At 38.9% G+C, this 288,358-nt stretch overlaps 2 protein-coding genes and 6 long non-coding RNA genes across 8 annotated transcripts; 3 read left to right on the top strand and 5 right to left on the bottom strand.

The window, feature by feature from the left end:
• Positions 1–49,918: 49,918 nt before the first annotated feature.
• Positions 49,919–53,374, top strand: LOC137850197 (uncharacterized). The gene is made up of 4 exons (XR_011092346.1): positions 49,919–50,036; positions 50,668–50,791; positions 51,038–51,150; positions 51,974–53,374. It is a non-coding gene; the product is annotated as an uncharacterized lncRNA (long non-coding RNA).
• Positions 53,375–59,982: 6,608 nt separating this feature from the next.
• Positions 59,983–67,763, bottom strand: ADAMTS1 (ADAM metallopeptidase with thrombospondin type 1 motif 1). The gene is made up of 9 exons (XM_068689859.1): positions 66,569–67,763; positions 66,008–66,360; positions 65,434–65,566; positions 64,851–65,018; positions 64,268–64,554; positions 63,797–63,983; positions 63,519–63,694; positions 62,454–62,629; positions 59,983–62,080 (listed from the first exon to the last, which is right to left on the bottom strand). Exons 1-9 carry the CDS (start codon positions 67,131–67,133, stop codon positions 61,339–61,341), a joined length of 2,787 nt encoding a protein of 928 aa, XP_068545960.1. The 5' UTR covers positions 67,134–67,763; the 3' UTR covers positions 59,983–61,338.
• Positions 67,764–93,530: 25,767 nt separating this feature from the next.
• Positions 93,531–140,863, bottom strand: ADAMTS5 (ADAM metallopeptidase with thrombospondin type 1 motif 5). The gene is made up of 8 exons (XM_068689832.1): positions 139,286–140,863; positions 128,039–128,171; positions 112,899–113,066; positions 107,136–107,419; positions 105,348–105,531; positions 104,772–104,947; positions 103,734–103,909; positions 93,531–100,272 (listed from the first exon to the last, which is right to left on the bottom strand). The coding sequence occupies exons 1-8, from the start codon at positions 140,186–140,188 to the stop codon at positions 99,702–99,704; spliced, it is 2,595 nt and encodes an 864-aa protein (XP_068545933.1). The 5' UTR covers positions 140,189–140,863; the 3' UTR covers positions 93,531–99,701.
• Positions 140,604–148,142, top strand: LOC137860055 (uncharacterized). The gene is made up of 2 exons (XR_011098724.1): positions 140,604–140,742; positions 140,857–148,142. It is a non-coding gene; the product is annotated as an uncharacterized lncRNA (long non-coding RNA).
• On the bottom strand, positions 144,074–156,676 carry LOC137860057 (uncharacterized). Its single transcript, XR_011098726.1, has 4 exons — positions 156,517–156,676; positions 154,505–155,586; positions 153,986–154,304; positions 144,074–144,168 (listed from the first exon to the last, which is right to left on the bottom strand). It is a non-coding gene; the product is annotated as an uncharacterized lncRNA (long non-coding RNA).
• A 17,156-nt stretch (positions 156,677–173,832) lies between these two features.
• On the bottom strand, positions 173,833–199,265 carry LOC137860043 (uncharacterized). The gene is made up of 4 exons (XR_011098719.1): positions 198,965–199,265; positions 190,747–190,869; positions 177,928–178,078; positions 173,833–177,144 (listed from the first exon to the last, which is right to left on the bottom strand). It is a non-coding gene; the product is annotated as an uncharacterized lncRNA (long non-coding RNA).
• Positions 199,266–217,976: 18,711 nt separating this feature from the next.
• LOC137850196 (uncharacterized) lies at positions 217,977–222,540 on the top strand. Its single transcript, XR_011092345.1, has 4 exons — positions 217,977–218,194; positions 219,134–219,268; positions 219,647–219,759; positions 219,885–222,540. It is a non-coding gene; the product is annotated as an uncharacterized lncRNA (long non-coding RNA).
• Positions 222,541–253,223: 30,683 nt separating this feature from the next.
• Positions 253,224–253,594, bottom strand: LOC137850195 (uncharacterized). The gene is made up of 2 exons (XR_011092344.1): positions 253,372–253,594; positions 253,224–253,329 (listed from the first exon to the last, which is right to left on the bottom strand). It is a non-coding gene; the product is annotated as an uncharacterized lncRNA (long non-coding RNA).
• Positions 253,595–288,358: the final 34,764 nt, after the last annotated feature.

The following is a 288,358-nucleotide window of genomic DNA, read 5'->3' as shown; positions in this document are numbered from 1 at the left end:
CACAATACATAGTTCTAGATTAATTATTTCTAACTCTCTTTTTGCCTGCTTCTCTTTTTTCCTTTCAAAACCAACCTAGAAAAAATAGTTTCTTACCCACAAACAAACAAAACATCAACAAAAAATGATCAACCAAAACTCTACTATTTGATAAACTTTCCAACTTGCATAACAAAGCATCCTATTAACTGCATTACTAACAAATCCTGTATCTTGTATAGATGGCCACCTTTTCCTGATTTGATAGGTTAGAAATAAATTCTAAAAACTGTAAGGAAACAGACTTTATCTGATTTTCTAGTACCGATGTCTTGCAAGGAATTCAGATGTCAAACGAAGTCAGCATCTATACAACAGGTTGCAGCATGTTGTATATGCAATATGCTGGGGACACTAGCTACTCTTAAACAACAACAACAAAAAACACATTAGAACACACAGACCTCTATGCTACCTTGGTTGCCTGCTTCCAGAACTTGCCCTACCTTATCTAAAACTACTATTACTGTATTAATGCTGTGAATATAGGGTGTTTTATAACTTCTCTCCCATTGAAAATTGCAGGGGGAGTCAAACCATTTGCTTTCAAAATTGCATATTTCCTTGCAAAGTGGTCAAATAAAAAATAAAGTATTAAGTTCATGTACATAAAATAAAATAAAGTAGAATTTGTTAATACATATTATGATGAACTTAATACTTATATTTAAAGTTAATAAATAAACTATAACCTACCAATACCCAGTTGATGAGGCACACATAAAGGACAACTAACTAGCTACTATTAGTAGCTACTATTAGTAGCTGCTATTCCTTTGTTTATGCAGCAAGAATCCAAAGGATGTGCTTGAATGCAGGGAGATTCTCAGAAAGGAAAACAGCCCTCTCTTTTTCAACATATTCCTTAGAGCTCCTCTAGAGAACAGGAGAAAAATTATTAGAGTTGTGATGAACTTCTTTCCTATTATACTCCCAGAACATGACCAATATTATATTCCTGTAGAGACCACCCCCTGGAGGCCTTGTAGCACAGTGCATTCATCTCCTCTGCTCCTGCCAATCCCTCGACTTTAGTATCATTATTGCAACAAAAGCATAGTTTATGTTGGCTTTATACCCACAAATATACAAGTAACAGCACAGAATCTACCCAAAGAACTAACCTTAATTTCTTGCCATAAAATAAAATAAAATAAAATAAAATAAAATAAAATAAAATAAAATAAAATAAAATAAAATAAAATAAAATAAAACAAAACAAAACAAAACAAAACAAAACAAAACATAATAAATCAGGATGATAATATTGGATTTTCTGATCCAAGCCATAGGATCCCTATGAAATAGTTTATCACACTCAAACCTCTAGGAAAGATTATTAGTGATAATTGACCTTGCTGTAGTGAAAAGTATGTGCCCTTGATTCAAGCTTGCAATGCTTAAGTGCTCAGAGCAGCCAACTATGTCACAGTAATGTTGGTATCATCGTGTTTTACTATTTGAAGATACTGTCTGCCACTAAACATCAGCAAGATATTCAGCCTGTCACAGATGAACAGTCAATGGCTGATGGCCTGTGATTCTTAAATTATAATAAATCTAAAGGAAAGAATTGCTCTGCTAAATGTTAGCTGAGTCACTGTTCATTACAGTATGAGGGTTAAATATGGGGATGAATTTTGTGAAGGGACAAATACAATCATTAATAGACCCATTATGCTTACAGTTCACTCTTTTTATTGGAATATGAATAAAGGAAATTAGAAGGCAGGAATACCCCTTGTAGCCTTTTGGGGTGTTCAAATATTCAGAAAATATTACAGATTAAAACAATTTCAGTCTAACCTACCCAAAAAGGTTGGAATAAGATGGTATTCCCTATGCTATGTTTGAGAGTAGCTTATCTTTGTATATATTGAGTTTCTCTGAGCTGGAAGTAAATATGACTCATACACCCTCCTGCAGAGATTAAGTATTCTGGACTCAATTAATGTTCTTTCATAATGTTTTGAACTTTAAAAAAATAGATCAAACCTCCAAATACATAAAAATACTCTTTTGAGAAATAGGATTTTATAGCTCACCCAGAATATGTGCTAACCTACTGGGTCTTTTTCATCTTAGCATCCTTTTTGCACCTGAACCCTGGAATCCTACAGACCTGCATTTTTTTCCATGGTGACAGCTGTGTAGGAAAGGTGGTGACTGAATTATTGGAGCTAATTGTAAACTTCTCTGGCTTTCTCACTTGCTCTATGAAGGGTAATTTTCTTTGACTGTATAGGAGGTGAAAGCTATAACCATCTCTCTTAGTTCAGCCACATTAGCTTCTTTAGTGGAAGAGTGATGAACAGGCCCCTGTGTCCTCTCCTCTCTTTCCCCTACCAAGACATAAGGCCAGATATAGATGTTGGCTTGGGTTTACCATCACACAAGATGGTATCAGGCTTCTGGTACAGAAAGGCTGCCTCCCCCACTCTCCCCTTCTTCTCTTAAAGTCTGCTTTGAGTTTTAATTTGCTTAGTTATAAGACTGAGATTCAAAGGGTTATAAACTTAGATGGAAAGCCAGAATATATTACAGTGCCTGTTCTGACTGATTATATTAACAGAAAGCTTCCTCTGCCAGGATTTATGTCACCTCACTTCAGACACTTCCACATTGGACACCTAACCATATCCACTGTCTACCTGCTCTCGCCAGTTGGCAGAGACAGGCAGCACTCAGTGGTGATTTACTCCATGTGATGCTGACCATGGAGGCATAACATACTGTGAGGGGATTCCTGTCTCCCTGTTTCTTCCTTGACTAACAGAGATTCAATGACTAAATCCTGTATAATCAAACAGATGGATCACACCTTCGGGAACACCAAGGGTGTATCAGGTTCCTAAACATTCATACTTTTTAGCTGCAGAAGATCTCTGTAGAAAAAGTTTGTAATTAAGTAAATAATTTCAAAAAACTTGAATACAGTAGTCCACGTGTTGGAGAGAGGTAGATTTTTAGGTATAAGACAATTTTCTGTTACAGTATTGGCATATTTAGACGTCCTGGGCTGAAACATGCTTGGCTGTCTACCCATCACCTACATCTGATCATTTAGAATAAAAGTCAGTTATCCTTATGGAGAACAAACACATTTCCTGTTTTATACTAAAAATTCCTTATAGAATACTGCATGTGGCAGTTCTAGTATCTTTGCAGCTGCAAGTTGAAATGTGGCAGGAATGATTCACACACTGTGAGTTGTCCCCTGCAAAATCTTACCCAAATTTGGCCAAATTATGTGTGTTCAGTTCACATTGCTCATCAGAGCACCTGGCTGCTGTTAATCTCTGTTAATTCCATCTGATGAAGATTATGCTCTACTGCAGTTCTTTCAAGTGCTGCATGAAACTCCCCACTGCTACTTGGAAACCGCAAAGGTGTTTGCTCCCATGAGGAGCTACGAGAGAAGGGAAAGACTCTCACAGAAGGAGGCTGGGACTAAATCTGAGGAAGGGCTGGGGAAGAGAGATGAGGGGAAGACCTTGCTGATGAGTCCAGAAGTAGAGAGTGCAGCAACTCACTGGAGCAGACTCAGTATCTTGATGGAGCAGTAGGATTCATATGGGTTAACATATGTAAGTTCTCAGGAGGTCATTAACCAGGAAATGAAGACTAGTGCCTCCATTCGTGTCAACCATGAGGATGGGGAGGAAGGCTCATGCCTGGAGAGTCTACATAGTTCACTATGGCTTTCTGTTACTACCCTGTATAGAGCTGACAGAGGAAAAGCCTCCCATGAATCCTTCTCCCTCCACAGTTGTCCCACGTACATTTCTGTTTGAAATAACAGGTCCTATCTTGCATGTCAGTTCATGACTCAATCCTGAAATCTTTTGTCATGTAGATTGTATCTGGAAAGTACACTGTATTTAGGAAGTCATGATAGAGGCAGTAGGCTAAAATTCAAAATCATTGAAGGTTTCTTGATTTTTGCCAACCCAACTATTCAAACAACTTAAACGTGCCTTCACAAGAAGGAAAGAGTTAAAAAAATAAAATAAATACAGCATTGTTTTTATTTACCTTCTGTTTTTCAGTTTCTACTATCCAGGCATCAAATACCTCTCTACAAAAAGCCCTTATTTACAAAACTGAGATAAAATAAAGTTGTTATTTTCTCACCAGAGTCACAGGAATTAAGGAACAAAAAGACCTTAGTGAAAAGACAGAAGGATTAGCTGATGCTGAGCATGGACCTGGAAAGGATGGCAGTACAGCACAGGCCTACTCATTGCTTGCCAGCTGCATTTATTTCTGTCCCATGAATTATGACAGAGATTGTGTGCACTAAATCCTGCTTGAAAACCAGACAGCAAATATAGTAAAGCATAGAAAGTATGAACTTTCAGTGCTCATTTTCTTCTCTCTGGTTCCGAGAGCAATAAAATGAAAATGTTATTAATCCCCTCTATTCTTCATTATTTTTCATTGAAAGAAAAGGAAGGGGAAGGAAGGTTAAGAGATGAAATTGTTTTGTGCCTTATCTTAGAAATGGACCGATCTTCTAGCCCCTCTCATAACTCCAGCTGCCAGGTGAGTCTTCTTTTCAGCTACTACTTCCAATAAAGGATATTTCTGAAGCAACATGTTACTAGGTGACACTTCCCAGGTTCTTCTTGTTAAAATTTACTATAAGAAAATAAAATACAGCTTTTGATATCCCTCTGCTTGCCTTGAACCTTGCAGTTAAGATGACAAAAATCCATAAAATGGAAGAAAGCTAAGGCTTTCCTCCCCAACCCCACACTTCTTAACCCAAACTCATTGCCTACTACCATGATAGAGATCTTTCCGCACTTCTCTTTTGTTTGTGACTGCAAATCCAGATCTGCCAAGCCGAATGGTTTATATTTTACAGAGTGAAAGAAACAAACTTTCCAAACCAAAATGCTGCTTTCCTGCTGTTCATAGCAGAGAACCATGTGTGTTACTTGCAAGCCTTGGGCTTACACAGTCAATGAGTGGCACAAAAACATGGGAAATCATGAGTTAAAAATGTAGGCCTGGGTGTAAAAAGGCCCTGTCACCCTCCTTTATATGTCTGATAAAGTGCTGATAATATTCCAGTAAATGTTAATGGTGCAAGTCCATCAAAGTTAACAGTATACTTAATATTACAAGCCCATGCTAATAAGATACACTCTGAGAGGCCCTTGATAACATTATGCACTGCTACCCTTAAGACATGAAGAGAAGGGCATCCATTAGTCATTTAATGTGTCTTTTAGGTGCCCAATGAACCCTTCACTGAAACAAAATGTTTAAAGCCCTGATCCATCATTGCGACTACGGGGATGAATGAAGAGTGCAGAACCCAGCCATCAGAGAAAAAGAGTGCCAGAGTCTTGCTGGCTCGTCCCCATAAAATGTGCCTCTGGGTGCAGTCAAGGGGAAGTGATCTGCAGCTAATTCCTTGGGAGAGAAGCTCATGGGTCCGCATACTCTAGGATCAAACTTGGGCTTGTTTATAACAAAACCATATAGGACTGACGAGTGAAAAAGTACAAAGACTAAGCAGTCTGCCTCATTCATTTTCCTTCCGTGTTCCACATTTTTACACCATATTTTTTAATCCCCCTCTCAGCATTGTATCTGAGAATGACTTCTTTAATGATTGTTGTACCTTATTAATTCTCAAAGATACCAGAGAAGTTTAGGAGTTGAAAGGAAAGAAGCAGCATTAAAAAGACAAGGAAATACTACTCTGCTATAGTCTGAGTGTGCTGTTGCTTGCTTGAGAGGGGCTGCTGCACCCCTTAAACCACCATCTTCTTCTCACTGAGAAGTGGGCAGACATCTCACTGATGGTGGGCAGAGGCTCGCTCTCATGGTGCCCCAAGTGGGACTGTGGGCACTGTGCTCTGGGCCCTGTGTTTGAAGGCAGCTGCTGACACTGAACAGGGATAATATCACCTCAAATAATCTTGATCTTCAGGTTATACTTTGAGGATCCATGATGGGGGCTTTGTAATAGCCACAGCAGAATGAGTGCTCCCATGGTCTTTTCTGCATAAGGAGTGCATAAAGACGCACCTGTAAACTGTTAATTCAGCTAGATAAGCCACATAAGGACAGATGGGAATAAAGCATTCTCATATTTCTTTATTGCAATGCACCCTATGGGGATTATTTTACCACTTCCATTGCAGACAGTTCTTCAGTTTAATGTTTTCCTTCACCTCAAAGTCATGTGTCAGTTAATAATATACCTTTTTTTTTTTTTTTTAAATAAAATAGCTTCTCTGCACATACCACACAGTAGAAAGAACAGTGTTGTTTCTTGTATGTTTATGCCTTGCAACTAAAATAACGTTACATAAATATTTAAAAATGCTTGCTTCCTTTACTTTGAAATGCTACTTCAGCCTCATTGCTGGGTCATTTCTTCTCATAGGCAAATATTGCCCCTTAAGATGAAGCTACTTTTAGCAACAGTTAGGAGCTCATAAGCTATATGTACCAGTGTGGTATGAAAGAACGATAATCAAGTCACAATGTATCACCTTAAATAAGCCAAACAACAAATAAAAATGTTGGCTTAGACTTGGACTGGATCATCCTAGTCGCTTTAGGCATCACAGCCTCTTGCTCCACTGCACTCCACTGGATGCCCAGCTCCATGGTTAGCATGGACAAAGTGCAGTGGGAAGTGTTACAAAGCATTACTGTAGTTTGAACAGAAATTGAATTAACCCTTCCCTGACTGTGCCTTGAACTGGATAATACTATTTGTGCAGGATTGGATTTACATTATCTCAAAAGAAAGAAAAGAGTGGTGACAGAGAACAGGCCAGAAGCATTAATGGCACTCTAACCATTTCTGTAGAGTGTTTCACAGTTTTCACTCTGGGATCACAGTGATCCCAGACAAAGAAGGTCAGAACCATCATTTTGTTAAAGTCAACTTTATTTTCATAAAGTTTGCTTTCTTTTTTTTTCAGCCACAGTGTTCCTGCAAGATCAGAATTAGAAGTGAGGACTTCTCTTTCAACATATCAGTCATGCAAGGCCAAGCGAAACTCTGGGAAGGGAGTACAGCTGGCAGGAGGAGCAGCTATATTTAGAGGTGGCCTTTATTCTCCTCCTTTGGACTGGAAGTGCATTCCTGGTACATGGGACTTCTGAGTAGAAATGGGAAATATGGCTCAGGTGCCATCACTTCAGGATGCCAGAAAGACTTGCAGTTTGGTAGTTCAGAGTGGATCTTATACTTGTAACACAACTTCATGATATCCTGTTTTCTTAATTACTTTACATGCATGGCTATGCCCAACCAAAAACAACAACAAACACCACACACAACCAAGCAAAGACCCCCCCCCAGCAAAAAATCCTGACACCACTTCTTTGCTGAAGGCAGCAACAAAACGGCAAATGATCAAATATGGCATGAATTTAGTTGTATTTTTGCAACTAAACAGCCAAATAATACACTTTTCACAGTCATGACACCAGGAAACTGCAGCATCTTTGCACATTGGATTAGTGTAAAATAATGTGTCTTTTCTTCTAATGTAGGCAAGGCTATGAATCACGCATATGCCATCAAATTTCAGGTTCTAGTATTTCAGATTGAACAGCTTGGCAATCACACTGTTAAATGCATTTACTTGTGGTAAGATCAGAATTACTTGCAACTTTCAATCTGTGAGACTAACTACATGAAGGGCAAATGAACATATTTATTTCTAAGAGCACAGATTAAGCCCTAAGCAATAAAGCCAAATGTGGAGGTTCTTACTGAGATTCGCACTGAAATCAGCAGTGATTTTACTGGAGTTACAACAGGGGAGACAATGGGGAAGGTTACAAAAACATGATAAGGAAAGAGCTCTCATACTGTTTTAGAAATACTGATGTCTTTGAAATAATAAAAGCTATTCATGATGTACTGTAAAAATAATGTAGAGTAATCTAACTAATTAAAATCTATGCCAGATGCTTTTTTTTTTTTTTTTTTTTTTTTTTTTTTTTTTTTTTTTTCCCTGCGGAGCCAATGAAAAGCAACATTGGCCACAAGGGTACCTCAGCTTGGAGCCAATGGTTCATTTTTCTAAGAACAGCATGCTGTTTGCTTGAACCTGTTCATTATTCAGCTTTCTCTCAGACAGTTTATAAGCAGTCTCTTGTGACTCTCCTACAATCAAAATTCAGTCAGTTGTGCTGGATCTCACTACTGAAACCACTTGGGTAAACACTTATGGCCATGGAGACTTGAATGCAGGACCAAGGCATACACCGCTTAGTCCATACTGGATGCTTATCCTCAGGGACTCTTTGCTCTTCTGCTAAGTATAATTTTTGGTCTTTTTAATGCCATTTATGAATTCAAACATCACTTTTTTCTGGGTATCTTTTATAAGTGCATTTAACTGCAGTGCTACATTGACTGCTCCCACTCGTAAACCCATTTGCCAGAACATTAATGGATGAAAATATCAGAATTCAGGTAAAGCCAATTCATTTTTGAAAGGGATTTTCCCAGGTCTTGCAATTGGTAATTTGACAATGCATAAGCACTAAAATTTTTGGTATCCCACAGAGGGGGTAACTGAAATCATCATCCAGTAGCTAGCTTTGGGCTGCTCATCTACGCAAGATTTTTTTTATGTTGCATTTGATTCTGAGCTTCCCAGCTTATGAGAGTGGTGAGCAAATGCCTTCTGCACCTTCTTTTCCTTACAACCCTCTGCTGTGCAAGGCTCCAGACCTGCACCACATTTGGATGCACCACTGCTATGCCAGGAAGAGCCTGCAGCCTTGGCCGTTAGGGAAAAACCTACTCCTATAGATGTGGGGGATGGGAGGGAACGAGGGAAGACAAGGGCCATATCTCCAAAGGTGCCACCTCATTAAAAACATCTAAAAGCTGTATTAACCAATTCATGAGCTATGAATTCAATTCTGACTTCCATTTTCATTATCTTTTTTCCTTTCTCTCACTTGTGGTCTTCAAAAATAACCAAATTAAAATAGTAAATCTTCAAAACGATCTCTTTCCCCTGTTTATTAATGCAAATCCTTTCCCTTGCTAGGGATCTTCATTGTCTTTTGAAAGAAGAGAGCAGAACACTTTATTATGAAGATTTTTATTCTTCCATATAAATAGATTATAGAAAACATCATATAATTTTTATATTACTGATATGATTGCTCTGTGTTTCACAGTTGAATTGGCAAGCAGCAGCAACTTAAAGGTTTAATAGTGTGAGGTGTCTTGTGCATTTCCAGATATATAAAAGCATAATAATAATAACAATAAGTTGTAATGGTGGATGTAAAAACATCACGTAGGGAGGAATGGATAAAGCACACTCCTCTAACTAGGGACAAGTTATTATCTCTAGACATTGAGATTAGTCATACCTGACTTCATCTCTTCTCCCACAGGCTCACTATGTTTACTGAAATTAATCTGAGTATCAGTCAGGCAGTCAGTGCTAGGATGATTTCTGCTTTCAAACCTATTCTCACACGCCCTCTTCCCAAATTAAAGAACTGAATGTATCCTAAGGTGTTTCTGACTGAGTTGACTAAATTTCCTCACTTTTTAATCTTCTCTCTTTGTCAGCTTTGTAGGTAAGTTCTAGTTTGGCATGAACTTTAACACTGAGCCTGTAACACAACAGTGTTGAGTACTGATACCTTTTACAAAATAGGATGTAATTTGCAAATATAATAGTCTTTCCTTTACATCACTGACCTCCATGGCATTACTGCTGATTCTGAGAAAATCATTAAGGGCCATGTCTTTTTTTTACGGATTGTGTCATACATCTCTTGCGATGCTTTATTTTAATCCTACCATTCATCCTAGAAGGTCCCGGACTATTACCATCTGCTAATCTCTCCCTGTCAATGGAGGGCAATATCTCTACAAAGTAAACTGTGACAATCACTGCACTGTGCAACACTGAGAGAGGTGGGAGGAAAATCATCGTTCTGAACCAAACATAAAGGTTGATGACCCCTTTTTCTCATTAACTCTGTCACAGAAGTTTTAATAACGATCCAGGAAACACAGCAGCTAAAATATTAAAATCTCTTAAAAGATTCTCCTTAATAGCTTCGGAACTGAATATCTAACCTTGGAGCAAAGCTGATCCAACTACAGTATGAAAACATGGTTTCAAGGAGGTCTTCCCCTGGGAAAAGTGAGAGGATGGTCACTTTCTGCCCATGACTATTGCTGATTAACATATATATATTATTCACATTTTATCTTCTCCTCTATCCCTGCCACTTCACTTCATTCATTTGCTGTCTCTCAGCCTTATGGTGGTCATTTTTCCTTGGTTCTACGTGACATTTTGTGCAAGTTACTTAAAAGTTATTTTGCTTATTCACAGAATGCGGATCTCAGACAAAGAACATATCAGTTGAGGAGAGAGGCTCTAGTGAAGCTAACAGCCCTGTCCAAGGGAGTTGTTTATGTGGGTGGGAAGATGCCTTAGTGTAAGGGCATCTGTCTATCTGATCTCATGTAGCAAGAAGGTCATCCAGGTAGAAGTGACATGAGGCTGGTAGCAGAGACAGATGGTGGGTATAAGATGAGGGAATCAAAAGGCAGTCTTATTTCAGCACACTTTTGTCTACTTCTGCTCTGATCCCTGTCTGAGAGGGATCCTGCTGTGTGAGAGACCTGACCAGAGCATCTCCAAGAAGTTGTCCATGGCCACCAGGGCAATGGAGTTACAAACACCAGAAGGTATCACTGGGGTCCTGTTTCTTTGCCACACAAAGCCAGCCACAGGGGGGGTTCTGTCCTCTTAGCCACGGCATCAGGCACAACTAGAAGTAATTTCAGTCATTTGATTTTTATTTGTTTTCTTAACTGTCAGCTCATTGATGCCCTAGTGTTTCTATGTATCTGCGATACCACAGGCTGAGTGCAGAAAGATACAGACAAGGGTGTGTCCTCTGTGTGAAATTGCATTTAAGGTGAATGTTTTCCCCCTCTGACTGACTTTTAGACTGTAGAGCTGGAAGATGAAGGAATTATTCTTTCGGCCATGCCTGCACTCCACTTATATTTACCAATGCCTTAATACATATTTTAAAAAGCACATTGTGGCAAAATCTGTTTTCAACTTTTTTTTTTTTTTTTTTTAACCTTTTGATTGTCATGAACTACTAGCGAGTATCTGTTCCATGCTACATAAGCAAAGCACCTTACACAACCCCCACGCAATCATACCATGCAAGTTTGGAGCTGTACCAGACAGAAAGAAAAATGGGGAAGACAGGCTAGAAAAATAAAGGTGTATGGGAGAACATGCAGGAGGTGATTTATTATGATGACTATTTCACATAAAACAAAGGCTATCCAAAAAAGGCTGCCTCTACTCTTGTGTTTATAAAAGAGTTCCAGCAGCATACTAGAAATTTCCCAAATCTCTTATAGCTCATACGGGGCTGCACTCATCTCACACATCCTTAACAGCTATCTCTGTTACTATTAAAGATGTGAATAAAGTCAGGAATAGAAATAGGGAACAGTCAGTTCTACACACTGCAACTTTTTCAGAGCAGGGACTAACTTGTTAGTGCTCTTCACCTGTATGAACGTGCCCAGCATGGTAGGTCCTACTACCAATTAGAGCCCATAGTTGACTGCTGCAATAGAAAGACCACACAATAGAAAACCATAATAACACCAGGGTAAGGAAGGGCACTAGGGAAAAGAAAGAAAAGTGAAAGAAATGACTTTGAGGAAGGCGTTGGAGGAACAGCAGAAGGTTGCTTAGCACTGCTTTTCCTGTGTGCCATTTTTGGTGCAGGGAATAAAATAGTAGTGCCTATTTATTAGATTCCCATTCTTGTTAAGCAGACTAAATCTCAAATAAATAAATAAATAAATATTATTTTATTGGCAAAGAGTTAGAGATTTGCTGAGACTTGACATTAAATAACTAATCTTTATTTCTCATTATCACCATATGCAAAGTGTTGTCTATACTACAGTTTGGTCTTGCATATGCTAAATAGCTGTATGAGTATCTGCTGGTGCAATAGCTTCTGCTGCAGTGATTCAGAAGTAAAAAAGGAAAAAGAAACAATTTAATAATTCTGCAGCCTCGGATCTGAGTCTTTTCATCCCTAGCTATATTCATTACCCTTCTGTTGTATTCACATTAGCAGTAGAAGAACACAGCATTTGATTCTCACTTATGCCACTGTTGTGCAGACAACTAAGTCTTAAAACATTCATTTGTTGAACATGGCATGATCCCACAAATAATAGTTATGGCACTAATTTCAGGAAAAGATCACACAGCAAGCACTAGCCTACAGCAACCATACATTTCATTTCCTAGTATCTTTTTTTTCAGTACAGGCTGTACTAAATGACCTAAATGGAAGGCTTTTGATGAAAGAAAAGCTAAAACAAGAACCCCAGATAGTTCAAACAGAGCACATGAAATACTTAAAGTCTGGAAAAACAAAATCCAAACCAAATGGCACCATACTGAGCACTGCCAAACCAGGTTGTTTTACCTTAAATGGCACTCAGCTGATCTTTCTGTTTGCTTGTTCTGGCTTTGCAAATTGCATTAGCTGCATGTGATTTCATATTGCAACCATTGATCTCTCTTCATAAATTCTTTTTTATCATTTATGACATTTGATGTGATTATTTTCTCTCTCTCTTTTTTTTTTTTTTTTTTTTGGTTTTGTTTATTGGACTAGGAATGGGGGGAATGGAAAAGAAGTTAGGCTCTGTAACACCTGTTCATCATTTTTTACATGGGACAGACATTTCATCTTTCCCAGACAGACAGAATCTAAAAATTCTGAATATGAAGAACAGATACACACCCACACACAAAATCCCTATATGTTTCTAATCAGTGATTTATAGATTTAATCAGCAACTCCTGCAAGCCAATTGAAATTCACTTGAAGTTTGTCTTCTTAGGAAGCTGAATTGGAAGCTTCAAATCAGCTTTCAATCCTGCTTTTAAGCACTTGTTACCTGTAAATTTAAAATCAATCCCTCTTTTTCTCAAGCACTGATGAGTCCTCATAGCTAGGCTGCAAGGGAAAACATGGTGTTTTTTCTTTGAAACTCCACACTTGAGAAGTGCTAATGGCGGAACTTGAACGGAAAATTTACATTTTCGACATGGCCTTGCTTTTAGTACAGAACAACACCTAAGGAGCAGAAGAGCTGATTTTCACTGAAGTGTTATTAGACTAGCATGAAAAATTCTACTTGAGGGGAAGAAGAGTTTTGTCCAAGATCAAACCTCATCTATGAGCTAACAATGGTTTATTAAACTCTTATTAGAGATTTCTTGACCTATCTGTATCCAGTGCCTGATGACTTTCTCAAGTTGTTTAAGAAGTATTTCAGGTTCAAGTAAAATTTATCAGAAGATAGCATAAGTTTCAACAACTCAGTTTCACAAGTTTGATGATCCTATCATATGTGACCAGCAAAGCTCCTTTTTGAGACAGGGAGAAACAGAATTATAGCAACAACCTGACCCAGCTGAGGAGAAAAAGAGTAATCAGATAAAAAAGTAATTTCCTCCGACTGTCTTAGTACTTATATCTGTGTTGTGGTGGCCTTGTGTACTGTTGCTTTGTGTAACTACCCCAGTTTTAACACTATCTTAAAAATAATGTGAACAAAAATATGAAATAAAATAAGACATTTTTGTAGGAAACTTCCTTTCCCTTCCTGAATCCTATTAAGTGTCTACAATGCTTTCTCTCTCTGTAGCTTTTTACAAGCTTTGGAAACTTTACATTTTCAGTTATGCAAATTAGTAATAGTTAGACACTCACTTGCTGACCTGATTTGCTGTCTTTGCAGGTTTGCTGCTACTGGGGGTAAGGAGGACTCTAAACTGGGAAAGGCAGGACAGAGAGATTAAGGCTCACAGTGAGGTGTGGTAGCGGCAGTCACGTGTAGAAGCCAAGGAGTGCTGGGTGACAGTGACAGGGGGGATCTCAGGAATGGTAAAATAGGGCAAAATGATGCCCTCTTCAAGCTGCAGTCTGGGAAAGAGGTAGAAGGAACAAGAGCTCCACCAAATTATGATATTATTGGGATAACTGTGATGTCATGAGATAGCTTGCTTAGAGGACTGCTGTGCTGCAACAGGTAGATACTAGCTTTCCAGGAGAGACAAGCTAGGAGGACAAGTGGGACTTGCCCTCTACGTGGTGGAGCACTTCAGACACAGTGAACTCTCCTATGGGCTAGACAACAGCCTGCATGAGAGCTTTTGTGTCAGGACCAGGAGAGGCTGGCACCTTAGCAGGGCTATGTTGCACTGGTGGTAAGGTTAACAAAGCCTTTAAATACCCTAAGGAAGTCTCTGGATCATAGATCCTGGTAGACATACCAGGAAAACAGTTTGGCTGAACAGGGAACTCATGGCTGAGCTCCAACGCAGAAATGGAGTGTGCAGGAAGCTGAAGAAGGGACAGACCAGGAAGCAGGCATTAAGAAATATTAAGATGAACAATGAAAGCATGGGTTCATTGATGAATGGGACAGGTAATTTAGTGACTGTAGGCATAGATAAGGCTGAGGTACAGCACGCTCTCTTTAATTCACTTTCCACCAGGAAGGTCTCCCATGTATCTGTGTTCAGAGGCAGGCTTTAAGAAAGGAAAATGAAATTCAAGAGTTTGAAGAGAATTGTCTTCAAGGCAGTGGAAGAGAATGAAGTCAGGAATTACCTGACAGGACTTGAACCATACACATATGCAGTATTTGAGGAAGCAGAAGGAGCTGCCCAGTGTCACTGCTACGTTACTTTCTGTCATCTTCAAAATGTTGTGGAGATCAGGAGAGGTACCCAATTAAAAACTATGAAGACAAACAAAATGCACATGTCGAAAACATGTTGAAAAAGTAGCAAACAAACAAACAAAAATAAACCCAGAGATCTACGCATTGGTCAGCCTCATTTTGGTCCCAGGAAAATCAAGGAGTGAGTGAGTCATCTGCAAGTACTTTTCTGGGCACGTGGGTGAGAAGATGTTAAGGAGTAGTCAGCTTGGACTGAACGAGGGTATGATCAATCATGAGTGACTGGCCTGAACGGCTTCTGTGGTAAGATGACTAGCATGGGAAGGTGACAGATAAGGTGATAAGGATGAAGGGAAAACAGTGGACATTATTTATCTTGACTTTAGCAAGATTTTTCATCACTGTATCCCACATCACCCAGTATCTAGTTTGGGATCTTGTTTCTTGGATGGGTGAAACAGTTGAACTCAGAGAGTGTCATATGGGATGTATTCCACCTGGATGCCAGTAACAAGTGGAGTACTTCAGGGGTCTGTCCTGGGGCCTGTCCTGATTAACATCTTTGTCTATGAGCTGGGGGAGGCATTGGAGTATACTCTCATCAAGTTTGCAGATGTTGCCAAATTTGGAGGAACAGGTGATATGTTCTAAGGCAGGAGGAATGGACTGACAGGAACATCATGAAATTCATCAGGGATACACACAAATTCTTGCACCTGGGAAGGAATAACACCTTTCAGTTATACATGATGGAGGTTTACTCACTGAAAGAAAGGATAGCTCTTTAGAAAGAGCTCTGGGGATCTGGGTGGACAACAAACGTAGTGTGAGTTAGCAGCATGCCTAAGCAGTAAGGAAGGTCAATTGCATCCTGCGTTGTATGAACAGGATCTGAGCCAGTAGACCAAGGAAATTGGTCCTTTTTATTTAGCAATTATCTTTTCACATCTAGAATACTGCATCTGTTTTTGGCCTCTCCCAGTACAAGAAAGACGTGGTTAAACTGGAGTGAGGTCAGCAGTGGGCCACCAAGATGGAGCACTTGCCCTTTGAGAAGAGGTTGGAGCAGGTTGGCTTTACTCAGCCTGGAGAAAGGATGTCTGTGGGGAAACCTGTCTGCCACCTGGCTGCAGGGGAAGCAAGTCTGCACATATGGGGAGGCCAGCAAGAATATGCAGCTGAACTCTTCATAGCAGTGAGCAGCACGAGAACAAGAGGAAAGAGACAAAAACTGAGAAGAGAGGTTCAGACTGGATACAAAAAGAAACTTTTCCCCCATAAAAAAAAAACAGTCAGGCAATCAGACAGGTTGCGCAGAGAGCCTGCACAGGCTCCATCCTGGGAGGTTTTCAAGACATAACTGGAGGAAGCCTTGTGTAGCCTGGTCTGATCTCCGGCTGATCTTGCTTTGGGCAGGAAGCTGGATCAGAAACATCCTAATGGTTCTTCCTACCAGAAGGATTTTGTTGCTAACTAGACAAGGTAGCTGAGGAAAAAGCTAGTGTCTCCCTGCATTCAATATCCCTTTGTTCAATCTTTCCCGTTTGGTAAATAAATTATACAAAGGGCCACACAATAGCTTTTCTAAAGAGGAAAAACAACAAAGTGCTCAAAATGTCTGAGTGTTTAAATGTGTGTTGTCACAGCATCTGAGTTGTCTGATAGAGGAAGAGTGATGTGGGGCATCCAGAGTTGGGATCTAAATATTTCAGACAGGTAAAAAGTACTTGAAAGTTCAAAAGTGTTTTTTCCAGAACTGAACAGGAAAATAATTGTTTTATATGTGTAGCTTATGAGACATAGCATCCTAGCAAGGAAAAGGTTATTTACATGACAGTTAATATGTGTACACTACACTCTGCTATGAATTACAGGTCAGAGTCTTGTTACTTCCAACCAGGTCATATTACTCTATAGTGGAACAAAACAGCCAAAGCATGTCACATCCCATGGTTCCCATATAATTAAGGGTATCACAGTCTTAGCCTATGGGGAATAGAGAATCACTCTACAGATGGTAATTCATGGAGCATTCAGTGAAATTACCAATAGGTATATCAACTCCTACAAAATGCTTGCAGTATGTTGTAGCTAACTTTAAATTAAACCTGGGAATGGTGCTCCTTTTTTAATGACTCCTGAAAAAAAAAAAAGAGGGATGTTCTCTGACATTTACCCTCAGTAATAACCTTGGGGAGTTTGGCAAGTCTTAGTCTGCAGGAAGATGAGGGGCAAGATATGGCACATAGCAGGCACAGGGCTGCCACCAGCCAGTTGGGGTAGTGGCTTGGAAAGACCTGAATTTTCCTCTAGATTTTTTTTTTTTTTATTTAAATGTTTGTTACATATTAAGAGTTTGGGAAAATCTGTTCTAGGGAGTATGGAACTAGGAACTTTTGTGTTCCTATAACTTCAATGCAGCAAGAAATCTGATAAATGGGTCCACAGGTCCATTCAGCCTTTTTAAATGATTTCTGGTATCTCCACACTAGACCTCTGAAGAGAATGGGTAGAAAGATGTGGAGTTTCAAGACACTGATGTCCACATCACCTCACCTGTTTGAATCTTACTTTATTTGGTTAATGGAAGGATGGCACCGGGACTGCAAGAACACAACAATATCACGTAAGTTGCATTCTTTCTTCTCTTCTGAACAGATCTGCGTATTTGATGCCAGTGGGCTTTTAAAGAATGTATTTCAAAACCTGCCAGAATGGGTTGAGAAAAGCATACGAATGAAAAGCTAGCATATGGAACACGTTTGTAATATCAGTTCTCTGTACCACAGAAGACAGAACCGAGAGCCAAGTTTTTAGAGTTTTGGAAAACATCCTATTTAGTCTAATCTTTGTGAACATTTTGGGTAGGAAAATTTTTCCAATCGAGACTAGAAAGAAAACAAGAAAAAATTACCAAGTTTTCCATGTTAGCTACCATAGTATTTTTATCCTTTTTTATCCCTTTTTATCCATTTTTTATCCATATCCATTTTTATGGTTTCCCTTCTACTTCACTTTCTCTTTACTTCCTTGGGGGAAAAAAAAAAAAGAAAAAAGAAAAAGAAAAAAAAAAAAAGAAAAAAAAAAAGAAAACTGGTTGCTATCAGAAATGCAGGACATACAGGTACAGAAATTACTAAAGCAAAGGAGTATAAGAATCTTCATCACAAATCAAAACACAATTACCCTTTTGTTTTGAATAATTTCATAGGTGGAGTTTGGTGAAAATCTAATACTTCACATTCCCACTTTGCATTCACACACGTACTCTATTTCTTTTCACCCTCATTATGAAAGTCTTCATAAAAAAAGCAACAGCAAAAGTTCTGCAAACCAAAAAGAAGGGGGGCAGCTGTATAATATCAGCTCTCCATCTTTGCAACCGCACTGACTGTTACTTGCGGAAACACTGTGGAAGATGTTTAATCTGTCATTGCTTGATAATGCCAGAGATAGTTCCCTCCAGGAAAAGTATCTCCTGGAAAAAATGTGCAATGCCATAAATGGTGATATTAGATTTAGACATCAAGGGATGATAAACGGAGGCTCTTCTGAAAAAATCATATAATAGCTTGGATACAGTCTATTGCAAGACTAGAGGCTGGCTTTTACCACTAACACAGTGCATATAGTATTACAAATGTATGCTGCAAGGATTTTCTTATGTCTATAAAATTGATTTTTTAGATAAAAATTAACAGACAAACCACAGATTTTTGACATGTCTGTGACACAATTAACTTTCTCCAAAAGCTCTATTTATGCCCAGTTATGAAAAATCTTTGGTAAACTGCACATATTTCTGCACTTGATTATATTGTCATGCCAGCACAGTCATTTAAAAGAAAAAAAATCTATATTGCAATGCTTGTAAAAAAGGATTGGGTTTGAATATAGTTTGATATGTTATTTACTACAGAGGAATTCGCATACATCTAGAAAATTAAATAATAGCATCTAATTCTGTTCATTCAACTATTTAGATTCAGTTTTGTATTCTGAAGTTGTATCCATAAGTATTTATGTTCTTCTGCATGTATTTTTCTTTAATGATCTGTAAAAAAAGTCATGGCAAGGAGCATTCAAATAGAGTCATTTTTCCTTTAGGAGAAGTAATAACGCACATCTGAAAAATTTTCAATACCTTAACCTAAGCCAATACAGGTAAGACCTCCAGAGAAAATAGTGAAGAAGCTACAGTGAAATACTAGTCTGGACAACCAGATATTAATCATTATTGTCTCTTCCCCCTGTTCAAGTGATATTTTTAGGAGGTTTATGAGGATTCAATGCAATTACTTTTTGGACTGGTCATCAATCAATGGACATTTCAATGTCTTCTGTGCATACCCTCCTGAGATACCTCTCTTTCATGTCTTCTCAGATACTTCTCTCACTAAAGGAAAAAAAATAATCCTATCTGTAGTTTATCTTGGGCTACTTGCATAAGACTGACATGCACTGTAAAAAAACAACCAACCAAACAAACAAAAAAATAGCTTTGTATAATCATACATCCCACTTTCTCTTTGTTTTCTAAATAAGCAAACAAAACCCAACAGCCAGCTCTGAGAAACACCTTACTTTGGTCTTATTACAAGTGTTCCAAATCATGAATATATGCATTCCTACTGCCACATTCCCTTATTGTCTTTAAAAGGAAAATGTGATTATTTTGGGTAAATTAGTAGCTTCCTGGTACTTCTATTTCTATTTACACATTGAAATATGTTTTTACTTTCTAGTTTTCTTCCAGACTCATGAGGTTTGGAAATTTTAAATTTTTTATAAATGAGATTCTCATATCCACATGATCCAGCAGGTATGATATCAAAGCAAAAAGTGAAGCCATAAAACTCGGTAAAATTGGCAGTCAATCACAGTACTGTCAATCAAACAGCAGGCATACTTACAAAATTAAGTAGTGTGATTTCCCATGTGCACTGAGGTGAACTAAAAAAGTACTGTAATTCTCTGGTGCTTTTAGGAATAACGTGTCTGATCTGATTGCACTGCTAAGTGTTGCAGAACCCCTCACCAAAATGAACAGAGTTGAATGAAAGGAGACTGTGCAGGATCACCTATGTGTATCCCTAGGAACTGTAAAACAATGGACTCCAAAAGAAGCATTCCCTTAATCTAGTACCAGTTGCTTATAACAATGGAGAAAACCTCAGTCTTGCCCTGCAACCATCCTGTTTTACTTGAGAAGAAGGTCAACATCATTCATTAAAATTTGTCTCATCAGAGAAGAGGAGATGCAGGTATAATCCAGAAGATTGCAGAGGTTTTTCCAGGGGAGGCAGTTGCGAGCTTAGAGGCAGAGGTGGGGCAGGGAGAACCCACCTCAGCTGTTGCTGGGGACTTCATCTTAAGAAATTATTAACCTCGTTTTTTCATGTTGGGTTGATTTTGTTCTGCTTTTTTTGAAGGAGCTGTCTATGCCACCTGGCCAACTGTCAGAGCTCCAAAAGCCAAACCTGCAGCTGAGGCTGGACCAGCTGAGCTCGTCATGGCTGGGAGCTGCAGAAGGGGAGGGAGGAAGGTGCAGCCCAGCCCTGGATCAGAAAAAAGGGTCAGGGAGGTCCATCCAAAGCCCACAGCCAGTGAAGATAAAGGGACAGAGCCTTGGGACTGGAGAGCTACTTTTGATGACACTCAAGAGGCAACATCCAGCAGCTGCACTTCCCATTACCAAACATTTAAAAGTTTTGCATTTTACAATGTTTAACTCACCTTGAAATAGGAACTTGCCAAACTCATTTTGTCAATGCTCAGGTAAAGTGGAGAAAATGGCCATAAAATATGAATAAAGTAAAGCACTTGTGTAATGAGCAACTCCAACGATACATACAGAATGATAAGCATGTAAATACCTCAGTACAATGGTAGGCACATAAAACAAGAAGATCTAAACTGCTTCTGGCTCATCCCTTCTTTAAACAGAAATGTTAGAACAGTATCATCTGTAAATGGGCTAAATACTACATGGGTCTCTTCTGATGAAGCTTTTCAAAAACACTAAGCCCTGGCCAAATTCCGATCTCTCTGAAATGTTCAGTAGCTTTCCGCTGGAGTACAATGCCAGGTAACACTGAGCATTCAGCGGTATTTCAATAGAGGGAAGAGTGTCTTTACATTTTACAAAGGATCCATTCTGCAAGAAGAATTTTGAATGACTAACATAGTCCGAGGCTATGCTATATTTAATAAGCATTTTTTCATCCTTATTGCACAAACTGCCACATGTTTACTTACAGACTATCATTTACTATAAAATATGTATATGAGGTGACAACAAAGACACATTCAATCTTTTGAAGAAATAGCAGTACAGAATAGCTGCCTCTTCAGAAACAATCATCCGAGTGCTAAATGCTATCATTTAGTGCGGTGAATACCCAAAGCTGAACATATTCTGGTACTAATAATATCAATCCAATTATTTCTATATGAAATTACAGTAATTTCAGGAGAGACCATTTTTAAGAAGGGAAACTACAGCAGTAGAAATACTGAGAACAGAGCTCTGCCAGCTTGAATGCAAATCTCAGGCAGGAGAGAGGTGTGGATAAAGCTGTGTCATGCCGACTGGCTGCACAGAAATGCAAGCGTGGCTGAGCCAGGCAAGCATATTTTGCCACTGGTCTCATAAAGCTGTAGTCTCTGTAGTTATCCCCCCCCTCCCCCCTCCAGGGAAGGGCAAACATTTACCAACATTGGAGCCTTCTGTTTCTACTCAAATTGTTTCCTTCTTGGCTCGACAAACTGAAAAGTGGGGTGGCCCCCACGCCCACCTCAGAACAGCGGATCAAGCATGGAAGCAAGCGTGAAATCTGACTGCAAGGGCACTGCTGCCATCCTGAGCCGTGCCCACATTTGTCACGCAGCCCAGCACACGCTGCACACCTACGCACTGCCATAGCCACGTGCAGCCTTCAGAAAAGCTCTTCTCTCTGCTCCTTTAATTTCCGATTTACCCATATTGCTGATTCCCCTGACCACTTACAGAGATCTTGTAATTAAAATGGCCTCTGAGATCACTCATTTCATTCGAAGGAATTCAGCGGACAATATTTACCAGCTGAGGTTGCGCTGCACTCCTGGTATTTATCTGGCATTCACTGTAATAGGAGGTGATATTTAATGCTCTATTGATCACTGCAGCAACAGGTCTCATTCTGGGGAGAGTGATGGGGTTGGGTTTCACTGTATTCATCCAAGTTTGAATGCTGGGACCTCAGTGTTCAAATGCTCTGATCCTCTGGTATGTGTGATACACTGAGCATTGCAGAAAGGTGTTGCTGCAGTGAAGCTGGAAAACGTATATACTCTTTGGGAAGGAAAGCTGATGAAATTAAAGAGACTTGACTTGGTTTATCTCCACTGATATGGCATGAAATTTACTACATCTACCTACTAATATAGGTTCATTTGTATTTCACTGAACTCATATTGAGGCTCATCCTTAGTCCAGATATCAGTGGGAGGGTTTTCATTAATCTCAGCAAGCATTAAATCCACAGTTCCCACCGTGCTTTTCTCTGCGAGAAAAAAGCAATTGCAGGTATTAGACATTCTGCAAGGGAGGCCGTGGGACTCAGCACAGCATTTCCTGTGATCAGCTGAATATGAGAGATCAGTTCAGTTTATAAAAATAACCTTACTGTAACACACAGTGTGTGTGTAAACTAAAATAAATTCAACCTTCATCTGAAACCATGGGAAATGAAGATTTTCAGAAATAAACAAGGGATTTTTTCAGGATTTTCCATGAGAATCAGCTAACTGTCCTGTGAAAATGTATCCCCAGAAGTATATGCTACTTCTTCCATTTCCATACACTACATCATTTTCATTCTTCTGAGCTTCACCTTTTGATCAAATTAATCAGCCATTTTACTAACAAACAGCTGTGGAAAATATCCTTATGTATGTTTTCAATATTAGCTGAATCAAATTAATTAGTTTTAACTTTCTCTCCCCCACAATTCTATCAAATCCTCTTTCCCTCCCGTCCCCCCCAAATATCTTTAGCATCTATTTCATTATGTTTAAAATCATCTGTTCTCACCCATGTGGGAATTTTACTGGGAGTCTTACATCTCCCCTTGTTTAGAAATCATGCAAGCAACCCTCTGAATTATTAAATGGGACTAGACGTGACCTGACAGCTTCAAACCGACAGTTTCTTCCTTGAGCAAAGAGTTTATTGCTCCTCCCAATCTAGAATATATCTGCCTCTTTGCACTTGTAAAGTTATAAAAACATTTGGAAGAACTTCTTGACTTCTCTGAGCTCCACTGATGTAAACAATTGGAGTGTGAAGATGAGAAAAGTGATTATTATAAGAAAACTTAAAACATTACATTGAAATTAAAGAAGTTTCCCCAAGGGAACAGGCATTGCCAGAGTCATCCAGTTCAGACTGAATCAAGTACTTGAGAGTACACAACAGATACCAAACTTTCTTGATTGGGTGACAGGATGCTATAATTATAAAATATTTGGAAAAAGATGAATATCCTTAAATTCATTACACAGTTTTCTTATAACTGATAATTGGTACTAGCATTGCTTTTGGCAGTGAAGAGAGGTGGGCAGGGGTAAAAGGGTCTCCTGGCAGACAACTGACACTTTCAGACACTTCACAGCCACCCCCCCTAGTGTTATTTTATATATATATATATATATATATATTATATATATATTATAAATATAAATATATATAATATATATATAATATATATATATATATAATATATATATAATATATATAATATATAATATATATATATATATATACACAATATATATAATATATATATATATATATATTTTTTTTTTTTTCCTGAAGATCTCTGTAGCACTGTGGAGAACACATTAGTCCCATGAGTATTACCACTGCTGGATATGTACCAGGGACACCCAGCTCTATGGACAACCTTTACATTTTATACATTTTAGCAAAAGATCTGTTTCCCTTGTGTCAATGCTGGTAGCTCCTTCACAACGATGAGCCTGGCAGCCCTTATGTAGATTGCTGAAAAGAATTTTATGGAATCGTTTAGTCCAATGTTAAATTATTCCTGAACATCTTTGTATAGAAGAAATCACCACTCAAGCAAGAGAGTAGGTCTCATCTATCACTCAGTCACCTTTTCCTACGACTCCAGAGAAGATTGTCTGCAGACAGAAATAGATGCTGGGGAAGGAAGGTGTGGATTGACTGGTGGGCACCTAACCACCAGTTAGTGGGGAACACCAACGACAAGGTGAAAATAAAATATTCTGAGATTATTTTACCAAACGTCATTTAAAAACCACCACTACCAAAACAAACAAACAAACAAACAAAAAACACAACACATTTCAAGTGTCTCTTGCTATAGGCTGTTTCTAAAATGCAAGCTTGGAAAACTGGCAGAAAGGCAGAGCCTTTCTCATAACCATAGCTACCATAGCACATGCCACCATGCATTATTTTGCAACACAGATGCACAAAGAAATAAACAAATCCATAACCTACTCCAAAACTGATGAGGGGAGGAGTTATCGCTCAGCTTTGTAGGTCCTTTACCCTAAATACTTTCCCTATCTTCATGTAACAGAGAGCTGTCAGAGCACTTAAGATAGGAGCCCCTTTGAAGTTCACATGTATGGTTTGGATCTCCTAGGTAGTACTGCTACATTTTTTACTTTGTTGCTTTTCTAGATACTTCTCTTTTCCTCAGCAGTAGTGATTTTAGTACTTCTAAAAGCAAAAATATTGAAAATAGTATACAGTTACTACATTTTTACTGTGCATGACCCATGGAGAAAGTAAACTAAACCCCTAAAGTCCATGCTTGCCAATCAGCTATTATACTTAATTACTCAATTCACTCAGCTGGGCTAAGGAGGCTGAGATGACCAGCTTCTCTAAGATGAAATGGGCCATCTAATTATGCAGCTTTATATCTCATTATACCTCATTTTGAACTTGAAGCACAAATTAATTCAGAGGAACTTAGTGGCTGTGTTAAACTGAAGGCCATGTTATTTAACCATGAAAATCCTGGTCGGTATTAAAGATATGAATTTATGAGTCTAACTTAAATCCATATGCCTTGACATTCAGCACTACTATTTTTAACAACGTGTACCTTGAACAAGCTTTTTGAAGCTGCAGCCTGGTGGGTCTCTGTTTACGCAGGCATGGTATGAGCATGCCTTGCTGTTGCAGAGAAAGGCAGCCCTTGTCCCAAAGGGCAGCTATTTATCATCCAAAAGGCAGTCACTAAGTGGCCAAAGAGAGAGGTTGTGCCAGGGAGTAAATGAGGCATCCTGCCATGACTGTACTACTGCCAGACACTTCCACGGTAATTTACTACCTGTGTGATGAGCCAGGCCAGTGGCCTCAAGGCGTAAAGCCAACAGGGTGGCCAGCTGCTGCCTGGCCCTCCCACTTGCCAGGTCACTGCACCCCATGGGTTGCTCCCTTGGTGGGAGAGAAAACTGTCTGCCCACCCCTTTGGTCCTCACCTCCTGTGATGTCAAGGGAGGGGTTGCAAGCAGCAGGCATCAACCCTGAGTCAAGTCTCATTGGGTAATAAAACTATAGAATATTCTGAGTTGGAAGGGAACCACAAGGATCCTCGTGTCCAACTCCTGGCTCAACACAGGACCACCCAAAAATCAGACCATGTGTCTGAGAGCATTGTCCAAACACTTATTGAATTTCATTGGGCTCTGTGCCACGACCACTGCCCTGGGAAGCCTGTTCCAGTGCCCGTCTACCCTCTGGGTGCAGAACCTTTCCCTCACACCCAGCCTGACCCTCCCCTGTCCAAGCTCCATGCCGTTCCCTTGGCTCTTGTCACTGTCCCCGGAGAGCACCTGCCCCTCCGCTCCCCTTGTGAGGGAGCTGCAGGCCGTCATGAGGCCTCCCCTCAGCCTGCTCTGCTCTGGGCTGAGCAAACCAAGGGACCTCAGCCGCTCCTCACATGTCTTGCCCTCCAGGCCCCTCACCATCTTTGTAGCCCTCCTTTAGATACTCTCTAATAGCTTTATATCCTTTTTACACTGTGGCACACAAAACTGTACATACTGTACACAGTGCTTGAGGTGAGGCTACACCAGCACAACGCATAGTGGGTGTGGTGGTTTTACTCAGCTGGGCAGCTGAGCTCCACCACAGACACTCTCTCACTCCCCCTCCTCAGGGGGGAAAGGAGAAAAAATATGATGGAAAGGGCTCAGGGGTTGAGATAAGGACAAGGGTGATCACTCAGTAATTATCATCATAGGCAAAACAGACTCTGCATAGGGAGATTAATGTAATTTATTACCTATCACTAACAAGCTAGAACAATGAGAAACAGAAACAAACAAACAAACAACAACAACAACAACAAACATAACCAAATCAAACAAACTAAAAACACCTTCCCCCCATCCACCCTCTTCTACCTTCTCCCCTCAAGTGGCACAGGGGAACAGGGAATGGGGGCTGCAGTCAGTCCCTGACACCTCCGCTCCTTCACGGTCTCTCCCTGCCCCTGCTCCCGGTGGGGTCCCTCCCATGGGATGCCGTCCTTCCTGAACTGAGCCTGTAGGGGCTGCCCACAGGCAGCAGCTCTTCAAGCACTGCTCCCACACGGCTCCATACCACGGGGTCCAGCCCCCAGGAGCAAACTGTTCCAGCACGGGTCCCCCACGGGTGGGCAGCAGCTCCCCCCAGACCCCCTGCTCCTGCGTGGGCTCCTCTCCATGGGCTGCAGCTCTGGCCCGGGGCCTGCTCCTGCGGGGGCTCTCCATGGGCTGCAGTGTGGAGATCTTCATGTGGGACCCATGGGCTGCAGGGGGACAGCCTGCTCCACCAGGGGCCTCTCCGCAGGCCAACCACAACATTGGTCTCCCCCTGGGCAGCGGGGTCTCCAAAGCCTCTCCAGCAAAGGCACATGGTAGCTCGTGTCTTGTGCCCACCAATACACAGTGCTTGGAGCAGGGGAATTGTAGCAGGGGTCAGGCTGCTGGTTGGAAGGGTGCCACCTGGAGCATGGAGGGGCACAGTGCTTTGGCATCCATTTTGCGCCCTGAGCACATAGGTGTCATTGGGTTTCTGTGGTGGGTCAGTCATTTTGGAAAACTAGTTTCATTAATTTCTGTTTCAGCACACAGTAACATAAAAATGGATTTTTGTTTCCATGTCCAAAGGTGTAGTGATACCAGGTACGACATCTTAGATTTCATTGTTGTGGGAAAAGATTTGCTGAAAAATGTCTTTATGAGCAGAATGAATGGATTGCCTTCTCATCAAGTAAATTGAATGTTTCAGTTTTAACATCTGAAAGTCCAAACTCATTTATTTATCCTTTGAGAGCATGCAGTTAAGTTTACTCAATGCATGTGATGTTTATCATAATTTTCTACATCGATTAAACTCAAATTACTCCTAGACTTTCTCTCAACAGCTTCTGAAATGCGGATCGCGGCCAGCGTGCTAGAGACCGTCACAGTCCCCGTGCGATTTCTATCTCAAACGAAGATTTCTGGAGGAATCCGGGTTCTGCTGGCTGGCGTGCTGGCGGCGCTGCCGTGCCGAGCCGAGCCGTGTGCGAGTCCCGTGTGCCACCCCGCGGCCGCTGCCGTGTCCTCCCCGAAAAAACGGGGCTTCAAGTGCTCCCGAGACTCCGCAGCAACGTTTTGAATGAGTCAGCACTGTCCTCCTCCTCCTCCTCCGTGATTTGGTACCTTCTCGCTCAGAACGGCCGAGATTGCCTTTAGTTCATTAACAATGCACTTTGAAGAAAAAAATGTGGAGTCAGGGACACCAATCATATAACTCTGAATGCACAGCCTTCTCTTTTGGAAAATAAACATGCTGTATATGCACTAGTTTGTAGCTGTTAAGAAAAAACACAGTCAAATCTGTAAGTTGAACCTATTACTTATCAACGTCTTCTCTGCATGTAAATTGTGTATTTTATAATTTCTTATGATTAATTAAATTTGTACTGATTTAATTAGAAAGAATGAGTGGATTTGGTTTGCTGAGATATCTAGCTGATTCTACGGATTAAGGAATGTTAGAATGGTGAATGTGTCACCAATACAGCTGTGTGTGTGCATATGCTTGCTTTTGTGGCTTTCTAGGATTTTTTTTCTTCCATCCCATAGCTAAATGCATCACAGCCATTTGCAACCACACTTGAGTAGACAACAGCTGGGCCCATTTCAGCAAGCTCTGTGCAGTGCATGTAGATGCCTTGGGTAAGAATTTATTATCTGTACACTGACTATCTGTCATGAGCACTTCCCTGGACTTTCCTTTTCTAGTCCTTGCCATGCAGACATTGCAGGAACATATTTTATTAGTTATGTATCAACATAACAGAAAACAATTGTGACTGTATACTTCATTACTTTGCATCAAAATAGAGAAGTCAAAATATACAACTAGTCAGTGATTTGGGGAACCTACTTGAAACTTAACAAGAAAAATCTGGATACCCACCTTGCAAATAAAGCATTTTTTGTGTTTGATTTAAAAGCCATGCTGCTGCCATGAACTTTTCATGTGACTACCTCAAATAGAGGCTGAATAGCAACCAGATCAGCAATTAGATGCCAATGAGCAGAAGCGAATAGAACATCTGCCTTTCTTACATGCTTCGTGTGCAGGCATAAAGGTTTTGCAGTGTTCGTGTAGTCATTCAAGCAAATAATGAATCATATTTCAATGCAGAGGATCCTTTTGCTTTATTTACAGCTTTACAGTTCATGACGGAGTTTTCATTTTGATAAAATAAATATCAGATGCTGATGCTGTTTACCAAATACCCTCTGTTCAGATTATTATGCTACAAAAAGCTACAGAGAAAGAGCAGCAGTTGCTGATAGTGGTTAGTATGACAAATCCTCTGTTTGGCAATAGCAGATGAAGCTGTCTCAGAAAGCTCAGAAACTCTTTTCGAAACCTGCAAGCCTCTCTACAGCAGAGTTTTTATCATTAACTTCACCCAAGACCAAGGCACTACTGAAACAGTCACAACACCTAAACAGAAAGTGATTGCCATGTGCATGTTGATTGGTTAGTTTTGCTGTCCGAGGGGAAACCAGCCATCATTTCCAAATTTGTTCAACCTTCTTGTGAGCAAACATCTCGAGCCACTTAAGTTCTACTGAAGTTCAGTGTAGGTGATAAAACCACAGCTGGTCTGAAAATTCATCCCAAACCCACATGAATCGCTATGTCTTAGGCTAGTTGTTGAACAGCTTGTTTACAGGTTTTCTAAGAAGTACTTTGAAGCCAGAGAGAAAAGTGAAGGCATTCCCTGTCTCACACCTGAATAAAGGGACATGAATAACTTCAGGACCTTGCAAGTTGCCTGTGTACAATTCACAGATGTTTCATCAGTCTGACCTGGGTGAACAACTCACTCCCCAACTTCCATTTGTAGTGAATGCATTACTTGATGCCAGCTGGGCTTTCCTGTACTAGAGGCATTGCTGCCTCCCTCACTGCTTGCTACCCAGTAACACAGCTAACAAAAGCCACTGAACAAGGGCACTCAGGTGACAGAAACTGACACAAAGCTGCAGTACAACCCTCATTATTTTCCTTCTTCTCTCTCTCTTGAAAAGACAGCATGGATGACTTTGCTTGTCCTTGATGCATGAGTATCTGTATCTACAAAATTAAAAACTCAAAGTCTATGCTTAAACAGTTGATGTTATCTATTCCATTTTTAAAAATCTTTCAGAAGCTGCAACGCATTCTCAGCATCCTATACTGCTCTTTCAGAGCAATTGATATTCACATCCAAAATAATATATACAATGTTTGTTATTGGCTGCAGATGAATAGCTGTATAGAGAAGTCTAATAAAATACTGCTTAGATTTCAACAGATACGATTTTTCCTTTCAGAAGAAACAGACTTCTCCAAAGCTCTTACTGTAAAAGTTTGGTTCTTCATTTTCAAATGCACTTAAAAAACTGGAAGAAGCCTGTTACTGAACAAGAAAGGAAAAGAAACAGAACAAAAATGAGTGCATGTGTGGGTATTTCTCAACAGATCTAAGAAGTCAGCACTTTGTTTTTTTTCTTTCTCTCTGTTTCTTGTTTTCCAGTTTTGTTTTCTTTCTCTGCAGTTTGCCTCATTCAATTTACAAGTGAGATATTAGTCTGTCACAATTAAAACAGAAATGATGATGTAGGACTTTCCTCCAAAATCCATGAAGGATATGTCTCTGGGTGTACTGCTTCTATCACATTCATATCCTCATGCCTACTAAATGAAATTGTTTGGCAGAAGCAAGTAAGCCTCTTTTTTTTTTTTTTTTTTTTTTTTCCTTTCCGTCAGCTAACATAGAATATATCACTGTGAATAAATTCCTTAACTCTATGTAATGAATAAGCTTCTGCTATGAAAGTTACTCCTATCTCATGTGTAATGTCTTCTACCTCACAAAGAATGGAAGTGGAAAACACTGCATTTGTCTAGGTATAAAGTCTCTAATCAGAATTCCCAAAAGAAAGAAGAAAAAGACATGCAAGAAATTAGTAATACAGATCTGCTGTGCTTCTGCCTGAAGAATTTTCTGCCCAAAGTAGAGTGTTTTAACAGTGGTGAGCTGACGGTCCTGCCCTAACTTATTAGTGATGCAAAGAGGAACTCTCATAATAGCTTTTTGAAGCATGCAGATGACCATAAAATACATGTATATCCTAGAGGAATGATTTTTCAAGAGCCATTTACTTACTGAGACTAACAGATTATGGTAATAAACTTTCATCTATTTATTTCTTAAGTCTTAAACAACAACAAAACAAGTAAAAAAAAAAAACCACGATTTTCTAAAATGATGAAGCAAAGTACGTGATAAAAATTTTGCAGTCATTACAGAAATAAAGGCGTGCACAATATATGCAGATATAGAGCCATGAGTATCTATGGTGATATACAATGCTTGTAGAAAGAGGCCATATCTTTTACTAGAACAAAAGACAGCTGGAAAAAAACTCACACAGGCTCTTCTTCAGGTTTGAAATGGATAAGAAACTTCGTAATCCTGACTAGAGTTGGCAAACTTCTACCAGCAAATCATTTATTTGTTGAAAAATGTAGTTTTAGGGCAGACAATGCTCTTTGCCAAATCTGAACTATTCACCATGAGTTACAGCCAAGAACAGAAAACTCTGGAATGTCAAAAGGATTTATCTTATTTTTTTTCTGAAATGGAAACAGTGACTGAGCTCATAAACAAAAGTCCTGACACAGCCACATGGCCACACGCTCAGAGTTAAGATTCCATTCACAAAACAGCAGACAACCCTCCACAACATAAAGCAGGGCGTATGGGAAGCTTGTGTTCAAATATTGTTCTCATGTTTGGTACCTCTGAGTTTTCCATATTCTAGAGAGTATCCTAATGATATTTTGACCACTTTGAAGTACAGCTTTCCTAATCCCACTGATAACCTGTGTTATATTTTAACCTCACTAGACCTGTGAAGGGGACTGAGCCAAAAATAGATTTCATGTGATATATCTGACAGAGGGAAACAAAAGGAAGAAAAAAAAAAATCACAAATATAAGAACAGACAAGCAAAGAACCTCACCCCCCAAAAAAGAAAAGGGCACAAAAAACATCACACAAAACCCCCAAACAAGCCAGCTTCCTTGCATTTCTGTGCCACAGATTAAAAAAAAAAAATAATAATAGTAATAATAATTTGGCTTAAAACAAAATAAAACAAAAAAAAAAAAGTAAAAACAAAAAGGTAAAAGATTTTGTAGAGGCTTTGACTTCTAACTTTCCTAAGTTCAAAATATATTTCAACATGATGTTCTAATATACAGGCAACCAAACATCCATATGCAGCAGTTTCCTTCTTAGACTAGACAATAAAGATTTCTTTTTGAAAAATGTCCTATTTTCAAGCCAGTATATAATTTCAAATATTTTAATATGATTGGAAAGAAAAGAGAGTCAAGGTGAACTAAGAAAGCGCATAAAAATATTAGACACTTAGATGACATGATTTATTAAATAAGACTAAGCGATTTACTGTTTGCAGTTTGTAAGAAGGAAAACAATCACAACAACATTACAAATCTTGATTTCTGCTGTATTTTTAATCTCAAGAGATAAATGATGTACAAAATGAACAGAAATAAAAATATGCAGCACATTCAGTAGTGAAATACAACTACCCCTGAGATGGGAAGCAGTGAATGCAGATTGGGACAGTAAGAACAAGTCTCAGAGGACAACAGGGGTGGTAACTGTAAATGCAGCAACACCTGCTTTGACGGTACAGGGCTGGGAATGACTTTGTCAGGCCCTAGACTCACCTGAAACACTGGCAGTGCAGAGACAAAGGCAGACAGTCTTCTTGAACCACTAACTCTTCTTCCTCATCTGGCACCTGTTCCGGCTCCAACAATGTTGAGATCTAGCTAGGGAACAGAGATGCAAAACTAGCAGAAAATAGCAGGTGAAACTCCCAGAGATACTTTGCTACAGCTCAGAGGGTGACCTTCCCTGACAATGAGAGTGCCAGACCCCTAAAAACAGGGTTTATTACCTGGAAGGTGTTTCTAAGACACACACCAGCTGCAGCTGAACCCATATCTCCTTCCCACCGGTTCACTCCCCAGCTGGATCTATTTCACACACATATGAAGTGAAGTACATATAAATACATGTGAAATATATATATATACATATATATATATATATATATATATATATATATATATATTTTTTTTTTTTTTCCCAGGACTTCAGACTAAGTCCCATTTCTCTGTAGTGTAAGAAATAGCATTGGTAAGGAGGACAAGACCTTACCGTGCTGCCATGTGGTAGTAACAGAGGAAGATAGGGACAAGTGAAATGGGACGCCAGGGACTCCAACCCACAACCGATGGACAAACCTCACACCTTGTGTTTAACATGTCCCTCTCCTGTCCTGTCTGCTGGTAGGTGCCCCTTTGGATATGTGTGTTAGTGATGTGTGCTTTTTCTTTGGGTTAAACACTTACATGATGATAGAAGCACAGGAACATATCAGGTTAGTAGAGCGGGCTGCTGCTTTGCCTTGCTGTTTTGCCCCAGAGTTTTCTTCTTGGCCTCCCAGCAGCTCAGTATCAGAAGGGAGAGCAACTGTGCAGCAAAATCTTGCTCTCTACACCTCCAGCATACATCAGATGAGGAAATCAGCTTGCAATAAGAAGAAATATTTCCTGACCCAGATTCAGGCATTTTATAAACCTCAAGCCTCTTTCCAGCTGTAGAGATAAAGCACTGTAGCTGAAGCAAGAAGCAGTGATAGCTGTCAGAGACAGACATCTTCGCCCTTTGTCACTGTGTGTGGCACAACCGTTCAGAAAATTTATACGGTGTTTCACAACAGAAGTGAACATGTGTTCCAGTCCTGAAAGCCTCTCTACTTGATTTGTTTCACTGTTTCTGCTGAGCAACACACTGCTGACTGCAAAGCCAGGCTGCAACGCAAACTGTTACACAACGAGGCCTTTGCCCAGCGCTCCAACAAAAAGACACCTAAGTAGGGAAATGGCATCCTCCCAGTTCTAAAGTCCTTCTGCAGGCACAGACTGGCGCCTCCAGGCTTACCGAAAGGCTCCCACAATATCTCATTGTGCGCAGTGCTCGTTGTCACCCTGCCTGGCTGGGAGATGAGCAGTGCCTTCGTGCCTGCTGGCCCGGAGCGCGGCAGTGACATCCTCTGCAGCTGCTCAGAGGCCTCTCTTAGGAAAGACCAAGAAGCCTTTGAAAGACAAATGTAAGTGTTTCTTTAAAACAAAAATCTGTATTAAGTAATCCCCATAAATCCTGGATAACGACTTTCTGCAGATAGCAAAAAACGCTAATTGCACAAGACTATGTTATACTTTATTTTAAAGCAAGAAATTACATTTAATTCCACAACATTTTTTTTTTTTAATGTCTTCTAGGAACAGATGTCCACTTTTTTGAAGACAGTGATGTGGTTCATTATTGTCCTCTTTCACTACCCATAACAAGAGGGTCTTTATACATGGATACAACACAAATGGTAATTGACACTTCAGAGAAATACTGCTAGAGGGAAAACTCTATGGAAGTGCTTCAGTTTTTTTTTTTTTTTTTTTTTTTTAAATTAATAAAGTTTTCTACAGTTATTCCTTCAAACCAAAATGTCTTTTTTTTTTATTTTATTTTTTTTTTTTATGAAATTCTGATGATACTGCTGATGGTACTTTCTCCTAGATCATGCACCTTGAACAAGTAGACACTACATTTTGCAGTCACAGTGCAGAGTCACTGCTTGTTGGACACATTTTATGGCATCTGTTGTCACCACACTGACATCATGCCCTCTGCTCAAAAACTATGCAAGGGCAATCAAAGGGCAATGCTAAATGTCAACCTTAACTCCAAATTGCTTTTGAGGTGGTGGGGTGGCAGCAATGCCACTGGGGATTCTGGTGATGCTGAGCAGTGGGGGGCCGGCGCCACATCCCTGCTGGCTTCCAGTGGGAGCCCACCACAGACAACTGTGGCCATGAGGGTTGCTGGAGCACAGCCATATGTCAGCTCTGGGAAAACTCCTCTTGCTTTCCCCATGGCAGGGATATATATATATTTTCAAATAAAATCAGAAGAAAAAAAAAATAAACACAACAAAACAAACAAACAAAACCCAATAAAACAACAACAACAACAATGCATCAGGGGTTGAAAATGACCCAGCTGAAATAGTATAATTTGATTTGGAAATGGAAAGCCTGTTTCAGAAGAAAATTCCTGAGATGCTTGTTTTTAAAGTGGTAGAAGCAATGTCAAGAAAACAACAAAGCGTCTGCTAGAAAATGAAGGGTAATATAAGGCCTGACCTCAGGACTTACCTCAGGAGAACCGAGCTTTGTACAGTTCTGTTGCCCTGCAAATACCTCACGTCATTGAGAGCAAAATCATAATCAGGAAAACAAAATCAAGGTAAACTGCTCCAGACATTTCTAAGCACAATTTGTCACACAACACAATTCCTACTGAGGTAAAATGGGTCAGGAAGACAACTTGCAGACAACTAAGGCAGGCAATATTTTTGGGTAACTTTTAATACACTCTGAGATGCTAATAACTTAAACAACCAAATTCCAATGCTGCTTTAATGGTATATTAATTTTTATTTTCTTTTTTACTTTTTTCTTTTGTACTATGCAGATGAAAGAACAGAACTCTGTTTATATGGCAATACTATATGCTGGCTTCAACTGAGCCTGGGGAACTACTGTGCTAAACACACTATAAAACAAAACCTAGAATAAAAGACAGCTTTCCTGAAAGAGATTATAAGTCTGAACAAACAAGATGGGAAAAAGTATTACTAATAATGCTCTCCCTTCAGAGGAAGGGACTACGGCAGATGCTGTCTTGCATCTAAGATGAAAAAAAAAATTCTGGGAGATGGCGTGGTTTTGTTCATAGAGAAATAGGATGAGCCAAAATTAGAGACAAATTAAGAGATGGCAATGTGCTGAATGTTTCTATTACCCAAGTGATTTCTTCAGAGGGCCAAATTATTTCTAGCCTCTGGAGGGATTTGGTTTATTTCACAGTAGCTGTAGTCTGTATGAGAAAGCCAAAGTTAAAAGGTGCCTTACTGATGGATTCAATGAGTGCTTCTGCATATCACTGACTTTTTTGAAGCTGAAATATTTGCTTTTGTATCAGCTGATTTGCTTTGAAATCCTCAGATCACACGTGTTAATGAGTTTTTTTATTGTAAGACCATACATGAAACACACAGAGTGTTGTTGCTACTCGGCTGAATAAATGCACAGGAAGACTGAATTTTCCTCATGATGTTTGTTCCCCTGAAGCCATCACCTGCAAGCCAACTATATATGACACAAACTGCAAATTCATAAAGGCCATGCAGACAAAAGGAATGCTGCATAAGAGTTTTCAGTCTGGACATGAAAATACCCTGTGTTATACAGAATTTACTCTGCAAGAAAAAGAAAAAACAATGGATAAATATATGGCAAATACAGACATAATAAAAAAAGAAAAGGCTGATAAAATCTCTGGACACCAGCAGTTCCAGTGTATGGCTTACATTCTCTTTTTACTACACCCTCTCTTCCTGTTTGCCTGAGAGCTTATCTTTGACAAAAAACACAAACATTGTTTAAGGTCTGACTAATACCCACAAAAACAAGGACAGTCAGAAAAGGACAAGATAACTCATTTTTCTTTGCATTCTCTGGTGTCTTATGAATTGGACAACACTGCTGAATGAAGCATTACATTTTGATCTGAACCAACAAAGATCTGCAATTGCTCAAGTTAGATGTTTCATTTGCATGGAATAGGACCACTTTTTACAAGTATAGCTAAAATTTATCACCAATTATAAGTGAACCACTCTTAGTAGATTACTTGCAATGACTAATAAGTATTCAGTATTCCTAACACCCTTTGGTTTGTATTTAGGATGACATATAAAGCAGGCTTTTTCTTTTAAGAGCTGAGTGACATTTAAACTCAAGCATCTCAGCAAGCTCTTGTACTTAGGATTTCAATATTTACTTTCCATAAATAACCTCTTTAAAATGTTCTGTTTCTTTGCACTTCTCTGCAGGAAAAACAATTTGCTAATATCAAGGTAAATGTGCATGAGGTCAGGCAAAGTAAATCTCTCTTTTGTTCAAACAAGACAGTCCCTTCCTCAATTTTTGACCTCCTCCTTTCTTTGAAGACCTCTAAGCTATTAAATTGGATTTATATCTTTTGAATTGAATGAAGCAGAATTTCTCACCACCACCTCCAACTACCCAACTTTGGGAGTAACCACATACAAATATACACCCAGTCACCTCAAAATATATATGAGTTTAGCTTCAACTATTGCATATTTGTCTTAAATTGATCTACTGGTGTATAAAGTTAAATGAGTCTCCAAATATTTAAAGAATCAGAGGCCTTACCACTAAGTTTACAACAATACTCCATTGCTTCTTTGAAATTCTTTCTATTCTCCTTGGTACGCTGAATGCATCAGCACGCCGCATTCTCCATCATCAAACACTGCACTGCAAAATCATACTGCAATGTGACTTTTCTATTTGCAGTCCCTTTGATAGGTTTGTTATAGGACATGTAATGAAAGGACCAAGATACTTCACCAAGAGTGAAAAAGGAGTTTTAAAAGAGTTCTGCACTATGGTTAATTGGATCATTCATCACTAAAATTTGTCTTTAGAGTATAGTTAGTATTTGCTTCACAGTTGATCGCTGGTAATTTTATGGGGATGAATGCATTTATTAAAAAGATTATTGGTCTATAATTTCACAGATTTCTGCATGCAACCAATTACACAACTGGTAAGTTACTATTAATAAAATTCCCTTCCATAAATCAACCAGCTTTAAAAAATATTTCAGTCTAGCTTCTGTATTTTAACATTTCTAATGTTTTTGTACTCTGCATTTTTGCAACCCGTGTTATTGATGGGGAAGGAAAAGTAGGACTTTGACCATCTGAAACATGCTCCCAAAGTTGTGATAGCTAATCCCTTTAAAGAATAACCTAACTGGTCAGGGCAATCCTATAGCAAAGCAAAGACTTAGTAAGCTAACTTCATGGTGCATCTAGCCCCATCAGTTCAAGGGGCAAGAGACCAGAGGTCATTGCTGAACCTTAACCTCTCTCACAATGGCATGCAGAACTGCCTGGCCAATTTCCTCTGGGTTTTATTTAGCAGGCATGTGGCCAGCATGGGAAGCAGCCTTTCCCACAGATGTTTAGTATAAAAGAAGCTATTTGTCAGTGTGAGTTATACAGTCAGACTGTGATCAGAATAGATCAGGTCTGTTTCTTCAGTATGTAACACAACAGTTCCCATGTTCTCTAAAACAAAGGGCTACAATGACTAAATTAAAACTAATTTCTGCCTGAAGCCTGTTTGCTTGCATCATTGTCTTTTAGAGGACACTGTTTTACACCCACTTCTCACCTGGATTCATGTTGACTGGGAGGATGTGAGGGATCACAGGGCAGATGGCGGTACTGTCCAAGGTGACCGGCTGTACAGACCTCAGGAAACACCAGGGTTTTTGGACAGACCCAATCCTATCTCAGCTAGCTCTTCCAGCAACTCCCTTTAATGCAAGCATTTTTCTTCTCTAAAAGTCCTCTAATTGGTGGTCTTCTTGCTGTCTTTTTTGTTTTAAAACAACAACAAAACATATGCAAATCAGCCAAAGTTCCTTTTCTCAAACACCAGACTCTCTTCTCTCACATGTTTGTTATGTGTTATAAATACCACTGTGTTTGTTTCATATACAAAAAATACCTCAGATATAAGTCATTAGGTTCTTCTGTGACCAGAAGGACTAGAGGTATTAGCCCATGGTAAGAAATTGTCAGGCTGGACATATTTGTCATTAGTCCTATGAATGTCTCTGACTATATGACTTCCATCAAAAGTAATGATTAGATATATTTCTGATGTTTATCTTTGCAGCACATTGGAAAGCATTTAGATTCAGTCTGCTGTCTCTTGTTTATATTTATGTAAGATAGGCAATTTTATTTCCTTGCCATACCTTTGTGAAGGCAGTGGTGTTCAGCAGTCCCACGAGACCGTATTAGAATCTTTCTTGTATGTAGTAGAATCATAGAATGGTTTGGGTTGGAAGGACTTTAAAGATTATCTGGTTCCAACCCCCTGCCATAGGCAGGGACACCTCCCACCAGATCAGGTTGCCCAAAGTCCCATCCAGCCTGGCCTTGAACACCCCCTGGGATGGGGCATCCACAGCTTCCCTTGGCAACCTGTGCCTCACCACCCTCACAGTAAAGAATTTTCTCCTAATATCTAATCTAAACCTACCCTCTTTTAGTTTAAAGCCATTATACTCCTTGTCCTATCACTACACTCCCTGACAAAGAATTACTCTCCAGCTTTCTTGTAGGCCCCCTTTATTAGACTGGTACTGTTGCACGGGTTATTCTTAGCTATACCCTTCACTCTAAAGCCACATGGGTTATTTATCACTTTTTTTTTTTTTTTCTTTGAGATTTTAAATATAATCAAATTTTATGTAATTCTACTGGTTAGATTAGAATCATTGTAAAATAATGCTTCTAGAAACTGATGTGAGTTTAAGCAGCACACTTATTTCTGGAACTGTGACTGAGCCATCCTAAGATTAGACATATCCAGAGTCTGGTTTTAGACCCAGCCCTTGCAGGGAGAATTAAGAGATGGATGATTTTTACCTTCATTTTCTTAAATTCTAACACTTTCAAAATTTTCAGGCTTTATTTTGAGTTAGAAAAAGTAGAGGTTCCTGGATGAGATGTACAGAAATCTCCTTCTTCCTGAATCAAACCAGCTCTATCCTTTTTTTCCCCCAAGGACTCAGTAATCCAGTCAGTGCTTGTGTTCCCCACACTTAGGCCGGATGGTCCCTGCTGGTTCTTGGTCTGTTAGAGAGACTGTGAGACCTGGGAGAGCCACAGGCTGCTCCAGCCCTGGATCTGTTGCTGGATGCAATGTTGCTTAACTCTGAGACTCTGAACCCATGGAGATGGAGTGTCAGAGCTTTGGCCAAGAAACCCTAGTGAGTTTCAAATTAGCATAGAGGAACTGAGATGCTTCAAAGGCTTATGCATTTGACCACATTTGGGCAAAATTTCATGAACAAAGCAGTTTTTCCGCAGAGACACACAGGGCTCTCCCTGTCCAGAAGTCAAGTTGCTACTACAAAGCACAATGATCTTTGTCCTGTCCCAGTAGAACACTTGTAAGAATTTGGGGACATGGGAAAATGCATCATGCTACAATTATCTTGAGAACAGATGATTTTTTTCTTTCTTTCTTTCTTTTTTTTTCTTTTCTTTTCTTTTTTTTTTTTTTTCAAAAATGTAAAAAACAAAACAAAAACACTTCAGTAACTGTAAAACAAAATAGCAAGTATTCACCCTGAGGCAGAAGCCTGGCATAAGAAATTTCAGAACACTGAAAAATAATTTAACCCAGCAGAAGCAGGATTTTACAATGGAAATTGTTGGCCAAGTGAAACTTTTGGCAGTATTGCCAGTTCCGCTTAGAAGAAAAAAACGTGCCTATGCAAATCAGCCAGTTCTCGAGAATTTGCAAACCCCAAATGCTATACCTAAGTCATATAGCCAACAGGAAAGTTCATTACTTCAAGAGATGCTAGCCATATTTTGAGTAATGTCTTTTCAGGAAAAGCTTACAAAAGATTATGTGAAAATAGGACTCACCTGGCAGTGTCACTAGAAGACTTGGTAATGCCTCCAGCTGCTCCCCTACCTCTTTTTTCTACTCTCCCATTTTCAATAGTCATGTTTTTCAGGATAGGGCCCCTTCAGGTTGGGACTGCTACCATATAGTATCTATCTCCTCTGTTTCAGCACAGCTCTGTCAGCTCACCTCGAAAGCAACCATTCAAGCTTCTGTTGCACTTGAGCCTACCCTCAGCCCATGCATATTGATGTCACCACAGAGTCATTTCACAAAGGACCATGGAGAATGAGGGCTAGGGCATGGTTTGGTCCTCCTCATATGCAGACCCCTGCCATGACCACTTCCTTTGTGGGTGTGGGCCTCAGTTTTGCTCAGAGGGAACAGTGAGCATCATACAATCCCTTTAGCACTTAGAGAAGCAAGACAATATTATCTTTCTCTTATTTTCTCTCCACTCTCTCGTAGTATGCATAATATACAGAAAAAGCACTATAAATTTCTACTTTGTCAGACATCAAAAGATACACTAGGGCTCACAATCAAGGTACAAATACATGTGAAACTCATTGCAGAGGTTTTGCTGTGCCCTGCTATAATTTGCTTGTTACTTGGGAAATGTAAATGGTGGTGATGTAGGCTAGGGGTGCACGGGACTACACTTTCCATTTTTGCCAAGTCTGGATACTAAAAATCTTTCATTCACTTATCACTGACCACCAGGAGAGTGCCCCATGTAATAACGTGTATCACAGGACATCATGTTCCCACTTCTTTGGCAGCTTTTGTACCTGCCCATATTACTTCCCACTGTGTTGCAATGAGGAGTTGCTAAGAAAACAAATTTCTTGGATTGACCTATTTTAAAATACACTTCTGTTCTCTTGCTTCTAGCAGACTCAGTGTAGCAGGCACCCGGTCTGTAATCTCCATAGGCTGGACTCTTACCCATTTATGAAGGCTGGAATAGTAGGTCTTTGTCTTTTGCCATTCACCCAAGTATTTATTGTATATTCCCACATCTCTATCCTGCTTAAAAGAGTCACCATAGAAAAAGTGTGAAATAATAAAGGGGAAAAAAGTCAATAAAGGGAGAGGCGAAAAAGAAAAAGAAAAAGAAGGATCAGCTCTTTTTTGACAAATAGAAAAATGTAACAACTAAAAACTCTTCAGATCCTGAAAGCAATGAGAATAATTTGACAAAGATAAAGCTATATGTTTCAAGGGTAAAATAGAATGCACTTTAATATTTTTAAGCTAGCTCATCTTTCTTGTGTTGTATTCTTCCAATAGACAGACATGTATTGTAGCATTAAATACATTTTCCCCAATAAGCTCTTTTATATTTTACACACAATTTGAAACATCTGGTAAATGAGTTGTTTTCCTGAAGCACAGCAGAGAGCATGCTTGGATGATCCTCTGCTGTTTGTAAAATGTTTCTCTCTGTGGAACACTTCCCTTCTTCCATTTCCTCTCCATTTCTGCCATTTGCTTATTCTGAAAATAATAACATTAATGTGAAAGCACCATAACAGATTAGAATATTGATTGCACCATACAAATGAAACAATAATATGTAACAGATGCCTTGCTTTACTACCGAAAGAATGCATTCTTAGACTGCAGTCTTAATAAGATAGGTTTTTTAGAAATATATATGGTTCTCTTGGGAACGATGAATTGAGATGTCTCACTACTGAGGTACAGACCATTGTGCTATAGCTTATTTTGATTTTGTCATTTATTTTAGAGTGGTTATTTTTAGAGAGCTGGCTTGGTATGGAGGTGTTTTCTGACTCTTATCATTAAGGACATGTCGTTGAATGACATTTGTCTTTTAATATGTGCCCTCACCAGCTTTCCTACTCATTTCTCAGATACCTGAGAAATTTCAGTTTTCAATTACAGTTACAGGTAGATTTCAAAATTAGTTTGACTTTTTGTTGCAGTAAAACATATAGCCTATTATGTATTGTATAACCTAGTAGTAGATATTGCAAGGCTGATGGTGGCATTCTCAAAGCAGTAACTGAGAAAGAACATAATCATGAACAAGATTGGACTTACTGATAGCTAGCACTGATGAAATATGTTAGGCAGAATATTGTGGGAGCAGTTCCCCTCTGCCTTTTGACTAGAAACACCATAAGAAATACTGGAAAAAAAAATAAAAAAATCTCTGCAATACATTTATATATCTAGCAAAGCGTTATACTGAGTGCTCATTCCACTACTTAAATCTTACAAGCCTTATACTTATTTTTTTTCTAAACAATTTTAATCTTGAAATTTGTTACATTGTTAGCAATAGAATTATATCAGTCAGCATGCTTGAAGAAATTGCATTCCCGTAAGGCAAAATAATACTGACTTTATAAAAGCCTGTATTCCACTGAGTCAAATTAATCACTTCAGTTATTTTAGTGCCACCTACATGCTAGCATACACATATTTGGGGCTAGAAGAAAGTAAGAATAAGGTGAGCAGAAAGTATCAGCCACCACAAGCCCAGACTTGCAATCTCTTCAAGAAAGATCCTCTCTTGAAATGAGCAATTTATAGCAGTGGGGTTTTGCATGTATAAGTCCAGTGAGTGAATAATCTGAGCACGTATGTTTCTGGCCAGAAATTCTTTTCCTTGTATTTTTTGTGAGAATATTTCCAAGCTAAGCTAACATTAAAGGCTTTTACCACCCCGCCCTTTAAATAAATAAATACATATAAATATGTATTTTTGCACATGACAAACAGCTCAGGAACTAAATAGGAAATGCAGAAGTACAAACATTTCCCCCTAATGAATATGGCCACTAAATCAGAAGCAAAGTACATCTTATATGATTATTATTTTAGAAAATCTAGGGCCAAAGGGAGGGGAAGGGTGTGTGCAAGGGAAGGGTGTAGGCAGGGCATGTGTGGAGTGAGGAGAAATTATAAATATATATGGCCCTTTAGGCAAACAATGGCCTGTAAAAAAAAATCACCCAAACATTAATTACCATGAAATTCACCTGGGCTGAGTAATGACCACAGCTACTCTCAGGTTATGTTTCAAAATACAAACATATGTTCAGAAGTAGAGCTAGACATGAAAGGAGAAGTGATGAGGCTATTGAAACAGGACAAGGAAGGATCTAAAGAATCACTCTATCTCTACAGACCATGACAATTAAAGAAACTGAAATCACGTAACTGGATTGCATTTCCCTGGTTAAATAAAAATAAAAAAGAAATCTGATGAGTTTTCCCAGATTGCATATTTTCTGACCTGCAACTGTTATCTTCAAAAACATAATGAAAATAGCACTTCAAACAATAGGCACTTGCTATTAATTTTATGTTGTGAATGTTAAGTTATTCTCTCACCAAAGTCTGTAACAATAATAATAATAATAATAATAATAATAATAATAATAATAATAATAATAATAATAATAATAATAATAATAATAATAATAATGTGGAAATTTGAGGGTCTAGATAAGTTTTAAATGTTCCAAATATTTTCAGATGTTTTTCAAAGGCAAAGAAGTAATCTAAGAACTTCAGGTCGTTGTCAGAGAAATGGGCAAAGGGAGGAAAGGGAGTGAGGGCAACCACAAGGACATCAGACCTACAGAGTCCATCTTCCCCTGTCCTCTCTTTGTGCCAGCTGGCACACTGAAGTTGGTGAGAAACAAAGGCCAGTGATGAACAGTAACAAACAGAACGGAATGTAATATAACAATTTCAAGCTGAATAAGAGATCTGAAGGGAGAATGCCATATTCTGCATATTTCTCTTCAGTAATCTCTTGTGTCTCATGGCTCAGAGACAGCCCATGTATTCTAGGCAAAGCCAGATTACAAATTAATTGCCACTCTTTATTTTTTTTTTTTTTTTTATGAACCATCCATGCTGACTTAAACCAATACTAAGTTTCTTTGCTGTTATGACAGATTTCTTAAGAGGTCCTTGATAGTACTCTTATTCTGTCAAGTCAGGATGACAGTTTATTACTCCATTTGTTGTTAGAAATGATATAGACTATTGTGCAGCAGTCTAAAGCTCGAAGAAATGGTAGAGATATCAATTAATATTGTATAGACTACACAATAGATAGAAAACTAAATTGGTGGAATAATTTACATTAAACAACACAAAACAAACAACAACAAAAGAATGCACCAAAACAATCAAACAGGAAAATCCAGAAAGACTTTGGTTAGGGGAGTATGTAAATTTAAAAATAAATCTGTAAACACTTACAGATTAAGAACTGTGAACCTTAATTACACTAAAGCACAAAAGGAATTTATCCCCTCACTGAACACTACCAAGACTCAGTGAAGTCTTCACTCAGTTCCAACATGAACTAAAATTGTTTTCTCTGTAGTAGAGGGCACCTGCCATGAAGCTGACCAGTCATAGTTCTTTGAAACTGCTTGTATAAATAATATACCTACTTGTCCATTTTCCTCTTTGTTTCATTTTGCTGTGGACAATGTGATTGAAAGGACTTCCTTTCCAAGCTGTAAGTGGGTCAGAACAGCTTTCTCTTCATGTATCTTGTGCAAGCACAAGAGGTGAGTGAATTATCTGTAGTGGCAGTAATATGAAAGCCAAGATGTGTATTTAGGAAGGAGTGAAGTCCCTAGGTGGCAGCTGTGTTCACTGACTAGAGAAAGATTTGGTCATTGGAAACCTACAGAGATGATTTGTAAGGAGAAAACCTCAGCTTGTACGTTTTTTCCATCTCAACACACAGATGTGGAAACTCTGAAACAAGTTGTCATGAAAATATCAGATAATACATTGAATGGATTCATAACACTTAATGAGGCCTGTCAGAGGAGTCAACGGTCACTTATCTCTCAACAATCCAGAAAGGAAAATTGAAATTGCTGTCTGAAACACAGGGTAAAACCAAAACTTTTGATATAATCAGTCAATCACTGTGGAAGCTGGAGGGGTACATGAAAGCTGTCCAATACCAGAAGCTGTCAATCAAAGAGCTTGGGGGAAAACTTACAACTTCACAAGGTGCAGGATGTGCAGAGGGGAGCCTCAGTGAGGAGGGGCAGCAAAACCTTGTTACCTCCTCAGAGACATTGAAATGGGAGGAAGGATTTAGGCTGGGAATAAGAAGTTACAAGGACTCTCTGCTGCATGTGCATACAAGCCAGGCGCTCTGCCCCAAGAGGCAGAGTACTGTGAAATAACTACTCAATTATCTAAAATTAGAACCAGTGACATGGTTAACATTATTCTGCAAGCTGCTGCCTTAGGACATGCTTGAAATTGAGAAGATTCATTTCCATTCATGTATTTTAGCCTACCAAGCAAAATTTTAATAAATAAATGTTGCGGTCCTGAACTTTCCTATGCTTTTATGCAGATTTGAAAAATCGGTTTGCCATACTGCATGGATACAAGGTTATTTGAAACTGAATGCACTGGCAAATTGTGCAAGACCAAGTGATGAAGAAAATAACTAGAATTTCATATAAGTACTGGTAAGGGGGAAAAATGATGTAACTACACAGGCTGCATGCCCTTCACAAACCTTTGTAACTGGAAATACTGATAGCTTTTAAGGAAAAAAACAAAAACCAACCAAACAAAAAAACACACCATGGAGATTGCAATTAAGAAAACGATTAAAGGGCCTTTCTTCTCTTCACATATGGCTTTGCCTACACTGTGGATTTCATGCTGTTTAGCTAAATCCAAGAATATGGAGGAAAATCACTTAATATAAAGCAAAAAATATTAGAAACAAAGTCTAGAACGATAAATGATATATCTGTAAGATTACTTCAGAGGTTTATTATTCATGTTCATGTAACCTTTATTATTTTACTTAGCTGAAAAACAAACAAACACACACAACCACCAGACACAAATTTAAGTGTTTCTAGAGTACAAACCATTAGGTGTGAGCTTAAGACTACTTAGTGAGCTGATATGACAAAACTAAAAGTCACATAAAATCATACAATGCGTGAAGAACTGCTGTCATCTCCCTTTTCTGGTTCTAATCTATTCCATAGACTTTTAAGTATTTATTATCACAAACATAAACATATTATTATTTTATAATATTTACTAGAAAAAGAACCTGATGCTGGAAAATTGAAACATACCTGACCATAACTGCAGTGTGATCCCCTCTACTTGCCAACAGTCTTCCCATGGGCTTGTCTAGCTTTGGACAAGTCTGAGAAAAAGAACTGAGGTATTTTGCATGAAGTTTTGGTACATGAATTTTAAAGCTTGGCTTTCATGTGTTGATGCAAAATCATTCTTTGGACAGTTGTTCCCAAAAGGATCCATTTTGCCAAACCTTTGTCTCTTAGAAGAAAATAGAACCAGAGAAAGGAAACTGAAGACACTAATGCCTAATTCTGCTCTCAGACTTTCTGCAAAGTTATTTTTCTCGCTCCCCGTTCCTGAGACCATATGTCAGTGGGACAGGGGAGTGGGCACTAACATCATGAAAATACTAACATTTGGCCACTCCCCGTGGAAAGAGGACTTGCATGCCTGAATGTTGCTGGAGGTAGCCACCTGTCACACCAAGCCTAAGCAGCATGACCCCAGGAAGAGGAGACAGGTGGGGACATACCTTCATGGTTTGAATTACTTCATCTCCTAAGCCACCTCCATCTTATTTCTAACATGCCCATCTTTTTCTGTTAAGCATACTGGGAATTGTAGTTTTCCATAATGCACCTAAATACATTGCCAAGAAGGTATTCACAGTATCAGCTTCTGGATAGTCCTGAGTGTCAAGCAATCTGGTATCCCATACTTTCTAAGAAATTGGGTATCTTCCTTCTTCTGCAGAGGCTTTACAACCATGCTGGAGTCCTCATTGACAGCTTAGGTACTCAGACGTCACTTTCCAGAGTCATGAGGCCCCATATGTGAATACTATCTGATTCTCTCCTATTGCAATAGACTTTGAACTCAATCCATTTGCATTTAGCATGTTGCCTGGGGCAGCCACAATGAATGCTCAGCACCGCCACATATTCTACAATATTTTTTTAACCAAAATTTAAACTGCTACTGGGTGATCACACAGTGCTAAGGCATGAGCATCCCATCCATGGTCTGAAGCATCTTGGTGCTACATGCTGTACTCTTGCCTATGTCCCAAAGACCTTTCCTTGCCATTTGATCTGAGGGCAGTGAGTGTGCCAGCATTGCTTGGCCTGGAGCTGATGAACTAGAACATTTATTTTATGACTGTGTGGTCGTATAAGTTGTCGGTGTGATCAGCATCAAGTCAGTGAGCTTCTCAGAGCCATGGTGGGTATGTTATTCATGCAGTGCACAAGTTGGCAGAGGGAACCTGAGACATGGCAGTATCGTGTAACAAGTTCACATGAGCTTGCTGTGTGTGGCATGTAGCAGATGACTGAGTCGCAAAGACATATCTGCAAGAGGTCTGAGATCTGATGACCACTAGCCATCTGGATAGCATGAAATGCAGACTAAAAAATCGCAGTGTAATTACTGCCAATGAGGCTTTTCTCCTGATAGGAAGTTCTGTTAATAGGAAGCTAAAGTAACATCAACAAAAACTGAGAGAAAAGCAGTACCTTCAGGCTCAGTCTGTCCTATAATCCTGAAGGTACAGATAGGGTTTCCTCAAAGCATTTTCTATTCCTCACTTTCCATTTAATTAGATCCTCCCTTCAGTGCTTGTGTAAGGAAAGGGACTCCTGCCCAGCTGATTTACCTCTTCAGTTGTTCACAGGCTTCATAACCTGCTCTGGAGCATTTGTGGACAATTTTGTTCAACAGATTTCCTACTTAACAGTCTTAAAATTTTTCTCCAGGAGAAAAGAAAAAAAAAGTATTTTGTATTCATCCTGCTAATGCCTCTCCCCACCAAAAAAAAAATAAAAAAAATAAAAAATTAGGTACCTCTGCTCTTGGTGGTTATAAGTGGAGCTGTATGCCCAGGAAATTTAGAGACAAGTACTTGGTAATTTCAATTCAATGTCTCTGAATTAAAACCTTCTGAAAAGCAAACTGACTGCCAGGCTTCATTAATTCATGTTATTGTCTAAGCTTCTCTTCTCTTTAGAAACAAGAGTGTTAGATACCATCTGTGCTTCCCACCCCCACCTCCTGAAATACAATTTGCCACTTGCCTTGCTCTCCACCAAGAAGCAGAAGCATGGTGCTTGTTTCCATCCTCACAGCTTGACCTCTGTAAATAAGGACTTGGATGCTATGTTTACTACTTCGCGTAAACACATTGTGGGAAACAAGTACCAGAGAACAATGGAGAGGTCTCCTACGCCTGCAGCCAGGCCTCTCCACCCCACTTTTGTGGCCCAGAGCCCACCTCCCAAAGGAGGTGTTACCTCCTGCCTCCTCAGCCATACTCATCCCCTATCTGCCCTCACCAACCCTCGAGCATCTCAGCACGTGTCCTGCTTTGTTCTCACTGATTTCTCTGGGCTTGCTTGTGTATAACACAAAGCATACATGCCCCTGTTTGCTAAAGGGGTCTGCCCTGGTTTGGTTGAAGTGGAGAATAAAAAGGGATGGATATCACCCATTTTGGTGCATTTTAGTGAGCATCATCCAGGCATCTCTTTACCTGGTTAGGGCTGTCCTTCCTGACTTTACAGTTATACCAAATGGGGCTTCCCACCCTGTTCAGTTAGGGGAGACCAGAGAGACACGATGGCGGCAGAGATAAATTACCCCACGGCAAACATGAAGGGAAAAGAGGAGGCAGGGAAGAGGCTACCTGACCGGCTCCAGCCGGCCTGACAGGTTAATTTGTCCCAGCCCTCATCCTGGGATCAAAGGGACCATAAAGCACCAAAGGCCCCTGCCGCCACAAATAGGGAGGAGGAGGTGGGGGTGGTCACAGAGCAGCCCCTGAGACACCAGCACTGAGCAGATGTGGTGCCCAGGCTGGGGTCAAAGGGCTGGGTGCCGAGCGGAGCTCGTGAGGAGCAGCAGCACCCTTACTGCAAGCTTCCCGGTCAGAAAGTGTGGATGGAGGGGAATGAGATGGCTGTACAACCTGGGTGCTATGGCTGCATGCTGTGCAGCGTGTGGGGACAGGGCTTTATGCTCCACTGTTATGACTGAATAACACTAAGACATTAGTTAATGTGGAGCCCACTGCAACATTTGGAAGACCTACATAGCCCTTTGCAAATAATGTTATCTTTGCCAATTTTAAACTAACAACAAAGTTGAATGTTTGCTTATTTGTGCAACTACTGAGACTCATAGATTTTTATAGATTCTTAAAAACAATAAGGAATAAGTTATCTGTACTCTGTACTCCAGCAGTTATAAATGAGCTATTCACCATTTCCTCTAGCACCTGTTAAAAGCTTTTCAGAATTCCTGAAAATTCCTGTGTTTGCAGCGCATACACCATTGCACAACGTTTACATTGCAAACAGAAGAGATAAGCTTCCTGCTCTCAAAAATAGTCAGTTCTGATAAAGCCACTTAAAATAATGCTCTGACTCTTGATCTTAAACTAGCCAGCAGGATCAATTCACCATTTATTACACACATAAGAGAGCATGCAGGTTGTAAAGGTAAGAAAAGGCAGGAAATCTAGTAATTAAAGACTGCATCACAGCACACCTTAACATCTGCTACTTACAGCAAACCTTGGCCTATAATTAATAATTAGCCGTATTATTGCAGTAGCACAATACACAGACTTTATAGACAGGAGAGAAAGCCCCTGCAGCCAGCAGCTCCCCCTCTGTCTTTTCTTGCAGGGCAGATTTCTTGCCTCTGCCACCTGAGCCACATTAAGCTAATTGGCATGGACTAAGGACAGAAAGCACAGGCAACCTGGTGGCCTGGGATGCCTGGTCCTCACCCGTGTGCGCTGCTGTCCCTGCCTGTTGCTGCCTAGGGAGGCACTCTGCCTGGTGTGTCCCTGCTCTTCCCCTGTGGCTGTGTTATCCTTGTGCTGCAGACAGTTTCGGAAGATTAGGGAGTGAGAATATTTCAAGATCTCCTTGATAAGCGTTTCTAGTTGTAACTGTGGTGGTAACAGTTGTGGGCCCAAACCTCCCTGTGGTGATTTGGCTAAGAGACACAGACTACACTTACCTTGCTTGTAGGAAGCATCTCACTGCCCTCACGTAGTTTAACTGTTATAAGCATATCCGAAGGCAGGACGCTAGGGTTTGCGTTTATCATTACTGTGTACTACTAGAAAATGCATTTCATTCCCTGTTCTCTCTTCATCTGCCAATATGCTATAAGAGCAAAGTGTTGTGGAAAATCACTTCATCAGGAAGGAATCAAACCTTGTTGCGAAATTTTCCTTAGAGTAATCCCATAATCTGGCAGTTCTTTGAAGGAGTCGTGCATCTGTAATATGCAGCCATCTCATTGCTAGGGAACACAGCTTGCCTGTAATGACTATACAATGTTAAATTTAAGCTTAAACAAGACTGTTGTTACTGTTGCTTCTGCATGACAATGTCTTCTCATTTGGATTTCAAAAGATTGTAATATTAAGTTGTTTAAAAATAGCACTTATTGTCTCCAGAAATAATTGTCTGCCATCCTCAGATTTTAAAGTGCTGCTTGCAGTACTTTGTCTTCTGAAGATTTGTCAGCTTTTCCATCACAGACCCCGCTGAACTGCATATGGAGTAGGAATTATTATCTTCAGCCAGCTGAAATGGCAAATGAGGTGAAATTTTCATTCTTCCTACTTGTGTTATGTCAATTAAGTTTTTTTATTTGTTTGTTTGCTTGTTTTTAATTTATTTTTATTTTTGGTGGAGGCATTGGTAAACCCTATATGCTACCCAGTTCTTGAAATACTTTGAAATCTTCTCCAGGTTTCTGATGATCCAAGTATCTAAAAGTAGTGGGTAACTAGCAGGGACATGGAAATATGTAAGAGAAGAAACATAACATCCGACCTCTTTTGCAGACCCAACACATTGGGACTACAATCCCACAAAGTTGTGGGAGAAAAAGAAGAGCTCTGCCTGTGTGATCTCCTGCACCTCTGGCCAGCAAGGAGGGGTATGAGAGAGAATAGAGGTTTTGCTTCCCTTTTCTTTCCATGCAACGTGAAAACCAAGAGAGAGAAGGGGGACTAAGTTCCTAATGTGCCCAAGGCAGAGAAAGCTATTTAGTGCTTGTCTGCATGTAACTGGATTTGCCAACATGGCTTTAGCCAGTGGGGCTATTTCTGTACATGTGAAAGTGCAAAACCTAATTTAGATGGGCGAATGAAACTTCCTTGTTGGTATAGCTTAGATCAGTTCTCAGAATAGAATAAAGGACTTAGGTCAGTATAAATGCTTCTTCATTAGGATTTTTGCTGTTACAGCTATAACAAATTGGGTTGTGTTTTTCTTTTCCATGTTCTTCTGTGACATTACTATGCCAGCAATGCTTTTAAGAGCAAGCCTTACTTAGGCAGGTCTTGTGGGAGTCTGTCAAACACCCCCTAGCAAAAGCAAACAAGCTTTCACTAGTCAGACGCGTAGGCAGACCCAAAGCAAGAGGAGAACTGGCTGGCTACAATATTCATCAGACTCCATTGAAGGATAACGTGAAGTAGATTTAGTCCACTTGACATTCAGGATGTCAGAAACACAGGTAGATGGAAAAACCCATGACCACATGGATTGTGCAAAAAGCAGCTAAACAGCATGCCTGCAAGTTAAAAATTCTCCCCAAGAGTCTCAAAGACACATGTGCCAAACACTTATCTTTTTGTAGTTCAGGTCTTGAATAGAAAATCATTTCCATTCTTTGAAGCACTTTCCTGGCACCCAACTGAAACTGAATGCAAATGGCAGAATACATTTTCCTGGCACTGAAAATATCCACAATCTTTTTGTTCTCCACTACACAGTTCCCTGCACTGCTCCACAACAGGCCAGAGCATCATGGACTGCAGAGCTGGGGCTGTCTGGATAATAACACCAGGTCAGACCTCACTCTTCAACCCAATTCTGTTGAAGGACCTTCAATTGTCACTGACATTAAAAGTTTTTTTCCCCCAGAACTGACAGCTGGAAACACCTGGATAATAAGTACAGCAACTTCATGCAATTGTATTTTCTCTTCTCTGACACATTGTTCCTCTTCCGGCCAAGTCACTAAACCAAGTCTCTGCTGGAGAAAATAAACTAGATTTTGATTTAATGAAGGCCTTTGTAGGGTCGCCATGGCAAAGCTGTTTGGGCTGAATGACTGGGACCTGTCCACTACTCTTGAAAGTTATGCCTTATACATCCTTACACACCTCAGGTAGTCTGCAGTCACCAGATCAACCATTTACAATGGGAGGCCTTCCCCTGGTATCTTTAGGTAATGTAGTGTACATGTCTTGGCTTTATTTTTCATGCTTTGAACAAAGAATTTGCATGCTACCATGTGTCTTGAGAGAAAGCAGCAGTGCCAGCCTCTGCCCCCTCTGTGCTCTGCAGGCAGGGCTCTCATTCACTGGTTGCAGTTGAAGCTATCATACAGTGCTGAGCCCATCTGTGGTGCAGACTTAAATACTAACAATCTACTGATTTTTAAAGCCAGACCAACAGGAATCTAATTTAAAACCTGGTATATAGTTGAAAGTATTGTGACTTAGACTTACGGATGCCCATGTCTGTATGGGGGTAATATCTATTACTTCAGATGGAGCTTTGGGAACAGGCTTATATAAAATTTTGTCCCAGTAAAAAAAAAAAAAAAAAAAACAACAAACAAACAAACAAAAAAATTAATTGCCTGTGAATTGCCTCTGAATTGCCTGGCTTTTGCTAGCTTGTACCAGATTTGAAATTATTTAATGCTGATTTTTTACATGTAATGCCTCCAACCTGCTTGTCTGCCAGGCAGCTGTTTAGTGTCACATTGGATCTGCTCCAGCTGGACCTGAATTCAGATATCACTCTGGGTGCTCTCCTCTCTGACATCAACTATTATTCCTTAGAAAGTGCAAATAAATAAAAGTATAAATTAAAAGAATCAAGAGGAAACATGCGCAGAGATTTTTTAATCTTATTTTTGTTGTTTGATTCATCAAAGGCAGCTGAGTCCCTCTAGTGCTGCCGTGTTGTGCTCTGCACTTGTTCCAGGAGAAGGTAAAGAGAAATGGAAAACATCACTCTTCATTATCCTAGCATATCCCCAAATGTGTATGTTGGTTCACTGGAAGAGAAAAAGGAGATGAACATTGCATTGCACTTAATTCTCTTCTAAATCTGGCCAGGCTTGATTGTGAAATACAATATCTGGTATATGTTTCAATAGTTTTCACAATTAACAAGTCTATGTAATTTTTTTGTTTGTTTGTTTGTTTTTCCTTCACTTGTGGATTTCATCTGCAGAAAACAGTTTTACCTGTATGAAAATCTTATATTCACAGTTCGGCCTCTGGAATTCAGGAAGGACACCAACTACACCACTCAGATACCCTTTTAGAGACACCAGGGTGGTACTTACATTCAGTGTTCTGCAAATAACTAAAGAATTCAAAAATATACCTAAAATCATTGCTGGCAGCACTTTTTTTTTTAATAAAAGATATGTTTGCTTAAAACACTACAATATGATTAAGAAATCAAATATTTAAACTGTAGCCAACCAATTACATTAAGCATTATTGGTCATCCCAAATATCTAGATAGCAGCGTGCCTAAACATGAACCCCTGATAAATTCCAAAAAATAATGCAGTTAATTCAACATGTAATTAAGATCCAGATTCAACAAAAGAAGGCAACCTTTTATTTTGTGTCTCTAAGGTTTACTCAGTGCTGTCTTAAATAACAATGGGTGTAAGCATGAGCTTAAACACCCTGTTGAATGACAGCTGTAACCACAAGGCCATTTTTCTTTTATTAAAGTGGCTACAGACAAGGCCCAACAGTTTTGTGTCTTGGTTTAAAGAGTACCTCATGGTTTTGGTGCTTAAATGAATTATTCAAACCTCTTAGTCTGCAAAAGTGGATCATATGTGCAAGAAGCATAAGAAGTATGGTCTGTAGTAGGTTGTGATTGGTATCTATGTAACTTTGAAGTCATTTCTAACATAAATAAATGATGCCCTGGTGATGTCAGGTTTAGCCACCTCCCATCTGACAGAAATTACAGAATGACCCACTTTTTTTCTTCTTATCTGTGTCTTCAGTGTACGTCTTTGAGTAGTGCTCTTTTGTGATACAACAGCTCACAGATTTTCCTGCCAGAGTCCAGATGTCAGAAAATTTCAGTAGACAGAATGAGAAAAACAGTATTGCATTGTTTTAAAGCTTCATATTTTTTTTGTTGGCATTTGCTTTGAATTATAATAGAAAATTAGAAAATTAGAAAAGTTTCTCCATTAACGTGTTTTGCTTCACAGAGAAATTTTTAATCCAAACAACCGAACTTCAGTTCATTTCTTATAGATAATACCATCTCAATTTTCTTACATGAAAATCTTATAAAGTGACAGTATTTATTTAATTTGCCTGTGAGAAGGCAGGCATATTGCCTTAGTTATACTGAAAAATATATTGGTGTACAATTAAAACAACCAGTGCTTTCAGCTTGCCTGATTGTAATCTCTACCATATGACTTCGCTCTTTCCCCTATATTGGAACAACACGCTCCTTTCTGTGCTTGTAGGAAAATATGTTATATCTGAGTGCAACTAATGCTGGATAAAATATTCATTTTCAAATGGAGTATCTGGGAAGAATCATGAGTTGATAGAAACTCAAACTAGTTTTGTAGCTTTCTTGCACAAATGCTGGGATATAAAGGATGACAGATTTTGTAGTGGTTTGACTTAGAGTTGGGATGCTTAAGTTTAATATTGTCGATGCATGGTGGATCCCATTAGATTATGGTCACAGGCAGAAATAAGACAGAGGACTATCCTTTAACACATTGAAGATATCAAGCAAATGTAGCTAGCTTACAGGGAAAGGTGCTGTATGAAACAGTACTTCTGTTGCCCAACACTAAATCTCTTGCACAAGACCTTCTTGTGCTGTTAGGTACCATAAAATAAATCTGAGCGTCCCGACAACACTGTGTGCAGTCCCAGCAATAATCAGTCTGCCCCAGGCTTTGAGATCACAAACATTTATTGAAATACTGTGTTTATACCACTCTTTGTTGTGAACGTGATAGCTATGTTTTGACTTCCCTTCCGCGGATATAAGTTGTTTTGTGATTTGAGGGAGAATACCAAGCTTGAATGCATATTTTTAGCTGTTGTTTAGCAAAGAAAATACAAAGGTTTGGAACAGCTACAGAATCTGTTATTCAGGAAAGGCAGTGCTAGGAGAGGTGGCAATACCCTGCTCTGTCCTTTCTCTGTGTCCATATGTTATAAGAACATATGCTGTTTATGCAAAATGGGGCAGCATGCTGGAGGGGTACTGCTGAGCAATTACACTCCTGTTGTAGCCTAGGCATGTCCTAAGGATTTGCCTCTGTTTTGGGGGGAGTGGAGGAGGACAATTAATTTGCTATCTTTGGGTGGCCTTTACTAGGAAAAGCTTTTCACCTAATTATACCCTCTTTGCCTGGAGGACTAAGCAGCCGTGACCATATCACACACAGGATTTGATCTTTGCTCCAGTGGTGGTTTGTAGGCATGTTTGAAATTGCATGGGATGAAAAGCGTTCCCAGGTGTATGAGGCCCAGAACAACACCAGGCTGCCGAAGCAAAGCTGTGCTAGCAATTTCATAGCCAGCTGATGACTAGAAACCAGACATTAAGGTGGGAGTGTTTACTAAGGAGTCTGGGCTATTCTTCTCATGCTGCCTTTCTAAATTTCTTCTGGAGCTTTTTCTTCTTCATTCCCTAACCTAGCTAGTGGGTTTAGACTTTTTTTTTTTTTTTTTCCTAGATGAAATCATCTATTTGTCCTACAGATTCCAATAAACCAACTAACATCATTTTTTGCATGTGTCTACCTGCTTGTGATGTGACAATGACAAAAGCAAAGGTCTCACTTGTTTCTCTGTACAAGGTGTGCCAGACTTTTACTGAAACTTATACAGCGCTGGGAGATATTGATTTGAGTGAAAGCTGCTGTAAAACTACAAATTATTTAATTTAGTTGCCATAGTGCAGGCTACATGGTCTGTGTTTCAGAGGTGAAATGTCAACTTTGCTAGTCCCTGACAAATCACAAGTGTTGTGCATATATGTAACTCTGGAGGGCTTTATTCTCTAAGTCAATGTCCCCATGCTAAAAGTAACAGCTCCAAATGCACGCAGGCAACAGATGGCTCTAGAATGCAGGTATCAGCTGCTAAAGTACATAGCAGCTCTAGGCAATTTCAAGATTTTTCCATCCCAGATGCATACAATTATTTCTTTACTGTAAAAGCTCACACAGAGACATCTTCTGTAATAGCAACCAACCTTTCTCTGTTCTGAAACCACATGTATTACCATTAGTGGCAAAATAATTATCTGGGAAACACCCACACTCTTGCTTTCATAACAACTGTTGGACTAAAGAGAGGGGAGCACAGCAACTTAAGAATCCTATCACATACTGTTTTGTTCCTATTTACTACTAATGCAGTTCCAAGCAGTAAATTAGATTAGGTCTGATCTTTACAGCAGCTACTCCAAATTTTCTAGTAGCCACATTTACAGTGCGTATCCAGCATGGATGCCAAAATTTTACGTCCAAATCAATCTGAAAAGTAGTTTTGAAGAATAACTTCATATTTCTCCTTGAATTCCCAATTATTTTCTAATTTAGATGATGAAGCTTGAAAAGTGGGTTCTGGAGATCTAGCACTCAGTCTGGACTCAGTCCCAATTCTAATCTCTTTAAGGCCACTGGAAGGCTGGAGAAAGTTTTTCTCATAATCATAATGACTGAAATGGCAGAGCTACCAATAGTGACTTGTTTTCATTTGCCCCTCTGCACCAACAGAAAGACTTGTAGCCTTACCAAACACCAGAAGATAGCTCAGCTTCAAAAGCAATAAAACCAAGCATGGTTAAAGAAGACACATTTCAGTCATTCAGACACTTGCCTCTGAAAGTATTTGAAAATAGGAATTTCATCTACCAAGCTCACACTACTCAGCTACACCTTTACTTTATGGTGCCAAAATATTTAAAAAAGTCTATGGCTTTTGGATTCTTTGAACTTGAAACGGAAGGCACCAAAAAATGGCTCCAAACTGGTGGGATGGTGGGAGCTTGTCCTGAGCTGAGACACTGGGCATTGGAAACCTCCCTCCCGCCTTGGACAGATAAGAAAACCTGGCTGAAAAGAACAACCTTTGTTCAGGGTTTGAAGCCCATTTGGACATCAGTGGGGACAGCTGCCATGGCCTCGGTGAGCACACAGGCATGTAGTGGGCTCCTTGGCTGGCAGAAAGCACCAGCTCTTATATTCACTGATGTCCCAACATAAGCTTCAATGCCGTTTCTGCTCCCAGGAGTGTGCCTGATGAATCAGTGATAATGTGTTGCAATTCCTGCTGACAATAATGAACATGAACACAAAAAACACTTAACTATCCAGCCCCTTGTAATAAAAGCTATTAATATCCAGACTCTTGGTACAGGGGGCATGTTTAATTCACGTGTGGTCTTGACAGCTAACCAGCTGAACCATGTCCATTGTTTTTGCTAGTTTTCCTGTGTTGGGACACACAGGGCAAGCTTTCTTGCAACTAGAGGGAGCTTTGGAAGGGAGCAAGCCTTTGACTGCACTGTTGAATGAAAACATTATGCGGAGCAAGTCCTCTGTAGCTCACCATTATTAAAAATGGCATATAATTTCAAGAACTGTCTAACAGATGCAACTGCTGTGAATTTAAGGACCGGTCAAAGAAAAATATGTAGTCAGTAAACTATGAGTTGGAAATACAGCCTCGGTCAACTATGCTACAACTATTGGTAATAAGCTGGCCTGCTGCTACTACATTTATACTCTAAAGAAACGAACATCACCATAGAAAATAGGCTGTCATTACATCATAACCTTTTATTAGTCCATCACTCATTTTATTAAGTAATCATTTGCAAGAGTGTAAAAAAGTTGTTACGACTGCCATTTCTTAGTGTAAAATACTAAATATCTTTAATTTCCTGCACAACTTCTGACTCCTCACTTAGCTCTGGTTAACTACAGGGCTGACTGATCTAACCCAGGTAATACAGGTGCTTTGGAAAGGCAGAACACTTCAGCACCTTTTGTTTAAAAAGGGGAAATTGCTGCACTTACTTGGATCCAAATTCCCCTGAGCATAAAAGGCGGTGCCTGTGAAATACCATTGCTCTCTCCCAACAACCTCAAGTGCTACTGCAAGGTGTCGAGTATGTCAGCACCTTGAGCTTGCTTTAATTGATATGGGTAGGTATGAGAAGCTGTTTCCTCTGCAGACCTTTCTTAGTCCTACTGAGTATTTCTTCTAGGTTGAGAACAAAGTTGGGCAATCACCATCAAGCAGAAGTTAATTGCCAATTCCATAGATACTGAACAGCCTTGTAGTTTCAGGACAGTAGCTCCTTGGGCTCTTAAACGGAGTGTTTCAGGCAACACCAACCAACAGCTATATGTTATAATATGAAATCTACAAGGAGTAAGAGCAACAGCAGAAAATGAAAATAAAAATGAGTTTTCTTTCTCTTGCAAATGTATATATATTCCTAATTTAAACCTGCTGTAGTAAAATATAGACATACAGAGAGAGAGAGGATAATTTAGGTTGGCAAAGACCCTTAAGATGATCAAGTCTGACCATCAGCTAACACTACTAAGTCCACAACTAAACCATGTCCCTAAGCACCAAAGCCATACAACTCTTAAGTATTTCCAGGAATGGCAACTCCACTGCTTCCCTATGTAGCCTGTTCCAATGCCTACCAACACCTAACCACCCTTTCTGTATGTAAAAATATGTAAATAAAAAGCACTGACTCTTAGGTATTTATGAAAAAATAAAGTGATTGACTCCTAAATAATACTACGTATAATGCTAAGGAAAACATTCCCCAGCATTTGAGCATGTCACAGACAAAGTAATACTCGATGAAGTGTGACGTGATGAGAATTTTTCTATGTGCTTTAGAGAGGCCAGGATTTTATCCATGGAATAAAGTGGGAACAATTTCTTCAAGACAGAGTCCAAACATTGGCAAAGGAAGTTTTAATAGATTTTTACATGACACAAAGCCAAAAGTATCCATAAATGACTGATGTCTCAAATTCCATGGCAAGAATCCCACTGAGCTCAACAGAAGATTTTCCCTCGACTTCAGTGGTCATGAGATCAGAAATGAGGGAGCAAAAATCAGTTTCTTAATGCTTAATATGTATTTCAACATTATAAAACGTGTTACTAACAGCATTAGAACAGTTCATTCATACAGTACTTCTAATTAGAAAAGCATGATCCTGAGGCCCTCCAGAAATTTGTGAGGGAAACCTCTGACTGCTAGTTAATGGTTTTAAATTTTGAATACATCTTTCCCAGTAGGGTAAAGCTAAGTGGAGCAGGTAAAACTGCTACTTTTGTACATATTTTGTTGGTTATAAACACCACTGACAGCAATATTCCCTCTGTAAGCTGTTATTAAAATCAGTGGCATCAGTCTAGTGGCAGTGTTTTTTTTATTTATTTTTTTTTTTAAGATGAAACAACAGTGCTGAGCACCCAGTTAGTGGTTAAGCAATAAAATACAAAATTATTCGTTTTAACGTGGTATATGACATTATGGGTAGGGTTTTCCAAACCCCTTAACTAACACAGTCAATTAGTAGCCTAAGCTACCAGTATTTTTGAGAAACGCGGTTTAGCTTTTTTTATAACAAAAAAAGCCTTAGAATTCAAGCTCATTTGCTTGATAGACTTAGTTTTACTCCAGTGAAATAACGACACTCCACTTCCAAAATTTATAGGGTTCATTTATTACCTCTAGTAACATATTATACTGTATAAATACTCTATCCTTGTTATATGTCCTTTTAAAAAAGCGATAACTTAGAAGATCACATTAGACAAGAAGTATAAAAATAAATACGCTCATTATATGCATTTATTACAAATTATAACCCTTCCCAGAAGGGAAAGAAATATAAAATACTTATAAAGTATGTAACATCTATAGTAATATATTTTACTATATACATATGGAAAGCCATATTCTCTCATTGTCTATGGACTGGCACAAACTTTAATTATGCGAATGTTGGCGTACTGCTGTGGATGGACCTGCTATCCTTCAGCTTTGTCTTCCCGCCTTATCAGTGATTTGAGCACTACAAACTCATCAGAGGCCATTTAGGAGAGGTTCCCATGCATAGCGGGATTTCTTTGATCTCTTTTTACCCGAATGCAAATAATTGCTATTGGCTGGGGTAAAGGAAAAGACTTGAATGTCAAAGTGTTGACTCAAGCGCCCACTGCCAAGAGTCTGGTTGACAGGATGGCAGGACCAAGCTTGAATCCAAGAAGCTCATGGAAGGTATGCAGAAGGCACAAAGAGCAACTACTCATAGACGCTACCTGCTCCATGAAGTTTTCCACTTTTTCTAGCCTCTGGACTACATATGTCACTGCAACGGCATCAGAGTGGATGAGAGAAATGGACAGGCACGTTGGAATGACATAATGATGCTTTAAAAAAAATGAAATTCTAGTTATTTGTGGAATTGACTGTTCTTGACATTTCTTATTCTTTACAGGTAGAGAATATGGCTTTATTTTTATATAAAACTATTCTCTGAAACAATAGCAGCCATGAATGACTTAGTTAAAGCTCCTTTTCTAATCCTGTATTTTTTGCCCTTCGTGAGGTAGGTAAACCCTGACCAATTATTTTAAGCTATCTTTTCTGCTCCCCTTTCCTACACATGGGGACTTGATCAGTACCACAATATAAATCCAAAAGAAGGGAGAAATAACCAAACCCCAAAATGGTTGCTGAAACACGCTTTGGCCACTGCTCCTGTTTGGTTTAATTTGTAACAGACTTTAAAAAAGGAAATTCTAATGCCCTAGGGCCTTATCTGCTGAAGATGAGTGAGTGACATTGGTCTGCTATCCTATCAAACTTGCAATTGGCAGGATAGTTTTAGGGTGCAACGCCAACCAAGGTTATTTGCACTGTCCCACCTCAATGGATCCTCACTGTGAATTTGTACGCAGAACGTATGCGCTGCCTCTAACTCTCATATATTCAGTGCATTGTTCTGAAGAATAAAAAATAAAAAAAAATTAGCTTTCCCAACTTATACTATTTAACTGCAGTCCGTAATGTTGCAGAAGTCTATCAGGTGTTTCGGTTTCTTGGAAGGCTCACAGCTTTCTTGGGGCAGCACGCTGCCATCATAAGAAATACATTTCAACAATCTCTTCTTGAAACCTTTCCCGCACGTCTTAGAGCAGGGTGACCAGTCCCCCAGCTGCCACTGCTGGCAGGGCATGTCAGCGCAGGGACGGACATCGCTGGGCTTCAGCTCCCGGGCACAGTCGGCAGCTGGCCGCCCCCGGGGGTCCCGGCACTCCACCGCCCGCCGCTGCCAGCCTGAGCCGCATGACTTGGAGCACTCGCCCCACTCCTCGATGACCCACTCGGAAGAGATGATCTCCTTGATGGCATTGAAGGACTCTTTCTTTTTACTGGGCACCTTCTCTGACCCAGGCTGAGCAGGCTTCTTCACGAAATAGGTGAACTTGATCTTGGGCTGCGGCAGGTCCCCCACCGTGAGGACCTGGATGGTCAGAGGCTCCTTCAGAGGGCTGAAACTACGGATCCTCTCCAGGGCGGCAGAGGAGCCGCTGTATCTCAGCACGCTGCCCTTGTAGGTGATGTCCTGCTCCAGCGTCGACAGGGTGTAGTCACCGTTGAGGATGTAGGTGCCATCCATGGCTTTGATGGCCAGGAAGCTGCCGTCATGTCTGGCACCCCGGTGATTTCGCTGCTTCACCTCAATGTTCGTTGCCCCAGCTGGAATGGTGACGACATCGTGGTAGCCAGGTCTGTCCAAGAGAAAAGAGAAAGACTGAGCCCTCTGCTCGTCCCTGGGAAAGGGAAGAAGCTGCCTGGCACAAGACTGAATTTCATTTGAAACTGAAGCATGAAGCTCACGAGCTGCTGACCTATTCGAGCCAAGGGATTAAGGGATTTGCAAAGCCACATCCCATGTTATTGCTATGGCAGAGGCATGCCCGCATGTCAGAGGCTTCCTTCCACTGGGATCGCACTGTGAATTATTATCAGCCAACTGTCTTTGACAGATCAAATCTCAGTTCCAAGGATAAACTGAGACAGTATCTCACTGACTTGGAAACCAAAAGCTTACACCCACAAAATATTCGCCAGAACAGAAAGCAGCTGCAGTCATGCACTCACTTTGCTCTCACAAGTGTGCCAGACACTTTCTTGCATGTGGATCCATTGCCACCGCAGATGCCGCATTTGTCAAACTTCTTGTTGGATCCTATCATACGGTCACAGCCAGCCTTTACACACTGTCCCTGGACGCACACAGAGGTGGAGTCGGGGCTACATGGGGTACCATCCACAACCTTAGCAGGAAACAAGCAGTAGGGCTTTTGATTAGAAGATGCATACTTCTTTGAAAATGCCTAATACAGATAACATACAAAATGTAGAAGATGAATAGCGAGAAGACCTACGGCACTGGTATTTTCAGGGCTAAACTAAAAACCAAGCAGCCTGTAGACAGTTGGAGGTATGCAGTGCTACTTGAAAAAAATTAAAATGCCATGGTGACAGGAGAAAACAACCAATTTCAGCTTTTATTAACTCCCTTCCCAGACTGGAAAAGAGCCAACACAGAACTGTTTTAATAATTTCCTATACAGAAAGAACATTTTTTCTCTAATGTCACTAGAAGGTAGTCATGTCCTCAAAGTACAGGATCAAAATTGCTTTTAATGGCGTAATCAATCCTTTCTTTCTAGGAGTATTGCTCGACAATAAACATCTGTGTCATCACCCTGGTAGTTACTGGCTCTCAACATCTTACGACAGTGAGTTCAAGTAGCTACGCACGACGAATTATTTTTCCTTTTGTTTATTTTAAGCCGTCAGCATATTAGTAACTGGTATGAGAAAGCTCCAAAGTTTTGGCAAAGAACCACCACAGTTTTCCAAACATATCTCAGTTTAATCAAACTCGTGGAAGGAGCGGAAAGGAAACTAGGGTGGAGTGGGTAGATGAGGTGGTATGTGTGAAATAACTGTAGGGACTGTGCCAGAATATTTAAAGCATGCTTGCACTGATCAGATTGTACATGTAGGGAGAAGAAAAGTAAGAATCTAGCATACATACAAGAAGAGCAAATATAATTTCAGAATTCTACATGTCTCGACTCTTAATTTCACATGCAGAGTCAGATGAAATAAAAGTCTGATTCATGACTAGGTAGATGAGGGAGAGTTTTGAAATACCTTTGGCTGTAGAACAAAGAAATATCCTGTTCCTTTTGCTCGGCAGACCAGCTTGCATCTGTCCTTTGGAGAGACACCAGCAAACTTGGGTGTCCACTCCACTGCAGGTCCGCTTCCAAAGGGAGACTTGGAAAACTCATTATGCTTTTCACATTGTTCCTCCCTAAAGGTTTTGCCTGTAGGCAGAGGAAAGACAGGTGGACATGAGATCATCTTCTCTACATGGTCTTCCTCTACAAGATTCCCCTTTTCCACCTCAAAAATGGGGAAAAAATTACCATCATTATCCGGACAGTCCTCGATGTTACACGACCTGTATTGCACCCGCTTCCCTTCGCAGTATTTCCCCCCGTTCCTCGGGACGGGGTTGTCACACTCCCTGAAGGAGTACTGCACTCCACCACCACAAGTCCGGGAGCACTCTCCCCATGCTCCCCAGGACCCCCAGCTCCCATGCACCGGGGTCTGTAATGACAAGAAGGAGAATGAAAGTGTTAATATAGTAAAAACAAAACCACAAAACCTGCAGCCATGCTCATTTTTTTACTTAAGCCACTTTTTAAAAGAAAAAAAAAAAAAGCTCTAAGCCTGCTTAATTAGCTATCTACCACCATTTATTCAAGCCCTTACAACTGTTTGATTGCTCTCACTGAAGCATTATCTGGGCTACTCTGCAACCCAAGATATCTCTCTGTCTCTCTCTCTATATATATATACATATAGATATGTACACACACATTTATACTTACATCATAATGCTTCTTCTCAGTTTTATTCACACACTTGCCATTCATGCACCATTTCCCTTCTCCACAACTGGTGCCGTCCGCCCACGGGAAGTGTTTAGTTTGGCACACAAGCAGTCCTCCCGAAGTGCCGGTACACCACAACGTTGTGCACGTACTGGCTGCATCAGGGCAGTGCTTGGACTCATCTCCAAAAGTGAACTGGCACTGCCTGTTGGCATCGTACAATGTGCCAGGCAAGTCAGAAGGAAGCTGGATCGGTTTATGGGGCTTGTCCAACAAACACTCACCTGAAAAGGAAGAAAAAAGGGAAAAAAAAAAAACAGACTCTGTCAGTGAGTTCAGTTTCAGCAGGGAAAAATGTATTTGCATCTCTAGAACTACATTTGCATTGTAGCATAAGTCTTCAAGCCAATTTGTGCCACCATTTTTGTAAAGTTAAGGTCCTTCTAAAATCATTGGCAGCACATAAAAGGTTAACACTATTCTTTAGCAGAAAGCACTCCCTTAAAAGAAAAAAAAAAAAGCAAAGCAGTAAAACACAAAACCATAAATTCCACATGAATGGAAAGCTTAATAACCTTACCATGACCATTATCCAAAAATGTTGTAATCATGTAGGCACTACACGGAGACCAAGGCTGGCTGCGATCCAGATTGGAAAGCATAGATGCCATCATGTGGAAATCCCGGCTTATTCCATTAATACCAGCACACTGCTTTGCATCGTCATGAGGCATGTTAAACACGTGGCCTTAAAAAAAAAAAGGAAAAAAGTTGGTGATTTTAGGAAGTCTGTCCTATGCATTACCAAGGCTATTGTATGTATAACTCTAGAGCTACTCAAAGCCTGGCCTTTAAATGCTGAAAGAATATCCTGATCTGAACGGTACCAAGTTTTAAGCAGATTACAGCGTATTCTCCCTCTCCTCACAGGCTTTTTTCCTGCAGCCACAGTCTAGCACACAGCTCTTGCAGACTGGATTTGCTTTCTGCAGCTCAACCCCACTCCACAGCAAAGCTCTGCCTCCTCCTGACTGTGCCAGGGGAGTGCAGGGGCCCCGCGCCCCGCAGGGCAAGCCGTCAGCAGGGCTGGGGAGCTCTGGGCTTTACGTCATCAAGCCAGCTTCAATTAATCAGCCGGAACCTCATTTCTAAGTTGCAAGTACCTAGCTCATGTGCTGTTGTAAAGGCAGCCTGTAAGCCGTCGTCTTCAATGATAGAGCAACTGCGGTTTAGATCACAAACTGTTCCCACATCGGCCATCCCAAGAGTATCACATGTCTTGGCACCGCAGAGGTCCTGTAAAAAAAAGGCAGTTTCATTATTAATCAGATCAGAGACTTAACCTTGGCAAGCAACATCCAACCCTGGCAGTTTGCCTTTACTTATGGAAAGAGCATAAATATTCAGCACTTCAATGGGTACGATGGCAAAAATCTGTCTTTGGAACATACACAAGGCTTACACGTAGAAGTAAAATGCATAATTTCCATACTAGCCCTGCTGGAAATATAAGGCAGAAGCACACTGCATTTACCATGAGTTTCACCTGGGACAGCACAAACGGTAAAACAAACGGCTAAATAAAAAGGGACTCATTCCAACTGCAGCCTGCTCTGCTGAACCTGTGATGCCACAGGACTGCCTCCGAACACATTTTTGGGGGACTCCCAGCAGACAGAGCCTCTGGGGGTAAGGGGCAACGTGCGCAAGGGTCGGTTCAGCCTCCTTGTCCCTCACCTGCCTGGTGAAGAGGATTGCGGTGTCATAGTGCTCCGCGTGCCGGTCACTTGGCGGGTTGTGCTGCTTTTGCCAGCTGCAGAAGTTTCGCAAAGTCAAGGCAGCATTGGAAGAGATGTCAGGTCCCTTCCGCTCCTCGTAGATGACCATGATCTTCACCACCACCAGGCTGATGGAGTTGCGGATGCTGGGGTGCTTGTAGAGCTTGGCCGCCACGGAGAACAGCGTCAGGAGGTAGTGCTTCAGCCCGCTGCCGTGGAACTCAGCCATGGACTGGTCGGCCACCAGCATGGTCTCCACGTAGCGAGGGCTGGACACGAACCGCTTTTTCCTTTTGCTCCTCGTTTCTGCCTCTGGAAAGCGAGGGAGACAGGGGCAAAGCACACGTGAGCGGCACAGGGGATGGCCATACAACCCCACGCCGGGGAACCCGACACCCACCGGGACTCAGCACCCGACCTCGGGGCACCCTTAGCCGCGTTCCCCCCGAGGCGTGGCTGCGGCAGGCCCCGTCCCGTCCCCCCGTCGGGGCAGCCCCTCGCCCCCCTCGCTGCCGGCTACCTGCGGGCCCCTCCGGCTCCGGCTCCGGCTCCTCCGCCCCCGGCTCTGCCACGGCGCAGCGGGCGGCGGCTGCTGCTGGATCTCCCCGTCGGGTCCCTCGGCGGCGGCGGAGGAGGTGGACGCCGAGGCGGTGCCCGACGCCGGGGGCCGGCTGGATGAGGTACTGGCGGCCCCGCAGCGAGAAGGCTCCGCGCATCCCCGCGCACAGGCTGAGGGCGGCGGCGGAGCCCGGGTCCCGGTTGACGGTGCCGGAGTAGAAGCAGCGGGAGAGCTCGTCCCCCGACGGCGGAGAGGAGGGCGAGGGGGAGGGCGGCGGCCCCCCCAGGTACTGCAGGGTGAAGTCCGGGGCCAGGAAGCTGCTGTCGGGCTCCAGCTCCAGCGTCAGCCGCTCCCCGAAGGCGTCCAGGCGGAACCGCTCCCGGCCGCCGGCAGCGCCCAGGCGCCGCGGCCGTACCAGCGCCTGGCGGGCGGTGGCGGGGGGCTCGGCGCTGCACGGTCCCAGCGCCACCAGTACCGCCAGTAACACCGGCACCAGCACCCCCAGCGGGCGCCCCCCGGTCCTCATCGCGGCCGCCGGGCTCGGGGCGGGGAAGGCTGGTTGCTGCTGGCCTGGCGGAGCCTTTCTGCCTCGGTCGTTAATTTGTAAAAGGCGGAGAGCGAGATTTGCTTATATATATGTATTTTTTTTTTTTTTTTGGGGGGGGGTGTTGGTTTTTGCGGGCGGTGGAGGCTTCTCTCCGCCGGCAGTCCCGCGATCACTGCAGAGGCGGCGGCGACTTCCCCATGGCAGCAGCGGGGAGGGAGCGAGGCAGGGTGTGCGAGGGGCAGCCCGGCCCCGCTCTCCGGCCGCCTCCCGGCCCCCTTCTCCTTCTCTCTGCTCCGCTCCGCGCCGCCGCTCCTCTTTTTCCCTGCCCTCCGAGCGGGGAGGAAGCTCCGGCGAGTCCCCTCCGGCAGCCCCGGGCCGGCCTCGGGTGCACTTCCACAGGGCGGATGCTGGGGGACGATCGCCGAGACACCCCCCTTCCCCGCGGAGAGGAGCGGGACGAGAAAGCAAAAAAGCAGAAAAAAAAATAAAAATAATTCAAAATAAAATGAAACAGCGAGCGAGCGGGCGGGCCCCTCCGCCCCGGACCCTCCGCTGCGATCCGGGCGGCTCCGCCGAGCGGGCTGAGTGCGGCGGCCGGGGCCGGCGGCGGCCGCCCTTTATGGGGTTCTGCCGGGCCGCCCCCACCCCGCCGGGGCCCGCCGCCCCCCGCCGCGCCGCCCCCCGCCCCGGCCCGCTGAGCTCACCGCCTGCGTAAGGCGGCGGCGGCAGGCGGCCCCCGCCCCCGGCCCCCCCACCAGCCCCCGGCGGGGCGGGACGGGGCGCGGCGCGGCGAGGCGGGCAGCCACGGGGTCCCGGCCCCTTCCCCCGGCCCCTCTGCCCCTTCCCCCGCCGCTCGCCGTCAGCCCCGGCCCCCTCCGACGGCGGGGTGCCCCCTCCCATTGAGCCGCGGGTCGGGGGCGCGGCTTTTCCTATTATTCCCCCCCCCCCCCCCCTTTCCCCTACACACACTCTTCACCCGCTCCCGGCCCTACTAGGCCGTGCACCTGTAGTTCTGGGAAATGGTTCGTGCTGTAAATCGCTTAAACAGAGGCGCGCACGTAGGGGCAGCCAGGGTTTTTCTTTCGGGCCGCGGTGGTACAGCTAATCCGCCGTGCGGCCTGAGCTGCGATGGGCACGGCTGCTTCCCCCTGCTGCGGAGGCCTTTTGGAGGCCGAGGGCAAAGAACTGGCAAGAAACAGTGTTAGATACAAGATACAAACACAAGTGCTGCTGCACCGATCAGTGACAATCCCCAAAATAAAATGCTTCAGCATCAGGTGATGCCGTGACTTAACGCAAAGGTAAAACTCACAGGCTGATGACAGAACTAGCAAACGCACCATCCTTCTGACAGAAGCGAGCATTTCAATGGTTTCACACATCCACCATTCTCTTAGGAGCACCTGAATCTAAACCGAAGGGTTTTTGTCCTAACTCAACGTCAGATAAATGTGGAGCCGTATTTCAGTGTCAACTGCACAGGCCAATTATCTGTCAAGTTCAGATAACACATTTGTTTCCCACGGCGCTGTGTAAATCCTACATTTTTAGAAACATCCAACTTTTCAACTTGTGCAAAAAAAAGCACATGGATAGATGAACTGGATTTTCCAGTTACTTACTCCACAAAAGTGCTGTTGTCCCACACAACGATGAACAAAATCAAATGGGGGATTTTACTTGGGATACGGCAGCCAAAGCCTGTGCATTTTTAGCAGAGCCTTGGCTTTGAGAAACTGCAACTGCTGCCCATTAACAAGTTCGGGACAGAAATACGCGTTCAGTTTTAACAGAGGCCTGATTTTTCTCTCAAGACTTGGAGATGAGTGGTGATCTCTGAGATCCAGCAATGTACACCCAGCTGTACCATGCTTTTCCCAGGACAGGAGACATGACAGAGGTGTGGCCCACTCATGCTGCTAGTTTTGTGTTGCACACGATAGCAGTTATACATGTTTTGAAGGTTTGGGGAATTATGAGCTTAGTAGTCTAGAAATATGGCATATAAAATGTAGAATTGAAAGGGAGGTCTTGTAACTTATTTTTGAGCTTCAGACTGAAAATTGTTATGCTTGCAAAGAGACCCATTAAAAGTACGGCAACCTCCAGCCTGTCACCGTATGGATACAGTGCATGCATCAGGAGGGACTAGAGCTGGGCCACTTCAGTGGCCACCAAGCCATCTACAGCTTTGTGACAATGTTTTACTGGTCCTTTTTGATTGAAAAACTCCGATTTAAAATCTCCCGACCACCTTAAAAGATTTTTTTTTGTGAGTAAAGTCTTCACTGTGTTCCACCAGGTGGCACTCTCTTATAAAAAATTCTCTTGGACAATGTTTTACGGTTCATCTCCCAGGTTTCCAGCTATGCTTTGGAAGAAACGCTTAAATTTCAGAACTCTTCTCAGGCCTTCTGTGGTTAGGACAGTTGGTTTAAAGCTTTTTATATAATGTCCAAGAAAGTGCTTTAGGAAAGTGGCAACCACTCAGCAATTGCCTTGTTCTTCTATTGCTGGATGTGCTGCTGTGAAAAGGCATGGAAACGATTTGCAGTAAGTGAGCATGGGTGAAGGAACATTTACAACTACAAGCAAAAGGTCTGGCTCTTAGCGGACATGTAGTGGCACTACACAATGAGTGTAGTATTGCAAGTGCTTAAATCTACTTCTGCAAATAATTCTAATGTCTTTAGCTGCAATGTGCAAGACTAGGAAGCACGTGTATGCATATTTGCAATCCATATCATATCAAATCTGCAATCATATTATGTAGAAATGAAAATCCCTATTAAAATTATGATATTTAGAAAGCTAAACTTACCGAAAATTTGCAGAATTTCACTTAATGAGAGTAAAACCTAGAAAAGGCATAGAACATTTTTTAATAAATCGCTAGTGTTCTAGTGTTTCTCGGGAAAAATTCAAGGACTTGTAATGCAAAGATAGCCACCAGATGGAGCTAATAGATCATCGTATTTTAGTCTGCAGTGCGTTTTATTTTAAGTGGATTACCCATAAATGTTTACAGCATCGGAGCAATATTAACAATGGTGAAGTTTCAGTTTCTTTTCCAGTGTTTGTATAAGCTGCTGTTTCCAAAATTGAAAAAAAAAAGACTTTTTTTTCAGCCTTTTTGTTCAAATGCTGCAGAATGATAACAGGATAACAGCTTTAAAAAACTATAACAATTTAGTATTAAAACAGCAGATGGCACATTAGTCCCACTGAACAGAGGATGGGAGACAAAAAAATGCTCAAAGGAACACTTCCAATAACCTTAATCCTTTTATTTTTTTCCCAGAGATTGATCTAATTTTGCAGAACTCTTGTCCCATCACTGCTGGTTACTACTGAAAGGCTCACCCATAAACAACACTTCTATTCCCCTTCTCAACATGGAGCTGTCTGAGAGGTTTGGCTTCATGCAGAAAAAGTGAATCCATTGTCACTCAGGATGAATGGCTGTAGCGAACAAGATTATTTATGGATTTCTGATCTACTCTAATGTCTTTTGTGATATACAAAATTGCAAAGCTTATTGCTCTTTTCCATTTATTATTGATTTTGATGTCATTAACACTTAATTTTTATTAAGCAGGATAACAAGATGTTAAAGTGGAATATGACAGAAAACTCTGATTTAATGACTTCAACTTGAATGACTAGTAGGAACTTTTTTTTGGAGGGGAACTGTGATTCAATTTGGTTAACAGTTTTCCCATAGTTTCACCTTTTACATGAGCTAACAATCAAAGTTGCTGAAAAATACACGAATTTTGGGACCCACCAGATTTTATTCCTAAGTAGCTTGTATTATAGGCCTGAATGCACTCAAAATGAAGAACTACCATTTCTTTCTGCTTTCCACTAGTAAGCTTTCATCAAAAACGAACCGAATGGGAACTTAGTGTACCTCTGGCTGCATGAGTCAATAATTTTATTATTCAGCAGATATAATGCACCAGACTTTTGGATTCAGGATTTAGGCTATTTCAATTTGTAAAGGTAAGGGCAGCCAGGAAGCTTAACTTAATTTAAACCAGTAGAAATTAGAATCCATTTAGTTGATGCCAGTCCTTACTTAGATCACAAAGATATTTTGCACTGACTTAATGTAATACCACCTCAATGATTTTAATACAATTGCAGGCATTATGAATGATGGCATAATTTCTCTCTTTAACATTTTTTTTTTTTTTGCTGAGCACAGGTAGAGGCATATGTAATCGAGATTACTTTATGGATCTCCTAAAGACCATGTTATTAGTTGCCAAACTAGCTTTCAGTTGAATTTTTCTTGAAGCTGCTTTATAAAAGGTTTTACAAGTAGTTTAACTGTTTAACTGTTCCTGAAATTAGTGTGGTGAAAAGTATGTTGAGTTTTGTCCACAATGAAATATTTTCGTCCATTTTTGTTGTAGGATAGGAGCAGAGGGAAATTAAAAATAAGGAGGGCAGAAGTCAGCTCTGTGTACAGGGAGTGCAGTAATGTGTCCTAATGTTCCCTTATTGTTTGTTGGGCAGCTGTAAACCCCCTCTAGTCACCTGTTGCTCAGTGTCCTCCTCATTTTACAGCCACAACTCATAGTTCGCTCCTGGCAGTAACAGTAGGTCATATCCAATGAAGATGATGATGTGGGTCACACTTGAATGGATGTAGAGCACCTTTCCTTCTGTGGTTGACTGCATCCGAAGGAGGATGGCAGTGCATCGCTGATGGTCTATGCTGGCTGACACGCTTGACCTGAATTGGCTTGGTGCGGGAGAGTAGGCCTCCATCCTGACCAAGAGCTGGCTCTACTCATAACCATGTATATTACTGTCTACCGTAGTATCCCTATCTGATCCAAGACATCAAAGGTTGTTAACAGCTCCTGGCTGTTTGTTGACTGATGTGCTTGTTTGGACCTGTGAGCTAATGCATTTTAATGATACATTCTGAGACTAGTGGAGGCAAAGCTGCACATATATTTAATAACACTTTTCTGGCTAGATCAACACCTGAGGGGGAGGGGGCAGCCTAGCATTAAGCTTTTTGTTAACCTCTTCCCCCAACTATTATCAGTCACATACCTTAGCAAAATCTGTTACCAGAGCACAGTTGGTCTGAAGGTTTGCATCAGAATGTGAATTCATATCACATGCAAGTGGTTTAGAGGACTGTTGGGGTCTGACACATGTATTTCTCTTCCTGGTGGTAGAAGTATTCCTACTGAGGAATTTGTGTTACCATCTAAATGGCTAATGGAACAGCTGACCTAAATCCAAATTTTCACGGTCAAAACAACTGCTAGTGTCAAATATACAAAAATCTCTCTAGAAAGAACGGATCAAATAAAAGGAATCAGGCAAAACAAAATGTTGCATTATAGTATGTCTGCAAAATGTTTCAGAAGTTAAATATAACCGTAACCATAACGTTGGCTGCAAAGTCCCTTGGCAACTGGCAAAGAGAACGAAGCACATTCATGCATACCCCGAGTTCCACTGACATTTTGATATTTTTATCACACTGCAATTTCAACAGATACCACACTTTCTCAGTGTACTTTGGGCACAAGTACTGCAAGAAGCGTTATACTTTCCATGAAAGTTCTCATAATGAAAACTCATCACTGTACCTATATATTTTTTTCGTACCTTCAAAACATTCATGTGATGTAGGAGAAAATTATTGTCACAGCAGATGAGGGCATCAACCACTGATTCCAGGGAGCTTTCTATCTTGCTGGACAGTGCTCTCCTTATTGCTGTCCTGGTCTAACTGGACATCCACTGGTCTTTCTTTGTGATGGGAGCCTGATACACATTATAATAAATACCAAGAAATTTAGACACAAATAAGAAATATTTTCTTTAAATTTCTAGCTGGGCAGTTCACTCACCCCAGTTCTCACACTGCCAGCCGCACAAGCAATTGTGTCAGCTTAGCAGAGGAGGTTATGATGCATCCTAGCAAGTCGTGGAAAAGAGCAGCTCAGCCTGGCAGGAGAGAAAGAAACACTCTGATGTGATGTTGCTGTCTTACCATTACTGGGTTTATTAGCTGGTTGCAATACAGCTTCCAGACCTAAACTGCCACATACATGTAATACTATGCAGAGCTTAACTTGCACGAGGTCTTACTAATATGAGGATCCATTCCTTTTTCTTCCTCACACTCTCTCTGTATGATTTTGGTAGTCTTGTTTACATCCTTTATCTTCCCCTTATTTATTTCAGCTCTTTCTGCTGCACCCTTCCTCCCCATTATGCTGGCTATTCAATAGTTGGCAGTAAGCATATTTAACAAAGAACAAAAATCATTAAGGAAAGTGCTTAACCACTTTCCACTCCCCAAACAATTTATATACATGTTTAGACTCATCTAATCCATGTCTTTCTAAAAGCTGATTTAGATAAAATTTCCTCTTGATGTGCAGGGCTGGGTCTGGCCTCCTTGAACTGCAGTTCTTGGTGTTCCTTTTGGTCTAAATTGTTCTGAGAGGGTCCCTCTCTTTCTCCCTTTCCCTTTCCAAAGAGCCTCAACTTTCCTCTATGTGCCTGGAGATTGCTGATGTTGGATAAAATGCTTTTGCTGTAGCACCTGCAAAAACTTTCTTTTTGTTTGGCATAATGTTTTTCCATCTTGCATAACCATGTCATCTAGGAAAAAAAAAAAAGTTAGGCCCTTTCTAACTGTGGTTGTATGTGGTGTCAGTGTATAGTATATAGGGTGCAAATTGGACAGAGCCAGACTCTTTTCAGTGGTCCCTAGTGACAGGACAAGTGACAACAGGCACAAACTGGAACACAGGTACAACCTGAACATCATGAAACACTTCTTCCCAGTGTAGGTGACTGAGCACTGGCATATGTTGCCCAGAGAGGTTGGTGAGTCTCTGTCCTTGGAGATCCTCAAAACCTGTTTAGGCAACCAGAACTACGTGACCCTTCCAGAGCAGAGGGGTTGGACCCATGGACATAATGATGACCTCCAGAGGACTGTTCTAATCTCAACCATTCTGTGATTCAGTGAATTCTGAGTCTTAAGGCAACCCTGAAACAGTAGCCATTTGACAATTAAATGGAGAAATGCCTTCATTGCTCAAAAAGCAGAGCAAAACTTTGGTCAAATAGCAAGTTAGGCATTTCTGCATGAAGCAATTGAATAATAAGCCTTCATAGTTTTGAGTTTTACTTCTCAAAAGAGAGGGATTTTGATGCATCAGTGCAACTTTTATAAGGCAAAAGAGTTGTTACCCAAGGTTCCCCAGTGTTCTCACTAATCTCAGCACTATCTGCAAGCAATTGTAATGGAGATCAGCTGTTAGCTTCTATCTTGCTGCCAAACTGGACCTATATCACAAGTGGAGAGGTGCTAGCCAGCCAAGCATGAAATACTCTTGCCTGCATCTATTTTATTCTGAACTGATGGAAATAACATGTAAGCGAGTAAAAATCTCAGCAATACATACCTCAAGAGGGACAACCTTAAAAGGCAGCTTTACTTAACAGCAAATTTGGGGATTTGCATCAGGATCTTTATTTAGATGCTTTAATCCAGCCATTCATCAATTTATACCATGGCCTAAGCAAATATTTCGGAAATGCTACAAGAGATTATAATGTAAAGTCATGGTTTTAAGTACCGTCCTATGTGTATAGGATGTATACCATTTTTTTTTTTTTTTTTTTGTGTATACCAAAATAGGATAAGATGTCTTTGCAACTTTTGGGAGGCCTAGCTCTGCTAGACTCCTTCTGAGATGAGGAGCAAATCACCTAAACTTAGGTTTAACAAAAGCCATAAATATGTAGAATCCAGTAGCTGGCTTAACTCTGTTTTTTAAAACCTTGCTGGCTTTCCAGAGCCATCAGTAATAATTGCCTCCTTCTAAACAGTGTATTTTTGACTCCCTCATTGCGCATATGAGGCTTTAAATGAGCAACTCAGTCATTAAGGAGTATCACTTCAAAAGCCCATAGTGAACCTTATCTTTAATTAACAGGTAGAAAACTGAGGCACAAAAAGATTCAGCAAGTTATTAGCAGTAAGACAAAATACCTTTGGCATTACCAATGCAATTCATATATATCTTCAGAGCCTCACAGAGCCATAACTCATAACTTCATAAATTCAGCTGTAGAGCCATAACTTCAGCTACTGAAGACATTCAGGACAGGGCTTATTATGTTGTTAATCTGTATTTACTTTTTGACAGCAGAACCCACATTTTGAACAGGACATGGGATGGTTACCTCTTAGTTTTTTCTGCTTTTGATTCCCCTTGTTTTCTGTTTATAGACTGGAGCTTGAGATTACTTCTTTGCACTTCTTTAATGTTAGGTAAAGAGTAAGCAAGAAATTGCAGGATTACAGAGTCACAGAATGGCTGAGGCTGGAAGGAACCTCTTGAGGTCAACTGGTACAACCTCCCTGCTCAAACAGGGCCACCCTAGAGCAGGTTGCCCAGGACCACATCCAGATGGCTTTTGAACATCTCCAAGGATGGAGACTCCCTAGCCTCTCTGGGCAACCTGTGCTAGTGCTTGGTCACCCTCACAGTGAAAAATGTTTCATGATGTTCAAACCGAAACCCCTGTCTTCCAGTGATGGGAAAGGCCACTGAAATGGCATGTTTGCTGCTGACACAGAAACTCATATCCTCAGCTTTTATCATTTGCCTGTTTACAGTGTAAGATTTTCCAAGGCATGCAAAATCTAATACTTGACACTTTCTCTGCTCCTCCATAAAGAAACTTCTTAGCTTCTTTAGAAGCTTCCCTTGGTGTATATGCACTTTTTGCATGCCATTGTTACTGCACTCTTCCATCAAATGAGTACAGCAATGAGTACTGTCACTTCTGAAGAAAGTAGATGCCTACGCACATGAGCACTTGGAAGAGTATTCCAAAAAACCCACCCAAAACCAACAAAATGAACAAAAACCTAACCACCGCCACCAAAAGCAGAGAAAGAAAGAGGGAGTTCCATTCATCTTAGAAAGGTTCCAAAGGATTGTTAGAAACTGTGATCATATCAATAACTTTTAGCTATTTTACAGAAATAGTTAAACCAGTGAAATAATGAGCAATGTGACCACCAGAACAACATGCCAGATCAGACCGGTAGCCATTAGCAGAAAGAATTTGAGCTCTGGGGCAGCAGGATCTTCCCTTTGCTACTCCCTCCAGTTTTTGGAAGATTTTAAATTACTGTCATAGTTCACTGCACAGTCACACTTGCTATCTCCCCAGCCAATCTGGAGCAGCTCAAGTGAGCCACTCCTCTGGCACATAACCTTGCTTGCACAACTCCATATTAAGACTATTAATACATTTTGCCCATGTGAGGAGCCCTTATTGTGGTGATGTAATACACAGCTCAATCATATAATGTTAACAAAGAGAACTTGAGCAGACACGTAGACCCCAATCCTGGAAATATTTATAGTTAGGCTTGAGTTCTGGCATCTTATTAACCCCTTGAGTGTTTGCAGAATTGAAAACATAATAAAATGTTGGCTAAAATATTCTGTTTACAAATTATATCAAGAGGAAGCATGTGCAATGACTTATTCAAGAAATGTAGTTTTTAAAACAAAACTTCCTTCCACCCATGCTCTCTGTCAGGTTGTACCATGGAGAGTACAGCAAGAAATAAATGAATCTTAGAAAAGCAATACCCAGATTTGTACCATCACTCTTGTTACCAGTACATCTTCTGGAAAAAAAAAAAAAAAGTTCCTGATTAAGACCAAACGCCAATAAGCTGGTAAACAAAACCTAGCTTTTTTTTTAACTTCCATTTAGCATCATTAAATTTCTCCTTTTGGCTTTAATACACATTTATGCAAGTCTTCACTATACATGTGTAGATACGTCCTTTGATTTCCCTCCCATGGGCATAAATTTAAGCATGGGACCTCTGTTGATGTGCTGCCTTTGCTCTGCCACCAGCTCTTTTTTACATAGTGTGGCACAACTATGTTATAGTTTTGGCTATTAAAAAACTGAAATCAGGGAGCACGCGACATTCATGATACCATAACGTTCTTTCATATTTCCTTGAGTGTCATGCTAAAGTCACAATTTATTTGACTGAATGGTTCAGATTGCCAAATACATGCTTTAAAGTTAAAAGCTATACTTAAGGTAAAGGTAGATATTTGGGTATATGATTAAGGCTCATCAAGAAAAAATTATCAGGTTTTGAAATGTCTCAAATCTGCTAGGAATATGTGGATCTATATCTACCAACCAGTCTCTGTACTTTGTCTCATTCTCTTACTGTTGAGTTCCACCTTCTATTTATTTAAAGGGTTATGTGTTTTAATTCAAAATGTATTTATGTGTGATTAAAATATCATGGGCATAAAAATGCATCATAGTTTCACATGGATTTTTTTTTTTAACATAATAATTTTATGCCTACCTAAAATCAGTGATCATTTCTGATCATAAGCTGGGCATAACTGGAAGGCAAGTGTCACCCTCACTCACTGGCAATGCTCTCCTGTTGTGAAAGAGAGCTCAGTCTGATGTCTACTTTGGCCTCTGGCTCCCTAGGAGTACAGCTGAGGCAACCCCAGATTCTCTGGAACAGATCTGCTGCCAAACTTTGAAAGAAACCTTGGGTTGCAGCTGCCACTGCCTGGGTCAGCTGTGTGCTGAGGGACATTTACATGCCCCTTACAAAATACAAGTGGGTGAAGAAGCAAGAGGGTGACCTCCATTCTGCTCTTGACTGCTCTGGGCTGTTTCAGGCTTGGGGGAGCTGCTGGCCCAAGTCACCTGGGCAATGATGGATGTGCTGCTCTCACAAGGTGGCACTGGGTTGGTCCAGGGACAGTCTGGGGAAGTCCTGTAGGAATTGATGAGGGGCACTGACTGGAGAGGTCTTTCTGATCTTCTGGGGCTGACATCCCATGGTCTGAAAGCCACTATGTGGCTTCAAAGGCATTAACGAAAACAGCTAGGGAAATTTTTTCTCTGAGACTGTCAAAGTCCCGTGGGAGGGTTCCTGTCTGAGCCTGAACTTGTTCTTACGTGTAAAAAGTAGAACAACACAATTCCTGGTCATCTAGAAGATGGAAAATCTGTTATTGTGTGTTGCTTTTCTCAACATTTTCTTTCTTAAACATTTAAATTCTCTAGGTTGTTGCTCAAAAATATTTATGAACTGGGAGTAATATAAAAATCCTAGCTACAGCACAAATATACACAGCTGTCACATGTAACACACTTTTTAAAACCAAGGCATCACCAGGTAAGTTAGCAAATATGTAAAAAAATTCCACTTATAAGAGCATTTATTTTTATAATTCTAGTGATGCCAACCGATCTGTCATTGCTTTATATGGTAAATACATGAGCGAAAATAGGTCGTGTAAAGAAATTACTAATGAGACAAAAAACTGAAACCAAATTTAACTGAGAGGGCCCTACCAACTTTATTAATGTGCATTTCAAAGCTTTCCAAGAAAAATGTTGTCATTTTACCTTTTCAAAAGGATTCAAACTCAAACATAGTATGGGAAACAAGCTGAAAAACTATAAACGCTAAAGCTATGACATAAGACACCAAAAGCTCAGAAATTGTAAGTGGCAACATTAGCTCATGATGTTTACTTCAGGGAGGGCAGAAAAGCAAAAGTCAATTAAGGTGAGGACATCCACTGCTAAAACTGCCAGCACTTGTTGCTTTATGTTAATCTCTGTGGCTCTAATCCCACAGTATTTTTTACATATCGGCAGACAGCTGCGCTTGAACAGAGGCCCATTCACTTCATGTCATTTGAGCATCTCTTTTGCATTCAAGGGCTTTGATCTGTGTGGCTGGAAGGAGAAAGTCTCTTCTTAGCTTCTGTCCACAGCAGCGCCCCGGAACACACACACTGCTTTCTTAGTACAGTGCGGGTCTTTTGTACCACTGCAACTCTGCAAGGGCTATGGAAATACACACGTATCTGTTTTAACTCCCGTGTGGATCATTTGATTATACAGTTGTGATGTGAGAAGTACCAAAAGCTGTAACAATAAGTGATATAAATGGTGGTTGTCCACAAGCCAGACATTTAATTGTTAGTGCCAATGAAAGGACATCAGGTTATTGATGTTGGAGGCTGCTGTAGCCTATGTGGACCATTGCAGGTGCAGTTTCATGATAAGACTCGCTTCCAGGTGCACATGGGTAGATATGCTTTCCAAGAGGAGGGATGGAGGTAAAGGGCACAATGGCTGTAAAAGGGCACATGATGAATTTCTGAACTGAATTACCTGTATCTACCTCCTGTCACAGCAGAAGAAGGAATACACTAATGAAGGCAGTACCTCCCAGGCTCACATGCCTAAAATACTACAAACTATACATGCATAAACTCCCTCTTTGGGCTTATTTCAACATCCAAACAAGCTTGTGAGCTGTGTTTGATTATCCAAGGGTAGGGGAATGCAAACCTTCTGACACCTCCAGAAAGCCTCCAACAAGCACTTGGCCTAGGAATTGGTGCCTAGGGAGCATTTCCACACAGAGATAAGTTTAATTGCAGACATCAGCATTTTGTTTGGGAGGCTGCCTTGTCCAAAATTTTGCAGTGTGTGCATATGTCATTTCAAGCATAACAGCTAGCAAAAAAGGGTCAGCTGGTGCTCTAGACTTCAAGGCCAAATGCTGTAAATATCTAAAGTAAATGTTACACACATGAATAATGCCTTTGGCTCTGTCTATACAGTCTCTGGGATCATGAGTCAGGAAGCACAGTGTGAACCTTGACCTGCTCTGTGTGTGCTTACCTTACTGGCAAGGGGATACCCAAAGCCCAGCTATGTCCAAGTCCTGTACTCTCCCTATGGCACACTTTTCCATAGGGAGTAGCCAGTTAGCATGTTTGTCCCAGGGTAGAAAGGGATTAGGAGAACAAAGGCATCTCTCTTCTCATTAAAGTGGAAGAAAACCCTGCTGAAAGAATTTCATACTTCACTCCATTGAATTTGTTCTTGCTTAAGACAAAATCAGTTGACAACAGGCCTTTTCAAAAGGACATTGTCATCTAATCCTATCTTAGACCATCTGTGGAAGGGCAGTTTTATGGCTAGATTTGGTTATTAGTTACCACTACACCCTGGGTGTAGTATTTCATGTAGGCATTTGATTTTATGGCATGGATGTAGGTGTGTAGTTGGATTTTTGGGTGCTTTTTTAAAAAATGTTTGACATATGATCTGTTTTTGGAGGTAGGAAGGAATATGGAATAAAGATGGAATAGAAGTAATGAGTTTACTGTTGGTCTGATGTTAGGAATCAGAAAGAAGAAAGTTTGTGATATAGGGTGTGACTGGGATAAGTAGATGATTATCTTATAAAACTGAACAAGCACGAGCCAAAGTTGGAAAAAAACAGTATATCTAAATAGGAAAATATTTTTCGGCTTAGGGTTTGGGGATTTGTGTTCTAAGAAAGGGTTAGGGGATTTCTTTATGCAGCATGGAAACACTCCCAGCAATTCATCCTCACATTGAGCTTCTCTGTTATCTGACTACTGCCACTCAACCATGTATGGGCTTCACTTAACTGTGGTTGTAGAGAGGGCTGGAAGTGTTTTGATTCTGGAAGAAGATTAAAATCATGTAATTTAAAGGTAACTTTTAAAAACAGTCTCCTGAAAATTGAAAAATAAAAATAAAAATGCAGTGTTACATAGATGTCTGCTACCTATCAGGGTAATTTGCAGTTATCATGAGCCAAATAGTCTAAGCCGAATATGACATTTGATTGGTTTTGCAAGGATGGACATATACTTCACCATAGGAGTGCCTTAAAGGAGCTTATAGGAACTGTAACAGCTGTCCTTTTTCAAAGAGGTGCTGTGGGTGAGACTCCTCTGACCCATTTTTTCCCTCAACTCTGCAATTTGGTATGAGACTGGTAAGGCACTTCCCATCCCCAGCAGCTCCACAACACCCTCATGCCAAACCAGAGGTCTAAACACATGTTTTCTCACCCAGCTACTGAGCACTGGTCTACCTCTATGGTGTATTACACTGGCTGTGACCAGTCATACCTTGTTGCATTCCTTACATGGATCCTGGCAGGTTGGTCCCATGGCAGCAAATAGTGACCCCACACTTGCACCCCCAACTAGCACAGCCTGTAACTGGTGCAGCCCCCTCTGCACTCTGTCCATTTGTTCTTTAGAGACCTTAAATGCTAATATACTTTAGAAAGCAAAATCTTATAGAGAGCTGTAATCTGAAAATAAAATAATTATTATACCCCCAACCCTTCCCACCCTCAACCAACCTCCAGACACTCTAGAAACAAGTTTAAGAAGCTTGTACCACGTGGCTAGGAAAAGACAGCAAATGTGTAATTGATTTGAATAATCTGTTCTGTAGTATTAGGGCCACCCAAAAGATGGCACTAAAAAACCTTTAGTTGCTCTACTTGATATATGGACATACACAAACACAAACACATGCATGCATAAAAATAGCTAAGAATATTCAAAGAAATAGTTCAATAGCTTAGTTCTGTAATTTTGTGTGCAAAAGTAGAAATCCCCTTAGATAATTCTATGTTAGACCAACAGTAAAATTGAGGACAAGCACACATATAAGCAGAAAAACTTTGTACGTAAATATTACCTTTCTACACCACATGAAAACATTTATACTTTTCTAAACATGACAATGTGACATTTGGTGAGCAGCATAATTGTGTTAAAATTACTCAGGAGTTAGGCACTGTAGTTAAAATATTTGATTCTTTCAGAGCTACTGATGCCACCACTATATATTGACCTCTGTAAATATGTGGTTGTTGGGCCAGAAGTGCTTTTATTTATGTGAGTGCAGTGTGGAGTCATTCCAACAATGCAAACAGAGCTGCATGCACTAGCAAGTGTTAGCAAGGACAGACTCTGTCCTATTGTCACTACCTTCTTAAACATGTAGGGCTGATTATTTTCATTTTTAAATTAGCTTAGTTGGTCTGTGCTGGGAAGAACAAGACATATTTCTACTAGTCACCTTCCAGTTTATGATGAAATAGCTGAAGGTGGAAAAAAACAAACAAACACAACAAACAACTTAAAGATGAGAGTGTTCAGAAAAAGCACTAGAGGAAGAAACTTTACATCCTAGTCATTTTTTTTTTCTTTCTACAATTTAAATTTCATGACTTTAATCAAATCTCACATGTAAAAGTAAACAACACAAATGAAAGAACACCGCCTTTGCTTAGAGCAGAAGTCACTTGGGTACCAAAAAGATTTGAGAGACCAGTTGCCTTCCACAAATGTTTGATTCCCATGTATTTTCTCTTTTGAATGTGGTTGCCTGTTAACCCAGAGCTAAAGTAGAAGGATAAAAAAAAAAAAAAAGCCAAAAACATCCCAGGAACTGTGAGAGATGTGGGGATCAAACAGTGTAAAGTCTGCTTGGATACAAAAACTTCTTTCACCACATTTTCCAAAGCTTCTTCCCTCAGTGAGTCTTTAGTATTTTGCTCAGTTCTGCATTTCTTAGTGACACAGCCAGAATGGACTCCTAAGAAGCACTGAGTTCTCCATAGCTCTATGCACTCATGAATTTAAAGCCATTTAAATTGATTGTATTGGCTCAGAAAAGGAAGTTAAAATTTTATGTTTGTGGAGTTTTTTCTTCTTTTATTCTTCTTTGACAGCTCAGGAAAGGCATTTGACTCATATAATCATTTGGTTACAATATGATTGCAACTGGTATTTTGTTGTAATAAAACAGAAACATGGAAGTTGGGATTTTCTTAAGAGAAGAAATTGGAGTGTATTCAAGAGAACTGAGTGCCACCTGTGGAAAAGCTGTGCACAGGCATGGAAGCACCAGCTGGCTTGGTTGCCTTTATTCACTATGGGTAAAAAAGCCAAAAAAGAAGAGACAGAAGAAACGCACAGAATGAATGGGTGAGGAGGTGGGTTTTCTTATTCTTTTTCCTTTTTTAAAAAATTATTATTATTATTATTATTATTTAGCACAGGAAAAAGATCTGCTCACTGAAAGTGAGAGATTCTGCACAGCACGGAGTGTACAAAGCCACCATGGCCTTTTCAGGTTGTGCATGGTGACATTTTCAACCTTATTGTCACAGCTTGTTGAAGCTAAAGTCTTACCAATATTAGTTGTGCAATAGGGATACTCAGCTGCAATAGTCAGTACTAAAATATACTTAAGTAATTAACTTAAAAAGGTCTGGAGTAACACAGTATTTAAATATAGTATATTAAGGCTCAATGATGCAAATAACTTGGTATCTCTCCAAGGCTTTCATAATTTGATTTTAAACAACATCATATTGGTTAAAAATTCTGCAAGTAACAGTCCTAGCAAACAAATGAGATCCACTTACGCTCTACAGAAATATATTTTAAAGAAGGGGGGGAAGAAAAGCATTTTTCTTAAAATCATCACAATATGCATATACACAGCATTTACATTGTGAAGAGTTTTGAACTCACTGTAGATATTTTCTGTACTGAGGAGGATGTATAGTTTCTTACACAAGCTTAAAGATAATTTTGCAATGAAGTAAGAGTTGGAGGAGGTAAGAGGGAGGGATGATAGAGAGTAAGAGTCTGAACTGGAACATTACTAATTCTCACAATGGTAGCTCAGTGAAAAAAAATGCTGCAGAACAAACCTTCCTCCATCCAGTCAATTTTTGGAAAGAATTATAGTACCATTTGGAACTGAGATTTTACTTGAAAACTCCTTGGAAACAGGATATCGCTTGCAAGCTCTTTCAGCCCTTTTGAGACCTGGAATGAGATTCATCTCACTCAGCTTTAGACATCTGCATTGTAGCTGTCTGCATCTGAACCCTATGTCCCTTTGTCATTGGAAAGAAATACACATTTGTAATGTGCAATTCATCTAGCCTATTATGGACATCTACTGTAGGGTGAAATTAATAGCATGTGTGAAGTGCCCATTTTCCTCTGTAGAATCTAAAAGGTGCCTATAAAGACTATTTCATATGCAGATTCCAAGTCTAAGGAATCCCCTCCACAGTGTCATTTTTTATATTTTTATTTTTTGAAAGACTGAAACAGTTGCTACAGTTTCATGTATTTACATGCAAAAAAGGATAAGTGGAATAGTGTAATAAACTCTTGGCAGACAACATGCCACTGGAAATAATTTATGACAGCAGTGTTTGTCTTTATCAAACAACTTGCATAAATATCAACCATTGTACCATAAAGTAGTCTGTAGAGCAGTGTGATGCCAGGGATGGATTCATCTGATTGACAGTGACAGCCTCCTCCGCATCTAATAACTTGGACACTCTCCACCCTCTTTGCAGTCAATGGAGAGAAACATGAACACTGTTGGTCTTATCAAAGATCAATGGCAAAAGCCCCGTGTTCCACCTTCCATGTATCTGCTTTTCTCCATTGACTAGCAAAGGTGCCCAGGTTGGCTCTTTAAAGACACTTCAAGAGTTGCTTTAGGCAGAAATAGTACTTCTATCAGCAGTGGGGAACTGCTTCTGTGGATGCAGTTGCGAGGAAGCCTGAATGAGAAAAATAACCAAGAGAGCCAACCTGATGCTGAAAGCAGCTGTTAAAAACACTGGTAGGAGAGGAACAGTTATTTTAGATTGCTGTTTGGGAACCTAGCAGCCCATGGTACTTTACTGGCTGTGCTTCTGCTCACCGTGTGACTTAAAACAGGATAACTATTGATTTTATGTCTTCCAGTTGCTTCCTCTGGGAAACAGGGATAATGGTATCTTCTGGTGCCTCTCTATTTGTCACCACTTCATTTGACCTAGGTAAACATAGGTGAATTCTGAAATCTTACAGTTCAATTTTGCAGTTATCAGAAACTTGGGGATTAAATTTTGAATGGCAGCCCGTTCTTTAAGCTAGCTTGGTCCTGGATCAACCTGACATAACTTGTTTGGGAGAAAATCCAAGCAATGAATTTATCAGTGAATCCTTGGAGATATGAATTTTATTTTGTTTTGCAGTATGAACAACATATATCAGAAGGAAAGCTGCAGGGTTGTACGTATGTGTTTTCCCCTTCTTCTAATTTCTTTTCATTCTGCTGTTGTATACCATTGCAATGCATTCTGTCTCAAGTTTGGGAACTGTAGACAAAAGCGAGGAGCAGACCACTGTTGGTATAAGCATTCTTCTGTTTTGGAATTGCAGAGTGAACTCACGTAACTCCACCATTAGCCATTTGCCTTCCTGGAAATCATAACTCACGTGCATGCTAAGAACGTGTAAGGGGGGCACTTGATGACTGCTGCTATGAAGCTAACCAGTGGGAAGGGATTTCTAAATACCCTGAATTGTTGTTGCAACAGCTTTGTATGGTTATTGTATAAAAGAAGCCAAAATTCCTAACATAGCTATTTAATACATCACTTTCATGGAGGCAGTGAAAATCCATCTAAAGGCAAAAGTGTCAGTAAGATAAGTACCTCATGGGGAGAAAAAGGGTCCTAACTGGTGAAAACCATCGTGACACAGAACACTAGGTGCCACAGTCCTATTGCTGGGCTTGGAAGAAAAACTGTAGCAATGTTGATCTCACAATTTTGGATTGGACCTCTCTCTCTCTCTCTGAAGTTGCTTCTACTCTATTTTTTGTAAATTTTAAGCTTGTATATGTGTATGTGCTTTTGGGTGTTTATGCTGCTTACACTGTGCTTCTGCAATTCGTCTGCAAAATGCCTTGTAGACTGAAGCTACTGTGGTGGAAATTATTAATGACAACAACGAGTGTAGTGCCAAATTATTACTGGAATTCAAGTCTTCTTCTTATCCCCAGCTAAAAATCGAGGTGACCTGTGTTGGTTGTGTTGTAGTTAAAAAATAAAAAATAAACAAATCCCAATTCAGCCTATAAAAGAACTCCTTGTAAGTGGCTATTTATCTCAACATTGTGGTTCCAGATTCATTGCATTCTGACATTCTTGTCCATTCACATTCATTCCCTGTACAGTGGCTTGAAGAACAGTATGTTAGAGTGTTTGCTGAAGAGGTCTGTTACAATGTTTTCTCATAATAGGAGAGCATGAAATCATCCAACTATCTGCTGGAAAATGTGTTAATTATTTTCTGAGTGGGTAAAAGGTCACAGGCAATGGGACAATGGAAAGACAAGCAAGCTACATACAACTGTGCATTGGAATTAAGCTGAAGGAGGGAAAGTAATATTAGAAATAAGTCCATAAAGATAATTTTAAAGCTTTTTTTTTAAGGTTTCGCCATTGCTGTCAAGTGCTAAATTCTAGAATTATTCAGCTCATGAAAGCAGAGATTCAGTAGCAGTAAAGAACAGTAACGCTTTATTTTCAAAATCATAAATGTCGATCATTATGCAGGAAATACACCAGAATTAAAAAAATAAAAAAAGTCAAGTCACTTACCTCTAAGGTAGAATAAAACAGAAAGAGACGGGAAACTAACTCACCAACTTCTTAATTGCTATTATGCCAAGACTTTTAGAGATTTTGAATCCCAAACATGTATTCTAGGAAAGAAAAACATTTTCTTTCATTGAACAGCCCTTATGAGGTGGATGGCTTTTTCTGCCCCATCTTATCCCTCCCTGAGATTTTTTTCTTTCCTTTTTTTTTTTTTTTTTTTTCTTGTCTATACGTGTAAAAGCACAAAATCATTTGTAAGAAGTTCACTTAATTCCTCACTTTCAGCTCACATTTGTTACAAATTTTGTTTGGCTTCCAGTTTGCTAGAAGGGAAGGGAAGAGTGAGCTCCAGCCAGGGAATGCTGCTGTCCACTGAAAAATGTGTTTGGATGGTGGAACGCTTTTTCATGGATGGATTGTGGCTTTTGGCAGCGGAGGTGGCAGGAAGCAGTTGCCATAACTACTATGCCATAAAAAAAAAAGCCTTTAAGTAAAGATACTTTTTTGAAAGTATGCTTTTATTAACAATCCTGGTAGAATCAATCAGTTCAATACGATGGGTGACAGAATGCTAAATGTGGTCTCCTGGTTGCATGCTAAGGATATGCTTCGAGGACTGTATTCAGGCATTGGCTTGTAAGGTACATAGGGGAGGAAAATATGTAGACAGCCAGAGCACTGAATATAATCTGCCTTGCGTGGGATTTCAGGGCTTGGCTAGAATCACACTGTGGTGTTAAATAGCAGACTGAAATATATATATGTGTGTGTGTGTATATATATATATACATATATATATATATATGTTTTTAAGGATGGGATTTACAAATTCACTGAAATGATTTAAAGGCATGAGTTAGTCTTAAATCTAGACTAAGGGCTCTGCCTTAAGTGTAGACACAATTTATCAATATTCAAGTGGCAGATACTACTTAGATAAAAAGCACAGATACATTTGGTTAACACTAAGTATTACTGTAGTAGGCCCAGGGATTTTCTACAGGGGTGGTTTATACTGGGTCAAGCCCAGCAAAAAGTTTTTCATCCTCAAAATTACACCACACATTATTGTCACTGGCAAATTGCTTTGGCACTTTTTTTTTTTTTTTTTTTCAGTTGGAATCAGAAAATATTTCACACCACTGAAATAACCTCTGCCTACTGCCATATGAATACCAATTTAGTTTTTGCGGTCCACTAGCTACTTTCCTGCAGTGCTTTGAGATGTGTCCCAAATGACCAGGCTCATTTACTCATGGCACCTTTACTGAACCAGTCAGGTGAATTGGACTGCTTGAACACTGATTCCCAGGCAAATTTTATCCTTTAATTCTCACAGGTGTCTGGGGTCAGCACCTATGAGACTGTTCTTCAATGAGCCTTTGCTACTCATTGTAATGATGCTCTTTCAGCCAGGACCCCTACTCAGGTCCAGCAGAGAGGAGGAGTGTGCCCACTCTCCTTTTCCGTTCAGCCAGCGTCTCTGTTTGGAGACATGAAGAGCCCTGGGGCAGTAGTTAGTCAAGATCACATCTAAATCCCTTGTCTACGAGGTGTTTCCTATAGTATATCCTGCTGACACAAATACATGTATCAAAGAAACTTTCTATTCTGTCTACTAACAGTTTGCTTTAAAAGAAAGTGTTATATTAGGAAGTGCGTCAGGAATGAGTTATTCACTCCCACCCCTTTGTGAATTGTAATGTATATTGCAGTTACAATTGCTTTAGTCCAAGAGTAGGAGCCTCCTGGCATATCTAATTCAATAAATCAACTATGACTTTATTTCAATTGTTAAAAAGACTTAAGCCTCTAAATCCATCTGGGCTGTATTTTTTTTTTTTTTTTTAAGTAACAATATCCACATTCTGAGCTCTGAAATCTTCATCTAATTGAAGATCTAATTTCTAATTGAAATCTTGAAATCTGTAGGTATTTTAGAATCTTTGTTGTTGCTGTTGCTTACCTTTTTCTGGTAAATTTAATCTCATATGAAATAATCCTGAACTGAACTCTCTTATTAGTTGTTTCTTGTCCTTCAGTGTATCGAACTGAAAGGAAAATCTTTTTTTCCCCCTCTATATACTCTCTTATTTTAGCTGTTTTACTTTGTATTTTACATTTCCCCCCTAATAAATTGATTTCTACAATATCAAATTCAACCCCCTAAATTTTTCAGAGTTTTTGGACACTGCTTGGCTATGGCTTACATCCAGATTCAAGACAGAGGAGATACTGTTCATAGATACTGTTGCTCCTTGGACCTTTCCCCCCCTTTTTTTTCCTTTGTAGTTGGAAATGAAACTTTTTTTTTTTTTTTTCCTCCCCCCCCCCCTCTCTCTTTTGCCAATATCCTCTTTTCTAATCTTCTAGGACTTTATCGTTCTCTTACATACTTCTAGAAATCTGGCTAGGTCTGAAGACAAACCAGGTGATGATTTAAATAAACATTATGAATGCAGCCAAAGAAAAAGGCTCTTGGGGTAGAACATGCAGGCTCTGGGGAGCACGAGCCTCAGACTGGAGTCTCACTGGAAAGGCCTTCTGCAGGCTGAGGCAGGCAGAAACCTTTTGGAGGCAAAGTTGTTCTGCAGCAACCTCACAGGTTGCCTTGGGTTCTGGCTCTGACTCTGCCTTGCGTTCAGAAACTATTTTGGGAAAAATAATATCCAGAAATACATAACAAACTCATTCCAAAATAATAATTATTTTAATGGAGAGTGAAATAAAACATCCTTTGGTACCTTCTCCTCTCCTCCAGAGGAGCAGTTCTTCATAAATAATAATTCACTTCGTTGCCTCCTTTTAACCTGATTAAGGGCTAGCATCTTGATGATGATTTCCTGTATACATTAAGAGGCTAAGCTTTGCACAGAGAAGCCCTGCCATTTCCTTTCTCCCTTTGAAGAACATTACAGCTTGCCTGTATGGCCAAGAGTCTGATTGTGTATTTTGGCATTTGAATGCCAGACTGGTTGGTAATTTCCCATTAAATCCTTTCATAACTCAAATTCCTATCAAAAGAGCCCATCTCTCTACAGCCACTGGGTCATCATGCAGAGAGTGTCACCACTATTGGTGGTGGCCCCTCTGCCGCCTGGTTTGCCCCTGAGGAGCCTGCCATTTCACGTGCTTTTGTTTGGGAGTTCTCTGCAGCATGTAGTTAAATGAAATATTAGCCAAAAACCCTCTGGATAGCTGTTAGATCTCAGCATGCCACATAAATATTAGCGTGAAAATATTCCTCCCAGCCCACACAGAATGCCTGTAACGCTGTTTTTTCTGGACAAAAACATTGGTAAGTACAGCAAGGCCTTCAGTAAGGACCACTTCCAGTGGGCAGGGTTCTGTCTTAAACAGACCACTTTAAAGTGCTCAGAAAGTTTCCAGTATAATTTTCGTTACCCTTTAGTTACAGACCACCTTTACTAGGTAGCACAGCAGCCTGTTTGCCAACCCGTTGGGTCGCTGCCATGTCAGCAATTGCTGAGGTGGCCAGCCGCCAGGCTTCAACTATTTCAAGATGTTAGTTACCTGAGGCTGCTGGGGACGGTACTGGGGTGATGTTCCCTTCTCAGATGCATTTCTGGTCCACCAGCAGATGTTTCTCTGTGGTACCTTCACTGCTTTGTGGCTGCGTGCAGCAGGTTTCCAGTGGGCCTCTGCGGGATTGCTTGCTGAGGGTAATTTGCACATTCTTTGCAAATCTCTGTGTGTCTGACCCAGGCGTGTGCCCCTCAGTAGTTATCCACACAGCTAGAGCAGGATTTACATCTGCAAACCTCATCAGGGCATAATGGCCCTCTATTATTAAATAAGCAAAATTATCAGTCACCATGAGAAGATCCAGCTTCCATCAACAGAGGGTCCAGGCAGAACACCTGCTGCCAGGGCACTCACTTCATGCTCTACTAAATTTCTGTGGAAAACAGGGAAGTTTCAACTCTGAGCGTTTAATAAGCACACACCGGTGCCTGAGTTATTTCAACAACAGTTCTGCAAGTGAGCAGCTCTGCACAGGCAAGCTTGAAAGGAGCCCCAGTACCTCCACAGCAAGCAAACAAACAAACAAAAAAAGTAAAAACCATCACACGCACACACACACACACACACACACACAAAACACACAAAAAAAAACAACAAAAAGAAAGCCCACACCACAAATGGGTAAATAGGAGAGAAACAGCGATTAGCAGAGCTGCAGCTATAAAAAAAACATATTTATGATGCACACCTGTGTGAAGCACTCAGCTGTGCTGGAGATAGGCATGTTCTTGCACATCTTGCACACATGCAGGATCTGCAGGTTCAGCTGGCTTTGCCTACTAGCATTAGCTTGGCTGTGCTAGGCTCACACCTCCCCACTGCTGTGCTTCTGGAAGCTGCAAGGGCAGGGATTCCGAGTCTTTTTTTTTTTTTATGCACCCACCTGGCTCCATTTGAGGGCTGTTTGGAAGCGTCATTACTAATGTAAGTCTGGGCAGCAGAACTTGGTCCGCTGCAGAGGGTTTGCTTTTAGTTCTGAAGACATGGGTTCTTTAGGTAAAGTCTTACTGGGACAGAGGAATGGGAAGAACGGAAGCAGTAAAGTGACATCATTGAACCAAACTGCAACACCTGGAGTAGTGAGACTGTGGTGGTGATGGCTGCCATGGCCATTTTAATAACTAAATCCTTAGGTTGCATAATTGCTACAACAAAGCTTTATCAAGCAGTTGCTTAAGATTTTCTTAAAATCTTAAGATTTTTAAATGTGTGCATTTTTCCTTAAGCATACTTTTCCCAGAATAATCAAGGGAAACCATGGAAAATAACAATTTATTTCCATGGATTTTTATTATAATATTTTTTCCCCTACATTTTCACTTCAACCCTATTGCTGGGTCAGTGTAGAGTGCTGAGTGGTGTAAGCACGATGAATTCGTTACTTGGGTCTTTGCGTAGCGTAAGAAGAGTGAGGCAACAGTGTAGGCAATGTGGAAAGACTTGAGCATTTTCTTGTTTGATTACTTAATATATTTTGGTTTCCAAGATATTTTTTAAAGGATCAGTTTGGCTGGAAGACTAAAATTGAATCAAATGCATCTTGCATCCCAAACTAAAAATGAGACTTGGGTCTATAAGTTCTGAGTCTTGGGAATAAGTCTCCCCCATCATATGTAATTATGTGTGGTTTCTGAAGAGGTGAAATGTCACATTATGAAGAGATGGAAAATACATTAAGAGAGAATGAGTTCATCTTCTTGATACAGAACAGTCCCTGCACGGTAATGGAATTATGACAGCCTTGGACATTTGAGAAAGTCTATACTGCTGAATTTGATTTGTATATGAATGGATTTCCATTCTCAGTAATGGCTTTTTCTGAGCTACTGCATACTCTAAAATAGGAAATAAAAACATAATTTTGTGAAGATAGCACCTGCCATAATCATTTGGTGACACTGCAGCTTGTTTTGCAGACAAAAATATGAAGGAGGTACTGAAGTATCACTGAGGTGTTAATACTTGTGGAGTCCTGTAACAGACAAAAAATACTTAAAAGTAGAGGACGAAATTATGGAATAGGTTGTACAACTGCTATTTCTACTTGCAGGTGGGCAGGGGGAGATGAGGAATGGGTGGAGGCTTTGACCTGACCCGGGACCTAAAAAGATGAAGGGAAGGCAGAAAACCTGTTAAGTCACTTATTATTGAAGAGACTGTGGAACAGGTGAATAACCTCCCTCAGCCCTTTAGGCAGGATAAATGGTAAAAATGCACTCTTGCACAGGATTTTCACTGCATCCTTCACTGATGTTGAACATAGTATTCTTTCTGATGTGCAGTGACCAGTCTTAAAAACATCTAGTGTAAGTGTGTAAACAAGGTTTTCTGAAACTTTTATATACATACAGAGTATATACAGATATATTATATTGTGTGTATATATATATTTGTAGATCTAGACATGTACTGTAACAAGCACTAGCCTGATAGTTCTTATGTAATGTGGTTCAAGCACACTTGTATGTAGTGTAACAGATTATTATACATTTTGGGCCTGTCTTTATAAGTACTGGCTGCTCTGTAAAGCTTCACTGCCATTGTATGAACAACCTAGGAAGAAAAGCTATTCTTAGGCATGAGTACATGGTTTCTGTAAATAAGAATCAACATAATTTAGAATCTGTAAAACAATATAAATCAAACAAACAACAACAATAACAAATAAGCAAAGTCCAAAATTCAAAAAAAAATTCAGCAAACAATAGATTAGACATGCACATGGATGGGGTGAGACAGTTTTTGAGTTGGGCTTGCTTTCACTTTTGGAAAGAGCACATCATTTTAGGGAACGTGAAAAACTCCAACTTAGTGTTACGGAATTAGAAAGGATAAGCAAGAAATCAGCATGGAAATTGAATTATAATGCATAATATAATAGTGCAGTTCTGTTGGAAAAGTAAGTCTTAGTACTAAAGTGTTTTAAGAGCCATGCTTCAACTGGAGTGTGTAAGTCATTCTTTCTTACCAGCCCAATCGCCTTAGTTGCTGCTTTTCTCTTTCCTTTGATACATGCTTTACTACCGTTTTTGCACAAACTGTATGTTTTCATTACATGTTCTGGCTGGTTTTTACTGCTTTAGTTAGGTTTACATTGATAATTATGAATCTCACTCTATTTTAATCCACTGTCTAATTCTGTTGGATGATGCTTTTTTATAGGTCTCACGGATTTCATGGGGGCTTTGTAGGGGCTCGGGTGATCACCAGTGTATACTATATCTACTGGACTTTGTCTAAGGCTCTAGAAAGGTACTGCACACACTGTTTTCTGCACTCCTCTGTTATACTTCATGACTCAAAAGAACACTTTCACATAAATCACTTAATTTAGTGATCAGCTCAGTCTCTCTTAGCTTACCTGTCATTAGTGGGTCACAAATGGCAAACAGTAGCCCACAAATATACCATATAGAACAAGTACCTGGACCTATGATACAGTTTATATTTATTACTTTTACTGAAATCACAGAATCAAGTGTTTTAAGATTACAACTGGTAAATTATACATATGTAATAGTTAACAAAACAAAATATTGGCCTTCAATGTGTCATAGTACAGTGTAGACCTTGTACAATTCAGTTCAAATGAATTTATATTTTGCATAACATATTAATTATGGTGTAAACTGGCTGACATAGTAGTGCTCTAAAAATGTTAATTCTCTTATATTAGACACAAATTAGAATGAAAAAAAGTTTTGTGACACATCTTAGTTTTCAAAGGGTACCAGTATTTCAGTCAAGTTATCTATAATGCACAAAGTGACACTTTCCGGAATATGTTGACACCAATAGAGTGTACAAAGAGGCACATGAAATAATCTAAGAAAAAATAAAGGTTGTGCTTTCCTGTTAGTCTTCCCTAGAATACCTCTCTAATTTTATCTGATGTTAGGCAATGACCTGACAATAGAAATTAAGTATTTTTTATTGCTATACAGGGATACACACTGTCTCCAATTTACTTGAATACAGTGTATTATTTCCTATATCTGATGAGATTTTAGCAATGCATATAAGCTTGACTGTCAAGGAGTATGTTTCATATGATAAAACTATTAGAAAACTTCACAGTTCATACGATAAATTGTGTAAACCAGTTCCTATAAATTACAAGAGAAACTATGTTGTCACCTAGAGTGGTATACGTCTGAAGCAGCTCCTGCAAAGCCAAATGATGCAAAAAAAAATTACTCTGAATTTAGTTGCACTGGTGTTAGTTATACCTACATATTTTGCCCTGTGAATGGGACTAATGGAGACCCAAATACTTGTTCGTGTGTATGCGTATGTGAACATGTTTATACATCCACATGTATATGCAAGCGCACATACAAAAATATACATTTCCATTTAGCTATAGCTAAGTTCTGTGTGTCCACCTATGCATTTCAACACGGACTATACAAGATTCTATCTGACATATGTGGAAATGTTTTTAGTGTCCTTACAGCTACTGTGAGCCTCTGCAGACAGGTTTCAGGGCAAAAAGCATTGTGAGTTTTGGGTTCAACCTGTAACTCTGTACTGCGCAGAGTGGCCGGACGCTATCAAGATGTTTGTTACAGGGTATCTGGAGAGAAGTTCTGCAGCCATTTACCTAGAAGATTAACAAGGTGTTTGGGGCTTTTCAGTGTTTGTATGCTGCCACTGAAAACTGGCAGAGCTACCCCAGAGCTATATATTGTGATGCCAACTGACTATCTGACAAGTTGTCTCAGGTTAAAAGTCATTACCACTACACATGATAAACCAGAAATGTTTGCATTAGCAATGTTTTTTGAAACAAGAATGTTGAACTACCTTTACTACACAAGCTGGCATTCAGTGTACCCAGAGTAAAACAAAAACAAAACAACAAAAAAACCTTCTTGAAAATGTTACCAATGGCAAGTATGAATGCAGTGATGTTCTCTCATAACTCTATAAAAACTAATCAGTTAATTAATAAAAGGAACAAAGACCTCAAAATCAGCAACTTTTTTTTTTTTTTTTTTTTTTTTTTTTTTTTTTCCCCCTGAAAATTGCAGCCCATGCTCAGAAAATCTAATTTTGGCTCTTGCCATAGGCTCCATCTTCCTCAGTGACAAAAAACAGCACAGCATTCATGAACATGAGAAAAAACAGTCACCTAAATGTTTTGCCGAAAACCCACCATTATTAATGTTTCATCCTTATGAATCCTATTTAAAGCCTACCCTAAAGATTATCAAAGTCAAGGCTTACTGTCATTTCCTGGCATTTTGGAGTGGGTCTTAAGGGAGGTCATTACCCATTGGTTGTTGTAATTTTATCTAAAGCCTTGTGGCTGGTTCAGGGTCTTGGGTAGTGCCTTGACGGCAGCAAACAGTGCGCACAGAGGCTGAGCTGGAGTTTAACTTGTGTGAATCTAGACACTAATGAGAAAGGTACTTTTTGGTCATTTGAAATAGATTATTTTCTGTCTGTACTACTGTCCTTACAGGGAAGTGGTTACAGAAATAATTTGTATTGTTAAATAAATTGATTTTATGAGTTTATTTATATTGCATTTTTTACCTCATAATGAGTCCAGTGCAAGTTCCCTTGAGTTCAGCAGAATTTGGACTGGACGAACAGTGGAAGTAAGCAGATACCATTATTTTCAAGGAAATACTTGGAATGCATGCTTGGCTGGATGTTAGTGTCTAACTTTGCCTGACATGGTGTGATGAGCTGGAATATAATGAAGCAAATGTATGTAAGTATATAAATGGTGAAAAGACTGAAAAGGCAGCTTTTTTAATGGTTCAGTCTGCATAAACCAAATCTGGTGCAAATGGTAGGACTCTTACCACCTTCAGTGGTAAATTACGGAGGTGCGTCGTAAGAATTGCACACACCTTTCGCACCTTTATGGAATCTGTTGTCTGATCGCTTTAGGAGCATGGAAGTGTTTTTTTTTTTTTTTTTTTGGTGATCCACAGACCTCTAAGACTTGCTAGCTGAGAGATTCTAGAGCTGAAGTGTAACAAAGCTCCTTTGAGCACGAGGTGTCACAAACTTAGAAATCTACAACTTGTCTAAGGTGGTAGCAGAAAAAAGAATATACATCTATACAGTGTGCACACACGTATACACATATACTCCTGTTTCATGCAGAAAGATTTCTAAATAAAAACAAACAAAAAAATAACCAGTGCCATACATTATGTAAACTCACAAGGTGTACTTTCAACACAAATTTGAAGCATAAATTAGAGAGAGAGCAAGAAAGAGAGAGACAGAGATGATAGCAAACATTTTAAATATAGAATTTGCACAATTGGTATTTTTGTTAAATAAGAATAAATAAATTCATTACATCCGTTCACATACCAGTTGTAAAAACAATAAATTATTTTATTTTTTTTCAGTGCTGTGTTGCTTTTTTTTTCTTTTTTTTTTTTTTTTCTTTTTTTTAACAATTGTGATTAATCCACAAGATTATTTCCTCTCTCCCTTGTGATAAAACTGTTTCCACAGGAGGGCAGCTAAATTGAATTTCAGGTATACAGACAAAACAAAGATGATAGGCTTTTTCATAACAAGGCTGTCATATTTGAAAAGCAGATGCTCTGAAGAACACAGATTTTAAGGGGCTAAACTCCACTGAAAGCATTGGAGATATGTCCCAAAAAACCTGCAGTGAGTTTAACACTGACTATTGTTTACTTCCATGCACAGAGTAATTCTCTGGGCTTCTTAGACAGTGTCTCTATCCAGAGGAAGCATTTTATGAATCTTATTTGGCATGACTTGGTAGTAATATAAGCAATGTGTGACCAACAAAGAATTTAGTTTGGAACACAAGTTGAAACGACAAAGTCACATACCTCGCATCGATTTTTCATTCATCAGTTACATGAAATAGCTATGACTGAAAAAAGCAAGGTTGGCAATTAGAGTCTGATTACAAAGATCTGCTAAAAAGCAAGTGTTAAACAGAGCAGGCTGGTCTAGTTCATCTTGCATTTTTAGGATTGCTTCCTTTGTCTGTCCCCTTTGCCCTCTCACCATATAAAGGAAACTTCTTTTGCACATATATTTGCTTTGTTTAGTTCTCATATTTATTTAATTTTTATAAATAATCTTTCTATGAAAAAGATAGTCTTGATCTAAGAAAGCTTTAAATTTATACCAGCTTATGGTATTCTTCCGGAACCTGAGCAGCATCCAAAAGCTTTACTCATTTCGTTCACTAATAATAAATTACTACTATGATGCAAACACAAATACTTGTACATTCTCTATTCTGATAAAACACAGGAAAAAGAAATGCCACTTAATAAAGCAGCTGTATGCCAAGACAAATATTAAGTCTATGCACATTATATCTCCTTATTTTTCCTCTCCTGATGGTTTATACTTACTACGAACTTTCATGAGAGGTTCTGGAACATTTGTTTAGATGAGGCAAAAATCTTAACTTTCCAGAAGTTTGCAATATTCAGAGCCTTGATCTAAGTTAATGGGGTGATGTCAGTTATTAACAAGGGAATTTTCCTCAAGATCCATATTTTTTATAGGACTACTTCTATTGGGTCATACTATTCTTGAAAACTGAAGATGACTAGTAACATTCCTTTGTAATTCAGTTTTAGGGAGGATGAGGCCCTAACCCTATTCCTGTTTACTTATAATAGAGTACAAAAACAGATATTTCTCCAGTTTCATACTGGTAGATGTAGCAACTCTATGCTGTTTTAAAATCATCACATGCTTTCTAGAATTCACACAAACACGCCTCAGTTGCAAAAACATGTTTATGTCAGCCTGGAGTGAGACCTGACCTTCTCACTACACAAGCCAACATGTTTTCTTTACTGATTTCATGACTGGGATTTTTCCTAGAAGAGTCTAGGGAAGTTCAGTGCTCAAATACCACTGACTCACAGTTGTGTCTGAAAATGCTCCTACAGTTTTACATTCTCCTGGGTGGATGAACTGAAAAATAAAAGACAGATGGGCTTCTATTTTCATTAGTAGATCATGACCATTTCTTTTGGTACCTGTTATTCTAGGGCTTTATTCAAACCCTGATGATAAAAAGGAAGCAATTCTAACAGGGTTGGTGTCAAGCCTCCACCTGTTACCTGCATATGTTGAAATACCCTTCCTCGGTCACACAACTTCAACCAGACAATAATGGGATTCAGAAGCTGCTGCCAAAGAAAATTATTACTAGCTACTGCCTGTACTGTGGAAACAGTCTTATTGATATTGGGTAAGTCTTCCACATCCTGATGTGGTTTGACTTTCTAATGACCCCTCTGCCTCCCAAATGTGGTAGATATACAAAATATGAATAAGTTCTACAGCTTAAAAAAAATAAAAACAAAAAAAATCAACAAACAAAAAGACAAATAGTTACAAACTTTTGCTGGTAAGATGAATACCAGAGTTAGACATGATGGACAAAACAGTGATAAAATATTAACTGCTTGCTGTGTTTTCCGACCTTTACAGCCTCTTCAAAAGATGTAGGTGCATTACACATTGTTAGATTCAAGGTGGAAGCCATAGAGAAAATAACAGAGAAAGCAGTTGTATACAGCCTCAGAATATCTGAGTTAGAAGACACTTGTTTATCTTACCTGTAATTTTTGGTTCTCTAACTAGTTTCTACAAAATACAGTATGCCTTTGTTTTATGGATAAAAGGAACTAGCAGCTATTGTTCATCGACAAGAAGGACCCCGTGCTGTGACACAGCTGGAGCTAATGGAAAGTTTACTAAGTCGAAGGTATACACATTCTTTCTAGCAGCCAAATCCTCCTGTTATGTGTGTGTGACATACACATAGTAAGGAGCTGCTGATGGTGCTGGTATTTAAGCAATGTACTTGTGGGGATCCCTGGTCTGTGAACTGCTGCAATGCTCCTTTTGAGAATTTCTTGGTGGAAACACAGTATTTGTCAGAATTATGATCTGCTGTCAGGAAATTCCTGGAACAAAAATGCATTTCCTTTTGTCAAAACCAAAAAGTATTACTTTTTAAAACCAGCAGCAAGCTCTTCATTTTCCAGTAAAACATCTGCAGCCATTTCTGAAGACTGGACCAAGTCCACAGGGCTGTAGATATACTTTGGTCAATCACTTTGCTTATATAGTTTGTCTTTTCTTTTTTTTTTTAATAGAACCAAGTGATATAAAGTGACATACCAAATCAAATATATTTACAAAACAGTATAAAATAAGCTACTGTGGTATCATGGGTACAAGTGACATTTTCTAAGGACATACTGTATTAGAGGTAGGTGAAAAATGGGGAGATGATTCTGTAACCTTCAAATATCCCAGGATCCTCCATTCACTAGTTTTTCTTCTTTTTTATTATTTTATTTTATATTTTTGCAGACGCAGAGGGCTTATAACAACTTTAATGCTTAGGTTTTTGACATATTAAGATCACCCTACTATTTTTTAAAGCAGTGCACATCTTCATTTGGTCCAAATAGGCAGATTCTGCCCATAATTTGAGACTATATGTAAGTACATCGAAGCCTTTGCTTCTCTCTGTCTGGGCAGACCTAATACCGGTATGTCAAAAATGGCTTCATCAAACCTCTTTTAAAGAAGATCACAACCACAGGTTAACACTTTTTCAACAAGCACTGTTTAAATGCTGACGGTCTCTGAGAGAGAAGACATCCTTTAGCTAGTTTTCCATGCCCATCTTTGCACTGGACAGTCCTGGTGTGCCATCCTGTGTCACATGTTCGAGAACAAGAAAGCCACGGCCCCGTAACCCACCGGGGTTGCATGAGCTGTGGAGTTACTTTGCTGTTGCTGCCACTGCCGGTGACAGAGTTAGTCATTTGCCCTTGCTTCTTTGGCACGAAGAAACTGTAACGTACATCCACGGGTTGAGTTGGGTCAGTCGCAAGTATCTGCACAATAAGAACCTCTTTTGTCGCAGAGTGTCCCATCGCATGCAAGAAATCATCTTTGTGACTCCAGCCACTATAGTTCATGACAGTCCCATTGATGTCAATGATTGTTTCTGAAGTGGAGATCATATATTTTCCATTGACAAGATACTCACCATTTTTCTTTTTCAGGGCCAGGTAGGCAGTAAACCTGCTCTGGTCCTTAGTCTTGAATTGCCGAACTTTGATGTGAGTTGCCCCTTCTGGGATTTTCACTATATCTGTGTAGCCCTTACTGAATGAGGGGGGGGGAAAGAAAAAAGAGAAAAAGAAAGTACTCAGTAGCTGGTGTGAAATAAACTTTAAGTCTAATGAAGTTACTGGGATGCATCTTTACTTGAATCCATCTGGCTAGCGGCACATCTAAGATTAGTTTAATCGGGTTTCGTTATTTGTCTTGTGTACTGTTCTTTATGTTCTTGAAGAAATTTCTACTGCACTTACTTCAAATTGCTTAATCTTTAGCATTAGTAATGATTTTACATGAGTCAGATACAAAAGGAATGAAGAATAACAGATAGCTTATATATTTCAGCAAAGGGTGGGAGATATGAAATACGATGCACGTTCTGCCTGCCAAGGAAAGATAATGAGATATGCATTGGTTACAGCTGTTTCTTGCTGTCTTTGCTATAATGATGATTAAGGGAAGCATGAGCAGAGCAACAGCTGGATAGAGGTACCTTGGGAACATTTTAAAATAATCTTGATCACTGAGAAAAAATTTGTTTACTTTGAAATTCATAAAGCTGAAGATTAATTGTTAAGTTTCTAACACAAGGTACACTCAAATGTTTAATTTGTACCACAAAGTTCTCTTAGCTTCTACTTTGAAATGTTTTAATGCAGACTTAGAAGAAGATATTTAACTTTTCTACCAAAAGTGACAAGCATTCAAAACCTGCAAGTGTGCTAAAACTTTTTACTATCTCAAGTATATTATTTGTTTTAACTGTATGGATAAACAGACAAAAGTCTGAATGCTGCACAAAGCTGTACGCTACCAGCTGGACTTTGGAAACATTTATTTTCATTTCTAATCTTGTGATAAAACCATTCTGCAAGTACCTCAAATCTGAAAAGGTTAGTGCTGAAACATCTAGAGGAAAGGGAATGAGAAAATATACTTAAAATGTATAATAGTGAATGGGGTCCCTTGGAATTGTTTAAAGAATAGACTACTACCTTTGCAAATTTTTGGTTGCAAAAGTAAAGACTGCAGAGACTGCAGATTAAACACTAGTGCTATTCCCATGCTATTTCAAGCAGTTATAGGACAACTACTAAAAGTCCCTTGATTTAGCAGCTCTATAAACGTGAAGGAATATGGTGCAAAAAACAGCACTGCACAAATATTTTTACTTAACAGTTGCCAAAAGAGCTCTGTTAAAACATATTATTAAAGTTACAAAATCATTTCTTCAAAAATTAAAAGAAATGCTAGAGAACGCAACATTTTCTTCAATATTTCATGTGCAAAAAGAAGCATGTGCATCTTTCATTCTCCTATTTCCCAACTTCTGACTATTTAACTTTACAGCCTTTTAAAAAAAGTTATTACGAAAGAGTTCTCCAGAAGATTGTGTTTTGATTGCTTTAAGGGAAAAAAGTACAAACAAATGTTGTTATGGCAATTGTCTACAATGGAAAATACTAGTTTTCTCTTACACATTTAATAATTTCCCTGTACATTTAAAATACAGGTTGGTTTATAGTGGATAGCAAAGAGGGAGCTGCTATTTTTCAGTGGAGAAAGATAATTTTACTAGAGCCACTGCCCTTTTATATACAAAAATAGTTTACAGACAATTAAGATTTCACTATTTTAATGAAGTTTTTTTTTCTTTTTTTGAAGTCAGTCACTTGCATAAAGGAATCATCTCAAACAATATTCCCAGTAAAAAATAAATTCTTGACAACGCAAATTCAATCAAAATCAAGTTAGAACTGTTTGATTATTTATTACTTTCTATATGGGACAGCTCTTCAAATGCACTGAGGTTGAATTAATATTTTATTCTCTGACTGGTCTCATTTCAGTTAAAGTCATGATTTTTAGAATTAGATGGTACCTTCATAGGTATAATTACAGTAGAATCTCACTGATTCCAAGTATATCTACACTACAAATCTGGCTTCACTAAAATTCATGGAGTCCCTTTAGCATCTTTGCTGGAGCCTGGTCTGCACCACAAGGATCATTGCTAAAGCACATGAATATCTTGCACTGCCTTCTTCATTTAGACAGCTGAGACATTTCAATATTTACAGATTAGAACAGATCTGGTTTATATAAATACTAAATTAGATGGAAATTCCATTCTTTTTGGAAGAGGTGTTTTGGCATCCCTAGGTGAGTAATCATTGGTTTACTGAGAAGAATATTGGTTATATTTATTTTTAGAAAAAAAAAATCACTCAAAGATATTTTTGACTGCTATTAATTAGTATGTTGAAATGTATAGAAATAAAAAGTCATTTCAGGACTCAGATTTCAACTTGTAGTAGCATTCCATATGATAATTTGGAAGACACTAAGCAAAATAAAGTTTCTGTAAATTTTAAAAGATGGTACACTAATTCAGTTGCAAGATGCTGAGTGTAAATGTTCAGCTAAAAGTTCCTAAGAGTAGGTCACTACAGCGGTCCTCTAAAACCTTGGAATCTATACAAATGATAGTAAAAAAATTTTCATTCTTTTATGAACCTTAAGAATGGAAGGGGGAGGGAAACAAGAATTCAGACAGAAGGCAGACTTATTTGACATTGGTAATCTGTAAAAAGCTTGCTGCTGCTCTCAATATGGTTAGGAAAAAACATGGGGATGTTGCTTTTCTTTTGTTCATATTAAGAAGTATTGTAGTTAAAAGCTGAATTCTGACAGAAAAACGTCTTACAGATAACTGCAATAAATATTTTAACTTAAAAGAAGTACATCTGGAGATCAATATGATCCTAGTGAACACTAAGGGATGTAGAAAATGCCACTTCTGACATCTCATCTAGTCATCTAAGCTCCCTGTATACTGAGTGGTGTGAAAAGGTATTTTTAGGGTATAATCCCTCTCAGCTGCCAAGGACAACTTTTACAGCTGTGCTCTACTGTTGTCTGCTGCTTCTCTCCACTAACTTACACAAGGATTCTGTCACTTAATCAGGTGGGATATACTTAGTGTTCAAAGATAGATGAGATCAAACAGATTCCCAGAGCATAACTTCCTAATGCAGCATCACCTGGGAAATGCAGTTTCAGATACACACAGAGTATTCTGACCTCAACAACTGTCTGATGCACCCCTCTCTTCCCTTCCCTCTCTTCTCTACAAACCACAAGTCATCTGCCACAGCAAGACTGGCAAATAACATAAGATTCTATGCCTAGGTCTGCTCACCTGTATCACTTGTACTTTATGTCAGAAATGAACTAGGTACAGTGTTTTGACAGGTGATTATTTGCAAGTTTCAGGGTATTATTAAGAGGCCAGCTGTAAATATCTGTAAACATCAAGTAAATTGAATTCAGAGAAAGAAAGAAGGAAGGAAGGAAGGAAGGAAGGAAGGAAGGAAGGAAGGAAGGAAGGAAGGAAGGAAGGAAGGAAGGAAGGAAGGAAGGAAAGCAGGCAGGCACAGACAAGTAGAGATACTATTTGCAAAGCAAGTATTTTTTAAATATTTACTAATACTCAAGATCAATACCTCTTTTTGGTAAAGGTTCCCATGACCTTTGTGCAGCTGGAATTGTCTCCTCCACATACCCCGCACTTATCATACTGGAGCTTTGAACCGATGATGCCATCACAACCAGTTCGGATGCATTTTCCCCGGACGCAGACCGAATTACTGTATGGTCGACATTCAGTACCATCAGTTACCTAGGTAATCAAATGCCTGTTAGTTAAAATTACCACAGATAAAACAAAAATAAATTGGTTTGTGAATCTAACTGGTAAAAAAAGTTACTTATTTACGTGACCCATACAGAACAGAGTTCCTATCCTGGCAGCCCAGACTGAGTTTCTCTAACATTCACAGCACTAAAGCAGATGAGGTTTAGGCAGAGGCTGAAAGCAGTGACAGATAACTCTAGCATAAAACACTAAAATGACCCTGACTTTAATGATGAGCTTACAGTTTATTAATAATAATGATATCAGTACTTGTGCATAGCCTCTCACTTGAGCATATCAGTTCACCTTATTAATGCATATATCCTCATAACATTTAGAGGCAGAAAACTGCAGATATAAGTGTAGGAGACAGTTCAAATTGCATCACTGCAAGTCAAATCTACAATAATTGGCTAGTTATTTTATATTAATTAGCTTTGTTTGAGTTACTCTAGATTCCTTTAATATATTAAGACTCCCTTAAATTCAGGGTAAAATTTATTCTTTTACTTATGGCACTCTCTCTCCTCCAAAGGCCACCAGACTCACAAATGAGTCTGCAGGCAAAAAAACATTTATCCGCTACTGAAAAGAAACCAGTGCAGAATCCACTAACAGACCCATATTTTTATGAACCCACATATTGAAATGTGAAAATACTTGACTAATTTCAGAGGTCAATTCTGGTCCTACTGTATAACCACTGGATCAAACCATTATATTTAATGACACAGTTAAAACTTTGAATTATATGACTAACTTATTTTCCCTTGCTGTTGGGAAAGATTTCTAAGATACAGGATACTTCTCAGCTTGAACATGAAGTCATGACTGGAGATGAAATTACCTTTTGAGAAAATACCACATAATAGCCAGTTCCTTTGGCTCGGCAGGTGAGCTTGCAAACATCTCCAGGAAGCACTCCAGCATACTTGGGGACCCATTCAACAAATGTTTTGACACCCTTTGCATCAGACTGATAGCCATTCCTTGCTTCACACTGCTCTTGTCGAAAAGATTTAGCTGTAGAATTATTCAAATCATTAGCGACTATTGCAGACTGTGCTATAAAAATCATCACGCACTCACACCTATTATTCCAATTTCTTTTTAACTTGATTTTTGAAGTTACAACACTTCATCTCTCTTTAACTTTTTTAGCAATCTTCCCATGCTATGAAGGACTAAAGCTAGCATGATGGTTCATTTTCCAGGACAAATTTATTTTCATTTCAACGTCCTTTCTGTCTGCAATCAGTGTGGGGTTGGGGGAAGAATTAACATGTTGTATGAATGATGAATGTCTTGCCTTGGTAAGCATATTTTAAAGGAAGTACAATAGATCTTTGTTGCTTCCTTTCTCAGTAGATGTTCAATGTTTACTATCTATGAAAACAGAGGCTGGAGCAAGTACATAACATACCATTTGCTGGGCAGGGTGTGACATTGCAGGAGCGATAGATGGCCCTCTTGCCAGTGCAGTACCGGCCGTTGTTTCTAGGAGCTGGATTGTTGCAGTGACGATACGCAAACTGAACGCCTCCACCACAGGTACGGGAGCACTGTCCCCAAGGTCCCCAGGACCCCCAGTTACCATGGCTTGATGCCTGAAACATATAGAACAGTGGGAGGTAAGGGTGTGAATAAAGGTGCTAAATCTCAGAGACACTGCTGATGTTTTCCACAATTGAAAAGGCATTTTGTTGGTCATTTTAACTGGGGATAAAAGGCTTTAGAGCCTTCTTTTTTCCCGGTGAAATTTATTTCTGTCTTTTATCTGCAGATTGATGGCACCTGATTTGTAACTGTGCATGCAAGCACAATATAGGCCTTACTCTTAAAGCCAGCTTCAGCCCGCTCATTGAAGAAACACATGCATCAGAAATATGGACTATATTCTCATGTGCTGATCTCTTATTTTTTGCTATTCCCACCAACAGGCCCCCACAAACTAGCTCCAGGGGATTCAGCTCCCAGAACATGTTCATAAGGCTACCTACGAATACTAAATGCAATTATTATGATGAATAGGTATTGCTCTAAACAACATACGCAAGCATTCTTAAGTATACCTGAATGCTGAATTCTAAAGTACAAGAGGCAAAATCCCTTATGTTGATGAGGGATGCTACAAATACAATACACGCTACAAATGCAACAAACCACCCACAGTTTTGCCAAATGGATTATCTGTCCAAATTGTGGTAGTAGTCTACTAAGTTTAGGTGATTGCTGCTGTTTTTTCCTTTGTAAATAAATCATACTGAATTTCAGAGTGTTTTAAAGGCAGTAAATAAAGGCATAAAACAAAAATGTTGGCAGGAAAGTGGAGTAAAAGTTCCTTCCGAACCAACTAGTTAACATTTCAAGAATACTGGCAAGAGGTGGAGCCGTCAGATGCAGTTTGCAACTCTGCTATTTTGGCTCCCTAAATACAATATTGCAACAATTAACAGACGTTACATGAAGAAATATACCATTCTACAAAAAAGAGTGTTACAAAGGCTGTAACTTGATTTGAATGACTCTCATATTTTGTAAGTGTCTTTTCAAAGCTCTGCAAGGCTGTCTCTCTCCTGTAGGTGTAACAGAAAGGGCAGTGCTACTTACTGTCTTCCAAGTTAATTTCAAAGCATTTAAACTGTGCAGATGGCAATCTCATGAACCTGGCCACTCTCATGAACCTGGGGACTCTTAAGAGCTATTAAGTTGACAGAGGGGACTCTGTCACTATAAGTACAAACTATCTGATCCAGAAATTGTATCCTGTATGAATTTCATCAATCTTTCTCTTCACTACAGATAGGTCCCTGGACACTTCTGGATGAGGGCTGTGAACTAGATTTACAGATTTAATTTACCTCAGAGTCCACTGCCAAGAAGTCAGGAAGCTATGAATAGTTCCTTGAGAATCTTTCCACACATCCTGAGACCTGACTTATTGAATGGGTGTCCTCTAGTCTGAAAGGATGTTCTCAGTTTTCCATGATCGAAGGCTTCCGTACTTCAAGAAGAAAACTTCCTGAATGAAACTTCCTGAAACTCAGTAGCATTTTTCCTGCATCCCTTACCAGTAACACTCCAATTACATGCTAAAATATACAGTAACTTTCAATCTGACTTTTGCCAAGTCCCTTTCCCTCCCACAAAAATCAGTGCCTTTGAGGATTACTCCTTCTAAAATTCCCTAGGGTCATAGCAGGTAACTTACTGAGTAGTATTTTTTCTTCGTTTTGTCAACACATTTTCCCTGGAGGCATATCCTCCCTTTTCCACATGGTGTCCCTTCCACAGCAGGCAGCTTCTTAGTCAGACATACCATCTGACCTTGACGAACAACTGCACACCACAGGCGAGAGCACACATCCATACCAGGACACACTGTGTATTCGGATCCAAATGCCAATTTGCACTGACGAATGGCATCATAGGTTTGCCCTGGAAGCTCCTCGGGGCCCAGGATCTGCTTTCTTGGTTGGTCCAGCAAACAGTTACCTAAAAGAGCAATCCAATCTATTATTACTCATTACCTTGTTTTCTCTGCAGTGCTACTAGTATGTCATTCATATTACGAGAACTGATAATGACAGTGAGAATGACAGTGTCAAAGGACACTGATGTCAGTGGAAAGACTTTCTGAGGTGTCTGAGGTTTTGTACAAGGTCATATTGCAACTGTTGTGTCTCCCAGGAGTATACCAGGTGTCAAGCTATTTCCAATCCAGGAGTGTAAATTGGTTTTATTCAGGTCCTTTGCTCTTTCATTCTGTTTTCCTTTATTTGAATTGACTCCGAATACATTCCACTCTATCAATATGTGATTTAAGGAATGATCAAGACTCATGGAAAAGTAAACAAAATTCCCATTTGAATTTTGAGCCAAAACATCAGTAATACTGAGAAAGAGAAGCCAGAAAAATCACAAAGAACAGACATCTAGCTCATGAGGCACTTAAATACAACCACCACCACCAACAAAAACAAACAAACAAAAAAAAACACAAAAAGATCAAAGGAAAAACAGAAGTTGCATATTGAAACTAATGTTGGTGGTAAATCTGGACTGGGCTTCCCTTGTAAAGATAGTTGGTGCCTTTTGGGATTAGTTTGAAGAGGGCTATAAATTTCATACAAAAATGCACAAAACAAACAAACACAAACAAAAAACAACAGACAAGGAAAAAATAGCATAAATATAAAATACAGAATTGAATATGTGTGTTGAAATATACTGCAGAAGTAAAAATTTGTCTGGCACACTCTGAAAATGAGAATTTGCATTTAGGTTCTAGACAAGCTACTAATAGATTTTTTTTTTTTTTTTTTTTTTTTACTATTGAAAAAACTCAGTTGTTAACATGCAGAGCTATTTATTCAGCATAATCTCTTTTACACCCCATGAAAGGGATATGTGGTCTGGGCAAGCTTCACTTATCTTTGGCCAAAATAACTTACCACAATTTACATCACTTTGCAACATACACCAGTATTCTTTGGTTGGATCATGAATGAAAAAAGGCTATCTAGAAAAACTTTACTGTTTAAACTAACTGGAACTGAATTTCAAGCTATAGCAGTGAATTTAAGTAAATCAAATACCACATCACTCAATAGCTTGTGTTTTCCCTCTAGAACATACACTGTAGCTATTTTTTTTTCCCTCTTAAGGCTAAGGACAATTAGCCAAATGAGCCAAAAAGTCTTTCTACATCATCGCTTACTACCAAAAAGCTAACTTGTCAAACTTGTTGTATTTATCCTTTGCTGACCCAGATTTACTCTGGCTTTATCTTTCATCTGGATTATGCTAGCTTCTTAAATAAAGACAAGGTGTGCCAATGCTAACTGATGAACTGAGCATCGTGAGATAAAGGCATTTAAAAGTATCCTAGCATTCAAAGTCTTTTATAGTATAAAATATTAAAGATATGGTAAAAAGTGAAGAAGCACAGATTTTTTTCTTCCTGAGGTTGTCAAAAATCTATTTTTTAAAAGCAAGAACAGCAATTCACTACATTATAATGTACAGAACATGTATGTACTACTACTCTCATTTTTTGTCCTGAGTATCAAAGAACATTAGGGTGCCTTGGTCTAGAGCAACATACTTGACTGATGACAGTATTAATCAAGACACCTCATTCTCTTTCCTCAGTGTTATGTGCAATATAGCCTGGAAGGCAGAATAAAATTTGTGCAGGAAGCAGATAACCAGGATATAAATTAATTAAATTAGAAATAGTCCTTTCATTTTTTTTTTTTTTTTTTTTTTCAGGTTACAAAGAACACTAAGCACTCTGACTAAACACAATAAATTGCAAGCAATAATACTACAGTCTAGTGGCTGGCATGACAATAAAGGCAATTATTATCTTAGGAAAGAGTTGGCTAAAAGCAGATGGAAATAAATGTCACTGTATTCTGGACACTAATTGAACATTTTCTTTCTAAATGTCAAACTGCTGTCTGGGGTCATCTTATGAGTGTAAAACAAATGGTGATATAATGATAACAATGATTAAAGTTCTCAGAGTGGGCCTCGGGAGACAAAGAATCAGCATCTTGATCGTCCCCAGCCCTCCTGGTTGACCTTGGGTGAGACATTTATACTGAAATTTATTTAGCTGACCATAACTGTATGTAATGCTGGTGTCTGCAGTTCAGTCAGCTGTCATATGTTTTACTAGTTAGTACAGGCAAATGAGTCTGTGGTGTAATTCAGGGCCACTAATGCAACTGATGACATCAAACCACTAATGCCATTGATTACTCCCCTTCATGATGCAATGGGAACTTAAATATCTGCTTTAGGTGGAGCTACCTACATAGCAAATATACACTTTTTATAAGATGAATCCACTTATCAATACAACTTTCCAAATATATAAAATACAAATCTCAGTTCTTGAGAAATGGATGTCACAAAATTCAAGAGTTATGACGATGTTTGCTGTTAGAGTGGTATGGAACAAGTTTTTAAATCTATATAGATAACTTAAAGCTTTGATACAATATTGACTACTTGTTTATAATAAAATACCATTCAAAGATCCAGGTTTCTGGACTTTATTCACATTTCATTTTGTTTAGTTATAAGGAGCAGTGGATGAAGTACTTCATATATTTACTTCCTCACACCAATACTGCTATGCCTGGTTTATCACAAAGCACACTTCATAAGCTCATGCCCATTCAGACCAAAAGCACTGTGCAGAATGCTTATGTTGCACATTAAAGAATGGGAGAGTCTCTTCTTGCTCAGTGTTTTCCACATAAATTTCCTGTGACTATACAAAAACCACTCACAAGCATCTTAAAAGAAAGCCTGGTATACGAAGATCTGTATTTTCTCATCCTTCTGTTGTAACTGATATTTTGTGCCTTCTTTGACAACATTATGCCTGCAGCACTCCTCAAAAGTACATCTGAATGGGTATTTTTTTTGTTCTCTGCTAGCAGCACTTGAGAGATATAGGATTTTCTCCTTTCAATGGGAAGACTACAAAAGAGCACCTTATCTAAAACAAAAAGGGAGAGAAAGCATGGTAGCTACACAAGTAATAAGTAAGTACATCTGCCACAGCTAAGGAAAAAAAACACTAAGAACCCCAAAGGCAGAAGTATGCTCATTCTGAAGCAAACATGGAAATATGGCACATTTGCTCTGTTTTATTATCAGCCCAAAGCAGTCTGAAAGGCGGCGTCATGCTCTACTAGGGTTCTGTGGCTTTTGGTATACTCAGTATGTGTTACAAATGAGAATTACAGAGCTATGGATTTATTCACTGGCTGGAAGAAAATAAAACCAGAAGCAGTTCCATTCCTATAACAATACATGTCCTCTCAGCACAATAATTTGTAGAAACTGCACTTTAAATCATTGACCTTCATCATTATTTCATAGATTGTATTTGTGTTTTGCCAAGACAAATCTTGATTTAAAATAAATAGCTAAAAATGATAAACTTCAACAGAAAAGGAAAGCTGTTATGTAGACAATGTCTCTGAGGGCCTAATCTATCAAGAAAACAGATTTCCTAAAAATTGTAGTTTTGAAATTGTAGCAATAGTATCAGTAACAAAATTACTTCATAGATCTGACTGAAGGTTCGCATTTTCTGTGAGTTATTTTGTCCTATTGATAACTCTTTGAGACTACACGCCTGAGTGGTAACTACTCATGAGTATCAGAAAGGGCAATATACCCTAACCCATCCGTTAACAAACTGACAGATCCTAAGCATTTTGTGTGCAGCAAAGAATACATGACTTTGTGAAAAGTGTCAGCAATGGAGAACTGCTAAACTTCTTGTGCAGGAAGGCAACACTCATGCTGAACATGGAAACCATAATGCAGCCCTTAAGGATTTAAAGCACCTACCGACTTGTGCTGAAAAAATTGAAAAATCATATTTTTAGACCTGTAGGACAAATTGTTACAGCCCTGCTTAATTTCCATGTTCAGACTAGGATCAGACCGTGGATAAAAGTCCAAATTTTGAGCATTCTGCACTGCAAACAAGCCAAAGGTGAGATGTATGGTAGAAATGCTCTTTCTTTTTGTTATTATTGGAGGAAGTAGCTGGCTGGATGAATAGGAAGGTGAAAAATCCAGACCACAAAAAAAGGGAGAAAATGAATACAACATTTCAGTTTGGATTGGAGATGAACAGAAGAGGATAGATATACTCATAGATACATACAGATAGATATATTCATAGATCTTTATACTCTGTACATGGTCATACATGGGTGGTGAGGAAGGTCCCTTTTTTACCCTAGTGAACACATACTGTAAAATTCCCAGGTGAGAAGAAAGGCAATAAATGTACCTAAACTCAAAAAGGAAAGATCTCTTCACATGTGGAAACTAACTTGGTAATATTAAGTCAATGCCAGAGTAATATGGACCATAAAATAGGACAGCACAGATTAATGGATCTAATAAAACTGGAGAGAAAAAATGAAGTCATTCTCCAGATAGGAGAAAAAAGGAGAAAATATTTCAGAGAGCACTAAAATTAGCCAACACAATATTTAAAAGCAAAAACTTTACATTCAGCAGACTTACCATACTTTTTATCCATAAGTATTTCAGTTACCATAACAACTTGATCCATTCATTCAGTTATGTCATTTTTATCTCAGCTTTTTGGAATTTGAATGGTTTAAGAACTGCAGTTGCTTTGGAAGCACAATGCAGACTTTAAAATTCATTTAAGAGTGCAGACTATTATTACTACTTGGTGGAAAAAATGAAAGTTTTGTACTTATTCTCCAAAGGGTAAATGACATGTTTAAAGAATATTACTTCTAAGACTTGGAGGGTAAGCTGCTGGGGCAGAAGCAGACTTTTCTCATGTACAGCATAGAAGAGTCTTAATACTTGCTTATGGCTCCTTTACATAAACATAATAAATATTGTAATAATAAATGCTGTAAATGGTAAGAAGAACATATACCCTTTCCTCGTATCTATCATTGCTCATATAGTCCAATGCTATGTAGATCATAGTAACCTCAGTTGCTGTGAGGAAGAGGAATTTGCTTGTGTCCTCTGTTTAAAACACTCTCTGAACTCCTATCTGTGGCATAATTATATTTTTAGACTATATTATATTTTAGATTATATTTTAAATTTTTAGAAAAAAATATATTTTAGATATTTTAGGGAAGAAAAGTCTAATTTCATGTTTAAAAAAGAAAAAAACAAAACACTCTGTTTCAAAACAAATTACTGCCAGCACACACTCCATCAACTCTGTTCTTTTCTTGTGCATTTGAACCATGCAAAGTCGGGGTGAGACCCTGACAGTCTTTTAGACTTTCGCGTTGTTTTGCAAGCACTTCCAAGATAGTTCTAAAGATGAGCAAGGAAAGAAAAATCTGGCATAAAATGTTCTTATTGCAAAAATGGATTGCAGCAAAAACTGACATGTAACCGATGCAAAGTGTGTGAAGCAAAAGATACATACCATGACCATCATCAAAAAACTCTGTTATAGTTGCTGAAGTGCATTTGGACCAGGGTTTGGAAGCATCAATGCTAGTCAGAATGGAGGACATTAGGCGCTTATCTTCCATGGAGCCAAAGTTTTCCTCACAAAATTTGGAGTCATCATGGGAGAGACCAAGCAAGTGGCCTGTAGAAATGAAACAAATATATAAAATGAAACAATTATCCATAGCAGAGTTTACCAGCTGGAGCTCACAGTCAAAGTAAAATGAAATGCATTATTTTTTCTCAAATTTCCAACAGCAGCCAAAAGCTTGAAATCTGGTATCTGCTCAAAACCAAAAAAGGTGTAACAGTTCATACCATTACATATAGAAATGCCCGCAGCTTACATGCCATCAAATTGTGTTGATTTAGATCTGATGAAGACTACGGTGAACTGTACTTTTTTATATTAGCCATGAATTTAGTTTTCAATGTTTACCAAATCATCTGCTGCAAGAAAGACTGATACTTCACTCTACAAAGAACTTCTGTGACTTCTTAGGAAGGTGTTACACGATTTTTCTAAATGAACACAATGATTTTTATTTATGGAGTAACTAAGCAAACTGTATGTGAATTCTTATACTGCACTCCTCAATGAAGAGTGAGCACCTGGATGAATGTGAGCCAGATGTGTGCTCAGGTGGCCAGAAGGCTAACAGCATCCTGCATTGTATAACATGGCCTGCAGGACTAAAGAAGTGATTGTCCCTCTGTACTCAGCATCGAGGTGCTGGGGCATGTCCCGAAAAGGGCAGCAAAGCTGGTGAAGAGGCTAGAGAACAAGTCTTATGAGGAACAGTTGATGGAAATGGGACTATTTAGCCTACAGATAAGGAGGCCTAGGGGAGACCTTATCTCTCTCCAACTACCTCAAAGGAGATTGTAGCAGGGTGGAAGCAGACTCTTCTCCCATGCAACAAATGATAGAACTAGAGGAAATGGCCTCAAGTTGCACCAGGGGAGGTTTAGGTTAGATATTATGAAAAAAATGTTCACTGTAAGGGTTGTAAGGCATTGGAAGGGGTTGCCGAGGGAAAACGTTGAGTCACCCTCCTTTAGAGATCTTTTCCAAACTAAATGATTCTATGTTTCTACCCTCTACAATATATCAAGCAACTGGAATAATGTTTTCCAATAGCCTCTTCCATGTATTGTGCCTTATTTTGTGGGAGGGTGCTTTTTAGTATTGTTTTAGTTAGGGTTTTAGCTTTATTTTTAAATGTATATGGTATTGGGTATTTATTCACAGAACACAAAACAACGTGAACACAGAGCAGCACATGATGTAACTTGCAAAAATCCTGAATAGGATTTTTGAATATGGTAGGTAGAGTTCATTCCAGTGATAGATGATTTCCTATAAACGTGGCAGCAACTTTCACTGTAGTTCAAAGATCCCTACCTTCTCTAGCCTTTGGGCAACAATAACAGATTGCAGGCAACCCACTTTGTTCCCTCTGTAAATATCCTGTTTAACATTTCCATGCCCACAATGGATTATCTCGTTGTCAATTTACTATCCAAGAGGTAGAAGACTGAATGGGTACCAAAGCTGTAGGGAGCTCAGGCCTGAACTTAACATTCACAGCCCAGGAGATGGTTTGTTGGACATCCAGGGTTTGACCAAGAGGGCTTTAATGATAAAGGCAAAGACCACCAGCCCATCACAGCCACTGCAGAGGAATAAATGTGACATAATTTTATGTTTTGGTATAACTGCTGTGCCCTAGATTAAAAGTGGCAAAAATAGAACGGCAGAATATCATACTCTGATAGCCATGACAACAGTAATAAGAATTACGATGCGTACAATACAGTCTGGAAAAAGCAGAGTAACAGCAAATATCTATTTGTTTTATATAAATTTTCTGCTATATTGTTATCATCTGCTTTTGGGGAGAAGCCAAGAGGAAAGAGATGGAGGCAAAACTCACTGTCTAGCCATACTTGAGATTAGGAAAATAGCTATCTGATCAGAAATATATGATAAGGCTGCAGAAGACCAGAAATCATGGTTTCTGGCAGCTTTACTCCCAGTGATGCTGGGTTCCTGACCTAAGGATGTAGCTACAACAGATGTGACAAGAGGCCCTTGATCTGTCATTTCAGTTGAACCAGTGATGACAAAGAACAGACAGTCTTACATCCACAGCTACTAAATCTGCACTGGAGGGGAGAAGAAGAATGAAGAGAGCATTTATTTTTTTCCTCTCTTCCCCTGATGTGCACACATTATCATAGAATCACAGATTCATTAGGGTTGGAATAGACCTTCAAGATCATCTGGTCCAACCACCAATTAACCAACATCATTCAGCTATAGCTACTATTTGAAGAAAAGGCCCTGTAATATTATACAAGCTATCAAGAATTTATTCAAGCTACCTGGGTTAATGGTGATAAGAGTCAAATAATTAATACCCCTTTCCTTGCTGCTATTTGCTATTGCCATGCTGCACTGTTGCGTTCACAAATACATTCCCACAGGAACAAAGTGATTCAAACTTTTACACCAAAGGCACATCTAATTATTCCTGTGTTTCATATGCTAGATTCAGGACTATTATTTTCTTATAGGTAAAAACACTTTCCTCTGGTGATGCTTATTATATACGGGCCAGATAATGCTACTTTTATTTTGCACTGTCAAACAGGCTGAACGTCAGAAGGTACATGCCAAATTTCAATCTGATATAACATTATCAAAATACTTGCTCTGAAGATATGACATCTTTGTTTTATTTAAGCCAAAAGCTGGCGTTGAGCAAAATAATTCACTAGTAGGACTATTATTTCAAACAGACACATTTCTCTGACAAATAACCAAATAATCAGTGCATCACTCCTAACTTTAAACAAATTCTCTGGGTGTCACAGGCTAAGCATTCAATGAATCAGCAGTTACTGTGCCAATGAGGGCTACCTCCAACTTTGCCAAAGTCTTAATATGCTGACAATGAATATCTTCAGGAAATATGAAGATGGTGTTGGTTTTGGCTGCCTTTATATAAGATGTTATCACTATGCTTGTATTCATGCTAATGCAGTGAATGGCACCAGGTCACACTGCATGTCTGAGAAGAACAACAAGCACAGCTGACATGTTAATGAATCTCAACAAATATCTAGTAGTAATATAACTAAAACAATTTTCTGCTGACATTATGTAACGTTTTGTAGCAAGTTACACCAGTATTCTGCAAACATAAGCAAACATTTACTAGAGAGGGCTTTAGACCCATCCACTAACTTTTGTTGAGGTACTCCTGTATATACAGTGTGGTTCCACACTTCAATCAGGTCTGCATATACACTGTTTTGCTGAGTTGTTCAGGAGTTTCAGCCAGTTTCTTGTGATTTACTTGAATATGTCCAGTTGAATATGCATATATTTCCAACCAATTAAACAGAAATATTTGCACAATATAAGCCCAACAAAAATGAAAATACCATGTTGATTAGACCTAAGTCTCACTATAGCAACCTTCTCTGAGGCAACTTGTATGCTTAAAGGTCACAGGAAGAATGCTTTTGTATTTATTGTCCCAAGATGGCTCATAGTTTTAATTTTAACACTGCAAGAAATTACTTCACTGCAGCATGTTTGTGAAACAAAGTAATGAGGTTCTGTTAGTGAAAAAGAAGTTTCATTTTAAGCCACTGTACTTGGTACTGAACAGCTCTGTGTGAATAACAAAAGCTGGAGGACAGTTCTAAAAGGTACATCTGACTAATGCTATATGTCACAGAGTGCATGTTCGGTGTAGGATATGAATTATAGTTGGATCTGAAACAGCAATTAGAGAGCCTAATTCTTCAGAGTGCTCAACACTTTGTACCATCACTGAGAACTACTCCAAACTCGGTGATATGAAGTATTGAGCCTTGTAGGGCTGAATTCAAGTTTCTTAACCTTAACACTCTCTTGTACCACTGCAATGCTCTTACTTAAGATACAACTTCACTTCTATAAGAATCCCTTTCTTGCCTAATCATTCTTCTCTATTCCTAACTGACAGAAACCCTACATGAAAACTTTTTTTTTTTCCCCACAGTTTTTAGCCCCTGCTCCTTTTGCAATGAGATTTGTGAAAAAACAAAACAACTTAGACTACCTAGCTGTCAGAGCAATCTGGTCACAGCACATTAAATCATGAAATCCTATAGCTGGCCAATGTGAACGCCCCTCGCCTGAGTATGTTGTGCTTGAGCTTGCTCTTGGCTTCCAGGCCTAAAGATGGTGTAGTTTTTGTGCTTCTTTACTCTTCTCTCCAGCCCAACCATCCTCTCTTGTGTTCTGTAAGTTGAACACAATGAGGACGGACCTCTCCCTGGGCAGGAATCAGCACAGCTGATGTTGGAGTGCTGGGGACCTAGCAGTGGAGCAGCCTGCTGAGGCTGAGGGAAAGCCCTGACCAGACTCAACAGCCCTGAGCTACAACACCTCCGAGATGCACTGTCTCTACAGAGAATTTAACTCCTGAACTGCATACTGAAATTAGTTTCCTTCCTTTCCTTTTTCCTCCTCTGTATAGGACAAAAAAGAATATCCTTCATAAACAAGGAGCAACATTATAGTCAAATTTCAAGCTCTTCTCTTTGAGCAGAGAGGCTTCAAGTTTCCCCATAACATGGTTGCAAATTAATCTCCCTCATGGAAATGGCTGGACAGTCTCTGTAGTTCAGAATAAATAAGATGAAATGCTTCTTAGACAACTATTCAACACAGAACATTTCAGCCTAAATACTTTGGCAAGAGTACAGGAAACTGAAAAAGGGTCATCTTCTGGAAAGTGTCAAGCTACTGGCTTCACCTTTAATTAGAGTGCACTGTAACTTCTAAACTTCATGGTGATAAATGAGGTGAACTGAGGACATACCTCATTAAAAGTGTCTATTTTGTCATATTAAATTAGGCCATTGTTCTAATGCATGATGAGAACTAGACACTGGACACAGCATACCTAAGCTTTTTGTGAAGCTTCTCAAAGGATTTGTAAATGTCTCTGACTACTTTTAAAATTAAAAAAAAAATCTTTGAACAAGCATAAGAAAAGAAATTGTGAATAATTTCCAAAATATTGAACTCTGATTGTCAGCATTTGAGCTTCTAAATAAGCCATCAATGACATGAGTGAAGGTAATATCTGTTCATGGCATTAAATATATGAATTCTATCTGTCCATATTGATTTGCCTGTTAACTTCGTATATATATTTACAAACACTGAGAATGCAACTTTGAAAGAATTTTATGAAACTAAAATTCCCAATTCTTATCACAACCTAAACCTTTTTCCATCCTAACTTCTACCTTTTAAAGCATTATAGCCAGACTAAAAACAGTTTAAAATATATGACAAACTTCCAACGACTCTTAAAACTGTTTTGGCTTCTCATTAGAAACAATCAAAATTCAAAATATCACAGCAATCTGTGATCTCCAAGGTATCCTCTTTTTAGTACAGATGTAACAGCAACAGAGTACTTCTGTACCAGTGCCCTTCATCCTTTTGGATCTAAGAACTAAGGTAGGGACACTTCCCTTTCTACTTGAAAAGTCTGTTCCTTTCCCACTCACATGCACGAGCATGCTGGTATTATCACATATTGCTCAGGATATTAGGGTAGTTACTGGCATTGACTGGTAAGGGTGCTTCTTGTCATAAGAACCAAAGTGAAAAGGTTATAGGTGATTCTTCAGGAGATCCTCTATGTAAGCATGAATTAATTCCAGTGAAAGCTTTGGGCAAAAGCTAAGAGATGTAAAGAACACAAATTTTACAATTAAAGCTTTTAAAAATTATGCCAAATTTAGAGAACTTCAAACCAGGCTATTCAAAAAAGAAAAAGGGCTCCCAGCAGCTGTGTAAAATGATGAGTGATTGAGAACGGGTTAGTAGATCATCTCATGTGTTCTACTTAATGAAGCATCTTACTGGTGTTGACAATTCCCACTGAGTGAAAATGACATAATATAATTTTACCAGCAGGATGGTGTTTAGTTAAGTTATGCTGTAGGAATGCACAAAATGGTAAAAGAAACAGATGGAGAGGAGGCAGGGGTTTACCCTACATGCAAATGAAGAGGAGCTAGTCTTCTTGTAAACTGTTCCCTTCCCAAATGGCAAAAAGACCAACCAGCTAGAAGGACTGACAGCCTTTCCTAACAGCCTTTCATCTCCCCCTGAGGTAAGAGCAGGTGTGACTACATCAGTAAACTGTCAGAACAGTATGAAAGCAACCTGCAGACTTTGGACCCTAATATATTTTGGAATGTAATCTGCAAGGGACTCTTGGCACAGCTCAGTCTGTTTAGATCCTCAGACAAGAAATGAGAGAGTCAGCAGCAGCCATCAGCCCCCAGACCCTAGTTCACCTCCACTTTCTGCATTCCTGATAGTGAACCTTGCACTGCACAGGCTTCCTTACCCAAACAACTATTGAAGGCCAACACCTACTACAGCCCAACAGGGAACAACCCCAGTGGGATCAAAAATGAATTCCTGCATCTGGTAGGAATGGGCCATATATTCCTGAAATAAGGTGGGAATACGCTGAAGCATTTATGGCAAGTCAGCTAAAATTTCTGTCCTCGCCAAATATCAGGATGCAAAGAACTCTGCAGGTAAATCAGGAGCACATCAGAACTATGCTGGATATGTGGTAAAGCACATTATACAGCAGCTGTTTTCTTCCCAGAAACACTGGGAAGCAAAAGAGAAGTTTGGATATTTCCGAAATTTTTTTTAAATATGTTGTCAGACTATCTGTAGAGGTTCTCTGAGTCTATAGTGTGCAAAAATTACAATAATCACATTTATTTTCCATTGATATCTCAAGCATAGTAATACAGACATCAAAAAGCAGCACCAATGTATGGCAAGTAAAGGACAGCTTTTGCTAAAATGTAAACCATGATGGTTCATTCTTTTGGAGGAAACACCCTTGTTTATGGACGTACCAAGATCTCTAGTGCTTGATCTGAAAAGCATACCAAAGTATTGCTCTTGCACTGAATTTGACCACAGCACACATGCAAAGTGACACAGCACATTAAAAAATGCTACAGGCATTGTAATTTGTTTTCTTAGAAAAGCTCAGTGCAGATTAAGCACGTGTTTTTTAGTGAGCTCATGCCTTTCACCTAATTTTCAGTGGGGATGGCTGAGGTACAACAGAAGGTCAAGTGACTTGCCCAAGGTTACCCAGTGAGTCACCGTATCTCCTGGGATCAGGATTCAGGAACCTCCTGGCTCAACATTCCTTGGTCTAATCACCACCCCATGCATTCTGCGCAATCCTTTTGCTCCCTCCTTTTCTAATAGCAGATTGCATGCAGCAACTCTTTTAAAATAAAGCCATTTCTTTCTGCATGCATTGTTTTTCCAATTTGTACAAGTACTTGATTCCTCGTTAAGAACTGCACAGTGGTGTCACTCATAGATGGAAATCCTTTTGAAGTAGTCATGGGAATTTTGAGTAACAAATGATGAACCTAAGCAATAACAATTAATATATTTTTTTTTTTTTTTACAAAACAGCAGTGTTTTGAATTACACAAGCTTACAAAAAACATGCACAGAATGTAAAACTGGCTATTCCCCTTTCTTCATACTTGAACTTTCCTTCCAATATTCTTTTTCTTTGACTGCTATCCATCACTTATGAAAGGAAAAAAAATATCACTCTCTCTTTTAAATCCCCAGCCCAGAGGCAGTTTTTAATATTTCTGGCTTAAAAGAATTCTTCGGACTGAAAGAAACAATAGTCTGAAGTGCAGTTTCTTTTCAGGAGCAGACATAAAAAAAGCCACAATCAGACATTCATACACCAGTCCTGCAGACTTTACACAAAACAAACTTCTACTGAAACGTCTTGTTATAACAGACTTCTGTGGGAGATCACAGATACATAACCCCAGTCAGACAGACAATTTGCAGGCAAGATTCTGTCCAGGCAATGCAGACTAGGCAATAGAAACCACTGTGACCACAAAGACTCAAATTATCATTAAAATATGTTGTCCATGCTACATCTGCTATGCTATGGGACGTGTACAAGAGAAGTCAAGATTTTAATGAAGTGGGATGTGGCAATTCCCATTTCATGTCTCCCGATTCAGAGTAACTCACAAGGAATATAATTTGCTGTAGCTTATTGTAAATGAATGAACTCCAGGAGAGTAGATAGTGGAAGAACGAATACATTACATTGCCTGCTGCCTGTATTTTTTTTTTGGTAATTCTGCCTTCTTCTATATGGTTGGAGTACTAACTTGAAAAAAACTACTTGATAGGGCTGCCCAGGGAGGTGGTGGAGTCACCATCCCTGGAAGTCTTCAAAAGACGTTTAGATGTAGAACTTAGGGATATGGTTTAGTGGGTACTGTTAGTGTTAGGTTAGAGGTTGGACTCGATGATCTTGAGGTCTCTTCCAACCTAGAGATTCTGTGATTCTGTGATTCTGTGATCTGCCAAAGAGGAAATCAATTACTACTTTATTCTGCAATATGGAAGACTGTGGGTTCAGGCATACACAGACAAAGCAAACTTGTATTGATAATGACTGTTCTGAAACATAAGGCAAAACCCTGCTTCATTCTCAATTCCCTTATGATTGCACAGATACTGATACTTCACTCTATCTATTTTGCTTCATGTTATGATATTTCAGAATCCCCGGCAGCTTCTCAAAGCATGGCACTGCTTAATCCAATTCTTCATGAGGTTACACATATTCAATGATCAACATAACACCAGAAAACCTCTGAAAACTCAGGCAATGCTGCTGCTGTGTCTGAGTTGCTTCCCGAAGTCTCTGGTAGAGAATTTTGCCCTCAACCCCCTCGCTTCTCTTCAGAATTGCTTCACAGTTGGTGGAAAGGCAAAGATCTCTAATCTAGTCAGACTCAGCAGTACGTGGTAGATAAAGAAAGGCTCAAGCATATTCAGTACCTGGGGACTCATTTTTTCCATATCATACCAATTTCCTCCTTCCCTATCTCCAATTATCCACACAAAGGCCATTACAAACTGGCTCAGCTTCACTAAAAATGCTAGATTTAATCACCATGTGTGCTGCAGGTGGAACAATTATGTATTGCATTTAACTGAAGTTAACCACACTGTTATAGGACAAATGAGGAACTTTTAGTCAAAAATTTTAACCAGCACCCTTTTGTACATCAGATGCTTGTGTTTTGAAACATGGTTTAAAGTTTCTGCCCTACTCTTCACCTCTCATGAAGTTTTGACTGTCCATCTTCTCTCATAAGCAAAGGGGATATGTTGATGAGGGCCTAAATCAAGTGCTTCTGCTAATAGAATTTAAAATAGAACCTTGAAAAAGGTTCAAAGAGAAGGAATCAAATAATACTCCTGATGTATGTCATCAGAGTAGATTTGGATGACTCTACACTCTCTCTCTCACACTCCCTTTTTTGTTGTTTTAAGAAAGCAACTCTGTCTAATTATCATTACCTGGATATTTGCCTAAACTTTGTCTGTCATGAAAGAAATATAATATGAAAGTCAAATATCCTTCACCATCTTTTCATGTTCCTCTAAGATTCTGTGCCCTTGGCAATGTATCCCCCTTGAAATGAAAGGCTACAAAAGATTTGTACCTGTCAAGTCTGAAGCTTTCTGTTATCTGCTTTATCTTGACAGCCTTGAAATCAAAGGGCTAAATGTTCAGTAGTGGCAAAGAAAAGATGACTCTGTATTTAATTATGTTGAGTGCATATAAAATGACCACACGTGGTAAAACATGGAATTAGAGTATTTTTGGTTCTCCTATGTACATCAAAAGCAAGACTACTACTTAAACATCATACATATTGTTCTTGGTTTCAGTTTCTCCTGCAGAAGGGTCAGAGTCATATAGTTTTTTTCTAAAGTTTACATAGGTTAGATGTGGTATACATGGCCCTCTTTCTACAACTCTACTTCAGGCTCAGGCCCTGAAGAAATACTTTCAACCCCACTCAGAACTCTGTATAATGGTATTTTTGATGTATTTCAGTGAACTGCCTCAGTTCACTTCAGGAGTGATACCTCACTTCTGAAATGGTTTCCTTACATAAAATTGTGCTCTTTAATAAAATCACTACACTTTGTTGACTGCATTCATGTCATTGCTGTCTTCAGTGATGGTACGTGCCACAGAATGGTGGCATACGGAAAAAGATTTGCCATTAAAAATGTTGTTCTCTAGTTTTAGTTTCTGTATAGGTCCTTGATTTTAGGTGTTCAACTATGTAACACAGCTGGAGAGGAGGCTGGAATAACATCAACAAAAAAAATGAGGCTGAGAGGAGACCTTGAAAAGTCATCTTGTCCATCCCTCTGCCATGAGGTAGGATCAGCATCCTAAGCCACGGCTGTTTGGCCAGCTGACTCCTGTGAGCCTCCACTGATGGAGATTTCACAACCTCCCAAGGCAATTCGTTCCTGTGCTGAACTGTCTGTATGGTTAGATGACTTTGGCTAACGCTTAAAGAAAAGCTCCCCTGCTGCAATGCAAAGGCCATTACCCCTTGTGCTGTCCCAGGTGGACATGGAGAATGATTTATTATGCAAATTTTTGCAACTATTATTAGATATATTTGAAGACTGCTTTTATGCCTCCCCTTTAGTCTTTCTATCTCAAAAGTCACATGTTAAAGATAAAGAAAATTAATGAACAGAGGTTTAATTAGTTCCATGTAGAATTTTTTAAGCTATAATCTAAAAATAAAATACTTGGAAAGAAGATCAGTAAACCATATTACTCAGGAGGATACAAGGAGTAATAGCATGCCAGCACAATTATATAACAGAGAAATAGGAACTTTGCAAAAGGTCAAATGGACAAGAAGGCAGAGCTTTCTCTGTATCCCCTCTTAAAAAAAATAATCTTGAAGATTGATGGAAAGAATAAAGATGCATGTAATTTAAGTTATTAAACTCATGTAATTTTCACTGAGCTAAACTGGAGCCTTGCCTGCTTAAAGACTGCAGAAAGGATGCTTTTGTGTTTAAGGAGTAGATTGAAACCCAAGAGGCAAATTTAATCCTTGGCTTTCCTTAAGACTTAGTTTGTGATTTTGGCAGTCACCAAATTTCGGTATCTCAATTACCAATTGATAAGATGGGCAGTAGCTCCAGTTCTTTTCTCCTGAACTCTTCTTATTTTGTTTTTGCAGATGATACACCCTTCAGGCTGGTGGATTGTTTGCACTGAAGCATTAACGACTCCAGCATAGGAAGTGCTGAAGTCATCAGAGCCTTCTGAAAGCTACTTCATGACGAAACACAACACCAGGCTACTAAACAAAGAATTGTCATTATGCAAGAGAGACACTAAACGTAACTTGAAATGTGTTGATTGTATCTTTAGAAGATGTTATATTACAGATCTTTAGGGGATGCATAGGCTGGTTTATAATTCAGCATCATAAAAACAACAAAATCTCCTATCAAAAGGCTAGAGTATTAGAGTAAAAATTAAAATCAGTTCTTTTTGTTTCCTGACAGTTATTTTAATAAAGGATATATGAATTAGCAATATGCCAGCACTGACCTATGAAAATATGTTAAATAAATGTTGAGATCATGGGTAATCATGGGTTCTTTAACACTTCCCTCCAGATGTTTCTGTGATGCAGGGAAGTACATGAAATAACAAAGCATCATTTTTTTTCTTTTTATAGTCCATAGTCTGATGACAACAAAGACTTGGAGAATATCTATATGCTGTGCCTAAGACAGTTCTGAGCAGAAGCTATGGAGTGCAGGGCTATGGAGGAATACCATGAAGAAGTTGCTTAAAGTCACATAAGACATCTCTGTGCCGCAACATGGAGTTGAACTCATGATTTCAAGAAAGAATCCAAAAGGCTGTTTTTGTGGCAGCAAAGCTACTACTGTCTACACTGATAACAATGAGTCTGCTGTGAGAAAATAACTGCATATGGATTTACCACTAGTGGCTGAATGTCTTGACAGGCTATGATTTTAAAATAACATTTATGATGTAAGCACTTATACTCTTCATTCTGAGGAGAGACTATATTATCACTTTCAAAGCTACAAGATATCCTTGTTAGTACTGTTTTTGTTGTTTTTGTTGTTGTATTTTCCTCATTTTATGCACTTGACACTGTACAGAAATTATTCCTGATTTTGCTACATGCAACTAGGACAAGATTTGGGTCCTAGATGCTTTGTCAATCTTTATAGACAGGTCTTCACATCTTGTCATCTAACCAGCATACTAAGAATTTGGTTGTATCTATTTCTTTCTGTGCTTTTGTTTACAGCTCTTTACAGATCTTGCCTGTTGATTCTGCTCATTCATATTCTCCCCCTCAAAAACTACCAGTCAAAATCCAACTAATTTTTTCTAAAAGGAATAAAATAAACATTTAATGCATAATGTGGTAGAAACTCTGGCAACTCAAGCAGCATGCTTTACTCCACAGCAGGCTGCTTTTTGTCTTCCTGTGCATGTATCCAACCTGAGTCCTTGGGCTGTGCATTGTCCTGTTTGGTTGAGCTGCAGTTCCATTTACTTTGGTTGCCTTCCAAGGAAAGAACACAATCCTCAAAAATGCTCTTGGATCCTTCAGAGAGGAAACAGGAGCACTCAGGTCACCTTGAAGTCAAAGTAAGGACACCCAGCCTTTCTTCGGAACAAGTCCATACTAATGATGCTGTATCTACTACAGATGCACACTTGGCAGGGTTATTTAAAAGCTGCAGATAGTGACTCCAGTATGCCTAGCAGCTCACCTCACTCTTCATATTGACAAAAAGGAGCAGCTTATGCTTCGAGCCCTGAGAATCTCCTCTGTCTTGCAGGGCATCTCCTACCCTGCAAAGTGAACTACACCGAATAACTAAGCTGCCGTAAAATTAAAACTACACTCTACCCCCAGGACAAGGGGGAACTTTAAGACTTCTGGATTGGAGGAAGAAATCTGGTCTCCAAATAAAATAAAGTAAGGTTTTCCTCAAAGTGCTTAACTAAAGAGTATCTGTGCCATGCTTCAATTTTTCATCCTATTTTGACCTTTAATTTAATGTAAGTACTCAAGCAATTTTAGCTGTGTTTTCTTCGGAACATCTCCCACTTGAGGCCACACACACAAAGGTCATTCTGTGATTTGACACCCCTCCTTTCTTCAAATTTTATGGTAAGGAGAAAAAAAAAGGATGTTATTTTAAACAACCTCAAACTAGAGTTTTTTTGTCCATTAGGGTACTTATTTATCCAACTGTTTCAATTCATGCCTTTTTTACATTGAAAATTATAGCTTTTTATGGATTCCTATAAACTTCCAAGGTATGAAAATGGCTCTTTTTCAAAAATGTGCCTCTAGATTACTAAAAATAATTCACTTGTGTTTACATTTTCTTTGAGTGGAATTCAAAGTAATAATATGCGTATTTTCTGTTCATCCCTATCTTGACTGATCTATGCTTTTCATTTCTAATCTATTTGCACATATATCTGTTGATAAAATGACAGTTCAGACACATTGCCCATGACTTCACAAAACAGGTATATACCAACACCAGCATCCCCAAAGGGTCCTTCATACAACCACGACAATGCCTACAAACTGTCATCAGTAATTATCATTTTTGGATGTCAGAAGATACAAGCCGTCCCTCTATCAGACTGGACTCTGCATGATAGCCTAAGTGAGACAAGCTATCTTTTTGTCCCAGTTCTAGTCCAGATTCATGATGAGTTGTCAGCTTTATGGCATCCAGGTTTGATGCCACTAAACTCACCTGTTGTTCAGCTGTCTTTGATGTATTGCCGTACTTATCTCAAAATGCTCTAAACTAGCAATTTCAGAGAGCTTTTCTTTTATTACCAAACCATCTTGTTTATTGAAATAAAGTATCTAGTCTGGGGACTCATTGTGCTGTAAGATTTTATGCTTTCATGCAACACATGATCCCTCTCCAGCTTCTGACCTCAATTCTTTGAGGCACTGTAAGCTGTAGTGTTAGTATCACTAATCATTGAAGGGCCTGGATACTACCATGCAAGCTGATTTTTCATACTTGGTGACCTCTGTTTTCTGAGCCAGGTATATAGCAAACACAGAACTCTTAGGCTCTACCTGCTAGCTATTTGAAAATTGAACTATTGCAATGATACTCCCAAAGCAAACTTTACTTTGGTTTGGCAAGAGGTACAAGGCAATTCAGAATTTGGCTCTCTCAAAGTTCTCCTTTCCTTGTTATTTCCTTCCAAGAATGTTAAAAAAAAAAAAAAAAAGTTCTCCACTTTTAAATTGCTGTTCACTCACCAAAATGAATAGCCCACATACCAAATGTATTTCTAGTGAACACAGGTCACGAAACATTAGTAAATTAAAAATAAGCAAGATGGCAGCAGTCTCCCTCAAGGAATGTATCATGCCAGAATACAAAATTTCTTCTGTCACTAATTCTGTCTTAGATCTTTTGAAGGATACAAGTAAGGTTGCTACATTAAATTGCTGTACACTGAAGTGGAGACTGAAATGAAGTTAAGAAGTTTTTTAAACAAATCTTTAGCACCTAAATACTATTTCACTTATTTCAGGATTTAGATTAGTACCACATTTTACCATAAAGGTGGAATTTCAATACCATTAGAAAAATATTAGCATTTTGCTGTTTCCCACTAAAGCCTTGTCTGCAGGCAGTACACCTTCCCAAGAAAAAGTTTCATAACAACAGAGCATGCAAGTAGTTCAAAAAGGTGTGTTACTTTCCACTGTGTATACACTAAATGAATATGAATTATACCAGATAAGCCAATAAGCCAAACACCTTCTCAGGAGGGATATGTATTGACATTTTTGGACAGTAGCAGCAGCCTTTGAATTTTCACTCTGACTACTGCTTAAAAACGACACTGTCAGAAAGGAAACACCTACTGTGCGCCTTCACTTGCCTTCTGATCCCTTATTAGTTAACCCTGAAGTGCATATGTATACAGCCTTAATCCCCAAGCGAGTATCTGGACCAGGGGAAATCTGGAATTAATTGCAAAGTATTTTGGTTACTAATGCAGCTGTTACAAGTGTTTGATTTGGCAAGCGAACAGAAAAGGCACTACATACCAATTTCGTGAGCCACTGTAAAAGCTGCATGGAGGCCGTCATCTTCAATCACTGCACAGCTGCGCTCAGGAGAGCATATGGTCCCAACGTCTGCCATTCCCAGAGTATCACATGAATGATGCCCACATAAATCCTGCCCAGGAAGGAAAAAAAAGAGTCATTAAAATAAATTTTTACACCCATAGGTAAGAACAGGCTAAAGTCACCAGTCTTTTGCAAACAGCAGAACCAGCAAAAGAAGTTTTCACCTATAGATCTCAATGCAGTTTAAAAGCATGATGATCCAATCCAAACCCTGCTAAAGTCAATGGGAGAATTTTCATTGCCTTTAATGGGGTTTGGATATGATCTATAATTAATTATTGTTATTTACATTTGTATTTCTGCAGTGCATACAGATGCTCAAACTTCCATTGAGCTGGATACACAAAACACATGACACAGCAACATTTCTCCACTGACAATAAAAATAGAAGAAATATTGTCTTTATTTACAGAAGGTGAACCCAAACCCTGAGAGCAAGTTTCATATTCCTAATCAGTTCTTGAGCTACAGTTTGCCCTCCTTTTCAAAAGGCAAGTCTTATACTTGTACCTAAAGAAATGAGATTGTTATATATTAAACCTCATGTCACATCTGTCAAGTAGTACAATGATTAATAATGTATTACCCAATATACCAAGTATTTAAGCAATTCTCAAGGGTTGCTTAAAAAGTCAGCGACAGGACAGAGTGTATTCCTTGATTCCTAGTCCTACTAGCTCAATGGCTAAGTCATGTACTTTCTATTTGCAGATATGGGGTGTCTCCAGAAACCATGCAGGTAGCACTAGTTTTTTTCTTTCCATTCCAGGATAGCACTACTACTGAAAGAGGCAGCTTTGGTCAGACATACAGCGTTTTAATTGTCAGTAATAACTTTTCAGTACTGCTGCTGAAGCAGATGAAAGAATATCAGTTTGAATGGACAGATGTACATACGGTTTTTTGATTGAGAAGGAAAAGTAGGTACCATGGCATTTGGAGCACTCCCAGATTTTTCATTGTGGTTGAATGAAAATGTCATTTTCAAGGCATTACAGTACTATCAAATGTTATTATCAAAATGATCAAAGAGTACTTTTTTCCCCTTCATTTTTAAGACTCTCTTCTTCCCTTTAGATCTCCTTTTCTAAAGAATTTCTTTAATGAAACCTTTCACAATTAATCCATCTACAGATATCCTGTATGAGGCTCCAGGTCAACAATATTCACTGATTATAGCAGTACCAAATGTATGCGAGTTTGAAAACACATTCAAGTCCCACTGAAATCAAAGAAAACACTGAGTTAACAGATAATTTGAGGCAATATGTCTTTACAAAAAAAAAAAAAAAGTCAAGCTCAAATTAGATGAAATATTAGATATAAGGAACAAGAATTTCTGATCAGTTTTTCCTGCTTCCAACTGTCTGGGTATCTGGGAACTCTTTTTTGTAAGTGCACTCTGGGTGCTACTTAATGTCAGAATTTAAATGCCAACATACCAATTACCAAAACAGTCTTACCGGAAGAGAAGGAATAAAGTTCAAAAACATTTCAATTCCCAAATTTTCACAGGTATAATCCATGGCTTAAGTAAAACCGCCTCTCTGCAGCAATGCAGGGAATTTTATTTATGTCTGAGTCCTCTCTAACTTGGACATTCAATTAGATCCCCAGATTTTGCTTCTGGATCTGCACTGGTTATGGGAAGATACAGAATAAGGGTGCATGTTTTCAAGGACTCTAAAAGAAATACAGTTTTTCAAGTTTTATTTGGGCAAATATTATCATTTACAGCATTTCTGGACCAAGGTTGGAGAGGCCCTGATTGAGGTCATTTAAGTATACTGTCTATGATCTGGGGCATATTCAACAAGGAAGATGCAATACTTAAATTCATGTTAGTTTTGCTTAGGTTCGTATCAATTTAGCCCTCTATGCATCACGCTGAACCTGGCCCTGTCAACCTAAGGGTACATTTTATGTAAGGCGATTTTAAGTGGTTTACCTACAGCAGCATAGTTCAGGTAACAAAACTCAGAAAAACACACGGGCATCGTACCAGTATAAATACCTTTTCATGGTGATATAATTGGTCTAAATGAATGAGTATAAGCTGTATAGGAAGTAGGATACCTTTATAGTAGTTCAATTTTAACTGAATCCACACAAGTAGTTGAACTGAAATTCTTACGCAAACACCAAAAAGCACATAAATCAGACAGAAAGCAACTTACTAGAGGAGGTCTGAACTACTCTCATGTCGAGTGTGCCAAGAATGGTGTAAAATACATTAATTCGAGCCTTGTTTCTACATGCAGATTCTGTCATTTGCTCTTCTGTTGTACCTAGGGTGTCTTTATTACTCTTTATTGCTTACATTAGGACTACTCCCAGTATGGTACAACCATATCAGCACACATATGGCTCATGCCAGTGCATGATTTATTTCCATTTGTATACAAGAAGAAACTAAGCCAGTGATATGGCTATGGAGCTATACTAGCAGACACAACCAGACCTCACAGTGATTATCTGGATTAGACCACATGAGTATAATTAATATAATGCAGTCTTTCCAAATAGGCAATCTCAGAAACTTTCTTGGAGTTACTTCTGATGGGATCTGTGGATTCTGGAAAGTTATGCCAGGGCTGTTAATCATAAGCATCTATTCTGACTTTTGGCTGGTTAGTAACACTACTCTAAAAATTTCCAACACTATGCATGGGTTTGTATAGTGCCACCTTCTTAAGACATCAAAAAAATAGCTTTGCACATATGCAACCACAGAAGGAAATAACAATGTTCAGTTACTTTTCATATGTTATGTGTTACTGACATTACACTATATTGCATGTCCAGTCACTTCATCAAAGTGTTGTTTTTCCATAACTTCCCAGAGTATGAAACATATTCAAGCATCTCAACATCCTACTCGTAACTTTCAAGCTCATTTGTGTAATAGTCGTCTAGACATAACAAAGCAGGTTTTACCCTTTCTTTAGATATAATTGAACTTCAGACCAGATAAAGTGAATTTCTTGATGGACTTTATCAGTTAATGGTCACTCCCAGAATATTCCACCTACTACCTAGCTCCTGCAACATCCCACGGGCAGCTGAAAAACGGTTGTCCTCAGACAGCAGGAAGGTGGTGGTGTGGGACCAGAGATCCCATAAGGGAGAAGAGAGGAGAACAACTTCACTGTGCACAGAAAGTGGTGGACTGATTGAATAAAATTGCATGTCCTTCAGGCAGCTAAGTGACCACATCTGGACTGCTCCCCCAGCATACTGGGCAAGACGGTGTGGGTAGTCCTGCAGCCAGCTACTGAATTCCAGCTGGGCAGTGGTGAAGCAACGTCATAAAGGGTCTTGGAAACAGGGACAGGAAATATTTTCTGGTGTTAGCTTCTTTGCATGAAGTTTTTATTGGAGGGATGTCTACAGGTTGCCCATCTGCTAGCAGAGCAGTGTGTGACTAAGCTCTGAACAGAGAACATGCACAGAGCCTTCTGGTTTTCATTGCAGATGTCAGTCCTCAGTGATTGCACAAGACGAATTTTTTAAACTAATGCTGACATTGTCAATAATCAGGCAGATTATCCAGGACTTGGCTCCACTCTGGTATCAACTCACAATCTCATTTACTCTTTATTTCTCTTGCCTCTGTATGATTTGAACTTTACATTTCTTCTCATAACATCCCATGGTACATACTACACAGACAATTAAAGGCTATCAAGTGGCACTTCTGAGACAAATATTCTGAAAATTTGACTATTGGGTCTTTTCTTTCTAAACTCCTCATTCCCCAGTTACATACTCTTTCCCAATAGCACAATTTTTTCTTATGGAAAATCACACCTGTTTACACTTTCACTCATTTAGATCTTTATGGCAAACTTTCTTTTGACTTACACCTCCTTGACACCACAGATGATCTGTTAACAGCATCAATATCTGCATTTTTAGTTTTCCTGGACAGTTTTGGAAAGCAGTCTCAGACTCTTCTAAAGTAGCTTCTGGGAGATTAAAAGTTCTCATTTCCCTTTGAAACAGTTTCTCAAAAACAGGCCCTGATATAATGATGTAATCTAAAAAAATCCATGTGCATCTCTTTAATTTTTCAAACTCCAGCTAAAGCACTAGGACAGCAGGGAGTCACATGATGCTTAAGATCAGTTTTGAACAATTATTTCACCATGGTGTGTAGCTTCCATTTAAAGAGTTGGTTGCTTATTAAGATTTGAATACTCATTTAATTGCCTCCAAACTGCAGCAGAAACTTCTAAGAATAAGTGTTTCTTGATATTTCTAAAGAAGGAATGCAGTCTGGCTTTTGATCTAGATTACAGTAGTTTCAAAATAGAGGGGTGAATAGGAAATGCATTTGCTGCATGAGAGACAATAGATGTTAAGCCTTAAGCTTTGGCAAACAAATGACTTAGGAAAAATGAGCTGTACATCATAAGACTAGCAGTTAATTAGACAGCCTATTAGAGGCCAGGTTTTCTTGGCATTTGTAAGTACATCAAGAACAGCTGGCTGTTAGCCAAGTATACGTGGCATTGTTGTGAATGAAGATAACTGTCGTGGCTCCCTGCTGAAACAGCTCATTTATTACACCTGAAATTCTTTCATTTGTGCAGTAGCCTTAAAAATGAGAATAAACTGTTTAGTGGAACCTGATATTAGACCAGAGACTGTGGACTGGATCCAAAACAGTATTTAAGCACCAACACAAACAGTTTGGTGGAATGTAAGTGCAGAAGAACAAAACTAGCTCATGTGTCTCCTGATATTTGTTCCCTATCCTTCATGGGGCTTGTAGCTTGTGACCTTATGGGCCCCAAAGTACCACAGTTTTACAGTCCTGAGCAGCTTAGCACTTAGGTTATACTTTAGTCCTTTATGGGAAACCCAGCCTACAGATGCTCTCAGACTGTATCTATGAGATGGGATTATTGGACACAGTTCCACATCACCTTCTTTTAAATCACAGCTAAAAGCTTTTATATCTCTGTGTTTGCTTGCTTGTTTTTCTGCTTTCATTATGATGGCCCAGCAATTAAAGACTTTGCCCCAAAAGACTCAGCTTCAAATTCCTCTGAGGGATGAGGACACTTAGAAGCATGTTTCTTAGAAAAATGCCCTAACCACCAGACTATGGTCTGCAATGAAGTCATGCATGCGTCTGTGCGTGTGGGGAGTCGGGGATCCTCCTGTTGCAGCCCACGTGCCAAAGGTTTCCATAGCCCAGACTGCAGTTAGTGCTTCCAGCACTTGATTGAGGGACCTCATTTTTGGTCCCTGTTCCTCAGACTACTTCTGTAATTTACATTCAACAGCCCTTCAGTAAATTGCAGAAACAGTCTTCCCTATGCTTTGGGAACACAGGCCTTCTTGCTCAAAGCAGTTCACTCCAATCGGCAGCTTCAGGTCATGATTTCTCTCCTTCCCACCACATGTATCTTGAATTACTTACTAAACGGTGACATAGCTTTGGTTAGAGGGGTGGAAAGTTTCCTTAACACCTGGAACAGCTTACAACCTACTGGTTAAGGACCTCTCCTGGGAGGTGGGCGATACAGACCTAAAATCCCTCAGGCAGAGGAAGGAATTAAACACGACTTTCCAACTTCCTGCACAAGTGTTCTCACCGCAGGCCTATAAAAGGAGGGTGGGGTCGCTCCACACTCGGGACCCGCAGATCCGTCCTCCTGCGCTCAACCCTGGAAAGTGGGTGAAAGTTTATTAACCTTGCAGCAACCGGGAACAGCACCTTTGGAGACAAGTGTGAATAAAAAGAAGGTAGAAAGACTAAGGCTTATCCAAACAGAAAGGATTACCAGTATCACCCCAGGAGAGCATGATGTCTGGAAGGCAAAAGGAGTGCAAGACTGAAATTGACAGACCACTAATGGTACACTGGAAACAAGGGCTAACTGGTAAACAAAGTAATTAGGGAATGGTCTATTTTACCCTTCAACTGATACTATGACACTTAGAAAGAGAGACTTTACAAGCCCAAATGGTTCAACACTGTTCTGGAGAAAGCTTGCTGTGAGAAGTCCTCCTAAGAAACTGGTGGGTCTGGCTGATGGGGATGTCCAGGTAGGGGCACAAGGGAGCAGGCCTGGCAATCGCTATGAAGCAGTCAGACCTGCTCCAGACAGACCCACTGAGACACTGCTTTGTCCTCACCTGCTACATTTCGAGTGGAAAGAATGAAGCCTGGTTAACTTTTGGGGAAAACAGGAGTGGCTATACCTGCCATACTTACAAACTGAAAATCATATATTTCCCTTCAGTAGGGAAACTTAAAAACTGAAGTCATCTTCCTTTCAGGTTACTACGTCAGGAATAAGTTTGGGGTATTTGAATACTGAGTAGTCTTTCTGAATTCTAAGTGAGGAGAAATTCAAAAAAATCCAAGGTATTTGTGATGTCCTGTTGGGACCTCCTGATCGGACTGGTAATTTAGATGTGTTCTTACTCTTTCTTTGCCATCCCAGGACACCCCGCAATGAAGTATTAGAAAGGGTCTAAATTGGACTAAGCCTTTGTGCTCTGAATGGACAAAGTAACAAAACTACTTTTATTCCTACAGGATTTAAGGAAAATGCAGTGGGATTATGTAAAGCACAGATTATTTTAAAATATTGACAAAATGCACAGAAAGCTTTTGCACTTTGCACGGGGAGGGAAAAGGCAAACACAATTTCAGTTGCAAAAAAGGTGACCAGTATTTGATTTAGCTTTCCTATCCCATAAATCTTTTGTGCAGAAACTCTACACAATTTCTGTGATTAGTGCGAATCATACTGCTTCTCCCACACAAATAAAATGGCCCATCTTATTTTTCCCTGGGACAGTATCTAAATGTTTTAGATTTGCAACAAAACTGGTGAAAAACCTACAAAACTGATTGATATCACATTATAATTTCCTCAAAGTAATGAAAATAATAATTAGTGAAATATGTTCTATTAACAATTGGTATGGTGACCTGTTTACAGGATAATAATTGTGAGGGGATGATAATACAGAAAAGAAAAAATAAAAAAAGAACCAGAGCCAAAGAAAGCATGTGCTCCACTCAATGAAATTATTATCTATTGAGTTGAGATAATCCAAAGCTTGCTGTTAAACTTCAACAGCACTGTCAGATTGACAGTTAAACTAAATCACACACACAGTTACTCATGTAATTACTGTGTGGAAAAAGGCAGGACAGTGGCCTTTGGCTCTAGTATGAACTTTATGTTAGCGCCAGGCTTGATGGCACTGTCACAGATGATACTAGCAAGCACTTAGGAAAGTATTCTTTCTTGTTGCCTGTATCTACTGTGAGAAATATGTGTTTTAATTTTCACATGATTCAGAGTTGGGGGGAAAAGGAAAGGAAGAGAACTGGATTTTGTCCAAGGGCACTCAATAGTTCACTTGAAATTTAACTAAGAGTCACTAATGAAATAGATTGGAAGAATTCTAGAGGATAATTACAGAGCAGGCTGGAACTCAGAAAAGAACAGTTGGAGTTCAAGCGCAGTTTGCAAGTCACAACTAATGTTTTTGTACTGTGACGAATAATCTGGCATGTATTTTCTGCATTGATAAGAACCTGAAGACTGAAGATAACCTGTTTCCAGCTTCAGAGAACCATTGGCAATAAAGGAGTCCAAACCAGACAAAATTTGCTGTTGACTTCACTGACACGGAGAACAAAGTGAGCTAATCTCTAGGGGAACAGGGGTTTACAAGCTCTTCTTCCTTCTCACCACGCAGCCACTTCTCTACTGTCACACAGAGTGGAGGACTCACCTGGCCACCAGATGATTGAACCCTTGCATCTCTGTATTCTGTGGAGGATGCTCTGAGGATCCATGTGCGCTATGGATTTACAGCTTCTGCCAAGGACTCAGCCACGAGGTAGTTGAACAGCAGGGGATCCATGTATTCTCTAAGGTTGCTAAGGCCATATGGCCCTAATGAGAGCTCTCACAGGAATTATCAGAAAATTACTACCTTTCTGTTACATTTCAGTACTGAGAAGTCAGACCCCCATTGTGCTTGATACAGGCCATACTGGGTCAAAATAACAGATTGGGAAAATTAGATATGGGGAATTTAAAATAATCACTGTGTAACCCAACTGAGTTTCTGCAATATTGAGTAATAGATAATTTCTGCATCCACTGAAGTTTTGCAGTCTCCTGTACAGGTGATAATAATGACCAGATGTTACTCTAGTTTTCTGGTCGTTCTAGAGTAAATGTGGGATTCACTGCATCTAATGGATACAGATACACCGTCTGTGCCCCCTCTGATAGCAATATAGAGCATGTGATAGTTTTAACACAAGTCACCTGTATCACACAAAGCTGAACTCACGCTCATGTTTATTTACTATTTATTATGCTCTGCAGCATGAGTGCTTTAAAACACTATTCAGATTAAATTATGAATGATGATGATAATGATTTGAACCACTAGTACTAATTTTATAATAAGGGAGAGCTGCCAGCATTCTTAGTCTATCAGTGGTTATTCATTTATCTTTAAACAAGTAATGACAACAGAAGAGGAGGAGGAAGTGATGGTGCTGAATTGTGAGCCTCTTTTGGTGTCAGAATAACACCCAAGTCAATGTGAATACAGGATAAAGATAATTATTATATTAGAGACTTGTACAGCAATAGGCATGCATAACTCAGGTTCTAGCTCCACATAAACAGTTGCATACAGCTGAAGACACATGTTCGACTGACAAACGATTTGCAAATATTATTCTGTTGACGCAGAGACACAAAGTTCGAGGTGGCCTCGGTTAGTAAACAAAGATGGAAAATGTACCTCACACATTTACTCTGTGCCTCAAAAACAAGCCATTTAGAGGAAGACATCTGGATGTTCAAAAATTAGCACGATGGTATTCAGAGCCCATCAAAACACTCAGCCATGGCTTGGCGTCTTGTAGCTAAGCAACGCACTTCATACATTCAAAACATAGTTGTAAAAGTTGGATCCTCCTGCCAATTGCTGCCACTCTCATTGAAAAGCTAAACTGGAAAAAATCTCGCTTTAGCTCAAAGTGTGGCTGTTTTCTACAAGAAACATCTCTGTTCCTTTCTCATTCTTTAACCCTTTTCATGTTTACATTCCAGGAAGAGCAGATAGCTTCATGTTGACACTACGACTGTAAGCATATAACAATCACGTGGACTCCCTACAAAGAACACCATGAAAACATGTAGAGAGAAACTACAGTTCTGTAGTTTCATTGAGCCAAATACTGAAATACAATGCCAAACAGTGTCCCTGTGCACGCAACTAATCATTAAAACAGATTAAGTTAGAGTGAATTGCACTGTTAGATGCATTAAAATGTAAGCCAGGCAAACTGAGGCCTGTGCTTTTCTCTTGCAATGTCCCTAAGCAACAACACAAACGGTATTTGCATCTTAAGAGGGGAAGATGATCACAGGAACTGCAACATTTAGTTTATGTACTACACACATCGAAAAGAAGTAACTCTATGAATGAAAGATGCATTATTCTGGAGTCTTTGAAAGTGGATTACTGATCAGCACACTCTTACTCTGGTGCAAACACGTCCATCCAAAGAATTACAGGTAAGTACCTGTAAAGCAAGTGCACTTTAAAGCCACATCCTAGGTTAATCCAACGAAGTTAAATAATTAATGTTAGGATTGACAGTCTGCCACCTTGAGAGTTTCTAAATCACAAGAAAACCCAGGGAAATAAATGGGAATACTGGCAGGGAAACACACCCCTTAGTGAAAGAGTGATGGATTCTGGCCCAAGGTTAATTAATAACCCATTAGAAAGGATGTTTATAGCAAAAAATAAGAACGGTATGACCCATCCTAGGTAGCCTGCTTTAATTCAGATTGTAATGATAAAAAAAAAAAAAGAAAGCTTGCAAATTGGACTGATGTGTTTTGAACTGCCAAAAAAAGGCTCCTGTTGCACAAGTGATGCCTGACTGACACAGAACCTAATGTTTCAACTATTTACAGCTATAAAAGCAAGCCAGGCACTTTTTTTTCCCCCACTTCTGGAGCAACTCCTTCCACAAACCATCCAAGGCATCCTTTTTGGCAGGCTCCTGTGATGTAGAAAAGCAGGAGAACTCGAACTAACGGAAAGTCATGCAGTTATTTTTTTCGTACTTGGGGAAGAAAAAAATAAAAAAAGAAAACACCAAACCCAGACCGCTGAGGGAATATTCTTACAGAAGAACTTCATTGCATAAACTCTACCACATGTCTACTACAGCAATGTCCCTTAACGACCTCTGGCAATGCAACTAATTAGCAACTGGGCAGGGAGTGAGGCACAGCTCCGCGTGGGTGACTGGTAGGATGTGACCCTCAGCTGCTCAGGACAGCCGCTTCTCACTTGAGGAACAGGAAAGAGGCTGCATCCCCTCACCAGCAGCCCAACTCACTTGACTTCTCCAGCTCTGTTTACCTGCGGTTTGCATTTACGTCCCAGCCTCGAACCACAAGCGCTGCTGGCTTCCACTGCAGCGGAGCTACCCTTTCATGCTGGAAATAGCGTGTCGACCCACTCAGCGAGGAAGTCACATGTACTTTTAAGGTGTTCTGCACCAGTTTTGTTAACAGCAGAATAGGTTCATGTGGGGACTGACAAAGGGTAGGGAGTGCCACCAGCCCCTTGAACATACCATCCCCCAGAGAGAGGGTGTGAAAAGCCTGCTAGGGAAGGACACAGCGTCATCTCTCAAGAGGGGATATGTTGGATGGCGCCAGCTGAGCCCCCTGATCAGACAAGTTCCCACCTCCCCAGCCTGGCAGAAGTCCCAGCACCACACCGATGTGGACAACCACTGACCCGCGGTGGGACAACCTTGCAGGGGAGGGCACACGCACAGGCACGGCCTCAACGTGCCAGGTTTCCGGCCCCACTTCATCCATCCCTGGTGGCAGTGCACTTGTGTGCTGGTCCCTGGAAGAGATGCAGCACAACCCAAACAAAAGCCAAGGTCATGAGTGAGAGGGCAATCACCAGGTGTGGCACAGCGTTGTGGCTCCAAGGCAGCCCTCAAACATGGGAGAGCCCAAGGACTGCCAGGGTGTCCCTGTTGTGCGCATCCCAGGATGCCTGCGGGATGGTGAGCGGCCGTCAGGTGCCCCGTTGGCGGTGTCGTGCTGTTGAGGTTCACCTACCTCGCGTGTGAAGAGGATGGCGGCATCGTAGTGCTCGTCGTGGTCGTCGTCGAGGCGGTTGTGCTGGTGCTGCCACTTGCAGAAGTTCTTGAGGGTGGTGGCAGCGTTCCGGTTGACCTCCAGCCCCTTCTCCTTCTCGCCCAGGACCACCACCTTCACCACGGCCAGCCGCACGTGGTTCTCCAGGCTGGCGTGCGCGTACAGCCGGGAGGCGATGGAGGCCAAGGTGAGCAGGTAGTGCTGCAGCCCCTTGCCGTACTTGCGCGCCATCGAGGCGTCGGCCACCAGCAGCAGCTCCACCTGCCGGGCCCGGGAGACGGAGCGGCGCCGCCGCCGCCTCCGGCCGCCCCCCGCCGCCCCCTCGACCGCCACCGCGTCGCGGGTCCCGCAGCTGTGGCGGGCGGGCAGCGCCTGGAAGCTGAAGCGGTCCCTGCGGAAGAGGTGGGGGACGCGGGCCGGGCTCTCCCCGTAGATGCCGGCCGCCTCCCCGCCGCGCCGCGCCGGCTTCACGGTGTAGCGGGCGCGCCCCACGGCGAAGTAGCCGTCGAGGCCGCCGCAGAGGTTGAAGACGGCGAGGGAGCGGGGGCTGCCGTCCACCGTGCCGCGGTAGGAACAGCGAGCCGGGGTCCCGTCCCGAGCCCCCAGCGCCTCGTCGCGCTCCAGGTCGAGGAGGAAGCGGCGGCCGCCGGCGTAGAGGACGTAGCCCGCCCTGCCGCCCCCCGCGTAGGTCGGGTCGAGGCGCTGCACGACGCCGTTGGCCCCGCGGGGCGGCCCCGGGGGAGGGCCGCGACGGGACGGGGGAGGCGGCGGCGGCGGCCGGGCTCCGGCGGCAGGTGCCGGCGGCTGGGTCGCGGCGAGGTGCAGCTGGGCGGCCAGCAGCAGGGAGAGCAGCCCCCGCAGCATGCCTGGCTCGGCGGCGGCGGAGCGAGCAGCGGTGGCGATAACAGGAACGGGGGGAGAAGGAGGGAGAGGGGGAGAGGGAGAGGAGAGAGAGAGAAGAGGCGAGTTGTCCCTCCCGAGCGCGAGTCAAGTGTGGGTGGGAGAGGTAAGGATGTCAACAAAAGCCGCTCGCGTGTGAACTTTGTGTTTCTCTGCAGGGAAGAGCCGGGAGCACATGGAAGGAGAGAGAGAGGCGAAAATCCCAAATCGCTGCTGCTGGGCAGGCGGAGGGGGGGTTGGGGGGGAGAGGAAAAGGAGGAGAGGAGGCTCGGAGCCGGCAAGCGGAGAAGTTTGAGCACTTCCCACTCCTCTTGCACTTCTCCGCTGTAGTCACTGGATCATCACCATCAGCAGCAGCAGCAGCAGCGGCAGGGGCAGGGGGCAGGTCTGCCGCGACTCGGCACTTTCTCGGGCTCCGGTGGCTCCCTTTCTTTCCTTTGCCCCCTTTTGTTTTGAAGAGAAGGAGGAGAAGGGGAGAGAAGAAAATCAGGCACCAAAAGCCGTCTCGATCGTCTCCGGTGAGATGATGGTTAAAAAGGAGGAAAAAAAAAAGCCGAAGAAGCAGAAAACGTCCCGGATTTTTGTGCGAGCCCCCTCCCTTTATCTTTTTCTGTTGTTGTTGTTATCCCCAGTCTGCCGATGTGAACAAGAGGAGAAGGGAGAGAAATGTGAAGATGAGAGGAGGTGGAACAATGAATTTATAGCGGAATGCCATCCTGCAATGGCAATTTCAACAATTCGTCACTGCAGGCTGCCTCTTAAAGGGAGAGCTTCAAAACCACCACTCCCACACTTCCTTCTCATTTAATCAGACAGAGGGAGAGAAACTTGAGGGGAGGGGGAAAGGCGGGGGGGGGGGGGGGGGGGGCGCGGTGGGGGGAGAGAGGAGGGAGAAGAGAGAGCGAGGGAGAGGGCGGCAGGGGAACGAGCGAGAGGGAGGAAGCCGGGGAGGGCAGGAGTGAGCGGCCGGACGAAATGTTTGTGCACGGAAAACACCAGATTTCCTTTGAATCGCTTTAAAGCCGCAACGGCGCCCGCCGGTTTGATATTTCACAACTGGCCGGGGGCGCTCGGGCCGTGCTTACCTCCCGGCGCTGCCGCTCATCCGGAGCCTCGGGGGGAGGGCTGAGGCAGCCTCGCCCCCGGCTGCCGGGGGGCCGGGAAGCGGCCGGAGCCGTCCGGGGGGTCCCGCGGGCTCCCACCGTCTCGGGGCTGTCCCCCCGGGCTCGTCCCCTGCCCCCGCACCTTGCCGGGGCCAGCGGCAGCGCCGAGCGTCGTCCTCCCCTTCCTTTGTCTCCGCGGCCGCGGCTCGCCCTGCGCCCAGGCTGTCATTAAGTCCCGGCAAGCTGTCATCTAGTTTGGGCAGACCGTGATTTCCCCGAGCCCCGAGGAGGAGAGAGGGCGGGGAAGAGTTAGCGCTCGCTTTGACCTTACAGATGACTTCAGATGCTTAGATCATCCCCCGCGGGCTGACACACGCGTCCACTCGCGCCGTGCCCCCCTGCCCCCTTTTCCCCAGCTCCGCGCTCCGACAGGACAGCACAAAGGGCAGATGTCAGGGCTGACTTTTTCATCTGTCCTGCCCACGCTGGCACTGCCCCTAGGCAGAGCAGACGGGCAGCGGCTCGCTCAGGACAGCGACCTGAGCGCACGACCCCCGCCGAGGTGCCCCTCCAGCAGCCGGTGCCCCTTCGTGCCTCCGTCTCCCGGCAGGCACAAGGATGCTCTCGGCTCCCGCTGTGCTCGAGCCGGGTGCCGGGAGCAGGTGCTCCGTAGCTGCGGGACTCCAAGAGGGAGGCAGCTTCCCAGCCTCGCCCGAGCTTGCAATCAGCCCCCCGCCCCGACAGCTCCGGCTGCAAGGGGCTGATGTGTGCGGGGCCAGGCCCGTGGCGGTGGGATGCTCGAGGTGGCACACCGGTGCTCTACCTCCAGAGCCTGCAAAGAACAGGTTAACTGGTGCCACGAACGATTCAAAAAATAATTTTCCCGGGTAAAAGATTACATTAACATACACCCAATCTTTAATTAGATCACCCTGGGGTTATGCTTATGAAATATTTAATGCACCAGAGTTTTGCAGGTGTTCTTTTTTTCTTTTCGCATTTTTTTTTTCCTTCTGGAAACAGTGATACCTGCAAACAAAAGTTCATTTCTCAGACTCCTGGTACTTCTTTTTCTACATTTCAGCATTTTGCCATCACCAAAGTTCTTGACTGGAGTCAGTAAATTCCAAAACTGAGTTATATATCAGGAAGGTCACATGACATTTTTTGGGCATTATCCAAGGCTACTCAACATTTTTCAAATTTAAACATTTTCTCAGTTATTTTTAAAAAGTTATAAAGTTATTTTTTCTCTTCTCTTCTCTTCTCTTCTCTTCTCTTTCTCTTCTCTTCTCTTCTCTTCTCTTCTCTTCTCTTCTCTTCTCTCTCTTCTCTTCTCTTCTCTTCTCTTCTCTTCTCTTCTCTTCTCTTCTCTTCTCTTCTCTTCTCTTCTCTTCTCTTCTCTTCTCTTCTCTTCTCTTCTCTTCTCTTCTCCTTTTTATTCTCCCTCTCTCTCTTGCTCTAAAGGGAGGCAAAGACAGAGAAGAATAAGACATGTTTTGATTAAAAGAAGAACCTGTAATTTGTCTTCCACTTTTTCTTGGATGACTTTTAGTTTTCATTTAAGCCTAGTGTTCAGCAACACCAAAATTTTTATTAACTTCAGTGGGACCTGATCAAGTCCTGGATTCACATATATGTTTAGGTCCAAACTCCCCAATACCTCTGGGAGAGGTGCTAAAGATGAGATCTGTGATACGGAATGTAGTTTGGATAACAACCTCAGAAACTCTCATTAAAAAACTGTTAGTTTGTTCATGAATAGGCATATAGCACACAAGAGGCCACTGTAATGTTCTCCCATGCTACAGCATAATTCCAACTGTCAAGCTAGTTGGACAGTTGTAGTTAGCCTAGGAAAAAGAGAAATGCTTAGATGAGTTAATGGTAATTAAATGGTGCATCTCATTGCTTGTCTGCTGTGTTGATTTCCCAACTTTCCCAACTTTCCACAACATCCTATTTTGCCAGGCAAGGATCTAGGTTTTCCAGGAAGATACAAATTAACCCATGCAGATTACCCCATAGATTATGAAGTATTTCCTATTTACATTTCGAAACTGTAATAACTCATCAGTGCAACAGTGGAAAGATAGGTCAATCATGCCTCATATAACATGAGGAAGCCTCTTCTAGTCTGAGACTCTTGAAGTTGAAGGATAAATCACTTAAACGAGTTGTCTTCTTTTTCCTCCCAGTTTTGCCCTCTTAGACCCTTTTTACAGTTACAGCATACCCTTTAAACAAGAAAGCATGTTAGCATGTCGCAATTTGTAGATGGCAATAAATCCTTGTCAAAAAGTTCTGACCTGGAAATCACAAAACTGACCTTTTCTAACTGAGAGATAGAGAGCCACAAATCCTCAGTTAGCTTTAAGGCACAACTTAAGTTTTGTGCACTTTGGACCAAATTCAATCCTGATGTAAAAAGATGCAGTCCTCTTGAGTCTGCAAACTGCTTTCATTAAGGCTGCATTTCAGCCTTTGGATTTGTCCATTAAATTTAATTCTTAATTATGCTTAACTCTTTCTTCTAGGGAATTAATTTTTCTTCAGGTTTTGTTGTTTAGGTGTTAAGAATGCCTGTAATTGCACAGATGAATCGATATGGGAGATAATAGCTTTTTATTGTTGTTTTCTATAAAACTATATGAAGACTGAATCAAACACAAGAAAATCCCCCGCTCAATATGTTCTAAAGTAATATAAAGCATGCAACATTTGATAAACTTTGATCTACACAAACCTGATGGTGGGAACTGGACCCAGGTTTTGGCAAGTTCCAATCCAAGCATCTACCTGCAGCAACATGCTTCCTAACATGGGGCAGCTTTGTCTCTCCTGAAAATAGAAAGCCTCTGTTTACTTTACAGGACATTTTAAATATGCATATCATCAGGATCAAGCTCACATGTGACAGGAAGCTGTTCCAGTCTTTATCACCCACAAGTCTTTATCTATCAGTGATACTTAACCACCTTTCAAATTCACCATGGTTTATTGGTCTTGTCAGCAGTTTTAGCAATCCAAACATTATGATTATAATGGTCAAGTTTATTCATTTTAAAGATTTCCTATGGTGATGCATTAAAACCACTGAAGACATTTATTTCTAAACTGCTCATTATTAAATAAAATACTCATTATAAGTCATTTTGCAAAGAAGTTTCAAAAATGTATATTTTTGGTTAATGTTCTGGAAATGTCTAGATATATCGGTATTTGGAATAAGCTATACAGCTTTTGACTCTTATCCTAGGAAAACGGCATAGTCTAAGTTGTCCCTTATTTGGACTACGCGTCTTTAAGTGGCTTAAATGTTTTTGGAAACCCATTCAGGACGGAGACCTCCTGGTAGTTGTTTTGACTGAGTCTAACTCATGCTTTTTGATATTGAAGTAGGATTGTGGTTGATAAATAAGCCAACATCACCATTACTGGTGTACCTTCCCACCAGTCTTACCAGATGAGTCGGGAACTGAGTGCTTCTGGAGACTGAGCAAACTTCTTCCTCTTTCTCATATTGCACGTGGCAAAGACAGTAGTGAGAAGTTTGCTCTTGGCTGCACATTGTCTCATTTCAGGGCTGGCATTTCCTCTGTATGTGGTTGTCATTTCTATGGAGACCAGGCTGAAGTTTTTGTAGACCCTAAATTATTTATTTAAAGGTCTAGTAATGAAAATTCAGCCTTTAACTTCAGAAAACTCAAACAATTAGAAAATATTTTCATTATGAAAACACACCGACTGGTGTTCCTAGGTGTGTGAACTCCTGAATGACATTTGTACCTCTGACAAGCCACCACTGCACATGACCAGCAGCTGTGGCTGCTGTAACTGGCCACTTTTACAATAAAAATGTCTTCAGTTACAAGAAAACTATGAGCTTAAAGTAGTTGTGTTTGGTAAAAAGTGTAAGTGTTTTGGGTGTGAAGCACTGTAGCTTTAAGGCAAAATGTTTTACTTGCTTCTTTATGGTCAATGACATCTTCTTCAACTAGAGCCATGTGGGAGCAAAGGAGACGCCTTTGGCTTGGGGTTTATGTTTTTATAAGTGGCATGTGTAAGTAATGTATCAAGTATATAACAGTTCCAGCAGGCTGAAAATTTTACATTTGACATCAGCTCCATTTTTCTATAAGGGCTAAGGAGGCAGCCTTAAGGGGTGCAGTGTTGAAGCTGGGTTGGGCACAGCTTAAATAGCTGTATTGTTTTAGTGTAACAACACAAGAATATTGTGAATTCGTGGGTACCATATCAAATTAAAAAAGGAAATTGTCTGAGGCCTGGCCAGAAGTCAAATTATTAAGGTATCCACTTATAGGGAGGAAAAGAAAAAGCTAGTGAGATTTTTGTAAGATTAATCATATATAAAAATGTATCACATAATAAAAATATGTCTCTTGCCTGCACAGCACTATCTGGAGGAGGGATGTGTTTACTGATCGAAAGAAGCTACATGTATGACATTGTCCAGTCAGGAGGAAAAGAAGGCGCAAATGACAAATCATATTTCCTAGGTATTGACCTAGAGAAAAGACTGGAATTCAGTTCCTCACCTTTCCACAACTGATGCAAGAAATGAACTCACATAAACCATAACATAAATGAATAATTGTGACCACTGAACCTACTACAAATTTTGTTTAAAAACACATGTTGGGTGGAGGTAGTGTTCTGCAGGAAGTATCAGATGTTAGTGTAGTAAGTATAAAACACTTATCCTTATTATTATTATTATTTTTTTTCTGAACAGCAGCAACATAATCAGAGGAAGGGTAAGATGTTAAACTTATAAAAAATGACACTTGTTATAAAAATACCTTTTAGGAGTGCAAGATATGCACATGATGTATTCTACAGCTGTTCTTTCAGAAGACTAGAAGGCCTGAAAAACTCTGGAGTCTAGTTTGTATGAAGAGCAGCAGACATTTAATTAATCTCAGTCCTAGAATTTTATAGCCAGTATGTGGCCTCTGAACATCTCTGCTCTAGTTAGCAGAACATCTGTAGTAGAAAAACAGAACTTAAATAAATCCAAGTATACTTGTACCCCTCCAAACCTTACCCCTTTTTATGGTTATTTCTTTAAACATTTTTCCAAAGATTTGTATATTCAGCTTCTCTCTGTCCTCCCTGCTGTAACGAGCCATGTCTAAACAAAAAACAATTCAGTACAGATTTAGCAGGCAAATAACCTGTTCTCCTCCCCTCTACCCAAATCTTCATTCTTTTTTTTTGCACATAGGCTGGGTATATGTTCTTGCATATATCCTGAAATAAATAGCTGGATCTGAAATACTGGGGCAATTACAACAAAATAAATGCTTTTTTTTTTTTTTTTAATTAAATATAATAATAATAATAAAAAAAACACATAAGTAGTTCTCAGTTAATACAAATTGGGATAGTTCCATGTGGGCAAACTGTTAGAGGCATAGCTTTATGAATTTACACATCCATAAATGATATTCCAGTACTGTAGGTGGAATATCTTTTTCCATGTCATTGGAGGCATAAACCAGAAAATGTACTTCCCTAGACTTCAAAGTTAAAACTGAAAGAGTGATTAAAGAGACATTTAAAACAAACATTCAATTGCCAGATCTCACCTGGCATTAATACACACACAGCACCACTTAAGATATCAAGTTCTGGTTGCCGTGCACACAGATTTTTCCATCTGAATCCCAGTTGCCCTTGAACTCGAGGAGAGAGAATTTTGCAGGTCCTCTGAAGCAGAAGGCAGGGGGGAGCACTGTCAGGTGGCACCACTGCCTGGCACAGATCTCCCTGTTACTTGCCCTCACTCAAAATACAACCTCTTCCATGAAAGGGAGAGTTTGAGAGCTTACTTCCTTTCCTACGGAAATGTCTGTAACAGCAACCTACGGTTGGAAACTTTTTGTGAACACTTCTTTGTCTTGTCCTTTGTCTCAGAAGGCTCATGGGTGTGCACAGGGCACATCTGTGGGACGGTCATGAATGTGCTTTTGGAGTGACTCTCCCAGTCATTTCTGTTTCCTCTGCTCTGGTGTGCCTTAGGTAGAGGTCATCGAGCACACAAATGGGATCCATTTGGGATGAAACTAAACCAGAAGGTATGCTTCAATGGGCATACAAGGCACGTAACTGCATTAGAGATAACTCAAATAAATCCACTTATTCTCCTCCTATTCTGTACTCCTGCTCCTCCACCCGCAATACTCGTTAAAGCAGACAATCATTGTTACTACTGTTGAGGAGCATCAGAGGGATGAAAACAGGCTGCAGTATCAGCCAAATGATGCACAATATTCCTTCCCAATTGTAAATGTTTTAGACACTTCTGCAGGCGAGGACGTTGAACAAAACAATGATAAGAGAACACACACGTAAGACAGGGAGGTAGTCTTTTGAAAATATTTTACCATCTTTAATGCTGGAAAGCATACATTTTAATGATTAGCACTTATCCTGTAAGACATGCACCTCCATCAAAAGGGCCAGGAGGTCCATGTAACATGGAAATGCTTTGTTAATCTTATTCTGAGGGCTTAAATGGTTCTCAAGAGGTGCATAAGACTCATGCTGCCTTGGGCATAAGGGTACAATTCACCCTAAAAGAAGAGACCTAGCATAAGTCTCATCACAGCTGCAATATTCATTTCTGGAATGCACCCAGCAGGTCTTATCCAAGCCACTACAGACAGGCAGTTTGAGTTTTTCCAGTTCCTAATGATTACACAGTATCCTGGAGTCACTTGGACAATTTCCACTGAGAGTGAAACTCTTTGTATTTAATATCCCCCTAAAATAAAAGTGGTAGAAGAAAAGGGCCTCAATCTTTTTCTTCTTTTATTGCTTGTGTTGAAAAGGTTTAGCCCACAGGGGTTGGAGCACTGGGCAAAACTACAAAATATGCAGCACATCCTGTTACACTGAAGTGGGCAGATCCTCTCTAGTAACAACCAGACTGGTACAATGGAAGACTTTGTCTAGTTTTCCTGATCATATGGTATTATAGCATGCATGGTATTTCATTATGGTTTCCATTTCAGGAAGTGAAATGGTGGAAATCCCTAAGTATCATGACTCCATTTTCACCATTGCTCCAGGGGGAGTGGGGGGTGGGGTGTTAAAGGAGTGGGCAAATCTCGATGGAGCTGTATTACATGATACTGTAACGTATCACAGGAAATTATTTCCCACTCTGCTGGAAACTCAGAATGTCGTCAAATATAAGTCTTGACAAACTTCAGCTGCTATGTTGCAAAGAAATTTGCAGATAAATAAACAAATGGAGTTACCAGCAGATATATCCTATGGGCAGAGCAAAGAATAGCTTGATCTTATGTTGATCTGAGCAACCAGTCTAGCAAAATCCATGTACCATGAAGTTCAGTGAAAGAAAAATCAGAGCAGGTCCACTAGACAACAACCATACCTTCAGTATGCATCATTCTACAAAATGCCATTCCTACCTCATCTGACCTGGAATAGATCTACAAAGCAGTGTGCAAAAGACAGGCACCCACGGAGGCAGCTTACCTCTCAACACATTATAAAAATATGGGTATTAGGACAAGGGCAAGAAACCTCTCTATCAACCAAAATTTCTGTTCTCCTATTTAATCTGAGTTACAGAAATTTCATCATATCTTCAAAGTTTGTTCCTAAATTACCTACCATCTCTCTGAACCCTTCTGTTTCTCTGCTCCTCTGCCTGTAATATTTTCAGATATTTTTTCTCCCATGAGGACATTTTGAAATGCACATGTCACGGTCCAGATCATAACCACACCACGCAGCCTCCTTTCCTCCCTGAGGTTTACGGGGTTTTATATTCTCCCGTATGAACTGAAAAATGTGTATACTTAAGCCCTTGCCAATGAACAGCATGATTTTCCATGCTTCATAAAAGCTCACCCATCCCCTGTGTAGTAAAGCCATTCTCCTTTGCACAGAGCAGAAGTTTGCTACTTCAAAACACAGAAACCATATGGTGACATGTTTTAAAAGAAAACATAAAAAAAAGCACAGTAAGAAACAAAACAAACCTTCTTCTCCCATCCTTCCCAACCAGAACCCAACTTTTTCACACAGGAAACTAGACCACTGTGATCACCTGGTCTACCACAAGGTTCTCTCTGCTGTTGCATAAGAAAGGATGAAAGTTAGCACTGTGTTTCTGTTTGGCAACTTTAAGTTTTCCTGTTGTCAGCCTTTCCACCTTCTAATGTGGTCAGTGCCTTATGCCCTAGGCAGTGAGAGGGCAGAAGGGTGTTAAGAGGGTGTTAAGGGGTAGTTGTGCTTGAGCCTCTTCCTCTGCTGTGGCTGGGAAGCTGAGCCTCCAGGCTATGTGCAGGGGTGTGTGTACATGGTTGGGTTTGAGAGGGGTCACATGCTTACACCCAAAATACACAACTTGACCCACTGCCTAATGATGCCACTGGACTTCTCTGATTTTCTCCCTAGCTGGAACAGATTATTTCTAAAAAAAAGTTTCTAAACATGATTTTAATATTTCCATGGAGGAGATGACAGCCATTGGGGTTCCCACACTTATTAACCTACACCATTTAAAAGTTGCGGCTGACTTTTAGTCAGAATTCATTTAGCTTCAGTGCTCAGCCATTACACTTTATTAAACTTTTGCCTGCCATTCTGAAGAATCTGCTACTTTTTCCCTAGTTTGTAAAATTACAAATAATGGCCATGTTGCTCTAACCTTTTCTTTGAGAGGCTATAATGCAGTAAGTAACTTATGCCTATGCAAACATATTTTTCAATACTTCAGTCATTCTCAGGTTCCTTCTCTTAGCCTCCTTCAATTTAGCAAATCCTCTCTAAGCTGCAGCTACTGCATCTGGATAAAGCGACACTGCTCACGCCAGTGTAGAATACACATACAGCTTGACTTGCTGTAACCCCATTGGGCAGAGCATCACACTGGGAGCTCACATTAGCTATTAGCTGCCACAGGCTCTTCCTCGTGGGGCTTCTTCAGAGTCCCTGCTTCTCTGGAGAGCAAGTTCCTCTTCTAAGGTCAGGGCTTACATTCTTTGTTTCCAGATGTATTGCTTTGCCAAGTAGCTATTCTTCAGGATCCTAAATTCATGTCAGTGACCAGCCTGTTTTAAAGCTTAGACTGCCTCCTGAAATTATTTTATGATTATATGCCTATTTCTAGGTCACTGATAAAAATACAAAATTGTGTTGTGCCAAGAATAATGGTCTTTGGTATGCAGCAGCAAAGTCTGGCTTGATAATGAGCTCTTCTTTACAATCACATGTTGAGGTCTATCAGTTTTCGACAGTCAACATTTGCTGCATATTTTCTATGCGTAGGCAAATCCACATGAACCACACTGAGCAACTACACTGTAATAAGGCTGAATAATAGCCGTCTGTCTTACAGTGACTTTCTTTTCCTCTGTCTGCTGGAGCGTTTGTGATTCAGGCCCATGGCTGCTGTCTAGAACATTGCTGCTGGGGTCTCACTGAGCAATGTGATGCTTCCTGGGTGGCACTGACAAAGACGTGACCTCACTCCAGCTCTGTTTTGTCTGCTCATACTTACATGCTTCTACTTATAGAGCTCAAGTAGCACCTCCCTCCTGTATATCTCAGAGACACACAAAAACCCGTCTTTTCCTGTCTGCATCTTCTGAAGAACTCCTCTTGGTAACTTCTCATTGCAGATGTTTTCCTCTTACTCAGAAGGTCTGCCTACACTTTATTGTGACCTTCACCTCATAACTCTACTCATAAGTTGAACTCAGACCCGTTTCTAGTGAAGGGCAACATAGCTGTCTCACTTCCTGTTATATTTTAAGGATTATGGTGAAAGACATTTGGTGAGGGAAGGAAAATCTGCATATTCTCAATAAAAAAGACTTAACACATATCACTGTGCATATAGTGTATTCTCCATTTCCATTCCCCTTAGGGAGTCAAAGCTGAGGCCCTGTATTCAATTTTATTTATTTATTTATTTTGAATCTGCATGTTCATTAACAGTGATACAGAGTAGTCCCCATTATAGCTGACAAGGGAATTATGATGCAGCAGAGTCTTGCTCCCACTTTGCACATGAGGAAATTAATGACTGCACAAAAACGCAAGGCAGTGGTGTATCAGACTGTCTGTTCTCTGCTGTATAGCCCCTGTAGACCTTTCTCCTCTCTCATTTGGTTAAACCTGTTTTTACAAGCACCCAGAACAACTCAGCTCAATTGTTCCTGCTGCTCCTGCTCTGCAAACCCAAAGTGACTCCTTCACATATTTCTCTTGAAGCAGTGACATGCATGGGGCAGAGGCAAAATTCCAAAACAAAGTAAGCAGACACTGTTGGTCCATGAAAGCCACATGAAGTTGGAGCTCTGATGGCTTTCATTATGTTGTGGTGTAGGCACCCTATGTTCACATGGCCTGGTGAATTTTAGTAAGCTCAACCACTATTTCGAGTTTCAGAGTTTCTGCAGATTTGAAGGCAGTAGGTAGGCGTATATATTTGGCTGCACATGGTGGAGATGATTTTATTTTTCAGTGTTAGAAAGCAAATCTCTCACTCTTAAGCTTCTGTACTTACACTTTGCTGGGATAGCAGGGAAATGCTAGAAGAGTTATTGGTCAATAGCTCTTATAGTAAAAGTTAGTAATGTTTCCCAATAGTAAATGTTGTGGGAAAGACATGAATTCCTTTCAAGTTCTGCATCAGATTTTTTTTTTTTTTTTTCCTTCAATCCTTTCCTCAGATCTGGGGAATTCCAAAAAGAAGGGTTTTCATACTGAAACCAAAGACATCTATATTGTTAATGGGACTGTCAAACTGCTGTTTTTACAATGTGTGATTCAGAGAGCTCAGCCACCCACATGCTAGCTGTAACCACAACAGGCAACACTTCAGAGCATCCTATCTGAGAATCCATCTGTACGGACATCGCAGACAGACCTGAGGCTCCTTTGCTTACGCTCCGAGCTGCCTGGAGAGGAGCCAGCTCTAATTTAGAAGTCCTGTAGACATGTTAGCTCAGTTATGTGTTTGAGCAGATATCAAAGTCCTTGCAATCATCTGGGTTGAGATGATGCCTTGTAGGTAAACCTCAGTTCTCAGGTGATATAGAGCATGTTGCCTCCGTGGATGTCAGAAGAATTTTGCCTCAGAAGAAAAACATGTAAGGGAGTACGTGTTTCTTTACTTTCTGTTATGCATATGACATAACCCTTCCTCTTGCCCAGTGCTCAGCCTACACCCAGCTTCAGAGAATACCTGCTTGCAACCAGCAGCCTCTCCTGGGAAGATCAAGCAGCTCCCTACCAAACCCCACCCCCAACCCATCTTTCCTTTCCTTTGTACCCACTCATGCCTGGCCAAAATCCAGTCCTCAACTGAAGCTTGTAGAACTCCTTTCCTAGTACACATACTTTACAGATAAGAAAGGTAAGCCTTGCTTTAGGGAAAACAACAACAAAACAAAACAAAAAAACCCTAGCCTGAGGTCACATGTCACACCCAGAAACAATATCAAAGGCTCTCGGTCTCTGCAGACAACAAGTTTGCACCTGAATCATTTGGAAGGCAAAATCTTTTCAGGAAAAAGGCATCCGTTCCAAAATACAGTATCAATTCATTTGTTTAGTTTAGCTGAATCCCATGGTTTTGTGTTTTCATCCCTCAATCCTCCCTACCAGAGAAACAAATCTCCGGTAATTTGAACATATGTATGGTCTTCATGAACTCCCAGCATTGGTAACTTGTTCCATATTCTCAGTACCATTTGCATTAAGTAGTTCTGCCACATTCCCCCTTTACTCCCAATGCAGAGAAACAGATGGGTAAACAAAGCAAAGAATGACCGTGTCTCACTGCACAACTGCACTTTTTTTTTTTTTTTTTTTTTTTACACAAACTTTGGGACTAATTAGGTCATTTTATAATAAGGGAAATTCCTGTAAAACCTTTTTTACTTCAAACAAAATGAAACATGGAAGCATTCTGGATTACAGCATGTAAACTGATGTGGAGATAAGATAGTCTTTGTTTTGTTTGAGGCTCAGAAAGATACTTTAGGTAATGTTCCTTGTCATTGGCAGCCTACTTACTTTACCAAAATGGAATTTAAAGCTATCATTTCCAATTTTTTTTTTTTTTTTTCCACAACATCTTTACAGGAGCAGGAAGAAAGTGGTAGTGGGAAGTCTTTCTACAAGAGGTTTGCTGAATGATTATGAAAATTTTGTTGCACTTAAAAATTGTACAGAATAACTCCTTTTTTTTAGTTGTTTTTTGTTTTTCCTCCCCAAAAAGTCAAATTTATGGATGTCTGTCTTTTACATTATGTTGATGCTGCCTACAGCTTTGAAAAAACTCACCCAAAACCAAAACCAAAATTCATGAAACCTCTCATCTGTAAAAAGGGTGTATTCCAAAAGGCTGTTAGGTAGCATTTTAATCAGGGCCTGAGACAACTGGTATTTTACTGACTCAGGTGATTGTGCTTAATGATTGTTAGCAGTATCTAGTGACTGTGAATGTTCAACCTGTATTTGCTTTCCCTCCTCTTTTGCCTCTCTTTGCCTCCATAAACAAGTGACGAAAACCCACCAAAAGCCAGGGAGATTTTTGTGACCCTTCAGTGCATTTGCTACACTTTGTGCTTTCCAGTTCCCTTACCTCCAGCCAGCAGCACTTTCGATATATGTCACTAACAGGTACTGTTTCAGTATTCCTGTTGGTCTCAGTCACAGACACAGTGTCCTCTGCTTGGGCAGCATTGGTAGCATGGCCTCCAGCTGCCCTGGCTGTGGGTTGGCGGCTTCTTTCCACCTTTCCCCATGCCCACGAGGCTGTTTGCTTCCAGCTGTGTCCCGCTAGGAAGGGCTGGTGGCTGCCTCCAGGTTGATTTCTTGCTTGCCTGGAAGCCCTTCCCTGTCATGGAGCTGGGGAGGGAACAGGGATGAGGCAGGAGCGACTTCTTGTTGAGAAACAGGAGCTAAAATTAAATGAGACCAATCGCAATTATAAAAACAAATTGAAAAAAAAAAAAAAAAAGCCTTCACAAATAACAAAGTTGTCCTTAGCTTAATGGCCACAGTTGTTGCTGTTGTTATTGCTGTTTTTTGTTTGTTTTGTTTTTGTTTAACATGACACCAACAGAAGTTCTTTGATTAAAAATCAGTACAGATTTGGTACCTGGCAAGGCTAACGTCTGCTTCTATAGATTTCGGAGACTGCAGCTTTTAGTCTGGAAACTGGAGAACTCTAAGCCCACAGCTCAGTGGTATTGAAATATCCACTGCCTCTTGAATATACATAAAAATCTGTAGACATTATGGTTTTAGTGCTATGCTTGGTAAACAAGCATATTCAAAAGCTAGCTTTTTATACCCCATCACAGCTATGCTCTTTTATTGCCAATTTCTCCACTCCTCTGGTCACCAAATAGTCACACCAGGAAGCTACACAGATTCAGTAGATAAACATGTAATCAGGCTAAAAACAGGTGAAATTATCCATAAAGGGACTGACACCAGGCAAGGAGCCTGAACAGCATCTATTTCTCCAAGGTCCCCTTTATCACAGCATCTGAGACTCTTGCAGTCACTTGCAGTGTGGCATTGCACCACAGGGACGTTCACATTACTCTCTTTTTCAAGCAAAGCAGATTAGAAGAGTTGGTATTTTAACATCAGGTATTGTGGCCAGAGTCACACAGAAAGTCTGGGCTGAAGAAACAAACTACTAGAGCCAAGGCAAGCCCAACAGCAAAGGTGTTTTCATTTAAACAGGAACAAAAAGTCAGCCCAGCAAGTAGCCAAGGACCAATACATCAGCCTGACCTGGGAACACAGTGACCCGCATTACCATAAATTGTTTCCTCTGAGACCTGCTGACGGGCTGTGAAATGAGAGCAGGCTGGGCTGCAGTCCCGGGCACGGCAGGTGCTGGAGCTGGAAGTGCTATGCTGCTCCCCAGCACAGCCCCTGCCGCAGCACCCGGGCAGATACAGCGCAGCTGCCTGCTAGCAGTGAAGGGGCAAAGCTGATGCCTCTAAGGATCTTCTGGTCTCCTCATTCACCACTGATTGAATCCTTCAAGTACTTCACGCTGCTCTGTGTGTTGCCTTTTGTTGTTTCATTATGTAAGGGATCAGGTCTTTGGCCTTCTGGCTTGCAGATTCATGGATGATCAAAGCACAAAGAAAAGAAAGACAGGCCAGTGTAGTGTCAGTTGGACATCCTGGCTGAACCGTGACACGCTGATGGGCCTCGAAGCTGTGAGAAATGAGGAATCTTTCAGAATTTGTAACATATATATATATTTATATATATATATTATTTTTTTTCCTTGTTCTTGGACTTTTTCAGGATATGTTGAATGTGGCAGAACCTCATCCAAACACCAAAACCATTCAAATTTGCAGTAAGCTGGAGTGTGTGCAAATAATGTATAGGACAGCTTTTGGGAAGTTTGAACAAAACCTTTTCCACAGGTTTCCAAGCTCACATTCCAGATTCCAGGCCTGAGGCCTTTCTGGAAGTCCTACATGCCATTAAAAGTCACTGAGAAATGGGTATGGGGTTTTAGAAAACACCACATAATTTAGTAATACATTCAGCAATCCATTGAAATGGCATACTTTGGAAAAAAACATTAATGTGGATTTATTGTTCCAAATCACAGAAGATTTTGAAAAACCTGTGAAAAGGCTAGTCTTTTTATTTCTAGAAGACCTCAGCTAGCATATTTTATCTTCTCCTGCACCTCTAATTCACTTTGTTCTTGAATCTTGGAACAGATGAGCTCTTTAATACCCAACCATTTTCAAGCACAGTTTTCTTACTTACGTTTAAAAGCTTCTAAAACCTATTAATATTATCACTATAATATTGAAAAGAGTCCTGCTATTTCATGCATTTGACGTTAGGACTATGCAGGCAAATCTACAGCTTTGCCTAATAACAGCAATTGAAAAAGTAAGATTTTACAAAGCATTAATTTTACATGACACAATTTTATTTTTATAATTCTGTTTGCCTAAACAAAAGCAAACTTGCCCTGCATAATTTTTCCTTTACTGATGTTAGTCATACAAATATTTACTGACTCACCTAAGCCAGGGTTTCAACTAAAACAGTGTTTATCCAGCTAAATAGGGTAATTTTAATGGTAATATAACATTAAAAAGAAGAATTTTCATATACCTCAAAATGTAAGTTTTTCCCTCGGTAAAAGGGAAGGCAGCTTGTTACATTCCAACTTGAACTATGCTTTATATTATAATGCAGTAAATGAATTCATCTTGCTACCTATCAACTCAAACCCAGTTATAATGGCATTGTTATATATCAGCCTGTTCAGAACCTTATTCGGCTGCAAAAATCAGGCCTCCCTTCCTCCCTTCCTCCCTTCCTCTCTTCCTTTTTTTTTTTTTTTTTTTAAAGAAAAACAAACAACCTGGGAAATTGGAGGGGATCCATCCTACAGGAGCAAGGGGCAAAGGAGGCACCCATTGTGCAGGCTGTCTGAGGGATCATGAGCTCTATTTGTAAAGATCTTTTTTTCCCTGTTGTCTTATTTTAGCTTTTTTTTTTTTTTTTTAAAAAAAAAAAAAACAAACAACAACAAACCAAAACAAAACCAAAAAACAAAAACAATAAAAGGTATAATACCAGTTATAATACCAGTTGTCACAGCAGTGTTAGAAGTAAGCAAGTACTAAATCTTTCTTCATCTTAGGCCTTGCTTTATATTTTGGTGATGTGAAAAACAGAATGTGAATATAAATGGGCCCATTGCTTCTTTTCTAGTTTTCTCTAATTTTTTTACTTTAAATGTAGCACCAATTGTCTGCTTCTGAGGTCATGATTAATGAGAGCAACTCACATCCTTAGCAAAACCAGGAATGCCTCCTTGATATTTTCCAAGTCTGCACCAGCTACAATATTCCCTGAACTCCAGAGGAGTCATCCAGTTGACCTCAGTGGTTTTGAGCTCAGACCCAAGGTGTGTGGTGGTATGTGCAAAAGAGAGGATCTGGATCAAATTCCCTTTTAGTGTCTGTTTTATAGAGGAAGGAACTGGTTAGTGGGCCTTCCCACCTCAGGTCTCAGTGCTCAATGATTTCATCATCCGAGAAAAGGAGGAGAGTTATGAAGAGTCTCTAACTTTTGTTTTCTAAAAAAATGCCTTTATAATGCCTCTGCATTAGAAGCATCTGTTTTTATTTATGAAGTTTTCCATATACAACGGGATATCACACATTTTCATTCTGGAGAGCTTATTCTTGATTAAAACAAAACAAAACAAAAACCCATAAAAGGAAATTAAAAAAAAGAAAACAACAAACAAAACAAAACACACACACAAAAAAACCCCTCATACCATGGAAGTGTCTCCAAAGCAAGTGAGACCAGGTGCCTGGCTCCTTGATGAGGTAATGTCACCCATGCTGGCCCTGGTTCAGCAAAGCACTCAAGCTCATCCATAAGCCCTGTTCACTCCAGTGGGCCATTAAGCCTGGGCTCACATTGGACTTTCTGTAACAGCTGTCGAACAAACTCATCGTACTGCCTCCCACACAATGATGCAGAGAGAAACCTGATTAAAGATGATGTAAGAGGCTACCAGTGAAAGCCAAGTGCTCTGTGCAACAACAAGTTTTATTGATCTCATAAAACTCAGGAACTCTTCTGTTAGCCAGCCACCTATTTTTGACTGACATATACAAACAACTAATTTACTATTCACATATATAGAGAAATAGATCGCGCTTGCAATAACTCCCAACATTTAAAGTATGCCATAATAGAAACATCAGCACTCTTCCAACTTGTGCAGCTACATAAACCTTGTCTCTCGGTTGGATATATCTAAGGGCATTTATGCTGCCAAGGGTTGCTCTGGCTGCTGGCTGCTCAGTGCTATTGCAGCAGAGGCAGGGATGTCAGAGGACCTCTGTGAGTGGTTATGGTGCTCAGTGCAATCCCAAATTGCCAGAAGAAACTCTCTTCTCTCCATCATCAGTGATCACTCTTTCATAGCTCCCTAATATTTGAGCTGGGAATGAACCTTTGCAGGTTTTAAAGTTGTGCTGCTTTTAAGACAATATTCAGGAGATGTGAGAGTTCCATGTTGACAGTATGGAGAAAAACAAGGCTGTAGCAGAAAGTGACTTAGAATGGTGGAGAGAAAGAGGATGAAATAGGGAAGTCCCACTCTGATATATCACCCATTTAAGGCATTATTATTACCTGTTTAATTATACTTACTCATTTACAGAATTGCTCTGTTTCATTTACAGTTACTTTGTTTCATTTCTCTTGGCCTGGTTGTGCAGAAGGCTAGCTAGTTCCTTGTCAGGTTTCAACTTCAGCTGAAATCAGATACTAGAGGAAATGAATTGGATTTATGCATAGAAGGGTTGGTCAGGCAGGATCTATGTTTATTAAAGCACTGTCTGGCAATTCTCATAGGGTGTCTTTATACCTTGTAAACTTCTAAAACAAAAGGACATTCAAAATAAAGTAAAAAAATACAACAGGGTTTACAGGTTCATGCATTTATCCATCTCCAATCCTATAATCCATCCTTCGGTGGTGACTTGCATGATTCTGGCCTGATTCTACAACTCTTTTCATATGGAAATACGTATGCTTGTATGAATAACTGTTTAAAATCAGTGCTGGTTTTTATTATATGGTTTATGCATTTCAGAATTGGACCTTCTGAGAAAAAATCTGTATTGTTTGCAGATAAAGTATTCAAGACAGAAAAGGATTACTTACAGACAAATAACCAAATGGGAGACTATATATGAATTTCTTTCATATGAGGAAAACAGTGCAGATATAATATTTCTGGGGTGAAAGGAAAATACTTTAAAAAATATTCACTTGAATTTAAAGCCATAAAAATTAGCCTTGGAGAACCATGAAGTAGTCATCCATTCCACATTTCTGTTGAGGTTATAGATTGTAACGAGAAAGAACGAAAGGGAAACTTTGTCTGGTGTTAATTAAGTTTACTAACATAAAAACACTTTTGTTAGTTGTTGATTAGTTCTTACATTCTTAGAAGAAAAAGAGTCTGTTACTATATGGCCAATAAAGGATACCATCAGCATGTAATTTCTTTAAATATTTGTCTTCTTAATGTATACAATGCTTTTCCATTTCTAATCCAAAGATTATTGTTGAATGGGTATCCCAGTATGGAAAACTTATAGTGAGCAGGCAATTACATTTTTATTTGCTTTTAATTGCTACTACTTATTCTATTCAAAAAGATATTATTTGAACATGTTAGACTCTCCAGCCCAGCAACGTTATCTGTTATTCAGAACAGATAATTTATGAACAAGCACAGATTACATTTCAGGTGAAATAACTACAAATCTGTAGTTTCTAATGACATGGTTTTGTTGAAGAAAAAGTATTTTGGAATTAGTTACCTGAAATGCAAATTTGACTGTGATACCAATAGAACCTTTTCACTAGAAATAATTTATTCTATGACAATCAGATTATCTTCTGAGCCTGAAAAGAAAAACAACTTCTCATTCCCACTAAACTGGACACCAAACACTGAATTTTCACCTTTCTGCTACTTCTGGCCCAGTTTCTGGAATAAATTAAGCCATAGAAGCTTTAAATAGGGAGGGCTCATGGTGTCTGAGCTTGCTTAGTGAATTGCTTGAAACAACAGACTCTTGGCATCAAAAATTATTTGAGATGCTCTTTCCATTGTAAAAAGGATTAATAATAACAAAATATTGCTATTTAATGTCTCCAGAGTCCTTAAAGCATGGAAACACTGTGTAGATGAGGTAGAACCCTTCACTACTCCCAGCATTCAAAACCCTGCTGGGTACTCATAGTCTTGGAAATGTCTGCTTTTAATTATGCACATTGCTGTTCTGCCAGATAGCAGGTGGAATAGCTTTCAATTCAAGAGGGAGCTAATATAAACTCCTCTCAGCAAATTCTCTTTAAAAGGATTCTCTTTCAAGGCTGCCTGTATGAAGCTGAGATTCTAGATATGCTCACAAGAATATTCTTCTCTCAGCTAATTGCACAAGAAACAAAGTCTTCTCATATGTACTGATAAAATTCAGTAAAACTTGAACTTCCCCTGCTCCTCTGTTATCTGTCTACTAACCAGATACATGTCTGCACTATAGTTTGGTGAAAAAACACTCTCTCTGTATCCACCTTGGCATAACTAATGCAGACCTGCCAGTAGTTTTCATTCATTCTCACCTTCAATTCAATCTGTTAGGGAATTTTTCTTCCTTGTATAGAAATTTTTTTCAGGTTTTCCCCGCATTGTCTATGGACAGAATGAACGCAGCTGCATACACGGCATGACTGAAAGCCAGGCATTCAAACTCCCTATTTTGTTACGAGTTTGCATGTGCCAAAGGGCTTTTGTCCATAGGGTACTTGTTGACAGACATAAGGAGGTAGAGGTTTGAAAATTCCTGGAGATATTATTACACTATACCAATAATATCTGTCAGGAATCAGGAGGAATCATACAGAATGAGTGTCTGATCCTCTAGAAGGACTTGAAATACTTTGGCAAAGTTTAGTTAGAGAAGACAGCTAATTATGGACTAAAAGAACATTTGTTTTTAAAGCCCTAAATCAAGAAAAGGCAGGCCCTATTGCTTTGCTGAATAAGTGTCAATTAAATTAAAACCGCAACCAAATGAAAATAACCAAATGTCCCCAACCTCCCATAAGCCTCTTTTCTCCTTGGTTTCATGCCCAACAGGTTTCTCTGGTGTGTATGGGAGAGGGAAGCTTGTAAGAAGACAATATGTGCTGAGCACAGCCACAACTTCTTCAAGTGTTAGTATTTCTCTTGAAAACCAAATGAAAAATGTAGGATACTACCACTCAGTAACTGAATTGTACTATGAGAACTATAATCACCAGTCCAGCTGGCTTCATGTTGACCTCTCAGCACTGAAGTGCAGCACATGAACCTTTCAGTTCAAGGTCTTGCTAGCAAAGTGGTAAAAACTCTCAATGGCATTTCTATAAAAACAGCAGACACTCTACACCACAGACTCATTTTTTATTCAGGAAGAAGCTTTCCCCAGAAAAGATAACTGATTCTTCTGGTACTATGAAGTGGTGGAAGGAGAATCTGGTTAGGAACTTACTACCTCTGTAATGGGTCTGTAATACAAACAGGTAAATAGCAAATGTAAGAGGGCAGGAGACTATCTGCATTTTGCTCAAGAAGACTGCTTTGAAACAAAACTAAGAAAAACATTTATTAACTTCAGTCTCATGAAGGTTATTACATTTCATTCCCTAACTCTCAAAATGTGAGTTTCTTATACGTATTATTAACATTTCTTAAAGCAAGCGATCAGCTCCCCAGCTATTGTACAGGGATGTTACTGTAAATTTTCACCAGTTGGGGATGTAGCCAAAAAACATCAAAGGAGGGCTTAGGTGGAGTTTAAGATGGGTATAAGCTATTTGCAAAGCCTATGGAACAGCTGGCATGCAATATAAGTGTGTTTCAACCAGCATATAGCAATGCTATGTCTGCTCCCCATATATGAACATCTTCCTGAATAGCCTGTTAATCCCCTCTATGACACTGAACACCATAAAAAGTATGAGACCCAGGCTAACTGAAGCATGCACAAGACTATGAAAATACTTGCATGTGGTAGTGATACCTAGCAATCTTAAAACAAAACAAAACAAAACAAAACAAAAACAAAAACAAAAACAAAACCACACAAAACCAATTTTGACAAACGTGAAGTAGAATAATAGGAATGATCCCATGACTATTGAAGGTTCTCTCTTACTTCAGTGTGGTCATGAAATATTGTATGACTGTAAGGCCCCTCAAGAGGCAGTACACCACCTTGACATTTAATACATTTACTGCGCAAGACCCTTCGTATAGTGACTGTGGTCACTTAGGTAGTTATTATAAACTATGTATAACTGTTGAAAAGAATATCAGATAAAAGTATGAACATTATTAAAATGGTAGGCAGTATTTCTTGACCATAGTCTTTTTTTTCTTTTTTTTTTTTTTTTTCCCCTATTTCAGAAATCATCTGTTAACTGCAGTATCGGAACACTTAATATAAGATACTAATGCAGCCAATTAAGAAGTAGTCCTTTATGCCCAGGTTGCTTCAAAGCATGTTCCAATACAAGAAATTTTTCCTGTGTCTGTCTTACACACCGAACAATAAGAGGAAATGATAAAGCTGGACACTGTGGCAAAAGGCTTAATGGAAGGAATGTGCTTCACTTCTCACCTGTCTTTCCCAAAATGTGCTGGCAGCCAAGTATGATATTTGAGACAGTTTCAAAAGAATGCTTCTCTTCTCAAATAAAATGAAGCTTTATTCAGATACTCTTTTTAATTCTGAAACCCAAAAGAGGCCACGTACTTAACATCCCCAGAAGCTGGGCTGGATTAGAATGGAAATACTGGAGCCAGCACATATGTTGCTACTTCTTTTGGCTCTCTCTCTTTTTTTTTTTTTTTTTTTTTTAAGTTAAGGTCATTATTAAATCAGCCAAAGGGTTCAGTTTTGCATGGTGCTGAGTGACCTGAAACTCTGGGAAGGCAATAAAAGTTGAGTAGTTGAGAGTGTTCAGCCTCTTCTGGGAGTCTCCATATGGTACCTGACAAAGCATACAACTTCCTGACATCTGCTGAAGCAGCAATACCTGCAAAGTGGTGACTCTGCTCAAAGAACTGGGGGAGCACTGGAATCTGACTATTTAAAGATGAACATCACAAATATCCCAATATATCAAATAGCTCCTGACATCTGTAGGCCAGAGAACTGCTTAGCATTGCTGTACTGGGTAAGAACAACCATAGAACTATATCTTTAAATTTAAACGGAAACAGACACAAGCGCATATCTTGCTCAAAAGTGCCCTCCAAATTTCCAGTCTGTGCAATAGGTTGCAAGCAAATCTATTGCCCTTGCAAAGAGGTTGTTCGAGACCAGAGAAGTTCTAGTATGTTACATGACTTGGAAATTATTTCTTTAAGTTCTGGAAAATAATCTAGAAAAAGCATGTAATGTCACAAAATTGTATAAGATAACATTTACATAGGTCACTGAGGAATTTCCCCAGATTTCCCAACACATTCTTTTTTTTTTTTTTTTTTGTTTCCCACACCTCCATCCCTTCAGAAAGCTATGTATTTTCACAGAGCAAAACTATACCCTGTAAACATGTGTTTTCCTTTTAAAACAGTAACAAAAATTTCTGTGATAAAACATAGACTTTCACATGAAAACTATTTTTTTTCATGGTTTTCAACATCAACAGATTTCAAAAATCAACAGATTTCAACTGTTTAAATTTTCTCTATGGCTGCCAGCATCTTGTTTTTATTAATTTTTCAGAATTGTTGATCTTGCAATAAAAAGTTTAAATTTTCCAGAGAAAATTTTCTTGTACACATCAGTCATTTTCAGTGAAGAGCAAAAGTATTCTCTCTTGCCCTGATCATATCTGTTTCATACTTATAGATCTCTCTTACAGAGGAAAGAGGAAAGTAAGGATAAATAAATGAGAATCAGAACCAGTCCAGCAAGAATGGCTTTACCACAACCCAGCTTCTTCCCCAGCCCCTCTACCAAAGCGTCTGACACTTCATGGCTTCCCCATCTATCAGTTTACTGTCACACCTTTAATTCCACAGCAAACAAGACTGGACTGTAACCAGAGGAAGACCAGAGCTCCATGTGGTCCTGCCCATCTCACAAGTCAATGAGACACAAGCATTTGTACCGTGAGTACTTGTGATATCAACTATTGCAAATCGTCATCATTTTGCATTTCTCTTTCCCCAGATCACCTGCAATCTAAACTGGATCACACTCAGTTTAAGATATTTAACAAAGAAAGAGAGAAAAGCATTTTCTACAATTGTATTTTGGTGTGGAGCTTCAGAATGTCTTTGAAACAAAGTGCTCTTGCTTGCCCTTGCTTACTGCACTTTGGTTCAGTTCTCAGGGGGGTTCAGCAACTGATTCATTTCAGAGGCACCTAAACCAGATGCTCTGTTCCAGTTGGACACCAATTATATTTCAGTTCTTAATGAATACCATAGCCCAAAGCAACAATGTGACCTTTTGGCAGATTCAGATGTGATGGGGATGTTCTGTGCAGCAGTGCAGACTAAATCTAGTCTAAAGTAAAAACCCCGTGTTACATGTAACAGGTAGGGAGGGGACTGAGCACCATTTGCCCTTACAGTGCCAAATTGTTTGCTAATCTAGGAGCAGACAGAGAATGTTAAACATATATTTGCATAATTGGACAAATAATTTCTTCTCTGCCGGGGAGTTTAAATTTTCAATTTTAAACACGCTAAAGCCTTTAATAATTATGACATGATTACTATTATTAAACCTCCATTATTTTAAATTTTGCTTCCAAGCACTTACTTACTACTGTTTACTATAAAGCGCTTTCATAGTCATAACTATAGTACTTGTCAACAGGTGCCTTTTACTATGCACTAACTCTGTCTGCTTTCACTGCACTCAATTCATTAGCACATTTTCTCGACACGATTGTGTGGCAATGAACTGAGAATGAAGCTCTGTTCTGCTTTAAGCATTCCAGAGCAGCCTAAGAGTTGAGTAATTTCTCTGGCTGTACCTCTCTATCATTTGGAAGCCTTTCCTCTCACCACCCCTTCCAGCTCTAAATGTTCTTGTGTTGTTACTCTTCGTTTTTTCCTTCTTTTTCTCATGTGGCTTTCTATGCAGTTACACCCTTCACTGGTGAGGTAAAAAGTCTATAATGTCATTGCAGATCTCCTTGCGATGGAGAGTGGCCAGCATCAGACACTGTCCCAAGGAGCTTTACTGGCTCAGCGAAACAAGGTCATACAGAACTCCTTCCAGTATTTCTTTTCCCATAGAAGAAGCTGCTCCCCAGAAGAACCATTTAAACCTGGAGAATAAAACATCTGGAAGATATACTTATATTGTGGTTTTAATTCACACACCACTTAATGACACACAAAAATAAGAAAACTTTTAGGAGTGCCTGCTTCTGATCTTGAGTACATGCAGTCATTGTGCATCAGCTGTATTTTTCTAACTTTTCTTTAAGAGTGAGTTGTCAAGTCTTTTAAATAGCTTCCTTTCTCACTGATAAACCATTTTCATATTTGTTCCTCAAACTGACCTTTGTAAATAATGAGGTATACGGCACATATAATATTTTAAAAATCTTTTGTGGACTTGCATGTTTCTTCATTTTAAAGATCTATTAACTCTTTTCACCTCTCACGGTCACTCTTTCCCTTGTAGTTGAAGAGGAAGTTGATTTGCATAAAGCAAACCTCAAGGATCCAGAAGTAGAAAAGTCAAATGCAACCCCACTCTTATTTGCTGATTACAACAGAAACTCACAAAACGTGTCACTCTTCAGGGGCAGTCCAAAATGGTAGGACTCAGTTGCCTAAGTGTAAGAAAGCTGTGCTATTGGAAATGTCTTGGACTTGCTGTGACATCCATGCAGGGCTGGCAGCACTAGAAAATGTCCTGTGGGAATCTTGTGTCCTTCTGGATCAGCACTTACAGACCAGGTGGGATCCCTAGGGCATCTTGAATGTCCCTAAACTCTGTGTTCAGGCCACTGAATCAGTACTGAAATGCAGCACTCACATTAAAGGAGGTGTGATTCTGATTCCAAAGTCTGTGGTGCTGTTGGACTGATGGAGAGAAGGGATACTATCTAGAGGAACCTGGACAGGCTTGAGAGGTGGGCCTGTGCAAACCTCTTGAAGTTCAATAAGGTTGTGCATGTGGGTCAGGGAAATCTCAAACACAAATACAGGCTGGGTGATGTGGGGATTGAGAGCAGCCCTGGGTAGAAGGATTTGGGAGTGTCAATGAAAAACTCAACATGAACTTGCAAGGTGAACTTGTAGACCAGAAAGCTAACTGTATCCTGCGCTGCATCAGAAGAAGTGTGGTGAGCAGACTGAGGGAGGTGATTCTTCCCCTCTACTCTGCTCTCATGAGACCCCACCTGAAATGCTGCATTCAACTCTGGGTCCTCCAGCATAAGGACAGGGACCTGCTGGACAAATTTCAGAGAAGGACCATGAGGATGATTAGTGGGCTAGAGCATCTCTCCTATGAAGAGAGGCCAAGAGAGTGTTGTGTTTAATGCAGTAGGCAGCTAAGCACTACATACATATTTGCTCACTCCCTGTCCCCTGCCCTCCCACTGGGAAGGTAAAACTCATGGGTTAAGATAAAGAAAGCTTAATAGGACAGAAAAAGAAGGATAATAACAATAATAATAGAAACAAGTAATGCACAGTGCAATTGCGTGCCACTTGCCGACTGATTTGAGTCAGTCCCCAGTCAGTGACAGCCTCATTGTCCAGCTCCCCAATTTTGCTGTTCCACATGACTACATATGGTATGGAATATCCCCTTGCCTGGTTTGAGTCAGCTGTGCTGGTTGTGTCTCTTTCCAGCTCCTTGTGAACCCACAGCGTCCTTGCTGGCAGGGCAGCATGAGAAGCTGAAAAGGCCTTGGCATAGTTTAAGCCCTGCTCAGCAACAAATAAGATATCAGTGTGTTATTGACATTATTCTTCTCATCCTAAATCCAAAACATAACACCATACCAGCTAATAGGAAGAAAATTAATTCTATCCCAGATGAAACCAGGACAGGGAGTTGGAGTTGTTCATCCTACAGAAGAGAAGGCTCTTGGGAGACCTTATAGTGTCCTTCTAGTACCTAAAGGGGGCCTACAAGCTGGAGAGGGACTCTTTATCAGGGAGTGTAGTGACAGGACAAAGTGTAATGACCTCAAACTAAGAAGGCTAGATTTTGATTAGGCATTGGAAGAAATTCTTTACTCAGAGAGTGGTGAGGCACTGGCACAGGTTGCTCAGAGAAGCTGTGGTTGCCCCATTCCTGGAGGTGTCCAAGGCCAGGCTGGATGGGGCTTTGAGCAACCTGGTCTAGTGGGAGGTGTCCCTGCCCATGGCAGGGGAGTTGGAATTAGATGATCTTTATGGACCCTTCCAACCCAACCCATTCTGTGATTCTACAATTCCTTCATTTCATAATTTTATGATTCTATGACTAAACTTACACTGATGACACTCCTGATAAAGGTAATGAGATAAGGACCAGTTTTTAGACTTCACAGGCTGAAAATAACTAGTTGGAAAAGTGAATAGGTAAACCATATTGATGTCTCACTATATTTTTAAACATATAAATCAACATAATTTCTCCTTTAAAATCATTATACTTCATAAAAACAAAACAAAACAAGAAACAATTCACTGTCTCTATTTTTTCATTCTTGTTTCTAATATATTAAGACACCCTCTTTCTATGTTGATCAGTTCCTGTCTATAATTATAAATGCTTGGAAGGTTTTATTTTTTTCATAGTTATGTTCTAGGACATACATAGTTTTAGGAGATAAAGGTATAAAAAAGTGATAAAATAAAAACACAAAACATTAAAAGAAATAAGTTTTTGCAATACTGGAGCTAATGAAGAAACAGAATTTTTCATAGCTCAGAACATAGAAGAACTGAATATGAATATGAATTAGAATATGGGTTCCTGGAAAGCCTATATGTTTTATGGAATGTTTAGCAAATACCTTATGCTCCATATATATCCCAGGTTCCATTACCTACTAGTACATTTTAAATAAGTAACTATAACTAAGCCAAGTAAATATAATTGATCATCACTTCTGATTGTGATTTGATTTTATGAAGAACTGCAGAGTTAATTTACAGAAGTCTTGTATTGTATGCATCCACTTTTGGCTTTGAACTTACTACCTCTGTGACAACATAGAAAGGTTATTTTCAAAGCTGGTAAGGCAGTAAAACATAAACTTTCATTATAAAAACCTGAAACAGATTATTTGTTTTTCAACAATGAAAAATTAAAAAAGAAAAAAGTTAATACTGACCATTGCTTACTAAGACCTTTAAAGGTCATTTCCTTTTCTTGTCTGATTTCTATTCATTGAAAGAAGTGGAGTAAATGAGGAAGCATTAATTTGTGTACCTTTATAGCAATAAAAGGTATTTTCTAGATGCAACTAATCTATCACTAAAAAAGGAGTTGCTTTGTTTTTTAAGCTTGAGAACCCCTGCTTTTTGATTAAATCTTGGATTAAGGCCTTCTGGAGGACAGAAAGAGCAATCAGTAACACTGAAAACCTGGATGATTTACAGGCTTTATGGAAACTGCAGAGGGGTTAGGCAGTGGGGCCAGTAACTCTCTTGTTTTATAACTTCTGCCTTGCTACTGGTGCTTGCAGCAAGAAACCATTTTATCAGGCAGGTGGCCCCAACAAAGAAGGGTCAGTTGGTGGTAATCTAATCTTTGAAAGAGAGAGTGTTTTCAGTTGCAGGGATGAGAATGATTCAAAAAGCTTCTCAGTGAGAAAATTAAGTAGGGACAAAAATCTATTAAAAATAATCTTGAAACAAACTAAATAATGGACAGAATTTGTCTTCTGTTAAAATGCTATGTGAAACTGCACTAGAAACAGTGATAATAGTTAAAAAATAGCTTTGATTATAAATAATTTCTCAAGTTGCCAACCTGTCTTAATAGATACTGCCTAACTCCATAAAGAGAGAGTGAACTGTTGTCAGATTTTCTGCTGCAGAAAATACTCTCCCTTTTGATTGTTCTGCTTTTCTTGGATGGCTTGGGAACATGATGAAGAGAAATTCTGCCTGGTGTATGGTGTGTGATTTCACAGACTCAGTGGGCCAGGAAACCTAGTAGCATTACCACATTATTGCCACCACTGAATCACATATAAAAAGATAAAACATATAAATCAAATGAAACGTTAAATCATCCTATCTGCATGTTGTTACTGAAATGTTCTTCACACACGGTTCACTTACCTTCAGAATAGAAATAGGTTCAGCAGTACAGGTCTAAAGACAATATATATACGGAGTTTGTTAAATGTAGTGGAGACCGTACTTATCATTCTATTTTAAAGCTCCTTTACCCACATTTTTACTGGGCAGTAGGCCCTGCTCTTACATCTATGAGTTATTTTATACATACTTTGTATAAGTCAGTGCAGCACAGTTAAAAGTGAGGAAAAATATGACTGTCTAAAAATTGGCAATAGCAGACAAGCCTAATTCCTGCCCCATATTAATTGTGAAAACACTGATATTCTGTTGGCTAGAAGAGGAGTACATTCAGCACTGATACATGCTTTTTTTCATGATCTTCATTTAGTTCTGTTTAGAACAGATGTTTTGTTTTAGTCAGGTACAAAATTCATCTATTTCTTTATGTGGAAGCTTTAGGCTTTACAAAATTAATTAACAATCAGTCTGTAATACTGACTAAGACACATATTCAAATCAGTAATCTGGAAGAGTGGTAGATGGTAAGGGTCTCAGCTCAATTAAAGCGGGAAGCCTGGACATGTCTGCTTTAGTGATAATGATTTTCTTGTTTTCCTTTCATTTTTTTACAGCTGCTTTCACTGAAAATTCAGATTAGGTCATCCACCAGACTCCAAGGTACGGAGACAGGCAAGACCAGAAGCAATATTGTAGTGGGTTTACGTGGCAAAGTTTTGATAGCAGGGGGCCATAGAGCTGTCTTCCATGAAAAGAATCCAGAAGCTGCCCCATGTTAGGTAAGGGGCCTGCTGCTAGCCAGAGCTGAGCCAATAAACAATGTTGTTTGTGCTGGTGAGAGCATATTTAAGAAAGGGGGAAAACAGAATCACAGAATTGTCTAGGTTGGAAGACACCTAAAGATCATTGAGTCCAACCTCTGAACCTAACACTAACAAGTCCTCCACTAAACCATATCGCTGAGTTCAACATCTAAACGTCTTTTAAAGACCTCCAGGGATGGTGACTCCACCACTTCCCTGGGCAGCCCATTCCAGTGCCTCACAACCCTCTCAGTAAAGAAGTTCTTCCTAATATCCAACCTAAAACACCTGTGGCGCAACTTTAGCCCATTCCCCCTCATCCTGTCACCAGGCACATGGGAGAATAGACCAACCCCCACCTCACTACACCCTCCTTTAAGGTATCTGTAGAGAGCGATAAGGTCACCCCTGAGCCTCCTTTTCTCCAGGCTGAACAAGCCCAGCTCCCTCAGCCGCTCCTTGTAGGACTTGTTCTCCAGACCAATCACCAGCTTTGTCGCCCTTCTCTGGACTCTTTCGAGCACCTCCATGTCCTTCTTGTAGCGAGGGGCCCAAAACTGAACACAGTACTCGAGGTGCGGCCTCACCAGAGCTGAGTACAGGGGGACAATCACTTCCCTAGACCTGCTGGCCACACTGCTTCTTATGCAAGCCAGGATGCCGTTGGCCTTCTTGGCCACCTGAGCACACTGCTGGCTCATATTCAGCCAACTATGCACCAATACTCCCAGATTCTTCTCTTCCTGGCAGCTCTCCAACCACTCATCTCCCAGCCTGTAGCTCTGCTTGGGGTTATTGCGCCCCAGGTGCAGGACCCGGCACTTGGCCTTGTTGAACTTCATGCAGTTGACCTCAGCCCATCGGTCCAGCGTATCCAGATCCTCCTGCAGAGCCTTCCTACCCTCAAGCAGATTGACACACGCACCTAACTTAGTGTCATCTGTGAACTTACTGAGGGTGCACTCAATCCCCTCGTCCAGATCATCAATAAAGATATTAAAGAGGACCGGCCCCAGTACGGAGCCTTGGGGAACACTACTAGTGACTGGCCTCCAACTGGATTTGACAAAACAACAACAGCAACAAAAAAACCTGCTGGGGAGAAGTAGCTGGGAGAGAGAGGAGTGAGAAACAGCTTTGCAGAAACCAGGGTCAGTGCACAGGAGTGTAAGTTCCCCTGTGGCCTGTGGAGAGGCCCTTGGTGGAGCAGGCTGTCCCCCTGCAGCCCATGGGTCCCACATAGAGCAGATCTCCACACTGCAGCCCATGGAGGAGCCCCCGGTGGAGCAGGTGGATGTGGCCTGAAGGAGGCTGTGGCCCATGGAGAGCCCCTGCAGGAGCAGGCCCTGGGCCAGAGCTGCAGCCTGTGGAGAGGAGCCCACGCAGGAGCAGGGGGTCTGGGGGGAGCTGCCGCCCACCCATGGGGGACCTGTGCTGGAGCAGTTTTCTCCTGGGGGATGGATCCCGTGGGACGGAACCATGTGGGAGCAGTGCTTGAAGAGCTGCTGCCTCTGGGCAGCCCCCGCAGGCTCAGCTGGGGAAGGACGGCATCCCAAGGGAGGGACCCCACGGGGAGAAGGGGCAGAGAGGGACCGAGAAGGAGTGGCAGAGATGAGGTGTTAGGGACTGACTGCAGCCCATTCTCCATTCTCCTGTGCCTCTCGGGAGAAGGAGGTGGAAGAGGGTGGATGAGGGGAAGGTATTTTTATTTTATTTCCTTTGTTTCTTACTTGTCTAGCTTGTTAGTAACAGGCAATAAATCTTACTATCTCCCTACTCTGAGTCTGCTTTGCTCGTCACGATAATTGTAGAGTGATCTGCCCATCTTTATCTCAAACATTGAGCCTTTTGCATTGTATTTTCTTCCCCTTTTCCTTTGAGGAGAGAGAGAAAGAATTTGCAGCAGAGCTTGGTTGCCCACCCAAGTAAAACCACAACAAATATTCAACCATCACAGCTCCCTTCTCTGCAGCAGAATGTTCTGAATCCCAGCTGACAGGCAACACCATCAAAATTTCCTGAGGAAGGTCCAATTTAATTCCTAGCTTTTTTTGAGAAAAAAAAATCACCTTTTCAGTCAGCAACACCACTGACATCTTCCGAGAATAGGTCCCATGGAACGGTGTAACTAATTCTTGAGCAATTGCAAATGACTACTATCCTTTGCAAGAATATGTTCCATATTTCATGAAAAACACTTAATTCTGCCAACGACTGAGAGCTGCACAAGTTGCCCAGAGATGTTGTGGAGTCTTCCTCCTTGGAGATAATCAAAAGCCACCCGGACATGATCCTGAGTAACCTGCTCTAGGTGGCCCCGCTTGAACAAGGGGGTTGGACCAGGTGACCTCCACATGTCCCTGCCAACCCCAACCATTTAGTGATTCCCTGATTCTATGATATTTGGTGATTTTCTGTCACTCTGCAAGTGCATTCCATGAAAACACAGCAATGAGCTGTGAGGTACTTAACAAGGGTTAAAAGCCTTTCGAGGGCATATATCCCTCTCCCCGGACCTTCCGTGAAACATATACATATATATCATCCTTAAACGTTACCCTAGGATGCTCTTTGAAGGACTGCCTAAAATCATTATCCTCCCATATCTTGAGGTTTATGTGATTTAATTTGTGTGGGTCTCTTAAGAGCTATGCCATCAAGCATGGATATTAAAAGTCTTTCACTGGTACCGACAGTGATGTACAGTTTGCCAGATGAGCGTGTCTTCAAAACCCTGTAAGCCTTTTTTAGTGAAAAGGACCAGGGAAACCTGCTTGAAGAGGGTGTGCCTTGTGAAGGAAGAATGAAGACAGTGGCAGAAGGAGAGGTAAAAATAGAAATGATAAAACATACCAAGTTGTTAGTCTGCACTCTTAATTAACAAACATTTCTCCTTGATTAGCATCTTCCAAGTAATGGGAACAAATTCCAAACATTTTGAATGTCTCCTCAGAACAAGTCCTGTTCCTCAGTCTGTCCCACAGCACTTGAGACAGGGAACTGGACAGACCCACACGTGGTGGCCAGGCCCAACCAAGAGTCCACATCATAAAGTAATGTTGTGATGAGAGAGATCTGTGTCAAACCAGGAAGTCAATACACGGGTCAGGGCCAGGATCAAGTCCTATAATTGTTGTGTCTGACTGTGGGACCAGACCTGGGCCAAGGCAGGACCAGGATGTGGTCCCATGGGTCAGTCTGGGCCATGGCTGGGCAGGATAGGGCAGTGAGACCAGCCCTGCTGTGGCCTTACTGGGGCAGGGGCTGATGTTCTGGGGTTCTGGGCCCTGAGCAGGATGGGGAACTCAGACATTTAAATATACATTTAAAGTCTCCTAGGCTGATTGAGCTGAAATTGTGCTGTAGAAACCTGAGCGAGGGGAAGAGCTCATCTCAAGGCTCCTTGTCTCGGATATTTCTATGATTATTCTGCTGAGAAATCTGAATGTAAGGGTCTTTCATTACAGTATATTCTTCTGTCTGTGTATCAATTATCCCTTTCTCAATAGGTGAAAGGTGGGAAAGAGTTCTCTTTGGGAGAACGTCTGGATTGTATAGTTTTTGTGCCACAGGAAATGGAAAATAGCACAGAGAAGAGAGGAAGACAGAGGAAAAACATTAATGGAAGAATCTGGTACAACAAAACTTGTCAGCGTGGACTGGAGAAAAATACATTTTTTTAACCTATTTCTGTTTTCAGAATAGTCAGGGTAAACAATGACACTGCGATACACCCAAAGTCTCTCACAGAAATTAAAAAACAAAAAAGGCATAAAAATTTTATGGGACTTAGTGTGTTTATTTTGATTTAAAATATATTCGATAGTTAAAAATTTAAAATAGTTCAAAATGAAATGTGGAATGAATCTAAAACAAATCACAACATTAATTCTATTGGATTCAGCAGCAGAATTTCAGATGAGTTCACTGGACTGTCAGTTACTGAAGCCCATCTGACCTGAAACCCTCATGCTATTTTTTCTTTGTATGGAATGAATTTTTGAAGTATTTTCCTTTTCCATATCTCACAGAAACAAAAATGGGAAAACTATAATGGCAGACCCTTCCTAAAAGCTCTTTTGTTTATAATGCTTGTCCTACTCTAGGTTCTAAAAGCTCTTTTTTATTCAATTTTACTCTTGGAAGAAATGGTAGTAAAACAAAATGGAGAGCTGTCTCTAACCAAATGCTAAAGCAGCAGCAGAAAAAACTGACATTAAAAAAAGACAGAAAATCAAACTAAAGATAACATTCTTTTTCCTGATATCTTTCAATTAAACCAATCTTGTAATTCTCAAGAGTCTATCCTTTATTTTTAAAATAACCCTTTCTGTTTAATTAAAATGACCCTATAGTAGCTTCGGACAATTCAAGATCATTTACATCTTGTTTTACATCATCTTTTAATGCCGTAAGATGAGAAGAAAATAGTGTCTGGCATCACTGCTACACAGAAGTCTATCTAAAAGCCTTTGCATTTGTTCTCATACAATAGTCACTGTAAAATGATATCTCTGCCCATGGCTGGGAAGTTCTGAAAGATTAAGCAATCTTCATCTAGCAGAATGCAAAGCCCAATTTTCCTCCTTTTCAAGGCCTCCTGCACTGTACGCTTACTAAAAATTCAACTTTGCTTTGTGAAAGTGTAATGAAAGGATGAGGAATATCCCTTTTAAGTCAGTTGCTTTGCATGATTTACTGTAGTTTGTTGGAAGGCACTACTCATTATACTGTGTTTTATCATGGCTATTAACATTATCAGTTGGTACTTGATATAAAGATTACTCTTGTATAATGAGCATGATGAAAGACCTGTTTGTGTTTCTTATATCAAGCACACTGAAGATCTCTTGCACACTAATTAGCCATATGAGAGCACTTGCAAATACAAAGCACTCTAAAAACCTGAGCTCATATTTCTTGCTTTGTATGGAAATATACTCAAAGCTTAGCCTTAAATGAACTACGCTTTAATTTACACCTAAATATATAACAAGAATAACTTCTCCAGCTCCAGTGCAACTTTGTAAAACCTAGGGATCTTCCCAAACAGATCTAATTAAAAGTTTATTTGTTAATTCAACAACATCAACATACTAGTGAGTCATCCAGGAGCTGTTACGTATCTAAAATTACACAAAAATAAGGCTACTGTTGTTCTACAACCTGATTCCATACTACTATGGTCTGATGGATTCTGGTTTAAAGAAAGAGTGGTTTCAGACCAGAAATGTCATGATGGTACTTAGCCAAAACCCTTATCATGTAAGGCAAAATATACGATGAATAGCTGACATTATTCATTCTCTGAAGTAAGTCCAAAGCAATTCAACATAAGTCTGTAAGTGCAAATTATGATAAAGTAACATTATTGTCCAGGATCAAATATCCTTGTATCAAATGAAAACTTGCACTCTTTCAGGGATTTTGAATTTACAAAATAAACTGTAAAGCAAATAAATCCATATCTGACCTAAAGTCAATTAACTAATGTTAAGTTTTCTCTCACAGCGATGTTTACTCTACGGTCATGTTTTCACTCTCAGGAACTACCTCCCCCTTCCTTATCTTGTGCTACCTGTAGCATATATTACACAACAATAACTATAAATACAAAATAACAGGAAAAGATATTTGAGATCATGATGCCAAACGTAGCAACAGCAAAAGGAAGGACTGGAACAGGCCTCTGACTGAAGTAATAATGGCATGCAAATTAGTAGTCTCACTGTCTGAATTATGTGATGCAGCTAGCTTAAAAAGTAGTGTATCTTCAAATTATAGCAAATTATTTAATTAATAGATGAGACACTGACAGCATTTATCCAGTTACTATTTAGTACCTTCAGAGGAAGATAATGTTTTTTGAACAGTAGTATTAAAAACATCTTATTTGTAGGAGCATGTCATTATTTGCTACAGGCATGACAGTGGGAGATAGCTAAAAGGGTAGTTCGAATGACTGGGAAGGGGCAGTCAGTTACAGGAGCCAAGGAGAAGAGCAGAGGTGTGAGAGGCCTTGCTGGCTTTTGGTAATAGCTTGATCAGATTAAGTAGTGAAGGGGAAAGCAATGAAAGGCTGGAGGGGGCAGGTTTGACAGGCAGAATTAGGAGTTATGAAGACAATTTTGGCAGGAAGTACAGGTGCACTCATGCATTCAAGAAGAAAAGAGAAGGCCTCGATAGGGAGAGAAGTTGGAAGGCAGAAAAGCTGCTTAGGTACTTTTTTTTTTTTTTTTTACAAGACATTTACAAGAATGTCTTGTAAATAGTTTGAGAGGAAAGCAAAAAAGAGCTAGATGTGTGGGGTGATGAAGAAAGCAGTGACAGATGACAGCGCTTTTGTAATTCAGTAGGGCAGGAGGGTAGCAATATTTCTAGCAGTAACAGAAAGATAGGAATGCAGAGTGGGTTAAGATCCTAGCCATGATATATTTAGGATAAACTCTTCAGGAGTAAGTATCAGAAAGACAATATTGTAGGAAATAGATGAAGGGAGGCAGCCTGAGTTCAAAACAAAACAAAACAAAACAAAAGGGCTAAGGCTGACCTTTTGTATTCTTGCATCTGTTTTTCCTTAATTTCCAAGCAGGTAAACAAGTAATGTACTTTTCCACATTAGATAAAATCACTATGTTCTCCCTCGTTAGCTTCAGGAAGGAGGAGAAAGACGCAAAATGATTTTTTTTTTTTTTTTTTTGCGACAAAGATGCTCACATTATTGCCCTTCAATCAACAGTTACTTTACCTGTTCAGTTTATCCTGTACCACACTTTTTCTACACTTTCTGTTCAGCCAAGTAGGGTTTTATTCTGTTTTTCACATTTTGGACCATCCTTCAGGTCTGCACAGACACATAACATGCTCCAGCATAAGAATTTCCTTTTTGCTGTCAACTAACAGCACACATGGCAGTTCACATAGCTTGTGTCAAAGCAAGTCAGAACTCATTACAAATTAAAGGGTGGCCATATAGTGTTTTCTTTAGGCACTCAATTAAAGGCAGGTGTCTGGCCCCTCATCAGTTGTAGGTGGTCTTTTCCTTTTGAGTTGTTTTTCTTTTCTTGGTGGTGACTCAAGTGCTTTCTTCACTTTCGAAATCTGTAAAGCAAACCATGATCATTTTGCAATATTCTCTCTAGTTACATGTGCAAAAGTTTCCAAGTAACAGTCAGGACTTGGTAAGTCATTTTTCTTTCTTCTTCTAGGTACACATTTATTCCAGATTTCTAATGTTGGTTAGTGATCTCAAAAGAAATGGAATAACAGATGCACAAGTGTAAATGGCAGATGAGCCAATTTTCCATTGATGAGTTCAGAGGACACTGTAAATTATGCCTGTTGCCGGAAGACCCCAGAAATGGAACAGTCAATCAGATGATTCCTGCTTTGTTTATCCTACAGTTCTAGGACTTGGAATTTAACCCTTCTCTTTGTCCTTGTGTCTCAACAGAAAAGCTGAGAAGGCACCACATGTTTGGATTTAGCTGCTTTTGCATGTAATTGTACAAAATTCGCATTGCCTCTGGGATCTTTGCCAGGGTACATGCTGACAGAAGACAGTGTAGACCTTGGTTTGATAATGAACCTTTCTTCAGTCATCAATATTTTACATGAAATAGTCTAATTGTAGGGCAACAATGTTAATCTTAGTGTGAAGAATTGCAGAGATCCAGGCTTGGCCTTTGCTTAACACAAAAAGACCAGAAAATGCTCATGGGACTACAGGACCAGGATATTTTACTGTAACAAAAATTTCATTTAAAATGGACTGTTTCGTAATATGACTTTACTAAAGATGAGCTCCCTCCTTTGGAAAAAAAAATAATTAATTGTTCTTCAGTAAATAGTCATTCACTTGCAGTTGAGCCATATCATGCTTACCTTAAATAAAAAAAATGCAAACACCGGTTGTAGCATTTCATTTCTTATTGTAAGCAGTGGTGCAGAAGTAAGTTTCACCCAGTCTTTATACAGCTGTGCCTTGCAGGAAATGGTGCATGGAGCTGCTTCCTTCACCTTTCCCAGCTTCTATCTGTGCCAAGATCATAGGCTGTTAATGTTCTATAAATGAAGGACTCACCCCTCCAAAACATCCACAGTGCGTAGCTAACTGAAAGCGGGTGGACAGGGAAGGAGTAGAAGGGTAGGAAAAAGGTGATGGAGGGAAAAGCGCCTGCCTGTGTGTCAGGGATTTCCAGATGGCAGGGAGGCCAGCTGGGGCAAGAGCTGAACCAGGCTGCCTGACACCCAGAAGCTGAGGACAAATGGCTGCTGCATGCACACAGTATGCCCAGAATACATTAGATTTGTCATGCATGTGCAAGCCATCTGTGAAGCAAATGCTTGGTAGGCCTGGTGAGCTAAGATGGAAACATGAGGGCCCCTACAGAGCACAACTGTCACTGTAAAGCAGCTCCTTCCTGAACTGGCTGAGGTAGCCATGTTGTATATCAGCATCCGACTGCCAGCATATAGGGTCTTCCAGTGACAGCATGACCATGAAAATACTATATGAAGCTGTGATGCAAGATGTGCCAATTGTGCCCATGAAATTCACATCTCTTTAGGAGTGGGTAATTGTGTACATCAATAGCTCATTTAGTCAAACTAAAATAGCCACTTTCACCATTTTCTACACGATGCCAGCTGTTGCCAGTGAAACATTAACCTTTCATCCCTTCCCTTCATTACATGGCACTGTTAGAGTGTAAGGAAAACATATCCAACAGTCTGTTTGTAATTTAACCTGTAACTACTGCTATTTTGAATTCTTCAGGAACTGATTTTAATGAGATATTCCAGAATCAGAAAACCATAGCAAAAATTAGGTTGGAAGGGACCTCTGGAGGACAGGTAGTCCAAACTCCAGATTAAAGGAAGGGTAGTTACACATTTACACAGGGTTATGTCCAGATGAATTTTGAAAACTTATGACGATGGAGATGCCACAGCCTCCCTGGGCTAGTGCTCAGCCACTGTTATGGTGAATCAGTCTTTCCTTCTGTCTGGCTAGGGCTTCTTTCATTGCTAGTCATGACTGTTGCCTTTTAGCCTTTCACTGTAAACTCTGATAAGATCTTCTCTATAATGTATTCTCTGTAACTCTCCTTTAAGTAAGAAGGGGATAATTTACAATGACATTTGTACCCTGCTCATTTTTTCTTCTACATAAAATCTTTTATTCTTTGATCATTATTTCAAAATTACCAATGAGTTGGTGCACACTGGAAATTAGCATTTCACACACAGGCCCATTTCTTTACTGCACTGTAGTAAGCCTGTTACCAGAAAACATGAATAGAGAACCATGCCTAAGAATTAGAAGAAAAAAACTGTTCTAAAATTTTAAAATATTGTCTTCTTTTTGAGAATATTTGTGTAGTCTAAGCAAACTACTGCTATCCATTTTTTTTTCTCCCTTGGATTTATAGACTGGAAAATGGGACATTTTTTTAGGTAGATTTTTTCCTACCTACAGGAATATAATGAGCATAAATGCAAAAATTGCTCTATGCATACCTCAGAGAAAAATGTGCCTTATTAAACAAATTTTTTCATGTCTTTCCAAAATCCAATCAGAAAAAAAAATCAAAGGGACAAAAGACACACATCAAACTATTACTGAAATGCACTGGGTATTATACAACAATTGGCCATTTGTTGCTCTGAAAATCTAATTTCTCTAGCTATAATCCTCCTTGAACCGGTCTAAATCCATGACTGGCAGAGTGGAATACAAACATTTCTCATTAAAAAATTGCTACATCTTTGATTTAAATTAGGCTCCTCAGATAGTGATACATATGTGTTTTAGGTCTTATGACATGACCATGTGCATCATAATGCAAAGATGCACGATACAAAGGTTTTGTCTTTTCTACTTGGTTTGTTATGTTAGTGCAATATGATCTTAACTGGACATCAGAAATGCAGAGGTGGAGATGATGCGACACTGAACACCATTTTATCCTATAAAACAATTGGAAGAAATGCGTTGAAGCTCATCTTAAGCAAACAGTTGGTATTCATCTCATATATATATATAACCTAGATACATATACTATGTATATACAAAATGCAGATTCCATGGAGATCCTAATGGTTGTCCTGGAACAACATTTCTGTGATTTCTCTCTGTCCAAAGAACCCCCCTACCACTCACATTGTCTTTTCAAGAATTTCTACACTTTTAATTATTTTCTAATTTAATATATATATATATATTTCTAAAAATATCTCCAAGCATAAGACCAACTTGCTAAACGTAAAGATCCATGCTTGAGTCAATCTTTAACAGTTTCTCAAAGAAAAATGTATCAGAGTTCTTTTTGTCTCTGTATATTCATGACACATATTGTCTTAGAATGGCAGCAATGAGGGAGGGGATTGCTAACAACCATATGACAAGATGAGATAAAAGTGACTATTTTTTTGTGGTCTTCACTAGTAATCTTTGTAACAGAGGTATAATATGAAATGCAGACATCCCTTAGGTTAGAGAAAACGTTTTAAGTAGGAACAAGAGTACGAATCAGATAAACAGAGACTATTTATACTCTATTGGAGGCAAGTAAAAAGGCTATAATGAGCAGCTATAGACAGGCAATGACATAATGACTAATGAAAAGTAATAGGAAAAAGCAATTGGAAAAATTCCCTTCTATGAAAAATAAGTAGGAAAAAAAACATGCTAACTGGAAAAAATGCAAATCTCAAAGGTGTCTGATATCCTTCCTGTTATGTTAAAAGAAATGAGGATCTGGAAGCAAAAAAGAGGGAAAAAAAAAAAACACAAAAAAACGCAACACAAAACAAATAATCAACTTGTTTACGAGGAAGATCATAGCAGCTGCATGACCAGCAGGAATGGAATGGGACGGGACAGTCTGGCCCAAGTGCGTGCTCCAAACACACACAGCCTCCCCACAGGAGTGACAATATCCTCAGCCAATAATCTCTTAGACAAAAATATAACTTCAGCACTCCTCCCACAGACTGATGAGTAATGCTAAGCACGGGGCCATGCAGCTTCTGAGACTGGATTAACTGTCCTGTGGGTTTCCTTTTCTGCTTTCCCAGTTTTCCTACTTCTGATGATACATATGGTTAGATCCTTCCCAGACACTACTGTACTTGCTGATTTCTAAATCAGCTGCTATTGAGCCAGATGTCCCAGCACAAAGGCACATCTAACCTGTCAAAATGGTTGGGACTATAACTCCTGGAGACATACCCAAGCCCACAGGGGTACTTCTGGCAGTGCTGTTGGAACAGTCCTTTGAGCATCCTGAAAACTATCCAGGTGTTTTGTCTACTCCAAAGAAAAATGCAGGGTTATTTCATTCACTTGCTGTGTATCCATTTCCTCCCCCTATTTTTCCATCTCTTTTTCCTACATTTTTCCTTTTCCCTTTCTCTTCCCAGTGTCGCTTTGTTTCATGCTCACTGTAATGCTGCTATTCCTCTGTACTTGGTACTTCCGCTCCTCCCCTCATTGTAGTCTTTCTCAATTTCTCTCTTATCTTTTACTTTTATGTATTCATCTCTGCTATGATTTCAGCTGTTCCCTTTTTAGTTATCCTCATCTTATTCCTGTCAGATGCTTCTCTTTGGCAAAGTTACCTTTTGATACTCCATTTATGTTCAAATTCTCCTTTCTTTGCTACACATAGAAAAATGCTAGCGAAAACACTCACATACTACATGGACTCAGAGGACCTCAAACTGCTGAATCTCTGTTCTTCCTGAGAAGGCCCCAGATCATGTTAGTTCTGTGATACCTACTGACAACATGAGCATGATAACTTTTTCACAGTGGCCTCCATCACTGCAGTCCCACCTGCCCCCATACAAACGTACTGTTCGATATCTTTATTAACGACATAGACAGTTGGATCAAATGTACCCTCAGAAAATTTTCAGATAACAAGAATGACCAAGATGAGTGGTGCAATTGATACCAAAGAAGGAAGGGATAAAATCCAAAGGGAACTGGACAAGCTTGAGAAGTGGGCCCATGTGAACAGAATGAGGTTCAACAAGTCCAAGTGCAAGGTGCTGCACCTCAGACAGGGCAGTCCCAGGCATGAGTACAGACTGGGAGAAGAACTCATTGAGAGCAGTCCTGCAGAAAAGGACTCAGAGGTTCTGATGGATGAAAAGCTCGACATGAGCAAGCAATGTGCTCTTGCAGTCCAGAAGGCCAACTATATCCTGGGCTGCATCAACAGACGGGTAGCCAGTAGGTTGAGGGAGGTGATTGTCCCCCTCTACTCTGCCCTTGTAAGGCCTCACTTGGAGTACTTGTAGTGGGTTTATGTGGCAAGGTTTTGGTAGCAGGGGGCCATAGGGGTGGTTTCTGTGAGAAGGATCTAGAAGCTGTCCCATGTTTGGGAAGGGCCCCACGGTTTTCCAGAGCTGAGCCAATAAGCGATGTTGTTTTGCCCCTCTGTGAGAGCATATTTAAGACAGGGAAAAAAACTCTGCGCCACACAGCAGCTGGGAGAGCAAGAGGAGTGGGGAACAGCCTTGCAGGCGCCAAGGTCAGTGTAGAAGGAGGGGGAGAGGTGCTCCAGGCGCCGGAGCAGAAGTCCCCTGCGGCCTGTGGTGAGGACCATGGTGAAGCAGGATGTCCCCCTGCAGCCCATGGAGTACCACAGTGGAGCAGGGTTCCACGCTGCAGCCCGTGGAGGAGACCACGGTGGAGCAGGTGGCCCTGCACCAACGGAGGCTGCCGCCTGTGGAAGACCCCTGCCAGAGCAGATTCCGGGCTGGACCTGTAGCCCGTGGAGAGGAGCCCATGCAGGAGCAGGTGACCTGGCAGGAGCTGCTGCCCGTGGGGGAGCCAGGTTGGAGCAGTTTGCTCCTGAGGCATGGACCCCGTGGTAAGGACCCATATCTGGAGCAGTCCTGGCAGAGCTGCTGCCTGTGGGAAGCCCACGCCGGATCAGTTCATCAAGGACTGCATCCCGTGGGTGGGACCCCACAGCACAGGGGACGAGAGTGACTGAGAAGGAGCGGCAGAGAAGAAGTGCTGTAGACTGACCATAACCCCCATTCCCCCGTTCCCCTGCGCTGCTCAGGGGGAGGAGTTGGAAGAGGGTGGATGGGGGGGAAGGTGCTTTTGGTTTCTTTCCTTTGTTTCTCACTTCTCTAGCTTGTTAGTAATGAGCAATAAATCTTACTATCTCCCTATGCCGAGTCTGTTTTGCCCATTACAATAATTACTGCATGATTTTCTCGTCCTTATCTCAACCTTTGAGCCCTTTTCACATATTTTCTCCCCATTCCTCTTTAAGGAGGGGGAGTGAGAGAGCGGCTGTGGTGGAGCTCAGCTGCCCACACGAGCGGAACCACGACAGTACTGTGTTCAGGTCTGGGGCCCCCAGCACAAGAAGGATGTGGAGCTGTTAGAGCAGGTCCAGAGGAGGACCACAAAGATGATCAGAGGACTTGAGCACCTCTCCTGTGAAGAAAGGCTGAGGGAGTTGGGGATGTCCAGCCTGCAGAAGAGAAGGCTCTAGGGGGACCTCATTACAACTTTTCAGTACTTGAAGGGGACTTATAAAAAAGATGGGGAGCAACTCTGCTCAATTAGATGATGACAGTATGAGGGGGAATGGTTTTAAACTAAAAGAGGGGAGATTTAGATTAGAGGTTAGGAGGAAATTCTTCACTCAGAGGTTGGTGAAGCACTGGAACAGGTTGCCCAGAGAGGCTGTGGAGGCCCTACCCCCGGAGGTGTTCAAGACCAGGTTAGATGAGGCCTTGGGCAACCTGATCTAGTGGGTGGCATCCCTGCCTATTGCAGGGGGGTTGGAAGTATATGGTCTATAATGTCCCTTCCAACTCAAGCCATTCTGATTCTGTAATTCTACGATTCTACTATTCTATGATCCTATGATTCTATGACAAGTTGTCCTCTCTTGCAGGCTGTGATGGGGTACTGAGGTGGTGGAAGCACAAAAAATGATGAATTCGGCTCACAGAGAGAGTGCGGCAAAAACACACATGCCACTGGAGTAGTTCAGTGCTCAGACACCCAGCAGCTGAATCAGGGAGGGAAAGGTTCAAAGAAGGTCAGCATCTACAATCAGAAACATGTTTTGGGCCTGAGGACTAGAAGAGTTAAAAATAGAAACATGTGGGCCTAATTACAGAACAAAGGAAAAGGGGCTAGAAAATGGAACAATTTGGGGAAATTAGGAACAGTTGATCACCCAGAGTTTTGCAAACATCAGATACTGTTCCCACTTTCCTTACAGAAGAGATCTGCATCACATAACAGACGACCCACCCTCTTTTCATGTGAATAAAATACATAGGGGACTAATAACATGGGATATGCCCTTGACAAAATAATCTTTGCATGGAAAGAACAGAAGTTTGTCCCCACAGAAACTCCACAGACAGAAAGGCTCTACCAGCCTTCAACGCCTACAGAATACAAAACCTGCTTCCACAGGTGTGCCTGTCCTGTCACTGAGCAAGTTAGTTCCCATCTTCTTTCTCAGTCTTTCACCACCTTGCTCCCACTTAAACTGTAGACTATAGAATTGGATGGATTTTCCTTCGGTTACTTCAGCTTTCTCTGGCTTAATTTAATATATCTATTTATACAATACTAAGACTTTGAAGAGTGTCAGGTTCAGTTATACTGGCTCTTTTGGAATATGGTGCTTTACCTCGTATATCTGTATGTACACAACCTTTTCTAGGCCTTAAAATTCTAGCCAATACAGTGATAAATCAGTAGAAATTATACAACAATGAGAATGCAGTGGCCTCATGGTGGTAGAGTGTAATCAAATGTGCTTTTGATTTGGGCCTGAATCCTGCCTCAGGGCTTAGATGTCTTGACCCAATTATATTTGCTGTTTTGAGTGGCCTCCATTCTTGTACAGATGATAGAAGACCGTCTCAGCCAGGAGGCAAAGAAAAAACCTATCGTAGTGAAATTGTGGCCAAACCAAACGTGGAAATTACTGGATCAGTGTATCATACAGCTACTTTTCTTCTCTTTCTGATTCCAACAAGGCATGTTTAAACTTCTGTCTGGCTCCATGCACTGCTCCAATGCTCCAGCTGGACTTTTGTTTTCACATTTGCCAGTACTACATGAGAGTGAGGGCAATGACTCCTTTGTAATGTCTTATTTTACCATGATGAAACCATGATGAAACACCATTATAAAACATTGTCTTTTCATTCCAGCATGTATAACACAAATTTTGGTATACTGAGTCTGGATTAAGATGAGGATATTATATAGATACAAAACTGTTTCTTTCTATTAAAATCTTATCAGAATAAGTAAGAGAAATGCCATGATATTAACATGGTAAAATCAGAGTCATTATGAGTTTTCAGAGACCATGGGAAACCTTTATGGAAGAAATGTCATCTATTTCAGAAGAAATGTCAGCTGATACAGAAGCACTGAAAATTTGAGTGATCAGTTTTGATGATCATCTCTGGTGATTACATAGGAAAAATAACTTACTTCCTCTCCTAGCCCAATTTAAAAGTGCTTTACCCTCAGAACAACAAGAAATATCACTCAACCTTGAGAACTCACACTCCTATCCAAACTCTACCCAATACAGAAGAAGTACAGAAACTAATGTAGCACTAAACTTGCTATTGAACCATACAGCATCATATTCCCATAACTGTTCTTGGATACAGAGATACGTAGATGCTGATAACTGAATAGTTGTTTTTACCATGGAAACCTGCTGTGCTTTTGTATGCACCTAGTGCTGCTCAGATATGGCATAAATAAGTATTTTAAAGTAATTGGAAGAGATTTATTTTTATTACCTTAGAAGACAGCAAAGGAAAAGTAGCTGATTTTAGAAAGCACTCTGATTCAGGAATCACAGAAATTCAAAGAGCCACTGAAATGTATTGCAGAGACCTGCATTTTTATTTTATATTTTTAACTGATTATTGCATTTTGGTTTATGTCTGGCCAGTTTGGCTTGGCCAGAATAATCTCATGTTTGACTGTATTTGTTCAGAAATCTGTGAGTTACAAATGGATAAGAATTCCCTTGAATTAATCCACTTTCCTGCACATGGGTACCTGGTACGTGAGGGCATCCTACCAGGCATTCAGTTGTGCTTGAGGATAAAAGTCCCCTGCAAACCCAGATCTGCCTGCCCATTGCTAATGGGTGCTGTAAAGCATTTCAAACGTGTCTGAATCAGGCCTTGGAAGTAAATATACTAGGTAGCTAGAAGTAAGGTTTTTATGAAATAACTACTAGTTTGGGATTGTTCAGGTATTGCATATATGCTTGTATCAATTCTCCAACTAGCAGTGCACTCACAGTCTGAATTTTAGATGAACTGTATTATATGGAAAAGTAAAATGTAAATAAATGTAAATGTGAAAACTTTTTTTTTTTTTTTTTTTTTTTTTTAAGAAAATAATCTACAAGAATTGAAATGTAAAACAGTTTCCATCTCATTGCTTTTTTATTTTTAATTTTACGTTACTCCTGAGAGTTCCCAGTAAGGAAGCCATATTACATGATAAATTCCAAAGCAATGTTAAATACATAGTGCCTAAGCCCATACACCATTTTACTGAGAGTTTACACCTTAGCTGAATTATTATATCACTGTGTCATCTGCATGTTATTCTTGACAACTAGAAAGGGTGGAAGATAATTAAAAATGAATGTATTTGAACTAATTTCACTATGGGTGATATTTAAAAACTTTCCTCTAAACAGAGACGTTCTCCACTTGTTCAAAATAATAAAGAAATATCTGAGAAAACGTTATTTTGGGTCCAAATGATTTCCATGGCCAATCTGACTTCCTTTTTAAATTTATCTGTCTTTTGTACAGACATTGTCACTTATGTCTATCTGAAACTATTCTAGGAGACAGAGAGAGAGAGAGAGAGAGATCAGTTTTAGAGTAGATCATAGAAATTGTCTCCTATGGACATTAGCAAATGCTGAGGAAAAGGTTAAAAACAACGTTTTGTAATTTCCAAAGAAATATTTGAAAGAAAATTTCCTCTTTCCTCCCTGAGGTATTACTGAAATGACAATTTCTTTCTACTTCCAAGCAAAGAAAGTTTCCATAAATGCTTTCTTAATTAACCCCAATATATTGCTAAGATAAAGTTTAAATACTTATTTTCTGCGGCTCCCAGAGTTTGATTTCTCCTTCTTTATGTATGAGTGTTATTCAAAGCTTGATCTCCAGTGTCTAAATGTGGAAAGGATGATAATTTACACTAGAAATAGCATTTGGGAAACTTGGGTATCTGGAGAGCTGGTTTGAAAAGAAATTGAAAAATGCATTGAAGAAAAAAAACTGTCAAAATTAGACTGGCATGCTTAAGGATTTTAAACACTGAGTTTATTGCATAATGGACTGATTAGCTACACTTGAATTCATTACTGAAAAATATTATAGTTAATTCTGTTATTCTTCAAAACTATGCAAAGATAAAAAGTGCAGCTAGTGTTTGAATACACAGACTTAGCTTTGGGTTATTCTTTTAAAGTATATGGTGTGTTCAGTATTATGGAGTACTGGACATGTTCAGACAACACTCTACTAAGAGGGTGGCTGAATATTCTCTTCAGTTTGACTCCAGGGCACTGTTCTTGGTTTAAGCTTACCTTTTCCCCCAGTGGCTGTGGAGCTCAACTTTGTTTCAGTGGGAATATATTCACGCTGGCAAGCTGAAAATTTAATTTCCCTGTTCCTGTAACAAATTTTTGAGTTTGTGTTCAGCCCTGTTTTTGCATATCATGAGGAAATTTGTTGTCCGAATGCTTCAACTAAAATGTTGCTTCAGCTACTGCCTTGGTAAATGGGATGGGAACTAATCAAAAAGCTCAAGACCCCAACCTAAATTCAGCAATGTAAAAAACTGTAGGATGTTAAGGCCTTCTTTTTTCCCAGATATCTGCTCATCACCTCTATCTGAAAACCCATCTTTACCACTGCCAAAACTAATATCCTAGCTTGTGAGCTGCACACATGTAGGTATATGCAGATAGGAGTACAGTCATCTTTTCTCTTCTGATTTCACAACAGTAAAGTATCCCTGGGAGGAGTCCATGAACACCTGAGCTCAGAGTTACTGGGCCTAACAGCAGGACAGCAATGTTTTCCTGGGTTGTGCAGTGAGGATTCCCAGTTTCTGACTAGTTGGTTCCTGCACAGTCAGCTCTCACAGGCAGTAAATAGTTTAAGCATGGAGAGAATTGTTCATGCTAGAGGCCAACATATCCAGTTTTTATCCAAATCCTCTATCTGGTCTTTAATCACAAAATTTCATGCACAAAACTACTCATTGGAGAAAATGCAGAACATATGCCTTTAACTTTACTCTGTGTTGTGTGTGGCTTCATTCCTAGCTCTGCTACAGAAACCACTTTGAGTTAATGGGAATAGTAATAGAAATTTCATGCTTACACATGCTAGAGATTCATTTCAGTGACATTATTTATCTGTCTGACTTTGCCAAAGGTAAGAAATTCATGTTACAGCATGCAAAAACAGCATCTAGGAGGAAACAGGTTCGAAAGATCTCAAATTTCGAAAGCACGTGCCACACGTGGACTTTCACTCAACTCATTCTTTTCTTGAGATTTGCATTTGTATTCAGAGTTTTCTTAGTTAATGAATTGCAACCTTGAAAAGCACTTAGAAAATGAAAACACATTCCAAACATTAAAAAGACCACGTTGAAATAAGCTCACATTATTTTTTGGAAAAACATAAAGAGAATTTAGGAAGATTTCATGCAGATTCAATATTGAAAAGAGGTGCCAGATAAAATGGATTACCTAACCATGCTAACTCTTGAAGACAAAAGGACAAGCACACTTTGTGTATGTCAACTTACAGAAATCCTATAAGTCCATAGAAGTATTCTTGTAACTTTAAACATTCTGTAGCCTGCATGCTCCTGGGATAAGCTTTCTAACATTACATTTTTCTATAGAAGATCTCGCTACATAGAACTTAAGTAAAACCTTTTAAAAATACAATGAATCAAACACACAAACACAGGTAATTAATCAAAGTAAGTCTTGGAAATGGCTGCAGTTAACTGTGAAAAAAAAAAAAAGTAAAACAGTTGAGCTAATTGAGGAATGAAGTGAAGGAGAGATCCAACAGAGATTAATTCTATTTCCATTTCAAGCTTTGGATGTGGATGCTATAAATGATAGAGATAAAAGTAAGTCAGAGTGACTCTTTTTACCACTACCTTCTATTTCTAAGTTGATATTACAGTTTTCTCTGATTGTGTCACTGCAGTTTCATACCTGATTGTGCTCACTAACACCCACTTTGACAGCTTGCTTAGGGGCATTTGACAGCAATAACAGCAAGTGAACAGACCAGATAGGGAAAAGGAAAGCAGGTCAGAGAGTAGCAGATGGCACAGTTCTGCTTGGTTCTGCTATTCCTAAAAGGCTTATTTAAATAACAACCTAGAAACAAAGAATCCCATATGACTTTCAATTATTATTATTATTTTTTTCCCTAAAAATAACTAGAAAATTTAGTTCATTACTTTAAAGGAACTGTATTTGAAAACTGAATATTTTCAACTGAAATTAGCCTATTATAAAATGTAGTAGAGGATGGGAAAAGAGTCAATTTATTTATTTTTTACATTTTCCCTTCATGCAAATTTTCACCATTTGGAGAAGTTCTTTACATAACAATAGCCTTCCTAGATGACATCAAAGATTTGTCCAAAATTCTTTTATTCTGCCCATTGTGTAGGAAAGAGCATAAAAATGGGTATGTAAGAATACTTCCCCCCCCAGGATGCTCTTGCAGCCTCCAACAGTTTGTAGCTGAGAGATTCCCTAACTCTACACTAATATTCTTGTGCTTAATGATCTTTAGTGGGCTTTTTATTCTGGGATTTTAATCAGTTTCTTTCTGAACCCATATAAACTCTTAGGATCCACAAAAAATTCCACAGCGAAACTAAGTAACATATAAAGGCCCTCAAAACATATCTGTTGATGGTATAATGAACAGCTGCTTTTCTTCATGCCTAAAACTGAGATACAAGCTAGATGTTTGTGTCAATGAGCCAATATAGCAGCCTAAGTAATTTACCCTTTATGTGTAATATTCTGGACTCTGTTACTGCTGAGAGAGTGGTTCCTGTGTGCTATATATTTTCTGTATGTAATGAAGGAAAAAGAAATGCCTGTACTGACGATTTACAGTGGCTAAACAGCCAAAGTATCGTAAAGAATGGCAGTTTACTGAAGAATGTGTGAGTTGAATGCAATGTGTTGTGCTCAAGGAAAGCCAGAATTAATATTGTTGAAGCATCAGGACTGGTTTTGTGAGACAACACACATATTGTAATTCCTAAGAGTCTAACTCACTGTTATATTTAATCTCCCTTTCCATCCTTAGTTTACTTAAAACCGTCTGGAGAAGGGACTTTCTCAGAGCAAGCATCTCTTTGTATTCAACTCAACAGAGAATTTGTATTAACTAAGGTTTATAAGATGATACTTTAATAGGATTAATAACCAGTAACAGAATACACAGTAGTCACAGCTAGAGATATTAGGGAAAGACTTCAGAAAGACATACGTTTCTATTGTCAGTTTGACACAGAGAGAGAGAGAGAGAGATAAAGAGAGAGAAGGAAAAGAGCACAGAAGGGCCATGTCTGTTCCTTACCTCTCTTTTTTGTAGTTCTTTAAGTTCTTGGCAAGCATTCTGGGTTTGTACTCTACACACAGGAAAGAAGTCTTAAAATTCTGAGGAAAATGTAGAAAGGAAACTTGGTATATTTCTTCAGGACTGATGGGAAGATGAAAATCAAGAATGCTGTTAAATAATAATATAGACTCAGTAGAAAAAGTAGAAAATAGAAAATGAGATGGAAAATACAGAGTACAGTTGGGCTTTAATGATGGATAAAATTTTCCATTACAGGAAATATAAAACACTGGAAAACATTTGAAGAACTATCATTTAAAGTTTTGGGTTTAGTGGGAAATATTCCTGCCCTAATTGTATTCATGATACAATCTCATAACTATGGGAACATAAATTCCCTTTAAAATGTTGACCTTTCTTCTTTTTTTTTTTTTTTTTTTTTTTTTAAGTCTTTTATATTGTATTAACTTCTTGTTTGCTTTGAAGAGAAAAACACACTCCTCTATGTTTCCATTCCCCTCCCAATTCTCTTCCTTTAATGAGATGTTTGACTAAAATATCATCCTTCATTTTACTTTTCTCCTTTTTCTGCTCTTTCTGTTTTATTCTCTGGCAACACCAGGCTGCTTTCTCACTTCATATAGCCAAACAACTTTCTTAAACCCAACAATTCTCAAATCAGCACCCAAACCATCATTTCTGTTGCCTGTAAATGTTTTGAGCATATATTCTTTTTTAATTTCTGTCACCTTACTCTTCAATTCTTTCCTGATTGTCCAGTTTATCTTGGTTCATCCTCCTTGATGGTTCCTTCTTCGGATTTAAGATTGTGGTGATTAAATACCAATAAACAGTTTACATCATCAGCTCATGGAATAAGTATATTTCTTTCTCACAGCCAGGCTTTCCCAAACACCCTTTTTCAGAGACACTTCAAGGTATATTCAGCTGTATTTTAGGCAACTACCAAGGCAAACAATGTAAATGTTGCTTGTACTGGATATATTTAGGTAATTAAATGTGGGCACACCTCATTTCAAGGTATAAATCCAGCCAATGTTACTTTCCATTCTGATTCTCTCCTATCTCTGTAGCTGTTACTTCAATATATCCACACATATCTCATTCTCTTCCATCTCTAATTGATTTTTCTAATTTATTTTTGGCAACTAGGCTGTTTTATCAGTTTGTGAGTTTGCTTATTCTGTAATCCTGTCACTGTTGTTGAGCAGTTTTCTACTCCTGAAGTTAATTTATTTCTACAGCCTGAAAACTACTTTCAGCTATGGCAGATTCTCTTTATTTGGACTTCTCAGACTGGATAGATATGGCCTTCTGTATTTCATCTGCCAAGAAATGAACCACATTTTAGGCTGTTATACAAATACAACATTCCTCTTAGATCTACAGCCTTTTGATAGGAAGCCTCAGTTTGTGAAGAAATCTGCTTTCTAAAGAAATGTTCTTCAAAGAAAATGAAAAAAAAGATAATAGTTTGTTAAAATGGGTGCATATGGTTCAGACATTCTGATTTAATTCCAATTCAGCTACCAAATATATACTTTTTTTTTTTTTTTGTGAATACCAACCTTGCCAAATAAGATTATTTGTGATGAAATTAAACTCCTTTGATAGATAACTTCCCAAATCAAAAGGGAGATTTTGTGTAACAATGAAGAAGATGAATTTTGAGCTGAACATTAACTAGGAAGAGAACAGGAACCACCCAAATTACAACATAGAAATTTGGCAGTGGCAGTTTCCAATTCAAATTCCTTAGTTTCCTGTGAGAGTCAAACCTATCCTAAGAAGATGAGACAAAGATGAATAAAACAGATTACTGAAGCATTTCCAATTTTTGTCATCATTGATGAGATTAAATGTTCAGATCTCTAGTAAAAGGTGAGTCTTAAATTCTCTTGAAATGTAATTTGCACTTACATTGTGTAGATCAGATTGTGAAGGTGAAGGTGAATGTGGATATAAAGTTTTTTTTTTTTTTTCCCAACTCTGACTGGTGGGGATATCTATGAGATAGATACCTATGAGATTCTAAAAAACTTCTTAGTTCTGTTTATCTACAGTTCCGTTACTTGGGAATGGGGGGGGTGGGGAATATTTACTGTCTTAATGCAAAACCTAAGAGTTACCTATATAGAACAACAGACAATTGTGCAAATATCCTTGAGCTAGTGGAAATCTGAGCCAGTAATTCCATGTGATATACTGAATAGCCTTGTATGATTGGGAGCAGTCTAACCACTGTTAGATGGAAATTTGACAGAGGCTGGGTCTGCACCCCTAACAATAGACACGATTAGCTTAGATCGAGCCTTTTGATTATGTAGACATCAAATTGACCAAGGATACATGGGCTGTACAAGACTACTTCTGAAGATGTGTTGTAAATTTGGTCTTGCTCTGTAACAGGCAAGCTCCAAGCTTACACAAGTCAGTGGATATAGGCAGCCTTATATATCTGGATAACAAAACAAAACAACGCAAAACAAAAACAAAACAAAAACCAACAGAAGAACCCACTAAACATCTCAACTGAAACAATGCTATACACTATTTTTGTTATGCCTAGCCTTACCATTATTATTATTTGTACAACAAAATGTACATAATCCCAACGGGAAAAAACTTAACAACTTCAGTGTGACCAAAAGGTCATTCTCTCTGACTGGAATTACATTTACAGTTTTCACAAGATGAAAAACATTCGGTTGCACGTCAGATTAAAATTAAATTCAGAGAAGATTACTAATTGCTTGAAATTAGCTCACTAAAAATAAGGAAATGCTTGTCATTCCAATGTGAACATGGTTAAATTTTGACAAAAAGCCATTATTAAAAGCTTAGTGATTACTATGTGTTGTTAGTAAGAAAGGTAGTTTTTGCACAAGTACAAGCTTGGTGAGACTTATAAATTCATTTTAAAGGAGAAACAAAATTTCAAATTGACTAAATCAATTGGACTTGAGAGCACTTGCTTCTTTTTCTTAACAGTCACAAAAGTGCATAAGTATTTCAAGCAGCTTGACATCTATATTACATAAGCAGAAAGCAATTCAGCTGCTTGGAGAGTATAAAAAACAACTTTGACCTTACAATGGAGCCATGCTTCAAAAGACTGATTATTCATACAAACAAAATTGCTCAAAAAACAACTGCTTGAAAATATTCTCAGAAAGAAAATAGATTGTTCTGAGACAATAATTTAATTATGATACAACAAACTTGATTGATATTTTCTTTTAATTCCTAAGGCTTTTTCTTGGGTAGATAGCTCAGGCTCCATTCCTGAAAATACTTATTCAAATTCCTAACTTCACTGCTGTGAGTAGTCCCGGGGTTTCAACATGTCAGACTGAAACCTGTTTAAGTGCTACTGAGGCCAACCTTCTGTTCCTCTCTGTTAACTGCGGGTATCAGTTCTTCACTTTGTCCTGCCATTTCCATTTTACCTCGTCAGCTTTATAAGTCTGTGGATCCATGATAGACTTGGACTCCTCTATATGAAGAAGTTATGCTGTCTAAACCTTAACAAGGCACTCAAAACACCATCTCTCCCAAACTGGGTTTGATTGTTACAGTGCATAAGAAAGAAGTGGGTTCCAGCTTTTTTTTTCCATTCTCTGAAACAAACTATAGTGAAAAAGCCACATAATGGTAATCAAATGTTTCAAAATAGATCTTTCAGGGACTTTTACTGAGCATTTGTGCAGCTTCCAGCACTTCAGATCATTGTCTGTCAGCTGGAGTCTGTATATGCTAACATAATAAATGTTTTAATCATTTTTTTTTCTCTACTCAGTACATTAATAAAAATGAGTTTATTTTTGTTTTACATCTGCTGATATTAATACCTTGATAACTATGTAAATATGGAAGCAAAAGATCAGTTATTCCATTTTACATGTAAGCCAACAAAACTACTCTTGACAATTGACATACATGTTCTGATTTTATTGCATCTGCTTTGATCTGAAATATTTTATGTAATTATATGTATATATAAAAATGTTAAAGTCCCTGCTTATTCAGAGTTTTATTTCAGTAGCAGAATACAGTTCTGCAGTTTGAGTTGCAAGGTCCAAGGACAGTCCATCCATACAGAGGATCCACCAACTGGCAACAAATGAGCAATAACATTCTTCAAATCGTATTTATCTTAAATGTTCAGGCCTGTATCAGTGGATTCCCATGAATCATCTGAAAATCATATGTGTGATATTTTCTGATAACAGGAAACAGAAAATACGTCCATCACTTTACTTAACGTAGTTGTTTTAATAGCTCTTGTACTTTCACAACTTCAGTGTAATTTCTTTCTTTCTTTCTTTCTTTCTTTCTTTCTTTCTTTCTTTCTTTCTTTCTTTCTTTCTTTCTTTCTTTCTTTCTTTCTTTCTTTCTTTCTTTCTTTCTTTCTTTCTTTCTTTCTTTCTTTCTTTCTTTCTTTCTTTCTTTCTTTCTTTCTTTCTTTCTTTCTTTCTTTCTTTCTTTCTTTATTGCAAGTACCTGCTGAGCTCCTGGGATACAGAGAAAACCATTGTGATTGCTTAGAAGCTGATTCCCAAGAACCTGCATCATCATGCTAAGCTTTAGACCATAAGCAAACACTTTAACCTCAGTTAAAGTATTTGGTTCATACTCAGGTGTTTGCGTTCATTTTTAATTCAAGTACTCCTTCATGCAGTGGTCATACGTCCTTCATGGCAGCATTGTTTTTATGTAGTTTATTAATCAAGTCAAGCTAGTAAATTGCCCTGTATTCGATATGAAAGTTTTCTGAAGTTTTTACTTTACCATGCAAAGGAAGACAGAGATTTCAACTGAACTAGAGTTAAACAAACAAACAAAAAAAAACACTAACAAAGAAACACCCATTAACAACAGATATTTTTCCCCAAGCTAGCTGTAACTCACCTCAGTGAAAACATTTCAAACTCTGATTTTCCTTAAGGCTCCAGTGATCTGGTCCCATAGCTCTTAACAGTGAAACGCCATTCTGATTAAACACATGTTAAGCTGTTTTAAAGAGGTAACTCACTTGGTGCTTTAGATGCATATCCTAATTTTATTGGTATGGAATCACATTTGTATGCTTTTCTCACCAGACAACATCTAAGCTTATGTTTCGCTATCTTACATTTTTCAAATGCTTTTTAAACACAGAGAAGGAATTTTGCACCCACAATCAAAATAAGCCAGTCAGCAGAAATGTTTCATTTTCCACCTCTTAATAAATCATGTGGAGTCATCATATTCATGAATTCCAGAGTAATTACATTTACATGTATGTCCTCAATTTCCATAACAGAGGTTGTAATCCAATAGGAAAATTTGAACTGATAGTCACCTGTTGAATTTCCTTTCAGGCAGAACTCATTCATTTATATCTGCTAGTCTCTCAGTGAAGAAAAATTAACCTTAATACTAATATTTTTTATTCCCTCATTCACTTTTCTTTGGTTTCAGCTGAAAAACTGAAATGCTAATTCCTACGCCCCCGGCTCCTTTTAACGTTGTTCTCTTAATTGCTACACAACATATCCCCCTATCAATATAGGTCAAGAAAGGACCATAAAAATGTCACACCTATTGACTTACAAAAGCAAAGAGTAGGACTGTAAATATGGAAAGCTCCTTTCCATCAAGAGACACATGGTGCACACAGTGTTACTTTATTTGTAAGATGCATTGTATGGCCACTAACTCATGCCAGTGAGCACCTCTTTATTCTGAATTAGCTCTGCTTCTCATGAAATTGATTATTTAACTTAAGCGTTCTGATGAGCTCTGCTCCTCTTCTCCAAAGGCTGACATTGCTAGTGCCTTTTCCCTGGAGCCAAGAGGAAGGCTGCTCCAGGCACTCTTTGCCAGGGATGCTGAAAATGAAGCAATGGGGTCCCACCCTTCCCCTGTGCTGAGGAATCCATATTGATTCATTCCACAGCTGAGGTCTCCGAGTTCACAGCATAATGTGCTGCAGTCATGTCCCTAAACTGGCTTCTTATCAGACTTTAAAATGAAACATTATGCTTTCTTTCTTCAATACTAACTTTGCCAGAAAGGAGTTTTTCATTTTGAAAACAAAAGTATATGCATGGGGTAGAAATATTGGAAAAAAAAAATAACATCTGTGACCTGATAACTCTTTGTTAGGAATTATTAGTGTGATTCAAAGTACATAAATAGAACAATTAATTCAGCTCCTTCCTGGTAAGAAGCATCACATTTACTTTTTCTTCTGTTGATTACAAATGTTGCGTGATTACTTTTAATCCAAAAGCAATAAATTTTTACTGACTGCTTAATCTGATCTGTAAAATGAGCTTTCTGTTTTCATCAGTCACTGATTTATTATATTTTTGAGAGATAAGAGCCAATGTTCAATAATGCTTGGTTTTAATGTACCACATCTTTTTTCAGTTCTTACTTTTACTACAGTTCTGTTTACTTGAATTCTTTATTCAGACAAATTGAAACCAGTAGTGATCAGTAAGTTCCAAATCTATTTCTTCAAAATTTCTTTCTTTCTTTCCTTTTTTTTTTTTTTTTTTCCCTCCAGGTTTTCCACTTGAGCCACAGATATAGTACCAAGAACCAAAGACATTTCAGATCATTCAGCATTAGTAAAGTCTACAAATGCATGTAAACTTCCTTTGTGCAGTTCTTATAATGGCCAAATTCAACACTTTACCCTGCCAGAAAATGCCAGGTGTTAAGAGAGAAAAATTGTAGGTACTTTCTTAACTGTATACCAGATTATGATAACATAAATGATAATATAAAACAAGTATTAACTTGTCTCTTACTCCTGCTTGCACATACTATAGATGCAAAAGACCGTTCATGTAAGTGCCATGTATTGTGCAGTGTAGAATAGATACTCCAACAAAATCTGGTCCCTGAAATATCCAGGAAGAACCCTGTTTGAAAATCCTCAATGGGAATAGAAAAAAAAACAATGGAAAAAGTATATTATTAATATTTTGTGGTTATAATTTGAAGTGAATAACATTAGGAAATTCACAGTTTTCCTTCACTCAGTAACTGTAACAGAGACTCTTTGTTCTCCTGCAGACCATATTCTCAATTATGCTTTCCTGCATTTCCAGGTTCTGAACCACAATGACCATATTAGAACATGATACTGGGAAATATGTTCCTTGGCTTATTTGCTAGAGTTTGCTGTGGAAATGGTGTAAGGATGAGTATGGAGAATTGAAAAGTATGCTGATGATGGCTTGATCACACTGGATGGCTGGTTTCTCACCTAGTGCAAACTACTACAGCATCATTAATAAATGAAGTTATGCTAGTTTAGGTCAGCTTGGCATATAGTTCAGTATCTCTCTCTATGTGTCTCCTGGTTAAGCCACAGCTTCGCTGAAGGAAATTAAAGCAATGAGTGAGCTTTAAAGGGATTGTACATGTCTCTTTCGAATGAATGTTCCATATAATAATATTACAATTAAAGGCTGTATCTTTATTTAAAACATACCTGGCTAAAGGGATATTTGTTAATTACTCATCTGTGAAACATCACAGAAAATCATTAAAAATGAACCTATGAATGCAATTATTTACAAGCAAAGAAAAACAAATTCATCCTCCCTTCAGCCTCCACAATGAAAGGAGAGGTTGAATCTTTTTAATTCCTGTGGAAATGGATAAAACGTAGGTGCCTTTTGTCTCAGTTTCCTTTCACATTTCTGCATCCTGGATTTTTTTTTTTTTTCTCAGCAAAATAAGACCTGAAATTATGGCCTCTCCATGCTGCATTACATGCCTTAAGAAAGAACACTGGAGAATTTCAGAAACTGTATTGGAATAAAGTCTTCCAAACTGCAATATCAGAGTGATTTGCTTATTGTTTGAATATGAGAGTGATCCATTCCAAATGCTCTGGAGAAATATCTCATTGTTCAACCGTCCCTTCCTTCCCCTCAGCTCCTTTTCCAGGCTTCCTCAGGTTATTTTCATTTTACTTTTAATGGAAATTCCTTCTGACCCTAATCTGGTGCTTGATGAATTCAGTCTTTCTCATGTAACAATCATACTAGCCTTTAATCCAGTTTACAGGAAGCAAGGGAGAACAGAAAGAAACAAAATAGAGATCAGTAGAATCATGACAGAATCAAAATCCACCCCCAAATGGGAGAAATTAAACAGTCTTCTGACTTCAGTAACTGAAGGACTTTTTAAATATCTTACTGCTTTTTACCTGAGTTTGAGCCAATGTTCAGGATTCTCTAGCCTCATCAAATTATGGGTTATAGTGATGCTTCCAAAGTCTGCTTGGCAATTTCTCTCAGTGCTCATGTAGCCAAGGTCTCGTAGGTATTACAGGCCTCTGGCTGATCTCTTATTGAGCATGCATACTTTGCATGCCTGGCTGCATAAGAAGTTCTCATGACTGATCTCCCTCAAAGCCAAATAACATGTCCAGACAGACAGCCATCAGCACCATCTTGTGGTGCTGGCATCACCAAACCTTTAAAGCTGTCATGGCACAAAATCTGGAGGGGAAGTCCTGGAGAAATCAAACAGACAACACCTGAAAAATCACCATGAACATGAAGCTGATTTTTATCTACAGCTTTATTAATGCTACATCCCATGATTTCTTTACACAAAAATTCAGATATATTTCAACATAAAAAAGTCTAGCTATACTAAAAAAAAATGCAGTTAGCATTTTTCCTTATAGCTAACTGATAAACCGAGAAAGGGTCAAGATTTTATGGAGGATTTCTCCACCTACAGCCATTTTCAAAGAAGCAAAACCTTTCCTCTTGCATTGTGGACTGACAGTTCAACTGGTCAACTAATTTCCTCACTCTTTCACTTGCTTTACTTTATCATAAGGATCTGATATTTCTTGAGAAAAGAAAACAAAAACACAACACAACAGGTTGATGAGTGAGACAGACTTAAAACTCCAATTTTTATGAGATGTAATTTAAGAAACTGCTGGACTTGTTGTTAAATTGAGGAGCTGTACTTTCCCCCTTTTCACCTGCTCATAGGTATTTTCTTCTTTAAAAGGAAAGGGTAAAAGACTTTTTTTTTCCAAAGCATGAAAAGCTGGTGAATGGGAAAACTAACTGGAGTGGTATAGGAATAGTGTTCTTGTAGTAGTGTTCTTTAGGAATAACTTCAAAATACCCTTGCACCCACAGGAGCACTATATCATAGAGTAAATATTACTTTATTCCAGAATAATCATTGTGCTTTCAAAGTAAAGTTATCCTTCTATGGAGGAAAAACAGGAGAGGGAGGGGGTGCAAGTCACTTACTCTGGGTTGTAATTTCCTAGCAGCTGTTCCATGCAACTCAACAAAGAAGTTGTCTGGAAAAAAAATAAAATCTGTAATACATAATGGAAAAAGCCTTATCATTAAAAAAGCTGAATAAGAAACAGTTAAAAATGAAAAGAGAAAAACAACAACAAAAAACAAAAAAATCTCAGCAACTATCACCCAACCCCCAAATACACTGATCTAATACAAACACTTATCAACATGGTCCAGCCCCAACTGTTGCCCAAAATAAATACTATTCTTTTATCAATAATCCTGAAACATAAGACCAACTTGAAATCCCTTTGGAAAAGAAACACATGTATTATTACGGCTCAGATAACATACCAGATTTTAATAAGAGTCCATGCAAGTTTCTGAAAAGTGTGCAAAAGTGGAGATGCTACAAAATATGTTAAGGCTCTTTCCTTTCTGTTAGTTTTGAACTGAGTCCATTACCACAGATGTTTCTTCAAGGTAACACTTAATTTTAGTCAAATATATATATTTGTGTATGAAAAGTTTTGAGAAAAATCTATTCTCTTCCTACTAAAAGCTGTGGTCAAAAAAAAAAACCACAAAAACAAACAAACAAACAAACAAAACAAACAACAAACCCAGACCAAATCAAAAAAAAAACAAAACTCACACACAAAAAAACAAACCATGAATGGTTGAAAAAAGACTTCTGTAAAAAGCCTTAGTTTTATCAAGTTTTATAAAGTTTGCAGACAGATTGGAAGAAACCTAGTTTCTGTGCAAGAATAAGACTTCAGATATTAGCGTACCTTTTAAAACTAATAGTAAATTCTGTCTGAATGATGATATTTTTCCTGTTGATCTTCATAGCAAATCCATGTATTTGACAACAAAACTGACAAGAAGTGTGCATTGTTTTGTGAAAATTACAACTTTTATCTAAAACATGTTTTCCTTCAAATATATTACTTAGTGAAATATTTCAAGTGTAACTCCAAGATATTGAGTTATACACTGCAGGTGTGATGAGCACCTTTATTTTGTTCCCAACTTTTAAAGCCTGCTTTCTAATTTTCTTCCGCATAGCCTTCTATGGACATGTCAGTAGCTAACTCCCTCTCTTTTTTTTTTTTTTTTTTTTCTTTCTTTTCTTCTTTTCCCAGGTTACTCTTCTTTATGCTTTCCCCTCCATTCAAGAATCTTGTAACACTACAAGATTTTCTATTTAGCCCATTCCTGTCAAAATAATGAGCAGCTAACTACTTGGTAATAACCTTACCACTCGATTTGCTAGCAATTTACAGTTAAAACTGATGCTTCCCCCCCCCCTTTCTTTTTTATAATGTGTACTTAAAACAAAGTCATCCAAAAAATAAAAGTAAGGAAGCTGAAACTATGCATGTAGAGCAGCATTTCAGATTGTCTCACATGTAGGATATGAAATAAATTCTAAAACAAGTCAGCCCAGCTGTTCTTACTAAGTGGGCTCCACATGGCCTGCAGTTAATTCCCTTGTCATGCCACCACCCCCGGCAACAAGGTACAGTGTGTATGGGAATATACGAGGAGGACACTCATAAGAAATAATTTTACTCTTTATGTGACAAATTAAATATAAACCATGTTGTAAGAAAAAATGTAATTTCTACTACAAGAATTTCGGCTTTAGTGTGCTGCCTCGAAGACCCTCTTTACTGGGTGAACCAGCTCTGTAGAAAGATGTTCCTTTGATTAGGCTGTGCCATAAGATGCCAAGTTTCTCACATCTTGAACTAGAACAGAATGTTATATGAAAAAAATGTCAGTACTTATAGCCCTATGTGGAGGCATAATCTTATGGCTTTCCAAATGCTTGTCTGGCAATGAGAACAGGGTCACTGCAATGGCTTATTAACTGTCATGCCTACAAAATAGGATATGACAACATTAGCAGTCACCTTGCTTTAGGTAACTGTATCATAGTTTCCTATTATCATCTTATATCATCTTACTTCTCTAAAAAGTGTCCTTGCCTGCTACAGTGATACAAGGAAAAAAAAAAAAAAAAAGCCTTTCTGTGATGTGTATTGCTTTGTTGCCTTTGGACAAGGCTGTGCACTTCTTAGAAACTGATGTGACCTAAATCTCATTTCTTGCACTCAGAATTTTTTACACAAATTCTCATCTCACTGGTGATGGTTTTACAGCAATGTAATTCAATAGAGTTACAACTCATGGCACCTAAAACCATGGTGCCTTTGTGATGGGATGAACTGACCTCTGGCTTTGATTAGCTGCCTAACTGCCTGCCTTTCAAAAGCTTAAGTCAGGAAAGAGAATTTACAGAAGCCCTTGTTGAGAGTAGTATCTACACTTCTGATATTATTTCAGATCTAAATGGTCACAGGAGTAAGTGTACCTCCTAGTATTGTGATCCCAGTGGAAATTGTTCACTGGCTGTTTACTCAGATCTTAACTATCTATTGCTACATAACAAAGTGTCATCATTTCTGGACATCTTGTTCACTCCCTACTGTTCTCCACCGTCGTGTCTGGAAGTGTCATTAACCAACACAATATCACCAAATGAGTCTGCTCATGTGGCTCTACTGTAGCGGCATTCTTGAAAGGACTGCTCTCATTCTCACCTCTCTGGACAATCTCAGATGACAGCAAAGCCAACCATTATTGAAAAAGATTATCACACATTAACTTCTGGTTACAGTTTTCCAGAATCTGTGCAGGCTGCCTGAAAATGAAAATCACATAATATTCCTTCCCTGTCCATGAATTTTTTGTGGTTCAGTGTTTTTGCCATCTTCAGTGCAGTAAATAGAATGGCAATGGCTCACATATCATAGTTTCAGGAAGTTATATTTGCTCAGTTTTGACAGTTTCAGTATAGCATCATATAGAATGGTTTGGATCGGAAGGGACCTTAGAGATCATCTAATTCCAACCCCCCTGCCATGGGCAGGGTCACCTCCCACTAGACCAGGTTGCTCAAAGCCCCATCCAGCCTGGCCTTGGACACCTCCAGGAATGGGGCAACCACAGCTTCTCTGAGCAACCTGTTCCAGTGCCTCACCACCCTGAGTGAAGATTTTCCTTCTTATATCCAATCAAAACCTACCTTCTTTTAATTTAAAGCCATTACTCCTTGTCCTCTCACTGCACTCTCTGACAAAGAGTCCCTTCCCAGTTTTCCTGTAGGATTCCTTTAAATATTAAGTTCTTCAGGCTGAACAACCCCAACGTCCTTAGCTGGTCTTCACAGGAGATCAGCCTGTCTTCATAGGAGAGTATGTCTTGTGATGGCTGTACTGAAATACCCTTACTTAGTCAGTTTTAAGTATTATGGTATGGGATTATATATTAAGTGGTATCCTTCTCATTTTGTCATTCCATATTTAAGAATATTATGCCAGAGATAATAGTTTAGTAAGGACTAAATATTTCATTGCTGCAGCAATGAAATCGAACACAAATACTTGGAAAGCTCACAAGCAAACCTGGCCCATCTGTAAACACTCTATTGGATGTGATTCTTTAATGCTGTTATAATGCTTTTGTACCATTCAATATCTTAATTTGTTCTCACAACTACTATCCTGCCAGCAGTCTTTTATCATAAATATATGTACATATGTAAACACATACTAGGAAAACATGAAGACATTTTGACTAAATATCCAGGATAACAATCACAATTTGACTTTGTTGTTTGGTCTTGTAAAGGAGGGTAAAGGGGTGCTGAAACAGAGGAAATACACATTTTGAAAAGAATTTCAAACATCAGTAATATAGGACAGTCTTTGACTGCTGAAGATGATTTTGTCCAAGCCACACTGACTTTTTTGGTAGATTTATATAAAGTTTTCTAGGCATAAGCCAAGCAGATAAGGGATAAAACAAATTTTTACAGCTCAAAAGTGCTCAAATACATTTCTTTTAACAACACACCTCTTATGTCTTGTGGTGTACAGTTGCTTAAATGGAACCTCTAAAATAATCTTGAGGAGACACTTGTGTTGTGATTAATGTACTTGATTGTTGTACTTGGTGACATCATAGCCAAGTTTTAAATATTTTCGCTGTAGGGTGGTTTTATTACACAGCCAGTATAGGAAAACTGTAAGTCTTTTTCTTTTGCTCATGGCTCATGAAAATGAAACTTCAAATGTGGTCAATGTCTTAACTTCTTCTTGCAAAATTGATGTTGATTGGTTTGAAGAAACCTTCTCCAAGCTAGTGGACGTTACATTGAAATGCTTGGTATGACAGGAGGGGCTGCACAGCTGCTACTTTGCTGTATAATCCCGGAAACTTCATTTGTTGCCATGAGGGAGGGTGAGAAGGGTTTCAGTGAGATGGGATGGAGACAGCATTCTTCTTCTTCTTCTTCTTCTTCTTCTTCTTCTTCTTCTTCTTCTTCTTCTTCTTCTTCTTCTTCTTCTTCTTCTTCTTCTTCCCCTACTTTTTTCCTTTAAAGGAAATTCTGGAAAAAGAAGAAGAAAAAGAAAAAGAAAAAAAAATCCCTTAAGGTGCCTGATTTTTTTAGTTTTTCATTAATGTAATGACTGTATTTAAAAAAATACTACTCTGTACTATTTCCATATCACTGCTTGCCTACTTGATGTTATACAACCTCATACTTGTCTGTAAAGGGCTAGACTATAGACCTTTCAGATCTTTTTCAAAGTTACTATTACTGTATCTTTTTCTTTGTCCAAAAACAGGGATAAAAACATTTTACATTCTTTTGTCTTTGGCTTGCAAGGCATCTCTGAGACAGTTTCTGTTGCTTCCTGAGAAAATGTACGAAAGGCATTTCCTTTTACAGCTCCTAGTATTAGCATACATACTTCTGTTTTCCTGTACTCAGAAAGCTTCCTGATGTATTCCAGATTAATGAATGAAGGTGTGTAGATGCCCAAAGGTGTTGAAGGCACCCAACTTGCATAAGCATTTTTAAGAATGAATCCTAACAGTGCCCACATTCTTCCTGCAGTCAGTCTTTAGGTATCTCAACTTAAGGACAAGTTTTAGGAAGTTAATATATCTCTCCTCTGTATGTAAGTTAGTTTCTGCCACTTAGTTCAGTGCTCATGATTACTTGTTCCAGTGTAAGTAGGCATGGCCTTAGTTATAATGGATTTCAAGCTACTCTACAGCTTTTTAATTTGTATAACCAAAAATGGAGATACCTAAAGAAATCATACCCAATGACTGACCAAGATTTTCAGAAACATCACTGTCTGCACACTTATGAATGTTCATCATCCTTACATCAATCATCAGCTGTGAGTTGGCATATTGACTCATTCTCTCTTCGGTGTTTTTTTTTTGTGTGTTTGTTTTAAAAGGAGACCTAATTTTCAATTTCAAACTGAATTTCAGGTGGAATAGATGGTTCTATAGAAAGGATTGCTGTATCAATGAACAAGACATCCTGCAGAAGGGTCCTTGTGAGTGTTGGACTCAAATTTGTATGAACATTATTATTTCATTTATAAGTAATTACACTTTTCAACAGATTGATTCTTAAAAAAAGACTAATTCTTCTGTAAAACCTATGTTTTGAAAAATAAACAAACTAAATACTTTTTATTCATCATTTTAAATGAAACAGTTTCTCCAAGCAATAACGCACACTTCATGATATCTTACCCTGCTTTCAAAGTTAATATTAACTGTGTTGTATCATAAAGGGATGGGATTTAAATAACAAGAAGAATTTTTGGAGAGTGCAGCTAATATAAAACTTACAGCATCCAGTGCCTATTGGCTTACTGCTGAAGTTTATCTCAGACTAGTGATTTGAATTGTTTTCCCATTTCATAACTATGTGCTCTCTGTCTCACTTGAAATTATATAGCATACACAAGTTGCACAGAGGCCTCAGATCACCCTCAGCAACTTGTTCCTTGGTTACTAAAAGAGGTTGTAGCTTGAACATACTGCATTTTAGATATGCTTTCTTTTCTAGCTTTTCTTATTCTGGTTTGGACCTTGTCCAAAAAATCAAAGCCTTCAAATATTTAATTTCTTACTGCTGAGCAACATGACTTTGTGCTAAACAGATGTAATAATACCATATACAGAGTGGGAAAGAGTGGGAATAGAAGAGTTTAAGAGCACAAATTGAAATATGATATGAAGCTTGTGAAGGACCTGCAACAGAAGTGCTATGAGGAGCGGCTGAGGGAACTGGGGTTGTTTAGCCTAGAGAAGAGCAGGCTCTGGGAAGACCTTATTGCTCTCTACAGTTATCTGAAAGGGAGTTGTGGGGAGTTGGAGGTCGGCCTCTTCTCACAGGTAACTAGTGCTAGGACTAGAGGGAATAGCCTCAAGTTGTGCCAGGGAAGGTTTAGGTTGGAAATTAGGAGACATTTCTTCTCAAAAAGAGTAGTCAGGCTTTGGAATGGGTTGCCAAGGGAAGTGGTGGAGTACCATCCTTGGGAGTGTTCAAGAAAAGTTTGGACCTAGTGCTTAGGGACATGATTTTGTGGGTGACATTGGTAGTAGGGGGATGGTTGGACCAGACGGTCTTGAAGGTCTCTTCCAGCCTTACTGATTCAATGATTCTACGATGAAATAGACTATTTTGTAAAATATTCTTATTTGAAGATATACAGACATCATTGCTCCATTCTAGTCTTCAGCCTCAGAAAATACTAAGAGGAAATGGATGGAGATAATAATTTATGCAGTCCACCCATGAAACCTGGAAGAAGATGGGCATATAAATTGTGCAAAGAAGTGAGAGAGTGCCTCTTCTTCAGCTGCCATTGTAATTCTTAATATTACAAATTGCAGCAAAGGGAAGCATTTTCTACACACCTTCAAAGATATCTGTGGAAACATTAACTTTGGCAGAAAATAGCTGTATTTTAGGCATAACTGTCTGATATACTGGCCTGAGGACCTACAGAGAATGATTTCTTCTCCTTTGGAGTTAATGTTGCTTCCCCTTTGTGCTCTGATAGAACTTGGCTTTCCTATGTCTTATGAAAGACAGATTATGATGTCTCAATGAAGGAACATGATTAAGTAAAGGAAAACAATCTGTTAGTCATTAGTACTAGCTAAGTCTCTACCAGACTGTGATTTTGCCAGGCTGTTTTTATAAGAGGTACTAACACATGAAAGTGAAAATATTAAACATCACTCAGGAATCTACAGTTCAACTAAAGGGCTGAGGAACTGGATTTTCATTTTAAGTTGTATGTGTCACAGATAGAAGCAATAGCTGTAGAAACACCATGACCATCAGCGTGTTCATGTTTATAAGAAAGACAATATAAAGATAACTGCTCTAGAAAGCTGAGGTGTCTTTATTTTTTTTCCTACTTATGTGTGGCACAACATTAATGCATTAATGGAAATGAATTTATAGTTATGTAATAATTTACAGCTTCTAAAATGAGCCTCAATACTCTGCCTCAGCATATGTCTGTGGCAGTATCTGTATTGCAAATTCTATTTCATTAATGTTATCACTATGAATATAGTGATAGAATGTTATCACTATGAATATGAAAGTTCTATTAGTGACATTTTAGGCATGTTCCAGCAGCTTAGCAACAACTGAAGAAACAGAGACTGAATAATAGTAGGAGGAAAAGCTGAAGGAAATCTAGACAGACCTTTTACATTCTCAATTTGGTATAAAAATTAAGAGAGAGTGGGATTGCATTGTCAGACCTGTAGAACATAATATGTAAGGTAGTGATAAGTTATGAAAGACTTGTTTATGAATGACTTTCTCAAGTTTCCACTTGAAGAAGTCTGTGCTTTGTTATTGCAAAGGGAAAGGTGGAGACGACCTTATGTATACACTTTCCCTTTGTGTATCCCTGGTTAACTCCTTCCTGAAACACAGGCTAGGTGCCAGAACTTTTCAGGAAGTATTACATGAAGCTTAATGTCTCATGAGTTTTAATGTGCTGTGAATAGTTCCTAATCAATTTTTGAAGAAGGACTATGAAACAATTTCTGAATAAACAAAAACCATACATCACAGTGAACCCACTGTGGGCAGTAAGGGAAGATAGCAAATAATGCCTGCTATAACTCTGCTGCAGGAGAGAAGCACAAAGGGAAAACAGGACTAAAGGAAAACCTTTTTTCATTCATACAAGAGGAAAAGTGACAATAGAGGGCCTGCACCCCAGGCTGTTTTTTTTCTACTTCTTCCTGCTTGTTCTACCTCATTCCTCAGGGCCCTCAAGGGATGCTTTGGAGGAAAATAGGATTTTGTTGGCAGCTAAGGAGTTTGGATTGGCTCCCCACAACCTCCTTCCCTGCCCCTGAAAGTGGCAATAGAGGTGGCAAATAGCCAAAATGGAATGTATTCCCACAGAAGGCCTATCTGGAGTTGTCAGGAGTATTGTCTCTTTTTTGAGACAACCCAAAATACACAGTGGGAATGAAAGTGCCCCCCAGCCCCAATGCAGTGTGCCATGCACCAGCATGGTCAAAGCTGAGTGAAGAGAGTAACAATAGGAGCTACATGTAGCTATAAGAAAAGAAGCAAAACACTCCCAGTCTACAATTCCTGATTGATTTCTACATATTCCTATATCCTAGAGATGCTAAGTCTTTTGCTCTTTTCCTGATACAAATGAAAACCAAAAATCTCTGCTCATTATTTTTCTTCTTTACTTTGGTCCAATTAAAACAGAAGCACAGAAACAAAAAATCTGTTTAAAATGTGATGTTCATCTTATCGCTTTACATAAGAGCTCAAGTCCTTGGAAGAACCTAGTTGAGAAATTAGCAGTTTTACAGATTTGCAGTTCCCCAGGGATAAATTAAAATACTATTTATACTCTTTATGTACTCTTTATTAATGGAGAAAGATGAAAACAGATATCTCCAAGGGAACTTTGTATAAGACACAAATTGAACTTAATGAGAAAAATCATTTGACAAATCTTGTCAAGAACTGTGACAAGAAACATCTTGTCAAGAACTATGTTTCTGACTGGACTAATTTTTAAGTTAGAACATGCCCCAGCTTGTACTGATGTAAATGTGACTGAGTGCAGAGACTCTGACAAGGTTTGAGAGCACCAGATACATCCACCAGGCCAATTTAATAGTATTCAAATTAACCTATATCAAATATATGAAGGAAACCCTAGATGAACAGTTGTAGTTTAGCTTGAGCTGAATTTTAAAGCAGCCTTGCTGTCTTTAACATATAAAAATATAGGATACATTCTCCAAAATAAACATTATATTTTCTGAATATAAATTGAATAAATATGAGAATTTGAAGTTTAAATAAATTAATACACAGCTGGAGACAGACTCTGCCTTTTTTTGAAAGTACTCAGACATATAAAGATATAAAAACCAATATCAGAATTAGTCATGCACTAAGTTTAAGGGAAAAAAGTGCTTAGAAAATCCTGTAAGACAAAAAAGATCTTGTAGACAAGTGTTATACGAATATCCACAGGAAGAGGTCCTAATAATCAAGAAGCCAGCAGTAATAGGTCTGTACAGATTTGGTCACTCTGGGCTTGGTTTATCATCAGACAAATGGTCTGTGATCCCAGCTCAGTGGATTTTAGGGACAGCATGAACCACTGCCCAGTGCTTCATGCTTTCTGGGACTATCTCGACTATCTCAGACATGAAGAATGGTAGAATGGTATTGTCTTCACTTTGTAAAAGGACAGCACTTTTTTTTTTTTTTTTTTTTAATACCTACTCTCCAAGACAGATATTAAATAATAACACCAGTTAGTATCAGAAACTTGGACTGATATTAACCAATTCTTGGGAAGTGAAGTTTTCTATCTACCCAGCCTTCAAACCCACCAATGTGCTCTAAAGCCACTCCCATTTAAAAGCTGGACCTGTAAATCTTTCTAGACAGGGATACTGTTTAGATCCTTCTTTTCAAACCATGCTGTAGATAACTTTGTCTTTAGAACCACTACATGTCTTATATACCCAGGTATGGAAAACCAACCAATTTCAGTGCATCTGCAGAACCTTTCTCAGTCCCTCCCAACAGGGATCTCCAGATGAGAATAGCCAGATGAGAATCGGCAACATGCAAAATTCGGCTGTGCTTTCTTGACCCATTTGGGAATACTCTTTCAGCCAATCACTGTTGCTAGCTGGGGTACAGGTATCTCGACAAATATGTTGCACAGTTTTTATTAAATGACAAGCACCTTCTGGAAGAGACAGAAGGCTGAAATAGAGACAAAAGGAAGATGATTTTGATAAGAATAGTTAAAATTGTAAGCAAAAACAAAAACAAAAAAACAAAAATCAACATAAATAGCATTAATTGGAAATTGCAAGAGCAAGACTGTGTAAACGTACCAGTATACATGAGTGTATAGCAAGGTTGTATGAATGTGAATGTGTGGTCAAATCTGTTGATTTATCAACTGTTCTGCTCTCGTTGCTCATCTTCCTTAGCTTCAGAATTATATCCTGTATTTTTTCCATCATTAAAATTACTGCAAATACACATTACAAGCAAACTTCAAACTTCAAACCTCAGCTAGATTCAGAAAGTTTTTTGTCATTTTGTTTTGATTGGAAAGACTCAATACAAACATCTTATTTATATGAAGATCCTACCAAGGCTGGAACCACACCTTCCTTGTCAATAATGAAAAGAGTTTGCATAAATTTGTCTTTAGGTCCATGTCACACCACTTAATGTGACCCAGGTTAACTGTAGTGACAGAGCAGTCTGAGGGCAAACAGTTGTTTATATTATTCAAGCTGAAAACAGGCTTGTTTTCAGAGCAGTAGAAGGTATGGAAGGACTATGTAGATGTATTATTTTAAAATATTGTTGACTATAAACTGTAAACCAAAGCTATAATGAATTCAAAGTGCAGCTTACAACAAAAATCAATAAAAAACTAGAAGCTAAACCACAAGTAGAGAAAAGCACACATTAAATTCTGAGCTTCTAGTCATACAGTCTTGCACCTCCTGCCTGTACACATGCTGTCACTTACAACCATGCATAGAGCCATGAGCTCCGGTTCTCTGTTTACCACTTGCTTTAAGATGGCTGTATCCATCCTATTTAGGAGAAGGGGAGAATGTGAGACTCATATGGTCCTCATCATAAGGGAGACACTGCTTAAAACTGTGGCTGCTTCTTGGTTTGCTCCAAGCTAGAAATAGTTGACAGCATGAAGGGAAGCACGAAACATCATGGTTTGGGCTCAAGCCTGAGGCTGAGCCATGAACTGACAAGGGAAAGGTCTTTTGATTCTGATTTTTCTACCCTTGTAAATCTTTTGTTTTCCACTGAGCTGCTGCTAAGGCTGACTTCATTGTGCTGAGTAACTCCACCAGCTTGTCAATATAACAGCAATCTGCTGCTCTTCCCTTGAAGAGTTTGTAACTGCTTGCAGAGGAGCAGTCACTAACCTGAAATACTGTCAGGCTTGTTTGAATTCTCTCCTGTTTTGGAAAGTATCCAGCACAAAAAGGTGGGTAGAAAGGACTAAGTGACAACTCTCTGATCCTACAGCAGCTGCTGTGGACTTGGCTCTGAGATAGACAGGCGTCAAATTCCACAACTGTCTTAGAGATCCGTCAAGATTGTTCAAGAAAGTGCTGTCAAGCTGCTTTATCTTTCAAAACAGAGAAGGTGAATTTTGATCCTCTCCTTATGTCACCACATCTTCAGTGCATTTGTAAAATGGCCAAAGTAAAGAGCAGCTGCATTGCAAAAAATTTTATGGGGACTTGTTTAGCACAACCTATATGTCTCTGCAATGCAAGGACAAAGAACTGAGATCCATGGGAAAAAAAATATCACAATTTAAAATAAATTTAAAAAATAATTTAAAATAAAATTAAAATAAAATACATAACAATAATAATATAAATATAATACAATTTAAAAATAATTTTATAAATATAATTAATTAATTAATTAATTAATAATGATATCATTTCTTCCATTGTATGGGATGAATTTTCTTTTCTAAAACAAAAATAGTATCTGGATTTTTCCTCTAGAGTAAGCAATGATTGCCACCAGCCTTAGTCCAAAGATCAGGGAAAGGAATGCTGACCTGCTAGCTACAAAACAGAGGCATTAATAGATTCAGAGGCTCTAATAGAGCTGCTCCATCTCCACATTTAGAATCCAAAGGGTCACTTTTCTGGTTTTCTTCATTTTTAAATAACTCCAGCTTCTCCACCATCACAACGATCCACATACCTGACTTCCATGACAGGCAGGACAAAAGATCCTGTTGTAAGAGCAGGCCTAGCTAAGAGCTTGCTTCCAGGCCTCATACTTATATTTCTTCCACAAAGCCCAGTCAAATCTGTATTCTAAGAGGCAATTGCTGAGTTGGCTGCTGCCCCTGGTAACGACAGTTTCAAATAAAATTCAATAGAGGAGAAAAGAAAACTACACTTCTTATTAAGAACAACAAAACAAAACTAGCTACCACTAGAAAAAAAAAAAAAAAAGGAAAAAAAAAAAAGGAAGGGTTTTAGGTAATGGTAATTAAAATGAGTTCAAATTTAGACCAGAATGATAAAACACTTCTGAAAAAAGGTTACTACTTAAAGGTCAATGGGGCAAGAGCCTCAAGTGGTATGAAGTAAGACAGTTCCCTGAAGTTAATGAAGACCTGACTGTTTATTCCAGGGCTGGATAAATGTCTGTTTTCAGGAGATTCAACATGTGAACTGGAGTGAGGGGTAGTCCTAACACTGCAGCTTCCCCCTCACAACCTCAAATTTTGATTGACTGAACAGTCACCTAGGCTAATGGGCAGAAATAGTATGAGAAAAGTTTAATTAATATCACAGGAAATGCTCCAAGTATGTTTAGAAATGGAAAGGACAACATTAACATGTCAGTAAAGATTTCAAGATTTCATAGATTTTTGATTTAGACCTTTATTGACTTGATGACTTGACTCATAAGTATTTCCTTTTTTTTTTTTTTTTTTTTTTTTTTTTTATCAAATCTGTGGATATAGGACAAGAAAAGACCATAAATGCTTGGAGGTATGAGATGATCAGGGTTCCAGCAACCCATAACTGCATCACCTCAGAGTATTTTACAAGCTGTTTATGACCTAGGGCTGGAAAGAATACCTGATATGAACAGGGAAAAAAAAAAAAAAAAAAAAAAAAAAAAAAAGAATAAAAGAAGGGAAAGAATGTTTGATTCCTCTCTTTTCTAAAATGAAATCAAAAATACCACCCTGATGATAGAAAAAATTATACCATTATACTGAATCATGAATCTGAATCACCAAGTCCATACCAAAGCAATGTTCAAGGCAGAAGAAATTAAGAAGTTTCTCTGTAAATGACAGCTTCTCTTAAAAAAATACGACATCTTTCCAAATTCCTTTCAAGACATTTTCAACTATGCTAAATTGAAACAAAAATGAACCCACCAAATCCAGAACTTTGGCAACGCAGAGCTAATTCTTATACTGTGAACAGCTCTTGCTTGAAAGGCCAGTCTTTTGTTAGCATGTATTTCCTCCTAATTGTAAAGAAACGTAACACAGGAGAGGCTCCAGTGCTATCAGAAACATGAAATGGTATCTGCTTTTTGCAATTAGTATTTGTTATGGAACTAGTTAAAAAGTTTCTAAAAGCCTAATTATTTAATATCAAAAAACAAAGAAAGAAATAATGTGGCACTGTTACAGAAGACTGAAACATTACTTACCCAAGAGTTGTACTAGACCATTCGAGGCCTGCAAAGTCCTGAAGCAGCTAACCAGTGCTCAATGTCAAGCAAAAAAAAAAATAATAAATAAATAAAACAAATTCTGTACAAGGAAACAAATCTCTCTAGGTGAAATCTGAAATGAATCTTAACTCTATTCTTATCAGATTCTAGTGCCTGCAGGAACTGCTATAGCTCACTCTGAGGAAAAACACTTGAACTCAGCATACCAACACCTACTTTTATGGTGCCTTTTCCTGAGGAAAAGTTAAATCAGTTCACTCCATAAAGTCAGCTGAAAGGTATACAAATTATAATTGTGCATATGGGTTACATGTGAAATATGAAATCGTTCTGCCAGTGGAATGGAAAAACAGAGGTGGTAGGAGCTGTATGAGTGAAACACTGGAATTACTCAGATTACTTTCTAACTGATAGAACAAAAGGATGTCCCAGCTTTTCAAATAACCCATGTTTGACCTCTAAAAAGACTCCCTTTAAGATCATTTTATTTACATTAAAGCTGTCCACAATAATAATAATACATTTCTAGGAAACTTACAAAGGTCAGGCCTAGCTACTGATTTGGAAACTCTGTGTTTAGAAATTAGTTTGAATGTTTTCTTAAGTGAGGAAGCTGTTTCATTAAATTAACTCTTGAATTTTACTTTTAGCTACAAAGATTTAGAGATAAGAGGAGTTGCTGGATAGATGTAATTAAGCATTGAAGTGGCTCAGCAGTGGGATCCAGAGAGATGGCATTCAGACTCTAACATGGAACCAAAATTTCAGATTCACAATTATGGTTATATCAGAAATCACACCTGAGTTAAATGAGGCCCTATCAGATTCAGAAAAAAAAAAAAAAAAAGAAAAGTTGCTGTCCTGTATTACATTTGGTTCTGTATTGGATAAGACTTTTTATACATCGTGATACTTTTACCTAGCTTTTATAATGCACATTTCATCCTGGTGAGACATTCTCATGCTTTTCTTAAGTATGGAACAGGATTTTATCTATTTATTTATTTATTTTGAGAAAAAGAGAACTGTGAGCTCTGACCCACTAGCCTAAGTGAGAAAGTTTTGTGAATGTACTCCAGTTCTGCTGCCAATGTGGTGATCTTTGCAAGGGACAACTAAAATCTCAGACTGAATAAATTCTCAGAGTACTACAAGACTGAAGAATCTGTTCCTTTTCCAGGAAGAGTAACACAGATATCTTTGTATGCATTGTTCAAGCAACAGAAGTTGTGGGAGGAGGGGGGGAGTAAAAGCAGAACAAAAGATTCCAGCAGTTTGACTGAACATTAGTTAGAGGAAGAAAGAAACTAGAGCCTTTGCAGATGAGTTAAAAACAGCAGCTCACAATGTCCAGGTTATTCAAACAGGCATGGAATGCTTTAATGTACTTTCTGAAATTCTGAGGAGAGGTTTTTTTTTTTTTTTTTTTTTTTTTTTTGGTACAAAGATATTGAAAACAAAAGTACATGGATTGAAAGTATTATAAAAATTAAAAATTTGTTCCTGAACAGTGGCCACTAGGTGCCTATATGTCCCTATATGAAAAAATGCACCACTGGGTCTAAAAGGTACAAGAAACACCTTCCTAATATTACAATTCTGTGGGAGATTGCTCTGAAGAATGCTGCCAGATCATTAGTGGGAAGTGAATAGGTACATAAACATGACTTGAAGTCAATCTCTACACTATCACACTATCAGAGAGTCAATCTCTGGTGCTGGTTGACCTCTTAACAAATAACATGACCGTTTTAAGATTCTGGCTAGTTCTAAACATTCAGTTAAAAACTGTATTTGAGGAAGAAGAAATGCAGACCACCAACCTAAAAAGGACTGTTTTTACTGAACAGCAAGAGATTTAGAACCTTAAAAATGTACCAATTTTGGGAAATCTTTAAAAACACAAAGATTTATGAATCCAAATGATGTATTTGGAATAATATTGAAAGGAAAATGTTTACATACACACTACAGGAGGGATTTTTCAGAGAGGATGAAGAATGCATACCTGGTGGAAATATGAGAAAAGGCATAATTTCATGTCAGACTACTCACAGATGTGAGGAAGGGTGGGTGGTTGCACAGTTTTCCTGGTAAATGTATAGCTGAAAGGAACTATTTCTGAAGTATTCTCATAATCTGAACAGGGAGTTAGCTCTACTGAATAAAGAAAAAAATCAGTTGGCTTGTATTTGATGCGAAAAACAACATTAAAAAGAGATTTTGCAAACAAACAAACAATCAAACCAACTCTGCTTGCATTCAGTTGTGCATTTCAGGGTCTCAGGGACAACAAAACTGGTGAAGGGTGTAGAGAACAAATCCTTTCAGAAATGTCTGAGGGAACGGTGGTTATTTAACTCAGAAAAAAAGAAGCTAATGGGAGACCTTATCAGTCTAACTAACTACTTCAAAGGAGGTTGTAGCAGGGTGGGGGTTGGTTTCTTCTCCCAGACACCAAGTGGTAAGACAGGAAAACATAAAAATATAGAATCATAGAGTGGCTTGGGCTGGAATGAACCTTAAAGGTCATCTAACTCCACCCCCCCTCACTGTTCCCAGGCAGGGATGCCACCTACTAAATCAGGTTAGCCAAGGCCCCATCCAGCCTGTCCTTGAACACCTCCAAGGGCATCCACAACTTCTCTGGGCAACCTGTTTCAATGCTTCACCACACTCACAGTGAAGAATTTCCTCCTAATGTCTAGTATAAATCTATCCCTTTTTAGTTTAAGACCATTCCCCTTTCTCCTATAATTATCTACCCAAATAAAAAGTCCTCCTCCATCTTTTTTGTAAGACCCCTTTAAGTATGGAAAGGTCACAAGGTGGACCTTTTATGGTCCACCTTTCATGGTCCACCTTTCAATGGAGACCAAAGAGAGGTCTTACCCAGAGACTTCTCTTCTCCAGGCTGAACATCCCTAGCTCTCTCAGCCTTTCTTCATAGGAGAGGTGTTCCTATGGTCATCTTTCTAGTTCTCCACTGAACTCACTCTAACAGGTCCATGTCTTTCTTGTGCTGGGGGTCCCAGACCTGGATGCAGTACTCCAGGTGGGGCCTCACAAAGGCAGAGTAGAGGGGGACAATCATCTCCCTGGACCTGCTGGCCACGCCTCTGTTGATGCATCCCAAGATGCAGTTGGCCTTTTGGGATTCAAGTACACACTTCTCATGTTGAGCCTTTCATCTACTAGAACCCCCAAGTCCTTCTCTGCAGGTCTTCTCTCAATTAGTTCTTCTCCCAGTCTGCATTCCTGTCTGGGGTTGCCCCAACCTGGATGCAGTACCTTGCACTTGGACTTGTTGAACTTCATTGGTTCACATGGGCCCGCTTCTCCAGCCTATCCAGGTCCCTTTAAATGGCATCTTTTCCTTCTTTGGTATCAACTGCACCACTCAGCTTTTTGTCATCTCCAAACTTGCTGAGGGTGCACTCAATCCCATCTTATATGTCATTCATTAATTCAATTAATTAATTGAATTCAATTAATATTGAAAAGCACTGGTCCCAAGACAGACCCCTAAAGGGCATTGCCTCAAGTTGTGCCGGGAGTGCACAAGTTGTGCCTTCACTGAAAGGGTCGTGAAGCTTTGGAACAGGCTGCCCAGAGAAGTACCCAGGAGGGAGTCACCATCTCTGGAGGTATTCAAAAGAGTTGTAGATGTGGTGTTCAGGGACATGGTTTAACAGTAGACTTGGCAATGCTAGGTTAACAGTTGGATATGTTGATCTTAGAGTATCTTTCCCAACCTAAATGATTCTATGATTCACATAGGCTTAACATAGATATTTCAATGTTAGAAATGATTAAGTGAAACAAGCACTAGATCTGTTTTTGCCTTATGACAGATTTTTCTCCCAAGTCTCAATTAGTTTCTTCTCAAAGGCATATGTGCTGGCTACAGCTGAGGCCAGACAGCAATGTCACTAAAGACAAAACACAAAGGTGAAAAATGCCCTAGCTTGACTGCTTTTGTAAGAAATGTTGTCTCAAGGGCTATGTCTTGGTAGAAAGGAGCACTTAAAATGAAATTGCTGAGAAAGAAGATTAGGAAATTTTAAGTGTTTTGAAATGTTTTCAGATGTAATGGGGAATCCTATCCTGAAGTATCATTCCAAGGAAAAGAAAAAGTCAGTATGAACATTTGCTAGGTGGGTGGGTCATTTTTTTTGTTTGTTTGTTTCATCTGTCTTTATAATCACATGAAACAACCATAGCTGCAATCTTGCTGACACAGATTAAATCAGATCTTTATCTTGCTCCTTTCAGCATCTCTACACTAGAGATTGGGAAAGGAGTTTTAAAATTTTATATCCAAGGTCAGGAAAGAAAAAATACATGGCATTAATTAGCCAGTAATCTGGAGTCTGAAGCCAGCTATATATGTGCTTATATGACTTGACAGGCCATTGTACAGGAAAGTGATCTGCCTCAGAATCAAAGTATTACTAGGAAGGTAAGAGTCTTTCAATGCATTATTCAGTCTTGTTGTGGAAATGTTGGATATGCTGATTTAAAGCTCACACACAATGATGTATATTTACGAGTTTTATTTCTATAGTCACTGAGTCAACAATTAAGAAAGCATGTGCAAATATGCTGGTCAAAATGTTTAGCTCACAAGCAATACTTTATTTTGAAGTGGAATGGAATAGAAACTTTAATCACTGACTATGTCATTTCAATAAATACTGTGGAAAATTTCAACTGATTTTGTCAAAAAATTATGAAATCACTCCTCACCCCATTTAGTAATGTTATTTCAAGAAGAAATATCAATAAACTTGTGAATGATGATGATTATTATTTTTTTTAAGTAGATATGTCTACAAGCATTCCTGATTATTTGTGTATGTATGGGTGCAAAGAACTGTTCTTCAGAGGAGCATGGGGCTTACTTTCAGAATAATATGTTTTCATTTGTCAGAGTGTGAAAACAATGAAATAAACACCTTTGGCAATGTAAGCAAGAACTATGTATTTTGTTCCAACTTCACATATGTTACATATTTCAACACTTTGTCCTCAATATATGCCACATGTTTAAAGAATACACAGAAAAACTACAAATGAAAATCTAATTTTTTCTAATATTGAGTAGACCCGAAACTTACAGTTTGTATCTCCTAGGCAGTAACAATTTCAACAGTTATACATTTTCTCTGACAGCATATTTATTCTAAAGTATGCAGCAATAAGGACGAGACACTGTTATTTAACAGTTCTGGCCCATCATCACATCTTTCAGCATTTTTTGTCTAAAGCACATAACATTTTGATTAGATGTCCAATATTTCCTGAAAAGCTGTTTATTCTTTCATGTTTATTTTCTTTTTTGGTTTCGCACATATAAGTTTTGTCTTTTTCACTTTGCTTTTTCCCTTGCATTGAGCAGAATCTTTGCAGATTATGTCATAAGTGGAACTGGTAAAACATTCTTGCACTGAGAACACTCAATTCCTAACCCACTAATTTAAGGGTGGAACTATTTCTGGAAATATTATGAGCCTGATGAAGAACTTCTTATTCTGTGAGTATAAAGGCCCTAGCACTCTGATACAAATGGTCTGTGCTTGGATGTTTTCCTTACACTTGGTTAGTTGGCTTTATTATTATTATTTTTGTCTAAAAGATAAATATCTCTTACTAAGTTTGCATGCTGATCTTGAAATCCACTTTTCAAATTCAGTCATATATAAAAAGCTTTATCGTTTTACATCTTATTCAAGGATGGATACTGCCTATTTCTTCAAGCCTGTAAGAAATATAAATGTCTGAAGAACTGTTCTGTTGTCCCAATAAGTCCTATCATCTGAAATTATTTAAAGGGAAAGAACAGAGCAGTGGGAAATAATCTATTGTCTAGTGTCCAGAAAGCAGCAAGTGACATTTCTTTTTCCTCTTCAAGGAGTGAAAAAGAAGGTGGTTTTACAAAGAAATTATGTTACCTATTGATGGAGAGCAAATACCTATGACAGACAGAGGAGGAAGACAGAGGAGGAAAGGATAACACAACTGCAGGTAGTGTCCATACAGAAAATGATTTTGTTTGCTGCTGTCAAGTTTTTTTTTTTTTTTTTTTTTTGTGTGTGTGTGTGTGTGTGTGTTTGTCTCTTCATCACCTTTAAAGTTTTGTATAATTTAAGGAGAGAGACAATATGGCCCCTCGCTACAAGAAGGACATCAAGGTGTTTGAGTGGGTCCAGAGAAGGGCGACGAAGCTGGTGAGTGGCCCAGAGAACAAGTCCTACGAGGAGCAGCTGAAGGAGCTGGGCTTGTTCAGCCTGGAGAAGAGGAGGCTCAGGGGCGACCTTATTGCTCTCTACAGGTACCTTAAAGGAGGCTGTAGTGAGGTGGGGGTTGGCCTGTTCTCCCACGTGCCTGGTGACAGGGCGAGGGGGAATGGGCTTAAGTTGCGCCAGGGGAGTTTTAGGTTAGATGTTAGGAAGAACTTCTTTACTGAAAGGGTTGTTAGGCACTGGAACAGGCTGCCCAGGGAGGTGGTGGAGTCACCATCCCTGGAAGTCTTTAAAAGACGTTTAGATGTAGAGCTTAGGGATATGGTTTAGTGGGGACTGTTAGCGTTAGGTCAGAGGTTGGACTCGATGATCTTGAGGTCTCTTCCAACCTAGAAATTCTGTGAAATTCTGTGAAATCTGTGAAATATGTAGCGATATTGGTAAAATAATTGAAGAATACAGCCTTCTCTTAGTTTTTGTCTGTGAGTGCTTAATATTTGGGCATTATCTTGGCTTTCCACATTTTAAATTAGGATTTAATTCCTGTGAAAGGTGTTAGACTGGCAACCCAAGAAACAGAGAAAAAACCTCAAATAGTGCATGCATCACACCCTTCATAAAAATACCACTGCAGACTGTAAAATTAAATTAGAATCCTTGTTTTTCCCATAGATCAAATACACCACAAGACAGAGGAATGCAGGGGATTTTTTTTTCTCCATTACCCTGCAAAAGTTTTTCAACATCAACTCACAAGACTTCCTCAAAGTCTGTGGCTATTCCTATTCCATCTCCAAACCTCTTTAATTAAACCTGAATAAAAATTATGTGATCATATCTAGTACAAGTTATGCTGCCATTTTCTGTGATGTAAACACCTAATAGTAATAGGTCTGTACCAGTTTTTCCTCTCAAAGCTGAAGAATTATCAACATGGTAACACATCACATGCATGATTCAAGAGTTGTTATATTTGAACCAGAGATCTAAAAGGAGGGAAAGGCGTCATGATGGATGGCCACTGGTATCTTAGTGTAAGGAATTGTTCAGATTGGTTCTGAGGAAAGTATTTAGGCATGCCTTGTGTTCTCCAGAGGTTCAGATATAATTGTAAAAGAAGAAGTGTAAAACAAGCAACCATTTTTGTTTGGTTGGTTTTGTTATTTTCCTAGAAGAACAATCAAAGATAATGCACATTTTTTTCAATTTACATCGAAAAATGGAAAAGCCACTGGTAGATCTGGTATTCAGTTAGGATTAAAGCAAAGGGACAGGCAGACTTCAGTGGCTACCATTATGAAGGAATCAGCTACAGCCTCGTAACTGCCCAGGTTAAAGATTTGCACTCCTATTTTTGTTTATAGACTTCAAATATATATTTGTGTCTGGTATACACTAGCAGTGCCCCCATAGGGAGGTAAAGAAGGTGGAAACTTTAAAATACAATGTGGTCTTGCCCTAACCAGGAACACAACTTAGCAGGTTTACATCCTTGCCAATTCTCCCCCAGCATCTCACTCACCTTTTCTTGGAACAAGTTTTTATATCCTCACATTCCTTGGACCCTGAACATTGAGACCACAGACCAGGGCAGAGCATGAAAACAGCATTGTTATCCTTCATCTATGAGCTCCCCAGGGCAAAGAGAGACCAAATTGTTTTTATGTACAAAACAAAGTGAATCTACTTGGCCATGTATTGACCTTTCCTTCCAGCCCATTGCTGGAAGCATCCCAGCATCAGCTGTGGATTCTCCAATGCCTGAACAAGAACCACCAGCCCACAACTCCCCTTGTTACTCTCAGGAGGAGCTGAGGGGTCAGAGCACACACTCCACAGGGGCTCTCAGCTGCCATGGCTGAGTTGACTTCAGCCCCCAATTCTCCTTGCCTCCAGTACCAGCTGTGTCACATACTTGGGGAGATACCTTGGGGACATGCCATGCCCAGTCTATCAATATGCTGCTGATGTTCATTCTCATTGACTTGTTTTTGTTCAATACAGATGTATTGGACCCCAGCGTATCAGTCTTTTTATTTTACATTATGGATGTAAGAATTAGCTTGATCTCTAAAAACTCTTTCCCAATTTAAATAAGATGAAACTGATGTTCTTTAGTGGGAAGAAGTCTTTTAACATGCCTATTTGGTTGGTATTTTCCATTAGACAGAAGATGTTGCTTCAGCTAGTAGCAAAATAAAGTGATGATGCTTTCATCAATTAGGTTAGAAATGAAAATCTGGTCCAGAAATGAAACTTAAGCTCATGCACTTAATGGGAACAAAATAACATCTAACATACATTACTGAGTAAATACTTTTTTTTTTTTTTTTTTTTTTTTCCATTTGACATAGACTTTGTAACATAGACTTTGTAGACTTTGTAGCTTATACAACTTTGGGTATTCAATGCCTTTGTAGTTTTTAATCAGACTACCTCAGTGAAACCATGGCTTACTCTGGTCCCTGCTAATGAACAGCATGAATACATGCTGAGTTGCTTAAATTAATGAAATAGGGCATATAAAGTGTGGATGGGGAGAAAAAAAAAAAAAAAAGCAAAAGACAGTAGTTTTCCATAAAGTAGTATTGTAGTATTAGAGGTTTGATTGAAAATCTTAAGCTTTCATTTTCTTAGGAATCTATGAAATTTTCTCCTGACTTTATTTTTTTATTTTTTAGTAGAAACAGTGAAATGACCCTTCCCTCTCCTCTACCTCCACACCCTCCTCTAAAAAAAGAAACAAAGAATTTTGTTTGAATCTGAGTACATATTATTTTGTTGTAGAAATAGCAAAATGAATAAAAGCAGTTTAAAAATGTACTGAATGACTTTTATCTTTGAACAAAACATGTGAATGTTTTAATTATCTCTACATAAAGATTTTTTTTGTGATTCAGGGACATACAATGGTTGTCAGAACCAACATACATCTAGACGGTATCAAAAAATATATCTCTAATGAGCCAGGCAAAATGAGCATTGAATGAGCACAAAGTAACTGATATAGAGAGACAACTGCATTGTTAATACAGCTAGCCAAAGTACAAGACTTTGTCAATAAAATGACAGCTACTCACATGTATTTATTAAATCAACATATTCATACAGTTTGGTCTTACTGCATCTTGTCTCATCATCAGCGATTAAAATGATGATTAAAAAATGTGAAATCCATTATTTCATGCATTATGAGATGCAGAATGACCTGTTTAATCTGGTTATTACCCAATGAACTGTTTTTTTGTGAAATCCATCCAAGATGCAAATGGCTTTTTCACATAAGCTCAAAATTATTTTACTGTTGCAAGCAGGCAACCTAATTCCCAGTGAAGGGAGTGGTCTGGATAGCAATATGGAAACAAGCTTTTCCCTTCTGGGGAGCCAGTGGTCATACTCTCTTAATAAAATTAAACCTGTAGCTGTGGTGGAAAAGATACCTAATAAGAGAAAGCTGGTTAAGTAAAAAAAGTACAAGAAGTGTTGCTCTGTATGTATTTTGATCAGGGAATTTCATATTGGCTCAGTATAAATGCATATAAAAAGGAAAGAGCTCTCATTTTACTTTATGAAAAAAAATCTTCATTAACAAGTCAGCTATGTCAGTTCTACTACTGTATATAAACAAAAAGTTTGCATTCCTGCTAACAGTTCTCTGATCTGTAAGGAAATGTAAAGTTCATTAGCAAGATTAGGTACAAGTGGAGATCTATACTTCCAGACGTTAGACTTGTAAGAGTATATACAACCTAAACTTTTATGTTTAAGAAACACCACAGATGTGAGAGAGATGCTTAGTGTGCATCTTTTTTCCTTAAGCTTTTTTTTTTTTTTGCCTTTTTTTTTTTTGTACTTTCCAGTTTAAGGCTAGAAGAATATCAAAAATCAAGGGGATACGGGATAGAGTAGGAGGAAATCTTATTTTAATTGTAGTAAATAGTGTACAAGAAATACAAACAGCTGAATAGAAAGTGTTGTTACTGTTGATGTCTTCCCAGTCAGATTCAGTGGTACAGAAGCACATGACATTTCTCCCACATAATGGATAAAAGCAATCAATATTAAAAGAAAAACAAACAAACAAACAAACAAACAACAACAACAACAACAAAACAACAAAAAACATACAAACAGAAAAGTTAGAAAAATAATTCTTAGTTACAGGCCAAATAAAAATTAAATACCACTCATTGGTATAGCTTTTGAACTTGAAGTTGTCCAGTGTAAATCACAGAAAAATCAACCATCATCAGTAACATAGGGAGCATGTAAACACTTCAGGAAAAAGATAAAGTAATAGACAATTCTATTTTACATTGAAGCACTTGAAATGTAGGCTGTGTTCTTCACAAAATTCTGCCCCTGCATTTCAGTGGAAGATGAATGACGGTGTATGCTTTTATGAGAAATCTGACAATCAGATTTAATATTTCCTTGTAAATCTTTTGTGAAAAGCAGAGGCAATTCTGCTCCACAGCATGTTTTGGGAAGAAGATATTTTCTTATGGCTACCGCTTACCACAAGAAAAAAGGTGTTATGGAGATGGTCTTCTACCTTGTTCTTTTAAAATAATTTAAACCAGAGAAACATAGGTGTAAAATATTAGATCAGAAAGGTTGAACTGACATTGAAAAGGTATAAATAAACAAACAACAACTAAAATCCCTGCTTTCCAGTTTCAAATAAATCACAGTCATGACAATTTTCAGCCACCTCCTCTCTTCCCTTTTACATTTTGAAAAGCTGATTCTCATTTTTTCTTAGTTTGGTAGGGTTAATTTTAAGAGTATGCTAAAATAAATATTTTGCTAGATTAGGGTTAAACGTGGTATTATTTTTAATGAATTATTGAAGGAAAAATGAAAAAGATGTTTCCAAGGCATGGATTGAGCAATATCAATAAATGCAGAGTACATTTCTGGAAAGCTAAAGGATGTTTTGGAGGGTGGGGACTCATAAAGGAAGAGCATCAATGATAAGGAATTCAGTTCCTTTATGAATTAATGTTAACGATTACAAGTCATGTCAATATAAAACCAACATGGTGGAATTTATCAGGTCCTATAAATGAATTGTCCCTCTTCTACCAGAAAACACAATTTAATTATAAGAATTAACACTATCTATTTATCAACTATAAATCAGATAGCATAGAAGTGATTCATAATACATTTTTTCAGAACTCAGTTATATTTGGAGAATTTCCACTATTTAGTCCCAAGAACTGAAACAAATTTTAGCACATTAGTTATTTATATGTATACATTTGGTCCATTTCCGAGCATTTTTTTTCTCTCTCTCTCTTCCACTGCAATTAAAAAAATGCTATTAAAATAACCATTCTTTATTAAAGCAATACATTGGTTGACCTTGTCTATAGAAGAGGAGAAGGTGTTATGTGTATCTTGGTTAGCGTTTTTACATTTGTTTTACCAAGTTCTGACTTCAAATAATTCAAATGCCACACATATATACATGACTAGAGAGGCTGGTGAGTTCAGTTTCAATACCTTCTAGCCTTATAAGAATACAAACAACTCAACCTAAAAAATTATCTCCGGTTTAGACTTTTTTTTTTTTTTTTTTTTTCAAGGGAGGGTTAGAAAGCTGACAAACAATGCATTTGCTACTTGTGAGCTTGGTCTGGGAAGTGCTGGCTATGCAAATGGAACTGCTGATGGGGCCAGGTCAGGGCTCTGGATGGGACTTGGTGTTCCTGTTACCATCAGCTGTTTTGTCAAGACAGCCTACACTGGAGGACAAGACTTCCTGAGGGATGGATTGTATTTCATCCCCACTGCCCTATCAGAGGGGAAGGAAGCACACTCTACTCCATATTTCCAGTCTTTGTGCAAAAGGACAGGGCTGAATAACATCAGAACAACTAAGTAATGCTCCTTTCAAAAAGGTTTACCTTTTACTGTGTACAAAACCTGACCATAAGATATGCTTAGATATAATTTCACAATTGAAATCTGGGTTTATTCATCTTAATCTGTGTTTGGAAAACCTCAAAAACATGGAATTTACAACGGTTTTGAATCATGGAGAGAGGTAGCACAGGAAATATTGAATAGTCATTTCTATTCATTTGCTGGAAGTGTTTTGATTGGTCAGCAGGCATTAAGGTCACTGGTTTAGTGACCACACAAACTCATTTTCTCATAGAGGAAGTTCAGCAGGGTAATTTCACACTCAGTTTGTATTACAGGAAAAAAAATTTCCACCCCACCATATTTCTCTTAACCTTCACAAATCATGTATAATATCTTAAAACAAATGCCAGATTTGAAGATATAGGATAAAATATCACAAAGTTGTGTGAGTATGGCCCTATAAATCTAAGTGGCATACTAAATGACATGTTATGTACATGTTATTTACTACAGGGAAGAATAAACAACAAAAACACACACTTCCCTTTCTCTGAATCAATAGATTTTAATACTAGCAATCACAAATGAGTGGAATTTGATTTTTATAAAAGATTAGGCTATCCATTGCAATGTTTAATTTTTGTTATTGGAGAACAGTTCTTTTTCCTCAAAAAAATGTTGGTTTCTGTTACTTGCTTCTGCTATTTTGAGAAAAAAAATAAAAAGAGGATATATTTCTAGCTCAATAATACTTAGTATTAACTTGGACCTTAACAGATTGTATGAAGTACTGTTAATTCCTGCTACAAAATGATGAAATGTTTGGCACGCATGTGGATTGCTTCAGAGATCCCTTGTTGTACTTGCATATGATTATATTGTACTTTGGTAGTCACATGATATGCTGATAAAGAAACTGTGGACAAAACACTTGCTGAAGAACAAACCTGAATCTAGGTAAGGACCTAAAACTGTATTAAATATCTCTTTCAGTTTTATGCATATAAAAGGCAGTTGTGCAAAGTTTATCTAGTTCATCTAAAATACTCTGGGACTAGGTAATCAGGGAATTGTTATCTACGCCATTATACCAGATGCTTGTTGGGTAAGAAATAAACCTTACTCACACAGACTGCAGTTTCATCACAGGAGATTCCTTCTGCAACACAGAAGCCTATGCATACATAGGAAATCAGGCCTTGAAAAAAATGTAGTATATAAGTTTGCTTAACCTGTTATCTTTATGGCTCTTAACATGTAATGTTTGTATTTTGAACAAGTAACTTCAGTACCATCAGATGGGCATAAAGAAAGGATTTGGACCACTGGAACATATCTTCTTGACCTGTTAAGCTCTGTGGTATGCCAGCTGTGAAGGACTTACATGTATATAACCATATCTTATTTTTTATTTTTTATTTTTTTAATTGACCATATGGAGGAGAAAATTTCCTTAATACTGCTGGGAGTTAATTAGCAGAACCAAAATCACCACCTCAGTCTTTCCACTGGAAGCTTCTGCATCATTCCAGTCTCCCACTGTACACAACCTTGTGCCTTGGCCAGCCTCACCAGTAATTCATGCTCTATTTTTGGAAATATTCCACACTTTCTATGGGGTGCAGTGATTTAAAAGTAAACTAATGTTTAGTGAGAAGATGATAAGTTAGAGCAACCAGAGACCAAATGTTTATACTGATTCCCAAGACTGTGCTTACGTGGTAGACAGTGAGGGGCTTTAAAAGATTTCAATATTGTTTTTTGATTATATCAGCCTCCTGTGTGGAAGAGTTGAATGGCAGCAGCATCACTGCCACTGTGACTGCTGTGCAGAGAAAAGGAACACTTATCATTTCCATCACTGACTATTTTGTTTGCCATAACAACTGCATTGAATTGACATGTAAAGATGGGATGTCTCTTAGCTGCACTGTGTGTGCCCCAGTTTCTCAGAGAGAACTTCTCTTTGAGAGGAAACTGAAACCTTTTGCAACCATCTTTAATGTCACAATAATTGTACCTCTCTCACAAGATGTTTAAATTTTCCTTATTTCCTTGAATTTTCCTAACCTCTTCACAGTTTAGTTGGAATAGTTAGCACATCATCAGGACTGCTCTGAATCCATCTGGCTGCATTTCTTTGTTGAAAGTGCTGCTCAGGGTTTTCATAGAGCATTACATCCCAGGTGGACTAAACATTTTGGTCATGTTCATTTTCTCCTCTGTTCCCTGTGGGATCTTTGTGTGCTTGTATGTGACAGTGGTGTTGAAAAGCCATCATAAGCCATACAACTCTGCAGCAGCATCCTGAAGCACAGGATGCTGCTGCATCCTCCAGCAGCATATCTGGAGGGGGCTGGAAAGCAACCTCTATGCTTTATATTTGCAAGATTATAATTAATTATTAATAAAATTACTGAAAAGTAAGAGAAGGGAAATGTCATTTGCTAGTGAACCCCAGTGAAGTTGCGAATACTGAAATCACAGCATATGTCTCTTCTTGAAGACTGTAGATTATTACAGGCAGACTTTTTTGTGGTCTATAATTTTGTTTTTCTACTTCTGACTATGCCAAACAGCATTTTTGTTTTGTTCAAACAGCAATCAAGAATGGTATGTTATCAAGACACAGTGCTATGACCTTTGGATTTAAAATGAATATTCTAGCAACTTGGAGCCAACACATATATTACATTCTAAGGCTGGAGGAAGGGTGAAAAGAAGGAAACTTTTTTTTTTTTTTTTTTTTTTTTTTTTTTGTGGTAATGACCTGCCACCTTGAAGACATGAAAGAAGAATTAATTAAGTTCTTCATTTCTCTTCAAGATCTATCAATTTTGTTGTGTGAGTACAGATTTTACAGGGATGTTATATCAAGAGCATTCCATTTATTTTGGTCAACAGCCAGAGTGTTAAATTTCTAAACAGTTTACTGAAACTGGATGAACACATGGACTTGGTATGTCTTAAAATACAGAAATAATAACGATTTTAATGAGGTCTCTTCCAGTATAGGTATGATATAAATAAAACAATCAAGTAAATATTTTAATAATTAAATAATGGATTCAGTTTACTAATTAATTTCCTTCCCAGGAGAGTGCTTAGCAATGTTGGAGAACTTTCATGCAAAAAGTCTAATCAGATGTTAACGTCTAATGTTAAAGAAAAAAAAAAAACCCAAACCCCGCCACCACCAACAAAAACCCACAGTGAAACAAATCTTTGATTCTTTAATATGCCATCCTCTTAACAACTACTTTATTGCAATAAAAGAAAAAGTAACATCTATGTTTCCCCATAACCCAGAATGTTGACTTTAATTGCATTAGATAGATGGTAGGTATCTCATTAGGTTATGTCATTCTTTTTTCTTTTGTCATTCTTTTTTCTTTTGTCTTTCTTGAAATCAAGTACTCCTTGATCCAATTCTTGATTTTCTGACAGCATTAAACTAGAGTGAAGGACTCCTAATTTTCAAGGTATCAGAAAACAATTAAATGGAAACAGAGATAAGTGCAGTTCTCCACACTGAATCAGTAACTTTTTAATACAAGGTCCATAACTACTGCATGAAATTTAGACTAGAATGGGCTTTGGTGCAAGCAGGTTGAGGATGTTATTGATCAAATATTTTCTGGTGACAGGATGGGCGTAGATAGTCAGCATTTGTCTAACTCTTGCTAACTGTGTTATGACAGCATAGTAATTCTATTTATTTTTTTATTTATTTGTGTTAAGGAGAAGGAAAGGAGGGCATAGATTGAACTGTATTTTTGTCAGATTAGTTTCCCATTAGATCACTCTGTGCACTAGTACAAGCATTTGTCCCAGAATAATCTAAGGGATAATGCAAGAAAAATATGTGGCTGCAGAAAGGGGAGATTGCTTAAGCAGGAGTACAAGGACCATGAAAAATCAGGTCAGTAAAGGCTTTACAGATTCCTGCACCAGCATTCCTAATTTACTAGAAAAGAAACAATGTTACATTTAAAAAAGATCCAGAACATCAAACCAAAGCTTTCTGATGAGTACTGCTGACTACATGCACCTCTGTGAATCTTGACAGACATGAACTCTATTACACACAAATTCATTTGAAGAATAAAGCTGAAGTTTTCCCCTATATAACTTCATAACCTAAATGCTTCTGGTTCTCACTATAGTAAATAGAGTCAGACAGGCACCTCCTGAAGAGGGATTTTAGGATCTAATGTTTATATTGCCACTAGTAGTTGCTTATTAAAATGAAGGTATTTAAAAGACTACATTTTGAAGACATTAACAGAATTTACTGGACTTAGGACGCTGTTGCTAAGTTGCATAAAAGGTAGGAACCAAAACAGGTAATTCCAGACTACAGGTTTATTCATGTTAATGATGATAGCAAAGTGCCCTGAGGAACTTTATTAGTTTGCTTTTTCCAAATGCAGTTCACTGATTTGAACACTATACCAAACTAAAGGACTTAGACCTACAATGAGAGATAAGCAAAAAGATAGCTTAGTCAAGGTCACACAAATTCTTGTAAGTATAGTAGCAGAAGTTAGGCAGCTAAATAAGCCTTCTGGTTTAAACATGTTTTTGAAGTATTTTTGTGTGGATCATGAGACCTTGTGTTGTCTTTCCCTGTTCTGGATGTTGAGACTAGTCAGAAATGAAAGGTTTCATTCAATGCCAATTGTGATAGGGGGTTTGAGAAACATGATTATTAATGAATATTTATGTAGGTCTGCGTGTAGATTCACCCTTTCTAATAAGAACACCGGATTTTCAGATGTAAAACGAGCCTTAGCCTGTATTCTTATCTGATTTTAGTTTAAACCCAAACTCTATGAATGTGAAACTCAAATGCCTGGAAATTAAAATACAGCTGTCTATACTATAATCACAGAACTGTATGTAGAAATGTTTTCATTAATTCCTGATCTGCCTGTTTTGACAGCAGCTTAGTTGTCTGATAACGCAATGAGACAAATTAAATCCTGCTTCAGGCAGTACACAGACCACATTACTGAAAGAGAGAAATTAAAAACTGTTGAACATCTGTTATTACTGTGAATTTAATCTGTAGAACAACTTCATTATTTTACTTCACATATTTAACTTCATTATTGAGGAAAAAGAGAATGTCTTGTGGTTAGAACATTCTTTTTTGAAAAAAAAAAAAATTAAAAAAATCTGTTATTTATTCCCCTATTTGCCATTGATTTCTGGGTGACTTTACACAAATAAACTAGTCTCTTTGTACCACAGCTACCCCATCATCAAAATGGGAATATTATTACTGCTCAATTTATGAGGTGCTGGGAATACTAATTAGTTTCTAATTTACCTCATCTGGAAATAACACAAAGTACTTCCTTCCCTGAAAAGGCTTTGAGACTAATGAATGAAGAGTACTGTATATGAAGCCAAGCATTGCTAAATTTTTGATGGTAGAGAAACTAGTTATAACAGAACCTTTGAATGTGACTGAAATTATATGATGTATTTTGTATGATGTACCCTCAGCAAGTTTGCAGACAACACCAGCTGAGTGGTACAGTTGATATAACAGAAAGAAGGAATGCCATTCAAAGGGACCTGGACAAGCCTGAGAAGTGGGCCCACATGAACCTAATGAGATTCAACAAGTACAAGGTACTGCACCTTGGTTGGGGCAATCCCAGATATGAATACAGACTGGGGGAGGAACTCATTGAGAGAAGCCCTGCAGAGAAGGACTCGGGGGTTCTGGTGCATAAAAGGCTCAACACGAGCCAGCAGTGTGACCTTACAGAAGTCCAATTACATCCTGGGTGGCATCAACAGAGGAATGGCCAGCGGGTCCAGGGAGGTGATTGTCCCCCTCTGCTCTGACTTGTACTCCCCACCTGTAGTACTGCATCCAGATCTGGGTCCCTCAGCACAAGAAGGATATGGAACTGTTAGGGTGGGTCCAGAGCAGGGCCACAAAGATGGTCAGAGAGCTGGAGCACCCTCTGAATATTTTCAGCAATGACTGACATTATGTTTGTTGATGAGACATTGGAACATTATTTCAAAAGTATAGCATATTGGTTACTTTCCTGGATAAATGATAATCATAATAAAAACTAAGAAATGGCAAAACACAAAGAAATTTTACATGCCTTCTCTTTTGTAGTTTATCCCGCATGCACAGGGTTGATTGTCTGGAATTTTGATAATATAAAGCCCCGAGGGTGAGTCACAGGAGCTGAGACTCATTGAGGAAAATTTCTTATTAACATGGGTTCAACATGGCAGTGGTGCTCTGAGTTGTTAGAGCTTGCACTACAGTAGATACACAGTGCTCTGCCAAGCTGAGTTGACATATCATTTACAGTTGGCATTAATTTGCGTGCAATAGTCTCCAAAAAATAGTTTGTCTGCAGTATCTGGCATTGAACAGTCTGGACAAGTACCAGGAAAGTAGGAATATGGCACTTGCATTTGGATAAAAAGTGCTGAACTGAAATCACATGGAATCCTTTAATGGCTAAATTAAGTCATTAACCCCTACCCCCCCATGCACACCACAACATAGTGCTTTATTGACACATTTCCTCTCAGTGTAAATTTGAGCTAGAATCAAACATCACAGCTCAGAGTATTCTCACAGTTAGAGTACTCTCTTTAGGTGCATTTAAATGGAGTCAAACTATGACCCCATTCAGTATAGAAAATATGTAGTGCTATATTTTTGCTGAGAATTACTATAGATTGAATCCACCCATAGGTACCAATTAGAAAAAAAAAAAAAAGAAAAAAGAAAAAAGACATTTCAGAGGTGTATAGAAATAGATAAGAAAGAGAGAAAAATAAAACTAAAATTTAGGTAGTAGCATAAAAATAATAATATGCAATTATAAAATGAAGAGAGGGCAAGTCTTCAGTTTTGATGTAGAGTACAAATCTGTTGTACATCTTATAATTAGATTCTTGAATGCGTCCAGTGGAATTGGCTTGATATGGTTAAATCCTGCCATATTTCAACTCTGTGTTATGCACAGTGTAACGATACTAAAAAAAAAGTAAATGTCAAGAAATTGAAATCTGTTCTGAAAGATGGAGACACTGATACCTTGCAGAAACAAAGACTGTGACTTAATTAGAATCATAGCAAGCAAGTTTAAATAAGGTATAAAGTAAAACAATATAATAATAACTTATATAATTTTATATTAATTATTATGATACTAATTTCTTTACCAAAATGGTTGTTAGGCATTGGAATAGGCTGCCCAGGGACATGGTTAAGTCACCATTCCTGGAGGTCTTCAAAAAACATTTAGATGTAGAACTGGTAGCATGGTTTAGAGGTGGACTTTAGTACTAGGTTGGACTAGATGATTTTAGGAATAGGGTTGGACTAGATGATCTTAGAGGTCTTTTTCAGCCTGGATGATTCAATGATTCTATGATATATCATATAAAGTAAGGGAAAACTAAAAATGATAATACAAAATGAAAGGTACAAATATTCATAAGCAAGGCTACTTTTTACTTCAAGTATTGGTGATTCAATCACAAACAATTCAAATGAAACCAGTAGAAAGATTGCTGTAGATATTTATGCTATGAGGTTTGGTCTTGCAAAAGAAAATAGATGACTTCCAAGAGAAATAGTCTTTCATAAAAAAGACCTGATGATAGGTTCTGAGATGTTTCTCTGACAAAAATAAAATTTACATCAGTCTCAAAATACTAATGCAACTCCTACAAATCTGCAGAATATTATATAGGATTATATACTTAATGGTGTCATCACGGGGAGAACATAAGACCACATAGGATAACATTTTTTGGAACAAATAATCACCTATAAAAGATGGACAAAACATTATGACGAGTCTCTAGTGTTTGTAATTTGTAATGCTGCTTTCGAAAGGAACAGGATGGCTACAATGAACTCCTTATTTTGGATGAATTAACAACCATCCTACATCCTTTTTTTATTTATTTTTTTTACCCCACCCTCACCCCTGCCCCCAAATAAAAACATGAATCAAAATCTGGAAGTGTAAGAAAGAAGTGGCAACTCTTTCTCCCCCACCCTCTCCACCTTCTTTTGTGGAGTTCTTAGAACTTCAGTTCCTTAAGGAAATGTCAGTATTAAAAAATAAGCTAACAATAAATGACATGCCATAGCTAGCTTCTTTATTCTGCATCTCAGCAACTTGCAAGAAGAGCTTTGCCTCAAAAACTTTTGAAATGTCTTCCGTCTTTGTGTCCCCACTGAATGAGATGAAACGTTTCCTGGACAGTGAAAAAAGGATAGCAGGTTTGGCATTTAAATTGTATCTATAAGCACATTTGCTATCTAAACTATGTAATAATTATTTTTATCTATACCTCCCTAATTCTCTGTGCTTTCTGTGAAATTATTTTTTTTTTTTCATGTAGAATCAAAGAGATCATCCATTTTCAATGGCTACACTCACTATTATTTCTTTTTATGAGCATTTTAAGGAGTCTGGCAATTATCTGTTCATTTGTAAGAGTGATAGCTGATCTGAAATAAAATAGGAGAAAAAAGAACAACTATTTCAGGTAGATGTAAAGGTTATTTCAACCTCATTTATGGTATATTAGTTGATAAATTAACTAAACCTGCTACAACAAGAAGGCAGAGGTAGAGAATAACAGTCTTTATGTGACATGCTATGAAAGAGTTGACAGAGCCTAGACTTTGTTCACAGATTCTGGACCATTCAAAGCCCCTGGTAGCTCCTCACATCTTCTTTGAAGCCACCTTTCTTTCTCCCCTTGTATTATTTATATCATTGTTTATATCACACAATTTGAACCTAATCATTTATTTTCAATCCTGATGTCTTCACCACTCTAACACTATATCATTGTCAGGTAATGGAGCACACATCAATCAGGCATGATAACTCTGATATTAAGTTGGTTTTGGGCATCTCTTGCTAAAGCAGAGACTGGTAATATCTTATTATCTTAAAAAGAAAAACAAACAAAAGAACAAACAAACAAAACAACAACAACAGATACTGAAGAAACAGGCCATCATGGCTAGCTGTTTGCTGTACTTTGTGGTTGTAAAATATAGGCATCACTTTGGATCACATGACAGGAAAAAGATAAGGAAGCAATAACTAAAGTCTTTCTGGCTGATTTTGGAAGGGCTACAAAAGAAGATATGTTGTGTACAATCTTGAGTTGGGGTCTTCACAGAGAATAAATTAGTGTGGCTAAGAGGTGACTGAATCCTCTTAAAACCTGTCAGTGAATGTAACTGTATATAAGTGAAAACTGGCACTAGTGATTTTAGGGTGTTAAAAAAAAACAAAAATAAAAACATAAGGATAACATCTTCCTGACAAGATTACAAGATTTTCATTTTTATTTTTTTATTTTTATTTTATTTTATTTTTTTCTGGAGCACTGCTCTGGTGACAGCAGACCCATTGTTAGTCAACTGACATTAGAGACTAATTTTCCCTCTCTCAGTACTGCAGCAGGAAACCTTCAGAGACAATGAGCATGTTGGGAGAATGAATAGGACTACTGAATAGCACAAGAGGGGCTGAGTGTTAACCTACCTAGGTATGCACAGGCCCTAGAGTTTTAGTGAAAGCAGATTCTGGATAAGAAATGTATTTGTGTGCTCTTTACCTAAGTATGAATTAGCAAATTAGCAGAGACCTACCTTATACTGATATTTTATACACTCAGTGAAATAAAATAAAAAGCATTTGTAAAAAGGGTAACATTTTCTAGGGTCTGTGACAGCTTTTGACCTAGTTTTACTCTGACACAATATAAAGTTGCACTGCTAGAAAATAACTAGCTGTAGTAACATAGCAAGGTTCCAAGGATGGACATTTTTTTTTTTTTCAGTAGGCTAGAAAAACTGACTACACCTTAGAAAAACAATGTGTATTCAGTTATATATATATATTTTTCTTTCTACCAAAAGTGTTCCTGTTCCTAACTTTAGTTCTTTAGAAATTATAAAGTATATCTCACTACTCTTCAGCTTGTGTTGTGCGGTTATAATACTGAAATTTTGACATTTATTTGCTGGTGTTTATGTCCAGGAATGTTTCAGGCTGACCTCTAGCTACAACTGAAGCTCTAGAAACTTTTCACCAGACAATAAGCTTTCAGGACACTGGTAGAGAGGGTCTGTTGGGAGTCAGTCCTGAAGGCAGAGGTGTCTAGGAAGGCTGGACGCTTCTCAAGAAGGAAATCTTAAAGACCCAGGAGCAGACTGTCCCTGTGTGCCATAAGATGAGTCTGCAGGCAAGAAGACCGGCATGGCTGAACTAGAAACTTTTGCTGAGTATCTAGAAGAGAAAGAGAGTTTATGTCCGATAGAAGAAGGGAGGTAACTCAGGGAGAGTAAAGGAAGTTGTCAGCATATGCAGAGAAAAAATCAGGAAGGCCAAAACCCAATACAAGATTAACCTGACCACTGTGGTTAAGGATAAAAAATGATTTTATAAATATATTAATGGCAAGAGGAGGACCTAGGTGAATCGTCATCCTTTACTAGATGCAGGGGGGAACATGACTACAGAGGGTAAGGAACAGGCTGAGGTTCTTAATGCCTTCTTTATATCTGCCTTTAATAGTCAGATCACTTACCCTCAGGGTACTCTCAGCCTCCTGAGGTCTAGGATGGGGAGCAGAATAAACATCTTGTGATTCACGTGGAAACAGAGACCTGCTGCTCCACCTGGACTGTCACAAGTCCATGGGGCCAGATGGGATCTACCTGAGGGTGCAGAGGGAGTTGGCAGATGTGATTGCTGGGCTGTTTTCCATCATCTATCAGTGGTCATGGTCATCCAGAGAGGTCCTGGATGACTGGAGACTTACTACTGTGATGCCCATGTGTAAGAAGTTATATATAGAAATAAGCAGGGAATGACTGGTCTGTCAAACTGACCTCGGTGCCAGGAAAGGTGATGGAACAGGTCATCTTGAATGCAATCACGCAACATATGTGGGACAACCAGGGGATCAGGGTCAATCAGCATGGAATCATGAAAGGCAAGTCCTGCCTTACCAACCTCATCTTCTGTGACTGGGTGACCTGTCTGGTGGATGAGGAAAAGGCTGTTGATGTAGTCTACCTAGACTTCAGCAAGGCCTTTGACATGGTTTCCCACAGTATTCTCCTGAAGAAGATGGCAGCCCATAATTTGGACAGGTACACTCTTTGCTGGGTTAAAAACTGGCTTGACATCCAGGCCCAGAGAATGCTGGTGAATGGAGTAAAATCCAGCTGGCAACCAGTCACCAGTGGTGTTTCCCAGAGGTCCATGTTGGGGCCCATCCTCTTTAATATCTTTATTAATGATTGGCATGAGGGAATTGAGTGGACCCTCAGTAAGTTTGCAGATGACACCAAACTGGAGGGAAGTGTCTATCTGCCAGAGGGTAGGGTGGCCCTGCAGAGGAACCTGGACAGGATGGGTTGATGGGCAGAGGTCCTGCACTTTGGCCACAACAAGCCCATGCAACTCTACAGGTTTGGGGCAGAGTGACTAGAAAGCTGGGCAGAGGAAAAGGATCCGGGGATACTGATTGATGTTCACCTGAACATGAGCTGTCAGCATGCCCAGGTAGCCAAGAAGGTCAATGGCATTCTGGTTTTTATCAGGAAAAGTGTAACCAGCAGGACTGGGGAGGTGATCATCCCCCTGTACTCTGCTCTGGTGAGGCTGTACCTCGAGTACTGTGTTCATTTTTGGGCCCCTCACTACAAGAAGGACATTGAGGCCCTGGAACATGTCCAGAGAAGGGCTTGAAAGCCCTTATTTAAAATTAAAGAACTTGGTGATGACAATAAATACAACTGCATGTAAAAAAAGAAAAAAAAAAAAAAGAAAAAAAAGGAGGAAGGAGGAAGAAGGAAGGGAAGGGAAGGGAAGGGAAGGGAAGGGAAGGGAAGGGAAGGGAAGGGAAGGGAAGGGAAGGGAAGGGAAGGGAAGGGAAGGGAAGGGAAGGGAAGGGAAGGGAAGGGAAGGGAAGGGAAGGGAAGGGAAGGGAAGGGAAGGGAAGGGAAGGGAAGGGAAGGGAAGGGAAGGGAAGGGAAGGGAAGGGAAGGGAAGGGAAGGGAAGGGAAGGGAAGGGAAGGGAAGGGAAGGGAAGGGAAGGGAAGGGAAGGGAAGGGATCAACTGAAGAAAATTGCAATATAAATTCTTTCTGATGTAGACCCTACACAAATATTACAGTCAGCAGTTGCCTCATCAAAGCCTTAGAATCAGATTTATCTCTACGAAATTTTTGTAGATCTATGAAACCACTGTTTTCCTCCCCAAAGTGGAAGCATTTTACTATCATACAAAGTCCTTTTCAAAGTCACAGAATTTTTCTGTGTTTACCCAGCTTCTGTGTTGTTCCAGTTAAATATTATCATTCATTGTATGTCACAACATATAATAAGATTTTCCTCCCTCACATTTCACTTTTGGCAAAAATTTATCCAAATCTGATCTCACATAAGTAACTCCAAAAGAGATTTTTTACAACAGCAACCTGTTTACTGCTAAAGAGGATGACAGACAAGTCCTGATGCAAATGGTAATTCAACATAAAATCTTGTGCAATAACAATAAAACAGAGGTTTTATCATCTGTAGTTATCCATTACTCAAATGTTTTTAGCAGTGGTATCAACTTAAAATTATAAGCCCATACTTCAACTCCCTGAAATATATCCAGAATTATGTAAAAAAAAAATAAAAAATAAAAAAATAAAAAAAAAGCATTAGGGCATTTCTAAAAGATTAAATAAGTTATCCCAACGCTGAATATCTAAAGAATATCAATGTCTCACTGAAAACTTTTTTTTTTTTTCTTTGCTAGATTGCTGCAGAATACTTCCTCAGCCAGTCACCGCAGTAAATACACACCATCTAGCATTGCTTCAAGTTCCTCTGAGTGTTTCCAAATTAACAGTTAAGTGCAGTTCACCTCTTGGAAAAGTTACTGTTTTGACTTGGAATGTCTGTGCTATGAATCACAGATGGATACTTGTAACAGCTATTTGTTTTGAAGGCAGAGGACATTTCTCTACTGAGCTCTATGTGAAATAGTTTAAATAGTCTCTAATATGAGCATGTAGGTTAATTTTCTACTGCAGGTCAGAACCCTAAATTACCAGGGTTTTGCAGCTGTAGGAAACCTTGCATTGTTCAAGGCCGGCCAAATAAATCTGTTTAAAAATATCAACATAATTTATTTGATGTTCTTTTTTCCCTTCTTTATATGTTTTAAAGATAATGTTAAAGACTCATAAACAAAATCTACAGGATGTGGGCCTGAATTATTGTACATAACTTCTGTAATTATAAGATAAATAGAATGCCTACTAAATACCTTCAAATAAAAAAAATGAGGAAAGAAAAAGTCTTTTAATCCTGAGGGCAATTAATCCATTAGAACCATTTTACTTAGGACATAGTTAATTTAGTCTTACTAGGAGTTTTCAGATCAAGATATATACCTGCAAGACAAGTTGTAGCTCATCCAACAGGAGGAGCATACTGTAGAGTTTATGTGGAGTCTATCACTTTTTTTTTTTTTTTTTTTTTTTAATATTTCTGTGTTTTTAAATAAAATTGTCCTTAAAAGAACACATATCTAGACTCAAAATTTAGCTGTTAGCTTTTATAGATTCCTACAGAATCTATAGTCATTTAGTCATCTAATGACATTTAGTCATGTAAAATGACTATAGTCATTTAGTAAAATTACTAATTTTACTAAAGAAGTCAGAGAGTCAGAGGTTCTGTGTGTGTTTTGCCTTTTTTTTTTTTTTTAAATAAAGAGACCCATGGTTGAAAACATGTTTAGAATTCTCTAACTGTTGTAATCTTTCAAAAATTTTGCCTTCACTTAAATTCCTTACTTGTACTGTCCCGTCTATATACAGCCAAAGTAATTTACTTTTTCTCCCCCTGGTGTTCTTGAATCTATTGGGAAGAAATTAAAGAGAAGTGGATCTTCTGGGCCCTGCTAGAACCAGATTCTTTTACTCAAAACAGAGTAGTAACATGTATTGCCCATTTCCTAATAACTTTTTCCTAGCAGGAAGTTTGTCTCTGTCATTACACTTCATTTTTTTACTCCATCTTGCCAGAAATAAAAACAAATACACCTGGTATGGAAAAACTTGTGTATAAATACAGGAAAAAGGGATACCCCTTGGCAGTTCACAGGGAAGGTCAGACTGAGGCTAAATAAATAGGATACTTTTCTCTTCCACTCCAAATATGAATTCCTAAGTGTGTTCTGCCTTAATAACATTAAGGAATGAATTCAGTATTAGTACCTGAACAACCTAATCCCAGAAAGTCTCCTTTCTCTTGGTTTTCCCAGCAGTTCATCCAGCTAATGCACTACAAATAAAAGCATCTTCTCAGAGGTTCATTTCAGTGTTTTTATTCATGCTATTATCTTTCAAAATTTGACAGCTTCCATAAATACCAAAAGAAGTGAATTGTAGCATTTCTGGAAGACAGTAATGCTCTCTCTCTCTCTTGTGTGTGTGTGTGTGTGTGTGGTGCATCTCAACCTTATAAAAAAAAGAGAAGCATTTTAAATATTATAAAGAAAAAGGAGAATATTTAATATATTATTTTAGAAATGTTCTCTTTAACTTATGGTTACAGGCTGAATTCCGTCTCATGATGTCTGTATAGTCAGTTTTGGTGGTTACCTATAGAACAGATTAAACCCTGTACTGGTTTGGCTGAGATGGAGTTAATTTTCTTTACAGCAGCATGTGCTTTGGATCTGTGACTAAAACAACATTGATAAAACACCAATATTTTAGAGATATCTGAAGTTATTCTCTCATTCCCACTCTGCCCACAGTGATAGGTGGGAGATTGGAAGAACCAAGAGGGTGGGAGAGGACACAGGAAGGACTCCTGACCTGAACTGGCCAAAGCATTTATACTATATGACATCATGTTCAGAAATAAAAGTTCAAGAAAAGAAGGAAGAAGTCGGGCTATTTGTGGTTATGGTGCTTGTCCTCACAAGTAGTTGTTATGAGTGCTGAAGCCCTGTTTTCCAGGAATTGGCTAAATATGTGCTAGCTGATCGTAAGCAGTGAATAAATTCCTCTTTCCTTTGCTTAGCTTACATGTATATGCACAGGTTCTGATTCACTTATTAAACTGTCTTTATCTTGACCCATGAGTTTCTCACTTTCAGCTTTCCTATTTTCTCCACTATCCGACTGGGACATAGGAGAGAAGTGAGTGGCTGTGTAAAGTTTGGCTGCTGGGCAGGAACAATCCACCACATTCCCTACTTTAATTCAACTGAAGAAATGTTCTCTCTTCTCATAGCTCTCTCCTCAAATAGACTGACTCGAATCAAATCCTCACACTTCTCTGGGTTCCCTTAATTCAGCCTGATTCATATGCAGTTGTTGCACTGAGTACAACCTATCTCACTTAGGCTCTGCAAACCAGCTGCAAAGTCACATCTGTCTAACGTTTCTGGTGCATCCTGCAACACAGTTGACCTCCTACAAATGAGGCTGCACTGAATTTTTTATTCACTTCAATGGAGTGCACAGGAAAGCAATGGAGTTCCAGCTCTGACAAAGAATTGCTTTCTTTGCAAATTTAATCATATTCTTGAAACTGTTCTGCACATATTTTGTCCCATGTCTTTGGCCAAATGTTGCTTTTTGAAAACTGAATTTACAGTGGTCTTATACTAAAAGTTTGGTTTTGATAAATATAAAATTGCAATTGACTGAAACCAACAATCTCTATTAAGAGTTTATGTAATTATGATCAGTAAAATTTCTACATAAACAGGTAATTCAGTGTCTTTGGACTCAGTATATATTTCTCCAGTGTTTGCAATGTGTTTTTAATACTTATTTACAGAAAATACTATGTAAAATGCTTAAATATTTTTCTACTGGATTTTTCAAAATCTGTATGTACATGTATATGCTAAAGAAAAGGATATAAGCATATATAGTAATCCATAGACATTCACAAATGAGAAGGGCAAAAATAGTTTTGAAGAAAATTGTTTAACCTCCTCTGTTAAATGTTTTTACTTCAGTTTTCTCTTTTTCTCAAATTATATATAGAGATGTACTGCAGTCCACACTGTGGTTTAATGCATCTTAAACTTTCAAGACCTTAAAGCCTGGAAAATGGAAAACCTAGTGATTTACTGATATGATTTTAATGTTCTTAGGTCAGTTCATCATGTTCCTGGCTTTTCTCCTGCTTTACTGTGTAGATATGCAGCGTTCAAATTTGTGACAAATAGCATTTAATAACTTGCATCTGTCCATTTTTGTTAATCTAGAAAGTTGTTGCTCCATTTTGGCTGACAACCTTGGTGATCTAAACCACTTAAAACATTCTTAGTATTTTGTTTATGACACTAAAAAAAAAAAAAAAAGCAACATGCAAAGCATGGCATCCATTTTTGATTTCTGAAGTCAGTGCTTCTGTCATGATCCATGTGGCAACTTCCAAAAAATAAAAAGTTGCAAGTCTCATACTGAAGTCCAGCTAAATTAACCTTCCTTGTCAGACTTGTACCATCCTTTGACTTACCATTAGCTCTATAAGCAGATTCAACTCTTAAAATAAGAAACATGGTAGAAGGAATGCCATTTTGTACTACGAGGAGAAGATAGGAAGTATTGCAATCACATGCCTAATTACAATGGAGGATTTAGTAGAAAATATTGAAAGAAGTTAATAGTCTGCACAATTGCAGGCAACTGAGAAATGGAAGAGGATCTTTCACAGGGATTACAACAAATGCAACTTATTTGCCATTGCAAATTTAAGGGTTTGCATGTACATAATTGCATAATTGGAATTACTTGGCTGTATCTTGAGTCTGTTAAGCTTTTTAAGCTATAAAAATGTTTTCCTGACTTGTTAATAGCTGTAACTTTGCTGTCTATCTTGATTATCTGATAGAAAGAGCTGTCTGATAGAAATGATAGAAAAGGCAAAGGCTTCAGAGGAGCCACATACCCAAATGTGTAGTTGTTCCTTCATTTATCCTGATTATCCTGATTGCTTTTTTTTTTTTTTTTTTTTGAACATATTTGCTTTATTTTCCTGCTTTGCTTCCTAAATCATCAGAATGGAAACAGACACTGTTTTCATTTTGTGACATCTTGTGTTTTTCATGTTCCAGAAACCAGCAAAAAACTTAAGGCTGAAGAGTGCTGACACACAGCAATTGCTCAATAGAGACACTTTTGATGTGGAGAGAATTTGCTTTTTAAGGCAGTGGGAGAAAGACAGTGCAAATACCACTTGTGCTCAGTGAGATTTCTAGTGGTCAGCTGCCTACTGGACATTGCTGACACCATCAAAGTCACTGAGACCCACTAGTCACTTCCCTAAAGAAATACAGGCAATTCATACCTACTTTTCACAATCTTCTGAGGTGAGGTTTAAGAGAAGAGAAGTTGCCTAAGGAAATAATGGTCAGCTCAAGGAAACTGCCAGCCTCCCTTCTTATGCACGCCAACCTTATTGGATCTAGAGGGTCTAAGGAGACTTTTTTTTTTTTGGCAGGTGGGGGGAGGGGGCGGTTAGGGACAGAGGTTAGGGGCGGAGGGTGTGGGGGGTGAACAATACACTTACCTCTCTCCAGAGCTTATTAGAGAACTTAAGCCAAAGGACATAAACATTACGTACCATGAAGTACAACTCCAGAGGCAACCCCACCGAGCTCTTAAGAATAAATATTTATCAAAACACTCCTGGTTTTGATGAGCGTCGTCTTTCAAAACTGCTGTGGCTTCAACCTCTACAAGCAGGCACTGCTCTACTACCCTTGGTAAATATTGTAGCTACACATAGGGTACAAAAATAATGTTTAGAAAATACAGGTGTAAGATTCTAAAGATCTTCAGACTGTTTAAGAAAACAAGCTCTTCACATGCAGTATTCAAACAGAAATATATGTATATACATTTTAATAATACAGAACACCTTACCTTTGCAGATGGTGGCAGAGTCTTTCTGGCACCATCTTAATCTCTTTCATCATCTTAATATCTTTATGAAGTACATGAATATGTTCTGACAGCACATTCTTGCCTCTTTCCTCTGTTAAATGAGTGAACATAAAACAGTGAAAATTAAAATATGCTGAAACCTGAAACACATCATCAACTGATGTGACGTTGAAACTATTGGAAATATGTTCTAACATATTTTGTAGATGTATGTAGTTATGAAAAATCTTGTTTTGCTAGTTCTATATTTGAAAAGAATTAGATGAACTAGCTGAGGAGCAATGTTTTAAAACATTATCTTTACGAATTACTTTGAGAAAGATGAAGGAACTAGAATACTTCTAAATAATATTATTACAGTACACAAGAACCGGAAGGAAAATGTATGATATATTTCTCCACTTAAAAAAAAAAAAAAAAGGTAAATAAAAAAATTGGTGATAAACAAGCATGGATGAAGTTTGATTTTTGATAGTGCCCTTTTCTGACATAATGGAAGAAACTTCACTGAGATTTTTGCATTTTTAAAAAAAGGCCATAAAGACCTCAGGACTGGATCCTATATTTTATTTCATATGTATTTGAGCATGATCCTGACATCTTTATGTTTCCTGAATGTTTTGTTTTAAATGTTCTTGCTAATTATTAGACAACATTATGATTACGTACAGAATACTTAGGAGTGTGATTCATTTTAGCTAATGCTCATATAACCTTGTTTCTTAAATGGACTTGAGACTAAACGTGTTTTGCAGATCTTGGCATTAAGCTAGACATTAGCTCTATGAAGAAAGTTTCCCTAAATATAACTTTGTGATACTAGATTTTGTAACTAAGTTTGCAGAGCCTTACCTTTGTGTCCTTTACACGCTGTGGCTTTCTACTGACAGAAGCATGTTTCAGTTACTATTCACACCCTGGGGACCCAAGATGTATAAGATAAATGAAAATAAAAAATATTTATCTCAAGTATTAAATTAATAACAGATATGTATGTAGGTTAAATAGATTTTCATTGTGGAAAGCATATTATCTACTCCTACCTAAACTTTTTTAATTTTAGCAGACGTCTCTTATTTTTAACTTACTGTGAAACCTGTAGGATTCCTTGATGTTTGACTTGGCCTCCTGAGTAATCACATCAAGCCATTGAAACTAACTGTAAAATATTGGGAGTGGATTGTAAAAAGAGGAATAAACTGTACTTGGTAGAGTCAGCTTCCTACTGCATAGAATTCCTTTACTTACCTGGATCTAACAAACATGAAAATTGTTAGCAGCAGTGAGGACAGCAAGCAGTACTGTCAAATTGTGTTTGGAAGGGGATCCATTATTTCTATAAAGACTGAAGCCAGTCTGTCATGTGAAGTGCTCACTGAATTCGAAACAAAAATTTAATCTGTCAGACATATGCAAAAATATAGCTTTGAGGAACTATGTACCAATAGCTTTCATTATAAGTTACTTTTTATTTACATACTTCACTAATCCACATTTCCCTTCTATCACATGTATCACATAGCTATCATAGGTACTTATTGTGTGTTTTGACAACTGCAGGAATGAGTGGATATGGGACAATCTTCCCACAGGAGGAACTAGACCTGTGGGACAGAAAACCCTGGTGACCTGAGATCTAGCATTTCACTTCTACAGAACACTGCCTCCTTGGACACTGGCACAGCTAGGCCCTGCATCTGCAGACATTTGCCACTTAAAAAACAAGAAGTGATACTTCACCTAAAGAAAAGCAAAACAACATTGGGGTTGGTGCTCCTTTTTTCATTCTTCTACATGAGATGAGTAGCATCTGGCTTTTTGCCTTCAAAGTCATCAAAATATCCCCATTGTATCTTAAAAAGGTTGAGGATCAAAGGCAAGTCAAATCCAATGCGGTTTAATGCTTGTGAAACTCTGGAACTTCTTAGGGGTCACAAAAATTGTTTTAACTTGTGAAATATTTTTCCTTTAATTAAAAAACATATTTCCCAGCCAGGGTGATTCAATTTTTTATTCAGCTAGAGTGAGAGAATGCTCTGTGTTAGTGTAATCTAAAACACACACAGCTGAATGAGAATGGAAAACTGGACACTAAACATGCCTGCAGACATCAGAAAGCAAATTACTCAGTAAGAAAATCAGTAAGCAAATTCAAAAAGTATCTAAAATGGCAGAACAAGACTAGACTACTCTTGAGACGTGATCATGAAGCAAACTTGTCACATATGGGTGCTGATGTTCAGCTGGAGGAAATCTTCATAGACTTATAGACAAATGTAACTTCATGTCTACTGAAAATCTCTCCTGAAACCACTGGATTATTTTCTGGAATTTTTACTTCTGGGAGGAGGCATGTTAACAAACAGATTTCAGAAGGTAAAAGAGAGAGGGAACTAAAGGATTGACTTACAAAGTTAAGCAGCTAATGGCACACTTAATTTGCAGAGAACTGAACTGAAGCAATGTAATAAATTAAGAAAAAGGGAAAATATTCTTGCTCAGAGGTCTAACAGGTTGTAATATCCTGTCCTCTGGTTCACTCTCAGAGTCAAAAGAGCAGTACTTGCTCATATCTCATTTGCACTTGAAACTTGCCATACATCATTCCATGGACTCCATGTTTCACTCATCTGACTTCATTGGCCTCTGTTTAAACAAAGAACAGAAGTTGAATAAGATTCCTGGTTAATCTTGTCAAAATATTATCATATCTACTTGATTTTTTAAAACTATTTCACCTGATAACTGAGAACTAAGGAAAAATATTTAGAAATGAAAAGAATATTGTTGAGCAGCACGTAGTAAGAAGAGGAAAATTGCATTTGATCTGATTTCTGATCAATATGAATAGCTTTTTTTTTTTTTTTTTCCTCTTCTTTTCTTCAATAATCACAGTCATCTAGAAGCTTTTGCCCTTATTTCTCTTGGGGAACAGAAATTATCAAACCTGAGTGCAAGTGACGGATTATGATACTATTCAAAGCCACCTCTGGAGACAGAAAAATGATTCTGAAGATGACAACTAAATTGCTTTTGACAGCTCAGAAAAATCCACCTGGAGTGATAGATTTCTCACTGTAAAAAGTTAGCTGAAGAGAAAGTGGGAGGTGAAAATTCAAAGAGATATCCACAGTCACAAAAGTGTGAGTGTGGGAAAAAACTGGGAGAGCTTTTGAGAGTATTGCATGGCCTTATAGCTGTATAGACATGATGCTGCTGGTCTGTCTAGTTAGATATACATTTGACAGTGAGGAAAAAAAAAACGCTTAAAAAAACCCCACACCTCAAACAGTAAATAAATAAATAGCCCCCCCCCCCCCCAAACAAAACAAAACAAAACAAAACACTATTTGGCAAATAATCAGATAGGAGAAACAAACAAATGAAAAGCAACTTGATGTTTCTAGATGTACTGGCACACTTAAGCTTAAGGTGTCCTTGAAACAGTGAAGCAAATAGACAGAAATCTTAGTGAAGATTTGCCTGGACTCTTAGCACTTCTTGCAGACTTCAGTGTACTCTTAATTATTACTTTTTACTTTTAAGTTCTCCATGAAGGCATGCAAACTGCAGCTGGGCCAATGTTTGGAAACCTTTGCTTTGTTTTACCAGTGTCTGTGGGAATTTTCACAGTTGCTCCTTTCTAAACAAAGGGGTTGCCATAGAGTAATATGGTAATGTCTCTACTTCTGGAGTAAAACTGAAGTCTTTCTTCACCATTTTTCTGTCTATTGCCAAACCACCAAGCTGGCCTTGTTTATTTTAAAAACTTATTTAGAAATCTGAATCTGGAGGGGGAAAGGAAGTTAAAGTCAACATTAGGTAACAAAACAGCACTTGAGTTACTTAACTTGCATTAGGCTAAACCTTATTTATTATTGCTAAATTAACTCTGGGCTAGAAAGAAAGGGAAAGGTATAATCAGTTGCTTTTAACTCTAGAAGTTGTCGCGTTAAAGGGGTGTAGCTGATTAACCGTCACGGGCCCGTTTGGATTCAGAGTACTGAACCAGTCGGACATTCACCAAAACTGGGGGTCCGTTCGGACATTCACCAAAAACGTAATAACCGCCTGGGGGTCCACTCAGACATTCACCAAAAACGTATTAACCACCTGGGGGTCCGTTCAGACATTCACCAACAATGCATTAACCGTCTGGGGGTCTGGTTAGATTCAGAACACTGAATTATCACGGATAATCACCCTCACCCAAGTCGCATTAATGAAAGCTATCACAATGCAATCAAGTATGGTTTATTACAGCAACAGATAATCAGGTTCTTTTGGATTGCCGGCGATAGTGACTGTCTGCAAAAGCAAGTTAGTATGTATGAAATACACAGGCGTTATAGGTGTTATAGATGTGACAGGTGTTATAGGTGTTACAGATGTTACAGATGTTACAGATGTTACAGGTGTTACAGATGTTACAGGTGTTATAGGTGTTATAGGTGTTATAAGTGTTATGGGTGCACAGCCTAGAAATAAACGCGTTGAAAGGATCAAAGACTCTATATAGAGATTTATAAGCAAATATTCAGATCTCACCCAAAGGCGTCCCAATGGGGGGGGAAGAGAGGCTCAGCCCGTCGACTGATCCCAGGAGTCAGGAGGTCCTAAGGATGCTGTATGTCCTCGGGATGGTATCTCCCCTGACGATGGTATCTTCCCTAACATCCCCTCTCTCTTGGGCCAATTTATATTATTTTCTATCTTTTAGGTGGAGCTTGAGTGGCTCTAGTCAAGCATATCTTAGTTATGATTGGTGTAAAGTTTTCCCGTCTCCGTTTAAAGTAATAGGCTCCGAGAAATTCAGAGCGCATGCTCAGTGAGGGGTGGTCGCACCTTGGAGGCGGGTAGCTTTTGGGATGGAGGTGTGTTTTGGTATTATAATGATATTATAATGAGCAAAAAGAACACTAGGGTACAGCATTTGTCAAAACATGACAGGTCTTTGGCTTAGGGTGGCAAAAAGTGCTGCTTTGTGCACAAGAACAATCGAGGTCCCACCTGATCACAGAGCCTAGCCGTGGTGTCTCCACTCCACTCCACGCTCCGTGGTGTTCCTTAGAGCTAGCACACCAAGTTTCCCCAGTGCGATAGCATCTAAGGTTGGGAGCCTAGGGAACGCTCAGATAATGCAGTTATGCCCTACCCTGAAAGCCTCTTCAAAGCTGTACCTTTTCCTTAAAAACGTGAATGTTAGTTTTATTTTCCTAGTTACTTCAGGCATTTACACCACATAATCCACCCCGTGACTATAGTCACTCAAGCTTCACGACAGTTGAAATATGTCGGGGATATCACATACATTCTTGGTTTGAGGTTTATCGAGTGTATGTACATTGTGTAGGGATGCTAAACGTTTCATCATAAACCAGAGTTTAACATACAAACTAATTGTCAGTATAAAACACAATACAGTGAGTATTAGCAGAACAATAACAGGGTGAAGCATCTTGTTGAAGATTCCCTTGGCAGCTGGCGACCATCCAAACAAAGTGTCCCACCATCAGTGTCTCTCATCTCTCTGCACTCTTTCCATCACTCAATATATTTCTTGTGCATAATGGTGGACAGTAATCAGAGTCTTTTGTCCATTTTCTCGGACTTGTGTCATCAGCTGCTTCAGGTCCTCATGTACCAGCAATTTCTTCACCAAGGTGAGGTTCATTCCAATAGGAGTAGGCAGCAGTTCATGAAGCAGAATATAATTAGATGCAATAAGTTGATAAGAAGTGACAGGAGCTGAGTATTTAAAATCACATCCTAGAATTTTGGTAAAATTGCAAACACAAACATTAGAGTGATTACTGGTATCTACCACTGTATCATCTACGACTATAGAATCACAATGAGTTCTCATACAAACACAACCTTTCCCAATATATATAAGTACAGTTTCAAGGGTTTCATTAGGATGTATCTCAAAGTGGCAAATATTTTGCTCAGTGTCAAGACAAATGTCTTGAGATTCCAGCGTGTTACTTTCACAGATGAAACCTTTTTATTCACGCACAATGCATGCATTTACATCAATTGTTTGCCACTTTCCTTCCTTTTGATGGGCCCATACTTTATGTTCTTTAGGATAAAGTATAGTTCCATTATGATTGAGTCCTAATGCAATGATTGGATATACATTGTATACGGTGGCATTACTTATAGTAAGTATAAAGGCAACAATTTTATCATTTTCTGCATAATGGGTAAAGTTGACTAATTGCCACCAAGCTTGAAATTCTTTTTCAAATTCTGAAGCATTATCCCAAATCAGTTTTCGAATTTCAGTGGGCAAAGTTCCTCCTTCTCCTTCTCTAATAATAGCTGCTGCTACAGATTGTATCCATAACTGCGCTTGGATACAGCTCAAGGCAAGGGAGGTATTGTCTTGGGCTTTTCCAAGGGCATTTACAATTAATTGATGATCATTTTCCTCAATTTGTTCCCAATGGGGTAAAATATCTGATAGAAGCCATTGATTTGCTCCTAAAGCCAATAAGGATGATTTTATTGGTTGTTCCAATTTCCTTAGGGCATCTGTAGTAGCAGTTACTCTACTCATTAAAACCTCAGCATCAATGATGTTTAATATACCTAATCCTGTCCCTAATAACCCAGTTGCATCCTGTGGCCCTTTTTTAGGGACCAACTAGGGTCAAAGAGAATTTGTTGTTTTCCCACAATTTTAATTATGTAAGGACCTGTGTTGAAGATGGAAGGAGTTAGACCAATGGGAGGCTGAGTCGGTTCATTTTCAAATATCTGCAGGGGCAGAGGCTTCTTATCCTTTGACCATGAATTCAAATAGTAATTCTGTGCCTCTGTAGCCTCAGAGACAGTACACAATTATAGGTTTGGTGAAAGTAAAATTGTACCAGCAATCAAAATTTGGTTCAGTTATTTTAGTTATTTGGCAACCAATTTGTATTGTCTGTCCAGACATGGCTTAAAGTTCAGCCATTCTTAGAGAATTGTTCCAACTCCATTCATCTTTTGAAAATATTTTGTTTCCATGTAGAACTAAAGTAGAGAGATTTAGGTCCTTTCTGTTTTGAGATGTTACAGTGACTGTACTATACTGTGACAATACATGGTTAAATGCCATGGTGAAACACCTCAGCTCCATGCACAGCCACAGTAGCTAAGTTTCCTTTAAGGTCTGTAATTGCATCAAGGTCAGGGTAAAGCATAGCATCATTAATCCAAACTGTTGATTCGTCATCTTCCAGCTGTCCATATACAGTTCGCTCAGGGTTCCTGTGAACACAAAAGAAAATAAAATATGCTCGGTTGTATTCAACCGGCAGGGTTAGAAAGAGGGTGAAATAGCAATCTTTGATTTCCCATGCATAGACTATTGTTAGATACACAGAGGGCTTTCACTATCTCTGCCATGTTTGGAACTGTGGCAGTCAAAGGTGTAGTGTTAGCATTCAGCTGTCTGTATTCCACTGTAAAATGCCATTGCCTGGTTGGTTTCTTTACTGGCCACACCAGTGAATTGTAAGGTGAATGGGTCCTTTTAATAATGCCTCTTTTTTCCAATTCTGTTACCACCCCGTCAATCCCCATAAGTGATCATTACCGATTTTAGCAGGGGATGAGGGTATGGATGTTTGTAACAGGCTCAGTCTCATGATGCCTGAATCCCTTTGATGTGTCGCAAAACTCCACACAGTTCCATCAGGGAGTTTCCACATACGACCATGCAGTATGTCAAATCCTAAAATATTAGTGTATGCAGCACCAACTAATACTTCTATCCTGGTTAATTTTTGTTCCTCTGGCAACCAGAGTGAAATTTTTGCAGTGGGGCATTGTTTTTCCACACCATTGATTCCCGTGAATTTAACCCTGCGTTGACCAGGTGTTATGCTCAGGGTTTGTGCTGTCTCATGTGTAATCACTGACATTTGGGTCCTGGTATCAATAAGAAAATTTACCAATATTTTGGGGGGTTCGAAAGGAATGATGATGATAGGGTCAGAGTGTTCATTAGAGAGCCATTGAATTGCTAATACCTGCCGAGCAGGGTGGCTCATTGCCCTCCCCGGGGATAAGAGTTTTTTTGCCGACACCACAACTCACCTCGTTCCCTATTAGGTTTCAATCTCTCTTTGAATTTGGGATATCTGGGATTTTTAGTGTGGATTTGGCGGACTCGCCGAGAGTGGTCTTGGGATTTAATACTGGATGAATTAATCCAGCCCATTCGGTGTCCGTACTTATCTATGTCTTGTACCAATTCACTCCAGGTGGGAATAGGGGAGTTAGGATTTTGCCTACAACCACTATCATCATCCCTACAAGCAGCTAGTATATCTACAAACATCTTAAGACAATCAGGGAGTCCATGGATGAGTGGGGTTAACCGAATTGGATCAATAGGAGCTAACATCGGGGATTTCCTTAATTCATCTCTTTCATATATCGCCTGAATGCAGGCTGCTTTCTGTACTGCTACAGCCAGGTCAGCTCCTGGTGTGGTGGTTAAAAATACTCCAGGTCTCCAAAAGCCTACTACCTCTTTCTCACTCAACATCATTCGATCTCCTCCTTTAAGAGAAACTCGACACACATACTCAACTTCTGATTCCCCTGACCGCCTTGAGAACTTCTCCTGTATTTTAACCAACTCTGCTGGTGGCAACGGAATCGTTCGCACAGTAGTGCGAATTTCATCATTATCATCAACAGTAGTCTCAGTCTTAACCAAAGGTCTCAAGGAAATGGGTTGGGGTTCAGAATCAGAAATCTCTTCAACGCCATCATCACTGTCAGACCAGAAATCACTGTCCCAGCTTTCAGGTTCTGTACTATGCAGCACTCCATGAATCTGTTTGACCGGAGCGCAAGGCTGTACTTTATTTAACAGATGACTAACCCTCTCCAGCATTTGTTTAAGATGATTATTCTCACTCACAAGTTTGTCATTCTCAATGGAAAGTTTATTATTTTCATCCAAAAGTTTATCCACTCTTATTCCTAATGTTTTTCCCGTCTCCCTTTCAAAGGCCAATGATGACTTCAACACCTCAATCTCTGATTTCAAAGCGGTATGTTCCGCATCAGAGATCAGTTTGGGAGCAGGAGTTTCCTTAGCTTTTTGCCGAGCACAAGACAAACAAGCTCCTAACACAGCACAAATTGCACCTTTACCCTTTCTTAGACCAATCCTTCGTGAAGCCTGACACTGCTCAATGCGCTCCACCACCTTTTCCTCATCTTTCCAAAACTTTTGGGCCCATTCCTTCCCTGCCTGGGAAGGGGCACATTCGTATTTTTGCAGAAGTTTATCCATAGCAATCCTGCCGACTACGCCAATTTTACTGTCGCGTTAAAGGGGTGTAGCTGATTAACCGTCACGGGCCCGTTTGGATTCAGAGTACTGAACCAGTCGGACATTCACCAAAACTGGGGGTCCGTTCGGACATTCACCAAAAACGTAATAACCGCCTGGGGGTCCACTCAGACATTCACCAAAAACGTATTAACCACCTGGGGGTCCGTTCAGACATTCACCAACAATGCATTAACCGTCTGGGGGTCTGGTTAGATTCAGAACACTGAATTATCACGGATAATCACCCTCACCCAAGTCGCATTAATGAAAGCTATCACAATGCAATCAAGTATGGTTTATTACAGCAACAGATAATCAGGTTCTTTTGGATTGCCGGCGATAGTGACTGTCTGCAAAAGCAAGTTAGTATGTATGAAATACACAGGCGTTATAGGTGTTATAGATGTGACAGGTGTTATAGGTGTTACAGATGTTACAGATGTTACAGATGTTACAGGTGTTACAGATGTTACAGGTGTTATAGGTGTTATAGGTGTTATAAGTGTTATGGGTGCACAGCCTAGAAATAAACGCGTTGAAAGGATCAAAGACTCTATATAGAGATTTATAAGCAAATATTCAGATCTCACCCAAAGGCGTCCCAATGGGGGGGGAAGAGAGGCTCAGCCCGTCGACTGATCCCAGGAGTCAGGAGGTCCTAAGGATGCTGTATGTCCTCGGGATGGTATCTCCCCTGACGATGGTATCTTCCCTAACATCCCCTCTCTCTTGGGCCAATTTATATTATTTTCTATCTTTTAGGTGGAGCTTGAGTGGCTCTAGTCAAGCATATCTTAGTTATGATTGGTGTAAAGTTTTCCCGTCTCCGTTTAAAGTAATAGGCTCCGAGAAATTCAGAGCGCATGCTCAGTGAGGGGTGGTCGCACCTTGGAGGCGGGTAGCTTTTGGGATGGAGGTGTGTTTTGGTATTATAATGATATTATAATGAGCAAAAAGAACACTAGGGTACAGCATTTGTCAAAACATGACAGGTCTTTGGCTTAGGGTGGCAAAAAGTGCTGCTTTGTGCACAAGAACAATCGAGGTCCCACCTGATCACAGAGCCTAGCCGTGGTGTCTCCACTCCACTCCACGCTCCGTGGTGTTCCTTAGAGCTAGCACACCAAGTTTCCCCAGTGCGATAGCATCTAAGGTTGGGAGCCTAGGGAACGCTCAGATAATGCAGTTATGCCCTACCCTGAAAGCCTCTTCAAAGCTGTACCTTTTCCTTAAAAACGTGAATGTTAGTTTTATTTTCCTAGTTACTTCAGGCATTTACACCACAGAAGTATAACCACTACATTTTTTTTAATTATTATTTTTTAATATTCTGTCTTCCTTTACCTATTTACATCCACACACTGACAGCCATGCTTAAAGAAATCCAAAGAAGTTGCTTTTAAGGTAAAATTTTCTTTCCATAGTAGTGAGTATGCAAAAAAAAAAAAAAAAAAAAAAATTAAACACCTGCTATTAGATTTTGAGATTGCATTTTATTTTTATTGTAATATATTTCTTGTAAGGAGTCAAAATGACTCAGCTCAGCTTTCCTGTGGCATATTTCAATGAATCTGAGCACCTTCAGTGTGTAGGCATGATTATTTCTGAAACACAAATGATTGACTCGTGGGTTTTCTCTAGGCACTATCAGAAAACACTCTAAAGGCTGGTTACAAAATTAGCTGTACAAGATTGGTAGTCAGCTGCCTGCTTGGTACCTAGGTTTTAGGGGCACAAGAGCTATAGGAGGCTAGGTTACTTTCTATTCCTATACTCTCCTTGAGGTCACAAAGAACAGAACTTCCAATGTTATGTGTGATTGGTCTCATCGGGGAAACGGTATCCATTTCCTCATTATCAGAATTACTCTTTCACTGAAGTTTTTGCACAGAGATGAGGGCAATTAGGGCTTATCTTCTGTATGGCTCTCCTATTTTCTGTGTCTTAGCTCTGAAGAATCAGCCTCACTGTGCAGAGTTGTTATATATGGTCAGTCTATAACATTTTATCACTTCTGAAGAGTTGACTAAGACTTGACAAAATGTTCAGCTCTTCCCTGAATATTTATGTTTATGTATATGTTAAAAGGCCACAAATACAAAATATGCAATGAACATCAGTATTTTGCTTTGACATGCCATTCCAGTGGAGCTATTAAGTGATTGAACTTGCTTGACACAGCATAATTAGTAATCTTGCAGTAATATTTTGCTTCACTTTACTGTTAAGAAAGATAACAGTGAAAAACAGATTATTATTTCTGGAAGAAATAACAACTCTGAATCCCTGGTCTCTCATCATCTGTACCATACAAGAATAATGTAGCAACTCCACAATTGTTATCCAACTGGGATCTTATGTTGGATGGATGCCCAATTGCTTCTCTGTAGTTGTTTGAATATGTGTAGATTTAAACATAAAAAAAAAAAAGAGAGAGAGAGAGAAAAATAAAAAGCAATTTGACTATCAAGGCTTAGGGCCAGGCGTTGTCAGATGATTCTAGATCCCCCTAGGGTACTTCTACAGGGCAGAGATGAAGACAATGTGAAGTGTTGTCCTGTTACTCGTATTGCCTTTTGAGAGTACTAATTATACTCTTTGCCTTCTGCAGAAATAATCATCTGCTACAGGTAAGCACCAGCCCCAATGTGCCAACATGGGGAGCACCTGGGTGGACTTTCAGTTATGCCTATGTCTCTGTGCTGGCTAATACTGTTAGGAGAGACTAGCCATATGTTTTAGAAATTAGCATTTTAGAAATTAACAGAGGCAAAAATCCATTGTGAAGTTTCTTGTAATTTTGGAAATCATTCTGTTATACACTTCACTGCAACAGGAATACTCCACGTCATCTCCCCGTCCTTAACAAAACTTAAGAATGAAGTCCAAGATTTTATTCGAAAGGTTGAGAACTCAGTAGCATTAGGAAAACAAATAGTCATGAAACACTGACTTTCTTGATACTGCTGTTTATGGGAGACCAAAAAAGACCACCATGTCAAAGCATAAATAAGAAATATTCACTTGAAAAAATGCATATAATGAACATTCTAGGAGCTGTGTTTGCATACACAATTAAGGACGGATGGAGCCATGATCTGAAATAGAAGGATCTTCACGGATGCTCTTGGCTCCCTATCTTTTCCTCTGGTAAACATGCATCCCTAAGTGGAAGATTCCTTGCATGTGAGAATAGCTGCTTGCAAATTTAGTTGAAATTGCAGCTTTAAATCTATAAATGCAAAAAGCAAAGACTTTGTTCATGTTGAGAATCTGCTGAATACTGCATTATCCATCTGCCCTTGTGTAATTTAATCTGGCACTGTTTCCAGTGATGTCATGCCTGGAACGTCCAGCCCTGTGGAGAGATACTCACAGGGATGGAGTTGCTGTGTGAGGCAGAGAGATTAGCAGATGTGGTAATTCACTATTCCAACAGAGTTTGTGTCAAGTTACATATCTGAGTAAAGACAGTTCCTGTTCTTTAAACCACTTATTTTTGGAATAGTCATATATTCAAAAGACAGGCCATAATTTCTACAACAAATTTGATAGCCAAAATATTGATATTTTAAGAGAAATGTGTGATAAATGTGTCAAATTATGTCATTTCAATGTAGCAGCTGGACTTGCAGGTGAAGGATATTATGAACTCCTACTACCCTTTCCCCTCCCCTCCCCCCATCCCGCCCCCAGCTGAGAACAGTGGTCAGCTTTATTAAGTTTTTAGGTGGCACAGTAATTGCTCAAGTGACAATGAGTGATGGTGATGACTACCTACCTTTTTGTCAGAATCTCCCTGATAAGTTATGGTCTTGCTGCAATGGATTTTGGCAATCATTAGTGCAATATTGTTTATAAATAAGTTTTCATGAGTTAAATTGCTGTGTCTGCAGTTTTACAGCAGTCACATTTCTGGTATCTGAATTAGTAGGTTCTAATATATTTATAAATATTTTCTGTAAGCTGATCTATTAAAGGCAAAAAAAAAAAAACCAAAACAAAACACCAAAACAGAGTCAGGCATTAGTATAGATTACAATGCTATAATCTTGTGTTTTGTGATAAAAACAAAGCCAGATGGTGCGGTCACTCAGTCTTCACAGGACAATTCAGTCTCTGCAAGGACTATATGGAGAGAAAGGGTAGTTTCCGATTTTGGACCTGTGTTATAGCTCAGCTTTTTGAAGTAAAAAAAATGCACAGTGCAAACTGTAGTTCATCTGCTACTACCTGGTAACTTCTTTGATGATCTCTTGTTGGATTGTGCTCTTCCCAGCATGACCCAGAAATTACTAATCATGGGTATATGTTTCCATGTCCCCACATACATTCCTACCAGGAGGATAAATACAGCTGTAGACACTGGCTAGCTATCTGTTCTTTTCTTCTGGGGATCAGCTACAATATATATCTACTGCTTTCTCACAGAATGTGTGTGAAAAGAGCAATAGACTCTCCACAACTACGCAGCAGAGAACCATGAGGATATCAGCACTCAGCAGCTAGTATTTGGTGCTTTTTGTGGGCTCATCTAGCAGGAGATAGATAAAATAAATACTGCTCAAGAAAAAAATCCCCTCCCCTCCCCTCCCTTCCTTTCCCTTTAATGGGACATTCATACTCCTCATGCTTTGGGTTTTATAAATAATAAACCATCAATTCTTTCTTAAGCATGGCCAATGCCAGAAAAGTGTTTCACATTTAAAGAAGGAAAACACTAAATCAGTTCATTGAGTCCATCCAAACCACTATGTTTTACCATTATATTAATTCAGTGTTATAGTTATCAATGAAGAAATTCCACTACTTCAAGTCACTCCTATTAAGGCAGTTGAATTGAACTATTTGCAAAGGCAGCTTCTGCTATGCCTTAAAGGAGGTCAAACAGGAAACTTTATAGAGCTTTTGTTTATTTATTTGTTTTCTGTCAAGAGCCTTCACAGATGAGCATGAACAATTATTTTATTTTGATGAAGACCACTACAGCATAACACTGTGTTCGGAAGTCCTTTCCACATGAGGTATTTTCAAAGGTTGTCTCTGAACTGAGGAGTAAAGACTCAACACAGTCTGCTCCCTGCTAGTCAAGTTTACGGTATGAGTGGAGCATACCCCAGCTCCTGGTCTGTGTTCCCAGGTTCATTTTCATAGACTTTGATGTGTGGACCACAAAGAGACAAGTTAAGGCATGTTTCTAGACTCAGGCATTTAAAAACACTTCTGGCTCTATAGAGACAAAGCCAAAGCATTGTTCTCAGATCACTTTCAAAAGCAAGACCTCACACTGAAACCAATAATACTGACTTCTAATGAAACAACAGGACAGTCCCTTCTTCCAAGGTCAACATGGCCACAGATTGTGGCAACAGATTGTGGCCATGTGGTCTACAATTTCATATTTCCAGCACAATTAGACAAGTGTGCAACAAACTGATAGCAATTACCGATTTACACAGACTCCTAAACCTTTAAAATCTGAAAATCGTGTTCATGAAGAAACATAACAATCCTGATAATAAAACATCAATAGCTCTCTTCATAATTTAACCTGTCACCAACAGCAGATGATGGGAAATAATTTCGGGATCAACATAAAAAGCACTAAAAAACACACAAATAGTTATATTATACAATAGAAATATTTCTTCTTTACTTCACCTGATCATTGCTTAATATCTGTGCTGACTCGTCCTTAATTACATGGAAGCCATAAGCATCCTCTGCGTACAAATATCTAGACATCAGCCATGTAGACTTGCAAACTCAAGTTAGCATTAATTTCACTCCTAGGTTCTGGTTGAAGAATAAACAAGGTAGTACTTCTAGGTACTTAGCCAGGGTTGCAGTTAAAAAAAAACGTGAATCCTATGTTGAAACCATACATGTCCTCTGGTTGAAAAATGAGCTCAAGGACACACCTGAAGTATCCATAGGAAGGAGCATAAGTCGGAATTGCTCATGTAATTGTGCTTAAAAGTCAGTTGAGATCTGGTGAAAATCTTATTGGCTCTTCATCTTGTTCAGAAAAAAATCACATCAATGGACTTACCTTCCAACCTCAACGGTTCTGTGTGATTCTGTGATTCCAGGTTCACTTAAAGTGGTAATGCAAGGCAGCTGATAGAAGCCAATAAAGAATGAAGTCTGTTATAAACCAGTTGATTTCACTTCATCATTATATTTTCAATCGTTTCTGCAGTAATCTTGTTGTAAATGCTCTAAATTTTACAAAACCTCAGAACAAAAATTTAGGAAAAGTTTACATATCTATTTATGTGTTACAAATAGAGTATAGTTATAATTATGGACACTATAGAGCCTCTTCACCCTTTGTTCCAGCACTACTCAACTTGAGAAACTAGTGTAAAGGATGTAGAATTTATGTAGAGACTCTTTCCCTTGCATATCCTTGAAAAGTGAAGTATTTCACATCCTTGAGCATCACCAGCACAAACTGATACCTCATTCCTGGCTCACAAATGCTGGACTCCAGTTTCTAGCTAATATTACCACAACCAACCAAAGGTACTTGAAGTCATTATAAATAATAAAAAAAATTGTTACGATATGTACTTGCAATGATTGTAATTAAATGATAGTAAATGACCAGAGAACAACAACAAATGCAGATGTTTTAAATCTGTTAAATCTTTTTACTTTCCATACTTTTTAAAGAGAAAAACCTTAGTGATAAAGATTTATTTCGAATGTAGTTAAAGACAGAGTAATGAGCGAAGAAAAAATGGGTTCAACATTTTCAGCATTTGCTTTCTACAAAGTCTCCCATATTAAGTACAATTGGATTAGAAAGAGATGGTAAATAAGATGCTGAATACAGTATGGGGATTTAATTATATACATTTGAACTCTTAGTTCCTGCTGCTGTTGAATTCTTTATTAAAGAATACCATGAATGCCAAAATAATTCCATAAAATTCATGGTTTTAGATTTCAATTCACAAATCCAAAGAAAACTTTCTGATTGACCATACATCAAAAAAGAAATCATCTGAGAATCTGAGAAAACAGCCTGAATTCTAATCAATATTTAAATAAAGGTGATCCACTTTTTTTTTTTTCTTTGTTTTTTTCCTTTTCAAGGGGCTTTTAAGGGGCTTTTAACAGAAACTTCTAAAAAAGTCCACAACTATGCTGAATTCTTAGAGTAAGACAAAAGTGACTGATGAATTGAAAAGTTAACTGGCCTCAAGAAGAATATAATGGATTTCTTTGATCTTTATTTATTTATTTATTTATTTTTAATGTATTATTATTATTTTTCTAAAAAGGGTACTAGCTCAGTGCTGACACAAAGTATGATTAAGACAATGAAAATACATTTCAGGAAGAATATATATTTTTCTGATCTTATACTGTAAGTCATTTTTGCTCATTCATCACTTGCTGATATGACCTCCACTAAAATGTTGACCAGTTCAGAATCTTAATATAATCCAAATGTCCCTGAGACTATACTGTACATGTATACTATATGTACTGTATACTATACATCCTTAAGCCTTCTCTTCAATAAAAAATGTCTACATTTGTTGATCTTATTTGTTCTTACAATGAAGTGACATCTTCTTCTGTTGATAAATAAGCAATACTACAAAGCGTGGTGGAACAGAGGAGGAAAAGCGAGAGGAGTTGGTTTGTTTTTCTCCTCAGGTCTGAATACAAGTTTTGACTTCCCAAGTAATGGTCAGTTTGTTGATTACTCCTTAGGATTTACCTGATGGTGACTTTTTAAATTGTCATTCAGTTATGCTACATATCCTTTGAATACAGACACTGCTTATGGTAGAAACTGAACCTGGAAAAACATTTGTATAAGGAATTCTGAAAGATTGGGCTATCTTTATATTATCAATAATGAGATAATTTACTCTGAGTTTTCCCTGGCAATGCAACGTGCATATATACGTAAAGGTATCTCTATATAATGTGGACTTGCCTATATATGCTGACTCAACAATTACTCTGCTAAACTATACAGAAATTCTATTGCATTAATAGGATTAACAGGAACCCAGGACTAAACACTTGACTCTTAGAGCCAAGTTCAAAGAATCATAGAATGGCTAGGTTTTTTAGTGACCTTAATTCCAACCCCCCTGCCATGGGCAGGGACACCTTCCACTAGACCAGGTTGCTCAAAATCCCATCCAATCTGGCCTTGGACACTTCCAGGGATGGGCACCTTCAGCTTTTCTGGGCAACCTGTTTCAGTGCCTCACCACTCTCAAACTGAAGAATTTCTTCCTTTCTAATCTAAACCTACTTTCTTTCATTTGAAAACTGTTACCCTATGTCCTGTCAAGTTAAAGAACAATGAGATTAGTTAACTGCAAGGATATAGCCACAGGAAATTAGAGTTCCTTGCTACTGTAAGTTTTCATTCAGATTATTAACATTATTTAAACTTGTAACACTAAGAACCAAAAAGAAAAATAGTACCTAGATGAGACAAGTGAAAAAAAATGCATTTTGCTTTCCCTGTTCAAGTCAGTGAAGAACTGCAGCAGTCAACCCAGTGGAATATATATATATATATTTATATTTAAAATATCTGTATATACATTTATATAGTTGAGTACACAGATTGCTGCTTTTGAGAGGGAAAGAAGAAAAAGTTCTTACTAGTAGCTGCTTAAGTTTGAGAAGATTCTGGAATGTTAATATAGGTAAGGCAGTGTCAGACATACACTCAATATTTACAATTTTTCTCTTTTGTGTGGGAACTTTTGACTTTGTGACATTTGAATCCATTACTGTGAAATGGATTCAGATGTTGAAAAAATGCACCGAATTTTCCAGAGCATAAAACTAATTGTCTCTAGGGTAGAAAACTTCTATTTCTGTAACACAGAATAAATCAAAATCAATGTTAGATGAGCATAAATAAAATAGTCATAAATAATCTGTTCCATTTGTTAGGTTTTATGCCTTGTTTTGTATGAAAATTTCAGGCCAAAAAAAAGAAAAATCCTAGAAGTTCTGAAAAGTCTTCTAATGAAAATGACTTTACACAACAGTGGGAAAATACATTTTAATGAATCTTCAGCAATCTACTATATTGAAATATTTCTATTCAGTACAGTGTAGGAAACCTGACATTGTTTGCATAGTTTCTTCTGGACATGATTTTTCAGTAGGTTAGAGAATATCTGCAATATCTTGCAGGCAATATGTTTTCAAGTGATTAGTTCATACAGTGGAAAGGTCTGCTGACCTTAAGAATCCAGAAAGAAAATAAGTCTGTCAACTTCCATGATGCAGAGCTGAAGACTTGAATGGAATGCAGAAATTTGTTTCCCTAGACAATGTTAGATTTTGGTTGTTTTTAAACATCCAATCCATAGCTGCAAAACGGATGTGTTTTACACAAGACCTTTCTCCAGGATGGGAATCTCCAGACCCAGGCATGGCTCAATATTCTTTAATATTCTAAGTGCCTCACATTTCCATACATTTAAAATAAGAACTGAAAGTTAGCAGGGGATATTTTGCAAAGAAAAGGAGGATCTAGGCTTTTGTCCTAGCCTTTTAACTTTATTATCTGTTTTATATTGTACTTTAAATGCTATACCTCAGCAAAAAATCTCTCTCCATTTATTATTTCTGTCCCTCTCTGTCTGAACACTCAAATCAGACCCAGAAAAGAGCAAAATACTAAAGGACACCCCTCTCCATAAATAAATATATAAATAAATATATAAATAAATATATAAATAAATTAAAAAAATATTGTAAAAATGTCCTACAGAACTCAAAGTTTTTACAATGTTTTTCCATTAAAGGACTAACTCTCTTTTTCCAATACACATAGAAATTGCTTTGCCATGGGGCTGGATCAGAAAAGTCAGAGTGCTTCACAAAGACAAGTCAATAAGGCTGTGTAGTTATTTTTAACTCATGATGAGTGAACAAGTTTTAATGAAGAGAAGTCCCTAAAGAGAAAGTAGGTTAATAGAACAAGAAATGAGGTTGTAATAAGCAAAAGTTTGGCTCAGAGCTGCTTGAGGAAATATGGACCAGTGTTTCCTTGTACACCTTGTATACCTTGTACACTAGGATTAAAGCAAGATGCCTTGATTTACATAGTGTTAAAAATTAAAACCTATAGAGCTCAGTCATCAGAAAACACTATATCCTGCCTTCAGACTCTTGCTGGAGCATAGGTCCTTTCCTTTGGTAGGACCTTCTACCAAGACTCAGGTTTGGCATCAGAAACAGAAATGGCTCTTCTCTGATAGACAAGCACAACTCCTTCACTATCCCTCTCTCTAAGTAAGGTAGACATCTAAGCTTTAATTGTCCTCCTTCCTGGAGAGGAGAAAACTCTCCTATCAGGTTCTGCTCAAAGCATTAGGCTGACAGGCCACATGCATTTCATGAATAGTCCTGTTTAGTTTTCAATTTTAACATGCTCACTATATATCAAACTCTAATTTGGAGTGCATGCCTTAAAGATTTTTGCAAGCCAGTGCAAGCTTGTTCTACCCATGCCATGATCCAGTCAATAGCCATGTAGCTGTAATTAATTCAGTGTCAATTCTAAAATAAGAATTCCTCTTGAGACTGTGAAGTATATTAACTTGCAGACAGAATCATGTAGCACAAATATGTGACTTCAGTTTGTCTACAGAAGCGTGTGTGGACAGAGCTTGCATAGGTATTTTTCTTAAGATCCTACTTGAACTGAATTTTTTGAAGTTTTATAGCAGGTGGTTTTTATAGATGATTTTGACTCTCAAGCTTCCATAGATAGCACTCAGAAACACTTGGGTTAATCCTTGTGTTTGTAGGCCAGTTTAAGATCTTAACATATGTTTTCCGAATGTCTTTATAAATGCTGCCATCTTCTGAGTCTAGGAAGAGCAATAGAACCAAATCAACTTCAGCAAAAGAAGAGAGAGAAATACAGATTTCTCTGGACTGCCAAAGTACTGCCAAAGTATTTATTTTCTCAGACCTGATTTTCCCAAACCTAAGCTTCCAGTGTTGGATAAATTTGTTCACATAGTTTATATTCAAGGTAGAGTTAAAGAATGCCACTGGCAATTGTTAATCTGTGGCTGTGTATAGTTTTCCACTCCTGCCTGCAACAAGTGAAAGAATAAGGCAACAAGTGAGAGAATAAAGAAAGAATCTTACCGTTGTAGGTCAAATAAAGTCTTGAAAGATTAGAGGGGAGAGAAAGAGTCAATGGACAAAAATAATTATAGTGCTTAAGAAACTTTACAGAGTATACTGGGCTAAATCCTATATTCCTGTTTCCATGCTTTTTCCCTACTGGTTTTATACAAATCCATTAGAAGAGAATTAAATTCATATGGACTAGGTGATGACTGAAGGTGCGGTGGAGTTATCAGCTCATAAAGAAAAAAAAAGAAGTAGAAATTGAAGCCCTAAGGGGAAATTATGATTACATTTCAAGCAGAGCACCTTCATTTCCAGCAAGATCTCTGCTGTGCCTCACAATTTTGGAAAGGTTTGCTGATGACAGAATGGATTGTTTTTCCCGTTGTACTCTCTTTCAGTCTGTCTACAGGCAGTAGATTTAAATGTACAAATGGTATTTGAATGGAGCCTGGAAACTGTAACACATCAGAAATGACAAAGAGAAAACTCTTTAAAAAGGGAAAGAATGCAAGACAAAGTTAAGTTAGCAAGCATGCCAGTTGTATGAAGAACTGAAAAACTCTTTCTTGTGTTTGACATAGAAAAAAAATAGTTTTTTTTTCCCCCTGCAACTTCAGTAGACAATTATATCACTGATAATTGCATAAATCTTTTCCAGTGACAATGTTACAAATGTACCAATTACATGTATACATGAAAGTTTGGCAAAAGCCTTCAAGCACATGAAGATACTTTGCAGAAAACAAACACAAGCCTTGAGAGTCAATACACTCTTTGACTTACTTCAACTGATAAACACTCATGCATAGAGGCCTTTTTTCTTTGAATATGTCAGTCATGAATTTAGTGAGCTGTAATATTTTTCAAAATCACCAAAACCTTCAAAAATGATCTACCTAATATGAATATGAGGTACTTTGCTAATCTCTCCTACAAAGTAGTCCAGAATAAATCCATTCTCCATGTCTGTCTCCAAATTTCTCCCACAATTTCCTAAAGATTGTGCAGCTACTCCAAGAATTTAAGGGGCATTTACTTTTGCAACTACACCAGCTCTCACCTATAATGTGGCTGCACAACTTTGTATGACTGTATGTTTTCCTGTCCTAGCTTTCACATCAGCAATATAAAGACAACATCACATAAAGACAACATCACAGAAACTCCATGTCTAAGGTCAAAACTAATTACTGGAGGTCAATGTTATTTTTCTCTTCCCATCTGGATGAATTGTATGATGGTCATCTCCTATGTTAGGTGGATACGTAGAGAAGGCAGGAGACTTTGTACAGAGAAAGCAAACAATTAATTTTCATCCAAGTTCATGAAGGCTTCAGTTAAGGTGACACTGCCATACCAACTTCATACTAGATTTTCTTATACTATCTCACAAACCTTAGACAAATAGACTAAAAAGGATTTCTCTGAGACAGCAGGCAACACTGGCATTGGCACCTCTAGCTTCTTTAATGAGGAGCAAAAGCTGAGCATGTGATCAAAGAAGCCTTCAAAAGGCTCTGATGTTTCTGTGACTGAGGTTCAGTTGACTATTGACATTGCCTAGTTTTCTCAAGAAAGTACTTAACATTATGCACTGAAAAATTGGAGACTGTGGACAACAAAGGTTTGGATAGACAACACTCAGGATAGAAGGCCTGCCTGGAGAAATAAAATTCTAGCCAGAACCTCATTCACCAGATCCTCACAAACAAGAATACAGAGGGGAGAAAGTGAGTAGCTATGTGATGAAAATTAAAAACATCAGTATATTCAAAAGGAAACAAAAGCATAACCAGTTCCCTCAGCAGCCCTGTCCTCACTACAGATATGCTATTAGTAAATTCCTCTAAACTAAAGAAAGCAATTGTATTTACCAAAAGGGGACAATTAATTGTTTCAATATAGTTATTCTTACTTTTCTTCCTTCTCTACTTTGCTGTTACAGTAAAAATAACACAATAATTAAACAAAGTTAGAAACATTTACCATAAACAACTGTAGCAAGGACTCTGACAAAATCTTGCTAGCACACTGTAAACTGGCATGTCTGGCTGTTAAAGAAGTTTACCCTGGAAATGAACACAGACTATGACACAGTGGTTTTGATAACTCCTACAGTCAAGATGTTCTTTGTATTCTTTCAATCTTTTGTCAAAAAATCCTACACACTCCGACCCCTCAAACCTAGGGTAAATAGCTGGAAAACATTTTTCATTATTCAAGTACTTTCCTGGAAGTCTAAAAATGCTTCTGCTTTTTCCTTATAGACATGCTTTTGAATACTTGTTCTTTTAAAGGTTACAATTATACCCAACTTTGTTAATTTGGCAAAGATGTAATGAAAGAGGTGTTCTTATAAAATGGAAAGATCTAAATTAAAGTGACCTACTCGTTCCTAAATTTCTTCCATCAAACAAAACATTTGGCCTGTATTTCTTGTGAAATAGCTGAATAGGGACAACATTAACAACAAAATGTTTCCAAAAGGCTGTCTTGATTCAATTATATCACAGGCTGCAGATCTGTTTCAAGGGTTCCCTCTCCCATTTAATTCTCCTATCAATAATCATAAAATCAACTGTAGAATCATAGAATCACAAAATCATAGAATCACAGAATCATAGAATCATAGAATGGCTTGGGTTTGAATGGACCTTAAAGATCATCTACCTCCAACCCCTCTGCCATAGGCAGGGATGCCATCCACTAGATCAGGTTTGCCAAGGCCCCATCCAGCCTGGCCTTGAACACCTCCAGGGATGGGGCACCCACAACTTCTCTGGGCAACCTCTTCCAGTGCCTCACTCCCCTTACAGTGAAGAATTTCCTCCTAATGTCTAGTCTAAACCTATCCTCTTTTAGTTTAAGACTATTCCCTCTTGTCCTATCATTATCTACCTGAGTAAAGAGTCCTTCTCCATCTTTTTTATAAGACCCCTTTAAGTATGTTGGAACCTTGACAAAGTGCTTGAGCTGGAATTGCAGGTACCAATGGTGTTCCTCAACAAATATCCCTCCCAATAATTGAAGAGCATGTATGGAAAACACTATTCTCCCAAAGTTCCTTAAGAAAACAAAAAACAAATAACAAAACAAACAAACAAAAAAAACACACACAAAAAACCAACAAAACAAAAAACAAAAACCAACCAACCAACAACAAAAACCAAAATCCACAATATTGATTAGACACCTCCCTGATATTCTAAAATTAATTCAATTAGATGTACATGGAAGAATACCTGTGATATGCTTATGATGGCTATGGTATCTTGTATATATATTGTATATATATATTGTATAAATATATATATATATACACACATGTATTTATATATATATATTATACGTGTGTATATATATATATTGTATAAAATGAGAACCAATTGCCTCTTAAATTGTCATTTGATGCTGATTTTTAGCTATTAGGAAGTGTTTCTTTTCTCTGGATGGAGGTGAGAGAAAGTAGGTCAGCCTCTTCCTCAGGAGATGGAAAAGATTATCATTTTTCCTGCTTTCAGGAGAAGGGTGTTACAACTTCATTTGCATGCTAATCCTCCTCCTCCTTTATCTTTAAAGATAATGGAATGAACTTGGTATTTATGGATTTAGTGGATTTAGATTTATGGATTTATTTAGGCATTAAGTTTGGTAAAACACAGAAGAAATAAAATGTTACTTCTTTTATGAGACTCATATACATCCAGAAAGTACCATGTCTGAGGCCATGTATATCATGGTGTTGACATGTCCAAGATGATGAGAAAGTTTTCAAACTTCCTTAACCTGAATGGTGTTTTACAAGTTTTAGCTTCTTGAGAATTTCTTGCTTCTAAGAGGACCAAATGCCTACTTTAGCTTTTCTACATTGAACCAAAAGTTGGTCAACCTCTGCCAATGATTTTGTCCTCCAAGGTAACACCTGTTTACTGGAAGTTGTCTATTTGAAGACAACTTTGTCTATTTGGCCTTTCACTGCTCTGCAGCATCACAAAAATTCAACCACAGCTGGAGAGTAAGGTTCTTTTGAGGTTTTATTACCTAGGCAACGTTTGAAACTACTCATAACTTTCCAATAATAATTATGTATTTAAAATAATTTGCATTCTGTTTTTAATCCAGCTTTACAGTGTATTACTTGGAAAATACTAGACATTTTATTTTAGTGAATAAAAAGGTCTGTAGGATAAAACTCCAAATACAAGGTTAATCTACAGAGGAAAAAATAGAGAACAATCCACATTCAATAACTAAATGTTGGAAAATTGAAGAATTGGAGGCACAAATTAAATGCTACTTAAAATGAATTACAATTCCATGTCAGCTTAAAAAAACGCACACACACACACAAAACCCACCTCTGTTTTAAGAGACTTTCATGCTATTAGTTGTATTTTCCAATAGTTTAGTTAATAATAAGAAAGCCAATTTTATTCCAACATACCTCAAATTAAATCCTCTAGAGTTCTTTTCTTTTTCATTCCAAATATTAATTCTGTTCAGGTATTTAGCATTTCAAATTGTTTCCATAGATATTTATTTTACATGAAAGATACAGATCAAGTATAAACCAGGTTTACAAAAGAAAGAGACAGAAAAAAACTGACAAGGTGATATAATGCCCCTTTTACTTGGTTTTGAAATTGGTCTTTATACTGAAGTATATTATATACTGTATATTAAACACTAAAACTAAATGTTTAAGATATAGGCAGTTTGGGTTCAATTTCGGTAAGCCAGCCATGAACAGTGTACTTATTAGTGTTGCTAAAAGGTAACAATTGTAAAATCAACAAGGATTTGTCTTTGCAAGACAAGTTTCATAAAAGAATGGAAACATTGAGGATTGCTTTCGATAGAGAGCTGCACTGCTTACAATTGTGTAATGAATGCAAAATTTCCTAAGAAAATACCTCAATTAAGGCAGAGCTCTATGAAAGCACCAAATATCTTGAAACAATAAAGGAAACCATATGCGTACTAGGCCTTAATTTATTTCTTCGTTAAATGAATTGTTTTCATACAACTTTCCTACTATTAACATGTAAATGTGAGAAATAAAAGGTGGAAGCTGAAAATGTGGAAGAAGAATTCATTCCTAAAGCAAGAATTTGAGAAGCATTCTTTCCACCTGTGAAATATTAGAAGAAAGTTGTAAATAGATCTGATAAAATTACTGTGTATTAGTAGGATAATGCAGCTGCTGCAGTGTAAATTTTGGCTTACACATGAGGCTTATTCATAATCTATTTTTATGATTTTCAAAATCCAACAAAATAAAAAAGACCACTGTCTAATTGTTACCATACTGTTGATTCAAAATCTATTTGCAGTGCACCCAAGCATTTCCCTCTTCTCTCCTCCCCCTTTGCAGTCATACTTTTCCCAGCCGTTGAGTACTGCTAGTTATAGCATTTGATTTCTAAAATTACACTGGGGCCCATCTTAAAACTCTTAGTTAAGAGAATTCAGATAAATGAAATGCCATGTCTTTCTTGCAATGTTCCTTTTCTTGACTCTGGCAGAATATAGCTTCTTAATCATCTAAATGTTTACTTTTAAGAAGAATTTACTATTATAATTTTCTTTATTGTTTTTTACATTACTTTTTTTTTTTAATGTCTTTTTTAACATTCTGAATATACACGAAAGCACAGATGAATTCTATAGATGACTGCAGGTGTTCAATTCATGCTGATGTGACTTTAACAAATACTTTAAGAACTAAAGGTGACAAATAGACTCAGTACTTTGGTAATTGATCTGCATTATCAAACTAGAGTAATATTGACACTAGAATAATTGAAAAGATTGCACAGGAAGTTCCAAGCAAATTAAATTTTAAATCTTTGTTGCATATTCTCAATGCAACTGTAAAATTTCCATTTGTGACCTAAAGTGAATGTGTCTATATAATTCCACAAATGATTTCACTGTTTCCTCATACCTGTTTCATTTAACCACGGATTTATATTAGAATCATTTTACTGTTAAACAGGATCTGCTTAGCTATCCTTTTGTTCGTTCTTTTAGGTTCCCAGCAGACATCTAGGCTCAAAAGACACATAAAAGAGAACAATCCATGTATCAAGGTATTCTTCACCTGACTCACACCTGAACTATACTCACCTAGGTGTCAAAGACGACTTCTGCTTACTATTAGAATCCTAAGAAAAGAAGTCCATGTAGTATGTACTTTAAATGAGATAAAACAGTGTGATCTATAATCTGATACAGACACTAAGTTTAGTTTTATTATAAGTCCTTTTCACATTTTTAAGTCACATAAGCATTTGCATGCATGTACATGCACACACATCTTAGAACAATCAAACCTAATTCAAAGGAAAGGGCTGGTTTCTATGCTGATATGATGGACCTGCAAGTTTTCTTACTGTGTTGTAAGTTTCATGAGTCAAACACCCAAGAACCATGTATTTTCTAAGTCATTCATATCTCATGAGAAACCACCTGAGCCTAGTCTTACATGACTTGAACATTTACAAGCTTGAAAAAATAGTTGTATATAGTGGTTTAGAACAGACAGTATGACTGATCCATTACATGGAAGCAGTGCAGGGAAACTGCAAGTATTGTAGTAGTTTCACTATTGTAGTAGTTTCACTATTTCTAAATGTTTATTCTGTGCTATTTTTGTCTTAACTAAAATACTTCATTCCCTTTCAAGATTCATCTGTAAAATTAATTTTTGATCTCCTTAATCCCATTTTTGGGTAATTTGTGTATCCCAGTGTCTGTGTCCTATTTAGTTACTTGTATAGTGCATTGTTATGCAGTTACATTAACACTCAAAATCTAAAAATACAAAGTCTGTTCACCAGCTTTCTTGAACTTTTGCCCAGAGATATTTCTCATACACCAGTGGGCAAATTTACCACAAGAAAAGAAGAAGCAAAGGTTTCTTTGTCCCACTTTCTATTTCAGTTTGGGTAAACCACAAATTAGATCTATTGTGAGGGATAATAAATCTTCGAAATAGAGAGTCAATTAAGTCTAACAAATATTAGATAAATTAATGAAAATTGAAGTGAAAATTATTTAGAATGTGAAAATCACATGTGATTTTTAAAAATAGTTTTACCTATTGGAAAGTCTCACAAACATCTTAAGGCATCTGAGTGGGACAATTCTTTAAAAGATATGTATATATATTCATGTGTATATTTCGATATATTTTTTCTTATAATTTCTCAAAAATATCTGTCATTATTTTTGATTGTTAATTATTTCAGATACGAAATTGATCTTTTTTACATGTTTCTTTCCAACAGCTTAGGGTCAATGACTCTTTGTTTACAGTGAAATATAATACTACACTGAAACTATGGCTTTCAACACACTTCCATGTAAAAACTAAAAAAAACTCTGACTAATTCACAAGTTGAAAATATATATTACAAATATTGGTTAGAATTAAATATTTTTAGTTACATATTGCATTCAGTTATCACAAACATTGTTAAAAAGTAAATCTTGATGACTTAATTACCTTATCAAAAAACTTTAAAATTTGTACACAGAAATATTGTCAAAAATACAGCTTAATTCCTCCAGTGAACGTGAAGAAACTTTATATACTCATCTACTGACATGCTGCCTTGTAATTGCTGAGAAAGGGATTCAATACAATCCATGGCATAATAAGATAATAAGATAAATATATATAAATATATATAAATAAGATATATATATATATAAATATATATTTAAATATAAATACATATTATATTTATACAATAAATAAATATATATATATTTATATATATATATAAATATCTTATGATATACGATAAAAATATATAAATATATATATATGTAATATATATATATATATAAATATATATAAATAAGATAAATAGTAATAAGATAAAATGCAATGAAAATCATGATCAAGAATTCAGGTCATCATCTCTACTTTCATAGAAAGAATTGTTCCTAAGAGTGCTCAGTTCCCTCTTTGACTTAGACTTTGGCTTTTTCCACTGAACCTTGAAATGAAGTTCTGAACTGGTAATGACTGGGAGTGTACTTTGGCACTATATAGTTTTTAGAATATGAACCTCTATATCATGGTGAAATCCACTAGTGATTGTCACAGAAACCTGTCATGAATGTTTTCCTATAAAGCATCTCTTTTGATGGATATTTGTAGAATGTAGTCCTTATTATTCTTCTTTTTCTTTCTTTTTTTTTTTTTCTTTAAAAATCATTTGAGAAAAACATTGAAAATAAATAATCAGGCTGACCTTATGTAGAAGAAGAAAAGAACTCTAATTTTTACAAGGAACAACTGAACTCACATATCTGGTATAATATTATGAGAATGAAAATACTCATCTTTTGAGAACTTCTCAGCAGGAGAAGTTCTTTCACTTGTAGTTTTAGGACAGGACTGTGAATGTCAGACTGAAGAATTTATTCTGTGACATCTGTCATATTTGCTTACCTTTTGTGTTTTATCTTTTCCATCCAGTGAGCTGAGATAAAGGGTTTTGTGAGTTTGATTATGATATCAGTAAAAAGTTTTAAAATGAGCAAACAACCTGTAGTTTATTTGTTTTTGTTATTAGCTTTACTACAGACACAAATATATTCATTGACCAAGATATTTGTTACCTTGGGCTTACAGACACTTTGAACTGTGACCTACCAGTACTATGATCCTGAGCTTTGATACTAAAAATCATACAGTCTCTGATTTCTGAGCCCAGGGGTATTTTCTTAAGCAAATTCAGGAATCTGTGTTTTTAATCTGTGTTTTTATACTTAAAAAAAAAAAAAAAAAAAAGAGAGAGAGAGAGAGGGAAAAGGTTTCCTATAAAGTACAAGTTTTTCATCAACTGAGATAAAGTAAACTAGTTCAGTTTGAAGGGGCTTTCAAAGGCCATTTTGTCTGTCTGCCATACCTCTTCATGGCTAACCAAAAGTTATAGCATGTAATTGAAGGCATTATCCAAACTTTTCTAACACTGACAGGCATGGGGCATCAATCACCTCACCAGGAAGCATATTGCAGTGTTTGACCACCCTCAGGGTAAAGAAATTATTATTATTATTTTTTTTATATCAAGTATGAAACTCCCCTGGTGCAGCTTTGTGCTGTTCCCATGTGTCCTGTCTTCAGTGGCCAGAGAACAGAGACTGGTACCATCCTTTCTGCTTCTTCTCCTTGGGAAGCTGTAGAGAGCAATGAAGTCGCCTCTCAGCCTCCTTTTCTCCAGGCTGGACAAACCAAGTGTCCTTATCCTCTCCTCACAGGATATGCCTTCCAGCCCTTTTACCAGCTTCATTGCACTTCTCTGGACTCTTTCAAGGACCTTAGAATTAGTCATAGAACATTTTGGGTTGGAAGGGACCTTAAATATCATCTAATTCCAATCCCCCTGCCATGGGCAGGGACAACTTCCACTAGACCAGGTTGCACAAAGCCCCAGCCAGGCCTAAAACACTTCCAGGAATGAGGCATCCACAACTTCTCTGGGCAACCTGTTCCAGTGTCTCACCACCCTCTGAGTGAAGAATTTCTTCCTTATATCTAATCTAAACCTACCCTCGTTTGATTTAAAGCTATTGTCCTTGTCCTATCATTAGACTTTATGATAAATAATCTCTCTCCAGCTTTCCTGTAGGCTTCATTTAGGTATTGGAAGGCTGCTATAATGTTTCCTGGAACCTTCCTTTCTCCAGGCTAAACGACCCTAACTCCCTCATGCTGTCTTCATAAGAGAGGTGTTCCAGCCCTCTGATCATGGTGTTCCTCTGGACTTGTTCTAACACTTCCATGTCCTTCTTGTGTTGGTGGCCCCAGAGATGATTACAGCACTCAAGGTGGGTTCTCATGGGAGCAGAATAGAGGGGGAGAAGCAGGCCACTGACCTGCTTGCCACACTTCTTTTGATGTAATCCAGGATAAATTTGGCTTTCTGGGCTGCAAACGCACTTTTCTGGCTCAGGTTGAGCTTTTCATCAGCCAACACTCCCAGTTCCTTCTCATAATGGCTGCTCTCAATCCATTCTCCACCTACTCTGTATTTGTGTCTTAATATGCTTTTAACATCATGGAGCCCAGAACTCCACATAGTATTCAAGGTGAGGCTGCACCCATGCTGAGCTGCTCTCCAGCCACTCATTTTCCAGTCTGTGCCTGCGGCTGGCATTACTCTGTCCCAGGTGCAGAACCCAGAATTTACCTCTGTTGAATTTCATGCTGTTGCTAATTGTCCAGTTCCCCAGTCTATCTAGCACTTGTATTCACACAAATGAAGCTCTCAGAATTAAAAGTTCATTGTTAGGCTTCTAGTCTTTTCCAATGTGCCATTTACTACTGGATAGATCCTTCTGTGTGCATGCAGATTTAAATTAAGAGCCCTGGAATCTTAAGCTCTTTCATATGTAGCTTGCTGCCTCTGCTGCTCAAACATCACATATGTGTAGCCCACATGCTCTACAAACTTGTTGCAGTTTTGGTCCAGAAAAGCAGACAAACATATCGCTCCAGAAAAGTAGGTAGTCGTGTCTTCATGTCTCCTCCAGTATTTTCTATTTTTTTTTTTTTTTTTTTTGCATATCACCTGTACAAATCAATTTTAATTCTCACTTCTGAAAATTAAAGTGAGGCTAGAAATGCAAGCATGTGTACTTTGTTAAAAATCAGATTTCTGAAAAGATTTGTGACTCCTGAAGCTTGGGGATCCTGGGACCCCTACTCCAAAGTCACTGAGATTAAAGAGAACACTCATTTTGATGGATTTTAGATTAGAATGTATGACTATTGTGTTACTGTTAACTCTATATTAACCTGTTTCTAGCTATTCTAAAGAATATAAAAAACTTATTTTTAGAAAGATATCTGTATCTACTACAGGTAGCCCAATTTATCCTGACTGATTATAAAGGGAATGGGAGTTCCAATTACAATTTCTTTCCAAGGTTTTGTTAATACTCTAAGTATTATAGTCATAGCTGAAGACATCAAAATTGTAGCCAAAATAAGTAAATAAATAAAATCACTCCACCCCACCCAAAGCCTCAAACTTTATTCTTTATTTTCTGTATTTCCTCCACAACAACGTTTTCAGCTTCCCTGTGAGAACTCTTTGGCGGCCCAGAAATTACCTACTCAGGGAGTAGGTTCATACCACATATTCTAGATCAATGATGCACAATCATTTAGAGCGTTGGAAGCAAAATATTTGCTAGCAATCTACAAGTAGGGTCAAGCTTTCTTGAAACGAATGTATGAATTTGGGGAAAACATAGAGAAAAAAAGATGGTGCAAGTGTTTAACTGTATATGTATATGGGGAAACATCTAAAAAGATAAGAATAAAAATGAGAAGACTAAATACAAATATCTTGCCCCACTCTAACATCAACAGACACTTAGCGACATCCTGGATATAGACACTCAATTTAAGAAATATCTCATAGATGTATGAGCACAATTCTCTTCTATACTCAGTTTAGCTCTTCTCTCATCTTCTTACTTTCAGTCTCCAAAAAGATAAAAGTTGTGCTGAGAGGAACCCCACTGTGAGCTGCACATGATTAAATCATTTTTAGATGGGTTTTCTGCAGTAAGGAGAATCTTCCCTAGATAGTGAGGTTACCAGACATGAGGATTCAAGTTAGCAGAAATGCTTTAAGAGTGCGGAGCTTGACATAATTTATGGTGGTGAGTGAGAACAGAAGAACACTTTGCATGTAATCTGGTCATGTGTAAAACTATGTATACCAAAACCAAACATATATGCATGCATACAAAAATACAGTCATATGTCTCAAGAGTATCTCATGAATATTTTCATCTAAGGGTGTCTTGACCAAGGTTTCTAGATATACCACCTGAGATAGAAGCAAACAACAGTCTTTCCCTTTAAATGAGGAATCCCATAGACTATTGAAAGATACCATCCCCCAGGTAACCTTCAGGGAACAGGTTTTAAGGACATATGAAAGTTACATAAAACACAAAAACTGTAAAACTATTCTTAAAATAAAAATAAAAATATGAATAGATGTAATGTGTCAGAAAAAATGTGGCCTGAATTTAATTTAACTTCCCTCTGCATAATGAAAACATGGCTCAAGCATCTCGTGAATATATAAGGTAGCGTGCTTATTTAAAAGCAAAACAGAGTTTGCATGATATCTAGGAATCTCACCCTGCTTAATCAATAACAAAATGTTAGTGAGTTGACCAAGTTATGAACAGGTTGCTTTCTTTCCATTTTAGTCACTTAAAATAAAGCAAATTTATTGAGATTCAGAGGAAAATGCCTCATTGTGAATCTAACATTTCATTTAGATTATTCCTCCAATTTCTAAAATGGATTGCCATCACTTCTGATAAATTAAATTTTCAGTACTTATGACATGGAAAAAAAATTATAATCCGTGAGAAAAAATATATTTAGCTGTACTAGAGATCAGTATAAAGTCACAATGTACTTCATTGAAGTGAATTGGATGCCACAGCCTATTTGTGTCTGAAGAATGTCTAAAAGTCTTGACTGTTTCAAGATTAAATCAAAGAACTAGGGGTCCTGAAAGGAATTTGGAGTATGTTACAGACTTCTGTTTCCTTTAGGAGCTTCCTCCAAGAGCTACATACAATTGTGCAATAACCCAGCTCTCATGAAATCTGATTACTTTGTTTTCTGCAAAAGAAAGCACTTAGGCTAGGAACATTGTCAGAATAAATTTCAAAGATTAAAATCAACGAGGTGAGAACTTGGATGAATTCTATTGCTGCAAATGTATTGACACGAGAAACTTACATGAAACTGACATGAGAAACTTAGTTAAAGAAAATCAGGCTGCAGGAGATAATGTTATTTCTGTTAACAATTAAAAACATTTCAGTAAAAAATGTCTGTACAGCATAGGATGAATCTGTACACATTTGTCCACTGGAGTTCTGTGCACATACTGAATCACTGTGGTACATTTTTTCAGTGGCATGGCAGCACTGCTTATATACAAACATCTCTCATTATATATTGATCACTTCTGGTAGATAGAATGATAATATATTAAATGTTTTGCTGTGTCCTGAAACACATATTCTTTCTTTAGGTGAGCTAATTTTTCACCAATGTTCAAAATGTGTAATTTATTGTTATTACTACCACTTGAATTATCAAGGTGTTCAGGATCCCTGGTTATGGATGTTGTCCCCATTTGTTAGATGCTATTAAAATATAGTTGAAAAGGATATCCAAAATTCCTTAACATTTAAAAACAAGATGATAGGCAGCAGCTGAACACATAAAAAAGGTTGTACATTCTCAGCATATCTGAGAATGACTTAATTTCATCCAATAGCCTGTGTGTTTTCAGCTTTAATTGTTGACATCACAAGCAAGTGCATTTTTTTTTTTTAATTTAAAAGCATGTTATTATTATTATTTTTTTAACCTGAAATGGATATTTCCTGGCAGTAAAATCTAGGATTTAACATTTGAATCAAATCATTAATTTGCAAAGATGTAGGGCTGAAAATAAACAAAGTGTCATTGCAGGAAGATCATGGCAATTTCAAAATTAGTCTCTGTTGCTAACTAAAAGATGACTTCAAAACAGGGATGTTTGCCCCTCCCCCCCCCCCCCCCCAAAAAAAAAAAGCTTTTATAGATTTGTTTCTAATCAGAATCAGCAGGTGAGCAAAATGCAAGGGCTATCTCTCTTCAGTCATCAGTAGCATTAAAAGACATTATTGCCATGGAATACCTAGCTTGGTAAGTAGAGGGTCTTGACTTCTTCCTTCAGAAAAAGAAAAGTCAAAATACCTCTGGGTTCAAACCTGCCAAAATAATATTCCTTATGAAATATCAAAACAGATGTGATAATCTGTAAGGTGTGAGATAACCAGTTTGCCTTTTTGAGAAGCAGAGAAGCAAGGCAATTAATAGTGTGTGTAACTATGACATGTATGTTAAAACAACACTTAGAAAAATAGTTGGCTATTAAAATAAAATGCAATACTGCGGCCTCAACATTAGTATGAACACACATTGTACAAGGATAACAGAAATAGCTAAATAAACTCTGAAACAGTTTCACTGTTTAAAGTGAATATAACCCAGAACAACGAGCGTTTAATACAGCTACTATATAGAATCTATCACTTGCCAGAATGTGTCCCTGAGTTGTTTTGGTTAGCTGTGTCTTAATGCCATGACTTAATTTTTCTACTCAAGTTTAGGGCTTCTTTTCTAACACTCTGGGTCTGTGTTGAGTTCATTAAACATTCCACACAAGATGGCAAATTTTCTCAATCATACCGCGTCAATGATTCATCCCTCTCTCTAGTTTTTAGAAGATTATAATTGCAAAGGTGCAACTTGGAACGAGGTTGTCAAGACCCAAATGATTACACTGGTTAGACAGATCTTTAACAGAAAAAAAAACCAAAGAACTTTAAATAAGAAAAGATAAGATCTTTAAGAGAAAAAAATAAATAATAAAATAAAATAAAATAAAATAAAATAAAATAAAATAAAATAAAATAAAATAAAATAAAATAAAATAAAATAAAATAAAATAAAATAACCAAGTTTCCAGAATATACCCCAGTCATTGTTTACAAGTGGAGTAACAAAATTCCATGATCATATGGTTTTCTTGTCTTCCCTGTCAGATACAACTTGTGACAGGAGTAAAGTAGAAGAATACAGAAGACTGAGTGAGGCAAAAGCACTGAGCCCAAACATTTCCATGTAATTGGGATCTTTTCATTTAACTGTAAGTATTGTAGTTGCAGTTATTGTTGGAGTAGATGAAAAGAAAAAAGAATAAATAAATTAATCTGGAATTGTGTTTTAAAATCAACAGCCCTCCTATGTAGATAGTTTTAGTGTTTACTTCATGGTGTCAATGGTCCCACTCTAAATAGATAATAATATTCATATCATATTGTATGCTCTAAATAGTTCATCACTCATAAATTAAGAAAAAAAAAAAGGCCTCAAAATGAAATTTATGACAGGAATAATTTACAGGATCGAGATTACAATGTTAGGAAAGATTCTTAAAATAACTCATTATTATTACTATTTTTTATCCAGTTTTGCTATCCAATCAGCATAAGTTGTTCTTTGTACATACATGTGATCTATAAACATCTTAACATGCTATACATTGAAGAAGAAGTTATTTGAGAGGCAAAATTACCAAAGCTTCCACTACCTTCTTCCCTTTAATTCTGTCATGAGTCTAAAGAGTGCTATCAAAATAAAAAATAAATTTCCCCATCTAATTTGTATGAAAAATCTGGAGAGGTGACTTAACAAAATGTTTAGATCTTTAACACTTGAAATGTTTTTCTTTGAAGTAAAATATCTTTTTTTTTTTTTTTAAATTTTTCTTATTTCTTTTCTCCAAAATAGTTTGCAGGTAAATTGTGTGCACAAGTTAAGGCAAGCATGGGTACTGGATAGCAGGCCTGCCCAGCAGTGCAGCTGGCAGTCCTTCTGATCAGCTCTGTGATGTGGTTAGTCTTTCCTGTCCTAAGAATCAGATTCCTGTTTCTGCAATGTGCCAAAATAAACATTTGGGTTTTAAAAAGTGCACTTCTGTCAAAGTGTTTCATCAGGTCTGGGCTGCTGGGGAGGTGAGAGTCATCAAAGGGACACAGGATAGAGAAGACTTGAAACCAGGACAAAAAATATGTTGTTTTCCCTATACCTCTTTTTGTAATTGAATGCAAATATATTATACATTTATGCTGCATGTAATGTGAGATAGTGTGGCAAGCAAACCAATAAGAAACAGACAAATTCTGAGAGAGGAGGACAAGTGGTCCAAAATGTGTCTGTAGAAGAATTGCAAATTGGGAGTAAAACCACAGAAATGCTAAAGGACAGGAATATAAATCCATTACAGCTGATTTAAACTGCCAAAATAGGACAAATGAGGCCAAAAATACCATAGGAACCCATACTTTTATGTATGTTGGCAATTCTCCCTCAAACCTGGCTCTAACTGGAAAATGTAAATGAATATGAATTTAGTAATAAAAAAGAGAACCAAACATTGTAATATAATTCCTCCACAAAAGGTTTCATATATGGAACAAAGTTCAGGTGTATTAGTACTTATTCAACCATATCTATTTGTCTTTATATCCGTGTTTTCATTTTCCATATTCAGTCAAATAATTGACAACCACAAGCATTCAAAATCACAAGACAAGCCTCAAAATAAACAAAATCCTGGCTTAAAAATCATGGTTATTAAAAAGAAAAATAAATTGAACTTTCAAAATGTATGTTGTGATCTCTTTTTTCTTTGGTTATTTCTGAAATGACAAAATAACATCTGTTCATTCTTTTAGACATTTTTGTGTCACTACACAGATCAACATCATATATATATATTAATGAAAACTATGATCTTTATGAAACGTCTCAACTTCTGGAGCTAAACCTAAGGATTTTCTTCCCTCCACTGATAGTTATGCAAGACTTGGAGTAAAGTCCCCACGGTAAAGAATGCTGAATTTTCTTTTCATGTGATAAGCCATTCACTCGCAGTAAATACAGTGTTATGGGTGAAAACACAAAACACAGGTGAAGATAGATATGCCTGACCACTGTCTGTTAAGGCACATCTGGTTTCTATCTGGGCAAAACTAGATGTGCCTGATGTCACATCTGGATTTCCTATATTTTCTATATTTGTTTCTAGCATTGGTATGTCTTAGTAAGATTTCTTCCTGGGTAAGGCAAGGCTCACTTATTATTAATAGCACACTATTCTTTCACCTCCTGAACTGTTGCCTGACTGCTAAATCTTTGATCTTATTAGAATTGTTCCTGTAATATAAGATAAAATAATAACAGAATATTATCTAGCACCAGGTGAACTGTAACAAGTCAGAAAACATTTCCTATTTTCTTACTAAGCATTTGAAATCACACATTAGCTTCATTTTACTTACTTAACTGTTAATGCATTACATTGCATTGCATTAACATAATTTACCAACACTACACAGCTGGTATTCTTTCCATATACAATCATGTCACAATTTTTTTCCAGTTTTGAATATATATATATATTTTTCATTTCCACAAAGATGAACCCAGTAATATTTTATAAGGTTGAAACATATGAGTGAAAAATTGGTTGGACTGTTGGTCTCAAAGTGAAAGTTATCAAAAGGGATGTCAGGGGATTGAGGTGGTTAGTGGATGGAGTCGGAGTGCAGGCTGTGTTTTCCTCTATCCCTTCAGTAGCAGGGAGGGATACTGAGAGGACCCAGAAAATCCAGCTGACAAATACATGGCTGAGAAGTTGGTGCCATCACAGGAATACTGTATTTTTTTGATCATGGGGCAGTTTACTTGTCACCTGGCCTGATGGCTGCTGATGGGTCCCACCTGTCTGAAAGGGGTAAATGTATCCTAGTCCAGGAGCTGGCATAGCTCACTGAGAAGACTTTAAACTCGGTATGAAGAGGGATGGGGTTGAAATGAAGCTTGAAAGAGATGAGTCTGGGGGAACAATGCCGGGGTTGGGGGTGAGGGTAATGGCTCAACTGAAGTGCATTTACACTAATGCAGTATGAGCAACAAACAGGAGAAGCCATTGTGTGACAGAGAAACTATGACCTAGTCACCATTACTGAAATGTGGTGGGACCACTTCCATGACTGGAGTGCTGCAATGGATGGCTACAAGCTCGTCAGAAGGGACAGGCAACAAAGGAGGGGCAGTGGCATGGATCTTTATTAGAGAGCATTTCGATGTTGTTGAGCTTTGGGTTGGGAATGATAAGGTAGAGAGTCCCTGTGGATAAGAATCAGAGGGTTGGCCAACAAGGTGGCCAGTCTATAACAGACCCCCTCCTCCTGATGGGGGTCTTTTATAGACTGCCAAACCAGTATGAAGAAATGGATGAGCTATTCTACAAGCAGTTGGCAGAAGTCACACAGTTGACAGCACTTGTTCTCATGGGGGACTTCAACTTCCCAGACATATGTTGGAAATACAATACAGCCCAGAGGAAGCAGTCTAGGAGATTCCTGAAGTGTGTGGAAGACAGCTTCCTAATGCAGCTGGTTAGTGAGCCTACCAGGAGGATGCCCCACTAGACCTGCTGTTCATGAATAGAGAAGGACTGGTGGGAGATGTGGTGATCAGGAGCTGTCTTGGGCAGAGTGAGCATGAAATGGTAGAATTCTCTATTCTCGGTGAAGTTAGGAAGCGGGGTCAGTAAAACTGCTACCTTGGACTTTCAGAGGGCAGACTGATCTTCAGGACACTGGTAGGGAGTGTCCCTTGGGAGTCAGTCCTGAAGAAGATAGTCCAGGAAGGCTGAACACCTCTCAAGAAGGAACTCTTTAAGGCACAGGGGCAGGCTGTCACTGTATGCTATAAGATGAACCATTAGGGAGGACTGGAGTGGCTGAATAGGGAACTTTTGCTGAGTCTCTGGGAGGAAAAAAGAGTTTATGTCCAATGTAAGAAGGGACAGACAACTAATCTGGGGAGAGCACAACGAAGTTGATAGCATATGCAGGGTAAAAATCAGAAAGCCCAGCATGAGCCCAACCTGGCCAATGTGGTAAAAGACAACAACAAAAGATGTTTTTACAAATATATTAATGGTAAGAGGAGGATCAAGGAGAGTCTCTGTCCTTTTCTGGATGCCGTCTGGGACATGGGACATGACTACTGAGGATATGGAAAAGGCTCAGATTCTCAATGTCTCCTTTACATCTGTCTTTAATAGTTAGATCAGTTATCTTCAGGGTATTCAGCCTCCTGACCTGGAAGTCTAGAATGGGGAGCTGAATAAACTTTTCAAGATTCATGTGGAAATAGTTAGAGACCTGTTGCTCCACCTGGACTATCACAAGTCCATGATGCCAGATGGGCATAGTGGTTTTATGCGGCAAGGTTTTGGTAGAGGGGTGCTGCAGGGGTGGCATCTGTAAGAAGAAGCCAGAAGCTGTCCCATGTTAAAGGCCAGTTTCAGCTGGCTCCAAAGGGACCCACTGCTGACCAGAGATGAGCCAATAAGTGATGTTGTTTGCACCGCTGAGAGAGCAGATTTAAGAAAGGAAAAAACAATCTGCTGAGCAATAGGAGCTGGGAGAGTGAGGAGAGAGAAATAGCCTTGCAGACACCAAGATCAGTGAAGAAAGAGGGGGAGGAGGTGCTCCAGGAATGGAGCAGAAGTTCCCCTGTGGCTTGTGGAGAGGCCCCTGGAGGAGCAGGCTGTTCCCCTGCAGCCCATGGGTCCCACAGCACAGAAGATCTCCACACTGCAGTCTGTGAAGGAGCCCCTGGCGGCACACGTGGATGTGGCCTGGAGGTGGCTGCGGCCCATGGAGAGCCCACACAGGAGCAGGGGGTCTGGGGGGAGCTGCCACCCAGTGGGGGACCCGTGCTGGAGCAGTTTGCTCCTGGGGGATGGACCCTGTGGGACAGAGCCATGTGGGAGCATTTCTTGAAGAGCTGCTGCCTTTGGTGAAGCCCATGTAGGATCAGTTTGAGAAGGACTTTATCCTATGGGAGGGATCCCATATTGGAGGAGTGGAAGACTGCAACCTCCATTTCCCTATGCCGCTCAGGGGGAGGAGATGGAAGAGACTGGATGGGGGAAAAGTGTTTTTAATTTGTTTTCTTTGTCTCTCACTTCTATTAGGTTGTTAGTAATAGGTAATGAATTTCTCTTAATCTCCATGTGCTGAGTCTGTTTTGCCCATGATGATAATTATAGAGTGATCTCCCAGTCCTTATCTCAACCATTCAGCCCTTTCCATATCTTCTCCCCCTCTTCCTTTGAGAAGGGGGAGTAAGAGAGTGGTTCTGGTGGAGCTCAGCTGCCCAGCTGGGTAAAACCTACAGTGGGATCCACCCCAGGGTGCTGATGAAGCTGGCAGACCTGATTGCTGAGCCACTTTCTATCATCTATCAGTGGTCATGGTCAAACAGAGAGGTCCCAGATGATTGGAGAGTTGTTAATGTGACACCTGTCTATAAGAAGGATTTTAAGGAGGATCTGATGAACTACAGGCCCGTCAGCCTGACCTTGGTGCCAGGGAAGGTTAAGGTACAAATCATATTGAATACAATCACACAGAATGTACTAGACAACCATGGGATCAGGGCCAGCCAGCATAAGTTCATAAAAGGCAAGTCCTACCTGACCAACCTCATGCCACCAACAAATGCCAACAACTATATGAAGAAATCTGTTATGTGTGAAGAAGCATCTATTTATATATTTGCATTTTTGTGGCTGGGTATATTTTTATTTTAATATGCAGTGCCTATAATCAGAGAAGAACAGTCAGGTGATTTGTGCCAATATTTAAAAATTTCATTGACTGGCCATACAGGAAAACAAAAATGCAAATCAGCTTGATCACTGTGGTGGTTCCGCTCGAGTGGGCAGCCGAGCTCCACCACAGCCGCTCTCTCACTCCCCCTCCTCAAGGAGGAATGGGGAGAAAATATGTGAAAAGGGCTCAAGGGTTGAGAGAAGGATGAGAAAATCATGCAATAATTATTGTAACGGGCAAAACAGACTCAGCATAAGAAGATAGTAAGATATATTGCTCATTACTAACAAGCTAGAGAAGTGAGAAACAAAGGAAAGAAACCAAAAGCACCTTCCCCCCCATCCACCCTCTTCCACCTCCTCCCCCCGAGCAGCGCAGGGGAACGGGGGAATGGGGGTTATGGTCAGTCTACAGCGCTTCTCTGCCGCTCCTTCTCGGTCACTCTCGTCCCCTGTACTGTGGGGTCCCACCCAAGGGATACAGTCCTTGATGAACTGATCTGGTGTGGGCTTCCCACAGGCAGCAGCTCTTCCAGAACTGCTCCAGATATGGGTCCATACCACGGGGTCCATCCCTCAGGAGCAAACTGCTCCAACCTGGCTCCCCCACGGGCAGCAGCTCCTGCCAGGTCACTTGCTCCTGCGTGGTCTCCTCTCCACGGGCTACAGGTCTGGCCTGGGATCTGCTCCGGCAGGGGTCTTCCACAGGCGGCAGCCTCCATTGGTGCAGGGCCACCTGCTCCACCGTGGTCTCCTCCACGGGCTGCAGCGTGGAACCCTGCTCCACCGCGGTACTCCATGGGCTGCAGGGGGACATCCTGTTTCACCGTGGCCCTCACCACAGGCCGCAGGGGACTTCTGCTCCGGTGCCTGGAGCACCTCTCCCCCTCCTTCTACACTGACCTTGGCGCCTGCAAGGCCGTTCCTCACTCCCTTCACTCTCCCAGCTGCTGTGTGGCGCAGCGTTTTTTTCTCTGTCTTAAATATGCTCTCACAGAGGTGCAAAACAACATCGCTTATTGGCTCAGCTCTGGAAAACAATGGGGCCCTTCCTAAACATGGGGCAGCTTCTAGATCTTTCTCACAGAAACCACCCCTATGGCCCCCTGCTACCAAAACCTTGCCACGTAAACCCACTACAATCACTTGGAATTTTCATTATCATCACATGGATTATGGCAGGTATATTAGTGCTGGTTATAAGTGTTAAATTTTATTTTATTTTATTTTATTTTTTTTAATCATCTTTCAATCAAGCTGTAGTGACAGTAAGCAAAGAAATTCATAGTTTCAGCTTCATGCACTTTTCATTCTTTCAGCCATTCTGCTTCCTTGGATAGGATATCATGCATTATTTACCCAGACGTATTAATATTGCATTGGTTCTAGCCTATTTTTTTATAGAATTGTCCATAAAACTTTTCTTGTTCTTTATTTTTCTATACACTTTTAATCTTTTTTTCTTCCCCTATATGTTTGTGCCCCCTCTCTTCTTGTTCTTTATTCTACACTCTCTGTTTTGTAATCCCTCAAACATCTTCCTGTTAAAACCATTTAACTTTTCTGTCACTCAGTTAGAGACTTTAAACACCTGTATGCTTTTCCATTTGCAAGGAATTCCCTTTACTACTTAGAATACCTCATCTTATTAAAGTTTTCCAAAAATTCCCAACATAAGTTGTATCTTTTCATCTGTGTATCTCTAAAGACACTGGGTCACACTCCCTGTTTCTGATGAAACTCATTTGAATTGTGTACAAGCAATAGCCTGAACAAAATAATGTTCCCAAAGTCTGTTTTCTATCCAGCAGCTATGCAAACAATCATTAGCCATTTGTGCTTCCAGGACAGTGTCTGGATAGTAAGGTATTTAAGTGTGTAGATTGCCTTTCAAATGTCCCTGAAAATTTGAGACCTGTAGTCCTGAGATAAAAGCTACCTTGAAATGGAGGAATAGTTTAAAATAACTCAGTTGTCAGTAGAAAGAGCTTCCCATTGCAGACAACATGAATAAATGTGTTCAACCATCCCTAAGACTGGACATTAATTTCTCTTCAACAACTCTAATTCATCCACAGATAACTACTTCATATACTGTAAAGACTTGCACCAAAAGACATAAGCATGCTATGAGTCTACCTTTATAGCCTCTCTGTAGATAGATTACTTTAGGCAAATTTATACAGTTCATTTGTGTGGCCTATCATTTAACAGTTTCTAAGCTACAAAGACAATAAAAATGACAATAAAAAATAAATCTGATGTAGTCTTTTCTAGTCTTTCCAAACAAGGTGATGATGCTCTTGGTGACTTGAAGTCATTAATATATTTCTTAACAAAGAAAAAAATCAAGTTCTGTGGTGATAATTCTAACAGTTGTTCTTTCTGCATTGCATTCCTGACATCGTTTTTTCTTTTTCTTTTTTCTTTTTCATTTTCTTTTTCTTTTCCTTTTTCTTTCTTTTTCTTTTTTTTTTCTTTTTCATTTTGTTTTTCTTTTTTTTTCTTTTTCTTTTTCTTTTTCTTTTTCTTTTTCTTTTTCTTTTTCTTTTTCTTTTTCTTTTTCTTTTTCTTTTTCTTTTTCTTTTTCTTTTTCTTTTTCTTTTTCTTTTTCTTTTTCTTTTTCTTTTTCTTTTTCTTTTCCTTTTCCTTTTCCTTTTCCTTTTCCTTTTCCTTTTTCTTTTTTTCCTTTTCCTTTTTCCTTTTCCCTTTTCCCCTCCCATAGTCTTTGGCAACATTTAAAAAGAGAGCAACCATTTTATACAGAGATGTCCCCATGAGCAATTTTGCCAACAAATGATGAAGCTCATTAATGTAACAGAGATATGGATAAGTGCTTTGATTTTATTTTTCCTAGATATTTTTCAAAGATCTCAAACTTAACCTTTCCCTGTAATTTATTTTGTCAAAGGTACTTAGTCCAGCTGTTAGTTCGTTCCTGTAAATGCCATCTGTTACACAAATCAAACCTACTGATATTTCTGTAGTCCTTGCTACTGTGAACATGTACTCTTTTCATCTGCATCAGATTCTTGTAATGCATTTATATTCGATACGATACTTGTAATTATGTACTTTATGAGAAAGATTACAGGAAACTTGAAAAAATCCATTGCAGTTAAGGTGATTTCCAACAATTCTAGCTATGTCAATTCGTAAATTTCTGTGCTCCTTAGCAAACATTTTTAACAAGAACCTTTTTCTTTTTTCTTTGGTAGCTATATTGTCCTCATTCTATTGCTTTCTTTCATAGTTACTCTTGACATCCCTTCATAAAAATATTTCTTTAGATCTGAGACATATTTCAGAAGATTCAACATATGAAGTAAATATAAAATTGGAAGTTTGCCAAGATAGAAAACCTATTTGTTTCACTTGTCTGATGAGAATTAATTTCAGTTATTTAAGACCAAACTGAAATAGGTCCCTGAAGAATGATCTAATAAACCTGTAAAAGTGTCACCTTGCAGCCAACTTAATTTATTGTCACTAAATAACTGATGTAACACAGGTCAGATTCTTAACAGCTAGCAAAATGATCTGAACATCCATTAAACAGAGATTTAACTGATGCTTGCCACCACTTATACATGGGTGATATGTGTTATTTCTTGCATTTTTATGAGTTTACATAACATCAAGTTCATGTGGTATAGTTAATGCTAGAACAAAGCAA

The sequence above is a fragment of the Anas acuta genome, chromosome 1 (genome assembly GCF_963932015.1).
Source record: "Anas acuta chromosome 1, bAnaAcu1.1, whole genome shotgun sequence".
NCBI classification, from domain to species: domain Eukaryota; kingdom Metazoa; phylum Chordata; class Aves; order Anseriformes; family Anatidae; genus Anas; species Anas acuta.
Note: the sequence above shows the minus strand (reverse complement) of the source record. Positions and strands in the feature narration are given on the sequence as shown.

What these genes read in the sequence shown, in the direction of transcription:
- ADAMTS1 (XM_068689859.1), bottom strand. Translation starts at nt 67,133, where the DNA reads ATGAGGACCGGGGGGCGCCCGCTGGGGGTGCTGGTGCCGGTGTTACTG. An exon ending in CTGAGAAGAAGCATTATGAT is followed by an intron (nt 63,984 to 64,267) that starts GTAAGTATAAAT and finishes TTGTCATTACAG; the next exon opens with ACCCCGGTGCATGGGAGCTG. An exon ending in GGCACACTTGTGAGAGCAAA is followed by an intron (nt 62,081 to 62,453) that starts GTGAGTGCATGA and finishes TCTCTTGGACAG; the next exon opens with ACCTGGCTACCACGATGTCG.
- ADAMTS5 (XM_068689832.1), bottom strand. Translation starts at nt 140,188, where the DNA reads ATGCTGCGGGGGCTGCTCTCCCTGCTGCTGGCCGCCCAGCTGCACCTC. An exon ending in CCATCCTCTTCACACGCGAG is followed by an intron (nt 128,172 to 139,285) that starts GTAGGTGAACCT and finishes CTTCCTGGGCAG; the next exon opens with GATTTATGTGGGCATCATTC. An exon ending in GGAACCTTTACCAAAAAGAG is followed by an intron (nt 100,273 to 103,733) that starts GTATTGATCTTG and finishes CCCCTCATTCAG; the next exon opens with TAAGGGCTACACAGATATAG.